General features: G+C 48.3%; 9 protein-coding genes across 11 annotated transcripts in view; 3 read left to right on the top strand and 6 right to left on the bottom strand.

Moving 5' to 3' along the window:
* The window catches only part of LOC120847718 (alpha-actinin-1), a 100,204-nt gene extending 98,802 nt beyond the window's left edge, over positions 1-1,402 (bottom strand). The window contains exons 1-2 of the mRNA XM_042288595.1: positions 1,399-1,402; positions 212-895 (exon numbers count right to left, since the gene is read on the bottom strand). Of these exons, the coding sequence (XP_042144529.1) occupies positions 212-895; positions 1,399-1,402 (688 nt within the window). The remainder of the gene's footprint in view (positions 1-211; positions 896-1,398) is intronic.
* A 49,455-nt stretch (positions 1,403-50,857) lies between these two features.
* Positions 50,858-63,250, top strand: LOC8031769 (transmembrane protein 135). The gene is made up of 9 exons (XM_029974070.4): positions 50,858-50,917; positions 53,415-53,461; positions 56,203-56,241; positions 56,320-56,416; positions 58,307-58,420; positions 59,593-59,730; positions 59,817-59,918; positions 61,743-61,810; positions 63,085-63,250. The coding sequence occupies exons 4-9, from the start codon at positions 56,387-56,389 to the stop codon at positions 63,227-63,229; spliced, it is 597 nt and encodes a 198-aa protein (XP_029829930.4). The 5' UTR covers positions 50,858-50,917; positions 53,415-53,461; positions 56,203-56,241; positions 56,320-56,386; the 3' UTR covers positions 63,230-63,250.
* A 2,422-nt stretch (positions 63,251-65,672) lies between these two features.
* Positions 65,673-81,814, bottom strand: LOC8031760 (glyoxylate reductase/hydroxypyruvate reductase). The gene is made up of 8 exons (XM_002407106.4): positions 81,564-81,814; positions 75,627-75,754; positions 74,973-75,045; positions 74,788-74,904; positions 73,600-73,772; positions 71,748-71,907; positions 71,037-71,167; positions 65,673-65,920 (listed from the first exon to the last, which is right to left on the bottom strand). Exons 1-8 carry the CDS (start codon positions 81,632-81,634, stop codon positions 65,796-65,798), a joined length of 978 nt encoding a protein of 325 aa, XP_002407150.3. The 5' UTR covers positions 81,635-81,814; the 3' UTR covers positions 65,673-65,795.
* Positions 81,815-104,871: 23,057 nt separating this feature from the next.
* Positions 104,872-206,005, bottom strand: LOC8031762 (ubiquitin carboxyl-terminal hydrolase 34). The gene is made up of 73 exons (XM_042288594.1): positions 205,830-206,005; positions 205,452-205,542; positions 199,650-199,840; positions 197,803-197,918; positions 197,685-197,735; positions 196,772-196,921; positions 195,873-195,940; positions 194,956-195,148; positions 193,932-194,069; positions 192,957-193,175; positions 191,047-191,170; positions 188,482-188,582; positions 185,615-185,797; positions 184,617-184,777; positions 181,956-182,060; positions 179,601-179,826; positions 178,660-178,787; positions 178,500-178,589; positions 177,525-177,623; positions 176,506-176,588; positions 174,158-174,312; positions 172,800-173,079; positions 171,806-171,891; positions 171,466-171,690; positions 168,707-168,913; positions 167,932-168,126; positions 167,035-167,145; positions 166,669-166,797; positions 165,405-165,503; positions 164,915-165,001; positions 163,764-163,952; positions 157,931-158,200; positions 157,046-157,201; positions 155,193-155,291; positions 153,972-154,148; positions 153,103-153,379; positions 152,473-152,636; positions 151,472-151,537; positions 148,380-148,526; positions 147,852-147,986; positions 147,088-147,182; positions 146,514-146,683; positions 144,131-144,272; positions 143,255-143,333; positions 143,116-143,169; positions 142,841-143,002; positions 142,638-142,702; positions 141,498-141,621; positions 141,334-141,399; positions 140,256-140,419; positions 139,739-139,820; positions 137,152-137,310; positions 136,074-136,259; positions 135,340-135,444; positions 135,203-135,244; positions 134,290-134,394; positions 132,141-132,288; positions 121,823-121,920; positions 121,450-121,531; positions 121,277-121,362; positions 119,955-120,038; positions 118,825-118,931; positions 118,028-118,205; positions 116,672-116,905; positions 115,628-115,865; positions 115,281-115,385; positions 111,589-111,710; positions 110,876-110,999; positions 110,364-110,443; positions 109,777-109,911; positions 108,818-108,934; positions 107,857-108,007; positions 104,872-106,302 (listed from the first exon to the last, which is right to left on the bottom strand). Exons 1-73 carry the CDS (start codon positions 205,870-205,872, stop codon positions 106,106-106,108), a joined length of 9,900 nt encoding a protein of 3,299 aa, XP_042144528.1. The 5' UTR covers positions 205,873-206,005; the 3' UTR covers positions 104,872-106,105.
* A 679-nt stretch (positions 206,006-206,684) lies between these two features.
* On the top strand, positions 206,685-211,109 carry LOC115314984. The gene is made up of 4 exons (XM_029974149.3): positions 206,685-206,860; positions 208,511-208,704; positions 210,900-210,956; positions 211,021-211,109. Exons 1-4 carry the CDS (start codon positions 206,814-206,816, stop codon positions 211,038-211,040), a joined length of 318 nt encoding a protein of 105 aa, XP_029830009.3. The 5' UTR covers positions 206,685-206,813; the 3' UTR covers positions 211,041-211,109.
* Positions 211,110-214,036: 2,927 nt separating this feature from the next.
* Positions 214,037-226,938, top strand: LOC8031763 (serum response factor homolog). Its single transcript, XM_029974148.4, has 7 exons — positions 214,037-214,778; positions 216,209-216,478; positions 222,040-222,193; positions 222,905-222,997; positions 224,854-225,030; positions 226,509-226,570; positions 226,649-226,938. Exons 1-7 carry the CDS (start codon positions 214,449-214,451, stop codon positions 226,697-226,699), a joined length of 1,137 nt encoding a protein of 378 aa, XP_029830008.2. The 5' UTR covers positions 214,037-214,448; the 3' UTR covers positions 226,700-226,938.
* A 2,040-nt stretch (positions 226,939-228,978) lies between these two features.
* LOC8031765 (peptidyl-prolyl cis-trans isomerase sig-7) lies at positions 228,979-230,644 on the bottom strand. The gene has a single exon (XM_029974147.4). It carries the CDS (start codon positions 230,457-230,459, stop codon positions 229,005-229,007), a length of 1,455 nt encoding a protein of 484 aa, XP_029830007.3. The 5' UTR covers positions 230,460-230,644; the 3' UTR covers positions 228,979-229,004.
* Positions 230,645-238,067: 7,423 nt separating this feature from the next.
* On the bottom strand, positions 238,068-261,063 carry LOC8031766 (synaptotagmin-14). Of its 3 annotated transcripts, none has more exons than XM_042288674.1 (12): positions 260,739-261,063; positions 259,120-259,296; positions 257,984-258,142; positions 256,263-256,510; positions 253,233-253,445; positions 252,285-252,396; positions 251,428-251,585; positions 250,760-250,949; positions 247,506-247,621; positions 244,864-245,028; positions 243,328-243,448; positions 238,068-238,252 (listed from the first exon to the last, which is right to left on the bottom strand). In XM_042288674.1, the coding sequence occupies exons 1-11, from the start codon at positions 260,752-260,754 to the stop codon at positions 243,416-243,418; spliced, it is 1,587 nt and encodes a 528-aa protein (XP_042144608.1). In that variant the 5' UTR covers positions 260,755-261,063; the 3' UTR covers positions 238,068-238,252; positions 243,328-243,415. The 3 variants fall into 3 exon arrangements, with proteins under 3 accessions (XP_042144608.1, XP_042144607.1, XP_042144609.1); XM_042288673.1 differs by having other exon boundaries at positions 256,263-256,513; positions 260,739-261,058; XM_042288675.1 differs by having other exon boundaries at positions 238,088-238,252; positions 258,008-258,142; positions 260,739-260,862.
* Positions 261,064-265,797: 4,734 nt separating this feature from the next.
* The window catches only part of LOC8031767 (poly [ADP-ribose] polymerase tankyrase), a 75,725-nt gene continuing 55,821 nt past the window's right edge, over positions 265,798-285,701 (bottom strand). The window contains exons 38-49 of the mRNA XM_042288672.1: positions 279,699-280,013; positions 278,564-278,760; positions 277,808-277,913; positions 276,573-276,736; positions 275,744-275,885; positions 275,110-275,283; positions 271,934-272,141; positions 271,152-271,259; positions 269,268-269,464; positions 268,462-268,554; positions 267,780-267,915; positions 265,798-266,195 (exon numbers count right to left, since the gene is read on the bottom strand). Of these exons, the coding sequence (XP_042144606.1) occupies positions 266,065-266,195; positions 267,780-267,915; positions 268,462-268,554; positions 269,268-269,464; positions 271,152-271,259; positions 271,934-272,141; positions 275,110-275,283; positions 275,744-275,885; positions 276,573-276,736; positions 277,808-277,913; positions 278,564-278,760; positions 279,699-280,013 (1,971 nt within the window). The 3' untranslated portion in view covers positions 265,798-266,064. The remainder of the gene's footprint in view (positions 266,196-267,779; positions 267,916-268,461; positions 268,555-269,267; positions 269,465-271,151; positions 271,260-271,933; positions 272,142-275,109; positions 275,284-275,743; positions 275,886-276,572; positions 276,737-277,807; positions 277,914-278,563; positions 278,761-279,698; positions 280,014-285,701) is intronic.

Raw genomic sequence — 285,701 nt, 5'->3', positions numbered from 1 at the left:
ACGCCCTAGTGGTCAGTGACAATGACGGTTATTGGCTGACACATTTTATTACGCGGAAAAGTGACGCACCAGTTGTCTGCAATTACTGCGCTTGCTAGTCGTCAATATGGTGGCGCGTTCCGTATGAGAGCTTGTCTGACTCACGCGTGGGCAACCAGCGGTGTAGATGAAACTACGCTTAAGGACTTGGTCATCTTTCCGTCGCGCTTACCTTGGAGCTGCTGAATGGCCATGCGGTATTCCAGTTCCTTCTCGTCGACGTAGTCCTGAGACTGGGCGGCGATCACCTGCGCCGTGCTGGGGGCACCGGGATCCTGGTACTCGCTGACGGGCTGCTCGGTCCAGACGCGCTGTCCAGACGGCTGAGGCACCACGTCCAGGGGCACACGTCTCGTCGTCGTTACGGTCGTCATCGTTTGGGTCGGTTGGTTCGGCTGTTGCTGTTGCATCGGCTGCATTCGTTGCATCTGCGGCGAAGACGGCATCTTGGGCGACGGTTGCATGTGACGTTGCACTTGCGGAGACGTCTGCTGCATCTGTGGCGGAGGTTGCATCACCGGTTGCGCCGTTTGCACCGGCACCCTGGCTGGTCTCGGATGCACTGGCGGAGGTGCCTTGGATGGCGGATGCTGGTGTCTCGTGTCCCGGGAGACATTGGCGGCGGATTGAGGGGGAGCTCCACGTGGGCTCCAGACGTTGGGTGTCGTGGCCGCTGGAGGCACGTGAACTTGGTTCGGAACGGGCACTCCATCGGTTGAGGACTGCCTCAGGACGTGCGTGCTGGCCAGCTGCTGTTGGAGCCTTCGCTGCTGCTGCTGCTCCAGGTCTCGCTGCTGCTGGTGCAGCTCCTTTTGCTGCTTCTGCCACGAGGCCATCTCGCCGGCCTCACCGCCCCCTGAGGATCACCGAGAAGAAGAGAAAATGGTCAAGACTGACGTGCCGGTTTTCAAGGTCGTCGCTTACGATGAGAATGACAGAAGAGAAAACTGCCTCGTTGCTCGCAGAATGTTCTAGACCTCGTTCCTTATGCGTGTAACCCCTAACCCCCCCCCCCCCCGGCCCGTTTTGATCTGACGAGCCTCGTACCGGGGTTTGTGTCGCTACTGCGCGATGGCCGTTAGAGATCCCATGCTAGCAGTTGTACTGCACTGGCAAAAAAAGTTTCATCCACAGCAGACACCACACGCCCATAGGCACTGACTATACTTCCCGCTGTCTAAACTAACACAGAACAAAAATTCCTAATAGGGCGTGCTTCGCGGCTGTGTGATCATTGAAACACGGATAGAGGTCGTTCCTTTTCGTTCACTATACTTTTAATATGCAAAGCACGTTATTTATATGAAACCAGAGCTTTAAACGAAATATTGCTTCGAGCTCATTCTAAGCTTTGCGCACCCATTATGATAAAAAATGAAAATTATTATTATTTGTTTTCTCGTGGTGCAAATGCAGCCATCCACGGGTCTTTCGGCTGTCTGGAAGATTTCAAGGTCAAAGTTTACGTGTAGCAGCACAGCGCACCTTTGTCGTTCGAATCGCGGAAGTAAGCATTCCAAAGGCGGCGTGTCCATCTTGTAATCCAAAACCGTATATCTATTTCACTTACCCGGCACAGAGCGTTTTGTCGTGCTGCCGCAAGGCTCCTGTGCTTGTTAGTCCTCGGCAAGAACCGTCCGTCGGTGCACCGCTGGGTGTCGTCGATCTGCCGCTCCCTCGGTCGCGACTGACTCGCGATCTGTCCGCGGCACTGCTGCTTGCTCGTGGTACCCTTGCTGCCAGCCGCAAGCTCTGCGAGGCACACCGCGGAGGAGAGAAAGATCCGGACACGAGCCTCCCAAACCTTCTAAATTTGAACGCGCCGGGGCTTGGCTCCAAAACGCTCGCGTTCGCAGACTGCCGCCGCCGCCTCTTTCTTTTGCCCTAGCCCGATAGATGTGTAGTCGGCAGGACCTGTCTGCTGTTGTGGCCGCTAGGTTGCGCTAGATCTTGGGTGGGCTGCCTACTTAGCGTCCGAGACGGAACCTGTGCTTGCTTCTGAAGGAACCGAGCTTCCTGGCAAGCGTTCCTGGACGGGGCGGTGTTTCTTTATGTCTTGTTTACTTTCGGGTGCTTGCATGTTCCGACCCGCTGACGGAAGGACCATGGTTCGACTCCAAGGTTGAGAAGTTTTCGACAGCTTCTTTGTGGTTTATGCCTTTCTTTTTTTTAGTTTCTTTTTCTACGGCTTTCGGGAGGGGGTTATTCAAAGCGGTGATGAAATGGCGCTGATACGGAGACCGAGAATAGCAAAAATCTCTATTTTATTTTTCGCACCTTCGTTGCGTTCTTTGCGTCATTTCTTCGAATAGGAGGGACGTAAATCATAGAAGGTTTTTTTTACTTTATTCAGCCCATAACTCCGTGGTTACGCAAGAGCTTCGAGGTTATAGACTTTTTTCGATTATTGTACAAAATTCAAAATCGAACTAGATTTCTTTTTGGAGACATTATTGACACTATAACGCACTGAAGCGATATATGAACACCGTTCGCACTCAGCCCACAGAGTAAACAACCTTTTAACTTCGGCGACATTTTATATAAGACAAACTTTCTGAACCCCGCATATCGTCTTATTACAGATATACGAAGCTTAACCGCGATGAAAAAACAAAATTCAAATGCGTGTTGTTGTTTTTTTATACAAATATTGCCATCATGGCTAAACAACCTGACGTCCACCAGAACTCCCTCTGCTTACCAAGCAGCGAGCCATCCATTAAAACCCGGCTCTCACCGCTAATACATCATGCTAAAGACAGTAGACTCTATGCAAACATGAGTCCCTGCAAAATTCGTGGTTAGAATGCCGCGTGCCAATCTTTATCCTTGAACTCATTGCATTGCGGCATTCGAAGTGTTCTGTGCCGACACTGGTCAAGAGCGTCGGATAATGACGACATGAAATTCTAGAGGTAGGAATGGCTGAATGGGTGCACGTGACCCCTTCTGGCATTTTCAAGTGCGTGATTCTCACTCAAATGTTTGCTTGGAACATCCGTAAATCGGTGGGGCGTTCATAACATCTTCATCACTGGACGTTAATTCCAACAATTACGAAGAGCGCGCAAGGTTATTGCACGCTCTTGTCCTTTCGGTTCTCAATTGCTTCAGACCAATGGTGTCATCAGCCGTAGAAAATGTGTTCAAAATTATGAGCTTCTTTCACCTATTATGTTCAAAAGGCACAAGATCTGTTCTTTTATAACATTCTTAATGCGTTGCTCGAGTCCCACACACTAGTTCGAGCGAACGCGGTGCAAATTAAGAAAATGGGCAGAAACACTTTGACTAAAAACACGTGCGTGGTAACGAATTCTCAGCAAAATGCTTGAAACATGCTTGAGTTATTTCGGCAGCTAATTCTCGCATCATCTCTGCAGCAAACACCGTGGGCAGTAAGACTGGTCCTTAAAAGGCACAGAGTACTCGCACGAACCATCAAAGCAAACCGCTCTCGGTCACCGGGGCTTCCCGCCAGCACGACGAGACAAGTTGTCTGCGAGGGACAGACTCACTGACCTCACGACGTCCTTTCCAGACCGAGTACCTCCTTCTTCTCCTCTTCTCCCTCTGGAGTTCTTCACATCGTAGTCTCTTCCAGCGTCTAAAGATGCGCGATGCGATTTGCCGTGGGCCGATGAAAAGTCAACCCCGCACCTTGGTGGAGGTGGCGTATCCCCATCGCGCTTTTCGGGGGGTTGAAATGAGCGTGCTCGTTGATAGCCTTTCGCCCGCGACACGGCGTCCACACACGGCAATTTGGTCGGGTGAGTGGGTCCGGCGTAAACACTCCTCGGTTGTTGATGCCTCCTTGCCGTTAGCCCACCCTCCCCTAACGAGTTTGACTTTATCATAATACCCCGGTTCGTTTTCTAGGTCTCTTTTTCTTTTTTTTAATATTGTTTATCCGTTGATTCTCTCCGGCTTTTTAGACTATGGTGCACTTCCTAGTTCTTTTCACCTTTCGTGTGTTTTTTTTTTTTTTTTGCGTGCCCTTTTGTTGTTTGAAATCGCCGCCGCTTCCAGTTTTTCTTTCTTTCGAGTACACGCTTTGCCTTGAAAGTGCCTCTGGGCTGGGCACAATGGATACTTATACGGTGGTGCTTTTGAGCACGTTGTTTTGCTGGGTTACGACGCACGTGTTTTTAGTCAAACATATATGTGCAACTTTTGGGGGGGGGGGGGGGGGGGGGGGGGATACGTTGAACTTAAGTTCTGCAATTTTCGTTATTTTATTTGACACGCACTGGACAGCGAAAGGTTATATCTTAGACAAAAAAAAATCTGTCGCAAATAATAGTATACAATAGCCATAGAACAGGAAAATGGCAAACTTCTAACACGTTTTGTTGAGTTGGTTTTTCCTAGACCAGATATTGTACCCATGTCACGATAGATTTTCTCAATGCCCGGCGCACCGTACACTAGGATTTGGAAACTATTTCTTTTTTTTTTTTTTTTTTTTTTGTTCAGATAATGGTGGCGCTCGTCACACTCCCTCAGTATACTGAAGTGAAGCAAAAAAAAAAAATACACATTTACACCTTCGAAAAATATCAGCTAGAACACCTGATCCGGAAGTTTGTTGCGCCTATACTGTTTCCACAAGCTCCAATAAAGATTGAATCAAAACTTGTTTTAAAAATCGGCGGGAGAGCTGAAAAAGCATGGAGGGCTTTTCCAGCTTATATTATACGCGGCAGTACAAAAATCCGTAAAAATAAGACAAAATGTCGATGTCATCCCATAGTACGCATTAGATAACAAAAAAAATAATAAAAAAAAACTTTTTTTTTTTTTTGCGTATTATGGGATGTTGCTCAGAGCATATAATCTAGGACATACAGCTAGGACGTACGTCGAGGCTCACCTCTCTGCCTTTCTGCCATTAAAGTGATGTTTCACGTTACATTATGACGTCACGCTACACCGTGACGTCACGTGTCTCGGTCGAAAAAAATCTGTAAAAATTCTTATGGGGGCGCCCTAACAATAACGGGCGCAATTTTGATTTTCGTACTACTAGTAAAAGTGACACAATTGCAAATTACAATTTCGTCGCAGCTCTGCCCTCCACTGCCCGACGAGAGGACAGGAGAAAGGACGGAGGAAAAATCTGGGCCTTGCTCGCCTTTCGGCTGGTTCGGATATGCAGGCGATGGCGCCACAATGCGTTTGAAAGATGGCAGGCGGCAGAGAGGTTTGCAGCATCCCCTGCGGCAATAGCTGCCCGTTTTTTTTTTTTTGTTTTTTTTTTGTATATATTTAATGAAAGAGGGTGTACGCTAGATGTTGTCATATTAGGAAGCTTGAGTAAATCGTTTCGATGCCTCCGATAACTATACCCGATAACGATACAATGCCGACGCAAAGCCGCCGCTGGACTATCGGGTATCGTTATCGAAATTACAGGAACAATCTACTAAAGCTCCTTGTTTTATAAACGAATTCAGAAGAAAAACTTTCTAAATTTTTCTTCTAAGCTTTTTTTTTTTTTTTTTAGTTATTTTACGTTTGTTGGCTCCGTCTTTAATTTTCAAATAAAGAAGACACAACAGTGACGCACGGGTGTTGTCAGACCATCAAAGCCTACTATATATTATCGCATATCCGACCCAGCTCTATTTTGAAAGTTCAGCTGCACATTAACATCACCCAAATTCATTTTTTTTTTTAATTCTTGCAAAAGCGCGGGCATTATTCTTCAGCGAAAAAGCGCTTCTCTCATTGGCACGAGACAGCCTTGCGGCGAAGCGAGACAGGCAGGATCGCTCGGCGGTCTTCTCCACGTGTGTCGCCTCTCCGCAGTGCACCGGTGCTCGAGGAGAAGCGCACTCAACGGAGGTATCCTTACCAACCGGACCCACGACGAGTAGTGAGAAATACCTGAAAACTTCCGATGCTGTTTTCGTCTCGTGTGAAAGGAGTATAGCCTGCCTTGTTTTGCAACCTAAAATATTTGCGGTAGAAGGTTCCAGCGCGAGCTTTCTACCTTAGCCAGCGCTTCGGTGCACGCGGAGCCGAATTACGACGGAAGGCAGGGAACGCGTGCTCGAGGCAGAGCTGATGGACACGTATCAATGGTTTTAGTATTGCGAGTGAAAGGAAGCGCCTTGGCTTAGCGTTGCCTGCTCCATGTTGCGCAGGCGCGTCGTCGCCGTAGTCTGGCCGCAGTCTGGGCACCGCGCACGCGCAGTGTCGAATACGCAACGCTAACGCAAACGCACAGTGCTTGCGTTCGCTCGTCCACGCAATACTAAAACCCACTAATAAAAATACGTATATATCTGGTCATTTGGATCTCTCCCCCGTTCGTAAGTCAAGCTTAAAAAAAAACTAAATAAAAAATACGGAACTTTTTTCTTTATTTCTTCGTATAAAGATTACCAACGACCTTTATCTTCAAAGACATATAAGAAATAGAAGGCCGTTTCAAGAAACGATCGTTTTAATTTCTTTAGAAGACATTTAACAGTCGTTCCGGTAAGGGAGTGAAGAAGAATATCTCGTTTTGTTAATTTTTCCCGCTAGATTTAGCGGAGATATTGACGTCACGTGACGTAAGGATATCACGTGACACCGAGACCGGACACCGGGACGTTACGGTGCCAAGTCGCGATGTCTCGCGATGCCCAGATGTCAAGTTACATTAATTTTGTCGCTAGTTTTAGCGGAGAAATCTACGGACGAGCAAAGGGACAAATTTCTTGGGTTAGAGGGTTCCGTTAAAAAGTCTTCCCTGGTTTAATATGAACAGCTACATTTAGGTTCGGTTTGGACGTAAACACATGCGTAATGTTTTCAATTCTCAGACTCACTCTAAAATCGGTAGGAAAAATCAGCGCCCCGAAATAGCGACTTCAATCCTTCGTCAAATGGGTATTTTAGTGATGCCTTGAATAACCTTGGTAAGTTTCAATGCGCGCAGCTTCCTTCCTGCGAAAAAATAGGACCAACAAACATACCGCGGTCAACGAGATGACGTCGTGAGCAACGGACCTGGCGAGGGGTTTGCTGGCGCCATCTACCGATAAGCACAGCGAATAGAACTTGAAAGCAAACGACAACGTCGTCTGCTTGCTGCGCCTATAGGAAGATGGCGCCACAAACACAGCCTTCGCTAACTGGATTGCCTGCGTCGTCGTACGCTGTTGCTTACGCCTCGAAACTTGAGATTAATGCGAAGCGCAACTTCGTCTGCTTCCTGCACGGGGGTTGCGATGATGTCAGGACCAGAACGCCTAGCTCTTATTGTGATTGAAGAAAAAAAATAAAAAAATAGTAGGTCTACTGTAGAAGGAATGTCGTCCAGCTCACCACCCTTCAATTGAGCTGAGCTAGTTGGTGAGAATTATATAAGGCAAAGCTCTCCAGAGAAATTTTCGAGGCGTATATTATACAAGGTCTGGGGGGAGCACTGCGTGAGCCATCCTTTTGTTACTCTATCTGAAAAGGAAGTTTTAAAACCACTGCCTCGCGCCCTAGAGTTCTCGTGCCATGAGCCCGTACCCTGTTGGTTGTATGTCATCTTCTTTCTTTTCTTCTGGGTGAAATTTTGAGTTGAGTTCAGCGTCTATCCTGTCTCCTGCATTCTTCACAGTTTCCTCAAGTTGCTAGCTGATTTTAACAATGTATAATAGGTAGACGGCAATGCATATAGCGTTGAGCACTACCCACTATCTTTTAATCAAAGCCAATAACTTGCTCAACGTTGTTCTGTCGTTACCGCAACTTCTGCGCAAGAAACAGACGACTTGCTTTCCGTATAGGCAGTTAGGCACCGCTAGAACACACATTTGATCAAACTTTTAAATCGCTGAGGTTGCGACATTGCAAGTTAAGAACGCTGAAGGTCAAATCACAAAGCGAAAAAGCGTGTATATAATAAACCTGTAGCTCCCAAATTTTTGGACAGCGCCACTGGCGATCCAAACCGGATATTCTTAGGTCGCGTTTTCGTTTTGCGTCGCGATCCGTCCTCTCAAGCGCTCTGTTGGTGCGCGTGCGCAGACGCTGATGGACGCTGACAGGCGCTAGATTAGTCCTGTGGATCGTGCATAATGGGGCGCTATAAGACGCCGCTTTAGATCACCATTAAGTTAATTGTCACGTCTCGTGGACGCTAGCCGAGGCACCTCTTTTTGGGGTCGCGCTTCGTGAACGCCTCGGCACTGTCTGCCTGAGAGAAAGAGATTATAGGCTTCCAGTGACAGAGATTCTCGAATTAATTAGGGGACTCTGTAGAACAAAAGGCTCTTCTTTCTATCCTTTTGAAGAGCTCCTTCTTGGGAAATTTTATACAAAACAATGGCGTTGCTTCAAGACATAATTGTTTGGCTTTCCACTACAACAAGTGCAATGTTCTAAAATTTCTATAAAAAAATGAAGAAGCCACCGTTGTGCCAGGAGATTCGCAATCACCAGCGTGTCGCAATCGCAACTACGTGACCGCTGCACCAATTTCCCGAAACCGTGTCAATGAACTCACCCTACGACTTTTCACCAAAATGTAAGAAACTTCACATATATTCCGAACCTTCGTCTTTTTCACGTGAACTAGTACCTCAGGGCCGGATGCACTGCAGGTGTTCTCTGAAATTTCTTGATTCCATTCGAACAACGCATTCTGCCATGATGTTTTCGTATCGAACGCGACTGCTCTGATGTTTCGCAGTCAAGGTCCATTCGGGCGTGTTAGGTCCGTTGAGTGCGCTTCTCCTCAAGGCGCTGGAGCACTGCGGAGAAGCCACCCTTGCCACGACACCACCACAATCCTGCGTACCACACTTTGCCACATAACTGTGCGCGCTCAAAATAAAAAAAAAAAAAAAAAAAATAATTAAATAAATAAAAAGATAATAATAATACTGAGAGAGAGAGTTTTGTGAATGTTACGTGACATTGTAAGAAAACAAAAATCGGGCAGAACGAGTTATGTTGTTGTCTAATTAAGCAAGGTTACGTCACATGGCTTGATGTCATGTAAGCTACACACAAATTCAGTTTATCCGCTAAATTCAGCGGGGAAACTGCATTTGTGTATAGGTCGTGATGTCCTTTTTTTCTTCGCTAAATTTAGCGGGGAAACTGAATTGGTGTTGAGGTCACGCGTCATTAATTTTCAAGCTAAATCTAGCGGGGAAACTGAATGTGTGCATAGGACGTATTAACTGGGCGCCATATTTGAGGGCGATGTTTAGAGCAACGTTACTGGTGTGGCCACTTTGATCACCATCATCATCGGAAAAATGGTATATGTGCCGTACTAATGGCGGCCTTCTGTTTACTGATGAACGAAGAAGTTGAAGATGCTCCTTAGCAGATAATTCGAGGCTTATACACTCGTGGCACGATTCGAAGCAGGAATTGAAAGCAAGCTTTCCGTAAGCGTTCATTTCTAGCACAGGCCCAGCCAATCTGTTGGTAGCATCAAGGTGCTCCAAAGTCCCTTGATTTGTAGAACTTTATCAAGCCGTGTACGTGTGTTGACGCTTCGTTCTGACTGGTTGCATCTTTGTTTCTGTAGTCACTGAAAGAGATTGAGAAGGAAATGTACTCTGAAGCGCACACTGTCGTTTGCCGTTGACTTGCCAAAGTGACGGTGCATGATAAAACACGGCAAACTCCATTGTCATTGCCGCCATTAGTACGGCAAAAGTTAAACTTCCATTATAGCCACCAGATGTCTCTGAATTTCGGGAAGGGTCTATTCTCGCCTGCAGAGGCGAGTGGCCCAGGCGGCGGTCACGAGAACTAGCGGCGCTGCAGTCGTATCTTGCTTCCCTGTCTCGCGCGTTGCCTGCTACCACTGCGCTGAGAGCTTCTTTTTCTTTTTGCTTTCTTCCTTTTTTTTTTTTACTTTTATGTGTATAATAGCAAAGAAAAGATGATGAAGATGAAGTGCAATACGCCGCAGAAATCATAGTCAGCGCATTGTGAGTGTTCTTCCTTTGAGTATTTGAAATTTATTTTTGTGTGCGTCTGTTTCCTTGCGCTGTGAAATGTTAGTATGAATCAACAACTCCCCCAAGCTCGAATATGCTATTCAAGCTTGGCGGGCTAGACAATCCGGAAGCAAGACTCGACAGTGGCGGTCACGTTCTCGTGACCGCCACTGAGCCCACGGTGAAACTGAGCTTGCTCCAGTAACGTTGGTTTAGAGCGGATTCTCAAAACGGGCTCACGTTAATAGCCTGCTAAGACCGGTAATCTTGATGGTGCGGAATGTACTTTGCAAAGGAACTGCAGAAGCTCGCCGTAAGCACGCGCTCAGCAGCCGCGCACACGTCACGTGACGTCAAATTTACTGCTAAATCTAACAGGGAAACTGAATTAGTGTATAAGTCACGTGACATCAAATCGTTACGTCATTTTTCCCGCTAAATTTATCGGGAGAGAATAAACGGCCAGAAACATACCCAAAATGGCCTGAGACCCTTAGAAAGATAATCCCTTTAAAAAGCTAATCGCTTTAAAAGCTTATTGTTTTAAAATGGCTTCAAAATGTTTTAAATAGCACAACGGCTCATATGCACTAATATTATATAGGAGTTTGGACTTTACGCTGTAAAGCCCGCCGGCAAAATCGGCGTCAGCACTTCAAAGAGTTCACTTTCACCGAATGTGCATTGAGGTGGTCGGTGTTACCTTGAGGAATGTCAAAACATTGTCTGCTTCCTGTAAAAAAAAAAAAAATATATATATAACCAACAAAGTTTCCAAAGCATAGTCAACAAACTTGCCAAAGCATGCAAAAGCACACGGGCGTATCTGGGGGGCAAACAAACGCACGGGCTGCGCAAGGAACAAACAAACATGAACGACGCATTGCAAACATTTTTAAAGGTGCGGTAAGAAAAAAGTTGGCGTCTGTGACAATACGATAAACAGTTTATTTCAATCAAACTAAGCTGCAACTTTGTAACCGAAGATATTTTAGAACAAAGAACTCCACAAATGCGCCTTTTATTTTAAGCTCAAAACAAATAAACAAATAAAAAGAACAGTCGAAACTTGTTACGCGTTTTTGCCAACTCATCTAACACAATAAAAAAAAAAATTTAAAAGAAGCGGTCGCGAGCAGTTTTCATTTCAGAATGGTCACTTGATGGCGCTTTGAATAGAATAAAAAGTGTGAGGAAACTTTTTTGTGCTCCCTCGAGACCTCGGTTTCCTATTTCAACCCACGTGTTGTTAACGCAGTTTCCTAAGAACTTACACGTGAGCCTGGCAACATTTATTTTTCGCCAGAACAAGGGCGCGAGAAAAAAAAAAAGAAAGATCATTGTACTGGGGTTTTTACAGCAATCAGTTTTACTGCGACGCTTTACTAGTCCCCGATGACATCTGTCATTATGTTATTACACGTGCACTTATAGTGTAATTGAATTCAGTGAGTACTTGTGTTCCTCAAGCAGCTTATCATCTCCCCATCAAACCAAGGTTGTTTTTGTTCTATGTTGTTGTTGTTGTTTTCTCAACACGCAAACTTATTGTTTGGTTATGGTTGCAGTCACGTTTTCACTTCAAGGAAAAAAGGTTGTTTTGCGCAATGTTCATACCCAGTGGCGTAGCCAGGATTTCATTGGGGGGGGGGGGGGGGGGGGAGGGGGAATTCAACATTTTTACCCCCCCCCCCCCTTTCCCAAAAGACGAAGCAGGGTGAACTCGGCGGTACGGACGCTCAGGCAAAGATCATGGAGGCGCTGTTAGGATAAAACGGGTAAAGCTGCATCGTCATTTTTCAAAACGGAACAGGCTTTATTTAGTGACAGTAGAACAGTGAGCCACCACGGGCGTGGTGCCTCACTGTTCAACTGTCGTCGTAGTTGCGGCCCACCAACTTTAAAAGCTGCCTCACAGCACAAAACTTCCTCCGCTTTTTGAGGTGCCACAGCATTACTAACGCGTGCCGGCCAGACAAAACAAAATAATAGCTATACTGCCATAAAAAATATATAAATAAATAAAACAGAAAAAAAAAAGAAGAAATCTCGACGCTGTAAAAACTTTTTTCGCCTTTTGAGGCAATACTAACGCGTGCCGGCCAGACAAAACAAAATGATAGCTATATACTGTCACGAAAGACCAAAAAAAAAAAAAAAAAAAAAAAAAACATCTCGACGCTGAAAAACTAAAGCGAGCGTCCACGCACAAAGACCATACTCCGTTTCATCGTATGTTGGACTGTGGGCCGAAGGCACGGGCCACCAAAGCCAATCAAGCGCCTGGTTAGAAGTTACGTCACTTTGCCGTAGTGAAAGGCAGGGGTTCGTAGAGAGGGGTTCCTCCGAATTTGAAGAGTGCAGTGACGTCACTTCAAAACGCGCACTTGATTGGCTTTGGCGGCCCGCACCTTTGGCTCACACCCCAACATACAATGAAACGGAGTGTAGGCAATATTCCAAGCCGCCATTAAAAGGGCCGAGACAGCGGAAGTTGAAATTCAGATGCCGCGAGTAACAAGTGTGCAACGTCACCGCTCTAACATTCCCGCTGGAAGCACGGAAGAGCATTTTAAGCGCTCCGTCTTCCTTCTTTTCCTGGATTACCTGACCACACAGTTAGGTGGGAGATTTAAAAACCACCGACGTACGTTGCAATTACTTTCGTCGCTTCTGCCACCAAACATCTTGGAAAGCGGGGCAGCTCCCGGCGTTGAAGAGTTTTTGGAGCATACTTGACGGTGACAGCGCAGGAAAAATCAATCTCACACCAGACACTCAGGAAGACAAGCACACGCGCTGAACTTACTACTCTTGTGTATTTGACTACTTCATTTTTCTCTTCAACGTCTGGGTTGACTTTTCAGAACGTGATAAGTAGAAGAGGTAGCACGAAATACAAAGGAAAATTCTAAAGAGAAGACAAAAGAACAGTAAAAGAGAAGAAAAATGAAGAAACGGAAAAAATATCTAAACGAAACACTTTTACAAATCGTCCCTCTCCCTCATCGCTATCATTTAGATAGAAATTGGAGCTCTTTGGTCGACAGAGTTATAGAAGGATTACTTACACACTTGTCCTTCAGCTGTGCTATCCTTTCCGCTTCCATTATTTCTCTTGTCAATGCGTTTCTACTCCTGCCTATTACAGAACAATTTTCAAAATGTGCTACACAGCCACAATCGCGACAATGGATTCCCAAGTGTCCAGCTACGACTCGGTGGGTGTTATAAAAATGCTCCCTTAAACGATCATTCAGGCACCTTCCAGTCTGGCCTATAGACGCTCTGCAGCAGCTGTGCATGGACGCCGCCATAACTGACCTTCAGTTTTTGTTTCCTCTTATTTCGTTTATTTCACTTCATCATTACCATAGCAGGCCAGGTTATTGCCGCATTAGATTCAACTGTGTCCTTTTCTAAAGCATCGGCCTTTGTAGAGGATCGTCAACTACCATTTCAGTTGCTCGGGAGAAGGAAGTGACGTTAACAACGCAGCAAATGCAGATTGGATGTTGACTTTGTTTTCTTCTGTCAACATCCAATCTGCGTTTGCTCTACTCGTAGACGTGACTTCCTTCTTCCAAGTCTCCTGGGAGTGCAAAAAGCGCAACATAGCACCCCAGACGACAGGAAAAAGGCAATACTACTCAACTGCCTTGGAGTGGAGGGTCAGCGAGTATACCGTTCTCTACCTGCTACCACACAAGACCCTCAACCATCGACTTCTGCGGACAGTGCTTCCACTACTCAGGTATTCGACTACACAGTACGTACGCTGAGCAAATTCTTCACGCCGGCCGTCAACAAGAACGTCGAACGGTATCGTTTCCGTCAAAGGGCACAACTACCGGGAGAAACGGTCGAAGAGTACGTCGCGACATTACGGAGCCTGGCCAAGACATGCAAGTTTGGAGGGCTCGCGGAAGATTTAATATGTGACCAGCTAGTAGAGAAAACCAGCAGCAAGGAAGTGCGAGAGGGGCTTTTGTTCGAGCCAGAATTAACACTGGACACAGCACTCGTCATTGCAAGACAAGTGGAACAAGCTCTGCGCGAGTCTAAGCTACTCAACGAAGACAAGAAAGTCGCAAGCACTTCCGATGTTGCAGCTCTTACAAGAACTACTGCAAATTCTCCAAAACAAGGTCAGAAGTGCTACAGATGCGGATCTTCGGCTCACCTAGCTGACAATACTTCATGTCCAGCGAGAACGAAGATATGCAAGAAATGTGGTACACGTGGTCATTTCGCGTCAGTATGCAGGAAATCAACTACAGCGAAGACCACGTCTTCCATCAAGGCCAAAGGGCTAATGAACGTCAAGGGACTTCCGGACACCTTGTACCGCGAGGTGGTCATCGCTGGAGTACCGGTAAAATTGCAAGTGGACACAGGATCGCCAGTTTCCATCATATCTTCGACGATATACAAGACACATTTTCGACATAGTAAGCTCGAACATTCTAACCTGGAACTTGGGAATTACTCCAATGGGAATTGATCAAGGTACAGGGGATGTTCGAGGCTGAAGTATCGTCTGGTGCAAGACGAACTACCTGCACATTTTATGTAACGTCACGCAAACCATTGACGGGATTAGACATCCTTCGAGGCTTACAGATGACAGTAGACATCGAAACAGATTCGTGTTACCAATTATCCACGGGAAACCAACAAAATCCTCAGCGGTTTAAAGAGAAGTTTCCACGACTCTTTTCATACGATTTGGGAGTCGTGAAGGACTTTGTCCACAGAGTCAAAACACGAACCACCGTTACGCCGGTGCAACAAAAACTTCGTCGTCTTCCACTGACAGCACGAGACAAGGTATCTCATGAATTACGGAAGTTAGAGGTTACAGGCGTGATCGAGAAGATCGACACATCAGAATGGGTTTCTCCAATCGTCGTGGCGTGGAAGAAAACGGGGGAAATTCGACTCTGCGTGGACTTATGGAAACCAAATCAGGCAGTAGTCATTGACAGTCATCCACTTCCATATCCAGAGGAAATGTTTCATCCACTGACTGGGATGACAGTGTTCTCCAAGCTTGACCTCTCATCGGCCTATCATCAAATGGAGTTGGCCGAGGAAAGCAGAGATCTAACTGCGTTTATAACGCACGATGGACTCTTTCGATTCAAGAGAGTTTGCTTCGGCCTAGCTTCGGCAGCAGCAGCTTTTCAGAAGATGCTGTCGACTGTGCTAAAGGGATGCCCTGGCACCGTCCACTACCTAGATGATATTCCCGTTGCAGGGATATCTCAAAAAGAACACGACGAGAATCTGCAGCAAGTCCTGACACGCTTACAAAAGAGCGGCATGAAACTCAACAGTGAGAAGTGCACCTCAGTCACAGAATTCCAATATCTGGGACACCATCTATCCAGAGAGGGCATCAAGCCAGCTGAAGGAACACCGGATGCCATCAGTAAGGCACCGTCCCCTACAGACGTTAAGTCCTTACAATCCTTTCTTGAACTTACGTCGTACTACTTGAAGTTTGTACCACACTACGCTACGATTGTTGATCCTCTTCGTGCTCTTCTACGGAAAGGAGTCGAGTTTACGTGGTCTGCTGAACAAGCACAGGCATTTGAGAAGGTCAGAAACCTAATCAAGAACTGTGCCACACTGGCCATCTTCGACCCTAACCTACAAACAATCGTGACAACTGATGCCTCCAGTTATGGACTAGGAGCGGTTTTACAGCAACTGCACCCAGAGGGCATCAGGACGGTTGAGTTTACCTCACAGACGTTATCTGAGGCGGAGCGAAGATACTCAGTCGGAGAGCGAGAAGCCTTGGCTTGCCTGTGAGCTTGCGAGAGATGGAGCACATTTCTATTAGGAGGGCATTTTATATTGCGTACGGACCCATCAGGCCCTTGCTACATTGCTTTCCACGCAAGGATCAGGAAGACAACCCATGCGCATCGCCCGCTGATCTGCAAGGTTACTTCAATTCAACTACGAAGTGCAATACCGGCGGGGCGACCAGAATGTGGTTGCAGACGCTCTCTCAAGGCTGCCAGTCACAAGCACACCTGCGGAGTCCAGTGACCACGAAGACGCTGAAATTATATGTGCAGTTCGAGCACACCTCAGAAGCATTACCCTGGATGAACTCAAGAGAGAGACTAGGGAAGATCCAACACTGACCAAGGTAGTAGAGAGCATAAATTCAGCAAAGTCCCACGTTTTGCACGCGGAAGTTACCTTGATCCCTTACCACAAGATTCAAGAAGAACGTTCTGTCGTACATGGACTACTCCTACGTAACCAGAAGATCGTACCACCGACAACACTGCGACGTCGGATCATGGACATAACACATGAATCCCATCCTGGGATTATCAGAACAAAATAGAGACTGCGAGAGCACTACTGGTGGCCTCGAATGAATGTAGAGGTCAATGATTACATCACCAACTGCAGTGTCTGTCAGCAACATGACAAAACAGCAAAAACAGCACCGGCTCCCATGCAACCAGTTCGTTATCCCGAGGGTGCGTGGAAGCAGATCGGAATCGATTTCGTCGGACCGTTCACGAGTTTTTCTGGAAACTGCAGATACGCCATCACCTCAATAGATTACTACAGCAAGTGTCCAGAGGTTGGGTTCTGCTCACACTCAACAACTGAGGCAGTAATAAGCTTCCTGTAAGGAATCTTCAACAGGGAAGGTTATCCGGAGGTTCTGGTATCGGACCAAGGTTCACAATTCCTGTCTTTAGAATTTAAGACATTCCTTCAAGACAGAGGCATCACTCACACAACATCGTCCATCTATTATCCACAGGCAAAGGGACAGGTGGAACGTTTTAACAGAGTGCTCAAGGAGTACATCCAAACCATTCTGTTGGAGAAGGGCGACATACAACTTGACCTGGTGGACTTCCTGGGGATTTACCGCTGTACACCTCAAGCAGCAATTAATCTGTCCCCGTCAGTGCTGTTACACGGACGACCAATGTGCACAAGACTCGACATCATTGGACTACCCCATCCAGACATTACACAAAATGCTAGGGAGGCGATAAACGACCTTCGTAGGAGGGTGGAAAGATACCAAAGCAACTTAAAAAAATATGCTGACAAACGCAGGGCGGTCAAGACTCCGAATTTCAGGGGAGGAGATTACGTGCGCGTCCGACTGCCAGGACATACAGCAAAGGGCACTCCATCGTTTAGTGCCCCAGTCAGAATAAAAAAAAAGCACTCGGACCCGGACGTTTCAAACAGAAGACGGACACTGTTGGAACGCCTCAAAGTTAACTAGAACGGTTGCTCCAACAGATCCCGGCACAGCAGTAGAGGTGCCAACTACCGAATCGTCCGTCAGGTACAGACCCAAGAGGAACGCACGGCCTCCTGATCGTTACTCTCCATAACAGTCGTTTTACTAGTGGGGGAGTATGTCATGTTAGCCGAAGAAGTGGGAACAGGGGCTGACGAGAAAAAGAGGAAAAAGAAGAGGAGGACAGAATAAAGATGGACGTCACGCACAGTGTCTAGCTACAGTACATGCCTGTCTGTTTTCTCTACAATACAACATAAAGCTAACCTTAAGTGAATGAATACAAGACTTATTAAGCGCATTGGTTGACCAACTCGCCCAAGCTTCCATCCTATCAAGTTTTTGGAGCTCTATCCAGGCAAGGTTTCAGTTCGTGAACTCCATTGCCAGCTGCTCATGTGGACGGTCAAATGCAAGAGGGAGGAACGTGAAATGCCCGTAACGTCTGCGCTACAGGCGGTCGTCCTCTGCCCGGAGGCCCTATTCCCAAACGTCCATCGTCTCCTCAAGATTCTAGCGACTCTGCCCGTAACAAAGGCGGAAGCTGAGCGCTCGGTTCGGAGTTTTCGGTTTAAACCGATAAAAGTACGCCGAATCTATTTTCGGAAATTCGGTTTTAACCGAAAAAGTTCAGTTATTAGGTTCGGCGTTTTCGGTTTAAACCGATGAGAGTACGTCTAATCTGTTTTCTAAAATTCGGTTTTAATCGAAAAAGGTCAGTATTTGAGGGCCGCGTCGAGGTGAGTGGGGGAAGGGGGAGAGAGAGAGAGAGAGAGGGCTTTGCAAGGTTCGACATGGTGCGACGTCTTTGTGATTGCCCGTTTCCAAGGTTCATCATAAGGTTTTTCGCTTCATGCACTTCAGAGGACATCGAGGAAAGCCGTTAATACATTTCTTAACACCCTCTCCCAAACTTCTCGATGGCTGAAAACATAAATACTTTTTTTTTTTTGCCATTTTGTTGGTTTTTGTACGGCCATCACCTCAGGCGGTCACGTCGTCAGAATGGGATGGAAAAAGAAGCGCGCTAAAGATTGTGTCCGCGAATTCGGGGTTTTTGAGGTCTGTTCTGACGGAAGTTGGTGTGTCCTGACGGAAGTTGCAGCGAAGACCACGTATGTATATGTGCCGTTATTCTTTGAGTGATCACAAATATCACAACTACAAGGATCATCTGATCCGGTGTCATATGGTGCTTCTTTGATATTCACCGAAAAAAAACGGTAAATTTTTTTGGGAATAAATATACACCGAAAAAAAACCCCGAAAATTGACTTTTAAAATAAACACCGAAAAATTTATGCCGAATTTTGAAAAAATAAAAACCGAAAACGCGGAACCCTAGTAATACTGAAAATAATCATCAAAATTTAAACCAGCTTTATTATGAGTTATATTATGCGAACATTTTAAACGCTTTTCTTTCCTTCGACATGATTACACCGTTTGGACGCTATAAATTTAAGAGACTACGTTTCGGCATTACCTCAGGTCCGGAGTTTTTTCAGAAGAAGATGAGTCTGCATGTGTGCGGAATTAAAGGACAAGTCTGCAGCATGGACGACATCCTCGTGTATACGGATCCACGAGAGCAAAACATGACAGAAACCTGCGGGACGTTCTCTCTTTCCTCAGACAAGCCGGAATCACACTGAATGGCGCCAAGTGTATATTCACAAAAACCAAAGTTTGTGGGAGCCACTGGTTTCCCTTTCCCGAGAAGGCGTAAGCCGCGGACGTTCCGGGCGAGGTCGTCTGCCTTCGAGCCTGGTCGCTCCGTATCGTGGCGGGGAGGGTACGCCACCCATGTTGGCCTACCCTCTCGCACTCCCTCTCGCGTCTCCCGTTTTCGGAGGATCAAACATTAGGGAGTTTTCGTAGACCACGTTTCCCCCTCCGCTAAGCCCTCCGCAACGAAGAATCCGCTACTGCGCCTGCGCGTCGATGGCCTTGACTGTAGTGTTCCGGGTATCGTAGTGGGTTGCGGATTGCGTTGCGGGACGACGAGAAAGGTCTACGGAAGCTCCCTATTTACAACGCTTACACACGAGCGAGTTCGCGGGGGACAGTCGGGGGACCAGCGAAATCGGGCTAGAGAGTCAAGCCTGCCCTCCTCCGAGTGGACGGCCGTCTTGTCGAGGAGTCCTGGATTGGACTCCAGACGACGGGTCGAGTCGCGGCGTACGAGCTCGTCCGACCGGTGATGACTCAACGCTAGCGTTTCCCCGGGCTCTGGCAGTCGGCATCCCCTCCACCTAGTGGACGTCCGTCTGCCGAGAGCCCTGACCCGAACTCCTCGTCGACAGGTAGCGGCGTGAATTCGGCCCACCGGCGACAACTCCGCTCGCCATACCCCTTTCGCTCTGCAGGTCGGCGGGCGCTCCGGGCACAATGTGTCCACGGCTCCCTTGACCGCAGTGTCTTGATGGGGACCCCTGTTTTCTAATAAACGCTGTTAGATACCAGGATCATTGTTGTTGGCAAGGTGTTGCCGAACACGGCGCGGCAACCGCCCTCGCTGGTAGCCGTCGGCCGCGCAGACGGACGGGTTTCGGGTTCCCCTTTGAGCACCGGTCCTCGGAAGGTACGTAATCCTGCCCACAAGTTTCTTGAACATGCCATCGGTCAAGAAGGACTTCGTCCTGACGAAGAGAAGGTGGAAGCTATCATGAAGACGAAAGCTCTGACTTGTGTCACCGAACTAAAGAGCTTTCTAGGGATGGTAAATTGCCTTGGAAATGTTTTTCCAAGTTTTACTAAAGAGAGCACTAAGCATTGCGACCCACTGGTCGCGATGCTCCAGGAATCAATAGATTTAGGTCAATTAGATCTAGCAACAGATAGCCTTTGACAAGCTAAAGTTAGGATAGACACCTAGACTAGTACCTGTTCTCTTCAACCCGAGCAAACCGACCACGCGGTCTACAGGTGCCTCTTCTTATGGCATTGGCGCAATACTGCACCAGAAGCAAGAAGACGGAGCATACAAAACCAGTGGCGTACGCATCGAGGACGCTGAGCGAGACGGATAGACGGTATGTACAGATTGAAAAGGAAGGACTGGCAGTGGTCTGGGGGTGCGAGAAATTTCGAGGCTTTATAACCGGAATAAGAATCCAGATCGAGACCGACCACAAACCGTTGGTTCCAATATTCTCTTCCAAAAGCTAGGAGACGTCACGCCAAAACCCCAGCGAATGAAACTCCGTTTGATGAGGTCTTCGTATGAGATTACGCATGCTCCTGGAAAAAATTTAGTGGCGGCTGATTTTCTATCAAGAAATCATCTGGAAGACACACCAGACTAGGAGATGGAGGATGAGATATCTGCACACGTGCGAGGATTAACGACAACCCTACCGGCAACGGACAAAAAGCTGAAAGAAATTCAAGAGAAGCAGTAAAGGACGTTACCTGTCAACGTCTAAAGCGCTTCAGTATTGAAGGCTGGCCAGTCAAGAAAGCGTTGCACAACAAGTGTATTATCAGCTTTTGGCATTATAGAAGCGACATTGCGATGGAAGATGACATTTTCATGAGAGGATCAAGGATTCTTATATCGGAGGTCATGAGAAACCAAGTCCTCGAGAGCATACACAAAGGCCACCAAGGCATAGTTACGTGCAGGGTGTGCTGAAAGCCTACAAGAAACGAGCAACCGGCGACAAGAAACGAGCAACCGGCTGAAAGCCTACAAGAAACGAGCAACCAACTTAGAATTGCAAATTGTCATTCCGTTAATATGGCCCTTAGAAAGAGGTTAATAATTATAACCTTCTTTAATTTAATAATATTACATCATTTGACACCTTCCTTCTTTTTCACTACATCATTATTAAAACCTCAGTTGCGAGTCAGCGCTCTTTCCTTCCTGTTGTCTCTTCCTTACGTAACTTTTTTGCGCTGTTTAAGTCAAGATGTCTATCCAACTCGCCCAGCAACTCATTTTGGTACAACCGGCGAGAGCCTTTGATGCCAAGCTCATTTCCTAGCGGCGCTGGCAACAAGTAGGCGCCGAGCTTTTCTTCTAAAAAAAAACAACAAACAAGTGGTACCTGCTGGTGACAGATTATTACTCCAGGTATCCTGATATTGCTCTCTTGACAAGGTCTCACAGCAGTTTTTGTCATCGACCACATGAAATTCATGTTTGCGAGACATGAAACGCCGGAGACAGTGTACTGTAAACAAGGGGCCCAATTTTAAAATATTAATTGGGTCTGAGTTATCCAAGTTCTCAGGCGACTGGGGATTTGTTCATAAAACATCAAGTCCAAGGTTTCCACTGAGTAAAAGTTTTGTGAAAGCCGCAGTTAAGATAATCAAGCGAGGCTGGAAAAAGGCATGCGGACGCGTACCAGCACTACAACAACACTCTGCGACCCCTCTTGCAAACGGGTTTAGCCCAGCCGAATTACTAATGGGCGGGAGAATACGTACGCCCGTACGTACTCTCCATAGGCATAAGATAAAGTGTGACAGAGGACACGCAGTACGTCCACTCAAACCTCTGCAAAACCGACAACGCGTTTGGCTGATTGACCAGAGGACAAGCGGCGTTGTTCAGTCACCTGCAGGCCCACCTCGCTCATACCGAGTGAAAACGGATCGCGGTGTCATCAAACGCAACAAGTTTCACCTCGTTCCTTCGAATAAAGCATCGTGTGAAGATACGGGCTCACAGGACGCCACTGCAGCACTTATCTGACCTACCAACAACGTTTTTCGCTGGACCGCAGGGCTTGACGGTCACCCCAAGTGGACGAACGGTGAAGCCTGTATATAGGTTCAACTTGTAACATTTCCCGCCAACGAACTCAAAGGGGAGAAGGGGGGGGGGAGGGGGGGGGGGGGGGGGGGCTGGGCGGGGGCATGTTCAATAAGCCGGCTGACACAGGTGATCTCGTGTCAGGCAGGGGGCTGCCTGAAACGAGATCACCCGTGTCAGCCGGCTTATAGAACACTCTTAACGCTCTTAAACGTTGTCGTCTTAAGATGACAACGTCAATAAAGAACACTCTTATTGCTGGCTGAAGAGCGGGTGGTCGTAGTCTTACCGACTAGCTAACACTATATACATGAACAGTTGTTCCGCAGGTGCACACGACGGAGGCTGACGCACACGATGAATAGCTTCTTCTTTAGATGTGACTCACAGTCGACTCACCTGTTTTGCTCTTAATTCAACGGTGAAGGTTCTTAGTTAAAAGGTGATATGATTCCGCCTTTTTTTATTTTGAATAAGTTTTAGACTAGTCAGTGTCAGTAACTTTAGTGGGGCCATGGGAACAGGTTCTACGTTTTCCTTCCGACTCGGACGCAGTGGCGTCACTGGGAAACGTTTTCGTTCCGACTCGCGGCGTCACTACGGTGGGGGTGGGGGACGTGGGGGGTCCGGGGGGGGGGGGGGGGGGGGGGGGGCGTCATTGCCTTGGGTAGCGCTGACCCTAGTGACGCCACTGCTCGGACGCAGTCTAATCCTTTTCTCCCAAGAGCACTAGTTGACGTATACTCGTGCATCCTCTCGAGGAGTATTGTTCCAAGACCCAAAGAGCACCAGTTCTTATACGTTGTCCCACAAGGGGTCTGCATGTTTGTTGTACAGAAGAGTCGCCAGTTGGTGTAAAAGGACGGCGTGAGCTTCCTAAAATGTGTACTTTGCCAAAAAAACGGGTGGCGATATTTCCACGTTTTGTTATTCCCGACTTAACTCTCTAAGAAAACGTAGATAGGCGTACCGCGTGTGGCACCAGCTTTGCTCGCTTCCCGTCTTTTCCGACCAAAAACATATATACTTATCAAGGCCAAGGCAACGTACGAAACGTTCTGAGGCTACATTTCGCGTCCACATTTCGCCATGTAACCACGTTCTCACTTAAACGTACGCGCAGAGAAGGGGTCACCAGTAGATAGAAAGGTGGCTGATCGGTTCCCTTGAGCTCGTAGCTCCCACCCTACTGTCAGCTTAGGGATAAACGAAGTGTAATACCGTCGTGATGGCGTGGTGCTGTAGTTCTTCAGCCGTGGCCTTCCAGTGATGTCTTCACCGGAAAGCTTTACTCCGTCTCCTTCGCCTCTCGAGCCCGCCTTTGTGCGTCTGGCGTGTTCCTCGTACGAGACTTTGTCCTCAGATGGTCCTTGTTTATTTTCTCTGATGTCTCTTTCACGACATTTCACCATGCAAAATAATTTTTCGACTTTTTTCTTAACGCTTGCAAACGTACTTTCTTTTTTATTCGGGACAAAAGCAATTTCGAAAGCAATGAGTTTTTTTTTTTTTTTTTTAATTGCTACCTGAAAGTATTTCTTTACATTACTACATTACCAACCTAGAAAAGTAATTCATTACATTACTTTTTACCCCCGGAACAAATTTAATTACTCTAATTTTATTACAGTAACCATTTCTGGTTTGGATATCGCATTCGAATGCGTTCGACGAGTGCACCGGTGACAAAGGCAGATAGTCTTAACGGTCTACCCTACGGTGCCTTCATGTGCGCTTTGCTTAGGGAGGTGACATCTGGCCACTTTGTTCGCAATGCCTTTTTTTTTTTTTTTGAAGTGCGTGACAGAGCGTGTCTTTGTACGCGCTCGTGGCACTGACTGTCCCACGGCGACATTTTGTTCTCGACAATTTCCTGGTATTTTCCCCCTGAGCGCATGTTGTCGGCAGTGGGTAATACAACAGCCTCTTCTATACTCACAAAGCCTGGCAGTTCGACGACGGAGCTATATAGAGCGCTCGGTCGCAGATTTGGAGCGCGAGGATCTGGTAGCACAGAGCATCAAAAAGCCATTTCTCAAGGAACTTGGACGTCAGCGCACAGCTTTTGCAGCGGCGAGGACCCGGAGCGCAGTTGTTCGCTCGGGACAAGTGTGTTTCGGCGTATCGCCGCAGCAGGGCGCCAGTCACGTGGCTCTCCTCTCATCCGTTGTCTGTCACTCCGCCCTTTCCATTTCAGCTGCCGCTTCTCGTGGCGATCTGCCATGGTACTACAAAGGATGGCACCACCCTAAACAGAAGAACGTTGAGGCACCCTAATCTACAATCGTTCAAACCACGCGAATCCGAAAACAACAAAAACAACAAAATTAATAAAGGCATGGTTCGACCAACTATAATTACTATAATTTCTAATTACCAGTTAATTACGAATTGCAACTAATTAATTACTCTAAGCTCGTTCGACTGAACGAGTATTCCTTAGCCTAACATCAGTTGCCACTGTACTATCACGGACACATGAAGAAGGCGTGGCTTATTCTGTTGAGAAATTATCGTTTCGTGATTGGCCTTCCTAAATGCGTATCGGCTAATGCAGCAATCTCATTGGCCGAGAAGCGATAATGAGATACTCGGAACTTACCACGCCCCGTGCTTCTCAAGCTGTCACGTGACTTAAGGCATTCAGAATCGAGGTTCATTTTCGACCCACCAAAGATATTCTCAGCTTGAAAATGCACCTATGTTAATCACTTCAGATACAATTGCGTATATTTTATTAAGTTTGGGCATGAAAAAAGGGCACATATAAAAATGGGGTATTGAATATACTTTTTTTTTCCTATCGTGTAGTTTGAAAGTACTCGATACATCCAGAAATCCGCCTCTAGTTTCGGAAGCTGCATCTTTTTTCAGTTTCATTTTGGCAACGCCTAGCATATATTCGATAGAAAAATGCAACAAATTTACATATATCTATTTTTATTATTTATGCATTTATTCATACTACATTCTTCTGTTATGACAGATGGTAGGAGTTGTATAACAATTTCACATAATTTTCTTGCAGCCGGCAATCACAGACACAAAAAAAAGAGAAAGCGAGGGGCTCAAAATGCTAGTACAGCGTAAGCTCTAGAGCGCAAAATACAAAATCATAAAAAATACACTGAAACGCACACACGCAGACGCACACACGCACAAAAAAAAAAAAGAATCTTCGGTTAGCAGAAGTGATTATTCAGTTGATTTAAAAACTCTCATAGGTTAGAAGAATTGACAATTTCGTCTGGAAGTGTGCTGCACTCATGAACAGTCCTTGGAAAATATGCATACCTAAAAGCATCAGTTCTGCAACTATATTCGGCAAAAGACCCGCTGTTTCGACGCCTTGATGGCTATCGAGAAATTCCGAGTGGTGCGAGATAAATAGAGTTCTCCAAATTAATATTGCCAGCACTTTATGTGAACATATATTTGAACCTGACTATCTTTCGTCTGCGTTGCAATGAACGCAAACCGGCCTGCTCGTAAAGGGTTGATACAGAGTCTAGGCGATTGTATTTATTTAAAATAAAACGAAGAGCTTCTTTCTGTACATTTTCAAGCAACAAAATATTTAGTCCAGTATTCGGATCTTACATGATGACAGTGTATTCAAGCAAAAATCTAATTAACGTTTTTCTTTCTTTTTTTTTCTCAGTTAATTCGAGATCAAATGCTGGCGTGTTTAAAGTTGGGAAGTAAATACTAAAGCGTAGACAACGCCTCGCGTGTTGTATAGATTACATGTTAATTCCAACGTAAGTCCTGACTAATCAGAACGCCTGAATACTGATAATACGAAACTTCTGAAAGAACGAGACTGTCCGACCTGTACTGAAAGGGTAAAAAGTTCCGCTTCCAATTGTGACATGCAAATAGACACTTTTTACGGGGTTGAGTGACATTTGCCGGGTCGAGCACCAGTCACACATTTTATGAAGGCAAGAATTTCATTCTGCAAATGTCTTCTGCAAACAAGCGCAGCTTTACGGGAATGTTAAAGGTGATTTCATTTATCAATACTAAGAACAAAAGAGGCCCCAAGACAGAATCTTGCGGGACGCCTAATAAGGCCGGAGTATGCGAAGATTGTGAACCATTATTTGCAACAAACAGGGATCCCGATTTGAGGTAGTTTCTTAGCCTGTTTACTACTTGATCGTCTTTTTGGTAATTGTCTGTAATTTCGCGAGTAATTTCGCACGAGAAACTTTGTTAAGTGCTTTTGACAGGTCTACAAATATTACGTCAATTTTGTCCGGTGTGATTGAGGATGCGTGTGAATTCTTGAACTATTTCAAGAAGCTGTGTCGCTGTGGACAGTTTTTTACGTAATCCGTGTTGGTTTGGAACACATGTGTGTTCCAAACCAACACGCAGCCACAAAAAGCGCAGTCTGAGTTGTGACATTAAGCAATGCAAAACGTCACGCTTGCATTGCTTAATGTCGCAACTCAGACTGCGTTTTTTGGTTTAAACGTATGTCTCGGCATTGTCATTCGCTGAGCTGCCTCCGTAAGTTGTGGTGATTGACTCTCTGAGTGTTGTGCGGGAAAGTACACGCACGGGATCTTTTTAGAGAGTTACATTTAGAGGACAAGGGCACGACCAGTCAATGAGGGATAGTTTAAAGTCTCCAGCAACAATAAAGTGAGCGTGTTTGTTCTTGAGGGTGGACACACAGTCACTCAATGTTGTGAGGGCAGCATCATTACTGTTTGAACTTTGGAGGACGATACACAACACCAATAATAGGCGCAGGGGCATATGGTGTCACTTTGAACCAGATAGGTCCGGCTTTTTGGGACATCATCCAGCATCTGAAACTTTAAAGACTCTTTCAAAATTAGAGCAGTAGCTCCCCGGATCGGCCGGTCCTTTCTTACAATAACAAAAAAGCTAGGTGGCACTATTTCTGCGCCATCTATATGTTCATTCAACCAAGTATCAGAGACGGCAACGACATCTGGATCAAGCGCACACAGAGTAGCTTCAAGAACGTCAGGCTTATGAACACGGCTCCGGGCATTTATATTTATCAGCTTAATGGGAAAATGTCTACTGGACTACAGTCAATCGGATGCGTGGTGTACTTCACGGAATTTTGAAGATCGACTTAGACAGATGCGACTTTGCGAAGTGTTGTCCCAGTGGTAAACTACTGTATTTACTTTTAACTTGTACATAAGGGTCCCACTCTCGGCCCGTGAACTCTTCCATAGCTTTTCGCGGATTTGCCGTACGCGATAAGAGTATTAATTGTTGATGTAATCCTTGGATCTTGTGTTGGACAAAACGTACATCTTCTCGTTATAATTATGGAATTAAGTGCATTATTACTGGTCTTTGCTTGGTTCCATGATTAAGACCTAATCTATGAACTCTATCGATACTAACAGCATCAACCTGAACGATGGCAGAAAATATATTAGCTCACACTTTTTCTTTAAGCTGAGCCGGTGATTTGTGGATGTCATATTTGATTCCATTAACGATTAAATTATTTCGTCTGCTCTGATTTTCTAAATCATCGATCCTTCGCTCTAGATCTGCAATGGTTTTAGAAACAACGGCTGACCCTGCCTCGCAATCTTCAACCCTTCTGTCAGTAGAGCGCAGTTCGTCGATGGAGGCCTCTATAGTACTAAGCCGATTCTTTACCCCGGCACTCCAGGCCTTGGTTGATTGCTGATCACTGTTGATGTCGGCAGTCTCTGGAAATTTATTGCTGATTTGACTCTACATCTCCCGCCAATAGCAGTGTGGGCAACATGTTAACAGCTGTAAAGCAGCCAACAACAGTAAAACGCAGAGTGCCAATGCTCGGCATGTACGGCAAAGAGGAGTTTATCCCTCTCGAAACATTTATCATAAAATGATTTACTAACCTGCGGAATGAGTAGGAAAGGACGAATCGACATGCCCCTGTTCGCACTGCCAAGCCGCACTAATACCAATCTATCAACTGGTATCAAGTAGGGCCACTAAGTTCGATCGCCAGCTTTCTCGAGCGTATCAGATATTCCCACCGCCTGGCGGTCTAAGGACAAAGCCGTGAAAGTAAGTTCGAATACGGGTGACAGTTGGTCGAACAGCGTTTTAACGAACAGACACCTTAGCAAAACGGTCGGCTGCCGCGGGGCGGTGTGTACGGGTGGACCAGGTGGGTTAAAATGTTTGTAATGAGGGGCGTGAACCGGCGCCCAGTGACACGACATTCGCTAAAACATCGATTCGCTCAAATGACCGTTGTTTGCTAAAATATTATTCGCTCGTGTGATATGGACCCAGATTCAAATACACGTGGTGAAAATCGACAATAGTTCACCATGCTGACAAAGAATTAAAAAATAATAAAAAAATACGAGGAAGACACGCGTCACGCTCGTGTTTTCATTTCTTTGTATTTGCGGTTTATATTATGCGTCTACATGACGTACTCACGAAGGACGTTAAAGAAAACGAAATTACCGCATTTTGCAGCCGACGCCCCCCTCCCTGCCTGCCGCGTGAAGCGGAGCAGCTCTCGCGAATGAAAGCTCGCCGGAGTCCTCTCGACGTTGACAATTATCCGCCGGACCGGGACGGTTCTCACACAGAGCCGAACAAGGCCGACGAGGAAAGATCTGCCGCGGTGTGCGTGCGCAACAGAGGCAAAAAGTTTCCTTCCGGCCAAGGACGACGACGACGACGATGAAACCGAAACCTTAGTTACTCTCACCGCGTCCGTCCAACGCAAACGTTGTGGTGGTCTTTTGTCTTCTCTGAACTTTGTTTCACTCCAAGTACGGCCGCAGCCAAGGTTACGGCCCACTGAAGCAAACCAAGCAGCGTTAAAAGAGCACCGTCATGGCGTGATCGTCGTTTTAGTGCGTTCCCCATATAAGCGACTAAAACCATCGAGCACAGAAAACAAAAACAAAAAAACAAACACACGTAAGCTCACGGTGTATTTAATGCGCGTGATTGGTTTAGCCCGTGGCAGAAAACGCCCAAAGATGGCGAGCAGCGCCATGACAGTGCACTTTTAGCGCCGCTTGATTGGCTCAATGTCGGACTTGAAGTGAGTACAAGTAAATGGATGGATGCATGGATGGATGTCACTGGCTATACCCTTTGCAATAGGCGGTAGCTTGCGCCACTTAGCCGGAGTCTACACAGCACGGTGTCCTTTGCGCTGGAAGGGCTCTTCTCCCGCGGAGAGAGACCGATGACAAGAGGTTGTCATATATACATCTCTGACAGCCACCCTTCACTCCGCGTGTGGCGGCGGCGGCGTCGACTGGAAGCTGCGGCACCATCACGGGCGATGACGTGTCGACGGCGCGAATCACCGGAGGAGAATGCAGAAGACTGCGCGCCCAGAAGGTGGTGTACAACGGCGCGATTCCGACGGGTTTCCTAAGGTTGTCCAAGGTCGCGGTCAGCTATTGTTTCGGCGACACCAGCGGCAAGAAACTCGCCATTGTGTCTCGGGGAAAAAGTAGTCGCCATGGGGCAGGCGTGGAGTATGCTGTGGGACGTCCAGCTGCCGTTCAACTGCTACGAGACCACCCACACCTGGACGCCGCACTGTCATCAGGCTTCCGTGGACCTGTTCGCCAGCGTCCTGTTGTCCACCCTGCCTCTTCATGCCTTACTATACCTGGTGCGGACCTGGGCCGGTTTTCTGGTGGATGCGGGTGATCTGCCCTTGTGGTTGAAATACCCGGAGAGGAATTTTGAAGTCAAGTGACCGGCTCCATCGTGACAAGATACTAGAGGTACCCTATAGCGTTCCAGGGAAATGGCTGCTGGCTTATTCCTGTGCTTTTGAAGAGGCATGTGAAGTTATTCTTGGGGAAGGCGGTGCTAAACAAGTAATGAAGAAAATGACAGGAAAGGCTCGCGTCCGCGGAGGGAATCGGGGCTGGAACGTTAGGTATAGTGTCTTCTTAAGGAGCCGGTCACGTGACCTAAAAGTTCCCCTTGCTCCTATTTTAACCGCTGGGAGATACGCGCGCGTTCACTAGCAAACCGGCTCTGGAGTTCTTCTAATTGAAGTGGTGTGGAGCGACTGACGTGTCCCGTCGTTCTTCGGGGGGCCTGCAGGGATCGTTTCTGACGAAGTCCGCGAAGACCTCATGGAAGGGCCGGCTCGGAGAGGCCACCAGGAGCACACTGAGGTCGTCCGTCTGCGTAGCGTACTGTTTCTACTTCCTGGCTGTGTTCAACTGCGGCTCAAGGTACGACTCGGGCTCTTCACTGTTAAAACTTCACAGTGAGGAAATCTGCTTACATGAGCGTCCATCGTAAATTTTTGTTGAGCTGCTTTCTTAATCTCAACTAAAACCTTCAAGCTTTGAGTCCTCCCCAAGAGATCTCGGCAGTGTTCAGAATGCAACTGAACCGCAAAATGCAACTGCTTTATTTCTTTTTCTTTTTTTTTGCGCGAGTGATTGTGCATTCGCGGAGGTGCAATATCGAGTTGGTGACTGTATAACCATGTGCACATCTTATGATAGCGTAATAAGTTACCGTGTTCAATAATAACGTAACAAAATTGGGTTGTTTGTATGATTTGGCTAATAATGTATGTCATTTTAAATGCATCGTGTTGTAGGAATGGTGACGCTCGTAGAGGACCACCGAAGACCCCGACATCGATGTTTTTGTTTGTTGTCTCAAACCCCTCAAAAGCGCGCTCAATATAACGCTAAAAAAATTTCGCCGCGAGAAGAAATTTTTTAACGCGCGAAAGAGCTGATCAAAACTCCGCGTCCTCCTCTCCCCCCAAGCTGGAGTCCTCTTCGCTTCCTTCTCGATGACGTAGTAGGAGAAGGCATTTCTTGGAAATAAGCATATTGCTAAATTTCCCAGGCATCAACGAGAATGTTGGGAATGTAGGTCCACGCGTCGCGTGTGCTGGCGTCTGCAGTAGTAATTGTTCTAAAGCAAAAGCCTTAAACAAATTTTATCTTGCACGCGCGTTCGCCAACGCCTTATTTTGGTTATTTACTTCGAATCTTTTAATACCAAGAAGGCGAGCGCGAACGGCACATCGACCTTCATTTCCAGCCTCCTCGCTGATGCCTGTGCATTTAGCAATAAACCTATTTAGAGATATCGCAAGCATTGCATTTTTTTTTCTTTACCATGATGCGCACTACGCCGCTCACTTCGAAATATAAAATCTCAAAGCCCGAAAGTCTTATAGACTCTTTACACACGCGCCAGATTTCAGCCGCCATTACCGACCTGCTTTTGTCTTATAACGAGGTACAGAGTCACCGAAATGGGCGTTGCCGAGCCTCCACGAAGGTCAACGCTGAAGAGAAGGACGCAATAAAATCTAAAATGGCAATGACCTGGCCTTCAATGGTAATGATGAAGTGAAGTAAACGGAATAAGAGGAAACAAAACCTGAAGGTCGGTTATGGCGGCGTCCATCCGGAGCTTTGCAAAGCGTTTATAGTGACGAAACAACGGCAGTCCCTTTCTTTCTTTTTTCTTTCTTTTTGGTGTATGTGTTCTTATTCTCCACATGGCGATGCCTTGCGGCTGTGTTGAGGAAAGCCCCTTCATGTTTCAAAAGTAGCGCACGGTGCGTCGACCCACGAGGCACGTGCAATGTGCAGCCCTTCGGAAGATCATGGCGGCACAGCGCGGCACTGAGCTATACTCCGTTTCACCTTATGGTTGTACCCCACCGAAAGCTAGAAGAGCGAGCTCATAGCGTTGGCAGCTGCCCTTAATGCACAGAGCTTGTGCCGCCGAGATCTGCCCCAGAGCAAGGAGCTCGCGCTTGTAGCCTTTTCTGCGGTACACCATAAGGTGAAACAGAGTATAGATTTCAGACGCCATGTTCTTCCCAGAAGTGGCACGCGGTACGTCTGGACATTTCCACAACAATGAATGGCGCCACTTTTCCCAGGATATATAGAGGGGCTTTAATGTTGAGGGCTCTGAGAGTTACTGGGACAAGGGGGAAATCGGTGAAGGCTCGGGCAAGTTTTTTGCCAGTTGGAATATCTTCTCTTGCAGCATGGATGCATCTGTCGAGCAGATTGGTGTCGTTGTTTTTCTCAGTGCCGGATAACCTTTTGCGATGTTTCGGTTATCCCCCACGCGGCCATCAAAATCTTTAACAATTCAGTTTTCTCTTTACCCATTGAAAAAAGTGAACACAACCAACATTGCTTTAAAAATATTTAACTGAAATGTGACGCGTGAAAATGAATAGCAACATACTGCGAGGTCCTCCGGCCAGAAGGCAGGGTCCAAAAAACATATGATAATGATGATAATGAGAATTAATCCCACTGAAGACGTCATAACGAATAACTGGCCAAATGTGAAAAATAAAGCACCTTGATTTTTTTCTTTCTTTTCGTTTTAAAAGCAGCGTTAAATGTGCCACGGGAGATGCTTTTCCGGAAAAACTCCAGCATTCACACGAATCGCGGCGAGCCGAGAGGGGGTGTCAGCGTCATCAGGCGGACTTAAAGGTCGCATTCTCCATAACAGGGCTTGGTGCGTGCTCATGAGAGCATAAAAATGGAGACGTGTACATCAAACGGTAATACACAGTTATGGCAGCAGCAGGCTTTGTTAGGTACAGAATACAACGAACATGCTTTCTGCCAGCTCGCGCTGCAGAATCCAGAGATCCTGGGTTCAATCCCCACCCCTGCCCGTTTCGATCTGGATGAACCGGCGTGCGGTCGTGTATGACTACTGCGTGATGCACGTTAAAGACCCCAGGCTAGCGGTTGTACTGCACTGGCTAAATTTCTCATCTACAGCTGAGAGATAAGTCGCCTGTTGAGGCAGACTAAGTTCAGGCTGTATAAACATACACACACTACAAAAGCGAAGCGTAAACTTTATCATCGGGCTTTAGTTAAACGGCGACTACAACGAAGATTTTTGGTCGCACAGACCGAGGAATGTCATCTATCTTAGCCCATTTGTGAGCTTTGTTTAACTATCTTAACATTTTACATGACGCAACTAATACACTTGCTATAACGTTCAATAATAAACGGACTCCTGGTGTTTTACGACACGGAACACTAGCCAGAACACCGTGCTCTTTGCGTTTTTTTCTGAACCACAATAAGGAAGTGTTTAGAGCAATAAGTAAGCTTTTAAACGCGTGTGGTTAGCGCTTGTCTATGCAAACGGTCAAGTGTTAAGGCTGCTGCTCCAGAAGGGCGGTGGGCTGGGCTAGTTGGTAAGCATTATACATGGTTAAAGTCAGCGAACAACGTGAGTAAACTGTAGAAGAATACAGGAGACAGGATAGACGCTGGACTCACAACTCGATATTGCATCTAGAAAAGAAGAAAGGTGACATATGATATAACCCACAGGCACGTGCTCATGGCACGAGAACCCTCTGGCGCGGGGCAATGGCTTTTGCGCATCGAAGCTTTTAAAAACAAAACTTCCTTTTCTTATAGACGCTTTGCAGACGCTGTGCATGGAGGCCGCCATAACTGACCTTCAGTTTTTGTTCCCCCTTATTACGCTTACTTCACTTCATTGTTACCATAGCAGGCCAGGTTATTGACATCTTAGATTTTATTCTGTCTTGCTCCCCAGCATTGGACTTTGTGGAGGCTCGTCCGCACCGATTTCAGTGGCTCGGTATCTCGGTAAAACAAGAGAAGGTCAGCAATGGCGGCTGTATTCTGGCGCGTGTGTAAAGCGTCTATATATAGTGTAACAGAGCACAGCTAACGCAATGCTCCCCCAGACCTTGCATAATACACGCCTCGTAAATTTCTCTGGAGAGTTTTTCCTTACATCGACCTATGATAGCTGTGCTGGTCAGATTTGGAGTACATGTACAGGCGATATAAGGAAAAACTCTCCCGAGAAATTTACGAGGCGTGTATTTTGGAAAAATTGGGGGAGCACTGCGAGAGCCATTTTTCTGATACACTATCAGAAAAGGAAGTTTTGTTTTTAAACGCTTCGATGCGCAAAAGCCATTGCCCCGCACCAGAGAGTTCTCATGCCATGAGCACGTGCCTGTCGGAGAGAGAGAGAGAGAGAGAAAATGTTTCATTTTCGGGTGGGGTACCTGTTGCCCTTGAAACTCGTCATTGGCTACAGGTGGAAGGGAAGGAAGGATTGGGGGTTAAATGTAAATAACAAGTCCGGCGAACTTGATGTACTCAATCAGCGAGTCTAATTTTTTTTTTTTTGTGTGTGTGTGTGTGTGTGCGTGTGTGTGTATGTGTGTGCTTGGGGGTGCCGTTTGGAAGAACTCATTCCTTTAGGCAGGATGGTCTTTCTTGTGGCGGTAGAGCATTCAGAGCTAGTTTCCGCTTGTTATCACTTTTGGGACAATCCCAGATGACGTGTTTGATGTCTGCCAATATTTGGCAGTGATCGCACATGTCAGTTTCGGCATCTTCCCCGTTGTTGCTTTTGTGGAATTTAGACTTGAAGGTCGGTGTCATGTCGGTTCCTGTGTGCAACCTTCGTAGACATACACGTTCCCACCGACTGTAAGGTGTCGCTGGCAGTGGGGGTTCGTCTGGCCTGCGTAGATCGGCGAGTATTTGTCTTCTTTCTAGTCGTTCTTGGGCTTTTATGTCCGATGGGTCGATGTCTCCTTCGATGTCTTCATCTACGACAGGGTGCTCTGAGTCTTAGCCAGGTGGGACTGCCTGTAGCTTCTCCCGTGCGGCTACATGTGCCTCGTCGTTTCCGTGGATACCTTGATGTCCGGGGATACATTGTATCTTGATGGTACGGCCTCGAGCTCGAAGCTGTCGGGCCGTAGCCTTGATGTCTTTAACCGTTTTGCTGCGGCGATCACGTTTTTTTTTATTTTTTTTTATTTTAGTTTAGTTTTTGTCCGGCATTTGTAGAGACCGTAAAGATATAAATGTTGATTTTATGTTTTTCCTTGTTCTACACACTCGACCGCCGTCTTAATGGCTTGGAGTTCAGCCTCCTTGACGCTAGTGGTATTGCCCAGGGAGGCGGCTACTCTTCTCTGGTCGTTTGCGCAGTAATGGGCCATAGCCGTGCCTTTGTACTCCTTGGCAGCGTCCGTGTAAATATGACGTTAGCGTTATCTTCAAAAGGTAATTGTACCTCGTCTTCATGTTTCCTGACAGCGTTATTTCTTCTTTTTACTTGTGTTTTTGCTTGATTTTGCGGGGTCGGTCTTGTGTCAATCCCTATCTCGATCGTCTTCCCATGGTAGGGGATTTTCGAAAAAAAACAAAAAAACTTGGTTGACCTCGTTGTATTCAAGAGCTCTCAGGATGTTTTTCTTGGTTGTTTTTTCAAGCCGCAAGGTTTGAGTGATCTTGTTTTCCTGTGCTGTGCTAGTACTTCGATAGTGTTGAGCACTCCGATCTCGTACAGCGCTTCCACCTTGGTGCACCTGGGAAGCCCAGTGATTACTCTCAAGGCTTCCCTGTGTAGGGCTTCCAGTCCGTTCTTTTGGGCTCTGGTGAGACTGAGGTAGTTGACCCAGTAAGTGGCCTTTGGTACAAGGAAAGCCTTGACCATGGTCCTGAGGATGTCTTCTTTGGCTCCCCATGCTTTGCCGGTGGTGCGCTTGATCATATTGAGTGGCTGTTTCCACTGACTTTTGATTTGCTGCTACTGGCTTCCCGCCTTTCCGTTTTCGTCAGTCGTGATACCGAGTATCCTAATGGAGGTTTCAGATCTAATTTGTTGGCCCTTGATGAGAAGCTTGATCTTATTTCCAACTTTTTCATCTCGTCCTTTGGTGTTGGATATGGCGACGTAATTTGTTTCTTCGGTATCCCCGTCTGTTCGCAGAAGTCCTCAAATGTGTCCAGGGCTTTTTAAAGCGTGATGATTAGTGTGGACGTGCTGCAGCTCTTTGTCCAACTAGTAGTATCGTCTGCGTAAATGGTATATTCCAGCCAGGGAATTTTTTCTAGAGAAAGAACAAGTTCTGCCATCTCCATATTAAAAAGTGTTGCCGAGGTTACGGCTCCCTGTGGGACATCAATCTTGTTATCCGTCATCAGTCCTCTGGTTGGTCCTATGACCGTTTCGTATTTTCTTTTGTCCAGGAAAGGGTGAACGAATTTCAGGAGTCTCCCTTTGATTCCCTGTTTTACTGCGCCACGTATGACCGCGTCGTGAGGCACAGAATCAAATGCTTTCTTTATATCGATCGTGACGATCAGCCGTGGATGGCAGCTCGGTCGTTTGGAGGTGATGTCCTTGTGAATGAGGGCTAAACTATCGTGCGCTGATAAACTTGGTCTGAAACCGGTTTGTCTCGCGCAGTAAGCCTGGTTATATATTTCGAGGATCTACGTAATTCTCGCCATCACCATCCTCTTCATGGTCTTGCACGAATTGGAAGTGAGCGAGATCGGTCTTAGGTTCTGGATCGAGTCGGTGAGCTTGACTGGCTTGTGAATTGGGATAACCGTTGACAGCTTCCATTCTTCGGGCAGTTGTCCTGTCTCCCATATTTCGTTAAACAAGGCCAGCAGTTCCGTCTTCTTTTCCCCCGGCAGGTCCTTGAGAGACGTGATGGTGATCTTATCCGGTCCGGGTGCGTTGTTCCTTGCTGATTTCAGAGCCATTATAAGTTCCCCCATGTTAAATGGGGCGTCTGCTGGTGACCGATGGTCGAGCTCAGGAATCCTGTTTCTGTAGCGCTGCTGCAGCTGTAGTGTTGTCGGTTGCGGGAAGAAGTGTTCCCCTGCCATTACTGCAAGTTCTTCCGTAATGCCGAGCTTGATAGCGAGATTTTGTCGTGTGCATTTTTTTTTTTTTTTTTTTTTTTTTGCAGCGGAGCCGTAAATGGCTGGTTTCCCCGGGATCGTCTCCGTTACCTAAAAAATGTCGACACAACATTCTAGTTTCCGCCGTCGCTCGTAGATGGCGGTAGCTGTCCAGAGTGTTGTGTTGGCCGGTTGTCTGCTTGCCGCCGTAGCTCATAGATCGCGACAACCTTTCCAGCCTCGGCAACCAGACGACTGGTTGCTGCCGTCGCTCATAGATGGCGGTAACTGTCCAGAGTGTTGTGTTGGCCGGTTGTCTGCTTGCCGCCGTCGCTCATAGATCGCGAGAACCTTTCCAGCCTCGGCAACCAGACGACTGGTTGCTGCCGTCGCTCGTAGATGGCGGTAGCTGTCCAGAGTGTTGTGTTGGCCGGTTGTCTGCTTGCCGCCGTCGCTCATAGATCGCGACAACCTTTCCAGCCTCGGCAACCAGACGACTGGTTGCTGCCGTCGCTCGTAGATGGCGGTAGCTGTCCAGAGTGTTGTGTTGGCCGGTTGTCTGCTTGCCGCCGTCGCTCATAGATCGCGACAACCTTTCCAGCCTCGGCAACCAGACGACTGGTTGCTGCCGTCGCTCATAGATGGCGGCCACAATTCTTCGGGGGAAAAAGAGCAGGAAAGGAACGAGCGGCGATGTGCGCAGCAGCGCGAATGGTTCCGCAACCGCCGCAAGGCTGCTGTCGCCTAAAGTCCCGCTGGGTCGAGCGCTTCAGATTCTCTTGCGAAAGAAGAGCAGATCGCTCGCCTGGAAAACCACCGCCGAAAACAGAAGCTACAGTTCCGCTGCTCTTTTTCCTTCTTCACCAGAGTGGAAAGGCTGAAAGTTTTTTTTTTTCTGACCGGGCATACCTTTGTATGTCCGCCACATTCTTCTAATGCCTTTTTTTTTTTTTTTCATTGAACGAATGGCGATGCCATCTCCAGATTTGCTGATTCAACTCCTTCGCATAACGTTTAGCTTTTGCCGTGGCGATGTTTATTTGCATTCTGTAGCGGATGTTGTACTTTGCTTTTCTATATCGCTGTTGAGCTTGAAGTCTGCTCGCCCAAAGGTTCAGAAAATGCATGTCTGGGTTGGAAGTGTCTTCTTTGGCTTGGTAGGTCCTTGCCGCCGCCTTGTGTGCCAGTTGGATCTGATGAAGGAGGGAGAGTGAGGAAGGGACTTGCTTGATGGTCTCGCGAAACGTGTCCCATCGAATGAAGGGTGCGTCTCGTCTCCGTGTGCCTTTGGTAAGTTCGATCCTGATCGGCAGATGAGCACTGCCCATCGCGGCTGGCAACGTTTTCCAGAGGAGTTTGATATACTTGCTTGCCCAGGTGAGGTCGGGGGTCCTGTCTCTTTGTCTGGCATGAAGTCTGATCTTCGTTGGTATGCCGGGTTCGTTCATTAGTACTAACCCGACCTCCTTCATTTTGCACTTTAGTGGCTTGCCTCGAGCTGATGTGCGGGTATAGGAGGAAAACTTTATTCAAAAGCTCAGGTCCGAGCCGTCTTAATCGTCCGCACTGGAGGAGGAATCGTCTTCTACAACTTGGGTTAAGGTTCTTCGTTGCGGAGGGTCTAGGATCTCCCGCACATGAAGAAGTAGGAGAGGCCAGAGCTCGTTTTGTAGGTCAGGAGGAGGAGCGGCCCAATTTACCCAGGAGTAGGGGAGGTGGGCAGGGAAGTTCAGAGGAGTTGGGCGAGTGGGGGAGCTCGTGGCTCTTGGACAGAGCCAGTATGTGTGTTCGTTTGATGGGTATCCCCCGCACACCTGACACGAAGGCTGTCCGGGGCGGCCCTGTATGTAGTGATTGTATTGATCGCAGGGTAGGGAGTTAGTCTGTGCTTGGCGAATGAGGCTGGCGTCTGCTCTGTTGAAGATGGTGGAGGGTGATGAGAGGGTGCACCGCTGGTGCCGAAGCAGCCGGAGATGTTCTCTTCGTTCCTTGTGATTAGAGGCGCGAGCTTCTCGGGGGTTGTATGGTTCCGGCCAAGGCTTCGGAGGGCCCGGAGGATTGCTTGCGCGGGCCAGAGCGTGTGCACGCTCATTCTCCGGAATGCCTTGATGGCCCGGAACCCATTCGAGACGAACGTGGAGTTCAGGGTGAGTGGCCATGTAGTCCTGAAGGGTAGTGCGGGTGTGATCTGGCAGGCCTTGACATTCAAATGCTCGCAGCGCCGCCTGGCTATCGGACCTGATTGTGATAGTCAAGGTCGAGTGGCCATGAAGGGTGATGGCTTTCAAATATTGTACAGATGAACACGTTGCGACCGAATTCAAAGATTTTCTTCGAGTATATACCGATGGTTCGGTTGACCATTTCAAAAGAAGCAGCACCTCTGCCTTCTGCATCCCAAGCCTTGGAATAGAGTGGGCTGGACGGCTAGAAAGAATGGTCTCCACTACGACAGCCGAACTTTGTGCCATACTTGAGGCCTTAAAGGCTCTACAGACGTATCCGCCTCAGCCCACCGTCATTCTAACTGACTCCCGTGGAGCCCTTTTCTGTCTACGCAAGCAAACCCAAATAGGGGAACTCGTGGAAACAACAAGAACAGCTCTTTATGCACTAGAAGACGCTGGTTTCACCGTTCATTTCCAATGGGTGCCCTCCCACGTGGGAGTAAGCGGAAATGAAACAGCAGATCGTCTCGCTTCTCGAGCCCACGATTTCGCTCCGACACTCAAGTGTCCAACAGACGACCGCTGGCTCCAAAAGCAAGTTCGCCTGCATATTTCATCACTGGGTCCAGCGGCAGAATCAGGGCACCAACCTTGCCTCCTAGGTGGTCTCAGCCGAGCAGAAGCTACAGTTCTACTTCGCCTCCGCACTGGAAGTGCGAAAACCGGAAAAGTACTGTGTCGATGGGGCCGAAGGAAGTCGCCTCTATGTGACGCTTGCAAGGTCTCAGAAGACGCCGAGCACATGCTCTGGGAATGTCCTAAATACAACGTTCAAAGGCAGAGATTCTCCCAGCAGCTTCAGGACCTTCGTCCTCCACTTGAGGAAACTGATGACATTATTTTCCCACGGGGCTCTCGAGCCCGTCGCAGACATATGCAGGTCCTTTTTTTGCGTTTCTTAAAGGACTCTGGACTTTTAGCACAATTTTAAAAGCAGCCGATTCCAGAACAGCACGTGTGTGTGTGTGTGTGGGTGTGGATGTGTAGCGACAAGTGATTATTAACACTGACCGCCGGCTTTCCTTCTATTTCCTTCCTTTCTCCTTCCCCATCTCCTATTTTCTTTCTCTGCTCTTCTTTACGTTTCCCTCTGTTCTTCGGACGGGACATCGTCGGCGTTTTTCCCGCATGACAAACTCCGTCCTCTCTACTCCTTCACGGAAATCCTCCTCCTCCTCCGGTGATGGCTTCCTCGATCGCTTGGATCTCCGCCGCAGTTGGGGAAGGGACGCCGCAGTGTAGGCGGGTGGATGTGGAGTGGGGGCCGATGACTGCAGTGATGATCCGATCTGGTTGGATATGAGCATCTGTGTAGTATGTGTCGTGAGATAGCGTCGGGAGGTAGTGAGCATAGTTTTGACGGCGCGTCTTGTTCCTATCTGGATCCATGTTTCGTGGAATGGGGCGTACTTCTATTCGTGGCACGCCGTCCCATGGTGGTGGGGGCGGAGGGATGGGGGGGCAGGTGCTGTGCGGGTATAGCCACAGTCTTCGTGTTAAGCGTTGAAATCTCCGCTGATTATGAGTGGTTCTTTATTGGGTCTGAGGTGCGTGAGCCAGCTCATATCATCCCCGTTTTTGACGTTAGGTCAGATATAGGTTGAAGCAATTATGAAAGGCTTCCCTTCGTGTTTTGTCTGCACAGCGAGCTTCATTGAACAGGTGTATACCGGTTCAATTCGCGCGCGTGGAACTTGTTCCTGAACTATAATGGTCACCTGCCCGATGATCGCTGTCTCTGCATCGTTGTCATTCCTGTGGTAGATCGTTATCGTTATGGAGGGGGCTGTGTACGTTTTGTATGCGTTAAGTTTGAAGTTTTCGTGGTTACCTTCCTGGGGGGAAATAACCGCCGGTCTTCTTTTGCCCATTCTTTAGAGTCGAAGTTTGAGCCCCGCAGCTTTGTTTGCAGAGCCTCTACAATTCCAATAGAAAATCCAAGGGTGTACCTTTGTATCTTGGTAGCTTGAGCTGTCCGCTTTCATATTTCCTTGGGTGGGTGTTTGGCAGTGAGGTATTTGTCAAAGTTCTCGCCGACGGAGTTCACCTTGTTAAGGATTTTAAATGCTAGAGATTCTAGTTGTTCCATTCGGCTCGTTTAGGTCTGGACGTTTGCGAAACCTTGCTCAACCCTTCGTCTCAGTGCCTCGAACCTTGCTCCCCCTTGGTGCGATATTTGAAAGGAGTGAGGTCGGGCTCCGTTGCCCCGGTTGCCGTTGTTGCGCGTTTTGCGGTGATGTTGGGGTTGGGTTGTAAAATAATTTTTCCGGATCGGTTGCTTGTTGATGTGGTCTTACTATGTTAGCCCACGAACTTTCCGGGAGAGCCATCGTCGGTCTTGAAGATGTCTGTGTGAACACACTTTGCGAAAACTGCCAGTTCATACCCCCTAGCTCTCGTGGCAGATCTCCTACTTCGGTTATTTCTTCGCGCATTGTTTCTCGGTGGAATTTTTCGTTTCGGGCACTCGTTGCTCGTGACAACGTGCGGTCCCTCGTTATTCGCGCACTTTGTTGTGACCTTGCATTCCTCAACCTCTCCATGTTCATGTCCGCACCATCCACATCGTTTGATCTTTAACAGGCATACGTGGGACTTGTGGCCGAGTTTGTGACCCGTAGCAGACCCGTGGTCTTGGCCCGCATTCTGACACCTTGTAGACCTCAAAGACGTAGCGGACATGTCGGGGCACTGTTTTGCCTTCGAAGGTCACGAGAACGGTCTTTTGCTTGATGCCCAGGGCTCGTGCAGCGACAGTATTGTGCGTGTTGCACCTGAGTACATTTAAGAGTTTCGCTGGGTCATCATGCGGTGAATTAAGGTATATCACCCCTCGCTCTTCGTTTGAGCTTATCGCCTTGTAGGGTTGCACAACTAGTGGGCTATGTTGTTCGTTTGGGACTTTCGTGATCTGCAGGAACTTGGAAACGAGCGAGCTATTCCTGGTGGTGATGGCAATGGTGTTTGCTTTCCGTGTCTGTGCAAGGTGAACTCGTCGACGTTGTTTACTTGATCTTCTCAATGGCGGTGCAAAGTTTTTTTGTTTTTTTTTTTGTCGTGAACTTTTTGGTGCTACGTTTGCACACAGGACGGAGAACAACCGTCTGGGTTGGTGGTTTTGGAACTTTTCTTTTAAAAGACTCACGTTGGCCTGCTGCCGCCTGGTTGTACTTTCGCTTTCGTCGCACTGTCTGCCAGCCGTCGTCGTTCTTATCGTCGATGATGAAGCAACGTTGGTCTCCGCGTGTTTGGAGCGAGCTACCTGCAAGAGTAGGAGAGTCTTCTTCGTACATGGCAGAGACTTCGTCACAAGGAGGTGTCATTTCGGTACGGCTTTCTTTGGAGCCATTGTTCTCTTCGTTGTTTGAGAGGAGTGATTGGAGTTTCTCCCGCTGCTCCATGCATTGTCTCAGGAATGCTTGGTTAGCCATGCAGGTGTTGACCCAATTCGTGTTGGTAGTGCAGATCAGGAAGCATCCAGCGTTCATGACGATGTTCGCGGTAAAACGGAGGCCGAGGACGCCTGGCCTCCAATGTTTTCTTGGATATCTTGGGCTAGAGCGGCGGTAGGCTTAGCCGCTCCGCCTCCGGTATGCATCTTCAGACCCTTGGAAACCCCTGTTCGGGGTCCTCCAAGGGTCGCTTGTTTTTTCGGCTGGTTAGGTGACTTGTCCTTGTCGGTCGTCGGTATCCATGGCGGCTGCGAGGAGGTGCCAGGAACCTTTCGTATCGATGTAATGATCGAACCTTGGTGGGAGCTCACGAGCAAACGTCAGGGGGCCTATGTTGCACGTTTTGGACCCCCAGGAGACTAGGGAGATGGATGTGACGTCAACAACGCTCTTTGGATGTTGATTGGTGGAGTCGCTGATGACGCGTTGCGTGGTGCTGCTAAGATACGTGGTGTTGGATACGTTCATTCACACCTACGTCACTTCCTTCTCCCTAGTCGCCTGGGAGTCCAAAACGTGCAACGTAGCGCTCCTGGTCTCCTCGAGAGCTGTGGCCAGAGTCTGTTGGTTAGCCACGGCTATATGTCATCTTCTTCTCTACTGGCTGCAATACTGAGTTGTGAGTTTAGCGTCTATCCTGTCTCCTGTATTCTTCTACAGTTTCCTCACGTTGCTCGGTGACTTTAACCATGTATGCTGCTGCTGCTGCTGCTGTCCATGAGCAGGCAGCCGTTGTGCCATCCCCACACGCAGGGCCTACCTGGGACACTACTCGCCCGGCTCAGTGCTGGCATCCACCGTCGCCGCCATGTACCTGGGCATGCAACTCGAGGACCCTCGCCGGTGAGTTGCCTCGAGTACCGTCGACATTGGAAAAGGCTAGTACTGGTATCAGTGTGGTGCCTGGAATGCGTCTCCGACTGGTGTGCTTGCCGCGTCCTAAAAAGTGGTCCCTCGATTTCCACCTGATGACGTCATACATGCGTCATGTTGTCGCCGGTCGCGAACATGGCGGCGTCGCAGTAGCGGTAGTAAATGCAGCAGACGCCCAGCTGTTCTCCTGCAGGTCGCTCTCGGGTCATTCCAAGCCAATGGAGACGCGGCAAATTTTTCATGACTGGGATATGTACGAAAATATTAATTTAGATAAAAAAACTCTAAAATCTAAAAAAAAAATTTCTCGAATTAGCATAGAAGCCGTGTAGCTAAGAAAAACATTTGTGAAAAAATCGGTTGGGTATCACACATATATACTCGCGCTGGGATTCGCCAGGAAAGCGTCAGCGGTGTCAGACGCCGCCGCAAGGTCTTCAAAGCTCTCCTGAAAACACGTTTTATTCAGTTGAAGATGACGCTATCCTGACTTTCATGCATGCGTATATATCCTCTTTACTTGACGTAATGATACTGGCGTTTTAATTTTACTCGACTTCTCCCCATGTAACTCCCGACGAACGCGGGCCTACATCGTCTGCTTCCCAAGTTTTGGGAATGCATACTGCGCGTCGACCTCGTCTGTAGTATGTCCAGATATAAAAACAATTCAGACCGGATACCTCGTCGCCGATGCGAAATGGTAACGCTGATGTCGCTTCTCTGTTAAACTTAAATGTATTTTGATAGAACATGCTACCAAGAGCAGTGTAATGATAGACAAAGCATTTCACTCTTTTGCGGCGGATGCCTCACAACCTTGAGGTCACGCTCCGTGCGGGAACTATAGGGGGCGCTTTGAAAAACGCGCGTAGCGCCGCTTGCGGAGGAGCTGGCGTTCGACAGTGAGGCGCGCTCAGCTGCCTGCGGCGCCTTTTCGCGTGCGAAGCTGTGGCGGCGGAAGCGCGCACAGACGCAACTTTTGCTTTTTGAGCCGATAAGTTGAGGGCGACGTTGCATGAGTGCTGGGAGAGATTTAAAAGGGCATTTAGGTGTTCTCCGCTTCTTATATATTGATACTTAAAAGGTTAAAATAGCGCAAAAAACGACGGACAGGGTAAAGACGGACAGAGCGCGTCAGCGCTCTGACTGTGTCCTTCTTTACCCTGTCCGTCGTTTTTTGCACTGTTTTAACCTTTTAAGTATGTCATACCAACTCGCCCAGGCCTCAACTTTAGTTATATATTGAGTTTGAGTCGTTATTAGGGGTTCATTTCTTTAGTTGTGGTCGAAAAAGGGGTTTGAGCAATTTTCCAAAAAGCAAGGCGGCCGCCATTATAATTGCTCTGGGTGGGGAATTTGTTTCGCTCGTCGCTGTAAACGTAGGACTGTTGTGACGATGATATTTGGAGGCGAGTGAGATGTTCACTAAGTTTGTGCACTAAGTGGGTCAAGTTTTATTGAGACAGCAGGTGTGAAAGTTATGGTTCGAACGAATAAAGGAATAAAGCTGTCAGGAACATCCAATATTGGATCCAAAATGTTGTGTTATAACCGGGCTGTGCGAAGTGCAGATTTGAACACACAGGTTCTTGGACATTACCGTAACTTGACACAACAGTTTTAATACCAGAAATAGGTGGAATAGGGAAATCAGGTGGAAATTTGGTATGGGCGGCGTAACTGAACGGGAAACGGTTTTGACCGTGAAAGGGCTGTGAAAAGAATACCCCTTTTCGTGGGAAATGGAGACTTTACAGGTAGGAAGGGACTAGTGCACCGTACTTCCAATTGTAACAACTTTACGAAATTTGGCTTCAAAGCAGAGAAAAACAAGTTGCCGGCCAACACACGGTTTGGCCGTCAAAGGCTTTTGCGGTCAGGTGTTGTATAGTAATCTGGTAGTGCGAGGTGCTGATTTTCGGCACACAGGTACTTGGACAACCGTAACTTGACAAGACACTTATTATACCTAAAAGGCGTGGCATAGTTTAACCAGGTTGAAATATTTTTGGGCGGCGTAACTAAATGGGAACCAGTTTTGACCGTTAAAGGCTGTCAAGAGAACACCACTTATCATGGCCGGGAGGTGCACACTTTACAGGTAGGAAGGGATCAGTGGACGGTACTTCCAGTTCGAACAACTTTGCGATAGGTAGCTCTAAAGCCGAGAAAAAAAAATGTTGTCTACAAGACTCGGGATGTCAGCGTTTCCACATACAAAAAAAAGCCAATCAAAAAAAACAAAAAAAAACTATAAATCTTTATACTCAAACATCGATTGTCCATTGATTCCAAGTTTCATTGTAGTTTTCCTTAGATTCATATTTCTCACTTTTTGTACCATCCGAATCTTTCTTCATGAAGTAAGCGTGCCATACTGCGTGCCATACTGGTCCGGAAATATCATCGACACGTACGATGAGGACGAAACTTCCTTGGAGGGCATTCCTTCAACGAAATTCGCACTGCATACGCGCGAGTGTGGGATGGCATTTCAGTTCGAGCTGAGATATGTAGGCGTTACTGTTACGAAAACAAACGCAGAGCGCAAAGTGGCAGTGTAGAACATGTCAGCCGTGCCGACACAGTGGCAGACATAATCGGGAGACCAAATTTCTCGCGTCGTACGGCACGGCTCCATCGTTGTCGCTGTCCCACAAAACATCGGCGAGGTGAAAAACTGTGAAACTTCGGCCCCACGAGATACGACGCATAACTATTGGAGCACTTAACGACGCAGCAGTTCATGCTGTGAACCTAGCGCAACCGCATCGCTCCGACTTAATGCGTACCAATGTGCGCGGCGTGGTTTCGTTTCGCTGGGGCTCTCACTGCCTACCTTCGGTAACGGCCGCGCGGCGGCGCGCCGGTCGCGTCGCACGGAGTAGAGGCCAACAAAAGATGTCTAGAATTTTGAACCCACTAGTATTTATAGAGGAAGTGTGTTTGATAAAATGTGGAAGTTACACAAGTGCCGTCTTCGCCATCTGAGTGTCAGGCTCGGCAGGCATTAAATGAGGTAAGAATTCCGCCATGGTAAGTCGGCTTATTAAACAAATTGTTTATTAACTTTTTAAATAATGGTTTCGCGACATGTTGCAATCCCAGTACTGACGCCAACTGCTATCAAACATTTGACCAATTTACAAAATTTGCGAAATAGTATTAATTTCTTCGATATTCATCGATCAGTTCTCGCGTTTTCACTCCCGATTTCAATATTGCGCGCAAAAAGATTGCCACATTAGGGAGTTTTCGTAGATCGCGTTTCCCCCTCCGTTAAGCCCTCCGCAACGAAAAAGCCGCTACTAAGCCTGCGCGTCGATGGCCTTGACTGTAGAGTTCCGGGTATCGTAGTGGGTTGCGAAAAGCGTTGCGGGACGGCGAAAACCATCTACGAAAACTCCCTATGGACGCTTAGAAGAGTGACGCAGTCGTTTGCATGACGTCGCCACTATCTCGGCAGCGTGTCCTTGGGATGTGCCAACGAACTTCAATAGGTCTTAGTTCTACCAAAAAATATTAAGGTTCAATGGGGAAGGCGACATCACTGTTATCATTTTGCATCGGTAAAGACCCATCCGGTCTGAATTGCTTTTTTTTTTTTTTTTATCTGGCCATACGACAGACAAGGCCGACGCGCAGTACGCATTTCCAAACTGTGGAAGCAGACGATGCAGGCCATGCGTTCGTCGGCAGTTACCTGAACAGAATCGAGTAAAATCAAGAAGCCAGCATCATTACGTAACGTAAAAGAGGATACGGACGCATGGAAGTCAGGATGACGTCCTCTTTAGCTGAATGAAGCTTGTTTTCAAGAGAGTGTTGAAGACCATGCGGCGGCGTCTCACATCGTTGCCGCCTAGCTGGCGAACGTCAGCGTGCGTCGCCTACGAAGCGGGCGCCTGGAAGCATGGTCAAAGAGGCTCTTCTTTAAAAACAATAATTTCTCAACAACAGCAAAAAGTATTTTTCTAAATTTTTTATATACTGTATTTTGAAGAGATGAGGTGAATCGAACTTTTGGCTATTTCGAAAGTTGGTGGGCGCTGATGCCCACATTGGTTTTTCTGGCTCTCAATACGGCAATTTCTGCATAAACTGGAGAATTTGTCATTTAATTAAAACGCAACAAAACCAGACTTTAAATATATAACGCGTGCAATGCAATTATTAGTTTTATGAGAACAAACGAAGGAACTATTATAGCTAACACCCAACCCCCAGTTGACAAAAAATAAATAAAAAACTCTCAAAAAGTTTTTTTTTAGCTCCTGTTTGGACTTGAAATGACGTCTTTCAATGTTTGTATTTTACTGTAAGATAGGGCACGTGATATGTAATTTGGCGCTGACCTAAATTTGTGTGGTACCCAACCGTTTTTTCATAATGTTTTTTCTTAACTACATGGGTTTTATGCAAATTCCAGAAGCTTAAAGCTATATATATGATATCAGCTATTTTTTTTTATTTCAGTGGTTTCTTTTTCCAAATTAAAATTTTCGTACACATCCCAGACATGAAAAAATTACCGCGTCTTCTTTGGCATAGAATGATCCTTCCCAGTTTGACTGAGTCCACGGAGGCATTCGTGGCCAGGAATTGGGACGCCGCGACGGCAACAACACTCGTGTTTTCTCGTGTTTTTTTTTTGGAACTTTTATGGCCAACCGCCAGGATCGCGACATACACCAGCACGTCACTCCTGCTTTTGTGTCGTCACTTGTTGTCACTTCGAGACATGGGCTACCAACCGGGAGGGGCAAGGGGGGCGCCTGCCCCCCCCCCCCCAGTTCTTAGAGTGGGGGGGCAAGGAGTGTGTTTGCCCCCCCCCCCCCCCCTAAAACAGCCGCCCCTGGGCAGGGCGAACACTGGCCGGCGGTGCCCATGGGATACTAAGGACACCGACCCCCGGCCCTGGGGGGGGAGGGGGGGGGTCTGGTTTGCTCTACCCCCCCCCCCCCCCCACACACACACACACACTCAAGAACAAGTTGGTACGCCCCTGGTTCGGGTCCACTTCCATGCATGAGTGGGATAGGACGCGCTCCAGACATTGTAGTATTACAGTATGCGTTGCCTGAAACGCGTCTTCGGCTATAGTGTGTTTGGCATCTCGCCCTGCCCATACATCACAAGTGCTCTCGAAGCGGCAACAAATCACGTCACAGTTGGGGACCTGGCCAAAGAGTACGAGTAAGCTGTCGTCACGTTCAAGAAGATTCGGTAGGAAGCCTTCAGTTGCCAGAAGCCCCAACTCCTGGCTACTGAAGCTTCCTATACTGTGAAGTGGAGAGCGACTTGCAGTCGAACAGGCGCCTACCACAAACCATCAGCGCTGTTGTGATATCGCCATATCACGATATGACACTTCAATGACGTCATCGGGTGGAAATTAAAGGGCCACTTTTTAGAAGACGGTAAGCACACCCTTTGGAGGCGCTTTCCATTATACGTTTATTCGGAGGAAAGGAAAAAAACCAAGATAGATCGACTAAAGTAATTTATATCTGATGGGGATGGGAGACGGAAGGCTGGATGGGGTGGTGTGATGAGATGCGTTGAGGGAGGGGGGGGGGGGGGGGGGGTGTCATGTTCGCTGACCTGACGTAATCGAGCAGCGAGTCAGCGACCTGCTTTGTTCGTTGTAGTTCTTGCCTGGGGGGTCACCCAGCCTCTACACTGTAGGGCTTGTAAATCTTGTCACCATAAAATTAGCGCCGAGGAGTTTCCGTGTCGCCCTCTAACGGTTCCTCTCCCTGACGTCATGACCTTGGTTTTGCCTCGTCGTGACGTCACAAGCTGTGATACCGGCAACTTTTCTTCAGCTGTGACAAACGTGTTCGATGGTGTAAAAGGCACGGAAGAAGCTCAGAGTCACCGCATCCCTAAGCCAACACCGTCAAAGATGGCTAAGACGAAATAGTCAGCGTTTGGCCAATCACGGAAAACCGACCGCAGCGACGCTTTTGGTCGTGCATATTGCCAATAGTCACGGACAGAATGAAAACGGCGGGGAGGTCTTTAACCTCTCCAGCCTCTGAGCTGTAGCTTCCTGTTGACTATTTTCTTCGCGTCTTTTCGAGCCTAGTTTCACGGCTTCGTCTTTAGACTGTGAATACTGTCGAGACCGGCTATAACAAAGTCGGTTATAACGAAAGAGTGGTTACAGCGAAGCGATCACGATTTCCCATTTCCTTGTGCACTTCGTTATAACCGAACTTGGTTATAACGAAATAGCGGATATGGCGAAGGGACTTCCGATTCCCGTTGACTTCGTTATAACCGGTCTCGACAGTAGCTGATTCATTCAAAAAGGCTAGCGAGCCAACCTGCCGCCACAGCTGCCCCTTCGATTTGGCAGAAGTGGCCGATTGTCACTGACAGGATATAAGAACATCAGGGCGTTCTTTCGGTTGTCCGTCCTCCATGCGCGAGTTCCATAACGTTTTCGTAGCCGAAGCACGACGGAAGGCCATGAGCGCGTGCTGGATGCCGGTGATCCGATGGAGAGGCCCTGTGGTTTCTCATCCTGTCAGTGGAAATAGTCTGTCTTCGTTGCACGCTGGTTAATTCGAGCTCTTTCCAACTTCCTGCCAGTGTCCGTTCCTTGCTGCTGTCCATGCTGAGGCTGGTAAGCGACGTTCGATACTCATGCTCAGCATTGTGATTCGTCATGCCCAGACCTCATCGCAGATCTCTTACCGTCGCAGAGCCCATACACGTAGTTTTGTCGAAGGCTTCTGTGCAAAGTTATCCACAAACATGAGTGCGAAGCTCCCTAAGGTGCGTCCTCGCGCCAGTGCTCGTAGACACAAAGCAGAGCTGTTTCCATCGTATTTTTGATATCCTACGTTCCGGCTCCCATGTGTGCAATGAAAAATATGCCGTTTCTTCAGGAAGGACGCGGCCGAATCCGTGGGCGCAAGCTCAGGGTTTTACATAGCGTTTCATTTGAAATAGACTAAGTTGAAGTGAAAGTTAACGTGATTTATGAATTGATACGTGTAGGGCTTTCTTGATCATCTGTCCCCTTTTGAAGTTTTTAAAGAATCAGCATAAATGACGGTGACACGGAAGAGCGACATCACCCCCTGTTGATTAAGGTTTAAATAATGGAGTTCAGTTGACTGTTATATGTGCAGTTTTTTTTTTCTTTTTTTTTTTTTTTGTAACGCTAGTACTGGTTGGTTTTTACATATCTATAGGCTGCTTATAGAAACCTCACTTGCACAATATATGATCGTTACAAACGTAGTTAAAATTATGTGCTTTTATCAAATATATTTTTTGAAACGGTAAAGGTTTTACGCTTCTTAAGGCCCAGCAAAGGTGCTATGACCTGCATACCAGTGGCTCACCATCATCTCAGTCTCCGTGCAGACGCAATCATTCGCCATTCCACGAGAACATCGGGAGAGTCTTCCGTGTTTGACAACTCACGACTGCCAAGCTTAGGTCAGAAATGTATTATCCGTCAAGTTCACGAATTCGCTTCCTTTGACACAGGGTGCCGAAGTTGGCGTGTCGACTCTTGGCCAGAAATGGCGCATCGGTCGCAGTCTCTCGCGCGCTCAGGTACGCTCGCTCTCCATTTTCCTTTCTCGCGGCCATGAGTTGCGACTGTATATTTTTATACCCCTCTACCGAGGGGGAGGGGGGGAGGACCCTTTCATTGGGGTTCCTCCTTGGGAGGAGGGGAAAAGCAAATATCACTGCGGCGGGGGTCGTTGGGCTCACTTTGTTGCCCTTCGCCCATCTGGTGTCGCCCTTTTGTGATCCTTTGCGGGGTTGGGCTGATGTCGGGCTCTGCAGGGTCCTTTCTCCCTGTCGGTCTTTCCTAAACTGTTTTTTGGTGTGTCCCTTTTTTTTTTTTTTTAAGTACAGTTCCCAATTGGCTTTTTGGTGAAATTCCCGCTTGATCCAAGGATCCAATTCATTTATATCGAATTGGCTTTAATATCGGCTGTGCCAACACCCAGGCGGTGCCGATTGAGGATCATATATATATTTCATTCTTTTTAATTTCCTCACTTTAACAAACCTATGCTTTTATCGGTAACGAAAGGGTAATGCGTTATAGGCTGCGTTTGAATGGATGCGACCGCATCGAATTAAATCGAGATTTGACTATTTTGATTGGCATTACAGCGTGTCCCAAAAATAAATTTACTGTTTTATGTCTCTTTGTTGTTGTTGTTTTTTTAACCACAAAAATAAACTACTTATTGCCAAACGCTCATTATTCGCCCAAATGTATACACTCTAGCGGTCCTGACCAGATGTCAAAGTTTGAGTTCTATCCGTTTTGACCGGGACAGGTTTATTTTGGCAGTCGCGTCATTTTGTCTACAAAAAGCCTCATGTCCCGTTTACGTATACCGCAAAATCATGTATTAAGCGGATGGAAGAAAGCCGATGGAATGTTTATTTGCTAGTTGCTCCACACGTTATTTTATAAACAAAAGAAAAGAAGAAATATACATATATATGGCGATAAGACGTTATCTTTTATGGAGTAAATTCTTCAAGCTCGTTCTGTGGTTACATATAATGCTTGCGCATTTCGTTCGCATTGACGCACCGATTTTGGCACGCTCGCGTTGGGAACGTTTTCTTCCCGTCTTAAGATAAGAAAGAAAGGCACTTGCGTTCTCAACGAATAACTCCAGAAAAACGTGTGTTTATACGTTGAACAATAATCCTACCCCCCCCCCCCCCTTTACCCCAACTTGATGACTCGTTAATTACTGTGATGATTATGTCACCCTACGCAGAACAAATCACAAAGTACGGAACATGAGATAAGCAAGGTCTCTTGTGTCTCAAGCTGTCCATGCTTGCTATTCGTAAACCAAAATTACAAATTACACGTACGTAACCGACCGAGTTTTACCTGAGAGAACGCGCAGAGCGCGACACCATTAATTACTACAAACAAAAAAAAAATCGCCAATTTTTTTTTTGTAATTGAAAATAATTTTGATAATTACCGTGTTCGTTTAAAGGGGTCATGAAACGATTTTTCTACTTCTTCCTCCTTAGCTTTAATCCTTAACTCAATTGCGAATTGCGAAATCACATGGTCGTGAGATTCCTTCGGCGCTGGTGCGATGACTCCTAGCTTCCACCGCGCTTTTTATGCACACCATAGAACTTGTCATTCCCCAGTGATGATAAGTTCCGTCAGGGCACTCATTGGCCACGAACGCGAATCCAAATATTCGTCGACGGATTGATTGTTGACGAGCGCATACGTCCGAGTGACGCAGTTCTCGTGTCCAATGCGTGAGCTGGGCTCTGCTGACGTCAGTTTGGCGCCGGTGACGCGCTTTTGGAGCCGCTGATGTATCATAGTGAAAAGGCGGAGAGCTTTCGAAGGCAAGAAGGTGCAAAATAGTCCGCTACATTTTCAAATGTTCGTACCGAAAAGCTGGCTTTTGACTTTCTAGCCTCTTTCTTTTGGCCAACTAAACGATATGCGATTAGTAAAGTCCCAATTTAAAATCATTCATCCCAACCCAAAATTCGTTTCATGGCCCCTTTAAGTAAAAACTGGACTTCTTATAAACAAAACCCTCTGGGCCTGCTTTTCCGCGGAGCGCGCTGAAAGCGAATTAGGCAAAAAAAAAAAAAAAAAAATGGCTGCGGTTTAAAAATAAAAAAAAAATAAAATAACGTCTTCACGCAAAAAAAAAAAGAAAAAAAAACTATTTTTTAAGATTGCATTTTTACAGAAAATCGTGTTCTCTGTCTTGTTATTCGCGGCTTTTCTTTTTAAGCAGGACGCGATGATTGACTGAATGTGCGTTTTGCAGGAAAGTAGACGCAAAGAGAATATGGTGACAGTGTAGTGCAATTTATAAAAGATGGCGCACAGATGTAGACGGTGACGTTTCTCGTTAGACATCTGCACGTATGAGCGAAATGCGAAAACGCGGTCGTGTCCCCTACGCGCTAAGTGTTCTGCGCTTCGTTCGTATATAGTAATTAGCCGTTTCGGAAATTCGCTAAAACTAAACCCTGAAAACACGCCGTCGTCTACAGCCTCTGCTCGCACTGTCTGGTCGCGCAGGCCCCGGTGTTCGCCTTCGGTCTGGCCGGCTACTTCTGGCTGAGCAGGTGAGCTATGGATATTCGTTACTGGCTTATTTCTCTATTGCTTTCCAACTATGTTGTTGTTTTTTTTGTTTGTTTTTTTGTTCTTTTTTTTTCTTTTGGCGGTAAAAACATAACTATATAAATCTTCGCCAAATGCTTTTTTCATGAGCTGGGGAAGACAATTGCACCGATGTGGAATCTGCAACAATATTGGGTAGGAACGTTTCTCATGCACTTTACACCAGCTTACCGGCACTATACTTCGTTTCACCTTATGTTGTACCGCAGCGAAGGCTAAAAGCGCGAGCTCATAGCGTTGGCAGCTGCCCTTGGTGCACGAGAGCTTGTGCCGCCGAGATCTGCCCCAGAGCAAGGTGCTCGCGCTTGTAGCCTTTCCTGCGGTACATCATAAGGTGTGGGAACCAAGAATACTGAAGCCACTTCATGTATCAAAGGTAGCGCAAGGTGCGTCGATGCACGAGGCAGGTGCAACGTGCAGCCCTTGTGAAGATCATGGCGGCACAGCGCAGCTCTGAGCTAGATTTCCGACGCCATGTTCTTCCCAGAAGTGGCGCGCGGCACGTGCCTCGACCCACGAGCATTTCTACAACAATGAATGGGGCCACTTTTCCCAGGATAGAGGGGCTTTAAAGAATACCCGAACACAACGCCACAGAACAAGAAGCGTCTTCGTCACGGTGGAATTCCGAGGAGAAAAGCGGACCTTTTCTTTCAGTCCCTCCTTCGCAAAACTCGATGACGAAGCTGTGGGTACAATGCCAACAATGCGATGCCCGGAAGTGCGTCATCAAGCTTTACGATCTCCGCTTTGGCGATATTTAAATGCGGCTCATGCGGTGCACACGAAGACTGCGTATGCATTCGATTTTGGCTCGTGACAATCAATGCCTCGACATGCATTCGGGTATAGACCTTTCCAGAAAAGGGCTGCTGGCCGGTTTCATTTTCAGTGTTCGTGCGTAACGCGCGTGATTTGCTCGCTTTCCGAAGCGACGCACACGCGCGTGCTGAGCTGTGGAGATCGCACGCTGAGCTGTGGATTTTGATTTGTAAACATTGGAAAGGTCTATAGACGCTTTGCACACGCGCAAAATTACAGCCACCATTACTGACCTTCTCTTGTCTTACCGAGATGCCGAGCAACTGAAACGGTAGTTGACGATCCTCTACAAAGGCCGATGCTTTAGAAAAGGACACAGCTGAATCTAATATGGCAATAACCTGGCCTCCTATGGTAATGATGAAGTGAAATAAACGAAATAAGAGGAAACAAAAACTGAAGGTCAGTTATGGCGGCGTCCATGCACAGCTGCTGCAAAGCGTCTATACTCTGTTTCACCTTGTGCTGTACCCCAGGAAAGGCTGCAAGCGCGAGCTCCTTGCTCTATGCCACACCTCGGCGGCACAAGCTCTCGTGCACCAAGGGCAGCTGCCAACGCAGTGAGCTCGCGCTTCTAGCCTTCGCAGCGGTACAACATAAGGTGAAACTAGGTGAAACGGAGTATAGTGGCTTTTGCTCTGCCAACCCCAACGCGTGGCTATGTTAAAACCATCGGCGGCATATTATCGGCTCCAGATCACGTGGTCACTTTTTCTGGCCGCGAGTCGAGGGGTAAAGTGTTCATTCTTCTCGAATTTTTTTCTGCGGCTCCCATTGCGCGAAGGAAAAAAAAAGAAGCAACGTGTGTTTCAAAGGTTATAAATGTCGAGCAATAATTATAAGCTGTATTTTTTCAAAGTGTAAAAATGGTTGCATTTGCCCTTTAATATCATAGAAAGATGACTGGAACCAAAAATCGAAAAGGTTTTTAAAGGTTTGGTTTTATCTTTGCGTCGTGCTTAAGATAGAGTTAAATAATTTATAACACCCGCTTTGATAAGGCTGTAATTTTGGAGTTAACTAAGAAAACTCAAGCACCCAAACAAAGGGTAATTACATTTCTAAATTGAGTTGAAAAAAAAAAAACGTTTATCGATTTCCAGTGGTTCAATAGCGAGGGTGGAGAAACTTCCGGCGATCTAATGCCAGGGTACGGTCAGGCAGGTGGCGTTTTGAGGTAGTAGGATCTAGAGTCCCTGTATAGGCTCTCGTAGGGAGCCCATACAGGAACTATACAGGAACTATACAGGAACTATACAGGAACTATACAGGATCGCGGTAGAGGAATTTTGTCGCCCACTGCTGCAGCGCTTCGGCTTAGTTTCGTGCCGCTCCTGTTAAACGTTCACTTCACTTTTTTTTTTGTTCTTTCTAAATCAGCTTTACGTGCCTTACTGAATATATTTCAATAAATGGAGACTTTATATACACGCATACTCTAGTAAATGGCAATTTAGTCCCTCTTTCACACGATTACACTCATTTCACCGTTAAGCTGACGGGACCGTCGAAGGTACTACGTGCTCGCTAGACCAACCAGTCGCCTGCCTTCCATCGCCAGACCCTCTTTATGCGCGAGAGTATACGCATAAAGCTCGATCACTTGGTGCAAGACTGACGGTTGGTTGGTTCAACCAGCAGGTAGCTTTCACCGCCCTGTCAGCTAGGAGATGAACGACATATCTATAGCTTAGCGTGCCTGTTGATCGTTGATGGAGGTCGAAAGATGGCGCAGCGCCAAAACCATTGCGCAAGAAGTTGTTGACAGCTCAGTCATGAGGAAAAACAATAGGCCAGCTAATATTACATCCTTCGTTAAGCTTGGGGGACGTATCACTCAGCAGTATCTCTCTCAATGCAGAGGTGTCGGCGGCGGAGACATCGTGCGTTGGGCCCTACGGTTCGTGAGTGTTCGAGAATTGTATAGAGTCTCCAGCGGCGCTTGTCCTGCAAAGCCTTGAGGCTCTGGTCCCCGCAGACTCCTGCTGGGAGCCAAACCGATTTTCTGCAAGCACGCCACGAGCTCGGAAGGCTGCGAGGGATCCATGTCGATGTGCTTGGCCGTCGCACTAGGGGTAAGCATGCCTCTCTGCAGAAGGGCGCCAATAAATTCGATTTGCGGTTGTTTGGGATGTCGACCAAGCGACGACTCGTTTTGTCTCCCTGGCTGACGGCCATGGAATCCCCAAGGATCGAAGGTCCCCGGATAGCTCTGAGCTGCGTTATTCGACTGTCATGCCCTCTCTTGAAATGTGAACTATCTGATGTTTTGTCTTAAATTGAGTTTGTTTAGTTGGAGTCGCGAATAGGTCTCCATGGCACGGGCCGCTGCCTTTCTGTGGAGGCAACGGTTCGTGTCTGTAGCCCCGGGCAGCTGGCCGTTGCTAGAGTCACGACCAGCGATTATGGATCTCGCTACCACTTCACGAACGGCCACTTGATTCTAGTCCCGTCTACTACTTGACAATTTCTGTGCTCGCCTGCTGTGCGAGCACGACAGAATCGTCTTGGAGGCTACAGAAAACGGTGGACGAAAAAAAGACGAGTGTTCACACTACTGATTGTGGCACTTGAGTATACACAACTGAGTGCAAATCGACAGATGGACGAAGCCTTCTGGGTCTATATATTCGTGACACCACAAAATGCTTTCGCACGCCGCATCTATGGCGTACGCACCGGCTGCACCTCGCGCATGTGCACCAGAAGCGTCCACTCAAACTTTGAACTCGTGCTTGCATGCAAGAACTCAAGGACGCGTACTAGTGAATTTAATAATAATAATTGGGGTTGTGGGGATATTTATACAGCGTGTAGTTGGTCTGCCATTTAAAGTTGGGACGAGTCACACGCTGTAGATGAGCAATTTAGCCAGTGCAGTACAACCGCTAGCCTGGGGTCTTTAACGTGCACCACGCAGTAATGATACACGACCGCACGCCGGTACGATGCTCATCCAGATCGAAACGGGCAGGGGTGGGGCTCGAACCCAGGATCCCTGGGTTCTGCAGCGCGAGCTTTCGCTCCACGCGCGTCGAGCTGGGTGTGCACTTCAGCCCACTCGGTCACCGATCCCCCACTAGTGAATTTTCGGTGTCATCTACAAGAATCCAAAGCAGGGCAATGATTGGACACGAGCGCCGCGTCAGCGTTCGGCTGGAGTTCGTGTCCAATCAGCGAGGGCACGAGTCCTTGCTGAACGATGACGCAGCCCTCGTGCGAGAATCGGGCCCGCGTTGGACTCTCGTAGGTGACGCTAAAAATATTCAGAACTACGACCTTCCAGTCCATGAGGTGTTGGCGTGTAGCATTCGATTTAACGCTTGATCCTGGGGAAGGAGCGCCAAGGTCCCCGTGTGGGCGCCATTTTGATCCATGGAATGAGCGGTTTCTCCTTGACCTCTCCTTTAGCCGATCCAGACTTGCGGTAACGGCTGTTGCTTTATAAAGACTTTTTTTTTTAAATATATATAGCTAGGTTTTGTTATCCGCACACCGGCGAAACAAGCGCACATCTTTGTACCGCCACCGCATGCGGCGTCGGTGCTTGGCAGCATTGGAAAATGATGTTCCTGTCTTACGTAGGAAGAAATATATAATTGTAAGAGATCTGTGGAGATAAGCGTGATAGATATTTTGATTGCAGTACAGTGCCAAAAAAAAAAACGCTTATAATGGCGAGGAACGCTTTCAGTACGATAATGCTCCATAGCTGATTCAAAACGGCCCTTTCGAAGCTTTGAAGATTTCGAAGGACCAAAATGGCGATTGCCATGGCAACGAATGTCGATCAGACAATTGCCTTGCGAGGTTTTGGTCGTCTGTATGTTAGTATCTGTGTGTCCTGCCAGCAGGCAGGGCAATGCCACTAGTTTCCTAGAATCCAGTGGCTTTAGATTTAAGCACGCATCGATGTGCAAGGGTGATTAATGGCGATACTCTTGCCACGTGTATCACACACGCAGCGGTTCGTGATCCTAGGAGGCGCTGGCAGCGCGCTAAGTTTGGTTCTGTCCTGGGGACGTCGCTTGGATATCCGACCCGGTCTGTTCATGGGTTCCCTGGGAGCCATCTACAGCGTACGTATACGAACTCTCCAACTTAATTTTGACTCATCCGCTTAATAAAGACGCCTGCCCTGTTTGCAGTAACATACGATCCTTCTGGCACAAGCACAGGTCACAAAGTAGTGTGTAAACGGAATAACCACCTATCATCACGGATGACGAGTGATGATAAATAACCGAGGAAACTGAAAGTTTAGTGCGGCAAACTTGTGCCAAAATAAAAATGCAATATGATGGGCGTCGCGTGGGAGCCGATGTCGGCAGAACAACAGAATCGAGCGCTTGCGAAAGACTATCTCCGTGCAGCGCGTGCTACGGCTTCTTTTATACGCGCTCTGTGATCACGAAGATTCCAGTCCACAAGACACAATAACTAAGTAGTCACCGAAACTCTCAATTTTCCACCAATGAGGTTGCGGCGTTAACCAGTAAAAAGACCGAAGGAGAGCTTTCTACCTTCGACAATAGGCCCGTTGCACTCGGGCAGGGGGCGCGAGCGCGTCCGCAAGACGTGACCATGTTATGGCGGCAGCACTATCCAGGCGGCGCTGTAACGTTGAATTCTGCACGTGCCATGTTCGAATGCAAGCATCTGTCAGCATCTGTAGACGCGCGATAACAAAACACCTAAAAGAAAGAAAAACTAAACTTAAAAAAAAAAATATATATATATTAAAACGAATTATGCAGCTCGCGGCCTCAGGGTTCCGTTCAGCTTTATTATTTTATCGCGTTCTTTCATACCTTCCGTGAACCCGTATGTTTCACTTTACGTGATAGCGAAGCTGAAACTACTTGCGAAAACATGTTCCCCCAGAACGATGCTCGCACTGCACGAGCGCGCGTGCTTCCTTGGAAGGGACACTCCAAGCTCGGAGCTCGCTCTTGTAGCCTCTTCTACGCTGCCACTTAGAATGGAACAGAGTATAAAAAAACTGAAGCGGGGAAGCGTGATGACGCACGTTCGAAACGCGAGCCAAATATTCTATTTTACTCGCCTGGAGCGCTGCTAAAACTTGAGAGCTACTGGCCTATGCCTCGACGTCTCGTGCACCTCGAACGCGCGCGCTGTCAAAGCACGGTGGAAGATATGGAGCGCGTTCTGGAGTCCGGGCGTTCGAAAGACCACACTTACTCAGTTGCGTTCTTGTCCTTCTGTCTTGTGAAACATGGTGCCGACACAGTTGACGTCCTGTCTGCTGCGACTACGAGGGCCCAAGCAACCCTGGCACGAGTCCCTGGCTGCCCTAATTGCTGGTCCAACGCTAGCTTTCTGGCCAAGTCCCCGACTGGCTCTATACGTCGTCTGCCGATGCGTCGAGGTTCGTTCTTTCAGATCCAGTGATTGCTTCGAGCCATAAATGAACTTCATGTTGTTGTTTTTGTTTTTGTTTTTTTGTCTGCGCAGTTGGCCTACCAGAGAGGCGAGGCGTCTGGACTTCTGCCTTCGGCATCCGACGAGGCGTCATCCGTCCTCTTCGCCATCTGCAGCGGTGTCCTGCTCACAGTGGTACGATTCCGGGTGTTGCTCGAAACCTTGGGAACTTTTTTTTTTTTATCGTCTGAGCTCAGCTCTGGGGTGCTATTTTGCGCTTTTTGCACTCCCAGGAGACTTGGAAGAGGGAAGTGACGTCAACGACACAGCAAATGCAGATTGGATGTTGACAGAAGAAAACGAAATCAACACCCAATCTGCGTTTGCTGTGTCGTTGACGTCACTTCCCTCTCCCTAGTCTCCTGGGAGTGCAAAAAGCGCAACATGGCACCCCTGGATTTCTTTGCAGAGCACGGCTTACCGAGAGTACCGCGTAGTGTACTGGGGCCCAAGACTCGACAAACACAAAGTTGGGGCTAGGTTTACGGAGCGCGCCGATTAAACTCTTGCGGCTATGACGCTGCGCTTTTGTCACCAAAATCTAAAACACCGACCTCACCAAACGTTCGGTGCATGCGTGAAGTCGCCATAGCTTTGGTTCACAAAAGGCAGACAGTGGTGCTCGAGACGTCCCTTCCTCTGCACGCGCAGAGCTCCAGCGAGGTTCTGGCAAATGCAGAATGACTAAAGTTCCCTCGATTCATTGCGGCAGCGGTTTGCAAGCCGGGCATCTGGCCGTCGCCATGTCTCAGCTCGTGCGGGCAAGCGCGTGCAATTACAAGCTTGCCAAAGTTACGCTCAAACGCACGCTGCACATGCCTGCACGCAGGGGGCACCGGTGAGGCGCCATGCTTGCAATTGTCCGCCAGATTTCTGCTCAAAGTTCGTGTTTGACGATTTTATGGGTCCTTGGTCGCCTGATTTGACAGACAGGCGCGCTGTGGGGAAGAATGAGGCTACATCTCCTTTAGCTTGGAGGGCTACAACGGTGCAATAGGTCCAAAGTACCAGAAGGTATTGACTCTGCATTGTAGCTCACGAGGTAAAAGCAGCATCGAGGAGGTACAAAAGTCACGCGCCTTTGCCGTTTCTGTTTTATTATACTTCGTACCACCCTTTCACTGTAAGTTCGAGCTTAGTCACGAGCTAGAAGACACGCACGTATCCGCACAGACTAAGAGCGAAAGGTCACGGCTCGCTTTTAATGCATAGAACGACGGCTAACGACATGACGTTGCGCTTTTGGCGCTACTTTATTGGTGTTAAAACAGCAACTCTGCAAATATTCTCTGTTGGTATGAGTCGTAAGAAAAGCATTTCCTACATTTTCGCCTTCCACAATTCTTCACAAAATTCTTCATATACAATTTATTCGCAATTCGAGGGTGCCGCCATATGAGAAGTTAATAAGGAAATGGCGAGGGTCGGAGTTCTCACTGCACTGACAACGCCACTGTTGTGGGAAAGTGACGTTTTTACTAGTCTGATGATTTCAAACCACGTGTCTGGCGAGTGTGGACAGATTCCTCACCTTCGGCTGGTATACGTTTCTTGAATCTTGGACATAGCGCTACCCACCGCGTGTTAATGGCAAGTCTTCGTGACGCCTCCGAAGAGTGGACACCCCACAACCCCGGCAGCCTGACCTATCATCACCTCCTGCTCGTGTCTCCTTCACCCAACCCAACTCTCCCACATGACCCCTGACACGTTCCTCTAGCGGAGGACCCAAAGACCAGAGCAGAGGATTCCAATTTCGCTTGAATGAGCAATAAAGACGCTTTCAATCAATCAGTCAATCCGCGAAGTGCATTTCAGACTATCACGATTGTCGACAGCCGACAAGTGAGAGCTCGTTCTCAACATGAGCCGTGAGCACCGCGCTCAAATATGGCGTCCATTGAATACCCTCTGTTAGACTTCGCTGAAACCCATTGACACATTATACTTACCTCACAGGGCGTGCTTCAGCCCCACCTGGTTCGGCCGTCGTACCGGGCGTTCATCGACCGTGTGTCCGGATACAGGTGAGACGTCTACAGAGATCATACTCATGGCTTACGAGGGTCGTCATTGCCACCATGCTGGTGTTCACTCCTACGTGTTCTTACCGAGAGAAATAAATTACGTGGGGCAAGATATCTTGCCACAGGAGGTAACACTTGTTCAGCAGAATGACCTACTGTGACCCTGACATGCCCACAGAATGGCTCCTTATGGTAGGGGGCTGTCGCCGGTGGAGTGCATTTTTCTGCCATTGAGGGAGCTTGGTAAAGGGTTCTGTGCGATCAAAACGCGATTCACAACCTATCATGTGCGCAGCTGATCGGGAACAAGTTCGAGGAACATGCTGTACCGTACAGCGCGGCACCAGCAAAAGAAAGTGCGTTTAACAGGAAAGGAATTGCGCATAGGCCGTTTCTCGCTGGTAACGAGAGCTATCTCGGGGGGTTTGATTAGGTATTTGAAAACGACAAGCAATAAAGAAAAAAACGTGCGATTAGAGCGTGCTCTTCATTGAAACACACCAGGTTACGGTGATTGCACAGTTCCCGTGAAATCGTCAGGTTTTTACGTCTCCTTTACCTCAGGTAGTTTACCCACATTAGTTGCGGGATTTGTCGCAGTCAATGCACGATCCTTCGTGTCGCAATAAAAACAACTATTGAAAACTGTTCTTGCACAAGTTCTTGTCTGCAATTATCAGTAAAGAGTCTGGTCTTATTGATACTTGGAGTAAGACATAATGTGACCAGTCACGGGTAAACTGTACGAAACTCACTTCCTAGGGAAACACATGAAGCCGCGCGACAAGCGCCAACTTTTGGCACATATCGCGGCACCAGCTCCGTCGATTGCCGAAATTGTTAACACTTAAAAAAGGTGCAACTTTAACAAACGACGACATCAAGGCGCCTTCTCAAATCACCTATAGATAGCTACTGCGCTAAAATCTGTCAAGTGCTTACTGACTAGATTCGAGATCTCGTGAAAAGAGCGGATTCAGGGGGAGACCAGGGCCAGATAACGCCACCAGGCCTTGCGCGCCAGCGGTTGCCATGGTACCGTAAGAACAAGAAGAGATTTACGTGGCGCCGTGTAATCATAGCGTGACCAAACGCTGCGGCCGCGGCCTGTACTACAAGACGCGCACTGGCACACCCTTCTGTGGACAGGTCAGGTTTGCAGTAAGTCGCGCTCAGCCACAAGGTCATTACAATGACCGCTGGTGTGACGTAAGTGCAAGCCATGTATGGCCGCTCACTAGAATTCTAAAACACCGTGTCGTTTGCCTTTGCAGAATGCGCTTCATCAACGTACCCGCCATCGCCACCTTGGGTTATGGCACCACCAGTTTGGTCCCTGGTGGCTCCGAGATACCGGAACTGAACCCCAGGTTCCTCAGCCGAAAGTACACCGAGACGCTCTGGATATGGAGTCAATAAACTTTGGAAGCTTAGAGTTCACTCAACCGAGGGTTCGTGGAGTCATGTTGCGTATGTGAATGATATTAACTTTTAGCGCGGTGTCAGAATTGCGCTCTCTAGTTCCTGGACGACAGCTTTCACATTAACAACACAGTTTCGCCAATGAGCGTCGTCATGCTTCTGTTCAGTCGGCCACTTCCTGGTGGCCTTGCCGTCTATCCCCGCTTGTTTGGCGACGAGGGAAACATACTTCGTTCGAGTTATTTTGCGTCGCAAGTTCGCGACGTGCTCTATATCTACCTAACAAGCTTCTGCACTCGCCATGCCCACGTTGGACAGATTTTACCTTCTAAGGGAGAAGGTGAGGACTGGCCGTCATACGTCGAACGTCTTGAAGCTTTTTTTCCGGCGAACGACGTCTATGATGCCAAGAAAAAGGACATTTTCATGAGTTGTTGTAGCGCAAAGACCTAGTGCGAGACCTGCTGAAGCCCACCAAACACAAGACAAGTTTTTAGACAAAGTTCTTAACATTCTTGGAAGTCACTTCTGCCGTCCTTAAATGGTTTCATTTCAATTCGCATGTTCGCGCGGAAGGTAAGGCAATTGTGTTTCAGCATTGAAGAGCCTGTCGGAGCAATGCAATTTTGGAACAGAGCTAGGAAACATGCTGAGAGACCGCATAGTTTGCGGAATAAACAGCGTTACAATCCAGATCAGGCTTCTGGAGCAGCCGGACCTCACGTTCGAGCATGCCGTGCAGACCGCCTTGGCCATGGAAGCAGTGAAGAAAGACACCGGAGAGACTTGAGAGGCAAGCTCTAGCAGCAATGTGTTCACGACTCACCGCGTCTACCGGGAGATGTCACCTGCAACCACTGTGGAGGCGGACACCTTGCGTCCAGCTGCAAGCATGTGAATACCACGTGCAACTATTGCCGGAAGCGGGGGCACCTGTTGAAGGTCTGTAATTCAAAACAGAAGGACGTTCAATCGTCCAAGAACAAACCTGCGAATCAGCGTTTTTCAGGGCCAGGAAGCAAGTTTCGTCCATCATATACACTTCCAATGAACGTTCTCGATGACAATGAAGATACCGGAGTGACATCGTGGCAGGTTGACAGCGCTTCGCCGTCGCCGCCTTTCACCGTCACTGTCAACGTGTGCGGCAAGCCACTTTGCATGGAAATGGATATGGGACCGACCGCCTTCGCCATGTCAAAGAGCCTTTTTCGTGAGTTTGTTCCAGCTGTACCTGTCACACCATCTAGAGTGCTGTTACAAAGTTATTCCGGGGAACGGACTCCGGTCCAAGGCAAAATAGACGCAAGAGTAGAGTTCCAAGATAAGAAGGCGGTTTTCTCTTTCTTCCTTACTGGAAATGGTTCGCCTGCACTGCTTGGACGCAACTGGATTCGACAGCTGGGAATCAACCTCTCGGAGGTGAAGGCAACAGTCCATTCTCTCTCGAATGTGAAATTTCTAGTTCACAAGTTTTTGGATGTCTTCGAGGGAAAACGCAGCGAAGTCACCGGTCTTCAAACCATAGGGCGCCCCATCGTTTGAAAACTGGTGGCTTCGCTGCGTTTCCATAGAAATTAAGCCTTTTCCTTTTTTTTTTACTGTTTCCTCGGGTAAGTTCGCTCTTTGCAAATTTCATACAAAAATGCACCACCCGTGGCCAGCGCTGCACAAAATCGTAGCTCGATATGTTAAGAAACCGAATTTTGTGGTTGATTTAAAGAGCCTGGCCGCTATTTTTGACACCTGTTACATCAGATGACAGCCCTCTTGATAGGCGCCAGGGCACGGCGCAATGCCAATGACGGGTTTATTAAGCCGTTTGCGGTCAAGCCGGATAACTTTTCCGGCCATTTTCTCTATGCGCTTGCATGTAAGCGCGCGCTGAGCGGCGCAGCCACTGCAACCATCGCCAAAGTTGATCGTCGCTAACGCTGTGACATGGCGGTAGTGGTGACCAAGTGGCGACGCGGCATTCGGCGCGTAATAGCGTCAGCGGCGGTTACTATAATTTCTACACTCGGGGGAGCGACGCGACGCGATTTTTGCTCACATGTGTTTCACAATTTAGCCCACTCTGGTAAGGAAAGCTTGCCAGCAAGAAAGAATTTTTTTTTTCTTGTTGAAAAGTGTTTTCCTATTATATAGATGCCGCATGCGTCCACAATCTCAATTGTTTTGACGATACTTATTGGGCTTAGGTGGGCGCCGGCTCATAGAGAAATTTTGTCTTCCTCAATTATCTTTCGATTCAAGTAACATCATGTTCTCAGACTTTCACGCTCTATATCCCAACCGCTATAGCGTCACATTCTCACGGGGTGTGGCCTTTCTGCGACGCCTCAGTTTATTTGCATGGGCCGAAAAACACTGATATCTTTCCTCATAAACGACCGGTGATCTCTGGGGATTTGTAAACTTAGACAGGGAGGGACCGTGGTTAACATTAACAGTTGGCACCATCGTTTATTGGTTACAACACGGGGAACGAGGAACAGGGCAGATTGTCCGACACGGCAGGCGCTGCGAGTATGCTCTATGTCAGGGGGTGGGGAGAGGCGTCCTACGCATTGACCGGCTTGGTGCGGGTCGGCTTGCCCAAGACGGCGTTGATGACGTTGTCGGCGGCCAGCAGGCCCATCTCGATGCGGACGCTCACCTCGGAGCTGCCGATGTGCGGCGTCACGACTGCATATAAAAACGGGCGAAACAAGAACGTCGCATTTACGTGAGTGTAATCAACCCCACACAACAACGACATGCGAAGTCGGTTGGTTGAACTGCAAGGAACATTGCAGTTCAACATCACATCAAGTATCAAGACATCAGGTCTTCGACTCTGCTTCTGCCGAAACAGAAGATGCAGGTGACCAAAGCTAAAGATCTTCCGGGAAAGAGAGAGAGAGTTAAAACTTCATTCGAACCACTCAGGTCCAGGCACTGGAAACTAGAGCTTGGGATCCTTCAAGAGGACCCCGGTGGGTCAGGTCGGAGCCTTAGGAGAAGTTTGGGAGACCTATGGGTACCTCACATAGGCAAAGTGCAAGGCGTGAAGAGGCTCGAGGACAGGGGGAGCGGTCCAAATCTCCCAGGTAAAGGGAAGGTGGGGGACGAGAAAGTGGGGAGATTGGAGGGCGCGAGGACAAGATCGGTAGGTGTGTTTTGCGTCGGGATAAACATCACACACTTGACAGGGGGGTTTGCCGGTGCGATTCATAAGATAGTCTCCGCAACGACGAACACCTCGCTTCCGAAGCCTACGCCGACCAACAGTTTTGAGGGCTCTGTTATGCCGAATATCGAGTCGCCGTCAGTAAGCTCCCTTGGACCATCCTCCTCGTACGTTCCGATTCCTCCACCCAGAACACGCCCCAAGCGCATTACAAGCAAACCAGTGCGCTTCCCAGAAATTGGTTAGTTTTATCGAGAAGCAGGGAGCGTTATGGCGGGACATGGTCGTCTTCGGAAGTGACGCGAGACCTCAGCTCGGGCCACGCACTATGCATGCTGCCGACATGTTCACCGGTCTCGCGGCCCGCATCCGTTGTCTACCGATCTTTCATTGTAAATAATGTATAGAAGGTCCACCACGAAACCATATGTAAAACGGGTGTTCCAGAGACTTATACCCCTGTCAGACGGGCTAGTTTAGTGTCACTACAAGCGAGTGCACTTCAACCCGTCGAAACACACTCCAAGTGTGTTGGTGCAACACGGGAAAACTTAGTGTCACTCCAAAATGATGGCAATGAGGATGGGTAAGTAATGGGCACGCGCACGCAAAATATTACAGTGCATACGCTTTTTTTTTTCATAAATAACTTCGTCGTCTTATTAGAAACACGTTACCACACATTGTTGCGCTAAGTCACGAGCTTTAATTCAAATTTAAATCAAACTTGACAATTACGGTCAGCCATTACAAGCCAGTGACACACGTCCGCACGCCGGTACAATGCTCATTTATACTCTTTTTCACCTTATAATGTACCGCAGGAAAGGCTACAAGCGCGAGCTCCTTGCTCAGGGCACATCTCGGCGGCACAAGCTCTCATGCGTTAAGAGTAGCTCCTAACGCTATAAGCTCGCGCTTCTAGCCTTGTCTGCGGTACAACATAAGGTGAAACGGAGTATAGATCGAAACGAGCAGAAGTAGAGATTGAAACCAGGATTCCTGGGTTCTGCAGCGCGAGCTTTAGCTCCGCGTACTCCGAGCTGGTGTGCGCTAAAGTCACTGGATCCTGGGAAAGTAGCGCCATTGCCTTCCCTACCTGCTAGCCGGACACAAACGGATACTAACATGCACACGACCCAAACCTAGCAAGGCGATTGGCTAATCGGTCTACGTTGCCATGGAAATCGCCATCTTAGTCCATTTAAATCTTCGAAGCTTCCAGAGGGTCGTTCTAAACCAGTCGCGCCAAGATTACCATGGAGCATCATCGTACTGGAGGCGTTCCTCGCCAATATAAGAGTCTTATGGCACTCTGTATGCAGTCAACCTATTTCTCATGCCCATCTGCGTGGATCTCTTTCAATTATATTGTTCTTCTTGCGTAATCGAATACAGTAAACTTATTCTTCAGTGCCTCCAAGCACCGACACAGCATCTGGTGGTGGCACGACTGTGTACGCTTGTTTCACCGGTGTGTAGTTAGCAAAACCTCGGTATACAAAAAACGACTCAATAAAGCTACCCGTCACCAGAGAATCTAGATCGGCTCACCAAGAACGGAGGGGTCAAGGAGAAATTGCTCATTTCACGGACCAAGATGGCGACCACAAGGCGAGCTTGGCGTTACTTTCCCAGGATCCAGTGACTTTAGTGTGCGCGAGCCCACTTGGCCACTCGCCACAACGAAACATCATGGAGTTTGTGGAGGACGAGCTGGAGGGCGATATCCGCGATGTTGGACAGTGGAAGCGCGTGATTGGGGCACTTTTCTCCGTGAGAGCCCAACGCCTTTCAGATGAGAGGCAGCTGGACCTCGATGCCGACGCACAGGCAAGAATTTCAAGTGACATCGATCAGCAGCTGCAGGCCAATGCCTTCACCATAGCCGCTCTCATGACCGTCAGCCTACCCGTGATCAGTCAAGAACGGTGGACTTTCCAGAGGAACAAACGGTAGTTCGAAGACACCTTGCCCCATTTGGGCGAGTTCCATTTGAAGCAAGCCTTTCGCGTTTCTCCTACCACCTTCAGATTCCTCTTGCAGGTGCCTCCTGGCCGTCGCTTGCCGTCGCGCAGGGGACAAGGCTGGAAACTAGATTAGCCACTTGTTTTTCTACAGTGCACTACTTTCCTGCCAAGAGAAAACAAGTGCGCATCTAATATTACTCCTATCAAAATAATACTAATTTTACGCAGCGTTAATTTCTTCTATTATTTTTACTCCTTGAACACTGCCATCGAGATTACACACTCAGTCTACAGGAGCGAGCGTAGTGTGCTCCCCGAACTCACTTCATTGGAAGTGTGTTCTTCGGGCAGGGCTGGGGGATTGAGCTCAGGATCACTGGGTTCTCCAGCGCGAGCTTTCACTTCACATACTCCGATCTGGTGGGCGCTAGCCCGCTCGGCCACCGATACCCCTTATTAAAGACATGTTAAAAAAATTAGATGTTTACGATTCTCTGTAATGCCGAATTAGAGCGCAGCTCTTGACGACGAGGGAGGGAGGGTACGAAGGGGAGGGTATGCCAGCTGCTCCCCCTCCGTACCCTCTCAACTTCCTCTCCTATTATTCCCATCCCACTTAGCGTAAAAATTTCGCTAAATTTCCCGCTAAATTTAGCCGGGAATTTTTCCCGCTGAATTGACGTGTGACGTAACATGACGTCATCTGAAATTTTAAATGTGACGTCAAACGGGTAAAATTTTTCCTCTAAATTTAGCGGAAAACTTTTCCGCCAAACTTAGCAAAAACTTTTACCGCAGAATTTAGCGGGAAAAGTTTACCCCCGTGACGTCATACGTGACGACACACGTGACGTCACGTGTGACGTCATTTTGTTACGCCGACGCCGGTTACGCCGACGCCGCTTAACTTAGAAACGGGCGCCTAGGAGCTGTGCTGTAAAACAACGTTACATTAATGAACCATTTTTACGCCAATTGGATGATTGTGTTCGATCATCGCAAGCCAATATTCAACCTTGGCGTTCCGCTTCGTTCCACGGAAGTCTACGAGGAGACCCTGACACTGCCTAATCAGATCATAATTATCGTGTTGTCTCGAATAATTACACACTGAAACAAAAGTTGGCTATCATTCTCTGCTAACCAAGATAGCCATGAATGACTAACTTTGTCGTCGTCTTTTATCAATTCACCGCTGCGCTAATCTTCATTCAGATAAGCCTAAACTCCAAGTCCACCCCACTACATTTTTGCAATGCCACACTTCTACATGTCGTCTCTTTCACGAATTTCTTTTTCTTTATAAAATAAAACTTAAGCAACGCTTTTGGTTTCTGTGTTGTTATGTTTTACTGTTGAACCACTCCTATTGATTCCACGCACTCGATCGAGCGAAGTGAGTTCCTCAAACTCACTCCAAACCAAGTGTGTTCCTCGGAAAGGAGTCGTGTGGCACACTACAGAAATGACACTAAGGGCGAAGTGCACTCGCTTGTAGTGACACTAATCTAGCCCGTCTGCCAGGGGTATTACATCCACGGTCTTTTCAGCAACCGTTATTTCAAGTGAAACACACTTTTTAGCCACACCATAGAGGGGATGTTGCACGAAGCACCCCGGCGCGATGGATGGTACTGATTTGAAGCGCCAACTTAGCTGGTCAAACTTGGTGCTCGTCAACACCCAGTCTCAATAAAACGCGAGAAGGAACGCCGATGGCGTGGTTCGCACTAAGAGTATCGCCGCAGTGTGTACGCTTTTAACCTCAATGATTTCATGGACACTGCGTTTATGTTTGCTCTTCTTATCTTGTCCATCGACTTTAAGGGGACACTCGAGATAAGGAACTGTATCGTAGCGTGAGGTTGGAGACAATGCGGTCAGGGACGATCGATAAATTCGCAGCAGAATGCACGATGTATTCGTGGGACACGCACAATAAACTTCCCTCTACACACATAGCAGAAAATAAACAGCAGACAGCTCGCAAGCCGCCACAAAATAATGTTGTGAGATTACGGGGATCAGTATGAGTGCCATGGTTCCAGATAGCGTTCATACAGAACGTCGCCGACATTACGGCGACAAGGAGACAACAGCATCGGCGCCGAAATAGCGCGGACTTCGACGAGATTACGTGGAAGGACAAAGTACGTCTTTTTTCTTCTGGTTTGGCTCAAGTTTGTTTGCTTTTCGCGGTTTTGTTTCCTACACTATGCGCTCTATAGAGGCGATTAACAGAGTAGCGTTTGATTACGTTGCAGTGGCTTACACCGAGATACAATCCCGAGTAGCCAATACACCCGCCCTTTGGAAAAGTCCCAAAATACCGCGCTCCCAATATCACCGAAATGCAAAGTACCGCTAGGCGACGAGCCGGTGCTATAGAGGCAAAGCAGGAAAAGTGAAAGAAGAAGAGGACATGGGTGAAGCGAAAAGGCCTTAGGTACAAGTCGAATAAATACGTGAAACTTGCAGGATTCCGTCAGAATTCCGCTCGTCATAACACGGCGAGGTTACAACGAGTGCCAGACGAGCGAAGTAGAGCGAACCTGTACAAGCGCAGTACATGGGAGGACGCCGGGCGTAAAATACGGTTCAGCGAACCGGATGGATTCGAAAACACTTCCAGAGAGCCACACTGTTTGTGCATGGTACTCACTGAGGTTCCGGAGCGTCAGAAGCTTGTGGTCCTTGGGCAAGGGCTCGGGTAAAGAGACGTCGATGGCCGCGGCGCGGATAACGTTGTTCTTGAGGGCGTCGTACAGGTCGTCCTGGTTCACCACGCCGCCCCTGGAAGAAGACACGCGTACACAAACAGCGTCAGGAGCGGGCTGGGGACTCGGTTACTGCGTCCTACAGAAGCCCAGGAGACATTAAGACCAAACAAAATGCGATTCTGTGCTACTATACCCTTTTCAAAAGCCAGTCTGTCCACTCTGTCCAGAGTCAACCCTTACGTTTCAATGGTTGCATTGCACACCTTATCCACAACAAGAAACGCGAACGTCTTCGAGAAAGTGCAGAGCAGAAAGCGAGAAATTGATTCTGACAAGATGATCCATCTACGCCGCCTTCGATTCACAATGAGTGCTCGAAGTTAGGCAATCTTGGCATCCTGTCCCCGCCATTAGTGAGAAAATATCGAAGGCTTTAAGGCTGCAACTAGATGACTCTGACTTCTGAAAACGGTCCATTTAACGTAACATTTTACTCGCTACATAATACCCAATCGCAAATCACGTCTGTGGGTGCTACCAATGTTTTCCGCTCGTTCGAGGAGCTGCCTCCGCGTATATAATCCAGAAACTCTCATTGCATGCTCTGCGGGAGGAGGAAGAGGGTTGAAGAATCGAACTTTGAAACAACAGACCGACTGGTGTTGATGAAGACGGCCGTCCTCTTCATCTTCAGGAAGAGCGCCTTGTTGAACATGCCTCGCGTCTCCTCCGACAGGTTCACCAGGGTGATGACGAAGTCGGACTGGCTGATCACGTCCTCCAGGGGCGCAAACACAGCGCCCATGTCCTCCGCTGCGCATCATTGAACGCTTCAGAATGTTTGGCGATTCATGGAATTCGTGTTTCATTTCGTGATTGACTGGTTTTGGTCGCTGGTGGCAGACGCACAAAGACGACGCGCGCCGTGACGACGCACTTTTTGCGCTGCTTTATTGACTGGTTCATCGTATCGATCGTGGCGTCCACCTCATCGTCCGCAACCAAAAACGCTGTAGGTTAAAAAGTATAGGTGTATTAAAATTCCTTCTTGGCAGCACTTTCCGTCAGGTTAGGTTACACTGTATAAACTCCGTTTCATCAGACCTCAGCGCACACTATATACGAGCCATCCGAGCCAATTGAATGCCGTGCGAGTCTCACGTGACCTTCTGTAAGGGGCGCGGCGAGGCATGGTGCGCATAGTCACATGACATGTTTGCTGCGCGATGGATTGGCTGGGATACGACTCCATAGTGGTCCATGACAGGGTGAAACGGAGTATCGACCATAGAAGGCGTTAGGCTGGCCTTACTACAGTTTAGGTTCGTTTAAAGGCCGATCCTGCAGAATCGTCTTCTGCCGGGCAGAAAACCGGTCCCCAGTTTCCATCTCTCCGTTCTCTCTCGCACTCTTCTCTCCTACCTTTTCCTCACAAGAGCGGGTCTCCGAGCTACTCCGTGCAAAAAGGAGGGCGGACCCCCTTTTCCTCGAAAGAGGAATTAAAGGGATACTGAACCAAAAAATTTAGTGCCCATATGTGGCGCACGTTCTTTCCACGAGCCAGCAGCCGCCGGTGTGCGCGAGCACACGCAACGAAAATGACGTCACAGACCTCCATTCGCGCTTAAGAGGTAAGTGAAATGCATGGGCATCGGGCCAAAGGAGAATAAAAACAGGCTTTTCATCTCTACAAGTGAAAGCTACGTGCTTGTTAGACCAATTAATCGCTTACCTTTTACACCAGAGACACCTCTGTGTATATGAAAAACTTGTCTTTATTTTCCTTTGGCCCGAAGGCCATGCATTTCACTGTCCTCTTAAGCGCGAATGGAGGTCTGTGATGTCATTTTCGTTGCGTGTGCTCGCGCACACCGGCGGCTGCTGGCTCGTGGAAAGAACGTGCGCAACCTATTATGGACACTAAATTCCTTGGTTCAGTATCCCTTTAAGAGAGAGTTTCCTCCTTTTTGGCTGCTCATCGGCTTTAAAGTCGGAATAGCGGGGACATGGCCGCTATGTTGGCGCGTCTTCAGGCACCGCAGCAGCAAGTTGCAAGTTCCAAGTTCGAAACGCGCTGCAAAATCACACACACGCTGTCCAAAAAGAAAGACGTAGCACCCTTTTCGCTCCAGCTCGGCGCGACACTGAGCTCTTTGATCGGCAACAGTAGGTAGCGAGCCAGACACGATCAAAACCTTGTCCCCAAATGGTTTTCCGATGATAGAAAGTGCTTTGATAACCTGCACTGAGGCCCTGAGGGCGAGCAAGGAAGTTCCCTGTTTCACTGGAGTATCGCTCGCTAACAGACCAGTTTGCCTCCAAGCGCTTGCGCTCGGCGAGGAGATTTAGTAAAAAAGCAAAGGCACGTTCATATTTCCTGTCATATTGTACCTTTTAAAGGCTTAGATTACTTTTTACGGGTAGTGAAACGTAAGCTTTTCTACACAGGTCAGGACGTTGAGTTTGATATAGAAAGGGGACTTGTACGGTTTTAACTGAGCGCACCTGGCTTGATGGGGTGGAACTTGTCGTAATAGATGGCCTTCTTGATGTCCAAGCCCAGGCAGCGCTTCAGCACAGATTGGGCGATGCGGCCCATGCCCACAAAGCCCACGACAGAGTTGTGGAGCCCCTGACCACACAGCCACATGGGACCCCAAGAGTACAGCCACTCGCCCCTGCGTCGGGAAAATATCCCATCAGACAGGTTCATAAATCACTCATATCATTGCGTTCGAAGTTTATCAGGACATCGAGGCTTGATACCTTTGCTACAATTTAGACACAACTGAGAGATGTCTCAGTGGCATGGTCGCTCAAGAGATCACCGGTTGTTGTAGGTAGGGTGTCTTCATGTGCGCTTTGCTTAGGTTGATGTCATCTAAATATTATTATCCAAATGCTTGTTAGGTTTTGTTGTTATTTTTGTTTCGTTTTTTAGCGCGTGAAAGAGTTTTCCCGCACGCGCTTTTGGCGTCGTCTCCGGGGATTTCTTTGTATTTTCCTTGTGATCTCCGAACATCCGAGCTCTGAATATTAGAGCTATTAGAGAATAGAAGCAAAGCTTCTACTCATTGTTCGAACTCGTTACAACGCGTTACAAAAGTGAGTAGACACAAAAGCGCATGTCAGCTTTGCATCTATCCACTTATAACTCTAATCAGAGTTCGGTGTCCTGACGCCCTCGCGCGCCTACTTCTCTTCCTCAATTTCTCCGTACGCAAAGAATGTCCCTACCCTAAACAGAAGGACATTGATGCACCATGTTGTAGGTATAGTGGGTGAGATAAATTGTGTTTTACGTTTAGCAGTGGTCTGAGAGAATGTCGAAAATGGTTTGGGACCAGATGATGGGGATGAATAAGGTGGCTTGAAGAGGACAGGAGTTAGAACGAATGACAATTCAAGATGTGAATAGATAGGATAAACGGTGATGACTTTAAATAGGAAGCAAATCCAGAAGGGCAATGCCTTGAGATGAAAACGATTGAAATGGACAATGGATAGTCTGTGACTGTCAATCTTTTTGGTATGAGAAACATTTGGGGGGAAGGGGGGGAGGCTCAAAATTGACAACGGATGCGATGAAAGGTGACTCGTAAAATTCCTTCCTTGGCGCTCTGAAAACGCGCTACTGAGGCAGCGCTGCTGTCGGCACGGCATATATGCGCCGACGCCATGGGAGGAGCTTACTCCTTAATGGCTTGGGCACAGTCGACTACTCTTCGGCCTGCGGCCAGAGCCAGGGCCACGGTGAGCTCGGCCACCGAGTCAGAGGACACGTCGGGGGTGTTCGTCACCGGAATATTCCTGCGGAGAGAAAATTGCATCCGATCCGTCGTCGCCCCCTTATAGCAGTCGGGTTTGCAACGCGTTACCTCCGCTTACACTCCTCCAGGTCGATGTGCTCGAACCCCACGGACATGGTGGCGATTATCTTGAGTTTGTCGCCTGCGAATGGAGGCCAGGTTGTAACCGTGACCCGTGGGTACCCCACAAAAAAAAAAAAAGAAAAAAAGAACAACCGTAGTTTTAGATTAAAAAAAAACTGAGAAGAGTTTAGACGGCCGTAATAAAAAGTGCCTGATAATTCCTTCTATAAAGCTATAGCTACCCTAGCTATTCCACGAACGAACTTTTCATAAGTATTCATTATTGCAATTGTCGACCGCATTACGCAACAAGCTACCAAATAGCACTGTTACTCTACCTAACGCGTATGATTTCAGAGATGCGCACGGCCATCGCCAGATGCTGATTTATAAGTTGTTCGTGTAAGTGCTTCATGACTTTGCATCCCACTCCCCCCCCCCCCCCTCCTTTTTTTTTTTACGTAAAGTTCACAAATGGGCAGACAATTTAAGGGTAATAAAAATTAAAATAAAACATAGACTACGCGCGACTATAGTTTGAAGAGTGTATAGCAATGTTTAACTCGCATGTCCGAGCATTAAAGGGCGCCCGAGCGATGTAGTACCAGCTCACTCGCACGTCTACATCTTGGGCGCACGATGGCGCTGTCGCGCTCTCACCTGCCGTGATCACCTCCTTGTCGATGTTGTCCGTGAGCATGCACAGCAGGGCGTCCTTGCCCTTCACGTTCTCCAAGAGCACGGCCCGGTCCACGGGTCGCTCCTGGTTCCAGTGGGTGACATTGCAGCTGGGATCAGATACGGAATTTCATTTACCTTCCCTGACCGGCGAAACGCGGAACAGCTGCTACAGCCTCCACCTCTTTCAGCTTTCAGTTTAATTATTTAGTTAAAGAGTCTACATTGTCGCTCGTCATCGTAAACGAAATCTCGGAGACAGTTGGAATTTTTGAAACCACGTTTTTGTCCCGTTTAATGATCCCTTTACATCTACCCCAGACAACGTCACGCAGAACATAAATTGCACACGAGTGATGTGTGAGCGCTCGGCTGCAACACGTGTTCAATGAGTGAGAAGACTGATGGAACATGTCCTCGTCTCAAACTATTGCTTCTTTTACGCTCAAAAAGAAAAAAAAAAAGTTGCGCTTTTAGTGACATTTTTGCAGCAGCCATCAATATTTTCCTAGTGGTTTTATCATACAAATATTTTTTTTCTTTTTTTTTCGTAAGTGTGACAATAAACGATTATGCTTCCGTTTATTTGAGATAAAATACACAAAGCTACGTATTTCTAAACTATAACGGTAGTCTTCGGGTGATACCACTAAGTATTTATTTTATTGTCTTTTTTTTTCATTTAAGAACACCTATTTTTTGGGACAAATGGCTTGGTATCGCGCGTCTTTCAGGCTCTGATTGAAGCTGTTCATCGAGTCGACATGCAGCCAGAAACTTTCTCGAAAACGCGTTTTTACATGTTATAGGTTAGCTAGCACAAGCTGCCGTCCGTTACGAAATATGCACAGCTATCAGACACCTACATATGCAGTATGTCCGGTCGCGACGAGGAAAACCAGAATATATACGTATAAACTTGTCGCGAGACAAAACAAAAAACAAGAAAAAAAAGCTTCCTGCTGCTGTGGTTTGCTTCAACAGGCGCAAACGGTCGGTACTGGCTCAGAAGATTGTGCCCGGAAGAGAATAACAACGAAAGAAAAGCTCGTCGAGGTTGAGAAGAGAGCGAGAGTGCAGGTGTGTTTGTTCGTCGTTTATGGGATAAAACGTTCTTATCTGTCACACGCGCGTTTCTCTTTTTGACCTTTGAGTCTTTGAGGGCGTTTGAGAAACGAGCGGCGGGCAACTTTTTCAGGTATCACGATCCGACAATGCCGCAAAGAAAACTAGTTCCAACGGTATCGTGTATTCGCATGAGCACCCCTACGCACACACCAGACGCACAGACAAACACATACAAACAATATTTTTGGGAAACCATCACGCGAGTTAAGACACCTCAGACTTCAAACATATAAACCTGTTGGGATTAATCTTAATCGAACGCCACTTCATCCAGTGACAGCCCAAAGTAGGTAATTAACCTTTCACAAATGGTAATGCGCTCCGAGAGAAACGTTCCGTCACCTCCGCTCGAAAATTGAGAATTCAACTAAATAAGATGTAGCATATCTGTCAAAGTAAAACGCTACAAATAATATAGACTCCCTTAAACATACGAACGCGTCACGATGCTTTTTTAATTAATAAAAAAAAAAACTTGACTTATTTGTTTGTTGTTAACTTTTGTGTTGATTGGAATACCTGTAGTACTGTACTTCCCTAGCTTTGGTGATGCTGATAAAGAAAACCAAACAACCTTCTGCCTACGTCACAACTGATCCTAATGAGACCAATTTCAACTTCGAACGGATCGAGTTTTGCTGTCACCAAAGAGTAAAAAGTCCAGCTCACACAGCACCGTTTTGCGTACGTGGCGTTACATTACGGAAACTTTGGTCTGCTTACGTCGAGAGTCACCGGAACACGTTCAGCTAACGACGACAGACGACGACTCCCCGATGACTGACACCTGTTTCGTAGCGGGTTTCCGCGACCAACTCAAGTCTCCGCTTCTGCTGGCACCGGGCACGGTATTTCGGGTCTGCCCCCGTCAAAGGGGCCCCTGCCCTCCAAGGGCACCCGTGCCCCTACTTTATTTTGGGGGGACATAGCCTTGAATTGAAGGCGCATCTCGACAATCTTTCGGCCTGGAGATCAGTCGGCGGCTCGGCCTATTCACCTTTCCAACGCCTATTAAAGATGAAAAAAAAAAAGCTTAGTTACTGGGCATGCGCAACGCCTGATATTGCGCAGAAAACAGCTTCAGCGCATGCTAAGAAAGCGTGCGCTGACGCCACCTTTGGCCAGTAGACAAAAGCTGGCGATTATTGGAACGGTCTTGCTAACCGTAAGCAACTTGTTAGAAAACTGACAAACATTAAAAAAGAAAAACCTCGAAGGTGTTTAAGGTAAGTTTGCTGCAACTCGCACGATGCACCAAAACATGTGTAGCCTATTTCGAGACGTCTATTTGCAATTCACACAATACTTTTCTTTTTTTTTTGATGGGGTGGGGGGGACCAAGTTCGAAGGTCGGCTGACTTCCTAGAGTATCCTGCGCTACACATAAAACTTCCAGTACCACGGTAATGAAAACAAGAAAGTAGACCAGTAATTAAGTTGGCAACAACCACCGACATTTAAAACCGAAACCTAAAATTGCTCAGATTATACCCGTTGCATTAGAAACAACCCATATCCCGTTTCCCCCTATCTGCGATTGTACGTTGAAACGTACCAATACTTTGGATTCCGTGCTTTCGGAGTTTATTTCTCGTGAAATTCGGAGGGAGTCTTTCGGAGTTTAATTTTCGCTGAAAATTCGGGGTTCACCGTTTATTTTTGTTAGATTCACAAATCTTCGAAATCCTTAGTTCATTTTGCGGTGTCCCCATATACTAAAAGTTGAAAAACAAAATAAATAAGTCCGACTTCCATGACCGGTTGTCCGAAGGAACTTTGACCGTGCTAAAAAGCAAACCCCCTTTTATCGGTAGTTCTAGATTTCAAAGAAAACTGAAGTAGCATCTCCTCAGGACCACTGATCCTGTGCTCTTCTAAAGCTTATTTTTAAAACACCGTTGTTGTTCTTGTTGTTGTATTTTTATTTTGTCGTTGTGACCTCGAAATTCGGAGTTTTTCGGATAAATTCGAATTGACGGAAAATTTAGCGGCGACTGTTTTTCAGGTTTTTTTTTTTTTTTTCTTTCTTCGAATAGACAAAGACTCGGGCACGAGCGCGTGGCTTTGGAAAGTGCTTTCTACGCACGAGTTCTGGTACAGACAAAAGCATTTTGCTGAGCTAGGCTCACGCGCCCGTGCTTCACGTACATTTTGTGAGGTCGATTATACAGCACAGCTGCTTTCGAACCGAATAAAGTAACTGAATGCGAGTACGTCACCAAAAACATTGGCCTAAAATAAAAACATTTCCGTCCCATAAAAACGGAAACATCTGGATTACTCGACAAACGAACTTGCTCGATCCAAGCTGCTCGGGCAAGGCTGCTTCACCGTCGGGTGTCCTAGTTCAGCAGGGAAGCACCTCTACGGCCCGCTCTACCCGCCTTCGAACTAATAGCACGACTGCTCCGCAACGCGCTCTTTATTTCTTTTATTTCCTAGCTGAATCGCCTACGAGCGTCAACACCTCTTTCAAAATTCGCTTTTTTCTTTTTGTTTACGTTGAATTCTTTGCACAATGTCCCCCGAATGCTCGCGCGTGAACCTCGTATTCGGTGGAGTTCTTATATACGCGGGTATTATAATACAGCACACCCACCACGTGCTCGGCACTTTCGACTCAAGGACGATTGGAGACCAGGAAACCTTTTGACCGACAAGGTCGTTCTTACAAGCGCGCGCCGCCGTCCACAATAGCCGAGCTAAGTTCACGATGGAGGGAGGCCCTCCGTCCGGGGATGACTACGTACTCCGTTTCACCATGAGATGGACCGCTGTGGACGCTCCGACGCATTCCAGCCAATCATGAGCCGGGTGAGGGTCACGTGATCTTCGGTAAAGACGCGGCGAAGCGCGGGACGCGTGGTCACGTGACACGTTCGCAGCGCTGGATTGGTTGAGATGGCTTCTTACGTCCGCTACGCTATATCGTAACGTCAGAGGGAGCGTAGACGCTTCGTTCAAGCCTAGTGCCACTAAATAAGCTACGCTTCAGAGTAACGACACTTGGCCATATTGTGTCTTAAAATCATGGTTGCCAGTTATCTGAAGCTTTATCTGAAATCACAGGAAACGCTTTTCCACCCTCCACAAATTTTTAAACCGTTCGCGACAGAGCAAAGAAATATTACATAACCTTTCTAACACCGAATCTAATGCTGAGGATGTCGCACTTTTGAATCATGACGATCGGCAGTTGCGTCTGCTCTGCATACGAGCCAAAATGGCGGCGCCCACAACAATGTCGGGGAACGGAGTGCCGATACTCTAAGCGCAGCTCATTTAGTGGCTCTATACAAGCTTATGCTCACCGCAAGTTCGTCTGCTTTGCTTGCAGGGGTTGTGGTGACGTCGAAATGTCGAGCTCTGATTGGTTCTGAATGAAAGATAGTGGGTACAGCTCGAGGCAGCTTGCTTTGAAGTCTACCCACAATCCTCCAATCAGAGCCAATCAAAGCTCGACGTCTCTCTGACGTCATCGCAACTCTTGCACAGGAAGCAGACGACTTTGTCCCCGCATTCTCGACTAGCTGTCGTGAGCGCGCCTTCGGAGGCAATAAACCTCTCTCTCTCTCTCTCTCTCTCTTTCTTTCTTTTTTTTTTTTTATATGGTAGTTTGGCAGTCGAAAAACTTCGCAGCACACAAAAACGAGCGCGGAGGTTAAAGACCCGGGAGAAAGAAAGAAAAAGAAACAAAAACAAAAAACGCGGCGACGCCAAGTAGTTTAACGGTCGTCATTGAGTTGACCTTGCGCCCCCCCCCCCCCCCCCCCTCAACCCTTTCCATTTTCTTCTATGCATCCGCGCCTTCCGAAGAGCTTCCTCAAATACCGCCGCGATCCTAACCTTCTTTTTTCGCCGACAAGACTAAACTCAACTTAAAACTAAAGAAAAGAAAAGAAAAATGAAACAACACGTAGTTCGGTAACACATTTTACAATACAGAGAGGAATCCATTCATTGGTGAGCGAGATAGGTATGCGGAAACAAGCGCGATCAGTCAAAGAAGACAGAAATAAGCGAGAATAAGAAAAATTAAGAAAGCTCGAACTCCACCGCTCTCATTATACCCCGTTCTATTTTGAATAGCAGCGCGGGTGCACCGGCGTGAAATAAAGACTCGTCGCTTCGGTCGCGCATAGCGGCTTTACGGTTGAGCAATCGCGTGCAGTACCTTCGATCGCAAAGAGTATGCAATCGAGTTGGTTAGGAAACATCACAGGCTAGACCTTCAGACGAGATGAAATAATATAACGGACAAAATCTCGAGATGCTGTGTCGTCTTGTAAGTTATTTTATATCTCCTTGTCTCGGGGTTTAGATTGTATGATGACTCTTCGGTCGCCCCCTCCCCCTCCGGAAGTACGACTAGAGAAGGACGCGCGATCGTACTCTTATCTCCTTCCAACACTCCCGACTTCGATCGGTAAAATAAGAGATAGCAATAGAAAGGCGAACGCGATATCACTCCTCGCTTCCGCCGTCCCTGTGTAAACTTTGGCGGGACGAGATTTGAAATAAAAGTAGAGGGAGCCTCACAGGTGACACAGTGCAGTGAAGCTGAAAGATCTCAATCGCCGAAACGCTGCTCGGCAGATCTACCAGCTCCGCACGAATTTTAACTAAAACCAGATCACAAAAATAAATAAATCTTTTTTTTTCTTTTTTTGGGGGGGGAACCGCACGTGACCTAACGTTACGTTGGATTGCGCCATGCGACCGCACCAAACGCGATCTGTCAAAAAGAGCAGGCCTGCGTTTAACCAGCCGGCTCGACGCTGGTCGGCTTACAAATGCCTGAGCTTGTCCAATGCTTCCTTGGGGATATCGGGCCTGGTCAGGTAAATGTTGGGCTTGGACATGGTGGCGGCTTGGGCTTCTCGCTCGGGTAGAGAACCTCTCAAAAAGACGACTGGAACGGTACTGCCTGCCGGGCCAGATGCGGGTCCGCTGCTCTCTCGAACTGTGTCGGCAGGGTTGCGTCAGACACCGCTAGGAGCGGCACGCTCACGCGCTCTGAAGCGCTCTGAAGGGCTTCTGGCGTCGCCATGACGACGGCCCCACGTGATGCTGGTTTCCAAGGAAACCCGCCGTGGCTAATGGCGCCAGCCACGGATGTGACATTTTGCGGCTGTGACAGTAGGCGCCGCGACCTTGGCGCGATCAACTGAAGGAGAATGCGCGCGCTGAGGCTTCGTGCAAACTAAGGGGGAAAAAAAAAAAAAAACGTGCGAGTAATATATGCACACAAAGCTTCCAGTACTTTGTTTTTCATGTATCTGCGTTTCTTTTTCTTATTTCTTTCATTCGGTCGATTGGATATTTTTGGATTAAAGCGGATATGGATGTTGGAAACGTTTCGTTCGATTTATCCTCAACCCTAGTCCCATATTCTCTTCTTGATCGTTTGCTTGTTGTTTTAAAATTCCCTACCCCAACTTCTGTTCTTTTTTTTTTCTTTTTTTTTTTGTATTTGTTAAGTTGTTGGTGCGCTTATTTTTTTTTTTTTTTTTTTTTTTTTTTTTTTTAGCACTTGTCGGATTGGCACGCTGATTTAGTAAACATGCCTGGATCGACTTCTCGAACGTGACCGCGCTCTCAATTCACTTAGAATAAACACCTCCGCGCTAGCTCTCGGCGCCCTTTCGTGGCGTACTTCACTCAAATGTGAACTGTACTATACCCGGTCAACAAAAGGGAAAGCTCTCCGAGTTTCTTGTTCTACGTCGGGGTCTCGATCACGTCGACCCACCGGTGTGATGTCCGTCACGTAGCTTCATCCGCGCCAGGCAGCATCCTTCCATCCGATGACGTCAGACGGGCGTTGCGATATTTTCGGGGATGCTCTTCGCCGTCTCCAGCTCGTGCCGGGAATGCGTCGGCTGGCAGACGCGTGGTATAACTTCTCCGCCCATCCAGTGGCGGATCCAAGGGGGGGGGGGGCGTGCTCTGATTGGCTTTCGTTGAAACGATAGTGGGTAGACCGCAATGCTAGATGCCTCGAGGAGGACTACCCACTATTTTGTATTAATCAGCCAATAAGAACGCGGCGTTCAGCTGACATCATCGCAACCCTTGTGCAAGAAGCAGATGAAGTAGCGCTCCGCATAAGATAACGGTTAGTTCTGAAATTCTGTCGTCTGGTTCGGAACGCCAGCGCTACATTTTAGCGGAAAATGAGTGTCCGGCAATGCGTACTTCATTAGAAAAAAAAAAAAATGGAGGGTATATTTGTATATAGTTTTTTGTGCGGCATTGGCTGGCGTAGGCGATCATTCAACCGTATACCGACAACCAAAGGCTTCGGGTGATACTCAAAGGAATGCACCGAGATTTACCGACCCAGAAATGCATTGTTTGACCAAAGCACTGCCGCAAATTTTTATCTCGGGCTTTTACGTTTACCAGTTTCATCCTGCGAATAATAAAAAAATGCATATGCTAAGCGAATCGTTTCCACCATGGTAAGCACAAAAAGATTGCCTGCATGTTTGGTTATTCTGCCAAACGCGTTTGAATGGGGTAGCGTTAGAGGAGTGGGTGGTGTTCTTAGTTCGGGTCGTGCCTCGGACAGGATGACCCGTAGCCTTTAAGTGCCTGGGGTACGTGTTCTTAGTTCGGGTCGTGCCTCGGACAGGATGACCCGTAGCCTTTAAGTGCCTGGGGTGCGTGTTCTTAGTTCGGGTCGTGCCTCGGACAGGATGACCCGTAGCCTTTAAGTGCCTGGGGTGCGTGTTCTTAGTTCGGGTCGTGCCTCGGACAGGATGACCCGTAGCCTTTAAGTGCCTGGGGTGCGTGTTCTTAGTTCGGGTCGTGCCTCGGACAGGATGACCCGTAGCCTTTAAGTGCCTGGGGTGCGTGTTCTTAGTTCGGGTCGTGCCTCGGACAGGATGACCCGTAGCCTTTAAGTGCCTGGGGTGCGTGTTCTTAGTTCGGGTCGTGCCTCGGACAGGATGACCCGTAGCCTTTAAGTGCCTGGGGTGCGTGTTCTTAGTTCGGGTCGTGCCTCGGACAGGATGACCCGTAGCCTTTAAGTGCCTGGGGTGCGTGTTCTTAGTTCGGGTCGTGCCTCGGACAGGATGACCCGTAGCCTTTAAGTGCCTGGGGTGCGTGTTCTTAGTTCGGGTCGTGCCTCGGACAGGATGACCCGTAGCCTTTAAGTGCCTGGGGTACGTGTTCTTAGTTCGGGTCGTGCCTCGGACAGGATGACCCGTAGCCTTTAAGTGCCTGGGGTACGTGTTCTTAGTTCGGGTCGTGCCTCGGACAGGATGACCCGTAGCCTTTAAGTGCCTGGGGTGCGTGTTCTTAGTTCGGGTCGTGCCTCGGACAGGATGACCCGTAGCCTTTAAGTGCCTGGGGTGCGTGTTCTTAGTTCGGGTCGTGCCTCGGACAGGATGACCCGTAGCCTTTAAGTGCCTGGGGTGCGTGTTCTTAGTTCGGGTCGTGCCTCGGACAGGATGACCCGTAGCCTTTAAGTGCCTGGGGTGCGTGTTCTTAGTTCGGGTCGTGCCTCGGACAGGATGACCCGTAGCCTTTAAGTGCCTGGGGTGCGTGTTCTTAGTTCGGGTCGTGCCTCGGACAGGATGACCCGTAGCCTTTAAGTGCCTGGGGTGCGTGTTCTTAGTTCGGGTCGTGCCTCGGACAGGATGACCCGTAGCCTTTAAGTGCCTGGGGTGCGTGTTCTTAGTTCGGGTCGTGCCTCGGACAGGATGACCCGTAGCCTTTAAGTGCCTGGGGTGCGTGTTCTTAGTTCGGGTCGTGCCTCGGACAGGATGACCCGTAGCCTTTAAGTGCCTGGGGTACGTGTTCTTAGTTCGGGTCGTGCCTCGGACAGGATGACCCGTAGCCTTTAAGTGCCTGGGGTACGTGTTCTTAGTTCGGGTCGTGCCTCGGACAGGATGACCCGTAGCCTTTAAGTGCCTGGGGTGCGTGTTCTTAGTTCGGGTCGTGCCTCGGACAGGATGACCCGTAGCCTTTAAGTGCCTGGGGTGCGTGTTCTTAGTTCGGGTCGTGCCTCGGACAGGATGACCCGTAGCCTTTAAGTGCCTGGGGTGCGTGTTCTTAGTTCGGGTCGTGCCTCGGACAGGATGACCCGTAGCCTTTAAGTGCCTGGGGTACGTGTTCTTAGTTCGGGTCGTGCCTCGGACAGGATGACCCGTAGCCTTTAAGTGCCTGGGGTACGTGTTCTTAGTTCGGGTCGTGCCTCGGACAGGATGACCCGTAGCCTTTAAGTGCCTGGGGTGCGTGTTCTTAGTTCGGGTCGTGCCTCGGACAGGATGACCCGTAGCCTTTAAGTGCCTGGGGTGCGTGTTCTTAGTTCGGGTCGTGCCTCGGACAGGATGACCCGTAGCCTTTAAGTGCCTGGGGTACGTGTTCTTAGTTCGGGTCGTGCCTCGGACAGGATGACCCGTAGCCTTTAAGTGCCTGGGGTGCGTGTTCTTAGTTCGGGTCGTGCCTCGGACAGGATGACCCGTAGCCTTTAAGTGCCTGGGGTGCGTGTTCTTAGTTCGGGTCGTGCCTCGGACAGGATGACCCGTAGCCTTTAAGTGCCTGGGGTGCGTGTTCTTAGTTCGGGTCGTGCCTCGGACAGGATGACCCGTAGCCTTTAAGTGCCTGGGGTGCGTGTTCTTAGTTCGGGTCGTGCCTCGGACAGGATGACCCGTAGCCTTTAAGTGCCTGGGGTGCGTGTTCTTAGTTCGGGTCGTGCCTCGGACAGGATGACCCGTAGCCTTTAAGTGCCTGGGGTGCGTGTTCTTAGTTCGGGTCGTGCCTCGGACAGGATGACCCGTAGCCTTTAAGTGCCTGGGGTGCGTGTTCTTAGTTCGGGTCGTGCCTCGGACAGGATGACCCGTAGCCTTTAAGTGCCTGGGGTGCGTGTTCTTAGTTCGGGTCGTGCCTCGGACAGGATGACCCGTAGCCTTTAAGTGCCTGGGGTGCGTGTTCTTAGTTCGGGTCGTGCCTCGGACAGGATGACCCGTAGCCTTTAAGTGCCTAAGGTGCGTGTTCTTAGTTCGGGTCGTGCCTCGGACAGGATGACCCGTAGCCTTTAAGTGCCTGGGGTGCGTGTTCTTAGTTCGGGTCGTGCCTCGGACAGGATGACCCGTAGCCTTTAAGTGCCTGGGGTACGTGTTCTTAGTTCGGGTCGTGCCTCGGACAGGATGACCCGTAGCCTTTAAGTGCCTGGGGTGCGTGTTCTTAGTTCGGGTCGTGCCTCGGACAGGATGACCCGTAGCCTTTAAGTGCCTGGGGTGCGTGTTCTTAGTTCGGGTCGTGCCTCGGACAGGATGACCCGTAGCCTTTAAGTGCCTGGGGTGCGTGTTCTTAGTTCGGGTCGTGCCTCGGACAGGATGACCCGTAGCCTTTAAGTGCCTGGGGTGCGCGTTCTTAGTTCGGGTCGTGCCTCGGACAGGATGACCCGTAGCCTTTAAGTGCCTAAGGTGCGTGTTCTTAGTTCGGGTCGTGCCTCGGACAGGATGACCCGTAGCCTTTAAGTGCCTGGGGTGCGTGTTCTTAGTTCGGGTCGTGCCTCGGACAGGATGACCCGTAGCCTTTAAGTGCCTGGGGTACGTGTTCTTAGTTCGGGTCGTGCCTCGGACAGGATGACCCGTAGCCTTTAAGTGCCTGGGGTGCGTGTTCTTAGTTCGGGTCGTGCCTCGGACAGGATGACCCGTAGCCTTTAAGTGCCTGGGGTGCGTGTTCTTAGTTCGGGTCGTGCCTCGGACAGGATGACCCGTAGCCTTTAAGTGCCTGGGGTGCGTGTTCTTAGTTCGGGTCGTGCCTCGGACAGGATGACCCGTAGCCTTTAAGTGCCTGGGGTACGTGTTCTTAGTTCGGGTCGTGCCTCGGACAGGATGACCCGTAGCCTTTAAGTGCCTGGGGTGCGTGTTCTTAGTTCGGGTCGTGCCTCGGACAGGATGACCCGTAGCCTTTAAGTGCCTGGGGTACGTGTTCTTAGTTCGGGTCGTGCCTCGGACAGGATGACCCGTAGCCTTTAAGTGCCTGGGGTGCGTGTTCTTAGTTCGGGTCGTGCCTCGGACAGGATGACCCGTAGCCTTTAAGTGCCTGGGGTACGTGTTCTTAGTTCGGGTCGTGCCTCGGACAGGATGACCCGTAGCCTTTAAGTGCCTGGGGTACGTGTTCTTAGTTCGGGTCGTGCCTCGGACAGGATGACCCGTAGCCTTTAAGTGCCTGGGGTGCGTGTTCTTAGTTCGGGTCGTGCCTCGGACAGGATGACCCGTAGCCTTTAAGTGTCTGGGGTGCGTGTTCTTAGTTCGGGTCGTGCCTCGGACAGGATGACCCGTAGCCTTTAAGTGCCTGGGGTGCGTGTTCTTAGTTCGGGTCGTGCCTCGGACAGGATGACCCGTAGCCTTTAAGTGCCTGGGGTACGTGTTCTTAGTTCGGGTCGTGCCTCGGACAGGATGACCCGTAGCCTTTAAGTGCCTGGGGTGCGTGTTCTTAGTTCGGGTCGTGCCTCGGACAGGATGACCCGTAGCCTTTAAGTGCCTGGGGTACGTGTTCTTAGTTCGGGTCGTGCCTCGGACAGGATGACCCGTAGCTTTTAAGTGCCTGGGGTGCGTGTTCTTAGTTCGGGTCGTGCCTCGGACAGGATGACCCGTAGCCTTTAAGTGCCTGGGGTACGTGTTCTTAGTTCGGGTCGTGCCTCGGACAGGATGACCCGTAGCCTTTAAGTGCCTGGGGTGCGTGTTCTTAGTTCGGGTCGTGCCTCGGACAGGATGACCCGTAGCCTTTAAGTGCCTGGGGTGCGTGTTCTTAGTTCGGGTCGTGCCTCGGACAGGATGACCCGTAGCCTTTAAGTGCCTGGGGTGCGTGTTCTTAGTTCGGGTCGTGCCTCGGACAGGATGACCCGTAGCCTTTAAGTGCCTGGGGTGCGTGTTCTTAGTTCGGGTCGTGCCTCGGACAGGATGACCCGTAGCCTTTAAGTGCCTGGGGTGCGTGTTCTTAGTTCGGGTCGTGCCTCGGACAGGATGACCCGTAGCCTTTAAGTGCCTGGGGTGCGTGTTCTTAGTTCGGGTCGTGCCTCGGACAGGATGACCCGTAGCCTTTAAGTGCCTGGGGTGCGTGTTCTTAGTTCGGGTCGTGCCTCGGACAGGATGACCCGTAGCCTTTAAGTGCCTGGGGTACGTGTTCTTAGTTCGGGTCGTGCCTCGGACAGGATGACCCGTAGCCTTTAAGTGCCTGGGGTGCGTGTTCTTAGTTCGGGTCGTGCCTCGGACAGGATGACCCGTAGCCTTTAAGTGCCTGGGGTGCGTGTTCTTAGTTCGGGTCGTGCCTCGGACAGGATGACCCGTAGCCTTTAAGTGCCTGGGGTACGTGTTCTTAGTTCGGGTAGTGCTATAGGTCTCTTTGTGACGCTGCGCAAGCTTCCCTTCAGCACTACCCAATACAAAGCCTTTGCGCCGAATTTCCTGAATCACCCACCAAGGCCGTGTTCCAAAATTTACTCGATCTTACTCCAGGGTAAAGGTTTTGTACCCTTGGCGTTCTAAAACCTACCCGCGCCCAGCGTTTTTCCATCTGTGCTGTCACGTGATACGATCCGCCGGAGTAACTCGGATCCATTTGGGTAAGATTTGGAACACAGCCCAAGAAAGGGGAAGCGCGCTTTCCTGCCCTTTTCCGCTCCTCGTTCCGCGCGCCACCTCCTCTTTCTGCTCCCTTTCTTTCTTGCCCATTCCACACCTCTCCGCTCCGCGCGCTTTCTCGCACCACCTGATTCTGCTCCCACCGTTCCTGCATGTTAGGTCCGTAGCCCAGTCAGTAGCGCACTCGGCTTCCGCGTTGATGACCGGACCTCTATCGCTGGCACCGGTTGCCTTTTTCTTTTTTAGAGTGTTTAGCGGTTATACAGACTTGCCGACCAACACGTTTCGTGCTACCGATATAAAAAAAACAAGCACTAATACAGCTATTCTACCTGGTCAAATGCACCTTATTATAGTCCCGAAATGCTTAAGAAACGAGGGGCGTGGCTCATTCTGCGCAAGTTTCTTGCTTCGTGATTGGCTCTTCGTTCGTTCTTATCGGCTCGTGACGCTTTCTCATTGGCTGTGGCCAGAGCCGTATATGTAGAGAGTTTGGTCAATGAGAGGTGCGGGCAGAGCCAGGGCGTGCGGCAGACTCGGAAAGAGGGCTTGGCATGCTCTCTTGACCAACCAGAAGCCGAAAAGAATCCCCTAGCGGTGGTAGCGAGTAACAGTTCTGAGCCGATCGATCATCGAAGGTCTTTGTTCGTATATGGTTTTAATAAGTGCGTAAGAGTGAAGTGTAGTAACTCTTCGTGGTTGAAAATAGGGTGCACGTGTTGTTTTCATCATGATCATGCAGAAAGATGTAAGAAACGAATGCGCCGCTCAACTCTGTTTTGCGCGGACAGAGTGTGACCGCTCTGACGGCAGATTCCCGGCCCTCGGCGTTTGGCGTACGGACTATGTCGATCGTTCCGCTAGTCGCATTCTTCCACCATCATTTTGGATGAGCGTGATTGAAGCATCACGTGTACCATATTTTCAGCCATCGAGAGTTACTCCAATGCAGTTACCAGGTTTGTTTCTCGCGACCACCACCAGGGTATTATCTCCGGCTTCCGGTTGGTCACATTCGAATTTCTGAAGACGCCCTGGAAGACGCCCAGCCCGCTTTCGGCCAATGGCACCTTCTCATTTGTCTCCTATACTTCCCAACGAATGGCCAAACTCTCTAAATATACGGCTCTGGCTGTGGCTAGCGATAATGAGATGCTCGATCGGGTTCACGTGGTTTATGAGCTGCGTTAGCAGTTCCAGCTGCGAGGAGGCGACGAACGCGTCGATCGTCTGCAAACCTCTTCGCCTTTCCGTCTGCTTTCCTCCTCGCCACGCGAAAACGCAGCGCATGCGCAATTACCAATATGTGCGGGAAGCGTCCGTCATTAAATCGTAGACGCTCCCCGTGGTCTGAGGTGGACCCTCTCTTCAATCTAGGCTCTCTGTGGGGAGGAGATTCAGCCGATCGCGCCCCCAGCGGCTAACTTTGTAACTACTGTCAAGACCGGTTATAACGAAGTCGGTTATAACGAAATAGCGGCTACATCGAAGCGATCACGATTTCCCATTCTCTTTTGCCCTTCGTTAATCGAAGTCGCTTATAACAAAATAGCGGATATTCCGAAGCAATTTCCGATTCCCGTTGACTTCGTTATATGTCGAGACCGGTTATAACCGGTCTTGACAGTACACCCATGGGTGACAATAACAACACTGACGCAGCGCTCAGCTCGTCAGTGTTGTAGCCGAACGCTTCGTCGGCTCACGTATAGCCGAACGCTCCGTCAGCGCTGGGCCGGGCTCGCACTCTCCTGTCGCCCGACGAGCGGATATTTTGTAGTGCCTCCGGCCTCCGTGAACATTGCAGCGTGCACCGTGCATCTGTCCAGCACATGCACGGCACAAAGACCGAAGCGAGTGAAGCTCGCACCCTCTGGCGATTGTTTACGGGAGAAATTCGGTTGGGTCGCGTCCCACCACTCTCTCTCCGGTTATTGACAGCACTTTTTCGCGTACTACACTGCCCCCCGCTCTATTCAAGAAAATGACGTAAAGGATCAAGTCCCCGGGCCTTGTGTAGGGTAAACTCCGAGTTCTGGAGGAAACAAGCTGGACAAAGCGCCCTTTATAGTTCGATCGCCTCTCCAAACTTGAACTATATTTAGTTACGTTTGAGCACTTCATGAATAACATACACTACCGTCAAAGAACGCTCAGGTTGCCAAAATACTAGTTGTATGAAAGTCGAAAAAACAAAAACTGACCAGCGCGAGGTCCCCGAAGATGATCGGAGAGCGAAGATTGGGGAATGTTCGTCTCCCTTGGGGTAAAACATATATAGTTTACCCCAAGAGGAAAATATCGGCGAAAGGGAAGCCACCGAACCGAGTTACGCCTCCGCCAAGTATTGCATCGAATGACTTGCTCTTTTGACCGGAAGATGAGCATGCATGGAGGCTGCTGCGTCGGTCGAAGTCTCGAGAGACTTTCAGAGCGTCAGATTATTCGTCTCCGATCACCGTAGTGTGAAGGAATCTTCCGAGTGTCTCCAATACGGACAAGGGCAGAGACGGGTGAGCCTAGCTCAGCAGAATGCTTTTGCTTGCACGAGAACTTGTGCATATAGTCACTTTTCCAAGCCACACGCTCGTGCCCGTGCCTTTGTCTGCACTGCAGATGTTTTTGAGATGGAGTATATTCTGTAAATGACTCAATTTTCGCGAAGACATAATTTTAGCGAATTGCCTACGATTCGTAAAAAAATGGGTCCCACAGACAAATGGAGAAAAATGTTCACACTTCCGAAGTCTACATTGAGAAGCTGTGCTTCTTTGAGCAACACTCTGACAACGGGAAAACACGCACGCAGAGGTATGCTCACGTGATCATTACATGTGTTCTATTAATAACGTAAGTATTTATTCGTTGTCACCCCCATTCAGGGTCACCGCGGGTTCTAATTTTCGATTCGCAAAAATTATAACTCGCGAATAATTCGATACTTTAAGCTTTGGACCGATTCGCGAAAATTCTAGGGGAAAATTAAGTCGATTACACTTGCTCATTTCATGGTTTTTCTTCTCCATTGTAGAGACTGCCCTTTATGACTTCCAGGTTATTCTTTTACACCAACGTGTCACGAACATTACAAGTAAATTACGTCAGACCGTTTACCCCAGTTTTATTCGCACCTTTCCCTTTCTTAAATTTAAACGTGGGCGAACCGTTCTGCAACTGTGGAAAACATTATTTCCTTTTAAGATAAGTAAAAAGAAACACAGATAAAACCCACCTGTTTCCGTTTTTCACACCATAAAAACATGCGCGAAAGTAAGAAGTAAATTGCATCATACCATTTTCTCAAATTTTCCCGCAAACTCCCCTTTTTCCAAGTATAAACTGACAGACAAAACAAAAAAGAAACGCAATAGAACCCGGTTGTTTACGTTTTGCTCAACATAGCACCACGTAAGCGAAATTTCGAAGTAATTTGCATCATACATTATGTTTTCATCAGGGTTTCGGTCGCCCATACCCCTTTCTCAAATGTTAACTAACTACCAACAGAGGACAAAAAGCTAAAGAAAAAGCCGGCTGTCGCCCTTTGGCACGACATAACGTTTGTGTGAAAGTGAAGGGTACGTTGCATCATGTATTTTTCCCCAAAGCCCACCCCTTCCCCATTCCCGTATCGGAGCAGACATCCTTAAAATACAAAGAACGCAATCGGCTGCTGACGTTGGTTTTTCACAAGGCATGTACGCCAATGTTAAAAAGTAAATTACATCACCCACCTTTATCCCAAAAGTTACGTCCACCACCTATTTCTAAAAAAAAAAAAAAAAAAAAAATCAGCATGATTATGGTGGAAGCATGATAAAGATAGGAGCTAATCTTTAAACCGAAGGGTATAAAAGAAACGGCTACTGACGTTTCATTCAATAAGCGCATGTTCTCGAAAATAAATCATCGTGTACCCTAAGGTACCTCCCCCCCCCCCCCCCCCACACACACACACACACATCCTCTTCGCTTCTGCAAAACACGACAAGGTGCAGAACAACTTTCTGAATTCAAATCTCTGTCGCAGGTCGTTATAGTGGCCGCGTGATTCATTTTCAACGACTTTATTTCTGATTAAACGACTCTCCTTTCGAATGCCGTTGTATAGTACTCGCTTCACGAGCCTATTTCAGGTCGCGAGAAATAAGAACATCAATAACAATGAAGACGGTTTTACTGAAGAAAGTGTCAAATAACGATATTTCCTTGGAATTTAGTTGGGAGAATCGCGAACATATCCAGATTTGAGATTTCAAGGGGTTCAGCAATTTTGAACTTCTCAGAGATAATGAATACAAAGTCGAAGTGTTAAATTTTCAGGGATTCAAATAGGGCAATTTCGGATTTTGGCCTTTCACGCGTTACGCTTGGTTTCGAAGAGCTCGAATAAATGCAAGTAAAACCTCTCAATACTTTCAAGTTTGACAGTTTGGAACTTACAACTTCCTTGATAAGATTGAGCTTTCAGGCACAGCTTGATCAGGCTTGATTGAGCCGACTCGGGGAAGGTGGTGGTTGCAGGTAAGGGGGAAAGGGGGGGGGAGGGGGCGGATTTCGTTGGATTCCGGTAATGTATTGGCTAGCTTATTCGCTTTTTGTTTATCTATTGATTCAACCTTGATTGATCTCTATACTCGGAGTCAACTATTTTGTGCTAACGAAATATGAATCCACGCCAGTAACTTTGACAGAAAACGCGACCCCTCCTCCCCCCCCCCCCCCCCCCCTCAAAAAAAAAAGTTTTTTTTTTTTTTTTAAAGATGAATTACGCATCGCCGAACGCTTATTCTCTGCGCAAATGTAGCGGTAGCGGTTCCAACCAGATGCCAACGTTTTAAGACTAACCGTTATCTTAAAAAAAAAGTGTTAGTGTTTTTATTTTAATTTTTAGTGAGAAAATGGCGTCCGACCGTGCTCTCGAACACCTGGAGCTGAATGGCGTTTTATGAGATAACGGTATTAGTTCTAAAACTTGGGCATCTAGTGCCGACCGCTAGCGCTACATTTAAGCTGAAAATGAGCGTTCGGCAATGCATTGTTTAGTTTTAAGATTAAAAAAAAAGCATGTAATTTTTTTTTTTTTTTTTGCGTTTTGATTAATCCAGAATTTCTTTTCTTTTTTTTTTTTTTTTGGCTAATTTTTAACGTTGATGGGCGACCGCACACCTCGAGCTTTCTTTTTTGCGAGATCGTCTGCTATCAATACGAACCGACCGGCGCTCCCTCGGGACTTTCGCGCTTCCCACGCAGTCCAAGCTATTTTGCGAATTCACTGATTTACGCGACCCAGAGGTCCGCTTTACGATTTGGTATTCTCACTTCAGATTGACGTGAGGAGGGAATCCAACAGCTCCACCTGCTGAACTTTTGGAAAGTTCAGATGGGAAGAGTGCGGATAGGGGACAAGTTCTACAGGTTGTCTGCGTTGGCAGTGTCTACTCTCCTGTCCGTTTTGAATCTCCAAATAGACCTTTTCCACATACCGACGGCACAAGGCGGTGGCTGCACTAACTAAAAATCGAGGAAGTAACCTACCTGCGCTACCAATCGATAATAGGGAGTTTTCGTAGATCGTTTTCGCCGTCCCGCAAGGCCCTCCGCAACCCGCTACGATAGCGGGAACTCCACAGTCAAGGCTATCGGCGCGCAGGCGCAGTAGCAACTTCTTCGTTGCGGAACGCTTAGCGGAGGGGGCAGCGCGGTCTACGAAAACTTCCTAATGGGAGCTACGCTACCAGTTTCTTCGCTCTCTGAGCAGCGGCGCCTGCCCAACGCGACTTGAAAGAAGGGCATCCGTGGCGTCCACCCAAACGTCGTGTTTTCCTTTCCGTCGGCGTTCTTTTTTTGTGTAACACAATTATATATATGCTGCAGTTACGTGTTCTACTCGCTGATATACAGCCTCCTTCCGAATTTCCTCGATTTTTCGTTCCGACTTCCGCCGCTTGGCATCGGGCGCTCGCGCGTGCGCAGAACGCTTCTCGGAAAAGGTCCATTGTTTGTAATGACCGTTGCTCTTGTTTGGCGTGGGCTGTAGTTTGGGCTTCTGAACCTTGCATGTATGTAGGGTTTGGCATAAAAAGAATATTTATTATTCATTGAAATGAAAGCAGGGGAGCTACCTTTCCTGAGGATTAGAGGGGGACGGCAGGGCTTGGGCCGCCGGCGGGTCCGCCGCGAAGCGGCGGGTATACGGGTGAGCCAGGTGGGTTAATATCTTCTTAATGAGCCGCCGCAGACCTTCGCCGCGAAGCGACTTGAACGGATCTCGGAGAAATCCTGTTTGGTTTGTTGAAAAGTGCCGGTCCAAGCCTGCTTGGTTTGGACCGGCAGTTTTCCCTCCTGGTCCAAACCAAGCAGGAAAACGTATCCCGGAAAAATCTGGGGGGAGAGGAGCGACGTCAACCAACACCTAAAAGCTAAACGTAGCGGGGTTTTTTGTTTTTGTTTTTGTTTTTGTTTTGTTTTGCTAGCGTTGCAGAGGCCGGCGGCAGCGTGCTAAAGACACGTTTTCTACTCGTTCGTCGTTGTCATCCGCCGAAGACGATCTTTAAGGTCCTGTGTGAGCCGTGATACTTGCCGTTGAGAAAATGCCGCAGGAAAAAGGTAGAACTCGTCAAAAGCAAGTTTCGCCGGTCACGCGGCGTGTTCAAAGCTTCCTTGGCACCGCCGAAGGGCTGTCTCCCTGTGCCTTAGCACGCTCGGATACCGATCAAGACCCAACGCCACGGTTCTTGATCCGTAGTCAAGCCGCCCTCTCTTGTTCTCTTCACCCCGGCCGCGTCGTCTGCTCACTCAGGTCACGTGGTTTTTTCATGCACATTTATCCGTCATTATTATAGGTTCTAGAGGCGCAGTCTTGTATAATTTATTGTATATATAATATGAACGTTATATACAACGCGTTACCAAGTTTCAAAGTGCCAAATTTCTATTTATGATTATCCGTGCAGCCGCGGGACCACAGTGCGGTCCCGCAGCTCCCCACACTTTTCGAATGAACCGGGAGCAGTGTTGCCAACCGTAGGGTAATTACCCTACTTGTAGGGTATTTTAGGCATTTATGGTATATTGTAGGGCTGTAGGGCCGTCCGGCCATTTCCTCGCCAAAAGTAGGGTAATGTCAGACGTTGCTTCTTCAACGGCAAGCATAACAAAAAAAAAAAAAAAAAGAAAGCTGCCGCGCAAGTTTTGCATATTTTTACAACCCGTGTGCTGCCACACCACAACATCATGCAAAACGAAAGAATCCAAGTTGCAAGACGTGCTAATTGAGACCACCACACACCAAGTTGGAGTATGTAGGCTCCCTAATTTGGAGAGGATTGGAGAGCTGGAGCAAGTGGGAGAGGTGAGAGGAGGTGGAGTTGCGTGGGAGGAGGTGGAGTTGCGCTTAGGAAGTATGGAGCCAGAAGAGGTATCTTCCCAGTGGAAATGGTCCCGCCAATTTTTTTTCTGATGACTGGTCCATCCGGCGGTCCTTGTTACACCTGCGAAACACGTGGCACCGCGGGCGGAACCATCCCGAGCCCACCAGGACGGGTCCATATCGCTTGAGCGAATGATGTTTTAGCGAACAGCGACATTTGAGCGAATCGACGTTGTAGCGAAGAACGGGGGCCGCGCTGCGCTTACGCCGTTTCGCGGCGACAGTCTGCGGCGGCTCATTACAAAAATGCTAATCCATTTGGCCCACCCGAAAACGCCGCTTCGCGGCGTCCGACCTTTCGCTAAAGTGTCATTCGGTAAAACTTGGGCGTTCGCTAAAACGTCATTTGATCAAGTGAGTGCATCCCGGGGACTGGAGGCATTCACTTGAGCGAACGACGTTTTAGCGAACGAAGCCGAAACAATGACGTTTCATCGAATGACATTTTAGCGAATACGGAGGGGTCGCCGGTTTCCTATCCTCCCCTGGTGTAAAAGCCTAGTTTGTCCAAATAGTACCTTAGTTTGACGAATCCCTAGGCGGTACACCCAAAGAAGCTAATATACCGTTCGGATTAGCCTCCTTTTGTAATGAGCCGCCTTGTCTGGCGCCGCGAGTGCTGGTTCCGCGTAGCCCAGTTTTTAATTTCACGACAAATCGACTAAACATGGTGGTTGGGGATGTCTGTGCGCTCGCTACATCACTGTTGTTCTGATGCTACACAGCGCACATGCAAGATGCAAGCATGGTGTTCTAGAATAACGCAGGTATGCGCGTGTATGCGTGCCCTGTCGCTTTGTACTGTATTAATATTACCCTGTATCATCATAATCCATGCAACAGTATTATTTGAACAAAGATTTGCCTCGTATACGGTAAAACGTAGGGTAATAAGAAATATTCGTAGGGTAATGTAGGGTTTTCTGGACGCTGCCGTGGGGTATTTTCGAAAAATAGGTTGGCAACACTGACCGGGAGTTGCTATTTGCACAGTATCAACAGGCATCAACTGTGCCCGGGTCACGTGATGGACGTGATGCTTCAGTGATGTTTCTCGGCGCTACGCATTTCCGTTGGATGTAACGGGAGCGCATGTATTAACCCACCCCCTCCGCTGCGTTTACGCCGCTTCGCGGCGGCACTCTGGGGCGGCTCATTACAAAATTGAAAATCCACTGCCCCACCCGAAAACGCCGCTTCGCGGCGGCCGAGCCTCCCCGCTCGCGGAGAGCTCACCTTGACGATCGACGAACCCAAATAGCGCCAACCGACAAAACGCGGAGAAAGGGAAGATCGAGTGGCCCTCACCGGCAGAGATGCGTGATGGGACGCGACGTTTTGCGGCCAAGCAGGCGGTCCACCCTCCTCGCAAACCTCAAGCTGTGTGTGTGTGTGCGTGTGTGTGTGAGGGGGCGGGGAAGTGCGCAAGTCGCTTTCCGGAAACCCAACAAAAGTACGAAGGGCGCATTAGAGGGACCATGAAACCACTTTAGGATTTCAGTCCGAGCGCAGCGGACGCTAGGAGCCATTCCAGCCAATCCAGCGTTGAGAGTGTCGTGTGACCTTGAGCTCCCAGCGTCGGTCTGCCCAATCGGCATGCAGGTCACGCGATTTTCTCCGGGTACTGCATCGGCTGGGATAGCTCGTGACGTCCACTGCGCTCAGGCTGAAGGTGTTCAGTGGGCCAAAAGAAAGAAAGTAGAAAGTCAAAAGCCCGATTTTCGGTACGATCGTTTAAAAACACAGCGGACTATTTTACACCTCCTTCCCTTCGAAAGCTCACTGCCTTTTCACTGTGATACATCCGCGGTACCCTAAGCGCGTCACTCGGTCCAAACGCAGGTCATACGACACCGGCTAATCTTCTAGCGGTAGAATGGCGGTACGCGTTCGGGTACACAGACGACGGTCCGTAAAGTATTTGGTCCGAGCAAAAGGAGAGTCGCTCCTTTTCGTCCTTCTGAACTGTTTGGTACAATGCGCGATTAGTGAGTTGAGGAGGAAAGCTATACAGAAAAAAAGTCAAAAAATCGTTTCATGACCCCTTTAAAAGAAGCAGCTGCTTTTGTTGTACTCTCTCTCCCCCTCGAAGTCACTCATAAATCCCACAAAGGGTGCATTTTCCTCTTCTCCCGCCCATCATGTGCGTTTTTTCCTTTCCCTCTCAGCCTTCAGTCTCCGACTTCCAGGCGAGCTGCCCTTCCTAATTTTCGTCCATGCACTCCCGCACGCCTCTGGGCTAAAACGGCAAACAAAAGTTATGAAAAACAAAAGAACAGGCGGGTTTTGCGCGCCCGTTTTGCGGCTTGGTTTGGACCGCGCTTAATTAACACGCGCCCCAGCGATACAGCGCTCGTCTCCCACTGTACCTCCGAGAATAACGACCAAAGCCGGGCACGGATGGATGGATAATAACGGCAGTACCCTTTTCAACGGTCGCTGATAACGGTCACTGATTTGCAAAAAGGAACCCCAATACGAATAGCCTGACTACACAAGATAAACGCTGATTTACAGTTTTGCTAAAAAAAAAACACAGAAAAACATTTTTAAAGAAAGAATTTGAAGGATTATCTCCCTCTTTCCCAAATACAAAGTGCCCCCCCCCCCCCCGAACCCGAAAGATAAGTATAATAAATAAATAAAAAATTACACGGTCTTATTTACCCGGAAAATGAACTATCATAGCCTCCTCTATACGGAGAAAGCCTGGCGCGTCACGAGAAAAGACGGCCGCCGTAAATGGGAAAGGAGGGGCGGAGAAACGGGAGCGGAGAGAACCTTGCCTGCTAGCGCCACAAAAGAGCGAGCGGCCAAACGCAGAAACAATCTTTTTTTTTTCTCTCTCTCTTTTCTTGTCGCTATCGTGGAGGGGAGAAACTCAACGTCCACTCTTTCCCGTTTCTCCCTGCGCCCTTTCGAATCGCCGCGCCCGTTTCTCCCGGAGTACAAAAACGACGGTGACGAAAACACAAAAACAAGCGTGGTTCGGGGAGCGGCCGCTCACGACCCAAGCGCTCGCTGTCTAGGTCTGCCCTTTCTGCTCTGCGCTACCATATTGGTCACCGTTCGGCGCGCTCCTCCTCTCCTTTTTCCTGCGGCCGCGCGCTCTATGGCTCCGTCGTCGATGTGCCAGGCTTTCTCCGTACAGAGGAGGCTATGGAACTATGCATCACCGAATGCTCATTCTCCGTCCCAATGTAACACCGAACCGGATGCCAGTCTTAGCACCAGTGCTCAGCACCAATTGTTGCCTTATTCAAAAGTTATAAGCGGTTTTCTAAAATTTTTAGTTCTTATAATTACAATTCGTATAATATACGGCGTTCTATGGCGCCAGTTACTCGAAACGGGTAAAAATGGGCCCCATTTTTTCATTAAAATTTTCAGAAAACACCTTTACGTTTTAAATAAGATTACGGTCAGTTGTGAAACTTTGGCGTTGGCTCGGACCAAAGTCACTGGTCTGAACTAAAATCAGTGATTAGTTCGGACCACTGACTCTGGTTCTTTTCGTTTTTCAATTCAATTAATCTTTACTGACTCCAGTTTGGAGAAGGACACAGGGAAAAAAAGCTACATTGCGTAGCTTGACAGCCCCCTGTCTCCTCCCATAGAGACTTGGGCAGATTAGTCGGCACTTGCAAAAAAAAAAAAAATAATAATAATAAAAAAATAAATAAAATAAAAGTAAAGAAAGATTGTTTTGTTTAAACAATCCTTTATGTCTTCTTTCTGGATGTGTCTTCATTGTTTTCAACGCTCTCCGGTGCTACGAAAACCCTCACCCACGAAGGTCATTCCGGCAGTTCGCACGTCGGATCGGACGGTTTCGTCGTGTATGTGTCTCGCGCTGCAGGGCTAGATTTGGACGAAAAATGAATGTTCGGCATGTTCGGTAATGCAGTTGAGACGAAACCCATGACGCTCACCCGGCGGCCAGGCGCCTCTGCGAGCCCGCGGTCGTTGGTCGCTGAAGCTTCTTCGCCTCCTCGCGGTCGCGTCTGGTGGCGCCTTCGAATTTTGCCACCTGTTGTCGCCTTAGAGCAACAAGATGGCCGCGACAACGCGCTGGGGATACTTTAACGAAAATTGAAATATACCAGTCGTGTTAAAAATAGGTTGAATATGATCCACAATATACGTAAATGACAATCGCACGTTTCTATTTTGAGCCTGGTGGCTGTATTTTTCGTTATAAACGGCCCACTCTGGCAAGCGTTCGGAGAGCAGCCAGCGGAGGGCACGTGACATCCGACGCAATCGTGACGTAGTTCGTCTCGGGACGAGTAAAGCCGCGGCGAGGCTGACGTCGAGAGGATGGCCTAGTCGTTCCAGCCACCGAAGCGGCTGTTTTTGTCCGAATTTTAAGGGACGGGTTAATCTCCTAAATTCTTGTAGAGGGACAATAGCGACTTCTGCGACACACAAAAGGCATTCTCGGGAAGAGGGGAGTTCCTCCTTTCCCTTTTCTCTCGTGGTGGCCGGAGGCGAGACAGTTGTCGTCACTACCTTTCAAGGTTCCTGGACGGGCATTACAAATGAGGCGTTAGCGACATCCAGCAGGTGCTCTTTACTAATCGTTTAATTCGTTTAAAAATTTTTCGCGTCTTTTTTAACAAGATATTGGTGTGTCCGATGTGATACTGCTCCCTTGAACACCATATAGACAAAAAAAAAAAAAATAAATAAACGTCAAAATTTCGTGTGTTTTTTTTTTTTTTTTTTTTTTTTTTGTTTTGTTTTATGAGTTGTTGGCGGTTGGCGGGCCGGGATATATCTGAAAGCGCGATTGCCTCCGCTTTCGTCAGAAAAGGCATCTCGCTTCAGTCGCTTGTGCGAGAAAGCGGACCACTTTTATTTTTCCACTAGTCGCATCATCTTGCTTCTGCTTCCTCGAGTCCAGTACTTCCTCTCTGAGCAAGTACTGGACACAAGGAGTCCTTCAGAATTCAGCACGAGCTCGACTCAGCTCGAATTGAAGACGAATGCAGCTGGCCTACACAGTATTTCTTGCTTCAGACACTAGGCTATAGTGGCGCCACCAGAGTAATAGCTCACGTTTGAACAATGCAGCTGCCACTCCCAGGCATACCCAATGTTTCTTGCTTCAGAATTGCTAGATAGCGCCAAACTAAACAGCAATAGAGTGTCCAAAATCCTAGCCCCCAGCGATAAAAGTACGGGGAGTAATAATCTCAAGCACAGGCTCTTCTGAAGAGAGGGGCTGCGCTCGTGTTGCTCTTGGAGTTTCCCTATGTTCCTGCACTACAATATGTGCGAAAGTTTCTAAAAAAAAAATGGACGCATTTCTACGTGGTGAATGATGTTGATCGGGGCGAAGCTCTGGCGGCTCTGGTGGTGCTGATCAGGGGCGGATGCAGGAATTTCCTGAGGGGGGGGGGGGGGGGGTCAGGTGTTGGTCAGCGTACCATATGTTTTGGAACCCCCTCCCCCTCTCCCTCATTTCACGCCCTAAATTTTACACATGTAAAAATCAAGAGGGGGGTCAGGACATCCGGACCCCCCCCCCTCTAAATCCGCCCCTGGTGCTGATGATGCTGATTTTATTGTTCATAGGTACTCTATGGCTATGATCTCTATGGCCAGAGCACTCTTTTTGCAAAGGTCTATATAGAAATCCATTGGGGTCTCCCCGCACAGGTTCGAATCTTGTCAACTGCGCAAACATTCTTTTTTTTTTTTTTTTTTTTTTTTTTTTTAAGACAGATGGGATGGCAGTTGATGTGAGCACGGACGCCGGACAAGGTTAGACCCTAAGGAGCCTCGCCTCTAAAAAAAAAAAAACGGAGTCTTGCGAAAAGCGCAGCCCCCCCCCCCCCCTTTTTTTTACTGTGTTATTGCGTCAGCACAAACAAACATTGCGGCGCCCATGGAACAGAGCAGACAAGCTATCCTTGCGTTTTGCCTGGCCTTCACGCGTTGCTAATGCAGAACAGTAGCCCACCACGGTCGTATCCCTGCAAATAAAGCCTGCTCCGTTTTCAAAAATGACAGTGCAGCTTTGCCCTCCTAATCTTTGCGTGAGTGTCCGTACCGCTGAGCTCACCCTGCTTCGTCATTTGGGGGGATTCATGCATTTGAACCCCCGAACCCCCCCCCCCACACACACACACACACAAATAAAATCCTAGGGCTACGCCACTGCTCGCATCCAATCACGTGCTTTGTGGAGAAGAAATCAAGAAATGACGATCATGAATGTTGCTTGATTCACTTTTTAAAAAGAGCATATTTTATGAGCCGCCTGCCCCCCCCTTCCAGAGCTCGTTTTCGTCCTTTTCTCTGTCCATTTTGTTGGGCAAAAGCACCGCAACGATCGACATCGCCGAGGGTGTTATTCCCAAGGAGGTTAGAAGTACTAGGAGGGGGCACGTTGCAATATTGGTGAAGCCTAGTCATAAAAAGTTTAAACGATTTTGTGCCCAGCGTGACCGCAGATCTCTCTGGCGATTGGTGCGCGTGACATGTCACGTGTGAGATGGATGGTTGATTGTAGAAGGACTCCTTCCAGGCTTGCGCGCGCTCCGTCCGGTAGGATTTATCAGATCGAAGGCTAGGCTGTGGTGTATTCTAGTACCCCCAGCAAGACGAAGTCAAGCTACGGTCACGTGATGTGGTCACGTTGGCATGGTAAGTGAGGAGAGTAAGGAGGAAAATGAGAAAGAGGCGAGGCGTCAAGGGAGCATGGCTTGCGGAGGCTACGCGGCCGACGTCATGCCCTCTCCTACCCTTCTATTCTCCATGGTTATTCCCAAGGAGCAACGTTACTAAAACACTCAGTTGGGAAACTCGCCGTCGAAACCTGGGCCGCTGGCGTCCACCGAGACCGAGCTAAATGCGACAACAGCGCCACTCTTTATCATTTGTCTGTACTGTGGTCACACCTTGAGCTTTTTGAAAGCCTGTTTTTGCGTAAAAACAAACGAAAAAGGCTCTTTATGTATGAAATTTATTAGAGTTCAGCACAAAAAAAGGGGCGCGTTATGTTTTTAAAATCTTTAGTTTGCAGGGTTTTGCGGCACAATTAATATTGTTTTTATACAACCATGCCTCAGCGGGCCTTTCAGGTAGCACGTCCCGCCCTAGGTGCATTTCAGCTTTGGTAGGTGAATGCGGCGCGTCCGCCGGGGAGACGGGGGTGGCACGTGGCACCCCCGTAACCTCTTCCGCTATATCTGTACGTAAAGCCATAATAGAAGTCACGTACAGCTCCTCGAGTGGCCGCTGCGAATGAAATGGTGGCGTTGTGTTCGTCATTAGCTCGGTGCTCGGAGACAGATTGGGGCCACTTTTTCAAAGCTGTCTCTATGGGAGTTTCCTAACTGAGTGTTTTAGTAACGTTGCCAAGGAGGTTAGAAATACTAGCAGGGGCACGTTGCAATATTGGTAAAGCCTAGTCATAAAAAGTTTAAACGATTTTGTGCCCAGCGTGACCGCAGATCTCTCTGGCGATCGGTGCGCGTGACATGTCACGTGTGAGATGGATGGTTGATTGTAGGAGGATTACTTGCAGGCTTGCGCGCGCTCAGTCCGGTAGGTTTTGTCAGATCGAAGGCTAGGCTGTGGTGTATTCTAGTACACCATAGCTAGACGAAGGCTAGCTTTGGTCACGTGACGTGAGGAGAGTAAGGAGAAAAATGAGAAAGAGGCGAGGCGTCAAGGGGAGCATGGCTTGTGGGAGGCTAGGTGGCCGACGTCATGCCCTCTCCTACCCTTCTATCCTCCTTGGTTATTCCTATGTATTTTCTGCCATCTGAGGGCTGAGGCTTTTCTTTTTGCCTTTTTTTTGCATTTGCGAAATAAAAAAAACATTCTACACTAAAATCAAACGAACTGGAAGGTTCCTTGAACATTATGTGTAGCCACTGGGCGCATAATGCGAGCGATGTTTCAAACCACGTTTCCAAAGTCTGGGAAGCACGAAGCAGACGACACGAAGGACGACCGTGTTGCTTGCGTCTGCGGTACCCGCGGAGTGATATGCGACCAGCACATCTCTACTTGAACCAGACAATGCGTAGCTACGGCCTGGCTACGGCTAGCGAAGGGACAACGTTTTCGTCTGCTACTATGTCTATGTTATACCGTGGGCATGACCGGCATACTACGTCTACCCTGGCAGCACCATTGTGATACTCTGCTCTGTTAGTGGAGCATATAGTTACTCTACATCAAGCAAGCCACGTGTTCTTTTCGTTTTTGTTTTGTTTAAACAATCCTTCTTGGTCTTTCTGTCTTTGTCCCATTCAACTTCGACATTCAAAACATGCAGAAGTAAGGTGGAACCTCGCATGCGAGTACTGTTCCAGTCAGCGGCGTAAACTTTCCATTTTCCCGGGGGGGGGTGCAGGCTGAGAAGTTCTCTGAGCGAGGCGGGATGGGGGGGGGGGGGGGGTGTTGCGCGTTACGTTTCCGCTAGAACTGGAGATTGAAGCTAACGAAAGCACGCTGGGATTCCATTTCCCATGTATTTTGTCAATAAAGGCAACGTGGGCGTTTTGTTCACATGCCACTACTATAGAAGCTCGTTACATGGCAAGTGAACAGCGTCTCGGTAAAGATCATGGCTCGGGCCCAGGGGGGCTCTGCACCCCCCCCCCCCCCCCCCCCCCGGATCTCACCAGGGGAAGCACGAGCCCCGATGCCCCCCCCCCCCCCCCACCCCCCCCGAAGTCTACGCCTATGGTTCCAGTAATATCACAAACAAAACAATAGTAGGCAATTGCTAGTTAAGTACTAGGACAGAGTAATGTGCATAGAGCAATGTTTGCGATCAACCGATAAGATGAGAAAACTAAATTCTCGTAGTATATTTACTCGGCTGCTCCTGTATCTAGAGCTTGACTTTTTATTACCATATGTTTCACTGCAAAATGATTAATTTCGAATGATTTGCCAGACCAAATTGCATTTTTAACGGAGTTAACGAAACATGACTGAAGATAGATGTATGATTGGAGCAATGAGTAAGCAGCTTGAACAGTACCCTCAGCTTAGCGGCGAACAAAGCAAAGTAAACAGTACTCACGACGCAAGCATCTGCCTCGCCATGTATCTTTTTTATTATCATTGTCATCATCATCATTATTTCGAGCGCGAATGAGAAAAAGTAAAGAGGACCTAATATTCACAGCCACTATACACGACGGCTGCCAGGAAGTAGCAGGCGACGCCCCCTGGCGGCATATTAATGAGAAAAAAAAAAACATGATATAACAATAACTGCATGCACAACGTGCCAGGATTGAAAAGGTTCTCTGTCCGAGAAGATCGCACCACCGAGCGGTTCTCTGGGGGTTCCCCGTGCGTTCCCGGGTCTCCCCGCGTGAACCGGAGAATTGAAACAGGTCGAGAAGGTTCCGGACACCGTCGCCTAACTGTCGTCGGACACAATTTTCTTTTTCGTCGCGGGGCAAAAATGCACGTTTCCTCGCATAGGCTCTCACAAAACTCTGCACAACTTTTTCTGCCAGTCCATCAACCCACAAAAAGAGACAAAAAAAATAAAAGGCAGAGAAGAGCTCCGGGGCTTTCGCGGCATGGCGCGCTCTTGGCAGAGTTGTCTTCGACGCAAGGGCCGCCCTGCGATGCTCCTCTTCAGCCAAAAGAACATCCAGTGCTGCAATAAATAGTAAGAAAAAAAAAAAAGTGACAAAAGAGCGTATGTGGTGGCCCCCTTGATAGGCACCGGTCTCGCAGTCTCAGGTCGACGTTCACTCCGAGGCAACTCTAAGCCAGAAGACGCTCGCGATGGCCGGTCGTAGCTTCCCGTTTCCCCGCCCGGCGCTCTCTCCACGCGACTAACGACGCCATCTTCTTCGTCCGACCAGATGATAAAAATCCACGATGGAAAGATTCGCAGAGTCCCCAAAGCACTGAATAATATCTATATATATATAAAAAAAAAAGAACGGAAAGAAGAGACCGAAACAAAGGCAACGCGATCTACGTCGCGAGCACGTGAAGCGAGAGGGCAGAGAGTTCGTTCTGGGCTTGGAAACAAAGCCCTCCCACGGAGACTTTCCTTTTTAAAAGTATCACAGCTGGAGTGCAGCGGCGGTCCGAAACAGTGCGCCATTGCAACTTTGTCGTCGTCGTTTTCTTCTTGCCTGGGTCCACCAGACGCGTCCTCCGCGTCCCTTCCGTTCCGCGAGAAGTTCTTGTGAGAAGAAGTGGCGGGGGTACGACGACCGAGCGGAAGGAAGAGGACTGTGTCGCTTTCTCTGTCGACGGGACGTCCCGGCACAGCGGCGCCGGCGGTGGTGGCGGCGGTGCTAGGATGACGCCGACGGGTGTTCGCCGTGGGGCAGCATCTTGAGCAGGGCCTGGACCGTGTCCAAGAGCGGTTCGAAGGGGTCCTGCTCCGAGGACTGCTGCGGGGGAGGAGGGGGCTCCGTCGGACTCTTGGGGCGGCCTTCCTCCTCTCCCTCCTCCTTGATGGGGCTCTTGGGCTTCTTGGGCGGCGGGCTCTCTGGAATCGGAACGGCAGATTCGTTAAACACATGCTGCACGCAGAATCAGACCCAACAAAGGAGCGTAGGTTAAAGCGGCGCTTCTCAAGCTTTTTGGAATTGACGAGCGCATCTCTGCCTCTCTCTACTGATGGCAGCCAAAAAACCCCTTCTAGATTTAGATATGATGTAGTAAAGCACAGCAGAAGCCTACAGACCTTGTAAAGAATAACACACATACTAGGGAATATATGGCACTCAGTTACGCATCAATGTATGGCTCAGATCTTCTAAAATAATGCTCGAACTCTGAGAACGCAAGGAAACTTTGGAGCTCAGGGAAACCCTCGGTTCCCCCAAGTTAATGGAACAGAACAGCAAAGAAACCTGTCCTGTTGTTTATTCTCAAGCACTATAGTACAAAAAACATACATACAGAAAACATCACCTAAACATTTACCAATGAAAAAGCAGTGAGTGCGCAGGCGAGCTGGTGGAAGTTAATCATGATGTAGAATACCCGAGACTGTGGTAAAAGCTGGAAAACTTGGTCGAAGAAAAAAGACAGGGGAAAAGAACGTTGAGACATTCTTTTCCCCTGTCTTTTTTCTTTGACCAAGTTTCCCAGCTTTTACCACAGTCTCGGGTATTCTACATCATGAGAAACATTTACCGCAGTTAAGATTTCAGAATAAAAGGGCAAAAGCCCATTATGCAGAAGCTGCACTTTGGACGCAGTTTTACCTAAAGGGGCACTAAACCACTTTCTGCGATAGTCTATTTATGGTCACGACTCTATCTGTGGGCTCTATGCATCCTAAAAAAAACAAATATTACGTTCATGCAAGGTCAATTTCTCCACTAAATTCGACATCAAAAAATAGATTACCTCAGAATTAACTGACACCAGAGGGCGCCACTGCAAGAGGAAGGGCAGGGCTCTGCCCTTCCTCGTCCGATGGCACCATCTGGTGTCAATCTTTTACAGTCGAATCTCGTTAATTCATACTCGAGAGGGACTGAAAATTTGTTTGAATAAAGCAAAGTTTGAATTACCGGGAGTTTCCTCCCATAGAGAGACATAGGATGGAACCTGCATGTTAGCTTGAATGATCCGCAAGTTTGATTTAATTAAGAGTTTGAATTAATGAGATTCGACTGCAATACCAGTTTTAATAGAGAAATCGGCCATGCACAAATATGCTGTTTCTTAGGTTTTTTAGGACGCTTAGTACCCATAGATTGAGTTATGACCACATAGACTATCGCAGAAAGTGGTTTTGTGCCCTTTAGTTGAGAGTAACTGGCGATCTGATCCACGAGAGTTTCTGACATAGTGTGACCAAGAACCTAAACCAGCGTTAATCGTGTTTGGTTTCCTGTCACTTAAACATTAGTATTTATTTTTATTGAACCAATATTTCCCTACAGCAGTGTACATAACGCCCATCTCTAAATTTTACAGTCACTTCTTCAGATCTTTGAAACTGGCACGACGCCAGATACAGCAGCGAGCCATTTACCAGCCCCCTCTCGTCTTTGGGAACCCGGCAACGCATTCGAGGGGGCCGCACCTTCCGAATCCCGCAGCGGCTTTGGTTCCTCAGCTGGGGGCAGGTTTTCCTGGCAGTGCGCCTCTAGCGATCGCAGGTAGTCGGCCAATCCAAGACAAGCCGGTGCGACGCCCCCGTGCACCGACAGTACCAGTAGGACTGCTCTCAGGTCCTGAATGGGAAAGGAAGCAAAGAGCCATGTTCTACAACCTAGGGCACACACTGCAACGACCTGTCCCTGAACGCTCCCAGATCATACCTATACAGCACCATCTGGTGAAAGAAACAAAAGGCTATAATTGGTTGCTGGGAGCCTCGCCGGAGCAATGCAGATATAACTTGAGCTTTGACAAGTAGGAACCGGGCAGACGTACGTAACTCAAACCTTCGCCATAATTCTGCTGCAGTGAACTTAAAATTGAGAAAAATGTACATGCTCATCTCGTGACGTGACTATGTTCTGCTTCTTTCTACGAGTAAAGATTTTTTTTTTTTATTATTATAGTCGACTCGAATTCAATTATTTTTTAACTTGCTACACGGTCATTAGCTTATCAATATTCGCAAGTATGTTTCATTTGCAAGCTATGATAATATAACTAGAACAAAACACTACAAAATTCCATTGACTTTTTTAGAACTGTTCCTTCGTTAAGTGTATCAACAAATGGAACTGTCTATCAATGAATGCTGCGAGTAGTGGAAAAATGTCTGCTTTTCTGAATAATATTTTCAACTTTGGAGGGTGCTTTTACTTTTAACGTGCCTACCGACCCACTTTGGCCTTGGGCAGTATGGTCAAAATAAAGACAGAATAAAATTAATTACTGTCATTAACCCAAATGCTTCAGTCACAATCGTTATAGGCTAAACGTCTTAAACATCTGCAATTTCCAAAACATCCACATATTTCTGTGGAAGGATTTCAACTCAATTTCGGCAGAAGTGAGGGGCGCATCAGTGAAGAAACTGGGCCACTCACGGCAGTGATCCGACGTGCGTGTTTCCGGATGTCTCTCGCCGCTTCCGAGGCGACCAACGCGTTGGCTCGAGACAGGATCAGGTTGGTAACGCTCTCCTTGAGCACCTGCTTGCCCACCTGAGTTTCGACGGGGGTTTAGAATATTCAACGCCAAGCAAGTAGGAGGGGTGGTCAAAACAAACATCCCTAAAATCCTAGGCTTAGCGACAAAAGCAGAAATGTCAAGACCACCGTTTCGAGTACAATCGAGACAAAAAACAGCGCTGAACTAGCTTGGTGTTGGCCTAAACTTAGAAAACAAACACCAAGTGCCAACCGAACGAGCTGGCAGGGTTTGCGACGAGACTGCGAGATTTCTGTGCCAATACAAATGTGCGCATCGTTTGTGACACAGACCAAAAACAATGCGCCTCAATTAAAGAAAAACCGCATAAATATTGCGGGTCATCTGAAATGATGAGCTAAGAAGGAAAGTCAAGCTTTCTACTTTCAATCAGATACACACTTCAGAGAAATCGGATATCACGTGTCGAACCTTTGCAAATGCAGCAAGGGCATTATGGTACCCCATTGTTCTATTTTTAAGTCTTTATTTTGAGGCTGCACTGTACTAGCCAGAAAAGAAAACTATCAGGTGGCAAGAAAACTGAAATAAAATTTAATGCGTGGACAAATTAATAATTCTAATCACACACAAAAAAATATAAAAGTAAACCCGGAGACACATGGGAACAGTCATGAAAATTGCCAATGTCAGGCCCCCCAACGAAGCCCCGAAAAAACAAATTGCGATCGTCAAATTTTGCGGTGCTCTAGGCTTGGAAACTAGCCCTAAAAAAGAGCCTGCGCTAAAGGAATGTTAATGAAGTTGACCCCCAAGTACCGCACGAGAGGTCAAACGCCTCAAGCCAACCCGACAAAGGGCCGGTCGCGGCGACCGCAGGCTCGGCCGGCCTTACCTTCGGCACCAGCAACGAGAAGAGCCGAAAGACCATGGGGTTGTTCAGGTAGCCCCTCTCCTCGAGCAGCACCGCCGACACGCAGTTGGTCACGTACGTGCTGCTACGCAGAAACTCCCCAAACTCCACGCACTTCTGCAAGGAACAAGCAGAAAGAAAGGAGAGAGACAAACCAACATAAGCCCCCGTCATTCCAGTACTGCCATGGTGCCCAATACAAGCCCCCGGCCAGTCTGTTCAGTGTCCTAACCCACCCACGCATCCAGAGCGGTCTCGAACTGGTAACAAATGACGTCGCAGAAGACTAAGTGTCACGCTGTCGGACGTCGCGGTCCCGTCGGTTGGTCGTGAAAGCTCTGGCTAGGCAGACGAACGAGCGCGAGCATTGCCGTCGTCGCAGCGTCTTGGCTCCCAGATAGAAGCTTCCGACGACCGTTGCCCACCGCCGGGATTGCGGTGGGCGACGGCGCGACGCTTTTACGACGTTGCCGAACGGAAATCGAGGGGCCGCCTTCGGGAGAGCGGCGAACGCGCCGGCCCAAGATGCGTTTTAGGCACCCCGCTTGCGCTGAGAATTTTGCACTCACCTCTCCCTGGAGGATTTCGAGCCACAGCCTGGGGATGAGGTCGATGTGCAGCGGGACGCCCTCGATGGACACCATCGCACCTGCGCGCGGAGAGGGCGTCGTGATTTCGGGGGCACCGCGAGTGACGAATGGGCGAACAAAGAGACTGCTAAAGTCAAGGGCAGCCGCGGAGGAAGAAAGTGACGCATTGTTTCTCAGTGCGATCGCCACGGGACTGACCACACCTCAACCCTGTCCCATTCCAGCGAATTCACGTCTCTTGAAATAAAGCTAAACTTGCTGCTTTTGAAGACTCTGCCAAAGCCACAGAAGTGGCAAAGTAGTCCAACAAACAAACGCCGTAATGTGAAATACAAAAAGCTCATCCTTCTTGACTGAGAAAACCCTCCTAGGAGACCAAACTAATGGACCATACCTCATCTTACATTCGAAACCTTTGCAAAAGGGTTTCGAACCATTTGAAGCTCGCGTTCGGCCCCGATTGTTGACAAGCTCTTTCCAAGACAACTCACTAAGGTTGACCAGGTCTTGGGAGACCAGTCCCTGTGCCAAGGCTGCCCGGAACAGCGTCTCTACGAACTGGTGGTACGGTAGAAAGAAGTCCAACAGGGCCTGGTCGTACTCCAGGTCCACTCCCTGCACCGATGAGGGAGGCAGCAGGGCATAAGGACCCAACACAGTGGACAAGCAAAGTGCGGCATTCATTACTCTACAAAGCTACAAAGCTGCCCTCCAGCAGATACTGCAGCGATTCAATGTACCAAGCGAGACTTATCTAAAGGCCCTTCAATTCAATGTACCAAGGGTGACTGTTTAAAGGCCCTTTGGGGCTTTTAAGAAAAAATAAATGAAATGACCTAAATGGGCTGGATCAACAGCTCAGCTATAATTGGGGCCTACACAGTTACACTTGGTGACATCTTTTCTTGGCAGTGCAGTGGAGAGGAGGAGAGCTTGCGCGCAGCTTTATTCAGTGTTCAAAATGGTAGAGGGAATGCGTGCCTGTACCCTCCACTGCATTGCCAAGAAGTTGTCACCGAGTATAGTGACCAATTTCCTCAAAGAGGCGACAACCTCTACAGTTTGCCGCCAGTTTCTTTTAATGGGGCAGATGAACCAAAACCTTTGGGGCTTAAGTCGGCTTCGAGCCTTAACACCACGTCCCACGGTACAATGCCAACATGTTCCCCGTATAATGTTGGCAAGCAGCAGGGGAGGCACCCACCTTGGAGGCCTCCAGCTGGCTGAGATGCAGGAACATCTGGAGGATGGGCCGCTGTGGTCGCACGGTCGTCTTGACAGGGTAGCTCTTCTGACCCCTCCGGGGAAAGTAGGGCCCCGTTGTCACTGCGGAGGGAAGGACCCGTGTTTTGGTCGTAACTGCTTAGGCAGGGCACCCACCTAATCCCTCCCTACTTTTCCACATTGCTCTCGACCACTTCAGAAACTGCCCCGACTAATTTGACAAAAAGAGAAGAGTGAATGTCTAGCATGATAACAACAAACTTTATCGTTTTAACTTTCCTTTTTGGGGCTTGGACGAAAACTCTAGCAAAACATATTTCTGGGTATTGGAGCGACGGAATAATACATGCTCGGGGCTAGTCAAAGAGGAAAAGGCAAGCTTGCCACTAAAATGCCCACACTCTTGTTTACTGTATGCTGCCTGGCATATGAAAAGTAAGAAGAGTTCCTTAAAGGGGCACTAAAGTGCTTTTTCCGATCCTCATTTTATGGTCATAACTCAATCTACGAGCATCTACCGTAAAATCCCGAGAGATGCCCCACCCCCGAAAGATTGCCCACCCCTATTTTTGGCTTGATTTGCTGTATTTTTCTTAAGCACCAAAAGGTAGCCCACCCCTAGTAATCGTAGTGTTGGGATCAATGATTGCCTCGACTTAAATGCAGCTAGTTATCTATGGCGGGTATAAGCGAACGTTGCTGACTCGGAAGTATAGTCATCTTTGCTTCGTTGCCCCTTGTCACCATAACAAGCTTGGAAGGGACACATGACATAAAAATTGAATTTTTTCAACTTTTCTTGATTATACACCGAAAGTTAGCCCACTCCATATCTTCACCCGATTTGCTCTCGATTTTAGGTGGGCTATCTCTCGGGATTTTATGGTAAGCATCCTTTTCGAGATCTTCATTTTACAGTCATACCTAACTCAATCTACGAGTTCTAAGCATCCATGGCCGATGTGCATATTAAGAAAGTTATGAAAAACCCCGACACATATTGTTGGCACGGAGTGACAGATGGCGTTATTATTATGAAAAACCCTGCCAAATATGGTCGAACAACGGACGGCGCTTGTCGGCCACTTGCGAGCGGTGGGTTTCCGTGTGGACGGGCAGGACTGGTCGGCTGCTCGTTCACGCAGTAACCTATGGCTCGCGAGTGGCCGACAAGCGCCATCCGTTGTTCGACCATGTTTCGGCAAAGTTCGGTAGCTCCATCTGTCACTCCGCGCCAACGGTATGTGTCGGGATTTTTCATCACTTTTTTAATATGCGAATCGGTCGCGCATGAATGTAATTTCAGTTTATTAGGATGCTTAGAGCTCATAGATTGAGTTATGACCATCAAAGGAGGGGCACAGTGATAATTTAGACCCATGTTGTACAAAAAAAAAAAAAACACCTCCAAACTCCAGTCTAAAAACATGCTTTTTGTGTAAGGCTTATCAAATTATGAGGTTGTGTAAAAAAACAGCCTTCTGCATTAAGTCCTTACTTTAAATTCTTTTCGTTCGCGTTCTGCCCATCAAAAAGCATGCGAGAAGGGCCTCGGCAGGCACATCGTATCGCTGCGCCACAGAGTTCTTCTGCAGCATAAAGGCCGTCTGCTTTCATCGCCGTCAACATGGCAACGATCGCCAATTTTCCAAACGCCGTCTGCTAGCCAGAGTTTGTTAGTTTTGTAATGAGCAGCCACAGACTGTTGCCGTGAAGCAGCATGAACACAGGCGTGAAAGTGGGTTAGCACGCTCCCCAGTTATATACCCGCCGACCGAAAAAGTCATCCGGCATTCGCTGCCATGGTGACAGCGATGAAAGCAGGTGGCCTTTTTGCTGCGGAAGAACACTGCGGTGCGGTGATACGAGGGATCTGCTGAGGCGCTTCCCGCATACTTTTCAATGGGCGAAAGGAGTTCGAAATAAGGACTTAACGCAGAAGACTGGTTTTCTCCAGCACCTCATAATTTGACGAGACTTAAACGAAAATAGTGTTTTTTAGGCCACCCACTGCCGTTTTTTTAATCCATAACATGGGTCTAAAGTACCAAACTGCCAAACGAGGATCTCAAAGAGCACTTTCGTGCCCCTTGTAAATGTCTTGGCATCCCCACCAAGTGTGGCACTTGTGCGTTTTCATATGTTGCAAACTTGCATCAACAAAAGGCACGTTTTCCATCTTCTTTTTTTCTTTCTGAGAAGCTCGGGCATGAGTCTTTGAAAGTATGTCCACCCACAAACGATCAAATGAATAAATCGGTATTAAAATTACAAAGATCCTTCTGGCTATGTTGCGCATTAAATGCCGTGCTCTTCACACAGATTCTAGAAATCGGTGTCGAGGTTTTTACCGTGGGTAAAGTGAGTGGCAGTTGAGTTGAGTGGTATATCACTCAACTCTCGAAATATTACAGATCACACGGCTATGAGCTTCGTTAACTGTACATGCACACCGCACACACTTGTGGGAGTGTTTTTCGAATTCGTGGGGGTGCGTTTTGGAGGTTGACTTTTTCCCACAGATTCCGTATTTTTCAGTGTCAATCTTTGGGGTCGAAATAAAAGTAGGGGATTGTCGGGGCTCATTTTCGAAAAAAGTAGGACATTCACGGAGTACTCCCTAACACGCAGGGAACATCTGTGACCCAAATGCTCAGAAAACATCTCCGTACAGATGAGAGAAGAAAATGTGACTAAGGCGGTGATTCCAAAGCCAAAAAAAAAAAACCACAAGGACAAAAAAAAAAAAAAAAAAGCCCAGCTGTAGATGAGAAATTTAGCCAGTGCAGTACAGCCACTAGCCTGTGGTCTTTAACGTGCATCACGCAGTAGTGATACACAACCGCGTGCCGGTACGATGCTAATCCAGATCGAAACGGGCAGAGGTGGGAATCGAACCCAGGATCCCTGGGTTCTGCAGCGCGAAAGCCTCACGGATAGTTCGCGGAGAGGTCGTGTTGCGATCCGCACAAAATGAAAGTGCAGATAAAAGTTTTCTTCCGGCAAAGGTTGGAGTTTTTATTTTAGGACGGCTTCGACTTGGGTTTTTCAGATTTTTTCGATTTCGATAAAACCGGTTCGGGGGTCGATCTTCGGGGTCTATCGGTATTTACCGACAACACGGAACCCCAGTTACAGGGCTGGGTTTCACGGGAAAAGCGAAACATTACGCTTGACCAAGACGTGGGTCAAGGTCGTGTACGCGATATAGCCTATAGGGGCATCAATTATATTCCCCACTAAATCTAAAGGAAATATCATAACGAACCGTGATACCGCAACATCACATGACACAATGATGTTACGTGACTCGACGTGAAGTTTAAGTGTCGTGCGAGTCGCTGTGTCATGCGACATCACAATATCTCACTTCACATGACGCAGTGACATCACGAGCAATCGTGTAACACGACGACGTCGCATGACGCCGTGACATATTGTGACACCCTGATGTCACATGAGACTCGACGACATTGTGCGACTCTGTGACGTCACACACACACACACAGCGTGGGCCCAGCTCATAGGCCACGCATTCTCTTGTCTCGGAGTTCATCGGATACTCCAAACTCCTAAAACGAAGGAGCACTTTACTTGTTACGGGCAATCGGGGCAGTCTGGGCACCCCGGAGGACGAACAGAGCAGACCATGTGGTGGGGCGTTGCACTCACTGAGGCCGTTGCTTTCGAGGAAACTGCTGTGACAACTGGCCAGCAAAGGCACCACCGGTCCCACAGTCTCGCGAGGCATCAGCGTCACCAGCTCCTTCAGGACCTCTGCGCAACACAAAGGCCAGACGTCAGCGAGCAATTTTATAACATAAAGGAGCACTAATCGGAATAATTGCGCGATCACTACGCAGGAAAAGCCTGGACAGAGTAGGGGTGCCGAACGACAAATAAATGCTCTAATATTGGCCCAACGAGGTTTTTACGGGCAATTAATTTGAATCTTTGGTGAAACAAAAGAACGACAGGTGGTCCTCAACCGTTGTCTGTGCATAGCCCCAGGAACTCACCGAGGCAGAGCAGCCGGACCTGGGGTGGCACGTAGCTGTTCAGCAGGGTGAGCAGACGCCGAAGTGCATCGCCCAGCTGCGGCCAGCTCCTGAGCGAGGCCAGGGGGTCGGCCGCGGCGCTGCCGGCGGTCGCGCACGTGCTCAACAGCTCCAGCACCAGCGAGAGCAGGTCCGCCAGGTCTCCCGTCACGTGGCATGCCGTCGCCTCGTGGTACATCACATGCAGCGTGTGCAGCGCCTGGAGAGATGTTTCCTCCTTTCAATGTCGGCCCGTCACCATCACCGGCGGCGGAAGTAACGGCCTTAGTCCGGTGCCAGTGAAGAACACTCTACGGGCGGGAAACTCTAGCTGGTTCCTTGGACGAGAGACGGCAGGCATCCAGCAAGCCAGTGCGCCCGGCATTGCCCTGCCTAGAGGCTTTGGGCCTCGAGCATGATCGCACGAGGAAGCCACATAGAAATAGGACACCTTCGGAAGAGAGGGAACACATGGGCTCACCGTGTCAAAGCAGACTGTGAATGCCTGCGTTCACTGAACTATCGCTGTCAATTCTTTGCATACAGTGACAAGAGCTGCAAACATTTTTTTTGCACTATGCTTCACTGTTTTGGTGCCTCACGTAACAGCAGTGCCGCCACCAGACAACTCTTTCGAACTCAAGGAGAATTCCTACTTTTTCCAATTCACAAGCAATTTTGAGTTTCCTTAGTTAACAAACAATTCCATCTTTCCTTAATTCGCAGTACCTTCTGACTCTTCCAAATTCTGAAACAATTCTGTCTCCTCCGAATTTGCGGGCAATTTTGTCTCATACGAATTCAAAGACAATTCCGTCTCTTTCAGATTCACAAACGATTCCGACCCCTCCGAATGAACAAACGAATACGCCTCTTCCAAATTCACGGGCAATTTCTACTTTCTCTCAATTCGCCCACAATTCCGACCCTCAAACTCGCAGACTGTTCCGACTCATCCAAACAGAGGAAATATTTTTAACCCCCTCCGATCTGCGGGCCATTCTGACCCTCTCGAGCAGCACGAACCTGGAAGAGCACGGGCAGGCCTCCCCCGGCCAGGACGAGGAGCCTGTCCTGCGGGGTGGCCACGAGGATGCGCAGGGCGGCCACCAGGGTGGCCCAGCACACCCGGGGGTCCAGGCCCAGGTACAGGGCCAGGGTGGTGCGCTTGAACAGCGACACCTCGCGCTGCTCCTGGTCGCTGGCGCCCCGCGGCAGGGCCACAAACAGCTCCATCAGCTTCAGCAGCTCGCCCACCGCCTGGGAAACGGGAGCCACATCAGGGAGGGCGAGTTCTCGTGGTTTCAAGTGCGTATAATGCGTAAAATATCCATGAATTAGGACTGTTCTAGGGTGGCACTAAAGGTTGCGCCAGTGTATCCCCCAAAAACATTTAAAAAAAAAAGCAGTTAACAACCGGTTCTAATGCAGCTGATCACACATATGCAAATTTGTGAACCAGCCTTTAATATACTTAGTCTGTTGCAATATATAAGGCCTGTGGAAGAAGCTCTGCCTCTAGCGTGCGCCTGTCGCCTTCCGTCGTGTTTAGCTGTGGGCGAGCCGAAATGTTATTGAAGGCGGAAGGCTCACACCGGAAGAAGAGCTTCTGCTGCTTCTGCCATCTTCTGCAGTTGTAGTGCAAATGCAACCTTCTAAGAGCCTGTTGGAGTGACCGCACGCAGTAGACAGAGCGTGCGGAAGACAGCGATTGAAACGTGGCAGCGCTGAGCAGAGCCCCGGCACCAGCTCGCGGCAAAAGAAAACCAAACGCTCGGAACAACCTCAACCCGTTGCGGCAAAAAAGTCCGCTTTCTTTCTGCTTTTCCATCTCTGGAGAAGCCTGTAGCGCACTCGTTTCACGGAGCAGAGCGCCGCTGTATATCCAAACACGTGATGTTTTGCCCCCGCCCACAGTAAACACGGAGGAACTCGAAAAACAGGTTTGGCTGGCACTGGTGTCCAATCAGTGAGGAGATGATCGCTGCATCAGCGTTCAGCTGGCAGTCGGCCCATCGTCTTCCGTCGCTGGCACCTAACCGGATATGGTTAGGTGCCAGCCATATAACGAATTCTGTGTTGAAAAATCTCGGGGAAATACAATTTTGTTGATGCTTTCAATCAAGCTTAAGTAGAGTTTGAATTGTTGAGATATTTTCTCAATATTTCGAGATTGAATAAAGCACAACTACTTTGCAGGAAAGAAGCTTGGAACTAAAATTGTGGTTTCCGAAAGGTATACTTCTTCAAAACATTCTGCTACTTTTAAGAAGCACGTTGCACCTCAAACCGGGCTTGAAGGAAATCACTTGCAGCGGCCAGGTCTGCCGTAACCGAGTTTGATAGCATAACTCGCAAAAAAGTGTGAAGTCGGTGCCTCACCGCGGTGTAGAGGGTGGTGTACGGCGTGATGTTCTTGAAGGCCCACTGGACGTTCTGGTGGGCTGCCAGTTGGCGGGCAAAGGGTCGAGACTGCTGACAGCACAGCCGCAGGAGCCCGTAGTAGGCAGGCAGCATGCAGCGGTTGAACACCACCACGTCTTGGTCGTCGTGATCCGCTCTGCGTTACGCACACAACGGCAACAAAATAAATTCAGCAGCAACTTACCCCCAGCTTTCTTCGGTTTAGGCATAAGATACCCCCCTTAGTCCCAAATCAATCTTGCTGAGAGATAGGCCGACTTTCGGCCAATTATAGCCGGTGTGGGAGACAACATTGTCCTTCTCAACCGATTTGTATGCAGCACCATCAACACAAACGTTTTATTGATTGTTTGATCAATCTGCGCAGGAGAAAATGACCTGTCTGGATCATCTGGAAAACCTCTGCTGCATGTTATAGATGTGGAACTAAACTTGGACAGTCGCTTGAGTGTCTTTTAGTTAGTCGCTTGAAGACACTGTTCCAAACAAATAACCCCTCAAAATTAATACTGCCCTAATCTTGTTCCTTTCTGACAGTAGGAATTTTAAACACAGAGAGCTTAAGGTGCTTCCAGGCATGGGAAACACCAAAAACCAATCCTGGTAGAGAGTGAAACCTCCCCCAACCTTTAAAGGTTTCTCAAGGAGGTCTTTCCTGCTCGTATTTCTGTGTAGACTTGGTCCAAACATATGTGTGGATTTCCAACAGTTTACCCTCTCTGCTCAAGCATGCTAAAATGAATGTCAAAACTCACAGTATGTAGTTGAAGGCAATGTTCTTGGTGACGTGCGGGTTCTGCACAATGAGCTTGACGTTCTCGGGGCAGTCCACACAAGCCTGGTACCAGAACAGCAGCAACGTCTGCAACACCAGGGAGAGATTCGCCGTTGAATGAACGTCAACAACTAAAACTTCACATGAACTCATTGAACATAAGCATCACGAAAAAGGAGCTTGCCCAGTTCCATATGCTACAGTTGGTTTCCCGTTCAATGAGGCTCTACAATGTGGCTCGTCCCACCAGGTCATTGGTAACAAAGCGTTTCAAAATAAAAGATCTCAGCCTAAATGTTTCTACTCCCTGCCTCATGAATAAATAATTATTCAGGACAAAAAGTATCAAAATGGTGCCCTAGTTTGGACTTTAGGCTAAACCTCTCACACTATTACACCCTGCTGCCATCTAACCCCTTTTCTGCCTTTTTTTTTTTTGTTGTTTTCTGGTTAACATTTTTTTGCTGTGATGCCCTCACGCACATAGCAAGAGCTTATGAACATAAATAAATTAAAACAAATAGTGCCGTCTACCAAGAAGCACTTCAATGTTTTTAGAAAAAAATTAAGAGCCCTTCCACTTCACGTAAAAATGGAGGACCAGCGAAGTTGTTATTTTTACGACGTCTAAGACGACGCCTAGATGACGACGTCTAGGACAACCTCAGGACTACTTCTGGGACGACCTCGAGGACGACGTCTAGGATGACCTCTAGGACGACCTCGAGGACGACGCCTAGGACAACCTCTTGGACAACCTCAAGAATGACTTCCAGGATGACCTCGAGGACGATGCCTAGAGATGATAACGAAATAATAACAAGGAAGGCTGACTCACGCTGGTTGCCCCCTCTTTTTATTTTTATTTATTCATACTTGCCACGACCAATGGGAAGTTTTCTGTCAACATCCGCAAACACATTTTTTCCCAGATCCTAGCGCACAACAGCTTTGCTGTAATATGAATTGTTTTGAAAAGTTATTCTGGGAAATTGGAAAAATTGAAAAATTTGGCCAATGCAGCTTCGTTCATATTTTGTATTGTCCCTTTTGTGTATGGCGGTGACCACTAGAAACTAAGCTCAGTGAGGTGCCCATTGGCTTCCTCACCTGTTTGTTGTGATGGACAGGAATGGCTGGCTCTGACAGCCCCGGCTGGAACAGGCTCCAAAGGTCCAAGAAGAAAGGGCTGAACTGCAAGACACAAAGCGGAACCATGCCCGTAATCAGCGGACAAATGGCACTCTGTAGGCAGACATTGACGTCGGCACGGCACCCAGATTTCACGCTCCAATTTTTGTCCCGATTTTCATAGACGTGAAATCTCAATGAAGCTCTGATTCAGCTTCCTGAATGACGCCGCAAACTGCTTATTACCGCGACTTCAGAGTGAGATTGTAGGGGGGCTTCAGGTACACATTTAGTTCGAGCTTGCCGCAAAAATACTACTACGTGGCTAGCCGCACAAAGACTCCCGCAAAACAAGACATCCGTGCTTTTTGCTTCGGTGCTTCAGATCATCATCTCGCGGCACAAAAACGGCCAACAATTCAGGGGTCCTGGCAACATTAGAGAGAACAGAGAGCTTTCCTTATTAAAATCTTGACTTCTAGAGCCATGCTCATTTCCTCGTTCCAACCTAAAGTTGCTTTCAAGAGCCAAGTTATTAAAGACCCACCGTAATATCGCGAGAGATGCCCCATCCCTATCTTTGGCATGATTTGCTATTTTTTTCAGAAACATAGAAAGAAAGTCCACTTCCAGTAGTTGCAGGGCCCTGGCCAATGGTGACCTCGGCAAAAACGCTGTTACTTAACCACGGCGAGAGATAAGCGAACATTGCTGACTAGGAAGAACAGTCGTCTTTGGTTCCTGAGCTCATAACTTTCGAGGGTCACTAAAACTAAAACTAGCATTTTGTCACCTTTTTTTTATTTATGGTATACCGAGAGTTAGCTAACCCCTCATTTTCCTCCGATTTGCTATCAATTTTAGGTGGGCTATCTCTCAAAATATTACGGTATACCAACTTGATGCCAATCTATGGTGGTTGAATTTCACTGAAGGATGTTAATCTATTTTCCACATAATACCAATGTGATGCCATTCTGAAGCCAGTCAGACAGCAACTAGGGTCAAATCATGTCTTTTAGCTCTAGTCCTGGGATATAAGCGCCATCAAGACACTTAGGAGGCGGTTCTTTGCAAGCCTCAAGCCAATCCCAAATGCATTCCTGCCGACATAGAACCGATCAATGCTGACTTGACGCCAACCCTAGCTGCAGAACCTGCCACAAACTTCTGCTGTATGCATGCCCTCTAGACACATAGGTGGCAGTTACCTGCGAGTCTGGAACCAATCCCGAACGCATTCGTGCCGACTTAAAACCTGTCAATGCCGACCTGATGCCAACCGCAGCTGCAGAACTCACCATGAGCTTCTCCTGTTTCCCCACCAGGCAGTAAGTGAGCACGGCAAAGTAGTACATGAGTTTGGCAGTGCCATGGACGGCAGGCTCTGAAAGACAAAAAAAAAACGCCACCGTTAAGTGCTGTCCTTTTGGCGCCGCACCTCCTCAGAGGAGGAACTCGTGCCTTGACTCACCGACATACAGCTTGGCCTTTTTGAGTAGACGGAGTAGGAACTGGTACACCTGGTGCATCACAGAAACAGCTTCGGAGCTCATCTGCAACGAGAGACGAAATGCGCCATTGTACATGCGCCATTGTACTGGTGAAAGGTAGTTATGTGATTGTACCATGTTATTGTATTCTTCTACCTAATATTATTGATATTTCTCATTGAGTGCCAAAAGTATCACGCCTGTATTGTATATACCTATACAATTCCAACCATTTTTTATCATCATAGAAGCTTGAGTCAAGGACTAGGCGACTCCTTCTACTAAGTAGGTAAAGCCGTTCCTTGGATGCTGTTCAAGGAGTTTCTTGAGATTGAAAAGTTTAGAGCAACTCACAGGCAACTCCTTGTGGGGGGCCAGACCATTTCTGCCGGACCGGAATGCCTGCCGAAACTGGGAGCTGGGCACCAGTGACACCAGCAGAAGGGCCGCCACTGCGAATGGAGGGCGGGCATGTCATCACTCAAACTCGTCACTCAAATAGGCCAACCTTTTATCACAAACAATAAAACATATCTCGACCTGTCAAGCTTGCACCTGTTTTACCTTAAAGGGGCACTGACACATCAAAATCGTAATTTATTTTATTATCCGAAACGATTGAAAATGATGTCGGGACGTTGTGGGGATTGTGATCCCTCAACATTCTGTCGCGTCAGCGTTTTGGCGCGCCTTGGCGGCCGCGCCGACGTAGCGAGAGGTGGCGCCGCTTACCACTGTGAGTGGCTTCCTCCTCTCCCCCCTTGGGGCGATTTCCGTAACGGACCCCCGCACAAAGGAGATCGACGTGTCGCTCCTTGATTGGCCACTTCGCCCCCGCCGTTATCTTAAAACCAGCGGACAGGAGTCTCGCTTCTCTCTTCTTCCTGGGATTCGGCGGCGGCGACAACGGGGACCCTTCCGGCGCACCGGTGAGCGTTTACCCCGTACTTTGTACCTTTGTGAACGACCGTTCGGCCGTGGGCGATCTCCACACCGACGGCGTTCACCAACTTATAGCCGCTGTGTTGTTGTTATTTTGTTTCATTGTAAATAAACAGTTTATCACCGTTACCAACGTGACTGGTGTCTGTTTGCGCTCAACGAGCAGCATGCCACGCGAGTACGAACCCGCTTCGCGGTAGAGCGTCTCGCCGCGAACGTGGTACTCCCAAAGGCAGTGGCCCTAAGGAGAACCACAATTTGGCGCCCAACAAAAGGGCTGACGACCAGAACCCTGGTACGTCTGTGTGTGGCGACTGCTGCCGAGTGACGAGTCCTCGCGCAACCAGCGCTTACCGTGACGATGCAGACCGACTTCTCGGATTTGCTCACGCTGGCGACCGCGGCCGACGCATTCGCGCGGCCCCCACTTCAACGGGAAGCCGAAATGCCAACCCTCCAACGAGAAGCGTCCTACGGCGCACGCCTGGAGCCGAGCGTGGTTCCGACGCCATTGCGGACGGGCGCCATCGCTCCCGGATCTTCCCTGAACGCACGTGCTCCGCCGCCGGCACAAAGCGAAGCCTACCGGTCTCCCCACGGAGAAACCGCTGCGGCGCCTCACCACACCTTGCTCGAAAACGCGGCACGTGTGATTGAGAGTCTGACAGGTGCGTTGCGAACGACAACACTCGCACCACAGGCCCAACGACCTCCGGTCCGGATTCCCGTCCCGACTTATCGGGGTTACGCAGACAAAGCGAGCGCTACGGACTTCCTTAACGATTTACGGAAGTACCAACGCGCGATGGGAATGTCCGATCGTGAAATACTTGAGCGCATTCTGCCAATCGCGCTCGTCGACGAAGCCGCCCGCTGGTTCCGACTTGTCGGTGACCAACCCGGAACGCTCGATCAGTTCCGAGAAGCGTTCCGCCGCGAATTCCTTCCCGCCGACTACGAGAGAAGGATGCGGCGGGAGCTCGAACAGCGAACCCAGCATCCGGACGAGTCCCTGCTGGAGTTCGTACGAGCCATGCAAGAGCTCTTCGAGCTCGCAGAACCCTCAGCTCCCAATGCAGAGCGAGTGGAACGCGTCATACGCCAAAGCCATCCGACTTTCGCTGCGTATCTTCGAGGCAGCCGTTTCCGCGACCTGAACGAGCTCGCCTCCGAGGCCCGGCGCCTTCAGGGTGACATTCTCGCTGCCCGTGCGTACCGGCCTCCGCCTCCAGCGTCAGCGGCCCTCGAACCGCGCTGCGCGTGGAGCGGGGACACGCCATCTCGAGCACCAAGGCGCTACGATTCCGCAAACTATGCGGAAGATCGGGGCCGAGACACGTACGCAATCTCAGATCGTGCGCTCGACCCGTACTCCTACGGTAGACGAACAAGCCGGCCGACGCCGCAGTTCAGAACCACCGACTCGCGCCCCAACGAGGCAGCGAGGCAGGAGGAAACGAGGATCCCTCAATCTCAGCGAGCCGATTCACGCTACGACAGAGCCGGCGACAGCCAAAACGCACGGCGGAACCCCCAGCGAGGCGACGACAGAAGATGTTTTCGGTGCAATCGCCCCGGTCATCTCGCTCGCCAGTGCCCGGAGCGGCCGAACACGGAATCGCACCGTGCGGGAAACGAGCAAAGCCACCGGTAAACGGCCCTTGGACGGACGGACCGGTGGCTAACAAAGAATCAGAGGGTCCTATGGCCACTCTTTTGCCGACCGCCTACAGAATAGGCTTCCCGACCGGCACGCCGGCCCCGTTCATTTCTGTGACGATCGCCGGCAAGCCATTCAAGGCACTCCTCGACACCGGAGCAAGCGCTTCGATGTTCGGCGACGAAGTGTTGACTCACCTCCGACAGAATTCTGTCCGACTCCGAGAATGCAACACTGCCTTTCGCCTAGCCTGCGGAACCGCCCTTTCGGCTGGTACCGCGCGGCTGGTCGCGAGATGGGAGAATCGAGTAAGACGACAACGCTTCGTTCATCTCCCTGGCCTATCGGTGCCCATTATTTTGGGCAGAGACTTCCTTGCCAAAACAGGCATTGTAATCGACGTCAGCAGCGCAGGCTATCGGGAGGGCACTTTTGCACCCCTGAAACCCTTCTGCGAACCCCCGGCCGTACCGCCAACGCCACCATTGGCGCACGCGACGAGCCGTCGAGAGGAAGCGAGGGACTCCCTAAACCGGGTCATTGACCCCAAGACACCGAGTCCAGCGCCGATGGCAGCGAGCGCCGCCCCCATCGGGGAAATGACGCACCCACTGCTCACGCAATCATGCAGCGTGTCCGGGCGAGAAAAAGCCCAACTGTCATCGTTGTTGCGCCGCTATGACGCAATGTTCACGGACCGACCGGGCTGCACAAACGAAGTGCGACATCGGATTGACACGGGCGACGAACTGCCCAGAAGGCAGAACGCGCGACCTGTAAGCTTGGCTAAACGAAAAGCCATCGACCGTGCCCTGGACGAAATGATCGACACCGGAGTTGTCCGGCGATCTAACAGCCCCTGGGCATTCCCCGTGGTGCTGGTCCCGAAGAAAGACGGCAGCTCACGTCTTTGCGTGGACTACCGCCGTCTCAACGACGTCACACGAAAGGACGCCTACCCGCTACCGAGCATCGACTCGATTCTGTCCAACTTGGGCAGTGCGCGGTACTTCACCACCCTGGACGCTAGCCGAGGCTACCTCCAGGTTCGGATGGAGCCAGGTGACGAGGCAAAAACAGCCTTCTGTTGTCACCGCGGGCTTTTCGAATTCACGCGAATGCCCTTCGGTCTGTGCGGAGCGCCTATGACGTTCCAGCGATTGATCGACCGAGTACTGGGAGAAGCCAAATGGAAACACGCAATGGCCTATCTCGACGACATTGTCGTCTACTCCAACACCTTCGAAGATCACCTACGCCATCTCGAGGACGTACTGGACCGGCTAAAAGCCGCGGGAATGACCCTGAACCCCGAAAAGGCTCAAATAGCCGAAACCCGCATCGCCTTGCTCGGGTTCGAACTGGATCGCGGGCGCCTTGCGCCACATCCCGACAAACTACAGGCAATCCTGGAGTTTCCTGCGCCAACCGACGTGAGCTCCCTCCGTCGCTACCTGGGAATGGTGAACTTCTATCGCCAATTCATCCCAAACTGCGCGACGCTTCAAGCACCACTGACACGCCTATTGCGAAAGTCCGTGAGTTGGAGCTGGGGTCCCGAGCAGGAAGCGGCCTTTCGCCGCACCTCCCGAGCGCTCGCGGACACAGCTGAACTCAAGCTACCCGACTTGAACAAGCCCTTTCTGATCCAAACAGATGCCAGCAATCTTGGCTTGGGCGCGGTCCTGCTCCAACTGCACGAAGGTGTACTCCGACCGGTGGCCTTCGCCAGCCGCTCGTTGACGCCAGCTGAAAGGAACTACAGCACATGCGAACAAGAGTGCTTGGCCATCGTCTTTGCACTCCGGCGCTTCGACATTTATGTCGACGGGACCACGTTCGTGATCGAAACAGATCACCAAAGCCTAATATGGCTCTCCCGACTTCGCGAACCCGCTGGTCGCTTGGCAAGATGGGCTTTGATGCTGCAAAAATACGACTACGTCGTGCGGTACCGGAAAGGCAGCACAAACGTGGTGGCGGACGCATTGTCACGAGCCCCCGTAGACTGCACACAGATTTCCGCAAAGACCCAGGCCGAGCCAACGACATCCACATTGTCAGGCGAAGCCGTGACTCAGTCCCAAAGGGAGGCAGCAGATCTGACCACCCCGGACGAGACGATCAACCACCTAGACGCAGTGAGCGCCGTGGGAATCGTGTTCAGCAAAGAAGAGCTTCTGAAAGCCCAGCAGAATGATCCGTTTTGTCGAAAGGTGATCGACGGACTCGCGGAAGAGTCGGACGCCGTGGAGGCGGGCGGTGCGACCGCCGGGCGCAACACTACTGGTATTGTAGTAGGCGCCGAGTGCCGGGACGCATCTGGTATTGGTGCGGGCACGGAGGATTCATATCTGCTGAGCAATGACGGGCTCTTGCTGAGGTACATACCCTCCGAGAACGACTCCGACGAGGCGTTCAAGGTAGTGGTACCCCGCAGTCTGAGAAACGCAGTTTTGCGCTACTATCACGACTCGCACTTGGCCGGACACGCGAGCGGCTCCAAGACTTACTCAAAGTTATGTCGCATCGCCACCTGGCCGGGCATGAAACGGGACGTTTTCCGTTATGCCCGCACCTGCCACTCTTGCCAAAGCTTCAAACCGAGAGGCGGCAAACCCCCGGGCCTAATGCAACCGATTCCGAGCCAGCAATCATGGTCTCTGGCAGCCTGCGACGTGGTCGGCCCCCTACCGAGGAGCCCTAAAGGACACCAGTATCTGCTGGTTGTAACTGACCACTTCAGCAAATGGACGGAACTTTTTCCACTCCGTAAGCTGACAGCCCGAGCGATAACGGAGAAGCTCATGGAGGTTTTCACCCGTTTTGGATTCCCCGAAGCTCTTTTGACTGATCGAGCGAGCTACTTCGTCGGGAAGGTATTCGTGGACGCGTGCAAGGCCCTTGGCATAAAGCACAGAACAACCACGCCGTACCACCCGCAGTCGAACATCACGGAGCGATGCAACAGAAACATCAAACCAATGCTGGCCGCCTTCGCGGAAAGGCACCGTGACTGGGACGCATATATCCCCGAGATCGGGTTCGCACTTCGGACCACTCTCAACCGTTCGACGGGCTTCACCCCCGCTTTCCTCACATTCGGGAGAGAGCTTCCGAACCCCATGGACCGTGTCCTAGGGGGGAGCGCCGGGGTGGACAACGCGCAGCCGACGCAAACGGACCACGCGCAACAGCTACGAACTCGGATGACGGAAGCCTTCTCGGAGGCGCGTCGCAATCTCGGGGTAGCGCGAGCGAAACAAAAAGCTCAGTACGACCGCTCGCATCGAGACCTCCGCTACAAAGTGGGCGATCTCGTCCTCAGACGCAACCATGTTCTGAGTGATGCCAGCAAAGGCTTCTCCGCCGCTTTGGCTCCGAAGTGGTGTGGCCCGTACCGAGTGCAGGAACTTCTCTCCCCACTCGTGTACAAGCTGACAAACTTGCAATCAAGAAAAGTCGGTGGGCCGGTACATGTGTGCGATCTGAAACCCTACCATGAGAGGGAAAACGGGGCCAACGAGCAAACTCAGCCCCCGCAGAAACATGCACACGCAGCGCGAGACGACGCCAGCAGCGAACAACAGTCGTCTCGCTACAATCTGCGGAGACGGAGGAACTATTATCCGAAGTTTTCGTAGAGGCAGCCCCTGTAAGTGGCGAAATGTCACATTAAGGGAAGTGCAACACACAATGCACCTGCTGCCTTCGCGAACGCGCCAGACACCATTGTTTACTGGCAAGCAGTGACCTTGATACGTCACCTCAGCGTTCGCTCCCGGATGAACCCGTAGGGGAATCCCCCAAACACGGCTTCCGAGGGAAAGGGTACGCGTAACTGCCATTGGTCAGTTATTGCCACCTACGCTCACGTGGGCCACATGTCAACGCAAGAGCGCGGTGCGAGCGTCGTCACGAGCGGTCGGAGACCAAGTGGTCATTCTACCGCAGTACGTTCCGCACCTACGAAGAGGACCTCCAGCCTTTGCTTCGCGTCGTTCTGGAGCTGCTGTCTCCTGGCTACGGCAGTTTAGCGGCGTCCAGCGGCGTCCAGGGACCACAGCTGCGCGTGACTCGTCAGGCGGCCCCGCTACCCCAGCCGGCCGCGTACCAAACCAGCAGCCCGTCGTTTTCGTGTGCCGTCGGGATCGACATCCGGCCAGGGACTGCCGGTTCATCATCTTCGGGACCCGCTCCGCGGTTGGAAAGCTCGCTGACCAGGGACCAGCTGTTCCCGTTTCGTCCCGTAACAAGTCCCAAGGGCCCAGGGACCTGGCGCAGTTCGGCCAGCAGGTCTCGCAGGGCATGCACTACATCGGCAGCCGAGGGATAATCCTCCGGGACCTGGTCGCCCGGAACGTGCTCGTCGACGGACACGGCTGCTACAAGGTCGCCGGCTTCGGCCTCTCCAGGAGCACTATGGACTCCGAGACGGACCTCTACCACCAGTGTCCAAGTGCGCCCTCCCGGTGCGGTGGATGGCTCCGGAGTGCGTGCAACTCCTGGTTTCCCCTTCAAGTCCGACGTCTGGGCGTTCGGCGGAATACTGCTGTGGGACATCGTCACTTTGGGCTCGACGCCCTACCCCGGCCTGGGCGCTCAGGAGGTGACTTGCTACGTGCGCGACCGTCACGGGATGACGCAGCCGACCGACTGCCGCTGGGAGCTGTGCCGCTGGTGAGCTACCGCTGGACGAAGTTTTGGACCATGAATGTATGAGCCGGGCTGTTGTTTCCCGTGTAGTTGCAGCCGCTGGCGGCCTTTTTTTTATTATTTTAGTCTTGTTGTGTGTTTGTGTTGGTCCACCCGTTTGCGGGTGACTATTGGCTAAGGAGGGGGGAGTGTGGGGATTGTGATCCCTCAACATTCTGTCGCGTCAGCGTTTTGGCGCGCCTTGGCGGCCGCGCCGACGTAGCGAGAGGTGGCGCCGCTTACCACTGTGAGTGGCTTCCTCCTCTCCCCCCTTGGGGCGATTTCCGTAACGGACCCCCGCACAAAGGAGATCGACGTGTCGCTCCTTGATTGGCCACTTCGCCCCCGCCGTTATCTTAAAACCAGCGGACAGGAGTCTCGCTTCTCTCTTCTTCCTGGGATTCGGCGGCGGCGACAACGGGGACCCTTCCGGCGCACCGGTGAGCGTTTACCCCGTACTTTGTACCTTTGTGAACGACCGTTCGGCCGTGGGCGATCTCCACACCGACGGCGTTCACCAACTTATAGCCGCTGTGTTGTTGTTATTTTGTTTCATTGTAAATAAACAGTTTATCACCGTTACCAACGTGACTGGTGTCTGTTTGCGCTCAACGAGCAGCATGCCACGCGAGTACGAACCCGCTTCGCGGTAGAGCGTCTCGCCGCGAACGTGGTACTCCCAAAGGCAGTGGCCCTAAGGAGAACCACAACGTTACCCTCAAAATTCGAAACTTGGGAATTCAGTATTTGTGAATTAAAAAAACAATTTCCAAATGCCGAATTTGAAGTTCCCGCGCGATCCGCGCCAGCGCAGCGAGTCAAATTTTGCGGTCTCCTGCGACTCGACTTTCTTTCGGACCTCCGCACCACGCTGTGAAGCAAAGCGCCGTTGCTACCGCGACCCGAAGAGAGGAGGAGGGGAGCAGGCGGGATAGAAGGGAGCCGGCGCGGGGCAAAACCGGTCTTCCCCGACTCAGCGATAAGCCTCTGCTCGAGCGCCGCCAAGGTTTCCGAGGGAGAACACAAATTCAGGAAGCGACATCACACCGAAATCTGATTTTTGGTATTTCAAAAAGAAAGGCCGTAGTGCGTTCGTCATTGCGTTAAAAAACATGTTTTACGATTGCCGTTATTAAATGTTATAGAAATGTCGCCTACAAAGCTTTTAAATTTCCTGATTTTTGACGTCACCGATCAAAAGAAGCAAGGAGGTTAGCGCGGGAAATATAAACAACAAAAATAAAAAGGCGCACGCGCGCGCGGGGAAGTTTTTTTTCGCGATGCGGTTTTTTTTGCGTGTCTATGACTACAACTTGCATCGTTTTAGACAATAAAATAGAATACGAAGTTTGGGGTGTCAGTGCCCCTTTAAGCAGTTTGGCCAGGTCTAAAAAAAATGAAGGACGTTTACAATTTTTAGTGATGCCGAATTAGAGTGCAGCTCTGGAGGAGGAGGAGGGGAGGGTACGGAAGAGAGGGTATGCCCCTCTTCCTTCCCCGCTAAATTTAGCGGGAAAACTTAACCCTTGTGACGTCGCACATGATGTCATGTGTGCAACGTCACACGTGACAGAAACGAGGGTAAATTTAGCAGGGCATTTCCGCCATATTTAGCGGAAAAATTTCATTTAGCGGAAATATTGGCAGTGTTAGGTGCCTGTGACGCCATGTGACACCACACGTGACGTATGACGTCACGTGTTTCCAATCATGACGTCACACGTGACGTTACCTTCGTGACCCTCGTAAGGGTAACCCTTGTAACCCTCATGAGGGTAACCCTTGTGATCCTGGTGAGGATATCCCTCGTGAGGGTAACCCTCGCAATCATCGTGAGAGTAACCCTCATGACGTCATTATGGGAAACGTCCCATAATGCAACACGCGGTTATGCCGACACCGACGCTCAAGCCGGAAACGGGTGCCTAAGAGCTGCGCTCTAAAAGTTCACTTATTTGAGACACTTTTAACAACTTCAAAAGGGTTTCTGGTTACCGTATTTGCACGAATATAACGCGAGTTTTTTTCCGAAATTACGTGCTCCAAAACGCACCTCGCGTTATATTCGGAATCGAGTTCAGCCACGAGGCGCGCGAGTCTGGAGAAAGCCAGAGGAGAAAGTCATCCCTCCGGCTCAATGCAAAAGATCCAATGGGAAAAGAAGTGGGGGTGTGGAGGGCCATTTTCTAGCCATTGGGCCACGTGAAGGGGCGAATAGAAAACATAAAAAAGCATTTTTATCGCTTTTGTGTTTTTACATCGCGCGCACCACTGATATCAGTGGCGCGCACGCTGCACGCGCGCGCGCCATGCGGGAATGCGGGCACCGGCCAATTCGAGCCAAGCCAAGCCGGGCCAAGTCAAATCAACACAAGCCAAGCCAAGACCACCGACCGCGTTTACGCAATCGTGCAACACGAGGCATTTGTTTACGAAGAGGGACCAGAACAAGAAGTGTGATCGTGTATCGGGTTCAGCAGTCTTTTTTCTGCCAGCGCATTGTTTAGTTTCTGCTCCAGAGTGGTCTGGTGTTTGTGTGTTGGTGCTTCTGCTTCCGCGCCTTGTTTGGATTGTGGGCTGCCGAGGAGCTCCCACGGAAGAAAAAAGAACTACCAGACAAGCAGGTGCCGTGCTGCTGCATACCTGCGTAGTCGCCAAGTGGATTGTAAACGGAAGGACCTGAGCAGTGAGGATGAGTGCAGTCAAAACATAAACAGATATTTCTTCCATTTCCATTGACTTTTCACTTCTGCTATGCCCCCAAGTGCGAGAAATTGACGCGGCATCGGTTCGCGTTATAATAGTAATAATATTTTTTTTCTTTTTGGGGGCATCAAAAACTGCCCTCGCGTTATATTCGTGGTCGCGTTATATTCGTGCAAATACGGTACTTTTTTAAAAGTTAAAATACGCTTTACCGACGAATATTCAAAATGCACCGAAAGCTTTTCTCTGTCCTCAGTTCTCACCAAATGTTTGCATTTTTGTCCGAGCAAAGCTATACGTGTGATACATTATGGTATACTGGTTAAGGAAAATACTATCAAGCTCAATATTTTGCAAATTTTGGCAAGTCTGAATGTAAGAAATATTTTGTGAGCACAAAATTTTGCAATTAGGAGTAGCATGCTGCATATTCTTTACCGTGTGGCAATATACTTGCGTGACCAATTTCTCGCAATAATTCGTTTAAGTCGCGAAATTAGCAAAATTTAGGTCTTTGCGAAAATTAAGTACTAGCTCACAGTATGCAGCAATCGGTTTTCATCCAAGAGAAGCTGTACACAGGATACAAAATAGCACGCTGAAGAGGAAAATGAGAAGCACCAGGTTCTCCTAACCAGGCTACGCGAGTGACTCGGAAGCGCAGCCTACCGTTGCGAACCCTCTGCAGGGCGTGCGCCAGCAGGAACTTCTCGACCCAGGTGTCCATGCTCTGCAGCACCCAGGTGTGGGCAAGCTTGTTGCGGGGCACCTGCATCGTCAGCCACTCCAGGCACTGCAGCGGACAGTACTCCGCCGCCTGCAATCGGGAAGAGGAAAAAAATGAGCGCGGCTTCGGAGATAGGGCTCGCACCCCAGCTCCGCAAGCAATCATTAAATGTTCTGGAAACTCTGGAGTGCCTTTTCCTTTACGGAGCTCGGAATTTCTACAGGACACTACGACCAAGTGCACAAAGACGCACAGGCGGTACACAGAACCGGCACGACTTCGGGCCAGCCACGGGGTACGTTGTCGGACTTAAGGAGGTTAAAAACAATAGGAGGGGGCACGTTCCAGCTTGTTTGAAGCCTAGTCGTAAGAAGTTTAAACAATTGTAAGGACCCTGCGACTAAGTCACGTGCAAGCTGGGTGGTTGGTCGTAGAATTTGCTCGCAAAGTAGCACTCGTTGCGCTTCCTTCCGTCTGATGGTTCTTACGACAGCGAAGCGAAGGTGATGAGTGGGCAATGGACCACGACGAGCAGACAATCCAATCGAGTGGCTAAGTGGATTGAGGAAATGAAAGTGTGTGGTGTCGCACGTCGCCGAGGTCGCGACGGGCCTTCACAGTGTGAGCGGCTGCAGAAATCGTTCCTGTTATCTGCAAGGGTTTCGTTTCACTGGCATAAGCCTCATGGATTATATAAATGTTGCATTAACGTAAATTAACAGTACCGTCAGTTTTACAAAGGCCACCAAGCTGCGCAAACAATGAATTTTGTCTCTTGGCCACGTCGAAAGGCCGCTGCTGTGTACTGAACCCCATCAAAGTAGAGTTTTGTGTGCTTTAACCTGCTGTCTTTGACAGGAAAAACAGCAGTAGTCTAGCCAGGAATCTTTTTTTCCTTCTGGGGGTGGGGTGGGGGAGGCTGAACACCCATAAGCCCTTCCCTGGCTACGCCAATGTCAGGTAGTGTCCCCTTTGTTCGACTTTTGTCACGATACATGAATGAAACAATTCCATGAAAGATTTAATTTGCATATCTTCAGTGATAAAAGAAGTCAAGACACATGCAATCACTCCATGAAAGCCAACACAATTAGAGGCTCGCACTAAATGTCATTTAATTGTCACCGAGCGAGCACGCCAGTAGTCATTCCCTAGCTTTGTCCCGGATGCGGCCGATCCAACCATGCATGGTTGGACTATGGCAATAAAAAAAGAGAAGTTAGGTTAATTGTTGTTTACATAAATACTTCGCAAACCTATATTGCGAGGGTGTGCAAGGGAACAATCGACGTCGAAATTCATAGGTTGAACACGTTCTATCAACACATATTCGCTACCTAAGTGGTCTTGATATGAATTATATGACTCATTAATTCCCAAATTTCCATCGATGTAAACACTTGTCAAACGGTCGTCAATAGGCAATCGCAATATCACTTTTCTGATATCCCCCGCTAAACACTATCACTTGCACAGCGGTAACGACCTGCCAAGGGTGGAATTTGTCGACTTCATGGCGGCGATGATACAGAACGAAAGAAGGACGCAGACACAGTCAGTGACCAAAACAGCTCTGGTTTTGGTCATCGTAGAGGGCGTGTCCCTCCACACTTTTCGCTTCACCTCAGGTGGCATCATCATGTCACCTCCAGAAGCCTCCTACTTCCATAGTGAACTAGATGCTTCCCACTGCGACTCAGAAAGTTTGAACCTAATCACACGATCAAAAACATTTGTTTCTTTATTCTAATTTGATTTTAGTTTTTTTTCTTACATAAGAGGCTGTCTTTATGTATGAATAAAGACTATTTTGTAGACAACATGTAGAATGCTATCTATTATGCTCTGTTTCCCCATAACCTGGCAAATGGAGAAGGTTATGTTTCCAGTGAGCTAATCAGCATGTCACAGCTAGGCATCTGACAAACGCACTGTCAGAATGCTCTTCTCCTGCGGAGAAGTTTCCCATGCTTCGCTCCAATTGGCTCAACTAAAAAAAAAAAAGTCGTAGAACTTGCTCTTTGCCAAGTTTTGATGAAACGAAGCATGACACAGTTCAACGACGGAATCATCTCGACAGGCGTATCCCACCTCCCAGATGCGCTGCAGGACCAGGGACGTGAAGGCAGGCATCCCTGGCAGACCGCCCGCAAACTCCACAAGCATCGAGAGCAGCTTGAAGAAGGGACCGCTTGCCTGAAAAAACAAATACAAAAATGTATTTTGTTTTGAAATACCTCAGTAACATAACCACTTTCAGAAGGGACCAGTAAAATAACCCCGGTACGACAGATCTTTTACTACCATATGCTCAGCTTCTTTCTGTGAAGAAGCTAAGCCTCTTTGCCAGACCATGTTTTCAGAGCTTTCGTTTGGGAGTACGGTATAAATACTTAAAAACATTTTCTATATAAATTCCATGACTTTGTGCATATAATGGACACTCAGAATCAGTCACACAGTCTCCATAGTGCCTGTTCTTGATCCCAATGAGGGAGCCCAAGAACAATCTCGATAATAAAGTTGATTTTTCGTAACAATCGGCGCAGCACAGGCACAGATAGAAAGCAAAAAATTAAAAGAAGTCTACAAGCAGAAGCCACGTTAAGATGCACACTAGATGCCTTTTACTTACTTTCTTTATGTATTTTTGTCTTCTTTTTTCACCTAAATGCTTCAAAAGAAATAAGCTTTTAGTAACTACCTCCATGGGAAAACTTGCTTGACTCAACTAACAACACCCTACTTTTATGTTGGTCTCGCATTTATAAAAATCCCCAAAAAACAGGTCTTGTGACAGAGACTAAATACTAAAAGTAAACACGGCCCATCTCAGTCTACGCAAGCGAGACAACAAGAGTACTCAAAAAGAAGCAATGCACGCACCTTGGTCTTGTGACAATGTTTCACTTACAACCGAGAGACTACATAAAAATAAAAACGGCCCATCTCAATCTACGTAAGCGAGACAACAAGAGCACCCGAAAAGAAGCAACGCACGCACCTCGGGTTGTTTGGTGACTGCCGAAAAAACCATGTTGATGATCTGGAAAAAATAAGGAAACTAGAGTTGCAAGCCAAGCTCTCGAGGAATGCGAGATCACAAGAAAAAAAGGGGGGGGGGGGGAGGGGGGTACCCACATGAGGAGCTAGGTGTTCGTTCCACCGGCATAGACTGAGGATGAGATTGCACGTCTGCCGGAGACAGATGTTGTCTCGTATTTGGTGGTACAGGAACGGGAAACCCTGCAGAGAGAGCGGAAACTTTGGCTGTGACATTGAATCACCCTCCTGGATCATTACTCTTATGGGTGGACGAGGCAAGCTACACAACCTTTGACGGTACAAATTTAAAATCTACTCTCTGCTTGACCGCCTCAGCAAAACAACCCGACTGATTTACTATCTTTGTTGCAATGATCGTCCCACAGATTTTAGTAATTCGAAAAGAACATTTTGCCGATCAGTGGCCCCGTAAGGACACATTCGGGCCCTACATAAACGTCCACATGCAGAGCTCGTTTTCACTGAAGGTGTCTCTAAAAGGGTATGTACCCAGGCAATTTATTATGATCTCAATTTAACTGAAAAGAAGCTCATTGGATAAGTGCACACCAATTGGGGGTTAACGTGTTAGAGGAACTCTGACAATGTGTTTTTTTTTAACATCTCTGACAAATCTGATAAGAGGCAGAAGTGTCCTCGCCAAGCTGCTGTGGTGCCATCTGGCGAGACTGCATCCACTTACACCACGCGTCGCCTCACAAGCTCACCGGATCGGTCTACCAATCGGTCTACACCGATTAGTTAAGCACCGAGGTATTAAGAGGGTAAAGAGCGAATTGGTCTTGTAACAATCACCGGGCGAGTCTCACCTTCCCACCGGTGAGGGCGTTGTAGTCGGCTTGAGCCAGCTGCAACCGATGGTCCTCGCCCCGCGACTTCTCCACCAGAAGCAGCACCAGGCTCACCATCTTGTCAAGGGGTGCCGGACGACACTTTGTGACGGGCGCGCCCTCCTCCTCTTCCTCCTCGTCCTCCTCTTCTGACACCATCTCCACCTGTGACGCCCGTTCAGACGACAGCAGTTTAGGGAAATTTACTACGTGTATGTTCAGGGTGAGTATGTTATCTGCAGCTATGGCCGTGTTCCAAAATTAACTCGATCTTACTCCAAGGTAAGGGTTTTGTACCTTGGCGTTCTAAAACCTACCTACGTCCAGCGTTTCTCAATCTGTGTTGTCACGTGACACGACCTGCCGGTGTAACTCGGATTTATTTGGGTAAGATTTGGAACACGGCCTATGTTACACGAACATGACAACAATGAGAGCTGGACAGCCGGCAAACCTTATCGAGATAAAGCGGCACAGTGTCGTTGGAGTTTACTCTCAACATTGCTGCCAGACTTCACAAAAAATTCACTCTTATGCGTCATTTCATTTTTGTACCATTGTCAAGCTTCAACACTTTTTGCCAATGCTTGAAGACCTTACTTTCCCTGGTTCAGTGGCCTGACCCACTGTATCGTACCGTACGAATCCTGATGTCTACTTAAAAAATTAGATATTGCCACATTTTTTATTTAGCTAGGTAAGAGCTATTTATTTTTATTTAGCTAGGTAAGTGCAAATGTAAAAATTTGCACACTGTGTCCTGGCAAGCAACTTTCGACAAAGTCGGTTGTTGCTTGCAGATGCCACATATCCCTGCAATGTGCATTAATAGTAAGTGGGACACAAGCTCTATACCTCGTCTTTGCCCGCCACGTGGGTAAACAAGTTTTTTTTAAATGCTACCGATATCGTTATTGACGAATGCAACTGTTGCTAAGGGATAACTCATCGTCGGCTAATGGCACTTGGTGAATTCGTAGGACTATTGTGTTGGTCACGAGTGCACAAGCTCAAAGAGTGAACCAATCGCTCAATCACTACGTGGTGCGAGACTCACATAGTCCAGCTTGTGTCCCAGGTAGAAGGACACGATGGTGGAGATGGCTTCGACCGAGAGCAGGAACTGGCACTCCTCCTCGCCCATCTTGGCAAACTCCAGCAGGAAGGCAAAGTACTCCGTCAAGTGCCGCAGGTGCTGCTTGGCCCCGTGCTCAATCTGCAAACCGGGCCAAAACCACCCCAAGTTAATGACGAGTCAAAACACATTGTGCGAGTGCGAGACTACTGTGCCAGTTGAAAGTCACAAGAAACGCAACTCCGCAAGCTCGCTACGCGCTTGCGAGAAGGAAATTTTTGGTTGGAACCATATCTTTGGAAGCATGAAAAGTTCTGGTGCCACGTCCCAAAGCAACTCTAAGAAATATAGAGGATCACGATATGTTATAATTAAGTGCTCAATGGTGCGAAAGGCAATGTCGGCCACGATGTACCAAAAAATATGAAGTAAAAAGGATAAAAAAATTAAGCTGAAATGTCTATTGTAAAAGAAACTACAGTGTGAAGGGCCTAAAACTTCTGTAATAGCCAGTTTTAAACACAGGATGCTTTTCATGAGTCGTATTCTACGAGAAAATTGTCATGAACGAGCGTCCTGGACGAGCAACATGCTGGGAACATCACACAATGCTCAGAATATTTAATATAAAGATTAAGATACAAAAAAAATAAAAAAAATGAGAAATAAAAAATTCTCATAAAAATATAGAAAAAAGTTGATAACAAATCGCTAGGCAATTGCGTTGCTTATGTCAAATGTTCGAGCACCTCAAATGTTTACATTATCGTTTAGCAGCACATCTAGCCTGTTCAGTGAAATGCCTCCCCCCCCCCCCCCCCCCCCCCCCGCCCCCCCCATTCTCAGCGGTCTTCATCAGATAATTCATTGCGTCGCAGATGTGCACTTGAACTGATAAACCTGGTGATCTTCCAGAACCTTCTAACCCTCTCTCTCCCACCTTGTCTCCTTGCCTACCTCTCGTCCTCACTCCACCCCTGACCACATGACCTCCCCGTTAACCAATCAGTGTCGAGCGTCGTGGCCACGCTTTTATCCAGGCTTCACTTTTGGGCTTCATGAAATGCCAAACACCTAACCAAAGTATGTTTCCCATCAAAACAATAATAAGTGTGTCGGGTTTGTGGCATAATCAAAGCCGCGTAATCATTTTTTTTTTATATAAAACATGATCAAAAGAGACTAAGGGTTTACTCGCAGAATAATATACGGTAATCCGTCATTATAATAAAGTCAACGGGACAGTAAAAAAAATTTGATATAAGAGGTAATTCAATAAAAGTGAGAGAGATAAGAAAAAACAGTGACAGCAGGCTCGAAGGTGGACGGGAACACTGCGTAACACTCGGACCATATATTTAATCAAACAAACCTTGGTTATAAACAACTCGCGGCAGCTTTACCAAATAAAAAAAAAAATAATTAAGTGGAGTTCGCTGATAATTTCATCCGGGCATCAGTTCTCCTCGAACTGACTCAGGCATCGCAAGAACACAGTCACCGCCGCTGCACTCCACTTTGTTACGAAGCAGTCATAGGATGCTTCATGTCTCCGCAGTCGTCGGTGTTTCAAGAGGTGCCTCTCCGACGTCGCTTGGTGTTTACCCTGGCCGCACGCAAGGTCTACGATCGAACCTCCACATCAACAAACGCAACCGAATCAGTTATCCTCGATGGCTTCGACATCATGTTTTCACACACTCCTGTCGAGAATGTTGCAGCTCTGGGAATCGTGTGCCAGCTCGGCAAGCGTGCTCTAAAGAGAAAATCTGACGTGCGCAAAGCAGCTGGCAATCTTTCACCTTCGGGTCGCGGGCATACTTTCTCTTGCGTGAGAAACTTCTCAAACCCGTCCAGTACGCCTTGCTTGTTCTGTAAAACGGTGGACAGTGTCGAACAGCCGATGTCGGAATGTCGAATTCTTTGGCGTTTTTAGACTTGGGCTGGCCACTTTTCTCAACTTCGCAGATCTAAGCGACTTCTGGTAAACACTCCCACTCCCATACGACGCACGTGTGCGTGCAGCATGTGGTACGCCGCAAGCGCGCGTCAAGCGCTTTCGGAGGGATGCTCTTCTCCGGGCTCCATCGCTCCTTTGACCCGATTCCCTCAAAAGTCAGGCAGCGGCGGCCACGGGCACCGTGAGTAGCATCGGAACGCGAACGCTGCTCCCACTCCTCCCTGGCAGCGTCGGCGCTTCGGCATCAGAAGCGGCGCTCTGCGCACTCTACCCTCCGTCACCCATTTGATCTGTCTCCTTGCTTGCTATTTTCCCAGTTTGCCTCGGTAGAGAAGGGGCAGGGTCTCCATGCGCCTCCGTGTAGACTTGAGTGCTTTCGGCACCTCGGCCATCATAATAAGCATGGGCGGCCACCGATACACTTAGAGTGATCCAGTTCAAAATGCACACATTTCGGTCGGGACCATGTTGAACTTTGAAAAAAGTGGTTTTGTTGTAACGAGGGATCACTAATATAACGAAAACACCTCTCGCAAGGCTACAGTTGCACCACCTAGAGATTTTTAGCACTCTCCAAAATCTCGAAACCATTGCAGAAAAATCGCCTACCAGAGCCAGAAGCTTGCGGACAAACCGGGTCACGCACGAGTACTGCCCAATCTGGCTCAAGTCCACGTCCGACGAGTCGTCGCTGCAAACAGAAGGCAAAAATCTCAGAAGACCCGCACCTCAGTGTCACTAAGAATGCAGGCTTTCACATAACTGAGAAGAAAAGGTACCGTAAAATAAAGATTTAAGTGCCTCGTAACTTTTCCATGAAATTTAATTCCAGAACCGATTATTCAAACATAAACTTCTTTCACGGCACGCATACCTATAACTCCACGCCGATCACCAATATAAAATCGCCATTTCTAAGAGAAGTAAATCAACACTAGCAACAGCACTGACACAGTAGGGACTTGAACACAACTTTGCACAGATGGAGCGCTGTACCAGCGCTGTATCATTCATATAGCGTGATGCCAGCACTGCATCAGCGAGGTCAGCACTATTTACAATGCACACTAATAGCCCTGAGGGAATGCTGCGTGTGGCCTCAAGGTGTTGGGCCATGGGCGGTCACCTGTCTGGGTAGGGCTGCAGGTAGAGGGAGGAGTGTCCGGGCTGCAGCTGATTGATGACATGGATGCAGAGCCGCTGGAAGAGCTGCCGCACCACCTGGTTCGGGCAGCGGATCAGGATCTGGACGGGCCAGCACTCGTCCTCCGCCATGTGGTCCAGGAACCACTGCAATCAGAGGGCAGCCGTGTTCTCCGCTTCACAAACAATAAAATTATACATGCTTGATCACGCAATAAAATTATACATGCTTGATCAAACCGCAGAATGTGTCCCGCATAACTCCGTGTGTTTTTTGTCCTAGATTTTTAAATCTCTTTATTATTTTTTTACTTTATTATTTGATTTTTTTTTAATTATTCTCATTTAAAATTTATGACTGTCGGCAGCAATTTTGAATTCGATAAAAAAGGGTGCCTTTTTCATGCACCATCTGCAAAGAGGTGAGAACGATAGGTGTAGCGCGATCGCGCGAGGAAGGCAAAATGGTGTCGTCACGTACCCGAGGGCAATAGGTATGTATGTCACGACACTATTCTGCCCGCGTTGCGCGAACGTGCTACAGCTACCGTTCTGCGGCGCGTGCGACGGTGAGTGCTGCGACGAGAATAAGACTGAAGGTTACTTGAAAAACGCGTCACTATATGGCAAAGTTCAAATTGCAGTCACCCGGAAGTTATGCCTGGAGTATTGGGACTTTCCCAGTCGTCTCATGTCACCATGATGGTCATTCGTCTGCTGGCCTAAAGTAAGATTTGCTCGTGTTCGGATGGCTCATGCGTGCCGCCATTTAGATGGCTACAGCAACGTTGTAACTGTTGCCAACAGGTTTTGAAACACAAATTTTGAGTTTTAAATGCAGTGTTAGAAATCCAGATGTTATAGTTTTGCTTTGTCACAAACTGTTTTCCAACACAAAATGCCTGCCAAGATTTCCGTGAAAAAAATCTACCAAAGACGGCACTAACAGCAAACTCCAATCGTATGGAACAATAGGGGCCAAAGTGACACTACTCTAAAGCACAGCTTATTTGGCAGCTCTACTCTACATAAATTAATGAGAACCCGTGTATCAGACCCACCTCACATGCTGCCTGGCTGGCATTGAACTGCTTCGTCAGGAGCTCGATCCACTGGGCCATTGTGGGCTACGCGAGGAGAAGTTGTGCGGTCACGAAAGGTCCTCAAACAAGAAAGTGCGCCACAAAGCAAGGCACAGAAAAAGAGGCTCGTAAGAAAGACCCACCTTCTCCTTGGCGTGAATGAGGGTCTCTAGGACAAAAGATGTTCCCAGCTGCGCCGCCAAGAGGGTAGCCTCTTCTCCGCAGGAGAGCGTTTGAGGGACCGAACTGCTCACTTGGTACAGGAAACTGTCAACAAAAGCAATGTTTTTTCTGTATAATATGAACCCTGTCAATTGGGGCACCCCGACATAGAGACAAACTTTCTTTGGGCGAAATCGGCAAATAGTACATGAATTTTTGTCTGATTATTGTGGACAATTTTTTGGGGGAACTGAGGTGTCCGTATTAATGAGACACGATCACATGAGTGTTAAACAAGGATATGAGGCACTAACTACTAAACAGAGCTTTAAAAGAGATGCTGTGGTGGCTTCTAAAGCTTAATTTTATAATCGTACTGCAAAAATTTACTATAAAAATTCACAGGGTTTCTTATGTTATCTTTAAGATGACTTGAAGACGAAAGCCCAAGCGCCGATACCGGCGATGGCGAACCTCCGAAGACAGCGTGCTCTTTGACGACGCACTTTTGGCGCCGTTAATCTCACAGCAAGTCGTACGCACGCTCTTCACCGCTGCCTGAGCAAGTGTGTCATCCTCTCCTGTTGGGTTTGTGCCGCGCGCACGCCTCCACCGATTCTGGCACAAGTAATGCCATCTCGTGGTCCAGTGGCAAACCGTGGGTTTTGGTACCTTTCGTGTGGTCGACGTGCTTTCGCTCAAGGGCTTTGAAGGTTGACTGAACAATGAGACATATAAGGCCTTCGCCCTAATAAAAAAAAGTTTGATTTCCCCACAAATTGATTGAACAGGAAATAAACCAAGCATGCTGGCCAGTGGTGTCGGAACAGGGGGGCATTTCAGACATTCATGGTAAGCATTTTGAATGTAGAATATATCCTCCCATTGCCCTCCCCTCCCCCTTCATCACCCAAACATTTGTGAAGTCAGTGGTGCCGGCAGTGTCACTTGCGTAGCGGGAGAGAAGAGAGACGTGCATGCGGCACACTTGTGTCATACACGTGCGGACAGCTTAGCTGGTTGGTGGACACTTCCGAGAACTGCCGTAAGCGGTAACATGTCCCACCCATGACAGTAAGTCAGTGAAAAAAACAGGTAAATCAACGAAGTATGACACTCACTTGAAGTATGTGTGGTCGAAGATGCTCTTGTCCTGAAGGAACTGCATGTTGTCCTGCCAAATCCACTATACACAAACAAACAAACATAAATTATAGGAAGGAACTCTAGCTGGTTTGAATTTGTGTTATATTCAAGAAGACAGCTTTTTGCCTACGCTTCGTATACATAAGCAAATGCTGGCGTGCAAAGAAAACGGACCAACCTCGGCCAGTTCGGGCGAAAGTCGCAACGTTGGAGCTTCCGTCGGCTTCGGTTCTTTCGCGGTGTCACCGACTTTTTCAGAAGCGGCGGGTTCTGGAGAATGGTTGCTCTCTTGCGTGCTCGTTGAGCAACGCTCATAGAAGAGCATGTACGCGCTGTTTGTCTGCGCAGCAGCGCAAGAGAAAGGAACGAAACAGTCAGTGTCAAAACAACATTTTAACATCATCGAAATAGCACTGGCTGGCAAGCGGCCAGTGCCACGATGCGACCGCATACCTTCTCGAAAGAAAAGTCCATAAACTTGTCCGTCACCGAATCGTAGGTTTTGCTCTAAAAAAAACGAAGGCAAATAAAATTAGTACCCAGACTTTGAAAAAGAGGAGCAAAAATTGTAAAAGTAGGAGCACAAACTCACCGTCATTTCTCCCCCGAAACACTCGGCAGCGATGTGAGACGGATCAAAGGGCTTCACCTCGGCGTCGTTGAAGAGAAACCTAGAAACGAAGCAAAAGAAACGGCCAAATTCGTCATACATGCAGAACCAGTGATTTGTGCTCTCACACAGGCCAGGTACAGACAAACACATTTAACGAAATTCTCGATTCACTATGCATCGCTTCGGAACAAGTCCAGATGCAGCCGAGCCAAAGGGACCGATCGGACGGAGCCAAAAGCGCACCATCGCGGCATTTGTCACGGTTCTGTACGTGCTCTATCATCGCTGAACCAGTCGCAAACATAAAAGGCCGAATGACTTGCGCTTTTGACACTGCTCGATTGGCCTCGTTACCTTGCCGTGCCGGCTGCGTCTGGACTCAAGCTGAAACGAAGTACAGTCACACCCATGCTTTCCCACATACGTGACTTCGCCCCGTGCCACATTCTCTGCCAGAAAGCATCGCGCAAGAAGCAAAACGTGCCTCCAATGAGAGACAATTAAAGAACAAGGTACTATGTGGTACTACCGTGCAATCCGCAGCGGACACCCGTTCTGCTGCGGGTCGCTCTCCGGCTTGATGGTCCGCGGAAACTTCAGCAGACGGAGTCGGGACGCCGCGACGACACCCGCGTTGCCTCGCACTCTTTTCCGGAACTTACACGCCCGACTGTCGGGACTGCAGCATCTGACGGCGCGACACTCCGACTGTTGCGACGCCGTTCAACGCCGCTTCGGGACCGTTTTCGACACGCGGCCGGCGGAGCGGGACGCAAACCACCCTGGTCTAAAACGCATTCCGGGTGCCGTTCTTCCGACGGGACAGGGAGGAGAATGAGCATGACGGGCACCCACCACTTGTCCTTGCCGGGGCTCAGCCTCTCCCGAATGAAGCTGTAGTAGTGGCCCCCGTCGGCCGTGCCCGTGTGGACCGTCACGCCAATCAGGTCGTACTCGTAGCTCGTCCCGTCCTCCTGGGCCACGCCGCCGGGGCTGCCTACACGCAAGGAAAACAAAACATTCCCGCATTAGGCGGAGACAGAACGACACTCTGTTTTGACGAAGGTCCCGCGACACTCAACCGGCGTCGGACTGGCTTCGACGGCTCCAAGCGACGTAAGGTGGAACAGAACATATGAGAATAATCTTTCTCACAGAAACGCCGTGCTCAATTTCGTACTCTGCGTACAACGCCGTCAAACTCGCCGACACGAGCCCGCATCGGGCTTGCGCCGGGAGGTTTAGTTTGTTTCGCACATACTCTCGCGAAAATCAGACACTAGACAAAGCCCCACCCTCATAACAGTAGCTTTGACGGTGCAGTACACCATGCACAAAATGAAGTAAAAGCAGTGTGTCAATCTTTAACCCTTTCGCTTCCGCGGCATCGACGCCCGTTCCCGCAAGCTGTACCGTGCAACTTTTCCCACGCGGACTGCCGTGTGTGGCGTCGTAAAGGGAGCTTTAGAACTTCTGCTATATAACTCGCAGGTCAACACTTTTTACTTCATTTTGTTCGGGAACGTCTTCCGGAAGCAATGCGCTCAGAGTACCTTGCAAGTGTGAAAGGTCTTAAAGCAGACGGGCATGTGAAGTGCCACACACATCGCTTTCACCATCACTGCCACTCTCATCGTTGCTACTATCTTGGACCGATATAGTTTCTGAATCATCGCCAAAGGCATTTTCGTCATCACTTTCGAACACCAGCTTGAAGATTTCCTCACATGCGAGCATTCTCTTCTTTTGCGACGACATGTTTCAGGCGCAGCGAACGAACCGACAAAGAAAACAAATCTGCAAACTTTGTTTTGCGGATTTTGTTTTCTTCTAAACAACCAAAGCTCAAAAATAGTGGACAACTACCGTAAAATACCGGGCAAGCGCCCACTCAAATTTTAGGCATAAGTGCGAAAAAATGGGGGATGGGCGCTTGTCCGGTTGTCAATTTTACATATCAATGTACTGTGCACATTTTCTCAGATCTTACAAATTTGGGTATGGGCGCTTAGAGTGGTATGGGCGGATGTGCGGTATTCTACGGTATGTCCATCTGGTGCGAAAAAGATGAGACAACCAGAAACCAGTGTACAGGGAAGCGCCATCTACTCGGGCTTTTTAAAAACAATGCGTTTTCCGGACGACAACAATCTCCCGGCTTCTCACACTTTGGCCTTGGCGGAAGCAGCCAGCGGATCGCCAGCTTTGCAAGCGAATAGGTCAAGGGCCGGTTCACACGTTTGCGCTCTAGTGCGATCGACTGCATTCGAACATCTTGCGACCACCTACGACGAGAGAACTCGCTGGTACACTCGCGTCGTCTATCGGGTACCCCGAAGTCGATTACGATCTGCGTGTATTTCGGAGATCCCTACACGAAAACTCCCAAGTGCCCTGGGGCTACCCGGTAGAAGTCTGTTCTCTCGTCGTAACTGGTCGGTGGCGTTGCAGTTGAGCGCACTCAAGCACGAGTGTGTGCCTTAAGGGGAAACATAAGCCCAAGTTTCAAATTTTTTTTTTATTTTTTTTTTTTTCAATTTTGAGGTTTTCGGTTTTAGAACCTAATTATACACCCTTACACTAAATTTCATAACCATGCGCCAAATAGCTACGTCGATATAAAATATTTTCAACACATTATGAGGCAGTAACAAAGAAAAGGAGTTCAATGTTTGAATGACTTTTTCTCAGTTGCACTTTTTGATGCAAGTTTCATACGAAGGAATCTTTTGTTCGAAGGTAAAAGTATTCTGATACCACAATCAAGATGTTTCTGAACTGAAATTTACTGGGGAATCGGGCTATCTACTTTATTTTGTTTTAAGTTAAAGTCCTCATTGACAAAAACTATGTTTTAAAAAATTTACATAGGACAGATATGCATCTCATATTTTGAGGTAATAACTCATCCTGAAATATTTATGTTTGAGTTATAAAAACTAGATAGCCCGAAGTCCCACATCCCCCACTTTATATTCAAGCAGTTAAAAGCGTGCTTAATAGTTTCACTTGCATATCATAGATTTCTTAACGAAGAGTGACACATCTCCGTATGCAGGTAAGTAAAGTTGTCTTAGAGAGCTGACAGTTTGCACAGTGCACCTACACCTGAAGTTAAATCTCCCCCACAAATTTCATTCCGATCACTTGAGTAGTTCAGAAGTTCAACCTGTAGCCAGTGTCCCCCCTTAAGACCACGACCAAAAAGTGTCCATGCGAGTTCGGCCAGCGCACTCACTGCAGCGTGCTTGGCTGGGCAGCAGGTTGCTCTCCATGTAGTTGGCCATGTCCAGGCGCAGGGGAAACGAGAAGTGGGTGTTCACTTTCTCCTTCATCATCGTCACCATGTTGAAGGTGTACCGCATCGTGTTGAAGCACAGGATCTGCGGAAGCCTCTGCACGCACGCCCTGCACGCGGAACAATCGGCCCGTCAGTGCTGCAAAGGTGCTCGTGGATATTCCTTCAGGTGTGTACAAAGAATGAACAAAACTTTGCCCCTTTCCCGCATTATCGTGGCAAAAGCAGTAGTAACGCAAAATGTGCAACTGCTGCTTTTGTGTTACTGCATGCGCAGGTGAAACGGCGTTCGACCAGGGCTCGGTCGGAATGGACATGCATCAAGGCCGAACGCCGCCACACTACTCATGTGACACTCTTCCGTTTTACGAGAACATTACAAAAAGGGTCTAGAAGCCAGCCATGTAACCAATTTCATGTTAAAAGTGCAGCCAGCATTAGTACGAAAGTCAACATAATAAATGCCCGAGCCACTGATGACACAAAAATGACAGGAGGAAGGGAGGGTAGTCACCTCTTTTCTGCACGCACTTTCCGGCCGCACTGAGAACAGGTGTACATGTTGTCTCCTTCGAGGGTGTCCTTCACCGTCAGTTCGTCCATTGACTCCTGCAAAGCGCCGTCGAGAACCCCACAGCTCCAGTTGAGCCCCGCCAATACGCCTTCGACCAATGCTCCTCTCATGGCCAGAATTGTGCAAATGTCCCTAAATTGCTAGTAACAACTCTTAACAACCTCAAACTGTCACTGTATCCGAGGCGGACAAAGCCCATGAACGCACGAACATCAAAGGCGCCAGCTACTGAAAAAACGGGCCCCATTTCCTAATTAAAAGTTTCGGAAAATCCCTTATAACTCTAGAATAAGATAACGATTAGTTCTGATGCTTCGGCAGCTGGTCCAGACTGCTAGCACTAGATTTGGGTGGAGACCGAGCATTCGGCAATGCACTGTTTATTTTGGTAGTAATAAAAAAAAAAAAAGAACATTGCCTTTTTTTTTTTTTTTTTGTTGGGGACATGCCGCAGTACGTCTCACAGGTACAATAAGTCAAAGAAATTCAGATTGTCTAAATTATGCCAGTGGGGCAAACAGCTAATGTAAGCTCAACGTAAGGCACTCTAAAATGCCGCATTAATGTTCACGAGCCACTATGTATTGACGATAAAAAAAAAAACGGCAGTCAATCGAAAGGTCTAGAAAGCACACTACAGAAACCTACACCCCACAATCCGACACAAATGCAGTCGGTTTCGTATGCAGAGGCCGGCGACTCACGTAGAGGTTGCGCATGTCCGCCACCTGGCAGCGTAGCGTGTAGAACTCTTCGAGCGTGCGGCTGATGTGGCTGCAGTCCAGGGAGACCACGTTGTTGGAGAGGACTCCACAGAACAGACGCTTCACCAGTTCCTTCTGTTGGGGGAGGGAACGAGTCGAGAACACAAAATCAGTCAACCGGTTCGACGGAACGTTTTCAGTGTACGAAAACTCAAGACCCTGATCGGACTGGTTCACACACTTGCGTTTTGAGTGTGCTATACACCAGAGAGGAAGCATTCCCAGACTACCCAATAGATGTCGCCAGTGTTCTCTCATTGTAAGCGGTCACAATCAGTTGCATACTCAAACACAAATGTGCGAACTATCCTTTAAAGTGCGCACAAAACTCAGAAGGTTGAGTGTTAAAGAAAGCAAGACGTCGCTGACAAGTTTGTAAACAATGTATGGTTCCTGGACGACCATGTCCACTACCAAACAATTCATGGTGATCCGTCAAAAAGACAAAAGAAGAAAGAGGGCACGAACTAGCTGTGGGGCCATCTCTTCCAGCTTGCTGATGAGGTCCGTGAAGAACTCCACCATGTCCTTTTGCTCCCCCGTGTTCAGCGGCTGGTGGTCCATCGTGTAGGCCTTGCAGAAGCTGCGCGGGCTGTAAGCCTTGCGCTCGCTCTCCTGCGCAAAGCGGGACGGCAGAGACCCCGTGGGAAAAGGGGACCAAAGTGAACTCTGTGTTGTCAACTTCGAATGGGCCCTAAAATGGCAGCTGGTCTCACTGTGACGATGCGAGTACACATCGCGACACTGTTAGCGCGAACACGACATCGGCGCATTTTCGCATTTTACTTCTAAATAGTATTAGCGAGCACGAAATGTTTTCGCTTACATTATAGAACTAAATAAGCTCTTTCCGTAGCAATATTAACTTGGATGACATACCTTGGTTTCAAAGAGAAAAATTGAAAAAAACGGCGATCGCTTGTTCGCGCTAACAGTGTCGCGCTCTGTACAGCCGTGATGCCATCAAAAGTCTAGTGCACAGGCTTTGACTATTCTAGTTGGTGTTGCTTGGCCCCGGGAGTTTTTAAACTTTTTGATCCTGATGAATTCCTAACCATTCTGAATGTCGACCGAAAGACCCGATACACGTCTCAATCATATCTGATAAACTGGGAGACACACAGAATGTATTGCGATGCTGCGTGTATGATTTCAAGTGACGCCCAAACTTGATGTCAGTGCACGAGGCGTCGTGGGACCCGGTGCTGGCTAAGCATGCGGCTTTTCTCATGAAACACAGTCACCAACACATTCTGTGCTACAATAATATCAATGCCGACAAACAGCGTCTATAATACACGCAGACTAGGAAAAGAAGCGAGAATATCGGGCTCACAGTCACATATCATAGCGCTTAGATTGAAGAAAGAAATCCGTTCTACATTAGAGAAAGTTTGAATATTCGGGAAGCCCCTGGAGGTACTCTTGTGAGCCCCCGAGCCCACAGAAGCGCAGTTCAAGAATTAGAGATTGAAGGAAGCATCACAGCACTGGTTTCTTACATCATGGAGATTATGTACGCTTACGCCAAGGTACAACTCAAGTGACTGGCACATCCGTGCTTTGTATTCCACGTACAAAGCTACACTCCTTTAACTTTTCTTTTTTTTTTTTTTTTTTATTTATTATGTTCAAATTTAGCATTCTGATGTATTTCTCAGTGGCAATTTCAAATACACAATTAGTTTGCAGATAGCTTTACTAGATCCCAAGTTATCAATAGATCTGTCATTTTAAGTAGGTCCTCCATACAGGTAGTTAGCGTAAAATTCTTCACAATATATAAGAAATGTTTATAGAATTGCATTCGCTAAGGCATGTTTTGTGTAGTGATGGTATTTTAAGCCTGATTTAATGATATTTCATTGGTAAAAGAACATCTGCAATCAAGTTGCACAAAACGGGAGGCTATATCTTTTTGAGAACAATTAATTCAAACTATTGTACGACATATAAAGCAACAAAAGTAGTATCCCCGCAAAAAGCATGCTTTGGTGAATGCTAATTCTAGAAAAATTTCTTAAAATATATTCTGAACAAATTTTACGCTAACGACCCGTAAGGACCTAATTAAAATTACAAATTTACTAATAACTCAGGATCTAAAAAAGCTACCTGAAAACGAATTGCATATTTGAAATCACCATAGAGAAATACATCAGTAAATTAAATTTCAATAAGATAAACAGAAATATTTTTTTTTAAATTAAAGGGATGCTGAATCAAAATTTGGAGCTCACAAAAAAAAAGGCTGGAGCAATAGGCAAGACGCTGAAAAACCCAAAAACATCCCTCGTACAGCGATATCTCCAATGGCTGGCCGTATTTTTGTAAAAGAAGTGCAGGATCGAACATGGCCGACGAGGCCAACGAGACATGTCACGTCACGATTCTCATTCCCTCCCCTCTTCGCTTCGTCCCCTCGAGCAGGTGAACTGAAGCGAGGAGGAGAATAGCAAGGCCACTTACCCCATTCTCAACTGTTCCAGGAGGATTGCGATGTCATAGTCCTCGCCTGATCGTGCCCTTCTTTTCCAAAAATATGGCCATCCGTTTGAGATACTGATGCACAAGTGATGTTTTAAAGTTTGTGGCGTCTTGATCATCACCTCTGCGACGTTATATTGCGAAATCCAAATTTTGGTTCAGCATCTTTTTAACTACCGTAAAATACCGGGCAAGCGCTCATCCAAAATCTAGAGATAATCATGAAAAAATGGGGGATGGGCGCTTGTCCGGTTATCAATTTTACATATCAATGTCAGCTCTTACAAATATGGGTATGGGCGCTTAGTGTAATATGGGTGGATGCGCAGTATTCTATGGTAGTTGTAACGCTTCGTATCTCAACGTGAGTGTATGTAAGCTGCATAACATAACAAAACCAAAACCAGCCTTTAGCCTAACTCGCACCAAGTTTGAAATTGAGGAAAACTTAGGATATTGTCCTGCGACATCTTAGGAGTTCTTTTAAATGCGTTAGCATTTATTGTCCTGGTGCACGCAGCCATCTTTTGTTTGGAGGGTTGTGGTTTGGACCGGACTGAAATGGACGGGACTGGACTGGTATTGTAAGGCCAATGTGCGGTACCAGCCATGCTCTTTCGCTCGTTACGTCCACTTTCCCTCTTACAAGAGGAAAAGAATCTTCTCGCACACTTCCAATGATGTGCCGCGGGAGCGAGGGGAGGGGATCGAACGGCTGCGGCGGCGGCACAACGTACGCGACGACGTAAAACCAAGGCGCAGCAGCGACGCCGTTCGTGCGATACCGCTGACACCCGGGACGAAAGATTGGCTCTTCAAAGGTATGTGAACCATAGGCAGCGATTGTGGAAAGTTGCGGTGGCCGCATCGAAAACCGTTGACATCCGGGAGAATGTGCTGGCTTTCCAAACGTAACAGTGTGCAGACCGTCGGGAGGTTGAGATTTCCACCCTTTGCCGAGTCGGAACCCCTGCGCTAAATGCCTAAGCATTTTGTCGAGAATCGGACTAGCAACGGCAGCAGTTTCATCATTTTTTTTTTAACAGCCATTGCTGCGCACCACTTCGACTTACCAGGAGGTAGGCAAACATGCGCTGAAGTTCCTTCAAGGTCTGGCCGTGTTTCCCTTCCGCACTCATCTGAAAGAACATGACAGAGAAAAAGGCCATACATAAGAAACCCACAAGTCACCATGGGAAAAGGGGGGTGGGGAAGGGGGGGCGACTCGATTAGCGCGTATAATAAACACCATTCTTTTTTATTCTCGTCTTCATTGCCCCCTGCCCTTGTTGCAAGGGGCCTAGTATTCACCCACACATTTTACCTCTTCTGAGATATACTCACTACCACTGTGCCTGAAACGTGTCCCCGACTGGTGCGTTTACCGCGTCCTAAAGTGTGGTCCCTCAGTTTCCACCCAGCAGCGCCAGAGAAGCGCCACGCTGTTGCCAGCTGCGATCCCGGCAGTGTCGCAGCAGTGGGGGTGGATGTGATCTTTGGCAGCTAGGAGTTTGGATGTTGTGAAGATAAAAGTCAAATTTGGGGGTTTTACGTGCCAAACCAACGAAGGGCATCTGAGGACTGAGGATTAATTTCGACCACCTGGGGATCTTTTGACATGCAACCGAAAGCTCAGTTGCACGGTGCCTTCTCCGCAGTGAGCATCCGTCATATTGCAGGCACCTCGGCCGGGATTCGAAACCACCACCTGGGGATCCGTTGGCCGCTTTGCCTCGGAGCCACCGAGGTGGCGACGCCGCGAAGACTGCAATGCTTGCATTCTCTCGCGCTTCTTTCCGTAACTTCCATGTTCAACCGCCGGGATGGCGACGTTCGACAGCGAGACCCTCCAGCCTTCGTGACGTCCATTGTTGCCACTTTGGGACCCCGTTCGATGCACAGGCGGAATAGAACACTAAACACGCCGGCCAGACAAGCATTTCAGGCATCTAAAGCCCTACCGTAGCTAGCCCTACAAACTAGGGGGCGCAGCTTGCTTGTAAACTGTGCTCGGAGAGGCGCAGTTACGTTCCCCTTCCTTTTTCGTAAATCAAGCGCAATGGATTGGCGGTACCTGTGCGGAGAGGATGGATGCCCTGGCCTGGGGCAGCATGAACAGGTGCTGCATGCACGAGGCCAGGTAGCAGGTGGCCCCCAGGTTGGTGAGACCCACGTAGCCACACTCGGAGCGCCCGTCCTCCTGGGGCCAGTAGTCCCACGGGTACGGGCTGTGAGACTCTGCAAGGGTATGCCAAAGAAGAGTTGTTTGAAATGGCTCTCGGGAACACCCCGTTTTAGGGCTGTGCTCGCGCCCACACCCCGCTTACTGCTTTCAAAGAAAGTTGCACTAGCTTGATCATGCTGACAGAGACCAGGGAGCACAGAACGTGTTGAGAATGAGATGGGCACATGTCACGTGTGTGTTTGATGTCATGAGGTCCCATGATTGTGATGTCACACGACGTTATGATGTCACATGATGTCAGTCACGGGACCTCATGACATCGTGAAACACCGTGATGTCACGGTCATGTGATGCCACGATGTCATATGACACCACGTGATGTCATGACGTCACGTGGTCCCACAGTCCTCCGTGACAGTCCTTCATGAAGATTTTTCGTCACTGTCTTCTCATATAATTCAGCCGATAAAACACAATCTGCGTTTACAGCTTGCGCGTCATCAAAAGGGGACAGCTCACTCGGGGAGTGCTGCTGGAGCAGCCGGGCGTGGAGCAGCCGGAAGTTGTCCTCGGATCCCCGGACCAGCTCCAGGAGCAGGTCGTAGGCGGCCGCCCTCACTCCTGGGGATTTGCACTTGAGCAGGTGGCGCTGCTGATGCTGCAGCTGCTGTTGATTCTGCTGCTGATGCTGCGGCTGCTGCTGATTCTGCTGCTGCTGTTGCTGCTGCTGCGGCGACTGGGTCAGGCTCGCCGACCCCGCCGCAAACAGGCAGCCCAGAACGCCCAGGGCAAATTCCTGACAGTGCAGAGGGAGAGGTTGCAACACCTGTTCAACCCAGTGAGACACTAGTACGTTCCATGATGGGAGCAATGTCCACCGGCGTCCCAGAAGGGCATGCCCACACGAGTGAGCGCTCGTATGGCTGATATTAGCACTGCTTTCACGAGGGCAGCGACATATCGCCACGTGCATGGACGAGCGCTTCTCCGTACTTCAAAAAGATTTGCGTTTACTTTTGCGCCAAGTGTAATAGATAAGCAGGCCAACATGACCTTGCCGAACAAGTCTCCCGGGTGTTCCATGCACGAACATGCTAGGCGAAATGTTCGCGATATCGAGTGTAGCAGAGAAGGAGCCCAGCATGGCCTTGCCGACCCGCTCCCGGCCTCTCGAGCCGGCCAGCTGTTACGCCGACACCTCGACGCTCGCTCCCGTTTTCTCGACGCACGCCCTTTCTTTCATTTTTGGCACAAGTTCGCCCATTAAACCACTTTTATTTTTAGCAGTTTTATGCTCGCCGACCCTTTTCCGTCCGCAACAATGTCCTGCAGTAAAGGAACGTGTCTCCGCCTACCCGTACGTAAGCTGGACCCGTGTAGCCACCCACCTGCCCCTGCTTGGTGAACTTGAAGGGGGGATTGTGCTTGGTCACGGCCGTGGCCAGGGCTAGGAGGCCATAGAGGCCGTCGTCCTCTCGGGAGCTCTGGGGCACCTCCCGCACCTCCCTGCCCAGGACAGCCTCGGCCAAGCAGGACGCGAGTCCGTCCAGGTCCACCAAAGGTTTCTGAAACGTACGTCACCACCTTGTCAGCCCCCTCGCAATCGTATGCCAGGCGTTTCCTCGAACACTTCCAAGCATCCCAAAAAATTGACCGTTTGAAAAAAGAGGAAACTCTTTTTGGGGACAAACTGTCAACCACAAAAAAAAAAAAAAAAGAAACGCAAATTAGCAAAATAATTACTCCAAATTTACTAATTAACATTTTTATTTTGTAAAAATAAACATAAACACAAACATGAACCCTTAAATCAGTCAATTCTACGGCTAGCTGAAGCATGTGGGAAGCGCGAGAGTGCGGTAAAGTTACCCCTCGCGCAGCAGGCCCAAGGCCAGCTACATGAGAGTGCGAACGATAAAAATGTAATTTGCATTTTCTCATCGCACCCTTGCGCCTCCCACATGCTTGGAGTGGTCCTGAAACTGACTCATCTAAGAGTTTCGATGATGCCCAAGTTTCTAATTGAAAGCATATGTTTATTTTCACAAATTAAAACATTAATTAGTAAATTTTAGCTAATTACTTTGCTAATTCGTGTATCTTGCAGTCTGACGTCTGCCGTGGCTGACAGTTTGTTTCCGAAAAGAGCTTCTATTTTTTCTCATACACCCTATCTTTTTATTTTTGAAAGTCTTCGGAGAAGCACCCAATATATCAGGCGTGGCCAAACTGCGGCTCACAAGCCACATACGGCTCTTCACGGGTCGCCCACGGTTCCCTGGTTAGCGTCTTTTTAGAAATTTTCATAGAGCGCCGATTTTACCCAAGGGCTATCACAGCAGTCCGATGGCTCTGCCTTCGGACAGCCGACGAAAACCAAAGTACACACGAGACGGGGCACCACGACGACGGCGACCCTTGCATCCGTTCGCCTTTCTCGTTGGCCTTTCTACGACCCACAGCCACGAACGTGACATTTGACAGCATGGCGCGCCGGCTCTTGCGACGCCATTTGTTGGCACTTTGGCACCGTTTTCAATGCACGAGCAGGATAGGGTGGTAAATTCAGCAGCTGGAGACGCATGCCGGGCGCTGGGCCAGTGACGTACCTGATCAGGTACGGTCTCCTCCTCCAGATTGTCCACGAGTTGGCACACCAGGAAGAAGTAGTCCCTGCAGCCTGGGCCGTACGACTCCTTTTCTCCTTCCTAAAGAATGGTGCGATTCGGTCGACTTTGAGACCTCAAGCGCTGACAAAGACAAGTCACATCTACAAACCTACAAGTCAGTGCTGACTTTTAGGCTAGAAAATGGAAAAACGATGCATCTTTCAAAATTACAAACTTTAAATCTAGAGTTGTCTCTCTAAAGATGGCTCGAAATAATATATATATATACAATACAATACAATACAAAAACCATCTTTATTTACTTTGTTTGAAAATAATACAATATAAAGCCCACATAAGCCAATGATGGCTTGTGTGTGGGATGCGACAGGAGCCTCTGCATTTTTATTGCACAGATAACTAAAAACAACAAAACATACCAATATTAGTACCTATTACTGCAGTTCCACCTCCTTCTACAGCTTATATTAGTTCGCCTACTTTGATGAGTACATGTGTAAACCATCGAATCATATTGAATTAGCATTTACATACCGTAAAGAAGAATAGAATTCACGACTTACGAGACAATTCTAATAATAGAACACAATAACAACCTTTTATATCCTGCGTTTTCGGGGATACTCATCGGTTATACCTATTACCTTTCAAGAATCTTTTTTTCCCTGTTCAATTATCCCCTTTTTTTGCTATTTTTTTTATTCTAGGGGATTTTATTTCAAGTAGCTCATCGGGTAATGTATTATAAAGCTTAGGTATGTAATATTTCCTTGTGGCCTCTCCATATCTTGTTCTTACAAATGGTTCAACAAATTTTTTATTAGGTCTTAATGTCCTTTCTTTTTTATTTTCGCGCCTATCTTTATTGGTGAAAAAATGCTTTATAATAATATCATACTTCATTTGATCTCTGAAACATAATATTCCTAATTCTTTATGCATATAATCTGAGAAGTTAGTTTCTTCGCGTCGGTACCCAATATTCCTAACTATCCTTTTTTGGATCGATTCTATCTTTAGTTGTAAATACTTGGCACAGTGCCCGTAAACTGTTATTCCATACTGAAGTATGGATTTACCCAGTGAATTGTAGATCATTTTAAGTATGGATTGCGGTACTAGTTCTTGGATGTGGTACATATGGGCCATTATTACCCTTAATTTTTTGCAAACCTGGTCTATGTGAATATCCCATTTAACATATTTGCCTATGTGCATACCCAGGTATTTTACATTATCAGCGTATTTTAGCGGGATGCACGAGCAATTGTCGCAGTTCTCATTATGCATTTTTATTGGAAATTCATTTACGATTTTTTTTCCTTGGATCTCTAAAGCATATTACTTGCGTTTTAGGAACATTTACAATTATTTGGTTTGTACGGTACCATTGAATAATTTTATGTATATCATCTATCAAATAACAGTTGTCTCAAATTAGTTACCGTGAAGATGAAGGACAACTAGCGAAACTTGACAATAGAAGCAACTCCGATCTACTCGAATGAGATTTGTAACACAGCCTAATAAAGATGCCTGTAGTGACTGGAAGGACCTGACTTCTGCCTGGACAACACAAGAAGGCCGAAGAAAAGAATAAGCCACAGTCCCGTGCTCTTTCGGCACGAGATCGGGGCACACTCGCTCGACTGAACACCGACGGCCTGAACAGTCAGAGCTCACCGGGCCCACACCAACAAACTGCTCATGTCTCACAAAAATCACTCAATTTAAATATCTGGAAATAGTGTGCATAATATTAGAAGCGTGATTCAACTTGTATTCCCACACGTCCGTTGAAGACAGAGCGTGGAAATGGCGTCCCGACTTACGTCCGTGTTGAGGGCCTGCATGCTCTGGGCGGCCGACAGGAACCCCAGGAGGCTGGCCAGGAGCGGCCCCACGTAGGCCTGGCCCCCGTGGCCGTCCGAGGCCACGCCCAGGCACAGCCGGTAGAGTCCCGTGCATGCTTCTCTCCTCACGGCAGGCTGCACAAGACAACGCAACCCGACATCCCTACGTTACCCTGGCATCCGCCTTGCACCGCCGGGTACACTTGGGCTACTAATCGTGACTGTTATTCGTACGGTTCGTTACAGACCCGAAAACCTCGTGTTTCGGTCTCAGAGCTTACTTCACGCGCTCTCCAGCAAATGGCAGCACTACCATTATTGCTCCGCCCCGTCAAGTTATTTTGTTGTTTGTTTAGAATTTTCCCCGAGAGAGCTCTATTTTCATGAGAAAAGCAACACAGCCAAGTGGCCTCAATGCGGAGGTTCACTTTAGATGATAAAGAAATAAAGAAACTTTTATTTGAAAGAGATAAGTGCTCTACCATTTCAGATGCAAGTTGTGCCATTACTTGTATGACTCAAAAACTGCACTTGCCCCTCAGGACAACTGCCACCCCTAGTCCAACAACACACACTCGGACCAATCGCAACTCGCACATGTGTCCAATTCGGAGAGGAAGCAATATAACAGAGGACAAGAGGATAAGAACAGGAGGCAAGAAGGCCAAATCGTTTTGTGTTACAAACGAGAGTTTTCCAGGGAGGCGGCTTTCCAAAGGTATGCCACTACACTTAGAAGCTCTCCCATAGTGCGACGTAAACTTTATAGACCAGAGGCATCCGAGAGGACCGCGTCGTCGGCAAAACCCGCGAGGCAGAGGTTGGGCCGCCGAGACGAGCGGGGTGCAGTCCCCGACGACTCACGTCGGGGTCGTCCAGCACGAGCCTGCGCAGCCAGTTGTCGAGCCCCTTCCCGGGGGGCGCTTGGAGCAGCAGGGGTGGTCCCGGCGGCGGGGGCCGCGAGTGCGCCCACGAGGCCAGCAGCCGCATGGCACACTGCACCACCTGTGGCCGGCCCCAGAAGCCCGTGCGCAGCTCGTGGGGGTCCCGGGGCAGGGCACCCTCCCCCAGGGCGCCCTGGAGCAGGCGGGTCAGGCTGGTGGACTCCGCCTCCGCCAGCATCTGAAGCAGCACCTGGAGGAAGCGAGGAAAAAAACGGAGAGAGAGCATGACAATAAAGTAAGACTCATCCCTTTCCCGCATTACCGTGGCAAAAGCGGCGGTAGCACTGAAGGTGTGAGGAGAGTAAATCGTCTGCTTCTTAAGCAGGGGTTGCGGTGACGTCGGAACAATGCCAAGTTCTGATTGGATTTGCATGAAAGAAGAGTGAGTAGACCTCAATACTAGATGCCTCGAGGTTTACCCGCTATTTTTTTCAATCAGCCAATAAGAGCTCGGTGTTCTGACATCATCGTAACCTCTGTGTAAGAAGCGGACGAACTTACGCTCCGCATTGTGCGTTACCATGTGGTGGGGTTGCACTGAAGAACTTTGTAGGCGCTTCGTGCTTCGAAGGCAGCAAACATTGCGGCGCGTAGTGCAACAATGTTTGCGCCGCTGAGACAAAAACGCAAAGCGTTCCACTCTCGCCAAAGCACCAGCCAATGCTGGCACTACGGCAAGTCTGAAATGCTAAGTTTGTGTCCATTGCAGTTGCGCGCCTCAGCTCTCACGCTACGATTTCGCGTTTCCCCAGTTTCTCCGAAACACACGCCTGCCCTCTTCCCCTTTGCCTCCTGCACATCCGACATGCGAGAGGGCGCTCCCTCAACATCTTGTAAATAATATGGCCGTAGTGCTAATCTTTTACGTCATTTACCAGAGATTGGTGCAAGCTACAAATTAGACTTGAGTGCTAAGTCAGCATTCGGGAGAAACTCGCCATCAATCGCTCCGGACGCGAGTTCGGCTGAAACGCCTACGAAGCGCTAGGGTGACACTCTTCCAGTAAGAGAGTGCTTTTCCAGACGTGGCTATACAGTCAAACCCGTATATAACAAACAGCAGGAAACGCTGCGATCAGTTCGATATATCAAGTAGTTCGATATAGCAAAAAACATTTAGATTGATGATATTGTAGTGAGTGCGCAGGCGAGCTGGTGGAAATTTAGATTGAATTTCCGCGATGAGTTTGTTGTAAGGCGAAGAGCTTTTCTTTCTTTCTCATCTCTTCAGTTTTGCCTTGTAACACGGCGCTGGAAAGTTTTTTTTTTTCTTTTTTTTTAAATGCATGCAGAGTTTGTACGCTTTGGGATGAAAAGATTTTTTTTCTGCGCGTGCGTGCAGACTATTTTTTTAGCTTCCCCCCTTCTGAATCGCTGATTCGCTCAATTTTGTTCGCAACTTGAGCTTGTGGAATTTTCTTTCTTTCATACTTCTTTTTTGGGGAAAAGACAGGCTAGACGACAATTGTCTGCGCGTTTTTGGAAGCCTTCCCGGGGGAAAAAGTTTGATATAGACAATATGTTGTTTGTTATAAAACATACTTTTTACATGCATTTTTATTTCAATTTTCCGTGAGTTCGATATCGACAATAATTCGCTGTACGTGGGTTCATTCTTAACGGGTTTCACTGTACTTCTTTTCGGCTTAAATACAGATGCAGCAGACGCTACGAGCTAATGGAACCAATCAAGCAGCGTCAAACGTGAGAGTCACTGGGCCTTTTCAGTTTATGATTGGTTCGGCGAGGATGGAACACTTAAAGAAACGCGACAAACACCATGATGGCATGCTTTTGACGCCGTCTCAATGGTCCGATCAGCTCGTAGCGTAGGCCGCGTCCAGACTTTATGGGGTCGTGAAACGTTTTTCTAAAATTCTGAGCAGTACAGTTGAACCCGGATACGTCCAATTCAAAGGTAATCATAAAACAGTTTGATACGTCGGTAATTCTACATGCAAAAGCATGTTAACTTGAGCTCCAGTCAAACTTTTGGTGCGTCTCTACTTATACCGAACGTGGTGACAAACAAGAGCTTATCAAACGGAGCATCCAAGAACTGCTAAATACAGCAGAACCTTGTTAAAGCGCCGTTGTCAGGAACCGCGGGCGCTGTCGCTTGAGCGTGCACCTCGTTGCACCAACGCACGCACATAGCCGTCATCTCAACAGCGCGAAAATAATAAAAATATTGAAGAAAAAATTGAAAGAGGACGCATAAAAAAGCAACTCATTCTTCACCCATAAGACAGTCAGAACGAGCAACTTTGGAGTGACGTCGGGAGCTGCCTGTGTGTCTTGTCGTGGCCAAAAGAGGCAGCCATCTTGGTTGTCTACTCACGACACTCCTCCGCCCATGTCCCACCCGTTCGAGGGGAGATAGGGAACTTCCATCTCACGGGCTCGCGTGCCTGCCGGGGACGAGGTTGGAGCCGCCAGCGAGAGAGAGAAAGAGAGAGCGCGTCCTCTGGCCACGCTGGGGGGACTGTTCTGCTGACTTGAAACTGATCGAACATGCTGCCACGTGTTCTGCTGCCATATCTCCGACCAGGCTCTCGGGAAAGTATGGCAAGGTAAGGACCCCCTCCCTCTTGTCGTTACTAGTCTTATTCTGTCTGTATTTAACCGGAGCCAATAAGCCACAGGGTGTCCCTCTATTCTGCGTGTCAATGCACTCCCTTCGTGAGTTCCAGCTGGCAGGTGCTGCCAGCAGTCGAACCCGTCGTAGTGGTGACCCTGATCCACCGCGGGGTGGAGGGTTCGCGGTCAGCCTCCTATCCGGACGCATCGTACCCCTTTGAGACCTCCAGAATCTTTACACTAAATTTCATGACGGTTATAAAAAAACTCCACAGGGCCTCTTATGTTATCTCCAAGACGACCTGAAGGCAAAAGCCCAAGCGTCGATGCATTAAAGACAGACACATGATTTACTTCTATTCGATTCCTCTTAATTCGCTTTGTCAGCCTCCTTAATTTTATTGCCTCTAATTCGCTCGAGTGGTCACGTAAATGGGATAGCGAACCTCCGAAAACAGCGCGCTCTCTGACGACGCACTTTTGGCGCCGTTTCATTGGTACCTTTCGTTCTGCTATCTTTTGTGTCGCCGACGTGTTTTCTGAAGGTCGACTGAATGAAGAGACATACAAGGCCTTCGCCTTAATAAAACAACATTTCAAAATACCCAGGCCTGACATAATCGGGCTCGACCGTACTATATCTATTTTGAATTCTTGTCCTTTATTACATAACTCACACTCATTCGTCTGATCGTCCACATTCACTTAGTAACGTGAAAGGCTCGAGGTGCACCTAAGCACTTCTTATCAGTTCTGAATGAAAAAGCACGCATGTCATTGTTCCGCCGCCTTGTTTCGTCTGCGGCATATTTGCGTCGACGGCAGAGCGCATGCTTTCCTTGGATCTCTTTGCCGCTCTGGCCTTGCATGCTTCGTGTTACTGGCGCGCTGACGGCGTGGACACGCAGCACCGTGGGATGGCAGTTGTTGAAACTGCCGCGCAGTGGCCAATGGGAGCATCGTTTCTTGAAACTATGACACGGGCCAGCCAATGGGACCGAAGCCGAAATCCATCAGCTTCACCCCGGTCCTTTGGGATTGGGGTAACTAAGTGCCGTTTAGCTAGGTTTTTTGCGTGGTTTCAAAGCTGGGAGCCGGCTTCACTTGGAGAAAGGAGTTAAGGGAGGAAGTGGGTTCTTAAAAACTATTTTTTGTTTATTGGTCTATCTCAATGATTTTTTGTGCAGGCATGTAGTTTATTGTGCTGATTTCATAACTGCAATCAGATTTCAGATATCTCTGCTTTGTCAAAAGTTATCAACAAAATAAAATATTAATTAGCTAGTTTCAGGAAAAGTTTTAAAAAACCTTCTTATTAGAATTTTAATGAAAAAAAGGTATTAATTGCTTCCTAAAGAAATGCCATACAAGCTAAAGCTATTTTTATTTCTTTAGCACCATATAAACATGTAAAAAAATTAAAGTGAATAGAAGACATACAATAGGGGCTATAACAATGTCTAATAATGAAATGCCAGTGTTATATACCACAAAATATCATAATAAAAATAGCTTTAGCTTGCAGTCTAGTTCATTCCAAAGAATATGGTACCAAGTTTATGAAAATCGGTTGAGCGCAAGTGAATCAAAAAGCCTTCCTGGCCGGAGAAGAGGCTGAAAAAAACGAAGCTGAGAAAATCGACTTTGAAATTTGGGTATGCATAACTAACAACATTGAAGCTTTAGATGGGTGGAATGCCTTTGGTTTGAACTTCATACTAAGGGAGAGACACGGGTAGGGGAAGCAGACCCATATGCAACAATTGGTTAGCCCTCAGAAGGGCTTTTTTAGGGGACGTGGGGACGTTTTCAAAGCACCGGCTTGTGAATGGGCGCGGCCATTCCGCACTGCTCACATTTGGCGGTCGCGAAGAACACGTTCATGCCGCTCAAATCCACGATCACTAATTGCGTGCCGAAATCTGTCTCTTTATCCTGGACAGCGACATTGAGGAGGTCAAACTTCCGTTGTGTGGCAGACTTCTTTGCGGTCAAATCCTGCTTCATCTCGTCAGCCCGCGCCGCACGTTGAGCAGTTTCGCTTGCCGTGTAGAAATGCGAGTCGAGTCGTGACGCACCAGGGTCAAAGCCGTCGTCTTCTTCGTTGCTCACATCAGGGGCGGGCACCTCGGAAGACGATGCAGCTGCTGACACCTTGCCGCATGTCCGCCGCAAGCAACGCAACTGGCGATGCGAGCGAAGTTCTTGTTCTACGCCCGACGCTTCCGCTTGCCGTACGCACGCTGCGTTGAAAGCTTCACGCTAGGCATCGCGATCACTACCGATGTCTCCTAAAGACGTCGAGCTAAACAAAGCAGGCGAACGCCGAAAAATAACGTGCTTGAAGTTTCAAAACGCAACCGCTAGCAGACGACAAACAACGATATCGGCTGCTCTCGACTGCTTCCGCGCCGCGAGGAAGGAGAGGAGGGAGGAGAATGACATATTTCAGGAGAGGAGGCATGCGCTTCGGCCAATAGCGACAGCGCTCGCTGCGGCCCGTGCTTCTTAGCCGATCGGTAGCTCGGTTTCTTTCTCTGGGGAAACGCGGTATTCTGTGCTTTCCCCGGGCGGACGCCATTTTTAATGGCGCCAAAAATGTAGACAAAGAAGCAAGCTTTCGAACAAGACCAAAATGGCCGCAAACGGGCGCGCACCGGCGGCGCGCGGAGGGCGCGCGTTTTGACATCAGTTTCCTCTTTCGGGAAGATTTTTAGCGCGTTCCGCGCGACGTAATTATTGTTTTTTTTATACTTTGAGTTTGAATTACGCTATAATATTTTGAAGAGAGGTGCTTGGATATGTAAGGCACCCAAATACAGGATTTCTGAAAAATGAACTTTTTCGCGATTTTTTGCATTTTTAGGACCCGCGTCCCCCCTTAAGGTGCCGTTTGGCCCGGCTTCAAAGCTGATGACGTCAGCTCGTTCCATTGGACAGTTAATCCTTTCGCATCAAAGTTCATTACATGAGCTTGATCACGCTGACAAAAACCAGGGACTAGAGAATCGGAAGATATGTTGTGCGCAAACTACGAAGAGGCCTCTCCGCCGCTCTAATCCTGTCGGCGACTAGAGCGATAAACAATGATCGCCGAAATGTCCCCACTCCCCGAAAGACTTGGGAACTGCGTCCTTCTGGCATAGTCCCCGCCAGCATGGCGGCGCACTCACCTGTCCGAGCCTGGGCACGACGAGCCTGTCGGGGCCCGACCGCCGCTGGCGCCGGGGCCGCTTGCGAGGCTGCTCCAGGACCAGGTCTGGGGCGTCCGGGGACCGGGTGCCGGGGCTCTCCCCGCCGCTGCCCTCCACCCCGAGCTGGTAGAGCACCCGCAGCAGGCAGGCCAGGCAGTCCTCCGCCCACTGCAGCAGTTGCCAGTCGTTCTAAGCCTCTTTATTGTGACTCACGTGCCTGGCTGGGAAGGAATCCCCTAGCCAAGGTACGTATTCACAATCTAAATGCGTAGCTCCTAGGGGTTTTCGTGTTTTTTCACGTAGCCTTGAGGGAACGTAACTCGGGGCATTATGCGACACCCTACATCACGTGGCACAGTAACGTCGCGCGGCACCGTGACTTCACGTGACACAGCGTCGCGCAACACTGTCAAGTGACACGATGACGTCACATGACACCGTGATGTTTAGTGACACTGATGTCACGCGACACCGTGTTTCATGACACTGTGATGTCACATGACAGCCAAACTTGATGTCGAGTCACATGACACACACAGCGTGTCTCCACGTTTATCAGATATGATCGAGGCATGCTCCAATTTTGGTAGACACCTCAAAAGACAGTTAAATTCCTCGCAATAAAGCAGCTCATTAGCAGCTTTATGTCAGCGGCACCCAAAGTGATACCCTGCTGCCACCCCCCCCCCCCCCCCCACCCCTTTCTATCGTGGCGTGCCACGATCCCCCCCTCCCTCCCCCCCTTGTGACGCCACTGTGCATACCGTACATGCACAGTTGCCGCTCTGCCGTCGCCAATTTTTCTTCGCTCCAGGTTTCCGTAGTAACAGTGCAAGGGCTGTGATGTGCGTGCATAGTTAAAACAATGGATGCGGTTCTTTCCACGAGTGATATGGACGACAGTATCCAAGGGTATCGATGTACTCTGACAGGCAGAGAGTACAAAAAAGGGACGAAAAAATGACAGGAAGATATATTGGTCGATTCTTAGAGAATCCGTTAGCATGACCTTTGGGAAACACCACACATGTCCCCCTTTGGGGACGAGTGTGGCGTTAGTTTCGTACTGAAACGATAAATTTATTAAGTGAAATTATGCCAAAAAGTGGAATTGAGAAAAAAAGACTTGCCTCGTTCCACTGTTCTGCTTCGTGAGGGTGCAGCACTCCGGACAGGAAGATGTCGAACAGGTGTCGAAGTCCGCCACACTCCACAAACTGCTCACAGAGAGGATGCCAACACCCCATCTTTTAGTAATAGAACCATCTCTACCAGCACACAATAGACCCATTGCTAAATTACCCAAGCATCAGGGAGAATGGTGGGAATGTGACTCTACACGCCGCACGCGCTCGCCTTCCCCGTATAAAAGATTTGAAGTAAATACCCAAAATGAGGCGTTGAGGAATGCATGTACAAGATGAAATTGTTTTAGGCTTCTGCTTTATAGCAGTCACTAGTAAAGACGCCAACACGTGATGCTTAAGTAACTTAGCAAAAAGCCTATAAGTAAACGAACACACGAAGGAACAAAAGACAAAAAAGAGAGAGGAGCGGGCTCCTCGACAATGTACACACAGAGGAACAAAAGACAGAGAGAGAGAGTGAAAGAGCAGGCACCTTGTCTGCCCAAGTTTGGCCCAGGGCTCCGGAGAAAGACAAGTCGTTGCTGTCGCTCCCGAGGCCATTTGTGGCGGGGGAACTCGAACAAGAGGCGGCCTGCAGGCACAAGGTGCGGTCACCCCCGGGGCGTGCAACCCTCACTCTCCAGGCGACAAAAAACACCTCGATGCTTCGCGTGGAGCCGACAGTCGCAGAATGTGTCGTCAGTTTGTGTCAACCCAATACAGGACGCAAGTTTGTCTGCTTTTTTTGGAGGGGTCGTGGTGACATCAGAATGCCAATCTCTCATTGGCTCTGATTGAAGGATAGTAGGTAGATCTCAAAGCAGGCTGCCTTGAAGTCTGCTCACTATTCTTCAATCAGAGCCAATTAGAGCTCGGCATTCTGACGTCACCCCAACACCTGCAAAAGAGGCAGACAAACTTGCGCTTTGTATTGGATCCGTTTGAATTGATTTTGACCCGTCTCATCCTACTGCCCGTTAGGCTTTTGGGGCAATGCGTTAAAGCATGGGTTCTGAAACTTTTCAATCTCAAAGGAACCTTTCTGGACTCGGCATTTAGAAGCTTACGGGCCTTATAAACAATATTTCACATACTAGGGAGGGATTGGCTCATAGTTATGCATCACTGGGTGACACAGATCTGAGCCACTCACTGGAACGTAACTATGAGCCAAACACTTTCTAGCATGCACACTAATGTTCCTCGAGATCCATAAGCTTGAGAACATCTGGGTCAGGGAACGAGACGTGACAAAAATTACGCATTCTGCGCCGGTCGACTTCATACGATCAAGTATCGAGGTAAGGCAAGATGGACAAGGAAGAAATTATAACAAACTATTAACAAAATAAAAATGACAAAAGGAAGAAATTATAACTGACCTTCGTACTTTGCATAAAGTCGACTAACACAGAATGCATCATGTTTTCATGTCTTATTTCCTAACGGATTACCCCAACAGCATAAAGGGAAAACAGACACAACAGGTTCAAACAGATCGAAAAAGGGTTGGCTTAATCGCACGACACGCTCTGCCTCCGTCGGCTTTGTGCGAAGTATCGCGGTAAGCTACATTTTGGTCGGAGAGTCAGACCGGCTCCGTGATCTCCAAGGCTGGTGATTTACTTAATTTGAGAGACAACATTTCAAGCAGAGTCGAAACGTTGTTTCTAAAATTGCGTATTGTTTAGGAAAAACATTTCGACAAACCCAGCCAAGACAAAAACTTGTCGGCAAGTGGAGTGGCGAGAGCTCACCTGTAAGGAGGCCGACCGAGCAGCGCTGCGTTGCCGCAGGGACTCCACGATCTGAAGGGAGTACATCAGCTTCTGGGGCTCTTCGGGATTCAGTAGGGCGTGCAATGCGGCAGCCGCTCCCTCGGGCTCCTGAAAAAGAGACCAGATAGCACAGAGTTCGTTACAAATCTTTTAACTGCGAGCAACACAATCCAAGGTTTGCCCGTGCTGCCAAATTTCCTTCGCCACACCCGCCCGAGTCTTGGTCCGATGACTACTTGAAAAGCTCCGAGCCATTCGTTGATGCGTGGCTATGTCACAAATGTTCCCTAGTCGCACGTACATTACTAAATGAGATGACGTTCCGTTCGGCAGGCAATGACTCACCTGGGCCACCTGAATGAACTGGCGCAGCACCGCCGGTGACGTAGGCAGCATGGTCAGGATCTCCCACACCCTTCGGGAGAGCACCTGGGCCTTGGTGTGTAGCACCATCTCCTGCGAGCGAGACGGTGTTCACGTGAAACCCGCTTAAAAACCTGGCTCTCGTAAAGAGGAATTGGGCATTGAAACTGCTAGGCCGTGGCTTCCTAAACTGATTCCCCGGAAACCCAGGGGTCCCCTGGGATACACTCAAGGGTTCCCCAGCTCTGCCGTTCCTGTCCTTCAGTAAAGTGTTGTCCAGCTTAAGCACCGTCTTAAAAGATCTGAGCTATCCATTGATGCATGACCATGTGACAAATATTCCTTAGCACGTTCACTACTGCTCCCAAGGTCTGTGGGAATCCGCGCGGCTTTAGTGCGTCAATAGTGAGGCCAGGAACGGTTTCTCGGCTATCAACAATGAGAGATAGGTGTCCCTGCATATTGAAAAGTTTGAGGACTCCCGCCTTAGGCTAACTTGACCTAATTAAAACATTGACTGTTTGTTCAATTTGAGCGGGGCCGACTGCACTGCAACCACTCATGACCGCTTACAGCAACACAGCACACTGGCACACCGACAGCATCTGGCAGGTTGCCCTGGAAACACTATTGATCTACATGCCCTTTCAAATTTCTTATTTGCCATTCTTTTACCGTAGGCTCGAAATAGTTTTGACATGTTATAAGCGACCAATTCTCATAAATAGCGCGGAGCTTCAATCGCGCAAATTCTGCAAAATCTTTCCGCCTAGTCATACGCAATTCGGAAGTCTCCGAATTTCAAGCAGGAGCTCGCTCGGTGTTTTGCGGCAAGCACGTCCAACGCAAGACGAGAGGCGTCTTCTGAGCGGAGCTCACCCCCGCCTTGTTGCGCGTGTGCACGTTGCCCAGCAGCTGCATGAGGGAGAAGAGACACTCGAGATAGGCGGGCCTCAGCAGCACCAGGGTGGGTAGCCTCTCCCTCGGCGGGCAAGGCAGCAGGCTTGCCGGCTCCGGAGCGCCCGGCCCCGCCCTCCGGCGCTGCCTGGCCGCCCCCACCGACACAAACACCAGCTGCGGAACAAAACAAAAAATTAGTCACCTAGATCTCCTATGTATAAAGACTGAATTTTGCATTGTGTGGAGTTGATGGGCCGTTATAGCGTAGCATACAATGTTTTCGTGCTAAATTAAACGGACGGTGGTCACATGACACCGATTCCGTGATCATGTCTTGCGACGTCACATTGGCGTCATGTAACACTATGATGTCATATGAAATTGTCAGGCATCACGGTGTCACGTAACATCAAGTGATGTCACGTGATACTGTGACATTGTGACGTCAACTTATCTGATCATGCAACACCTTGACATCAGATAGTACTGTGGCATCAAATTACGTGGTCATGTGGCACTACGGCGTCAAGTCACATGCTCACGTGACACCAACATCGATTTATGTGGTCTGGAGACACTGTGACATCAAGATGTTCTATTCTATAAAGTGCAACAGACCTCTCGTAATATGTTAGACACTTCTCACAAGATGCTACAATTCACTAACCTCTCGTAAGACGTAACACACCTTTTATAAGATGCTACAAGCCTCCCATAATGAGACATAGCCTCACGAAACCGAGCAGCCTCCCACCTGTAGGTCCTTGAAGCCCAAGTCCGCCAGGGGCTTCTCATCCAGGTCCGCCGTGAGCTCCTGGCCCTGGGTGATCATGCGCAGCAGCCCCGGCTGGCAGGAGGGGCTGTCCTGGGTGGCCCCCTGCTGCTGCAGGCCCTCCCACCAGTGTCCCACCTCCGCCCTCAGGTCCCCCACTAGGTCCCAGCTCTGCAGCTCAAGGGTGCCCTGTGGGAAGCAAATACAAAGCACATGCCACAACCAGAGTCATTTAAAGAACAATGGCCTTCGAGCACCGCTGCTGCAGTCGAGAATGGAACAGACGAGGACAAAAAGAAGATTCGAAATCTAACGCAAAGTGTGCGCCAACACCAAATCTGACGCAAAGCGTGCGCTAACTTTGGTTCTCCTGATAAGAGACAGCTAATCGTATAACAGGTACGCCTCGTTTAAGCAGAGACATGGGCCTCAATTTTAAATATTTTTGAAAAAATTCATTTTCCAATTTTGAGGTTTTCGGTTTTAGAAACTAATTATACACACTTACACCAAATTTGATACCCATACGCCAAATAGTTACGTTGATGCCAAATATTTTCAACAAATTGTGAGGCAGTAGCAAAGTAAAGGAGTTCAATGTTTGAATGAATTTTTCTCAGTTCCACTTCTTGCTACAAATTTCATATGAAGGAAGCTTTTGTTCGAAGGTAAAAGTATTCTGACACCACAATCAATATGTTTCTGAACTGAAATTCACTGGGGAATCGGGATATCTATCGGGTGTCTCAAATGGCGGCCAGGCTCTTTATACCGACCGCAAAATTCGGTTTCTTAACCTATCGCGCTAAGATTTTGTGTAGTGTTTCCCACATGTGGTGAATTTTTTCTGTAAAATTTGCAAAGAGCAAACTTACCTGAGGAAAAAAGTAAAAAAAGAAAAAGGCTTAACTTTTATGGAAACCCAGCAAAGCGCCACCAGTCTTCAATCAATAGGGTGTCCTTCTGTTTGAAGACCAGAAGCTTTGCTGCGCTTCCATAGGAGTTAAGCCTTTTTTTTTTTCTTACTTTTTCCTCAGGTAAGTTCACTTTTTGCAAATTTTACAGGAAAAATGCACCACCTGTGGGCATCGCTGCACAAAATCTTAGCGCGATAGGTTAAGAAACCGAATTTTGCGGTCGATTTAAAGAGCCTGAATGTTACTTGGGACACGTGGTGCTTTATTTTAAGTTGAAGTCCTCATTAAAAAAAAAAACAATTTAGTTTTAAAAAATTTACATAGGACAGATATGCATCTCATATCTTCAGGTAATCACACTTCCTGAAATATTTACATTTGTGTTATAAAAACTAGATAGCTCGAAGTCCCACATCCGAGAGTTCATATTCCTGCCATCAAAATGGTGCTTATTAATAGCTCCATTTGCATATCATAGATTTCGTAACAAAAGATTACACAGCTTCTTATGCAAGTATGTAAAATTGTCCTAGAGAGCTGAAAGATTGCACATTACACATACATCTAATGTTAAATCTCCCTAACAAATTTCACTTCACATCCCTTCGGCACAATAGAGTGAAAACTTTTATTTCGCATAAAATCTGTGGCCTTCGAACACTGAGGCATTTCGGCAAATGATGTCCGTAATATCCTGAAAGATAACCCATTTTTATTCTTGATACGATTTGGTATTTCTTTGAAAAATGCCGAAAGATAAGCCCACTTCTAGTAAGTGCTGTGCCCTGGCCAATGGTGACCTTGGCCGAAATGGGGTTAGTAGCATAGCGGGAGATAAGCAAACTTTGCTGACAGGGAAGGACAGCTTCCCAGTCCCGTTGCAAAGTTTCCCGTTGCAAAAAAAAAAACTGCAATTCTTTTATTTTTCTTGATCGCACACCGGAAGTTAGTCCACTCCTCATCTTTGTCCGACTTTCTCTCGCTTTTAGGCGAGCTATCCTCGGGGTCAGACGGTAAGCAAGTCAAACTCCTATCTCCCATACAACATCTTTTATTGTGTAGTCTCATTTGAATTAAAAAACTATTCTTAAAGGAAATATTTAGTATGCCAGGAGTCACGCATTTCAGATGCCTCTTTGGTAAGGAGGAGCTTTGCACTCCTCCTTTAGTGGGCACAGTATGAGGACTTTGCAAGCATATAAAATTGTCAGTGTCACCATACGTCGCAGTACGTCGCGACATTGTGATGTTCTGTGACACAACTTTTGTGACACAACAATGTTGTGTCATATGACGGGACGTTGCAGTGTCACATCACGGTAACACCGGACATTGCATTACCATGCGTCATAATGCCACGTCACATCCTATAATGTCACTGTCACGTGACACTGTAACGTCATGTGACGTGACCCGACATTGCGACATGACACTGTGATGTCATGTGACGTGACAACATTGCGTCACATGGTCATGAGATGACAGGTGTCACCGTGATCTAACACTGCAACGTCGTGTCACATGACACGAAATTGCGGTGTCGCAGACGTGGCGTCACAATAGGAGTGTCACAGAACATCACAATGTCACGTGGTATCATGACGTCAGGTGACACTGACGGTTTTATATGCTCACAAAGCCCTTGCACTGTGACGCCACAATGTTGTGTCATGTGATGTGACGTTGCAATGTCACATCACGGAGACACCTGAAATCATGACCATGTGTCGCAACATCAGGTCACGTCACATGACATAAGTGTCATGCTATACATTTAAAAGGGGCCAACGACCATGGTTAGAGAGGAAAGTTGCGAGGGGTCACCTTGTGGGGCAACCCCGCCGGCTGGCAGACGACGCGGAGCTTGCTGCCGGGGCCACGAGAGTCTTGTAGGGCGGCGCCGTGGGGGCTGAGCCCCGTGCCGTCACGCAGCTGCCAGCGCCGCAGGTGGAAGGCGTACCGTCGCTGAAACGCTTCCAAGTGCAGTTTCAGCAGCTGCAGGGCTCGCTGGACCACTGTCAAGGTCGTCTCCTCCGCCTGCTGAGGCTTCTGCACAACCGACGAGCAAAGGTTCAGTCTAAAAAATAACAGCAACTACACAACACCGGGTCTTCTTCCAAACACGATCCGTACAAAGTGCCCGATGCAACGAGGGATAACTCACCTCAGCCAGGCTCTCCGCGGATGTGCGTAAACTCTGCATGCAGCGCTGAGCAAACTCCTCTTCCCTCTCCAGCGTACCCTGGTGAGCTGCAATGAAGACAATGGCAGTTAGTAGATGTCTTCGATGATGCAATTTATGGACTTCCCGGAAAATGTTCTGCAGCTGTTCTGTCTGACAGTAGTAACTCCAGGAACCAGTGCATTAGCTTTTTATCGGTACATAATTGCCTGGCTGTGAAGCCAGCACGAGAGGACAAAATAGAAATTACTTCTCTCGCTCCATTTTTTGCAACTGATAGTGTAATGACTTTAAACTTGGTGTTGTTACAGTCGTTAACTCTTTAAGATATATGCTACCCCTGACCTTACCATCTTTTTATGCACTTCTACCTAGTCAGTATGTGCAAATAAAGTGACTTTCCTCCATTGCATAACATAGTGTCTAGGGCATCCAACGGAGCCGTCACTGAAATGTTGCACTAAGGACTTCGTGAATGCATGATGCTCCACTTCAGAGACAATTAACCCCTTACATCTAGTCACTCTGCACTTACTGAACCACTTCAACTGGACACTGAAACTTAACACTGACACCTTGATACTGATATTAAACCACTTCTGCCAGACACTGATACCTCCAGCTACAAGTTCAATATTGTAGAAAAGTCGGTCAGTTGACGTTCATGCATGCATGAACAAATGTAGAATTGTTCAGCACTCCGATTACATATAGTCGTTTTCGACGATGCAAACTTTGGACCTCCTGAAAAAGTCCTGCTGACCCCCTCGCGTACGGGTCAGAAAACCAGTGTCCACTCATACTTTTTGCCGAGACTTCAAAATCCAACCGCCGCAATCGTGACATCCGACAGTACGACACAACACTTCCGTCGGCTCCTATGATGTCGTTTGCTGCCTTTTCGAAATCACTTTCGATGCACGGGCGGAACAACCCAAAGGCTCGTCCACCCATTTGAGAGGCCGCCCTCGCTCACCGTGGAGGTAGAAGCTGTTAAGGTACTGGATGGCGGCCATGCTGACGTCCGTGCTGAGCGCCCTCAGGGCGATCTCCCAGAGCTGGTCGATGCCGCTCGCCTGAAGGGGCCACCGGACGCCGCCTTGGGGCTCCTTGCCGTTGGGGGAGGCCAGTCCCCGGCCTGCGGGAGAGCCCGGCAGCGGGGGCGGCTCGGGAGGAGCCAGGCGGCCCACTCCGCTCAGCTGCTGCAGCAGGTGCAGTGCCGTCATGCTCGTCGTGGGCGCCGGCAGCTGGGGCAGCTGCGAGGCGGGAGAGAGTCCGTCGTCGGAACGCCGGGGATTTCGGGAACGTTTGAGTAGAATTCAGCACCTTGACGGGCCAAACCAACGAAGGGCATCCAGCGCGCCCCAGCAAAACCTTCGCAACGGCTTATGACCTTTAAAATCTCCTACAACGAGAGAACAAATACGCTGGAACCATTTATCGGGCAGCCGTGGAGCACTTGCAGTTTCCGTACATTTCCTTCGTTTTTTTGCATCATTCTTCCTTTCTTGGCTCAAGAATCTTTTGACAATGTTATAAACGACCATTTCTCTTTTGCAATCTCGCAAATACATCGAAGCCTTAACTCTAGTGAAACGCAGTTCTACGGTCACCTCACAGATGGTGCCAGCGTGCAAGTCTGTTCTCTAGAGTCTCTATTACAGAGGTTCCAGCTACTGGATCAGGGTTGCGTGGTTTATGAGCTGCACTTGCAGTGAGAGCTGCAAGGTGGCGGAACCATCGGTCGTCTGCGGACGTCTCAGACTTTCTGCCTGTTTTCCTCCTCGCCAAACGAAAACGCAGTACATGCAGGCTTGCTATTGATTGGCGCAGGATGCGCCCGCCGTCAACTTTCGAATGCTCCCTGTGGTCCGAGATGGACCCTCTCTTCAATCCAGGCTCTCTAGACTTCTCTCTTCTTGTAAGAGATCGCAAGATCTCAATCTTATGTGAACACAAGCGTGTGATTCGGCCTTTAGGATACATTTGAACCGGAATTATGCGCGCGGATTGGGTAAATTACCACTTGCTCAAAAGGCACTTCAAAAATCCTCTTAGGTGAGGGTACGAGAAGACGTGAAAAATAATCCAGACAGATCGCGAGAATCACAAACAAGAGCTAAAAGCAGCTTGCAATAACGCACAAACACGATTCGAGTTCCACTCCTTTCCTCTCAAGCATATCGTCTTGTGGGGATTGGATTGGATTGGATTTCTCTGGCTTCCCTTTTGTAGCGGATGATCGCAAAACTCTGGACTCTGGATCCAGCTGGTGGCCTCCTCTACCGCTTCTGCTTCCACCCTGACAAAATGCAATGTTGTTGGAAAGCCTACCTTGTGCAGCAGCAGGTGTCTAAAGAGGTCGGCGTTCAGGGCATGCTGCTCCTTGCTGCGCACTTGGCTCAGGAGCCAGCTGAACAGCTCGTCCCCACACTCAGGATCTAGCGCCAGGCACGACCACAAAACGTCCACCTGGTCACGGCTCAGTCCTGGAAGCGGTGAAAACGTCAAATTCGTTATAAGAACGTTCCAGATACGACCGCCAACTTGAAACCGTGCATTTGGGAACCCCGGTTCCAATAAACACTGTTGGGTCCGGATTGTCGTTGAGTACAGCATTACTACCAGTGTCAGGGTGTCTAGCATTGCCGTTGACATCATCAGTGAAGAGGCCATTTCCGAAAACACAATGAGAACGCGACGCTCAACCACAGACGTCAATAACCAAATGCTAGCATGGCCGCCAAATGCACACTTTCAGATACTTTCAGCTTAAGACTTCGATTGGATTGGGGTCTGCGGCTTTTCCATTTGTTACTAAATCTAGTAGCTCTAACCGGATCTAGTCTAGTGTTGTGCCCTCAATCCAATCTAATCCAAGGCTTGAACTTGATTTGTCTGCTGTACCCTCTGCATCGGGTAGCACACTCTACATCGGGTGAGTAAAGCCCGGGCTCCGCTCTAAGCAGAATTTATTGCCTATTTTTCTGGCCCCAAGTACACAAGTCTTCGCTCAGGGCACTCAACGGCATTTCCGACTCATTTTCCCTGACTGGGCTCGCTTTTTGACAATATCCCTGACAATTCCCCGATTTTTCCCGGTAATTAAAATTTCCCTGACGATTCCCGGTTTTTCCGGTCGCTAGACACCCTGCGGTATTCGTTGCAGTTGACGTGGGAACCTTGCATGGCAAATGCTCTCCCGGTAGCGTAATCGTGCGGTGGGACCGTTCCTTTTAGACATCGGGATTTTGGGTACTGCCCCGTGCGTACCCTAATCCCCGCAATGTGTAGCTGACAACGCCTTAAGGAAATGCTGAACCGAAATTTTGATTTCGGAAAACAACGCGGAAGCGCTAGGCGGGGCACTATAAGCCCAAAAGCGTCAGTCATAAAGCGATATCTTAAACGGACGGTCGTATTTCTGTGAAAGAAGAGCGCACTTGAACAAGGTCGAAAAAGCCCGTGACGTCGCGATTCTCACTTCCTCCTCTTCTCGCTTTGACTCCGCGAGGATGCAAAGAAAGAAAGAAGCAAGGCCGTTCCCCAGTCTTGAATAGTAACGCGTTACTAGTAACGCATTACCGTAATTTTGTTACTTTTTTGGTAACCTGTAACTGTAACGAGTTACTTTTTAAAAATGTAACTACTTTTTAAAAATGTAACTTGTAACGGTAGTTCTATTACTTTTTTCTGAGGTAACGATGAAAGTAACGACATTACTTTTGTAGTTACTTTCCAGTGTTTTATGAAAAATATATCAATGAACGAGTGTAATTTAGCCATTCCTTGCACTTTTCAAATCGTCTATTCCGACATTTCGAGTGTCAAGTTGGCCTTGCACAAAGTTGTAAATACGTTCTTTCTCGCAAGTCACGGCCCGAATATAGCCACATGTAGATTTTACGAAAAAAATATCTAGTTATCTTTAAGCACGCGCTTGTACTTTGTGACTGAACACTCACATCTTAGTGTCTTGAAGCACTATCTATGTTGTGTTTTTTTCTTTTTTCTGTGCAAACGCTTTTTAATCGGGTGAATCAACCATGAAACAATACACGTGGAGGGCACTGCGCATGTCTCGTATTCCGATTAGCGCCACTATTCCGCACTGCGCATGTTTCGTATTTTGATTTGCGCCACTGCTGTGGCATGAAAACTTTCAAACACTAACTTCGAGAAGCAACTGCTGCTAAGTTACAATATGAAGTAAAAAGCATACTTTTTAATTTTATGAAATAAAATGTTGTAGAAGGCGTTTTCTAGTTTTTTCTAATATTTTTTTGTGTTATAAAAAGTCACTGAAAAGTAACGTCGTTACTTTTCAAAAGTAACTTTAACGAGTTACTATTTTTTTGCAGTAACTGTAACGGTAACTTCGCTACTTTTTTCTGAAAGTAACTGTAACTGTAACGAATTACTTTTTAAAAGTAACTTACCCAAGACTGCCCTACCCCCTCCTCCTCAATAATTCTGCAGGACACGCGACGTCGGGATTCTTACTCAATCGCACCCTTATTTTACAAAAATACGGCCATCCGTTCGAGATATCGCTTTATGAGTGGTGTTTTGGGGTTTATGGCACCCCGTTGAACACTCCCGCTACCTTACTTTGTGAAATCCGAATTTCGCTTCAGCATCGAGAAGCGTAGCTACCGACAGACAGAGCACCTGGCACGCACCAAAGTCTTCCGGAGAACCCGCCGCCGAGAAGATGCAGGACAGGAAGTGTAGCCGCACTTGGATCTGCTCCCTGTGGCTGTACCTGCATGTCGAGAATGGCAAACGGGTCGTTGGCATCGCGTACGAGATGACGTCCTCTGGGGTCCCTCCGCCCTCCCGCTTGCGTCATCACAATTGTCCTAACATGTTTATCTGACACTTGCCCTCTGGCTGGGGGGGCCTTAGGGTAAGTAGGGGGACCAGAGAAGTGGGAAGAGATGGGTGATGATGATGATTAAGGAAGGACACGACTCAGTCTTATTTGTATTAAATTTGCAGCACACATTCATAGCAGGAGAAAAGGTCGACATGCAAAGTTCTAAGCTCGTATATTTATCCTTCAAAGAGTTACTGGGAGTACATTAAATAAACACAGCACCCCCTGAGAAGACTATAGTTTAGAGAAGGTAATGATAATGGCCAGTTCTTCCGCTGAAACAAACAGCACTATAACACCCGTTTAGTGGCTGTGGAAAGAAATTACAGAAACTATACCATTTTATTAGAAAATAAAAATGTGAAAAAGAAAGGTGTTGTTTTTTTGGATGCACTAGGTTGAAGATTAATAACAAAAGGCCATGAAAACGCAGAAAGTAGGCTCACAGTCAAATTTCTTACAAAATTTCAGTATAGTAACTTCAAAATCTGGCTCCACACATCAATTCATTCTCAAATGATATTTTTGATAAACCAAAATTTAATGTCAAAAAGTGAAAACGAAATAAACACAGTTGAAAGTATCAAACCTTGCACTTCAGATGGTGCCAGCATGTCGTAAATAATCTATTCCAGAAAAAAATACTTTCACTACGGGAGCGAAAGTTTTCGACAGCATCCATCACAATATTTGACAGCTGGTAATGCTATACTTGCTAAAAATGTGAATTTCAAAAACAAATTGCAATTTTAAAGTAGTGCCCCCTCTTAAACGAACCCGGAGAATTAGAAAAAGGCTACGAGCGGTGCCCCTCTCACTCACAGTTTGTGGACGGAGGCATTGCCTTCCCTGCGGCCGCTCGTGTAGCGCACCAGGTCCTCCAGAAAGAGCCGCATCATGCCGTGCTCGCGCTCGGCCCACCTGCACGACATCGCGCCCCAACGAACGCTCGTCAATTCTGCGTCTCAAATCTTCCGGCTTGCTACAATCGCTCGTGGGGCAACGGGCTACATCTTTAAACACACGGCCTCTAGCGTGCGCTGCAGCCTTCTGCCATGCTACTGCCACGCACGATCGAGGCTCCCAAGAAGCGTTAAAGCTGGAAAGCTCGCGCCAGAGGTACGACAACCGAACGACGTCCCTGACCATTCTAGTCCTGTCGGCGACTACAATCGCCTATGCGACCATGCTAGAGCTATCGCTTTCGTTTCTTCACACATTGTAGGCGAAAAATAAGACTTTCTTTGTTACGGAGCGCGTCTCCCGGCACGAGCTCTTGGCAACGACAGTGCTACAATGGCATTTTTTTATCGACTACTGCTCTGTATTTTTCTCAAGAGTATGTGCAGTGGGCTTCAAGCACTACAAATTCCCAAACGCTTTTGTTTCTTTTTCGTTCCAGAGCGCGTGAAAGCGCATCTCCCTAGCTCTTGGCATTGACGGTGCTACGACGGCAGTTTGTTCTCGGCTATTGTTGTTTTTCCAAAAAGCCCGTGCAGTGGGCATCGGGTACTACAAAAACCCAAAGCATAGAGTGGGTTAATGGTGTGGCATTGCTCAGTGGCAACATCTCCGCTTCGCACGCAGCGGACCCGGGTCCGATTCCAAACAGGCAGCTGCATGCAGTCAATCTTTTTTTAAAGAATTTTTCAACATCGACGACAGACGTCCTACATCGACAACTACAACATCAACTATATCAACAACGGCCATCATTTCCAGTGGTAGGAAGAGTCCTTAACAGTTGTCGCTGTAAAAGAGCCAGTAGCAGTGCTTGAACCCCTCCCAGAAGCTCACATGGTCACGCAGTAGGTGTCTGCCCCCTCCCTGGGCTGCTGGAAGGACGCCAGTAACTTGGGCAGCAGCCGTAACGACACCACGACCGACCTGCGAGAGGGCGCGACACGCCCCGTCAGCGTCACCCGTACACCCACCGTCGGGCGTCCCGCTTCCTCACCTGCTCTGCGCCAGGTTGCGCAGGCAGCCCTCGATGAACTGGGTGCGGACCGTGCGGTCTACGGACCAGCAGACCAGGCTGCAGAGCACCTTCTCCGCCTCCAGGGCAAGTTCCTCCCCAAGCTCCTCCTGCAAGCGGTGCACCGAAAGACGTCCCTTCTACCTAACAGTCTCAAATTTTCGGACCGAACCGTGGCTGGTCTGTCTCAAGATGTAGCAAGTACATTGAGACCAACTTATAACTAGCGTATTGTAATGCTCGCAGAATCCAATGTCACGTTTCAGTCTAGGGGACCAGGGGTTCCCCAGAGTACCTTAAAGGGTTCTTCCAACTCTCAAGCTTCATCTGTAAATCCTGTTCCCAAGTGGCTTATGAATTGATTCCTCTCGAAGTAATTCTGCTGATGCATAGATACATTCTAGACTCTCTCTAGAATGAGTGTCACCGTTTACAGGCATGCGAGCTTCCGAACTACTTTAATGCAATGATGCCAAGCATGCGATTGGTTCCTTACCCATCATCTGAAAGAGATGAACATGCTCCTTAGGAGAAAAAGGTCAGAAAACTACTGGCGTTTCCCCTTGCAATGTACTGCAACAGACGCTACAGGCCATGTTAGCCGATCCATAACTTGAAGCAGATCCCGTAACTTCCAGCTTCGCACCTCGCTCAACCTGAAAGCCCAATCAATGGTTCCAGTTTCTCGTAGCATTTATCACAGTACACCATAAGGTGAAACAGAGGATAGTATTCAAGTACAGTCACGTCTCTTTAACGCTGACACCTTCGTTGACCCTAAAAATCGACCCTAATGTAAGCCGTTCGTACTAACAACACAAAAATGCATGCAAAAGGCATCCATTCTAACAAGGTCCAAGTTAACCAGACACAACTGACTCGGCAGGTTTGCGTGCGGGGCTCCGAAAAGAGGAGACGCTCACAATCTTGCCGTCCTGCAGCAGGTCCCAGAGCAGGGTCTTGCCCGGCTGGCAGACCTGTCCCACGTCCAGGGCCGTGGGCGGGGGTTCCCTGGGACCCGTCCGGGGCCAGCACGGGGCCTCCTCCTCTCCATCAAAGTCCGCCAGGTTCTTGTCCGACTGGTTGCTGGCAGCCAGCGAGTGGCAGCTGCTCGCCCCGTCGGGGCTCGGCACATTCAGCGCGGGAGGTCTACAACATTCACAAAACGTCGTTCAAAGAAGATCAGAACAACCAAATTGAAACATAAAAACACTGTCGCGAAAACGAAAGCGACGCCAAAGCAACACTGTCAAAAACAAAAATTTATGGCAAATTTCTAAACAGTTCTGTTGCATACATAAAACATTTTATCATCGGAAACGTTATTGATATTATGAGTGTCCAGACGCCTACGTTAACGGCACTCTTCATCAGATTGTTTAACTCATACCAACATTTGATAGTTGTTCCAAGAGTGAAATGATACTATCACTAATCGGGCTGATAAACCTGGCGATCTTCCAGAGCCTTCCACACTCTCGAGCTCCTCTTCCTCAGTGTGCACAAGTGCTTGAGCTCCTCCTCGCCTACTTCTCTGGTCTCATGACCACCCCGTTAACCAATCGGCGTCGAGCACCTCACTCCTCCTCTCCCACTCTTCAACCAATCAGTGTCAAGTTTCGCGGGCACGCTTTTATCCAGGCTTCACCGTTAATCTGTGCTTCACAAAATGCCGAACACCTAGTAAAAAAAAATATATCTTGTAAATAAGGCAAAACACAGAAACAACAAAACAACATCAAAACAAAAATGTCCAAATGTCAAAACAGCAGCAGCATCAAAACAAAAATGTGAGAACAACGTCAGACAGGGATGGCAATCACTTAATTCGCAAACATCGCGGCGGCGTTGTCGTTTCTGCACCGTCTCCCAAGCACGACTGTGAGGCTTTCGCACAATTTTTGCTTCTTGTCTCGATTCCAATCCCGTGCCCAATCTGTACTCCATCGACGACGAGTCTCCTCGACAACCCATAACCGAAATTTGAGTCTTTCGAACCCGCTGTGAACTCTCTGAGGTTTAACCACACGGTGCGCATGTGCGTCCGCTCGAACGGTCATGCGCACACGCCAGCACGACGGAGAGCCGATTTGACACTACCTTGGAGACGAGGCCGGTGCATGACGTCGTAATTAATGGACTTCCAACCTGCCCAAGTGGCAAACACGCCGCAGCGCGACGAGACAACATCCGTCTTAGCATCGCTGCTTGCTAGCGTCACGCCCGATGCGAGACGCTGCGAGATGCGCCGGCAGTGGTGTCAACGCAAGCCGGCTGCGCGTGCACGCTCGACGCTCTTGACGCATTGAAGCACCGTCGAAGATAGAACGAACCGGGATATGTGCCGTCCTTAGTTCGCCGTAACCTGTCCCGTCGTTAATCTGATTGGTAGGGCACCTGACCATAGAGGAAACGAATCAAACGACTGCCATCGTTCATAAATTGGTAGTTCCAATGCAGCTCAACTGACGAAAAGTTTTGTTTTATAAACTAGGCGGCAGCTGGAAGGTCTAATGACGTAGGTGGTGATGTCTTTGGTGAGTTTTCGCAAAGGATGACCGTGCGATTCCCCGGCAAGGGTCTCACCGACAGCCGTCGCTATCAAATGGGTACAAACTGTGGCGAACCAAGTCTATCGCATTGAATCTTCCGATAACTAAACCAACACCCACAAATATTTCATACTGTTAGAAAAGCAAGTTCCATAAACCTTTTCGAGAAAAGATAAAAGATCACATTTTTAATATGAATGTGGATGCTTCGTAGAGGTGTATAGCTTTCTTTTTTCTCTCTTTAAAGCGCTTTGTATCTGTTGTGCAGTGCTGAAACCTACAAGAGGTACAGAACCTTTGTCAGGTATTTTCATAACCCTTTTGCCCCTGCCACCCCACATAATGGCTAAAAAATATAAATATAGGCCATTTATCACAATTGACCGTAACTGTAGGACAGCACATTTGATATCTGACAATGCACTGTAACGCTAATCTCACTGTAATGTTGATCGCACTGTAATGCTGACTGCATTGTAATGTCGCTCATGTTGTAATGTTGATTGCATTGTAATGCTGATTGCACTGTAACATATCACAGTGCATTGCGCAGAAACGCTGGTGCCAACTATAGTTAGTTGAAAGTTACGAATGTAGTGTAAAGTTAAGAAAGCAGAATGTAGAAAATGTAGTGCACAACATTTTCATCGAAGATAGAAAACTAGTGCCGGAGGCAGAGCTTTCACCGGATTATTAAGGTGTCACCGACTGTAGGAAAGCACTCACCGGGGTGGTGGAGGAGTCGTGCCATCTCGGTTGTGCCACGTCCTCGGAAGCTCCACGGGTGTAACTGGGTCGTCTCTCGGGGGCGGAGGTGGCCGAGCGTTGAGTCTGTTCGACAGTAAACAAAGGTTTTTGTGAGTGACTTCTCCAACGGCGGTGATCATGTGCAAGCAGTCACGAGCGGTTGTTAGCCTAGCTCAGCTGCTTTATAAGCACCACAGCTAGGCTAATGAAATTTACGCATTGTTAAAAAAAAGTAAACTGTAAAACATTTTAAGCCTTTCTGGCTATTAATTTGCAAGTTACACGACTTTGTGTGGCGCCGGTTTGTGCAAGCTCCTCAGATCTCCACTCGAGCCAAACTCCATCGAACCCGGGTATCTCTAAATATTGTCTATTTCAAAGAATGAAAACATCCCCTCGAACGCCCCATGTAAATGTATAGGTGCCTCGTGCGTCTGTATCGAACTTCACCGCCCAGTATGTTCGATACATCGAACTGTGCGCCGCACCCTTGGTAGTGAGGTGTTTCCCCTGTCACTGCGTGGTTTGCATGCGCTGAGGATAAGCGACTCTGTTCAGGGGCAGCGAGAGGCACAAAGGGGCAGAGGAGAAAAACGACAGACCGCCTCAACTTGTCGCGCAAGGTAAGCGCGCGAGCGCTTCGTGGATGTCTCACTTGCGGGTGCCATCTTCTGCGAATGCCGCATAAATGCTACATTCTCCGAGCCTGTCAGAGTGTGAAACGCAAAAGATGTATGTTGCAGAAAACGGAACACTTGGAACGCGGCAGCGCCAAGCAGAGCCCTGGCGCCAGCTGGCAGCAAAAGAGAACCAAACGTTCTTGGCAAACTAAGCATCCGTTCTCTTTTCTCTTCCGTTTTTTTGCCGCTCTCGCGTGCTCTTCTCTAGGCAAGCCCAGAGAACGCCCGTTTCGGGGAGCAGAGCGCTGCTGTATGTCTGAAGGCGTGACGTTTTACCCCCGCCGGGAGTAACACGGAGGCACTCGAGGAAGAGGTTCGGTTGCCACCAGTGCCCAATCTGTGAGGAGACGAGCGCTGCATTAGCATACGGCTGGCAGTCGGCCCGTTGACTTCCGTTGCAGGCACCTGACCGGGTACAGTTAGGTGCCAGCTATTTAACAGATTCTGTTAAACGTCTTTGGTGCATAGTCGGGTGTGTTGTAACTTTGTCAGAGGGACATTCTATTTGTTTTCAGCTAGAACTACTTGGAACCATGTCCGACTGTCGGGACATTCGGTGAGCCAACGCTCGAACCCCGAGACATGAGAATCTGCGGACGGGCCGATGGTGTCCATGATGATGATCCCAGCTGTCTCCTACAGAGTGTGCCGACAATGGTCGGGCAATCGTGCTTTGAATACCTTCGTTATTTTGATTTCCACTTTTATATCCGCCACATTTGCTTCCAATGTTTCATCCCCATCCCATTTCCCAACCCCCCCCCCCCCCCCCCCCCCGCTTCCCCGCTGTCCAATTTTGCATTCTTTTTTTTTCCTGCGTCCCACTTTTTTCATTTTCTTTCTTTATTATTGTTTTTGTGTTTTGTCACCCATCCTGTGAGGTCACGGCCACGCCCGCACACGAGCGGTTCCTGCTAACTTCACTTTAACAAGGTTCTACTGTATTGAGCAAATCTGCAATGCTCTATTTTGAAAGTTACCCTTTGTCACTACCTTTGGTACTAGCAGAGACGTGTGAAAATTTCAACTGGAGCTTAAGTTAACATACTTTTGTATATCAAATCATCCATACATCAAAACTAATTTACGAATCTTTTTGAATTCGAGATATTCAAGTTCAACTGTACTAGAACTTAGCTCCCAGATTTCAAAACACTTGTAAGTCAACGTAACTTTTAAAAACCTAATCGCAATTTGAGGTTGTGTCCCCGCTTATTTTGAGCTCAGGAGCACCGGTACCTCGCAGATATCCAGCGGCCTTAGAACCCACCTGCTCCTTGAGGGTTCAGGTAGGCACACCTAGGAGCAGGAATGGTGCCAGGATTTTCATAATGGGGGGGCAGTGGGGAGGCGAACCTTGGGGGGGGGGGGGGGGGGGGGGGGGGTTGGAGTTCCTCTGAGGTGCTGTCACCCACGGGCTTATCGAAGATAGCTTATGCGGTGTGCTCATTGAAAAGGGAAATGCGGCGATGCGATGAGGAAGGGGGGGGGGGGGGCTGGAGGGCGGAGTATCACACCAGGGACCACATCCACCAGTGCTCGAACTCACAACCAGGTTTTGCTTCCTTTTCTGAGACGGTCTGGAATTCGCTATGTTAACTGAGCTTGCCTTCGTTCACGTTTCCGGTATCCGCTGAAGATAAGCACTACAGTGCGGAACACTGAGAGAAAAGCCAGCAGGCGTCACAAAGGGGAGCTGCTCTTTCTAAAGCGCTTGATAGCTTCCTCGCCCGCGGTACGACATCCCGTGGCTGGAAGTTTGTAGAAAACAAAATGAAACACATGACCAGCTGTAAAGGCTGGACACTCGTTACAGTGGGTCTTCAGACCGAGGTCGTAGGCAATCATTTGCATACAAAGCGGCTTCATCTTGGGGTGGCAGAAGACATTTTAGGGGAGGCACCCGCCACCCCTCGCCTCCCCTTGGCACCGTCCCTGCCTAGGAGAAGGACCCTCTCACCCTGGGGGTCTGGCTTTCCCGACAAGCGCCCGTTCCAAGATCTGGGGAGTTCTGGGTGTCCCCACGGGACATCGCTCCTCGTCGCTGCTCAGTTCCTCCTCACTTTCCTCCTCCTCTTCGTCCTCCTCTCCCGCACTCATGCCACTTTCCTCCTCTTCTTCCTCGTCCTCCTAAGTGAGAAATAAATACAAAAACGTTCAGCCTTTCCACTCTCGTGAAGAAGGAAGACCAGCGGAGCTGTACTCAATACACTGAGTGCCTCTTCTTCGTCGTCGTCCGGTTTTTGCACTGTTTCCTCAAAGAATTCCCACTGATGCGCCCAACTATCCATTCTTCTATTATAGCTGGAAAGGTTGCCGCCATCTAAGAGCGACGGCGGAAACCATACTGGTTGTGTGCTTGCCGCCATCGTTTATAGATGGCGGTAGCTGTCCAGGTAGGTTTGTGTCGACATACAAGGACACGATCCTGGGGAACCTAGCCCTTAACAACTCCGTTGTAAAAGATTAAAAATAGGCCCACGAATTGTCTCAAAGACCCACGTATACATCCTATCCAATGCCCTCACTCACCGTAACAAGCTTCGCGGTTGAAAGAATTAGAAAAAACTATGCAAAAGCCTACAATTGCATGCTCGGCTGCAGACAGACTACATGCAATCGATCCCCACCACCGTTCAATTTGTCAAACGTGCAAAGGTTACGTCGTCATGCAGCGTCACAATTTCCCCGCCAAACTAACGTGGCTTAAAACGATGTCACACAACACTAACTCTCCAGTAAATTTAGTAGCAGAAAGCATGTCCCGCTAAATTTGGTGCGCAATGACCCTACACTTTATGCCGTACGCCAAACACAGCCCCGGATCTGCAGCAAAAAAACCTCGCCACAAACGGTTGTTGTCGTAAAAAAAAAAAAGCTGTCGTAGACGACGCCGCTGTCCTGGGCCAATCCGCCGACCGTACGCCCAATTTCGTACACCAGGCTCTTCCGACTCACCCGATGTTCTGCGGGGTGGCGTCCCCCAGCCCAGGGCTGTAGTGCAGCCATGACTACCACCGGGACCGCGGGGTGGCGCGCCGGGGAACTGCTCTGACTGTCGGACGAGGACTCCCCCACCGCCCGAACCGCTCCCGGCACCCCCAGGGTTCCCGACGGTGGAGAGCCCACCGTGCCGGGCACCTGGGAGAAGCACGCAAACGTCGCCAATCACACCGCCGGTTCGACAACGAGAACTGCGACGCGACCGACGACCGAAGGACAAGCGAGCGGACGTCGCATCCGCTCGGGTGTGGGAGCCTTAGTCAAGGGTACTCATTATCAGTATTGCAACAATTCTAGATTATACGTACCATGGAGGATGGTGTGCTAAGTAGGCCGCACTTGTGATTTTCAAGGACGTTTGTAACTGCGGCGAAGCTGAATGTTCGAAAGCCCCGATACAGTAGGTGTGTTCGATTTACGTGCATCTCCTGCAACCGCTGCACTTGCTGCACGCCGCCATATTCAATTTACGAGTGCAGCCTATCTCAAAACACAATCAGAAGTGCGTTGCCCTCCACTTTTCGGCACTGCACTACACTTTTCTGTGCCGGTGCAGGCAGGTGCGGGTAAATCGAATGAGCCCGGTCATGTCTCTTCAATATGAACCCCTAATAATATGAGGAGATGGCAGAGTCGTCTGCTTTCAATTGAGCGCATCGTCTGCTTTCAATTGAGCGCATCGTCTGCTTTCAAATGAGTGCGTCGTCTGCTCGACGCAGGTCTGCTTGCACAGACCTGTGTGGTGAAAACGTATTGAAATAGAGGCGCAGTGAGCGCAACTATCGCCAACTTTGTCGTCTGCGCTGTCGTCCTCAATTGACCATGGCAAGCTTGTTGGTCTCATTTTTCCCAAGAAGGGGAAAATACCTTGATAGTTTACGAGGTAAAATCCATCGCTAAAATATACCTTGATAAAAATTCAAGATCACCACATACAGTCGTCAATTTTTTTGGACAATTTTAGAGCGAGCTCAGGAATTTATGCAACCCTGTACGTCAACCAGCGTAGGAAGTGGCTACTATCTATTGGTCCATCACACTTATCTGCATCTTTTTATTTTGCTTTTCTGTATGCCCTTGTTCAATACACTGATCCAGGGATGGGCAAAATACATGCAAATATGTATCAAAATACAAATACAAAATACTTCGTCAAAAGTGTATTTCATTACAAATCTAATTACATTTCCAAAAAAGCATTTAAGTACAAGATACAAATACAACCAAATGTATTTGGTCTCCTCCAAATGCTTTTCCAAATACATTCCTCAAAATTTGCCTCAGCGACTTCAGGGCACCTGCAACGGGTTTCTGAGTATCTCATTTTAATTTTGCATCGCACACTCGGGAGTTAGTGTGCGAGGCTCTAGTAACGTAATAGAAATATAATCACAAAAAAAAAAATGGAATCAGCATGGACGTAATAGGTGAAAAAAGTACAGAGCTCCAAGCAGGTTTTTTTTGTCGATTACATTTTAGTATAGACCAACAAAGAACCGAGACGACCAAGACGCGCAGCACTAGCTAGAGATTTTTTATTGTTGCAACTCGCACCAGTTACGAAAATCTGACGACCCGCGTATTTAGATTGTTCCGGGCAAAAATATGGATGGAAATCAGGCTGGAAAGCATGACAAGTTGTCACAGGCACTTATTTAGCCAGTCTGCCTGTGAACATCGACTTTGTCACTATTCTTGCCCTGGACTAGCACCGTAATCACAAAGTCACTAAACGCTCGTGCTTGATTGAGAGACACTGCATTCGGTACAGAACATAGTTTCCGCGGGCGCCCCGTGTGCCCGGGCGCCCGCGGTGAGCGAGACGCGAACTGCCGCAGGACTGGTGTATGAAGAGATGAAGAGTTTCTTGGTTTGTTGTTGCCGTTGGCGTTGAGATGAAGAAAGAGCAGCTTTGGACATGTCTGAGGATGAGCAAAATGAGTCGTGACAATAAATTTGAGGGATGTATTTTCGCCCACAAAATTGTATTTAATTACAATTGTATTTGAAATACCCACGTTTTAGTATTTAAATACACACGTCAAATACATTACCCAATTTGTAATTAAATACAAATGCAAAATACACAAAGTATTTGAAATACGTATTTCAAATACTTGTATTTGAAATACTGCCCATCCCTGCACTGATCTTACCGGCCAATTTTATTGTGCCACCGCTGCCACCAGACGTCGTGAAAACCGTAGACTTTTCGCACGCGATACAACTTTGCCGCAGGTCTGTACAAGCAGAGAGCGAGACGGCACGAGCCGTCCCACAAACTGTCGCCTGCGTCCTGTGAACTACGGCCGGCGGTGTTAAATCTACGAGCAGATATAAGAACGGAAAAGTGCCATTCAAAAACGATCCTTCCCTGTCGCCCTCATGCGAGCAGGTTCGGGCAAATGGCGTTCCTAGCGCCGCCGCCATCGGCAGCACTCCCACGGACAACGGAGGAGGACCGCTTTCAAACTTTCTTTTTTGCGCCAATTTTTGCACAAATATTTACATTTACCACAAGAATCACAATGAAATCGTTCTTTACTGCAGGCAATGTGCATCCAATGTTACGCCCGTTCCGTGTCTTCCGTCCACATCAACTGGGCCGAGGCCGTGGCGAGCTCCATCGAGTAGACACACCTCAAAAAGGCGCCAGGCACTCTGCAAAGCTTGTCGATAGACTTTGATCTAGCAATGTCGGTTAGGGCGGCGTCACGCGTGCATAGAACGCTTGGCGAAATCGGTCTATTGTGGAACAACCAAGGGGCCGCATTTTGTGCAAATTGAATGACCGAAAGGACGAGAGGTGCAACAGGGCTCACCGGCGGCACCTGAGTCGGGTAGGCACCCACCACCTCCTCTTCCTCCTCGTCGTCTTCCTCCTCGCTCCCGTCTGGACCCTCGTGGAAATTCTTTTTAGACACTGCAAGAGCAGAAACGTCGAGGCACAAAGCTCGAGATGACCATTCAAAAAGGGTGCCCCTTTGCCGCACTGGCGTGGCAAAGGCGGTGGTAACACAGATTGTGATTTGTTAGTGGGGAGAAACTGCATACTATGTGGAGAGTGGACGGCGTAAGGTGGCCCTGTGTCGTGCAAGGTTAACACACAAGCGCTCCATGAACGTCTTACTTGGGGGTGTCATCTTCCACGGTCACAGTGTAAGACACAGTGGACAGAGCGTACGGAAAACAGATCAATTGGAACGTGGCAGCACCGAGCAAAGCCCCGGCACCAGGTCGCGGCAAAAGAGAACCAAACACTCAAAACTACCTCAACCCGTTGCGGCAAAAAAGGTCTTCTCTTTTTTTCCCTTTTCTTTTCTGTCACTTTCGTTTACATCCTTTCTCTGGAGAAGCCTGGAGCAAGCTAGTTTCTCAGAGCCTATTTGAGTGTGAGATGGAGTAGACGAAGCATGCAGAAAACAGAACAATTGCAACGCAACAGCACCAAGCAGAGTCCTTGTGCCCGAGCTTGCAGCAAAAGAGAACCAAACACTCGCAGCAAACTGAGTGCCTGTTTTCTTTTTTTTTTTCTTTTTTTTTTTGCTGTTCTCTTGTGCTCTTCTCTGGACAAGCCCAGAAAACGCTCGTTTCACGGAGCAGAGCGCTGCAGTATGTCTCTGTTAAAAAGACGGTTCATTGTTTTAACATTGAAAGTGTTATAGGTAAGATTCTGTGTTTTCGGAGTTTGTTCCTCTTCAAAATCGAAGCCATATTATAAATATAAAGCTATCAGTGTTGTGAAAATAACGCTATCAGTGTTGCACGAAAAAAATCAAATTAAATATAATTTAATTTTTAAAAAAGTAGAAAAGATAAAACAAAATAAAATAAAGCTATCAATGTTGTGCAAATAACCGAAATTTCAAATAGTAGTTTCAAATGATACACTATTTAATATTCACTTCGAGGTGAACTTGAATATTTCTATTTTTCTAAGCGCCGATTGCAGCAAGTTAACCCCGTGAGCAAGTTTCTTATCGAGCATGGGCGCGCTGCGGAAAAGCAACACCCCCAGGAGCAAGCTTGGCGGGTGTTGCTTCTCAGCAGTACACCGGTGCTCTGTAAGAAGCACACTCAAAAGGTAACCCGCAGCAATCAATGCGTGGAAAAGTATGAAATACTGCAATTGCTCGCTTGGGAGAAAAGCACGCTTTCAAAGCGAGATGGTGCACACGTACACATGGTGGACTTTAAAAAAATGGAAACCTTGTGAATGTTGGTTGCATTCACAAGGTTTCATTGCAAGAAAATGAAGGGAAAGTTTAAAAATTACGCTTTGGTTGTTATGCAAGGGTACATGTCAGGCAGAAATGCCCTGACGACCTTTGTTATTCGTTCATAATTCTTTTCTTTTTCTTTTTCTTTCTTTTTTTTAAATCTGAGATTAAAGAAAGGATATTTGCATATAGCAACGTCCATAAATCCCCTCGATTAAGTATAGCTTCAATTTTATGTCAACTCCGTCGTTCACTTGCCATCCCAGGGCATCGGACTTTCTTATAAATAAACAAGTGGAAGCTTGCAAACAACTTTCACGAGTTTAGCTGGGTTTTCATCAAAGCATGGTTAAAGAGTAGTTAAAGGCTCGGAGAAACTTTTCGATATTACATTAAGAAATATTTAGCCAAAACCACTGTTCGCATTGAATTTGCTTCAAATTCCAAATCCACTATATTTGTAACCGACTAAATGCGACAGATAACGACTATTTCCCGTGAAGCTCACGTTTTTTTCATTCGAGGATGCTCCAACTCTGGGTTTTTCTTAATTTTCTCAGATTTCAATAAAACCGCCTCAAGGTCACCTTTCCGGGTTTACCGGTATTTATGGTAAACACGGAGCTTTGGTAGTAGAGTTTGCTCCTATAGCTCGAGCTTATAATTTCGAAAGAGTGTCACAAAACACTATCTCACGGTTATCACGATGGCATATTTAAATAAAGAAATTATTATTAATCAATAATGATTATTATTTAATTCACTGTAAGAGAGCAGTAGATGCATCCTACCAAGGGAGCCAAACCCAAGTCCTCTCGTTTTGCAGCAATGCTTTGCTTCTGCGGCAGGTCGACAACACGAAAGAGAGCACTTACAGCTACCGCGTACGAGTAATCAAAGTACCGGGCCAGCTGCACGACCTCATTACGCGATCGCATTGTTTGCGTCGGGTTAACAGGACGCCGTAGACTCCTATTTAAGCGCAGCTGTGGGCTGCGTTTATAAAGAAGTCTATGCGACACACATCCCCGTAACGCTAAAATCCGCATAATGAAAATCTACGCTACGGGACACTGACGGAACCGGCCCAGTGGTATGTTCCGCGCTAAAACTGTCCCTGGTCCGACGAAATAAGCGCCGGCACCAACGGGGCGGATGACGGTTTACCTCTGCTTGGTCCCCCTGGCAGTGGTCTTGTCCCCAGGATCTGGCCAAACGGGGAGGACGGGCGGGCGGCCCGCCCACCGCTCGCCCACATGTGCTTGGTCAGGGCCGAGGCCAGCAGGAGCGTCTGCACACGGGGAATGACATCGGCCGTCTCTTTAGGGTTCCTCGAAAATATTCTAAACATGTTGCACTTATAGCAGCTCTTCACAGTCATTCATTTGGGGGAGCTGTAGAAAGGCCGTTGAAGGGCACACTGTGAAAGTTTTGGGAATATATAAAGCCCCGACAATGCGACGTCACAATGTCATGCGACGTCACGGATGTCACCCGATGTTGTAGTGTCGCACGACATAACTTCGCAATGTTACATTACAACGTCGCCCGACGTCACGGTGTCACGCCATATCACTTTGTCACGTGATGTGACGTTACAATAGGTTCATTTGAATTACCTGCCCCCCCTTGCATTAGCCACACTCGATTTACAAGTGAAGCCCATCTTAAAATGCATGCCAGATGTACAGCTTTCTGCAACAGTGTAGGCCGGTGCAAGTAAATCGAATGAGCCCAGTGTCGTGCCATGGTGCATCGGATGTTAGTCAGGCGAGACCAAGCGAACGAACGCGCTGCACGGGCGCTACATTATGTGGCCCTTACGCGATGCGTGATTTCAATCAGATAAGCGGTAACGTGACCGCTCGTCTCATTTTTAAGTAGGCGGTGTTTCGGTGACAAGAACAGTGACCAAAACCCCGCCTACTTAAGGGGGGACATGGGCCTAAACTTTTAATTTGTTTGAAAAAATTCATTTTTCAATTTTAAGTTTTTCCGTTTTATAAACTTATTGTACACCCTTACACCAAATTTGAAAACCATAAAATATTTTCAACACATTGTGAAGCAGTAACAAAGTAAAGGAGTTCAATGTTTGAAAGCATTTTTCACAGTTCCACTTTTTGTTGCGAAATTCATACGAAGGAATCTTTTGTTCGGAGGTAAAAGTATTTGGATATCACAATCAAGATGTTTCTGAACTGAAATTGACTGGGGAATCGGGCTATCTACTTTATTTTGTTTTAACTTGAAGCCCTCAGTGATAAAAAAACTAAGTTTTCAAAAATTGGCATAGGACTGATATGCATCTCATATTTCGAGGTAATAACTCTTCCTGAAATATTTACATTTAAGTTATTAAAACTAGATAGCCCGAGGTCCCATATGCACCACTTGATATTCAAGCAGTGAAAGTGATGCTCATTAGCTTCATTTGCATATCATAGATTTCTTAATGAAAAGTGACACATCATCTTATGCATGTATGTAAATTTGTCCTATGGAGCTGAAAGTTTGCACAGTACACCTATATCTGAAGCTAAATCTCCCCTGAAAATTTCATTTTGATCAGATGAGTAGTTCAAAAGTTTGACCTCTAGCCAGTGTCCCCCCTTAAAGAAAGGAAATTTACAAAGACGAAGAGGTTGAAGCTGTGACTGCCCCATATGACCTCTAGCTACCCCTGAAGAAGAAGCCAAGTAGGCTTCGAAACGTTGAGACTTCTTTTTACGGTTTAGTGGTTGGAGAATTCTTTTTTATTCTAGTCATTTCACCGAACCAGACAGACCTCTCTCAAAGATGTTTACCTTCAAGCCGTTGGACTTGCATCAAATACAAGTCAATACTCTCTATTCTGGGTTCTCTCAGACAGAAAACCACCACAAATGAAGTGGCATCTCCCATTTGAGGCACTCTTGCATCTGAAACATTGCTTCCAACGAGAAGATTGGGGAACACTTCCCTTGAAACTGCAAAGTGTTTCCCAACCCAAGTAGCCTCTAAAAGGAAAATCGCATCAAAGGGGGAAACGGCATTCCCGATTGAGGCGGGCCGGGGAAACCAAAAAGCGGGCGCACCTGCTCGCTGTGCTCCCTCGGCGGAGTGGCGCAGAGACGGGCGTAGAGGTGCATGGCGGGTCCGTCCCTCAGGTTGCGCATGAGCGGGGGCAGCAGTTCCAGCACCTGGCGGCCACAGTGCTTTAGCTGACCCGCTGCCCACACGGCGTCCAGGTGAGACGTCGTCAGCTGGCCCTCTGACGCCAGCAGCCCCAGCACCAGGTGGCTCTGCTTGATCACCTGCACGGGACGCCAAAAACCGCGATTCATCCGGGCGCTGTATTACAAAGGCAGGTTGGTCCTACGCTGCCTTAACATCTCGACTATTAATCACGAGTGTCAATTGTGCCGTAGAGTAAAAATTAAATTCCATAGACGCGTTCCAGATTAAATTTCGGCAAGGAGAAACAGAGAACGAGCCTTTCCTTTAGTCTCATTATCAAATGATTGATTGACTAATAGAAAATCTACCTTTACCACTTAATTAACACTGGGACACCAAAAATACCTAATAACAAGTTAACTATGCCGCAGAAGTTAATAAAACTTTGTAAAAAATACTCTTAGATGCTGATGAACCTAAATAAAACAAATTTTCAAAGTCAAGCTTCTTCCTTCCTTGGATTCAAAAGTGTCTATCACGAGCAACTTAAAGCTAAAGAAAATGTTGCAGACGATCATACAAATAGAAATGGAACACAGTGCCACCTTTGAATAGTCATATGCAAGAGATGTGCAGAAGGCGCTACATGTCGAGACCGGTTATAACAAAGTCAAAGGGAATTGGAAATCACTTCGCTAAATCCGCTATTTCGTTGTAACCGACTTGGGTTAACGAAGTGCAAAAGAGGAGTGGGAATTCGTGATTGCTTCGCTGTAGCCACTATTTCGTTATAACCGACTTCGTTATATCCGGTCTCGACAGCACACGATGCTCTCTGATACATGATGCTTTGATGTGTGATGTTTTGATACACAATGCTTTGTGAGACATACCTCCACATGGAGATTGGGTCCAAATATGTGCTCCACGACTCGGTACTCCACCAGCCAGGTGGCTAGGGCCTTGGCCATTGCCTGAGCCCCAACCACAGTCTCGCTGTGGCACAGCTCGTTCAGCATGCTGATGTGGCTCTGCAGGCGAGGGAGGCAGTGAGCTTGGACTCAAGAAGCGCTCAAGTACAGAACCTTCTATGTGCTCTCAATCCTCACAAGCCTTAGTGGTAAAGAGCGACAAGAAAACAATTAATTTTCTCATCAGTTTATTCTAAGACCGCCTTGTCCGTGCCATTGGGCAAGTTGTTAATGAAATGTAACAGAGAAGTGTGTGTGTCATGTTTTTTTCGAAAGAGGGTTATGGCTACAAAAAAGAAAAAAATATTAATGAGTACAGAGTTGTTTTTGAAGGAAGTTAAAAAAACCTTGATGGCAACAGACACAAATTTTACTCATTGTGAATATTTTAGGGTGTAGGTTCTCAAACTGACTTCCAGGAAGCCAGGGGTTACCCAGAGCTACCCTCAACCGTCCCGTAAGTGAAGCGCTTTTACAGATTCATTCCCAATTTTAGCAGATCTGAGCCGCCTGTTAATGCATAACTACGAGCCAAACACTCCCTCGTGTGGGCATAACTGTTAACGAAGTCCACACCGCTTTATTGCATCAGCGCCATGACCAGGATGGGATTCCTCGGCAAAGGGCCAAGAAAGATGGGGGTTGCCCGAGATTAAAAAGATCGAGAATCCCCATTTTAAGGAACACAAAACCTACGCAAAACACCAACAAAAATTCCATACTTCAAACAAAACTTTCGAAGCGTGTTTCTATCACATCTGATCAACTCGAACACGCGCAGAACGTGTTCAGATCGAACTGGTCCCATGCTTTTTGTGTGCGAGGTGTCGCGTAACCTCACGAGATCAGATGACACTTTCACCCGCGTGTCGGTTGAGCGTAATCTCTCGCTTCTCTTGAAACATTAGAAAAAAAAAGGCGTTCAGAAAGAGACATCTGTGCTCACGTTGATCTGTGCAATGCCCGAGAGGCGCATGGTGAGGGTGGGGGAGACAAAGCAGCGGAAGGCGAGCTCCAGGCCCTCCCTGTCCAGGGCCAGGTGCACGTCCAGGGGGTCCTTCACCGCCCCCAGCATCAGCTCAAACAGGCTGCGGCTCGTGGCCCCACGCAGCTCTCCCTCGCACCGGCTGCACAGGTATCTGCAACGAGCACTGAAGTCAGTGAGCGTCGCCGTGGTTCCCTAGATGAACTACTAGGGCCAGTGGTTCTCAAATAAGGGTCCACAGTCCCTTTAGGGTCCCTGAAGCCTTCGATGGGGATCCCCAAAGCCTTAGACTGTCGGTCAAGCGGAGCACTAAAACTTCTTTTTCATTGATGCCGGCTGTCCCACAAAGCTAAATATAGACCCAACCACATGCACCAAGTAAAGTCGAGCATTTCCCGTTTCAGAACTTCAAAGTTGGTTTACACGCGTTTAGTTCCCCTCATTTACTATTTAACAGTAATCACCCCATGCCTTCCCTCCCTTCCGGTGGATGCGATCCCCCGTCACTTCAGAGAATCCAGAAGGGTTACATAAAAAATATGGAAGTCTAAAAAAAAAAAAGCTGTTTTATTTGCGTGCTTCCACTTTTAATTGTACTTTTTTAAATGTGCACTTACAGCAGGCAAACTAACCCTCACTGAACCTACACCTGTACAGCCACATTGCATAGAATTATGGATGTTGCCCGGAAATAACTGCTCTAACCTCATCTGCTCTCGCGTCGCCCAAAACTTATCAACCTCTGCTCAAATAAAGCTGCCTCACGAGCAGCCCCGTTACGTGCGAGTCGACCGACGAATTACTTTTGACACTGCTTCTAATTTTAGAAGGTTGCTGAGAAATTGCATCAAATGGCAACTGTGGAGATGGATGCTCACCGTATGACAGATGACCGCAGGGGAACCAAATGCTGCACGATGCACGGCAGGTTCATCCACAGCTTCAGCTGCGTATGCACAAACATGGTATTTAGGGACGGTCCGACAGAGGTAGGAGTCAGTTCCCAAGTCGCTGTGAACGACCAACCCAAGCAGGTCCACAGGCACGTCGTACATCACAATCCTACATTATCCAACACAAAGCTGGACTCGCCTGATAAAAATAAAGAATGTTGCCAACAGATAGAGGCATAATTTATATGTGAAATGTAGAAGCTAGTTAGAACACTTGCATTTGAGTGTGACCAGATGCGTTGTGACTGCTAGTAACCACTTACAAGGGAAAACACTGGAACAACCTATCAAATAGAAATCTATGCACTACCTACCCCAAATGGCCGCTTATAACGTAGCTTACGCAGTGTTGTCACGTGACGTGACATCATGTCACACCACGACTTGACACCCGTCGGCGCTAGTAACGTCCTATGCCATGCGACACCCCACTGTGACACCACAAGTCACATGACTTGAAGCGATGTGGCAACCCATTGTGACACCGTGACAATGCATGACCCAAACGCCATGTGATGCCCCATTGTGACACCGTGACGTCATGTGACCCGCACAACCCAAAGCACCTCGTGAGGTCACGCAACCACGTCGTCCGTAATGGCACCGGCCAGATGGCCACGTGGCCCCCAGTGGCACCAATTGTACGATCACGTGACCACACTGCCCATAGCGGCGTCCTGCTAAATTCGCAGGACGGTAGCCCGCCGTATTTAGCCGACGACAGCACAGTGCAGCCGCGGCTACGACTACCAGCTACGGCTACGCAAAACCCCAAGTTCGCTTTTCTTTAAACGATTCTGCATTAGAAACGAATCTGCACTCACGTTGGAGACGAGCGAGACGAGTGCGTGTGCCAGGCCGATGGGTAACCGCTGTGGTGCCACTTCCCTGAAGCAGGAGTGGAGCAATGAAAGGCCACCCTGGCCGCAGAAGTGGGCCACGTTCCGCAGCAGGTGCACGGGGATGTCCATGTCCTGGTGGGAGGGGTCACGCAAGAATGACGCCAAACTCCGTATGGACACCCGCTTTACTTGTTTGACAAGCACTGGCAGCGCTGGTAAAAATTGATGCAGCGAATAGGTGGTTAATTTTTTCAGCCGGTTCGGCATTTGAAGAGGTAACAGCTTCTTCCAGTAATGTGAACACACGGGGTGTTTCTTTTTTTAATGGTCCAGAATAATTTTTTTTTTAATCTTGTATTACGTTTTGTTTTTTTTAGCTTTGGGGCCAAGGTGGTGGCAATGGTGGCTACCAGTAAAGAGGTGAAATGGAATTATGTAGATAACTAAAAAAATTTATTGAACTCTTAAAACTTTTATTTTGGGGGGGGCAGAGTAATTCATTTTGAGAATTGACGCACCATCTCAATGCAGTCTAGTTGTGCTGTGAAATGTTTAGCTAAATATTTGTAGCAGCTGCTACGAGGCAAGAAACGTCAACCGACTGCAAATTGAAACTAAGCGGGCAAGGAGTGCCAGTGATGTTGCCCTTTTCAGTTATGGCGAAATCCTGGACCGACTAAAAAAAACATTGTGTAGTAAAGTCGCTTCTGAATTCACCTCAATTTGCTTACCGTAAAGTCAATTTTGTGCTTACCGTGCTTAATGTAGCTGTCCTACCCTACCATAAGTCGGATACTAAGATAATGACCACGACGTACAATCCAAGTGTATTCACCTGACAAAACCGGTATGTCCCGGTTGCCTCTGCCCCAGCCTTAACAGAGCATTCACTTACGTTGACATCGCACACGCTGCTTAGGGCCGCCACTTCTGCTTGTGACACCTCCTGTCGGAGGGAACAAGAAAACCATCAGTAAAGGGCGGCTTCGCCGGAGGCAGGCAGGCGTACGCACCTCGAGTTTGGAGTGGAGGCTGTGCTTGAAGGCCACGTACAGGGGGAAGTTGAGCAAGAACACCTTGGAGGCAAAGTGGAGCAGCTTCTCTTGGTCTTCTAGGGACCAGCCTTCCACTGAAAAGAGGCCGGACAAAAGGTTTGCCACCCCTCTGTCAGTCTCCAACAAGGTAGAACCCACAAATACTACTTTCGTCAATACACTTCGTCGGAGTAATGCACTACACGCTCAATACGGCGTGCAGGCCAGGAAAGCTACGAGCAAAAGCAAATTTGGGGGCTTTACGCGCAACCGAAATCTCCGTTACATGGCGGGCAAGCCATGGTAAGCCATGGTTCGTCGTCTGTCAATACCTCAGTTTCGGGTTTTTCACTAAAATGTTTGATATACACCAGCTCACTTGCGCCTTTACGTTCTGCTCAGCCATGATAAGCCTCCGTCATATTGCGGGCACCTCGGCGGCTACAAGCACACGCCCCTAGAGGGAGGTTCTAAGAGACACATTTTTTTTTCCAGTGAGTCACGTTCCGAACACATTGACGAAGAGCATCCACCACTTTTGCCATTCGTTTACCCGCGGACGATCAGATATTGGCGTCGTTTTTGACGTTGGCGAAATGGCAAAGCACAGCGAGTGGCTTCGTCAACGACAGAGCTCTTGCAAGTACGGTCGGGGACTTATTTAGGCCGCATAAATACAAGCTTATTCCGATTTGTTTCCTCTTGAAGTCGTCCCGGCGACATTTGTGGGGGCCCTCGTGGCTGCCAACGGGTCGACTTCTCAACCGCCGGCTCGTTTCAAGTCCGAACAAAGACTGATACGTATAAAAATCGAGTACCAGCTGATGCTCCTTTGCGTCGCAGGGTACTCTGACAAATGCAGTCGATCGCGACACAACAAGAAAGATCTACCAAGTTAAAAAACGCTGCCTCTCTGCACAGAAGGACGTAAGGCGAAATTTCATAAACATGGCATCCGGCGAGACTTCGAGCCTGAAGTATGTCGCATGGCACCACGCCATAGTCGTCAACAGGATGAGAAGAACAGGGCAACTCCTTTCGGATGCCCAGCCTCCCGCACACTCTCGTTACATTCCGTCGTGCTTCGGCCGCCGTTCTCATCCAGCCAGTGACTACAGAAGCACCTGCCTCAAAATCCCCATTTCTGCAGAAAGACTTCATCCATCTGCTGGAAGATTATAATCATTTCACGAGACTTGAAGACGCACACCGGTAAGGACTGAATTTCTTGGCGAAAACAGTATCTAACTTACTGGCTTTTCCGACTTACACCTATTCCGTAATGAACTCCGGCATATGCACGTACACAGCGAAACGTGGTTGGATGCTTTTGAGTTTTACACTATTTGCATGAAATCGGGAAAGGGGAATTAAAAACTCGGCTACATATCTTTACCGGAATTTTCGTGGTTTGGTTCCACGCGTATCTATCGGTTACTAGCCATTCACTATGAAAACATCCAACACTATACTTTGTTCACCTCTAAACTGAGACTGCAGCGGAAGCTAGGTCTTCACTAGACCAGTCGTATGTCCCTCTTTCACCATGTGACCACGTGCCAAGAGTGGGGTCAGGCGAAGGAATGGTTACGAGAAAATAAACGAAAGGCTACAAGCTCCCCAATCGGTCCAGCGAGCTCGTAGCTCCTGGCGCACTGTCAGCTATGGGGTGAACGGAGTATAAACGTGGAGTTGGAGGCCCCTAAACCCCCTCGCAGTCACGTGAGAATCCCTGTTTCACCGTCGACACGTTCACTGTGGGTACAAAACCGTCCAAAAAACACCGGGGACAACAGACACAAATGCAAGGTGGCGGTCCAACTCACGTGCTGCAGACCCTTTGGCGTCCCGACTGTCCGGCAACGCCGCAGCATCCTCCGAGGTTTCTTCTGGGCCCGGAGCGCATAGCTTTGCCTTCAACTGCCGCAGCAACCCTAGCACCGTCTGCAGCAGCCCTTGAATCACAGCGTTGAACTTGTCGAAGCTCTGGGGCTCCTTGTAGCAGCAGGTGCATTGCCTGCGAGAAATGTGCGAAAGCAGAGATTCTGTCAAGCGGATAGTAGAAGGGTGGTGAGCTGGGCTTGTTGGTAAGCATTATACATGGTTAAACAGATGCAGTTTAACCATGTAAAACATGTTTCACATGTTATACATGTCAAACGAGTGCCGTTCGAGTCGGACGAGGGGAGATTGGTGGCAGTGCATGTTAAAGGGACACTGACAGGGTATTTATGCTCGCCAATGTTTTCATTTGTACATGACATACAAGAGCCCAACTACCCAGAGCACAATTTGCGGCTCAAAATTTGTGTCTTTCCACCCGAAAACCGCCGATCGAGAAGTGGCCGGTTTGAGTTGCGCTCACTCTCTTCTCCGTGGTCATGTGACGTTCTCTATGATTCCGACACACACACTAAATATAATCGAAGCTGTGGGTCATCAAACCTACACGCTCAATATTGAAAATAGAAAAAGATATGATAACCATTTTTTGGGGCTTCTAAAAAACTGCACATACGTTGATCCAAAAAAAAAAAAAAAAAAAGTTGCAGAGAAAACTGGAAGCACCCTGCATTCTCTGCATAATTCGCAACATGGCGTGGTATCGCGGGAGTCGCAGGCTGGACGGCGATAGCGGCGGACGACGGGTGCGTAACTGTTCAGAACTGTTGTTTGTGGTACCGGCGAATCTGGATGGCGATGGCGGCGGACGACGGGCGTGGGTCCTCTACTTCAGAAATGTTGTTTGCGGTACCGGCGAATCTGTCTAGCTGCGAAAGAGAAATCATTTACGGATCAAAACAATTAGAATTTATTCCGCATGACATGCCCGACCACCAAGCTGATTCACATGAAGACGTTGCAGAGTCGTCGCCCCTTAACTGGCTGAAGAGATGGCTCGTATTACGAACACGAAGTGCGAGTTTTTCATCTGCTTCACACAGCCGGAAAAAACAAGCAAAAAAAGAAATGCAGTCGGGTGTCCGGCACACTGACGTGGGGCGGGGTGTCCAGCACACTTCACGTGGCTACCGAGAGAAACAGCAAACTCCCTGCTCATTTTTTACCCGCCCTTGAGAAATCTTTCCTTAATCTCGTAGCGTGCAGATACTAAGTCTAGAGTGGAAGAGATTTATCTACTGCTTCTTTTTAATATACATTACTCATATAATCCATTCCAAAAAAAAAAGAAAAAAGATACATACAGCAGCTGCTTTTGAAAAGACTTTAAAGCAATTTTTTTCCTAAAATCAATTAACCCCCAAACGAACAAACTTTCATAGAAAGGCAAACCCAAAAATCTTTGCATTAGCAACGAGTGACAATCATTAGTGCCTCGGATCAAGGTTTCTTCGCTGCAGCTCTGCATAAATCTGGCTAATGCGGCCTAATGGAGGCACCAAAAACTCAGCGGCACGTCGTGCCTTTCGGCCCCAAGCAACGTGTTGTGCTTCCATACATTTCTCGAATATTTGCATTTATACTGAATTTTGTTCCTATTTTTAGCCAATCAACATAGTCCAATTGTTCCCCACATACAAGATACATGAAAAAAACTATACACAACACACTTTATCTCGATCCCTAGTCAAACTGAAAGACCAACGAAAGGTTAAAGTGCAGGTGAGCTGGTGTAAGTTAAACACGAGGGTTGAAACCAGAGACTGGTCGAAAAACAAAAAGACTCGGAAGGCACTGTTCCACCGGATTTGGTATGTGAAAAGAATGCATGTTTTGAACTCGATCAAGCTGCTAACTTGCGGAATGAATGTGTGCCTGCTACGCGTAGCTATGACCAGCTTTGTTTGGAACCTCAGATAGGTGTAGTGAACCCCTGTATGGAATGTATTTCTGAACAGGCAGAGGCCATTTTGGCCAAATGGCCCAGGTAGAATTATAAACATCTCTCCTCTGTTCAGATCATTGCACAGTATGTAGACAACGATGAAAGATTCCCTTTGTTGATCAAACGTTAGGAAGATTGGAAAGAATCGTGGGTGTCGCATACCCAAAAGAGAGAAGGAATTTCAGTGATGTGAACTTGGTGAAAAAACAGTATCTTCAAATAGCATTTTTTAAGACTTCTCTCGATTGCACACCGAAAGGTAGCCCACTCCTTATTTTTACCTAATTTTCTCTCAATCTTAGGTGGGTTATCTCTCGGGATATTATGGTAAGGTGCTGAGAAAATAAAATTTGTAGCCGAGTTTGAGACGTTGCCTGTCCACTTTTTTCCTACTCTTCTACCAAGTTTTTTTTCGTTTTTCGACCGCAGTTTCTGGTTCCAACCATCATGAAAAAAACTAACCCTTGACAGACAACTCCATTTACACTATCATCAGTTCGAATAGGCCAGTTCTAACGACCTTCCCGTTAAAAGAAAGGCTTACTTCCAAAGGTATGCAGGGGGCCGATCCCAGTTGTACTCGCACTACGGTTTGAGTCACACTTTGAGGTGAAACTATTCTCACGGCTAGACCCGCAAACCCCCCTTCCGCAACAGCTGCAGCGGCCATAAATAGAACTCACTTATCGGGTGCTTCACAGTCAAGCAAGGCCTACTTAAACAGCCTGGAAATGTGGGGAAAGCGCATTTCTTTAACCATGCGTCAAGTGTTATCTTTTTCTAGTCACAAGCACACTGCCCTTTACTGCAAGCGTTGTTGACTGTTTTGACAGGCTCCTTTTAGAACAGACAAATGGCCAACCTCCAACCTCCAACCCCCTCCCCCCCCAAGAGGCATGGAGGGGCCTAAGAAGTTTTGTCAAGGTGCTTTACATTAAGGGCGATTTTCACACTCGCATTTGCTTAGGACCGAGTTCTTGTGATTTCTTACGACGAGAGAACACACTGGCACGCTGGTGCCATCTATAAGGCAACCCTGGAACTGCATTGCGGCAACTCTGGTGGAGGCTGCAGCCCAAATTGGCAACCAATTACAAAAAAACAATAAAGTCCTTTAGAAGGAACCTGATAAACTTGACACATCCTACCTCGATCGAAATGGTAGTCTGAAAGATTGAGCAAAATCTGCAAGTTTGAGAACATCCTCGTTTGAGTTTGCGATTAGCTTACAGCTTACATTAGAGAGATAACCGACTTGTCCCACAGGACTTTAAACTAGAGAGTGTTTCAGCTAATTTATGCCTGCACTTAAAAAAATCTGGTGCACGCCACACGCAACAAATCAAAACCAATGCGATATTGTTCACAAGCCTATTGAGCAAGTCAAGGTATTTGTTGCGATCTGTCAAACTATCTAATTAACACAAATTAATTAGCCAACTCGTTAAATATTAATTTGTGCACAAACTCCCTGCTGCAAAAGTTGTATGGCGTGTTGAGAGACATCTCATTGTGTTATTTCTATCAAGGTAGTTTTCGTGTGTTTATTTGTTTCGAGCTTTAAAGAAAACATGCGAGGTTGTAAAAAAATCTCCCGTGGCAAAGGGCATTAACACTGCAGTACATTAGGAGTTTTCTTTTTTTTAATCTCACTTGCTTTTTTAGAACTTGCAAAAAATTTGACATGCTTTAGTACTGCAGATTTATCTTGAGCACCTAGCTTGACTGCTTACGTTTCTATTACAGATATAGATTCTGACACAGTGGAAACGTGCATGGTCTTTTCTTAGGCACGTAAAACAAAAAGGGTAAAATACTGAAGATAAAGTGTACTGTACATGTACCAGCATACTGTAGCATGCAGTTCAGTAACACAATAATCATCCTGCCAAGAGATACCAACAAGTGGCTGCCAGGGTGCGACAGAATATCATCAGAAAGGGGCAGCTCATATCAATGTGGTGCATTCCATCCACAGGCCCACAAAATGAGCAGAGAGATATTCGAGAGACAATGGATGTTGACAAGACTAAAAGTATTGACTATCCTTTAAGTAACTAAAATTAGTGTCAGTAATGAAACTGCTTAACCTATAATGAGACCCAGCTTTAAACATCCTAGGAGAATGCCATGCAGCAAATTAACAACATGGAAGAGCAAAACAAATGAGAGTTCTAGAATATTTTTTATAACACAACATCTATGGCTACAAGGCAGGCCCTCAAGGTTCATAAAGTGCTTCCTTTCTACCAATACCGTAAGCAGAGTGACACAGTTAGCATGAACAGGATTGTTAATCTTCTGTATTTTACTCCACAGGTTACTGTCAGAGAGCACACTTTACACTGTCACTGTCTTTCTAGCTCAATAAAAAGAAAGATATTTTGCATGTGCAAGAAAGATATTTTGCATGTGCAAACTATTTGAAGCTCTGTACATAGGTGATGCAAGCCCTATGGCAGAAACAATGAAAAGCTTCATAAGCTCTAACTAATTCTGTTGCCAGTAGGTATAAGTGACTAGGAGCAATGACTATTTTTCAATCGCACCAATTAACCTATACCAGACTTTTGATGTCCATCCCTGTCAAATAGAGGCACTGGATGTTTACATAGTACGGTAATTAGACAGGAAACATTCATTTAGTATGTCAAATGGCCCATTTCTAAGGATCACTGAACTGATGAATCGAATGATTCAGTTCAGTGATCCTTAAAGTTATATTGATCCTTTGAACTGCATAACTCACTTTTCTAAAAACCAACAGAGCAGTTAGTTTCAGCATCAGTACCTACAGATGCAGTGACTTATGTTTGCTACTGCAGTGCCAAGTTGCTATTAATGTCACTGGCATAACTTGTGACTATGATCACATCAAGCAAATTAAATGCATTTGGGGCTTAGTAGCAAGTGTCAAGACCAGCTTTCTTAGAAAGATTGTGATATACTAATCGTTATATGGGACGTAATGCAACAAGTGCAAAAGGTGTCTTAGATATGTGCAGCTATGGCCAAGTCATACCGAGTCAAAGTAATGGAATGTGATGTGATTATTGCAGAGACCTCACACTTCGACGAGCCTACAGAACATTCGGCGGGCTATTTCTAGTTTACAAAAACAGAAATGCGTCCCTACTCATTATAACACCGCTTACTGACAGCTAAGAAATGACCAGCTTGATGATGTGACACGAATCATCCTAAATCAATGCCATGGGAGCCTACTGTAACCACACAGTAGCAAACATAACTGTTTCCATAAACAAAGTGGCACATCTGTCGATGATGTAGCACAAGACAAGACGATGCATGTTTGTTTGTTTTTGCAACAAGATGCAGTACTTGATTTCTCAGATGTTGGAGCAGGGTACAACCAGCTAGTGCAAGTCAGCAGCATGGGATGCTCCCATTTAAGCAGTATGCTGGGTGTTGTGGCCTAGAAAAGCCAAGCGTCGCAGTGGCTCCAGCTCAATGTTGCGGTGCTTACGCTTCGCAGCGATAACCGAATGCTCAGCAAGATAAGCAAATGGCCAGAAAGAGTTGGCAGGGCATCCATATGCGGTTCTGAGTCCGTGTCAGCGTCTACAGTCGCTCAACACTGAATCGACCGCTGCAGGCGGCGAGATCAGAAAGATCCAGGCTCTGCTGGATCTCTAGGTCTCAAGCCGGGCCCCAGACTGGGGAATGTTTTCTTTTTCAGGTGTCAACCGAAATTCGGCACGAAGGGGAACCCCCCGCAAGTGCCGGCGAAGAGAGAAGGGTCTTTCGAGGGAAGCGTTACCTTTGATTCCAAGCTTGCACGTAGCTGCACAGAACCAAGATATCCGCCTTCGACAAAGGTGCTCGTTGACCGCAAGGATTATCCGCATCATCTGCGAAAGTCAATGACCAGCGTTAGCTCCGAGGCCGCTGGCACCAATACACATTTGGAAACACACACACGCACACACACACCGCCAGCACGCTCTTTTGCGTCTCGACCGCGTCACAGAACTCGGCTGATCGCAGTCAAAAGAACCGGCACTGTCGGGCATCGTTAAAGCTTCGTCCGAGCATGCACCGAACGGGGAACACACACATTTTGGCGATGTTTTTCAAGCAGCTAATAGGCTTAACCGGGCACAAAATATCCACGGGTAAAAAGGTAACATGCTCTTACATTTCTCAAAAAGTTCTAGCAGTGAACAGCACACGTCACACATTCTGACATCTGTTGCATTGACATCACGTCTAGTAATATGGTTTAATTTATTAACCAGTAATTAAATAACTTATGGACAGATTTGCTAGCGTAATAAGTCGGATATTTTTTCGTCAGCTGAGGCATAGGTCGCCATTATGAATACTACAGTGTACTAGAAGGGCTGTCTGGTGGGACGAGTCAACACGATTCTCGAGAAACGCTTCGGACTGTTGCGCAAGTGTACCGCTCGGCTATTCGTAACGCTTGCGTTTTAAGCGATATGTTTAAGGTATAATTGTGTTATTTATCAGAAATAAAACTTTTAACATAATAAATAATTCAACAAAGTCAAAATAAATATACTAATGCATAATTTTTAAATTAATATCACGAAGCATTAAAAATGAAGAGTTTGTTCAAAAGATCTCGGATGGTTGTTTCCAAGGTTGTTTCAGATGTTTGGAGCTAGTTACAGTTTTAGCCGTTATCGGCGCGTCTGTGCCAACTGATAAAAATGCCTCGTTTGCGATTGCAGCATCTCAGGCGGATACTTTTATTACTACTAGGTAGTGGAAATAAAAAGCACGAAGAAACCTAAACATACTTGCATAAAATTTGTTTACTGTTATAAAATACATTTTTATTATATTATTTACTATTTTATTTTACTGTTTTTCATTTTAGTGTAATAAAAATGTGTTAATTTGGGAAACATGTTGATCTTGATAGATCTAATAAACAAACGCTCCTGTGAGCACCCTGAGATCACTATTGACTTTAGCGCCAAAGTATACAAAGTGCACTTCTTAAAAATCCGTCTCGCGACGGTCTTGACCGGGGAGGTTTCACTAGCTATGCAAAATCTCTGTGCGGTCTCCTCATTGCCCTTCGTGTAACGCCTGGCCGTCTACACAATTTTCATCGACCTTGACTGCACTGTTAAGTGATCGAGAAACGAACATGCAGTCGCTAAAACAAGTAGCCAAATGCAGTGTGATGTGCGCCAGGTGAGTTAGTTTTCCTTAGTTAGAGCGGCGGTTGTTCAATTTGACTTCGTTTCAAAGGGGCACGCCAGCAGCCACATTTCCGCGATTCAACGTTGACTATAAAATACATTTCGTAGCCGTTTTGCTCTCTCTTGCCGATGTTAAAAAAAATTTATTTGGACATTACAACTTTTCATAGAACCGTGTACACAAAGTTTTGTGCAGTAAAGCGAGAATAAAAGCTCGCAAATCGACTCTGCCAGAGTGTCCAAAGGCGAACTCAGCTCCACAAGGACGTTTGTATGTGCGGTCGATTACTGCTACTGTCTTTAACGTTAATGTTGTGTGTGTGTTTCGGGTAAATATTTAAAGATATCGGCCAGGTGTCGCTAGCCGCTGTGAAATTAAAAGGTATCCAGCCATCTATCCACCCAACGAATTGTTTCAGTCTTTGGACAGCAGTAGTGGTATCTCTGCTTACCGACCATGTCGTGGATGTAGCAAACAGAAGTCGACCATGTCGTGCGTATATGCCAGATGGTCTTCCCCACAGCATAGCTGCGAAAAAGAGCTGGAGAAGAGGCAGCAGACACTGACCCCAGTATCAGTATCCCATGTTACATGTATCCCAGTATCAGTCGGGCGTGATACATGACAGGGCTATGATTATGCCCGGTCGACGAGAAACCACGACCGCAGTGTCACCAGAATTGACGCACCCCAAACACTGCTTTCTCAATTGGAAACTGTTCGGGGCTTAGTAGCACATAATTTAGAGGCAGGACAGGAGTAGTAGGAAAGTGGTCGCTGCACTATCTTGGCTTTCTCTCGATACACTTGCCACAGTAGACGCCATGTCCTTTCAAACATTGATCCATGCATTCTTTCTCCGCTGTTGGGCAACTTTTTTCACGGGCTGCTGCAACACTCGGATCGCTCTGAACTGACAATGGTCACTGGCAGGATGAGAAAGGCGGGTACCACCTACAGCACAAGCCTCGAGTATGCATGTGCAGCCAAAGCACCGCAGAAGGCAACGAGCGCATGCTGAAGGCTGGGCATTCGAAAGGGACGCCTTGTTGTTCTCACCCTGTCGGTCACAATAACCCTGTGTTGTACACATTCCTCAAAAACTGGAATGAAAGCTTGTTTCTTGTTCCTTCTCAATCTTGAAATGAGTTGCCGTTACAGGTTCTATTGGTTCAAAAGAAATGCTTTACTCGTTACTTTTCCAAGATTGGAATGGGTTAGATTAATGTTACATTTGCATACTATATTAGTGAAACATTTTGCCGGGAAATTCGTAAACTAAATAAAGCGAGCAAGTGAAAATGTCCACATCAAACTCTCCGATGAGTTGCCAGAATCACGTTTGTTCCAGCTCCTTGTTTTCAACCCTCTCTCAGGCACTTCCCTAGTCCTTGGATTCGGAGGTTGAAATAGTGGCTAATAAAAAGCCTAAGTGCCCACTAAATTTGGGTAAAATTGCAAAAAGGGACGCCATTCCTCCTGCCGTTCCGTCAAGAACATATGAGTTCCCGTTCCAGTTGCATTGGTGCAAAATAGAACGGTGGCGTTTCTTCGTTCCTCCAGGAGGAATGCGTTCCAGGAATGTTGTTCCTTGAGCTCTGTTCCGTTCAACACTGCTATAAGCACGTCTTTTGTTTGCAGGAATGCCACCACGGCTGCCGCACCGAAGGCCGGAGCAGCGTCGAGCCGGCGCATGAAGTTTCCTTACACATTCACGGCCAAGCTTGTGCAGTTCCCTTACAAGTTTCACTACAACAACATGTGGCTCATCAAGTTCATGGTGCCGGCCTGGATCCTCTACATGGTTTTTATTGTGAGGCCCATCCATAAAGCAGGTGGGTCAAAGTAATCCTTAGGTCGGGAAGAGTAAGATTAAATTAATTTGTTACGGTGATTGCTGTTATTGACGGGACTTCGCAACAAATCCTGGGGTGTGTTTTATGTCGGTCACACCACGACATTGCAGTAAATCTCTCCGCTAAATTTCATCACGTGACGCCACGTCACATGACACTATGACGTCGGGAAAACTTTCTTTTGTGGTGTCGGATTATATTGTGTAAATGGTTCACATCATGTGACGCCATGTGACATGGTCACGTAACACGTGAGGCCATGTGATGTGGCATGCGACAGCATAACACAATGTGACATGGTCACGTGGCACCATAATGTCATGCGACGCGGTCACGAGAGACCACAATGTCACATTGGGACATCGCATGACAATGTGATGTCACAGCACACAAGATTATTCATCATGTGACGCTGTTATGTCCCATGACACTGTGATGTTGCATGACGTCGTGGTTAGTGTGCAGTGTGATTGTGTGTGGCACCTTAGCTGTCCCCACAGTTCATTTGCAGGACACGACGAGGAACTGGGAACTTCTTTTCCACCTTGCATAAGCACACAAATTTTCGAACACTATGTGGCCCATGTTTTCACTGCACACTTAGATAGGTTGCATCTTCCCGCTTCTCTATCCTTCACGTCTTTTACACTGATCTGAAAGAGAGGCTATACTCGTAGCACCAGAGGAGGTAAGAATACCGTCAAAAGAAAAATTGCCAGTGACCTTTCTTTATCTTCAAAGTCCTATAATGCATAAAGTGCAGTATTTAAGGTGCAATTGTTTAAAATTATTTGGGAGACACTAAATTGTTGTTTTGGAGAGTGAGGGAGAACCTTTATTTCTATCAATTTCCCCGAAATCCGAGTTTCGGCAACAAGCCAGTGTGCTGTGGTCTTATCTCGGATATCGATTTGGAAACATCTTTCAAAGAAGTCTTTCATTCATTGGTCACGTAATCGCGCTGAATTTCGAAGCCGCAAGTTTGTCTTTTCTGTCGACAAACAAGAAAGAGGAGCTTGAAAGTTTTTTATATATTGCTGGATGACACTACAACTCCTGCTTTGCATTTCTTCCAAGTACTGGCAGTCGGTCCTTGTTGCACGAACACGCAAGACATGTCACGAGCACTTCTGCAAAACATTCGTTGGTCCCGATATTCACATGCAATGCAGCAATGCCATTTTCTATAGGCTGTCGAAAATTAAGAATTGCAAGACAATCTCCTCTCACCAATTTTTCATCCTCATCAGAGACAGTAGATGCCCATTGTGGCTGGACCGACTTCCTATTGTCTAAACACACGCAATGCAGTTACTTTTACTCATTCTATAGGGCATCTGAAATAATGAGGCTGGATCTAAAATGGGCCGTAAAATTCGGCACCTTCAAAGCTGTATTTCGCAGGTTGGTTTTATTTTGCAAAATTACAATGCATAGCTCCTTTTTTGTAAAAAAAAAAATGGGGCAAAAAACTTTCTAAGGGTCAGTGGCGACGCAGATGACCAAATCGAGTGGCAGGGAGCATTTGACGCATGTATTGATAGATGGCGCTACCTGTTTATCGAGACTGCTCACAACAACCGTGGTCTAGTAAATTGAACATAATCTTTTTGTAATGTACCTTTGGTTTAAAAATAAATGCAGACAGTGAAAACAAAACTTGAAGTAAAAAAAATATAAAAATAAACTCGGTTGCATAACAACTTGCTGCTGACGGATTTCGTCTGCGTGTCATCCGCTCTCTTTCGCTGGTCAACTACACCTCCCGGCACTGTTCCCGATGCCATTTAAAAATATGTGTGCCAAACGCGCCCCGCCACTCGACCTAGTCATCTGCGTCGCCGCCCGCCGTTGGCCCTGGCAAGTTTTTTTACCCTATTTTTTTTTTACAGGATGGGAGGTAAGCTTTGTAATTTTACAAGACAAAATCGACCTGTGAAATACACCTTTGACGAAAAGTTTAGATTGCTAGTGCGTGGGCCGATTTTTAGGGCCTGTTTATAGATCGAGGCTTGTTATTTCAGACACCCTAACTACGGGGCAACTCCTCAGATCAAATCTCTCCGACTCCAACCAGAACATTCCCCGATACCTTTTACCGGAGATCTTGGTGTCTATATTAATATAGTCGAACCACTATTGCGCATAACTTTTCAATCTTCTTTTGTTTTTAGTGAACTCCCCTGCGGCTGTCGCTGCTCACAAGGAACTGATGCGAAAGCAGGCGCAAGGTGGGTGCTGCTCAAAAATGTGACTGTCGCCGTTACGCTGAAACGTCTCCCTCCTCTCTTTCAGAGCATGCGCACGGCCACTAGGCGACGCTGAAGGACGCCGACAGTTAGAAGCTAGACACAAGTCATCAATAAAGGGTTCTTTTCGTTCTATGTCTTTTTTCTCGTTTGCTCGCATTAATCTGCTTCTGAAACCAAAATCAGCGTTGCTGGGCGCCAGATTGCGTTGGAAACGAGGCTTGCTGATTGCAATGAATTGTGACTGCTTACAATGAGAGAACACACTGACTACATCTATGGGGTAGCTCTAGAACAGTTTTTCTACGCACCTTTGTTACACCGCAGAATTAAGATATTTTGGACAGTGCTATATAGGCGATCATTTCTCGTATATAGTGTATAGATTCGATCTCTCAAACACCTCAAACCTCCGGTCTAGTGGTTGTATGCAGGTTGAATACGTTTTGGAGCTGCCTGACGGATGCCATCGATGTGTCTTTTTGTCATGAGCAGTCCCAAGGGATGGCAACACACTTGGTCAAACTAAAACGCGAACGTGTAGCCCAGCCTTCGCCGAGTTTGCCTACACAAGGTGTGCAGATTCGTTGTTAAAAAATGTTCCGAAGGCGAGGATGGATGAGGTATGCAAACCGCGGACAAGCACCACCTGTTTGTACAGTTTGCACACTTTTTGACAATGATTTCGTACCAACTGGTCTATCTGACTACTCTTTTACATTAAGTCTTGTACATAAAGGCTCCATCGCTCTTAATTATTGTCAGATGGTTCTGTAAGGGTGAGACTGCTGTAAGAGGATGCTGGCATAAGCTCATGTTTTTTCTTTTTCACCGATTCCTGCCTTCACAAGCTTTTGCTCAATTAAAGCACTTCCTGAAGTTACACGCTTGAATCCAAACCTGCCACTTGTTCTCCCTAGGGATGTCGCAGGTTTGGCTAGCTGGTTCGGCAAACTTTGAGCATTTAGCAGAATTCTACGAAGTTTGACTTCTTAAAGAGATGCTCAACCGAATTTTTGATTTCAGAAAATAATGCGGAAGCGCTACGCAAGGCGCTACAAACCCGAAAGTATCGCTCATAAAGCGGTATCTCCAACGGATGGTCGTATTTTTGTGGAAGAAGAGCGCGCTTGAACAAGGCCAGAAAAGCCCGTGACGTCGTGATTCTCATTCCTCCTCTTCTCGCTTTGACTCTGCGAGGATGCGAAGAGGGACGGAAGCAAGGCCGTTTCTCCTCCTCCAACGATTCTGCAGAAAACGCGACGTTGCGATTCTCCGAGGCGATTCTCACTCAAACACATTCAAAAATATGGCTATTCATTCGAGATATCTCTCTATAAGTGGGGTTTTGGGGTTTGCGGCGCCCCGTTTAACACTCGTGCTAACTCAATTTGTGAATTCCAAATTTCAATTCAGCATCCCTTTAAATAGTGTTGCTCGACTTGTACGACAAAATTAAAATTTTGGGAAAAAAATGTTTAATATAAAAGAGTAGGCTTTAAATTTAGAAGAGTAATTACCAACACAATATAATGGCAAACATTTTTTAATAACTTGGATAGTTTCTTAAAATGCTGCACCCCTTCTCCATCAAGCAGTGCCCAGCTTGTTTTTTTATTTGCGTACAGGCGCATAGTAGTCAAACGTTTGTAGAACTTTGAGCTTAAAGTTTGAAAATGTCCAACCTGGGTAAACTCTATCTCTGCAGGTTCACAACATATCCTATTGTCTCCTTTTATCCGAAAAGGAGCATATTTAAGGCACCATACCATTGCATTGTACAAAGTAACATGGGATTAATCTTTCTTCCTTAGATTTCATTTGCTTATGATATACCAGTTTTGCGCTAATATGGGAAACTGGCACCATCATCCATAGCAGTGCAAAAAAGTGTCCATATGCTTTATGGGTGTTAAAACGAACAATGTACAAATTCCGTTTGAACATGAGGGTACCCATCTTTGAACTTGTCATTTGATTTTAAGTGAGGATTTGCCCAGTGTGTTACAGTAGGCCGTTTTCTCATTCTCCCTGTCTAAAAGTGGACCTGCTGCCTTCCTATTATTTCTGGCTTTAATATTTCATTTCACTCTTGCAGTTTTATTGAAAAAATTTTTATTGCACGAATTCTCGTAATATAGTCGTGACCAGGGAGTACTAATGTTTTGACGGTTCCAACATTGCATCGAGTAGTGCATTTTGCTTGACTTACATAATTTTACAGATTTCATTCGCCCGTGTCCTGCAACACGGCAAAAATTTACATAATTTGTCTTCGTCGCTAACTGAATAAACCCTTGTCTGAGCAAATGCACGTGTGCACAAACAACAAACTTGAGTTAAATAATCTTGAGAAATCCTTTTTTTTTTTACATTAAACCCCTCCCCCCTTCTTTTTTTCCCCCTTTTTCCTTTGAAAAAAATTGCTAAAAGAAAAAAGAAAAGTTAATTTGTGAAGCAGGTTTGCCTCCAAGCCATCATTTGTGAGGCGGTTGATTCACAGTGTCAGCAGGACCATTGCGCGTAAGCGCGTTGGAATGCAAACGCGGTATGTTGGCAGTGACCACAAGTGCAATGCAAATAATACCGCGCGACAACCTTTCATCTTGTTGCGCAAGAGAGCTTCGCAGGCAGTTCCAGGCTCCCTCGATTACGGGCGATACGAATGTCAAAGAAACCGGGCTTTGAAATTTCGCGCAAAAGTTGGTAAACACATGCGCGCCGACCCGACCAATCTGAGGGAAACGGGAAAACTACGAAAACATAGTCCCAATTCCATATTTGGCAGATTATTCCAAATATGGCCGCCTTCCTGCCCAAATATGGCGCACAGGCGGCAGCAGGTGCAAGAAACGTCTATCCATTGACAAAATCCTGCTGACTGCGTTAACGCCAAATTAAACCACGCGCTTTAAATATTCAGAAGCGCTTTACTCCTCGGCGTTGGTATGACATAGATAAGGCAGCGTTTTGAATCTTCCAGAAACAAAATCTCTCACATGTGCGGGGGAACTACTTGTTTACGCGGAGTAGCAGTCCTGAGGCCGGTGCGCGTGGAATCTTGCGCCTCTTGGCTCCTCCGCATTCAACATGAACTCCTGACTGTGGGAGCGTTTGTCGTAAGGGCGTGTTCGTGTGGGTACGTGCTTCACGGCTTCGGCAACACCTGCGAGCTCGTGCGAGCGCCGCAATTGATTGGTAACGCTCCCCGGCGAAAGAACAGCACCAACGTCGGCTAAAAGTCAGGTCCGTTGTCGCTGTGCGTGTGTGTGTGTGCGCGCGCTTGTGTGAGTTGGTCTCGGTGAGTTGGTAAACGCGCGTTCGTGCGCCTGGTTGCGCCGACGGACTTTGTGGGGCGTGGGCGATTCTCAAAACCCACGACGTCGCCGACTGACTGGGACCCTCCGACGGAGGCTGTGCCAAAATGAACGCGTTTCGGAAACGCGTTTTGCACTAAACATCGCTCGAACCAAGATGATGCAGACATCGAACCAGCATGAGGAACTCAAGGCAATGGGTTACGCGCCGTACGAGGCCGCGCAACTTGTAGGCGCCGATCCGTCGTCGGAGCTTGACGGCATCGTGTCCGGTGGCGGCAACAAACGGACTTCTGACGACGCTGGTATCACCCTGGACGACATGCTACTCCAGCAGCAGCAGCAACAGCAGCAGCAACCCAAGAAGATGCCGCCTCCGAACGGCAAGAAGACCAAGGGACGTGTCAAGATCAAGATGGAATTCATCGATAACAAACTACGGCGGTACACAACCTTCAGCAAACGGAAAACGGGCATCATGAAGAAGGTGAGTGTCGTTTCCCCTCTTGCCGTTTCCTCCGTTACGCAGTCGATGACAGTGCGACAGTGCTTCCGCCGCCTTCGAAAAAGGAGCGCCGTCGACCATCTGCGATGTGTGCCTCCGTTTTCCGGCGACTTCGCTCGTTACCACTCGTTTTGAGTGCGTCTTCTAATGGTTCTCGCTAATCGTAAGACATCCATAGGTCTCGCTACCTTTAAAAGCGTCGCGTTTTCCGACTGTCGAGCTTTGTAAACGCACGTGCGATCCGATGCCCTGCGAGCGCTACCCACGATCACAGACCTCTCCGCGCTGGCGGCGAGCGTAGCAGGCAGTTCCTCCTTCCTCGTTTCTTTCTTTATTGTTATATTTTAATACGTTTTTAATTAAGCGTTGGTGCCCCGCCTATATCTTGGGATTCCAAGATCGCTTTGCCGATCATCTGACGAAGCCAATATCTATCATCTGTGTTTGAATGAAATGAAATGAAACGGAATCGGATGTTTTTCACGTCCATTCTTCCAAGGTGTGGGACGTTGTCGCCGTCGAATATGTCCTCCGTCGTGAGACTGCCGGTAGAGGCATTCAGACGGGTGTTTAGCGTCCCACGCTCTCCGTGAACGCACTGAGAGGCAGCGACTGCTTTTTCGCTAAAGGGCGATCCAGCAACGGTGTCTCGGCTCTCCGCGCTCACAGAAAGTTGGAGTGAGAAACGCACAACAAAAAAAAGCGAAAACAAGCGAGCTTTGGTGGTGACATCTCGGCGAAAGACGAAGGAATTTTTTTTCCCAGCAAGCGACGTCAGCGGGTTAACGAATTGGCAGTCTGCCTTTTAGGATGACCTGGGGAGGGAGGTGTTTACTGTTCCGAAAAGAGGGGAAAATTTGAGCAGATGAGCTCAGCTTCTTTTATTTGACAGGCTTCACTCATCGCTCCAGAAGTTGGTGTAAGCGAATACACTTTAAAATCTGCCATAATTTCAGGGTTATGACAACAATGGTGGCATCAGAAACCTCAAAATTCTTAAAACTTCTCAAGGAATGACTTAGGAGGTTACCTATGGAGCAATGGCACCTATATAATACATTAAACAGGCTGAAGATTGTTATTTTATTATTATTGGTAATGCTAAGGATTGGAATCTTCCTTATCAAAAGTGCTAGTGGTTTGCCCGTCAATTTCAGTGGCAGATGTTCCAGGTTGAATGTATGAGTGAGTGAGGAGCAGAACGTTTCTCGATTAAGAACCCTCGAGCACGAGCTGTTGCCTCCGATAGCAATTGACCTGTCACCAACTATACTTTGTTGGTGAAGTAAAAACAATGCAGAAGCCAATCTCGGAACGCTTGACACAAACAGCAGCATTGTGTCTGCCTTTGTGTTAAACCTCCGCCATTTTGCCGTCCCAGACAATTAGTATCCCATGCACGTTCCCCACAGGCCTACGAGCTTTCGACGCTGACGGGCACCCAAGTCATGCTCCTGGTGGCCTCGGAGACCGGCCACGTGTACACGTTTGCCACCCGCAAGCTGCAGCCCATGATCACGTCAGAGGCGGGCAAGGCGCTCATCCAGACCTGCCTCAACTCCCCGGACCCTCCCCAGGGGACCACTGGGCCCGTGGGACCCAGCCCGGATCAGCGCATGAGTGCCACAGGCTTCGAGGAGACGGACCTCACATACAGCGTCACTGAGGACAGCGAGAACAAGGTGGGCGCACTGCTCGGTGACCCGTGGCTGTAGCCCCGGCTCGTCTGCCTTCCTTTGCCGGCGGCGACTCGTTTAGTCTGGGACGGAGGCAGTGGTAACAACCTTTCGAGCCTCCATGCGAGGTCGGGGGTTTCTGGATTGTGCATGACACGGTGAAGCCTGCAAGCACAGGTTGAGGCATCATGCCGCCGCACCATGTTCGTAGAGATTCAACTAAGGTTTCCTGGTCACATCCCTATGACTAGGCCTTCTACAGAGATTGTATAAGTGAAAAGAAAAGTGTGACAGCTTTTTCTGCAAAAGATTACGCCGCCGTAGCACATGCTTCGTGTAGATGATCTCCAGGCCTGTTTGGGGTTTTTATTGAGATCTAAAAGTTGATTTCATACAGATGTGACAATGGTTGGATTTCCATAGGTTATCTAGAGGGATGATACACAGAGCACCTGCTTACGACTGAGGTACAGAGCTGTCTTGAGCCATACTTGATTGTAGATTTAAGTTTGGCATATTTTGTTAGCTATTGCCCACTTAGCGCTAGTCCGACACCAATGGCAGAATTTTTGAGGAGCTTCTGTATCCCTCTGTGCTGCGCATAACCTGCAAAACAGGAGTGCTTTCTGCGGAAGGGTGGGTGGGTGGTAGGGCTGCGTGGGCCAGCGCAATGCTGTGGCGACGGGAGTGGACGACCCCCGGCGGGTTTCTCCACTCACCCTTGTGAACCCCCTTGCAGCTGTCCCAGGCGTCTGCAGCGGCATTTATGCAGCTCTCCGAATTTGGCAGCCAGAAATTGCCGCCGTTTTTCATGATCTGAGCCCGAATGCGTCGTCGCCACAGCATCCTCCCACGCACCCCTCCTCGCTCCTCCCTGCAAGACCGCCACCTCCTCCTCCTCTTCTTCTACCTGGTCGCCGCGGGAAGCGAACAAATGAAAGACGACAACGCATTTGCGTGGGAAGCATGTGCCGCCGCTCTCCTCCCGACTGTGCCAAGCTGTGATTATTTCCCGGGAGGGCTGCTTCCCCGCAGTGGCCCGTGTCTTGCTGCGCTTTCTGTGCTGTTGTGTGCAAGCTCGGGGACCCGTTTGGCGGTTGTGCACTTGTCCAGGGCTCGTGTACGTCCAAAAGCTGAAGAGTGGTTGCCGGGGAGCAACTATGTGATTAACCTGAAACTCCCGACACACCGAGGTGTTTTGCCATCCTGTCAGTGGAATGCCCTTAGTTTGCAGCCACCACTGGTTTACTTTTTTTCTGTTCTGTTGCCGTCCCTTTTGTTTATTTCGTCAACCAGTTAAAGACACTGCCACCTCCTTGTGCTGTTGGAAGCATGATCCTGTTACAGCAAGGTGATCCTAACAACCTGGTCTTGTTTTTAACTGCTTCTTTTTTCGTTTTGTTCTGTCACGCAGGTACGGAGCTGGCCTCCTTAGCATTTTGTTCTTGTGATTAAGTTCCCCGTGTGCATTAACCCGGTGTGTGTTTTTCCCCGACGAGCGACGATGTGGTGCCAAGAGGCGTTGCCAAAATTCAGCGGACTCCGACGCTGCACGGCGTCTGCCGTGATTCCGTGGAAAGTAGGTGCAGAATGGCGGTTATTATTTCAAGACTGCATGACGAAAACAGTGCTTGCAAGGGAAGGGTCCCAGCTTGATCGCAGTCCTTTAACCAGCCACGTCGCATGTGATCAGAGGTCGACGTTGACGGCGCCTCATGGAATCATTGTTGGTCATTATCGCTCGCGTTTTTCGATTCTGCTGCGGGCAGCCATCATACATCATTTGCTCCTGCCTTCATTTCACGTGTATCATTGTTGATTTCAAAATATGTCTATGAAATGCTTTTTCTTTTAAGCATCTCCATCATTAAATTATAACTCAAATACATAGACTAATATTTTTTTACGCTGCATGTTGCATATGCAAATTTATGTTGGTGCTGCAATGAACTGATGATGCATGAGTGTGTGTGTGTGTCATATGCTGTGCTTGAAAGTCTATTAAAAATTTAAAAACTGGACTCTTGTTGTGATGTGTACTGTAAGACTTCTTAACCTTCATAGAAAACGGTGTTGACAGGTTCTATATCAATTGAGAATTTCTTGTCTACTATTAGTACCCGATACATCACAAAACAGCCGAGTCTAAAAAGTACCCTGTTCTAAAAAAACCTGCAAACACTCTAAACTGACAAACATTTGTTTGTTTGTTAAAATCACTGCTTAGCAGTTAACTGTGATGTGCAATATGAAACTTGCAATTCGGGTAGTATTCGGTGCTGAGCGCCCAATGCATAGTGCTCCATGTCATTAATTTATCATGTAATGCTCCAATCTTCCTGTTTAGATACATGCATTGTTTTTAAAAAAAAATTTGCTATGCCAGGAAAGGAATTTTGTGCATTTCTCGAGTGAGAGATGCCCAAAAAGGGACTGGAATAAAGCAACTAATGGCCGATAGAATCGAGAATTTCAATTAAATATTTGAACAAAAGAAGGGACACCTTGAACTTGCTGAGGCACAGGAAAAAGAAATGCCTGCACACAGAGGCTTCCTTTTCCCACTTTAGGGAGGGAGTACTTCAGACCCTCCCCTCTTCTGTTGCATTGAGAATATTAAAATTAATTAGATTCATATTTTGAGGACAATGCTGCCGTTTGGTTTAGTTTTCCTTTTTCTCGAAGTCACAAAATTTGCAAGATAACCTCTGTCCCTTCAAACTTTTCCCAACTGTTGTCTACCTTTGTTCCGTTACATTAAAAATGATTACATTTACGCTTGAAAAATTCTTCCTCTTTACTTTTTTTATTAATTTTTTTTTTTAGTGGGTTAGACAGAGATTGCAAGTTCGTCTAGAACCCTTTCAATTTTCCCGAAATGCATCGAGAAGGGTTGGCGCCATCCGATGCGAATCCGCACCTTGCGGCCTGGTGGCGCTGTCGCTCTGCAGCTACAGGCGAGCGTCGCCCGGGGTCTGAGCCTCGACTCTGCGTGCCTCGGGAGCTTTTTGGCTGGAAAAAGGCGGCCGTGCTAAGTATGGGCCTTCGCGGGGGCCCACCCCCAGGACAAACTTGGCGCTCTCCCCCGTCCCGATTTGGAACTCCGCACAAATGCGCGCGCCAAGCTATATACAGAGCAGCCCGCGCGCGGTCGTGGCTGCCGGCACACCGTGCCTGCTCAGACCTCTCGCAGCAGCCGCGACGACGCAATTCCGTCCTGCCAGCTCGCCTTCTCAGCTCCGGGCTTTTTGGACGATGCTAGGCTAAAGATGCGGTCGGAAGAACGCATGGAAACTTGGAAGCGAGAAAGTGCGCAAGCACAGCTTTGATGGGCGCAACCAAGAGGCGCAAACGCACATGCGCTTCCACTGAATTAATATTATTATTATCCTCCTCTTGATGATAACTGAAATGCGCGCATTAGAGATGCAAAATTCGTCGTCCTGTGTGGTTCAGATGTGTCGTCCCCCTCGAGCATACAGGCAAAGCGCGGTAGATATAATTCTGACCGGTGCCATGCATTTTCAGCTTTAGTCCGTGGAATCGTCGTCTGCTGCTTTTCGAAGTAAACGTGCACGTGTTGATATCTCACGGTAGGGTGCAGATTTGTATACATCCTAATTTTTAGACACCATTCCAAAATACACAAGTCCCCAGCCCAGCACGCGCATGTTCGCTTCGGAAAGCGTGCAAATCACACGCCATACGCACGAACACTAAAAACTGAACCGGCCAGGAGACCTTTTTTTTTTTTTGGAAAGGTCTATAAGTGCTAACGTTGATAAGTGCGCACAACGGCACTAGTGCACAAAACCTGTGCAATTTCCAAAAACAAAAAAAAAACGCCATTTTTTTTTTTTTTTTGGCACACGTTTATGGCATTTTTTGCATTCGCACAACAATGAACGTCGGTAGTTGTAAGAAACAGTAAATGTGAATTGTACTGAGGGACTTTAAGCAGGTGCCTAAACGGTCACGCGACCACGCTAAGACCACGTGGCACGTTCCCGCGCTGGACGCGCCATCTTTATAACTTGAAAGAGGAAGAGGAGCCCTGAGGTGTAGCGCTTGTGTTTTGTTAAGAATATGTGTACGGCAGGCACATCTTCCGCATTCGCGCAACAATGAACGTCGGTATTTGTAAAAAACAGGAAATGTTAATCGTCCTGAGCGCCTTTCAGCAGGTGCGTTGGCGCGCCAACGGTCAAGCGACCACGTGGCACGTTCCCGCGCTGGACGCCATCTTGGTTACTTGAAAGAGGAAGCCCTGCAGTGTAGCGCTTGTTTTGTTGAGAAGACGTTTATGGCTGGCACAACTTCCGCATTTGCACAACAGTGAACGTCGGTATTTGTAAGAAGCAGGAAATGTCAACTGTACACTGTACTGAGACTTTAAACAGGTGCGTTGGCGCCCAAAAGGTCAGGCGACCACGTGGCACTTTCCCGCGCTGTACGCCATCTTGTTTACTTGAAAGAGGAAGAGGAAGCCCTACGGTGTAGCGCTTGTGTTTTGTCTCTTTTTTTTTTTCTGTCCTTGTCTCGTGGTGCTTTTGTCAAAAGGAACGATGTACCAATTACCCCTTTTTTAGCTGTTGAAACCCCGCGGCCTTGCGAGATGCAGGGGTAAAGTAATAAAAACTCCCTATTCAAAACAAAAACGATTGCACTTTTTTTTTTTGGTACATTGCAGGTTATTGGGAAACAGAACTCGGACAGTGGCGTACCAACTTGTTCTCGAGTGGGGGGGATTCAAACCAAAAATCCCGCCCCCCAGGGCCGGGGGGCGGACCCTTGGTAACCTTAGGCGCCGCCGGCCAGAGTTTGGGGAGGGGTGCGAAACTTGTGTTTTGCCCCCTCCCCCCTTGAGTGGGGGGGAGCGGGGCAAAACACATGCCTTGCCCCCCCCACCCCCCACCCTGAAAACGGGGGGGGGGGGGGGGGGGGGCAAGGAACTATTTGCCGCATATTAGTCTGTACTTGGACCTTGCATGCAGAAGGTGGAGACAAACTGCAAGCAAAATTTATACGAAATAATTTATATTTTTGTCTTTTCTGCATGCCATCCGCCTACACATTACTACCGATCATTGGCGCCGGAAGTTATGTCACCCTCCGGACATAACTTTTTCTGGCATTGCAGAGGGAAGATGGCGCACACACTACCTTTAAGGGGGGCTGAGGTGGCTGGGGTCTACATGACTTAGGGTGCAGGGTGGGAGAAAGGGGGGGGGGGGGGGCGGGTTGGTCAAAATGCATGTGTATATTATAGGGTCGGCTGGATTCTGGGGGGGGTCCGAAGCTCTACCCCTGGCTACGCCAGTGCAACAAACACTTCCGATACCCTTGATACCAACAAGCTATCAAATACCACTACATTAATTTGTTATTGCAGCGACTTTGAAAGCTTTTAAGATAGTCGCCCATATCGATGCAAAGGCCCTGAAAAACCACCTGCAAAATGTGGCAGATATGAAAATCATATTCTAACATTTCAAAGTATGACCCTCACTCCAAAAAGTAAACCATTCTGCAAAATAATATCTTGATGCTTTTGTGTTCCTTTGCAGGACTCCAAGGCGCTGTTTGGCAGCCTCCTGGGAGGAGGTCCTGACGACAGCGACAGCGACGGCTCCAGCCCAGACAGCCCCCCCTTGTCGCCGCACAAGGCTGGCAGCAACAACGGTTCCCCATCTCCCAGCCTTGCATCAGTCCTTGGATCAGGTTAGCGTGCCTGTACCCTTCATAAATGACAGGAGGCCATTTCTTCCGATTCCCCCAGCAGCCTTCAAAAAGTGGTGGTGAATACTCACAGATGAGCTCAGTCTGTTACATAAAGGAAGTCAGAATCACAGAGCCAGAGCTAGCCTTGACAATAAGCAATGCTGCAAGAGTCTTTGGGGAGGAAACCGGCCAGGGTTTAAACCCTAGCACTTTTTCTCCAAAGGACTACTAAGTTAAACTTTAATGCCATGGAGGAAATTCCTGCCAGGGTGAAGAGCTAACCCGGGCAATGTGTAGATTTTCTGAACCAGTTTTATACTAGCTACATGCCATCTAATTTGCACCTGGTTTTGCTTGACGGACCTGGGATCCATATGCAATAAATCTAAGCCGGTGGTACTCAACTGGTGGGGTAGAAAGAAAAATGAGCTTCAAAATTGGACAGGACACCTGTTCTGCCACTTCTGCTTTCGGATGCGGTTAATGGTATACACCTTTCCAAAGGCACCTTTAGTAGAGAGTAGAACTTCAAATAGCACTAGCCCCAAACAACTGCTGCAATACCAGCCTTCTGGGAGTCACTTGCTGCAGTACCCTGATTGAAGACAGAGGATGCATTGCTGATTTCTTCTCGCGTCTAACCACAGTGCCAAACACATGCTTCCAATGCTGGTGAATTCCTACTGACTGTAGACATGCTCTTTACTGCAGCTGGTGTTGCAGCCGTTTCCTCAGCCAGCGGCCACTCAGGGGAGCTGTCTGCACTGTACCGCATTGGCGGCCAGCCAGTGGTGTCGCTAGCAGGCAAGTCGGTCCTTCCACGGTCTTTCGCTGGCAGCACTCCAGCTGCCAGCGGAATGAAATCAAGGCATGTAGATTTTTGGCAAAGCTTCACATCTACACCTTTGTCTCTCATGTATATCTCAGTATTTGTGCATTCTAGAAAGTCAAGAGGAGGTCAGTAAAGGCAGCAAAACTGAAGTACAAAAAGCAAGATTTATTGTAGGCACGTTTGTATGGAATTTACTAAAATAATGCGTCCTATATATTTTTTTAATATTTTTGTTAGCATATTTGTTTGTGACATGGATGATACCTCTTTAATAAACATTTGGTCATTGGTCGATAGTCTTCATTATTATCTACATATTTCTTTTGCCCTAACTGAATAAGATGCTTCAATCTACTCTTGTAGCAGTGTTTGCCTAAAATTAAAAAAAATTTCTTGTACATTTAATTTTTTTTTTTTTTAAATAATTAAAAATTTAAAAGTGGCATTTTAAAAGATGGTGTTTTTTTGGACAACAACAAAGTGAAACTGCATGTGACAACCTCCAAAGTCGCAGCAAGCTCTTGTATGGGACAAGAATAGCAGTCTTTACTTACCGACGACAAAACAAAATGTCCAGATAACGGCCGAGACTTGATTGAAGAATGAGTAAATGTTGGTGAAAGGTATAGCAACAATCTAGGTGATTGTGAGAAAAAAGAATTAGAGGCATATTGCTTTTGTTGTAGAAAGCTGAGCCAGTAAGCTGTGAAAATGACACCTCACCCTCTACAGTACAGTACATCTCGCAGGCAGTGTGGTACAAAAATCTTTATGAACAGGGTACTATATCTATATCACAAGTTATCTTCAGTGCTCTAGTCCTTTTCAGCCTAACTTTGTCAACGGCAAATGCTACAGGTTCCGTAAGCCGACCAGAGCGACAGAACAAAGCATGCGACACCTCTTCCATGGCAAGAGCGCGCTTCTACAGTGTCACGTGCCCCGCTTAGGTTGATCCAGAGGCTCTGGGTTGATCAGGTGTCCCGTTTTGTCCGGAACAGTCCCATTTTAGAGATTCATTTCTGCCATCCCGTCATTTTGGTCACAATGAAGCCTCATGTACCATTTTCATGGGAACATGCCTTCAAAATCAGCAAAAATTAGTGGAAGAGAAAAACAAAATAATGCATACTCATTGCATTTTATAATTATAAACATACTATGGAAATGTTACCTCCCATAGAGCACAATTTAGAGCTCTTTCTGTGGTTCCATCTGCCAATCTGTTCGTTTTTTATAAATATTATTATGTACTCAATTATTCAACGAAACGCCCCTGAAAAGTTTGCGTCTTTACAGTGTACTGATAGTAGCAGAAAATTTTCGCTTTTCTTTTTTGCGTCCCCAACACCTCCCCCTCAGTCTTCCACTCCCGTGTATTAGGCCACCCTAGCCCCATTTGACTTGCTGGTGCCATATTTTTGCCGTTTGCTGAGTTGTGCTGAAACAAAGTATAGCAAACATATGTGCACAAGCTCATGAAAACAGTGCATTCTGCAGAGCCACACTCTTGCATCTGTGCCTTTGCTACCACTGAAGACAACTTATGAGATAGAGCATAGAAAATGCAGCAAATTTGTAACTGGAGGGATGGTATGCTGAGGCACAGCAAACCATCAGAGGTTTAGATGTTCACAATATGTTCACGACAGCTTGGCTCTTAACTGGCACCAATTTTTTGTGAAAGTAACCAATTGATGGCATATTATCTAGCCCAGTAAGTACTGCAAATGCAGTATCTTGGGAACATAGAGCAGCTTTGGGACTAGTCAATGGATTCCTTTCCAAGCGTGGGGCTAACTGCTCTGCAACTCCCTTTGGGGTGCAGGAGGTGGAAGTGGAACAGCAGCAGTGACGGTGCTACCTAGCTCCCAGCCTTCCCTGGGGACTCTCATGTACCAGACACCCCAGGGGCTACTCTACGCTGCACCGCCGGGTGGCACCATACCAGAAGCACTCCTGCTTAACCTGAGCCAGTCGGTGGCTCTCAAGGCAGAGTCTGCCGGTACGTGCTTCTCCCGCCTGTGGTACCTCAAGGCGACCGATAAGAACTTTCACAGAATGCTACAGGTTTAGAACAGGACCAAGTTGCATGCGGGAGGATGCAACGAGTTGTGCAGCCTACACATGTTTGCAGGGGCGTCGCAACTATTCGGGAGATGGGGGGGGGGGGGCGGTGACGGTGGTCATGGTGGGGGGGTGACAGCGATTTTGCACCCCCGCAACTGCATGTTCGTAATCGGTGCGTTAAGGCCGATCCACACATTCGCACTTGGTTGTAACAGAGTTCATTGTGCGGTCTGGTGCGCTGTCGCGATCGCCTACGAGAGACCAGACTGGCGCCATCTATTGGGCGACCCTGAATTGCTCGCTATTTGCGCAACATTTCCTCCAGTTTCTTTGTGCATCATTCTTTCATAGAGGGTTCGAAAATCTTTTGAAAATGTTATAAATAACCGTTTCTCATAGATAGTATGTGCATTTGATCTCACAAATAGGGCAAAACTTTCACTTAGACGGCACCAGGACGTTTTCTCGCCGTAAGGGAGCACAAGACTGCACAATGCACTTACCGTAAAATACCAAGATTCCCCACCCCCGAAAGATAGCCCACCTCCATTTTTTGCTTGATTTGCTATATATTTTTAAACACCGAAAGATAGCCCACTCCTACTAATAGTAGTGTTGTGATCAATGATTGCCTCGGCGTAAATGCGGCTACTTAGCTTTGGCAGGATATAAGCGAACGCTGCTGACTGGGAAATATAGTCATCGTTGCTTCGTTGCCCCTCGCCACCATAATGCCCGTGTCCCACTAGAGCGACAAGCCTCAAACCCATGCAGCATGCTCGCGATGGTACCTTTGGCAGGCGTTTAGTTGTTCGGTGCTTGTGAAGTAAGCACGAGCGATTGCAAGCCTGCCAAAGATATTCTCGCGTGCTTGATGCTCGTGTCTGAACATAGCCTCCTTTATTCTACAAAGCCTCTCAAATCGCGAAAGACTCTGGTTTGAGGCTTGTCGCTGTCGTTTGTTTCTGTCTGTCGCTCTAGTGGGACACGGGCATGACAAGCTTGGAAAGGACACAACCTAAGAACAGCAAATTTTTTTTAAACTTCACTTCATTGTACATTGAAAGTTAGCTCACTCCATATTTTCACCCGATTTGCTCTCAATGTTAGGTGAGCTGTCTCTCGGGATTTTACGGTAGTTGCAACCAAACGCAAATATACTAACCAGCGTTTAGTTACCTTCTCCAACTTTTTAGTGCGAGGATGTGGCCATAGCAGGTTTCAACACCTCTCACACGACTGGCATGTTGAAGATGCTCGACATGGGATGTTTTACTAAAGAAACATGCTTCAACACTGTCAGAGGTACAAGTTCCAACCAGGCATCAGCAGGTCCCTTGCATTGAAGTTGGAACTGTTGCTGTGATGAAATACCTTACACAGCTTGACACATCTCTCTCTCGTTGCATTCAGGTGCAGCCCAGCAGTACATCACCATCCCAGTACCTGTTTCAATGGCACAGCATCAACAACAGGCAAGTGTGGTACACCCTGCAGATCCTTCTTTACAGTGCCAGAGCAGGTCTCACTTTTACCTTTGTGCACTGCTGCAGATGTCTGTTGGCCAGTCAAATTCATCAAAGAGGGACAGAGTCGGCAAGTAGGCCCGTGCTTGCCGGAAGGGACTTTGTCGCAATCCATCGCCGAGGCCGAACCCAACGATGGCCCGAGGTCTCACCACAAGTGCCACAGTTCTTGAACATTGTCCGACAACTCCAGGACTAGGCTACCCTCCTGGTCTCTCCGCAAGGACGAGCCAAAGGCCTGGAGTCCTGCCCCCGAGGCCCTCTTCATGTCGTTGCCAAAGGCGACGCTTGCCAATAAAGCATCTTTTCTCGTTTTACCCCCAGATTACTTTCAGTGTAGACAGTGCCACTACTTCAGTTAATGTGGAACAAAGGAGAACATCCGGAACAGTGACCACATGTATACTTGTTGTTACTTCAAGAAAAAAAAAGGAAGTTTTTCACATTTGTGTGCCATGCAAAGTAGTTCCTCCAGGATTTGGTTGTTGGAAAAAGAAATGATGCCTAAGGCTGATCAAAAATGCAGATACATATATCTTAATCAACACATAAGAGAATTGGTAATTTCCCGCAAGGGAGCCGGGCTTTCTTTTCCTCTTATTCTAGAAGACCGCACATCAAATATTACGACCTAGTTCCGTCTAAATCTGTAACGGTCCAGCAAACTTTGCAACGCGCCAAGTTGCCGAAATCGGTCGACTCTAGCGGGTGAATTGAGGCGCAATGAAGCCGTCCCGCCTTCGTCATCTCACCGTTTGTAATTATTGCCCGCCAAAGTTTCGCAATTATTGCCCGCCAAAGTTTCATTCACACTACGTGTGTAGACGTCGTTGAATGTCGTAAACACCAATACGCGGTTAAGAGTGCGGTGCAGACTACACTTGCACCTGGCAAATGCCCGCCCCAATCCCACCCCTCATTGTGGGGTGGCATTTTCCCAAACTTTTTGGAATTGAGCAGAGTTGCCTTTTAAGCCTGACATTTCATTTTCTACTGTTTTCCGATCGGTGCCAGTGGTACAACTGACTGATAGTCTTCTTTATTAATTTGCGATGTAAGATGTCATATTAGAACTCAATCAGTATCAGAAGCTAGCTCGACAACACGCATCCTCCGCACGAGTGCTCACCCCAAAAAAGAGTGCTAACTAAGCCATGTGCTTACGCACCTCAAAACAGTGCACTGGAATTAGAATGTGGAGTACAGATGTTAACACCATAAAATAAAAATTGGAGCACGCTTTCTGTCCATTTTTCCTGTCATCCCGCATCCTGGTGGTTTAAGTGCCATAATGCCTCGCCAGCTAGCCTGCACACTTGTTTTTCCTGTTACGAAATTCAACTTTCAAAACACTTTTATGTCCTCGGTAATAGCATAATCCAGGTTACAACTTGTACTATTTGAGTGTGTTGGTTGCTTTTAAACAATTTGAAAGAGGAGAAACAGGCTACAAGCATACTCCCATAGCTCTGGCGGTGAAAACAGCAGGGCATCTTTTTCAGATGTATGGCTTTGAGTACACGCTCGTTGCCTTCCAACATGCATCGGTTGCGGGCAAACGCTCCAAGTTCGCACTGGAGGCGGGACAACTCACAAAGACCTCCCCGTCGTTCTCACCCTGTCAGCGATTGTGCGGGCAGAAACTGGGGTAGAGGAGGAAACAAGAGCATGTCACAACACCGAGCTTTGGTTGGAATGATCAGTAAGTAGATGCAAGGCTAGCGGCCTTTGTCTCCACTGCCCTTGTCAAACGCGTTTCAATGCAAAAGCCAAACGCCGGAGGCTGACGTTGTAATGCATTCGAATGCGAAAGCCAAACGCCAGCATTCCGCGTTCTAACACTTTCGGCGAGTGCAGTGGAGACAAAAGCAGCTAGCTTTGCGTTGTCCCACTAATTATTTCAACCCGAGCTCGGCATTCCAATGAGCCCGCTCGCTCTCTTCTCCCCCAGCTTCTGCCCGCATAGACATGCGTCTAAAGAAAGAGCATGTGTTGCAGCTGTTGTTATCGCACTTCCCGATCGTTCCATTCCAAAGCACTGTAGCACAGCCATGCGAGGTAGTGTTTTGACAAAACTGTTCAGCCGGTTCTTTTATCGAACTGGGATATCGATTCGGCGAAATCTTGCAGGAAACTGTGACGCTGATCATATAGAGTAATAGACTACTTCCAAGAATCTCTGCGTGCAACACTCTGTGCATTGCATTATGGGGTCTGTCTGGTCATGGAGAGGAGTGGCATGGTTTCGATATAGATTGCCCCATTGACCAAGTACTGCATCTCAGCACTGCATGAAAATAAAGTCGGCACTTGCTTGCATTGCACTCCTTCAAATAAAGCTGCACTTGGAGCACATATTGGTGAAATGAAACAGATAAACGGTTTAATGGCGACTTCTATGATGGCTCTTGTCGGGGCGGCTTCCAGAATGACCCTCAGATCGGCTCTTGGAGTCGCTCCCACGCTGACTCCTAGAGTGGTCCTCGTGGCGGTTTTTTGAATAATCCTCTTTTCGACTTCTGGAACGGTCATCATGATGACCTCTTGAACGGTCCTCGTGGTGACTCCTAGAATTGTCTTTATGGCGATTTCGAGAATCTTCCTCGTGCCTCGTATCGCACTCTGTCCGTCGGTGCTTGCCATCGCCGTGGCCCCGACCAGGACTGTTTGACACCCTTTTAGAGCCTCTGTCCCGATGATCAGACCTCTTGTCCCTACGATCCGCCTTGCTGTCGCTTTCATCGTCGCTCCACACCATCTCAAACTCGCCGTCACCACGCCGACCTGTCTCCTTGACCTGATAGCGGGCACCCTTGGCCGGCCGCTGCTCCTTGTCGACATGCTCCACGCCACGGCCCTTGCCCTTCCACCTCAGCTTGGCTACGGACTGGCTGAAGTCGACGTGGATCCGACGGTCGTCTATGAGCACGTTGTCCATCTTGAAGTAGGCGCTCTCGCAGTGCTCGCGGCAGGTGAACTCCACGAAGGCGTACTGCAGTGAGTCACCGGTCTTACGGTCCCGGATCACCTCGCAGCTCTTGATCGGGCCAAACCGGCTGAAGATGATCTCGAGGTCCTCGTCTGTCGTGACCGGGTTCAGCTTGCAGACGAACAGCACGTTCTCGGGCGGCGCAGCGTCTACATCCGGGAGGTCGCCGATCATCTCAAGGACGGTCGCACGAGCTTTGGCCTCCTTATTTCTGATCTCTTCCTCGATCTCCTCCATGGTCCGGCCTTGGGTGTCGTCTAGGGCTTCGTGCGCCCCGATACGATCGCTACGCAGCATCTCAAGCGTCGGTTCTGGTGACGCTCCGGGGACTTCGAGCCCCGGCGGGTCGTCGAACGGGTCGTGCAGCACGACCGTGTGGGTGATGCGGATGTCCTGGTAAGGCCTCGCGTCCCCGTCGCATAGCGCGGAGTTGATCCGAGTCAGCGTTTCGGCTCCCTCGCTCACGCAACCGAAGACGCTGTGGCGGCCGTCTAGGGAGTCTACATTTTCGCCCAGCGTGAGGATGAACTGTGAACCGTGGAGGCCGTCTTCGCTGCTTACCATGGACAGGGTGCCCAGTTTGAGGTGTTTCAAGCGCGGTTTCCTCTCGGCTTCGAAGTAGCGCGCCTGTTCGCCGTACAGTTTGGCGAACAGGGACTCGCCACCGCGGCCCGAGCCCGTGGGATCTCCCGTCTGCGCAATGAAGTTCTGTTCCACGCGGTGGAAGAGGCAGAGGTTGTAGTATTTGAGCTTGCAGAGCTTCAAGAAGTTGAGACAAGTTCGCGGGCGTTCCGCGATGTAGAGGTCCACGGTCATGTCTCCCAGCGTCGTCTCGATGACCACCGACATTTTTCTGCGTCTTTGCGGGGTTCTACCTAAGTTAAAGTGTAGCGATTCAAGCAATTCATACTGATATGCTCGAATTGAGCTGAACGAGATATTGTTGATATTTGTTACGGGCGGCGGAATATCACACAACGTTTCAAAACAACTCACGCCATTTGGAGAACGTTGGATTGGATAGAGTCGGATACGAAAGTATCTATGAAGAGCCACAGTGGCCGGAAGTGGCCGATATTCCGCCACTTGCGAAAATAAAGTCCAAACTAAAATCAATTTGTTTTTATTGGCTTTGTCCGTAGAAGCATTACTTTAAAATTCTAGAATAAAACTTGTATTATAACTCCACTTGATAAAACCATATAACTCTCAGCATTTCGCATTTGTTACTGACCAGGGCAGAGCTTTCTTTTTCGTAGTTGGAGCCTACGAATTTTCATATATTTCTTTTTGTTTGTTTTATGGTCATATTTGATGTTGAAAACGTCAAAGGTGAATCCCAGACCCGTCCTCCGGAGTTGGGAAGAACATATCACAACATTCACAGAAAATGATGGCTTTCCTAGACGGCTCAGAACTAGTGGCGCTACGGCTCTACTCGGAACATGCGGAAAACCATGACCAAATCAATGCAGGCAATGCAACCTCCTTGAATGCAGGCGGCCTTGGAGTGATCTTCCTGTATCCACTGCAGCCAGCCACCAGGCTGAACCATTGGCAGAAACTGACAAACTTGGATCTACCTCTGGATGAACCAAATCGCGATTCTTTGGGACCCACACCCCTTATCGCGTTATCTTTGGAAAACTGGGACGTTTTCCAAATATTCCAGCCAAGTGCATGAACCCTGCAGGTTATAGAATCCCATGCCCTTATTCTGTTTACTTCAACATATAAGGACATAAAAACACTTTTTTTTTTTTTTCAGTCCAACACCAAAAAACCTTGAATCTGCAGGAAAAAAAAAAAAACATGTCTTGCAGAAACATCTCTAAATTCAAAGAAAGCCAAACTCTATAAAAACATAAAACTCTAACTACGAACGAGCACTTGGGTTACCTGTCTTGACAGGCAGCATAAAGCATTGGTGTGGCGGTGACTTGAGGTTGCATCACATTGCAACGTAATCAAACACTGCTGTATGAATGGGCTTCAAAAAGGCCATAATGCTGGATTTTTTTCATCTTTACCCTCCGGTAGAGGACGATTAAACACAAGTGTAGCATGCATTCGGATCCGTGTTTGTACGTAAGAATACATGATTCCAGCCAAAAGCCGAAGCGGTGCTCGAGTGACGTTATTCAGATGCGAGAGTACATTACCAAAAGCTGTTACAGTCAACCATATAATACGTCCCGACTCCTGGGATCAAAAGATTCTTTCATCGTAACTTTCAACGAAAGGAGTCTGCAGATACGTAACACTCACTTTGGGGTGGCTGCCTCAGACCTGGAAACAATAGCAGTAGGTCTACACAAGCCGTAGTACTATTTACACTGTTCTTGGTTCCAAACATAGAGAACATGCACAAGTCTTGTGAAAAGCTGGTTCTGCATTTTAGGCCGTGTTTGTACTTATTCGTTTTCTTCTTCTTTTTGTGCACAGGCATTTCAAAGTACACATTTATTACTTAAAATCTTGTAAATAGGATGTTGCATGCTTTTAGCGGGGCTTAATAATCTGTCTGTTCTTTAGGTCTGCCGCAACATGTAGCGCAATTGGACTGAGGTGGAGAAAAGCCCGGGCCATTTCGACCGTTTCTACGACGAGCGGTCCGCTTGCACTCGTGGCACGGACAGCTTGGTCAAATGCTGTGCACTGGTGTTGTCAAGTTCCTTTCGTGTGGCTTGGGTGTGCAACATTTTGAGTACATGAATGTTATTTACAAGATTGGTTATTGAAAGCTATCAATTATGATTTATTTGTATAATAGATGCACTGCTTTACTGATTCAAGTCGTTTTTTAAATTTAGCAACTGCTCGTTGAAAAATGTAGAGTTAAAGGGGCGGTGCAACGATATTTAGTTGGAGTGTTTTTCACTTTACACGAGCTTACTGGCACTAGTGGGACTCAAGGATACTCGCATGCAACGCCACTGACCAAGAAACTAATTTACTGCGCTGTAATTTCGAGGACAAAACCGAGTGTTTTCATTCAATCTCTTCTTCGCAAAACCTGATGACGTAGCTGGGCGGTAGCAGTACCGCCAAGTGACGATATTTGAATGCGGCTCATAGATTGGACCCGAGCAAGGCGTGGACATTCGATTTGGGCTCATGATAATCAATAGCTCGAGAAGGATTCGGGCAGTGTCCTGTGTCCAATCGCTGCAATGACGACAACAGCCGAACCATAACAATGTCTGGAACTCTCAGCGCGTGTCTTGTGCCTTGCCGACCCCAGCGCAAGGCTATGATCAACATTGGCGGCATATAATCGGCTCTAGATCACGTGGCCGCTTGTTCTGGCTGCGAGTTGAGGAGGTGTCAAATCTGCTTGTTTTTCTTTATTTTATTCTGCGACTTCCGACTTCGATTGCGTGTGGTGAAAAACGAACGGGTATTAAGGTCATATACAGGTAATCAACGTCAAAAATCCGTTCCAAGTGATATTTCCGCAAAATACAAAAATCGTTGCATCGCCCCTTTAAATTTGTAAAAGCATTATTTTGTGTTGCATACCAGTGCTACGGAATGGGCACCCCCCATTCCATTCCAATTCCATTCCAACGAATTAGAGTTTCTGACAATTCCATTACTTTCAACTCCATCGAATGAAGGCACTGGGCTCTTTACCACTCCTGGAATGGCTGACTCCCCCATTCCATTCCTCCAATTTCTATATGTGAAAGAAAGGGCCAGTGACATGCTGCACTGTGTTACTCGAAAAAGGCAGCATAAAGCTGCTGACATCAAACACGGAGATGACTGCAAAGGTATGCGAAAACTTCCTCAAAGATCTTATTTTACTAGGCCGAAGGGTGGTTGCACAAAGCGCTTCGTGGCACTTGGTGTCATTGCAGACATCAATCACGCGATCAAGTTAAAAAAGCTAGTGAGTCGCAACAGACGCTAAAAATTAAAACCACAGATTTTCTTCGGAAATGTTTGTTTGATAGGGCCTTAGAGCTGCCTAGTTGTGAGTGGTGCAAGCTATCCATTGCTCTCTGCTTCGGGTACTTGCACAGCAGCACCGCTAGTGCGCTGCTAAGAGTGACATCGTGTATACCTGCCTCAAATCTCGATGCACTGCGGCAAGAACAGAAAACCGCTGACAAAGTGCAAATGGTACACGGAGCCAGCACGAGCGATTAGCACATTATGAAACCTGCCTTAGAACAGAAAATTTTACGTTTGCTGTACAATTCTTGCGATTCCTTAACATAGTCATTTCAATTCTTTGTATTCCACAGAAATACAGAAGATCGGCTGGGTTAAAAACAGGGAGTTGAACCGGTCATTACTCCAGTTCGGTTCGGGTTCTGTTGCTTTGCATTTTGTTCCGGTTCCGTTCTGGTTCAGTAAAGCTTTTGAAATAACGGTTTGGTTACCCATTCCATCAAGCGCGAACCAGTTCAAACCGATTCTTCAAGAAAGAATCCACAGCTCTCAGTCGTTAAGAAAAGGAGAGCTCAACACAGCGTCGTCTACATTAAAAAAAAAATTAGGTCATCAGAAGCCCTGTTTTGGGAACAAGGGTAGCAAAACAGATATACGCTTAATTTCGTTTTGTGATCTTGAACTTTTAACAAACAACGTTCTATGAAAAATATGTGGTTAGTACTCACATGTGAGATCAATCAGCCAGCACGCACAGTGACACCTTGACGATAGTATGCACCATACTTGCAGACTACCCAGCAAGAGTTTAGTCTCCCAGAGTATGGCGACATTGTTACCCACTGTAGATGAGAGATTTAGCCAGTGCAGTACAACTGCTAGCCTGGGGTCTTTACGGGCTCACATAGTACTGATACACGACCGCACGCCGGTACGATGCTCATCCAGATCGAAATGCCTAACTACCCATGCCGCACACCCAAATGACTTGATCGAACAACTGAGTTGAAAAGGTTAAAGAGGAGAAAGACAGCGAAGGCCAATCAAAAGACGATTAAAGCAAAAAAAAAAAAAAAAGACAAAAAAAAATGTGCGACTTGCTGTTACTAGAAAATGCACACACACAAAAAAAATTCTTGGCGCTGGGTGACTGGCAACCGGCGCCGCAGTGTCGTAGCTTCACCTCTTGGCGCCTCCAGATTTCATTACACTGGAACAAACGCGCCGACAGTCGTGAACATTAGTTTTTATTTTGATGTTTGTTTGTTTTCTCTTTCCTTGAGGAATATTGCTTAGCAGCAACATACACACAAAGAATAGCTCTTTAGTCTTTCGGCGTAGTCAGATATATTCCGTTTCACTGCGATGGATGAGACAATCTACACGAGCCAATCCATAGTTCATTGCTTGTCTCGTGACTTCGCGCCCCCTGCATTGCCCCGCCCAACCGGAAGGACACGCGACACCCTCCGAGCTGTGAATTTTCTCCGGTTGCTTGTAGTGTCCTTTGCGGTCCATGGTAAGGTGAAACAAAGTACAAAAGTGTACGCCTCCTCGCCGATGCCAATTCGTGCTGCACATTGAGCTGTCTCAGTGTCGTCGCTGCCGTTTGTTTAGTCAAAACTGAGCTGCTGATGCCACCGTCGCAAATATTTAATGGGCTTCGCACTGCAACCCGCAAGAAGGCACGGCTCACATTTTTTTATGCCAAACCATTTTCAATTAACCGGTAACTGCCACATAAAATTACGGTTCCGTTCCAGTTTCAAGTTCAATATCAAATTCTTGATTTGGTTAGTTTAGTTCCGGTTCAGTTAAAAATACAGTGGTTTTGCTCCGGTTTTCGGTTAGGGTTTGATTCAAAATCCTGGTTAAAAGCTTAATGCTAAATGCGCATGATTACAACAGCCACTTTCTTTGTTGTGTCTCGCAGTGCCAGGAACGGTATACCTTGTCTGTCAACTATTCAGTTTTGGTGACTTCACTGAGGGCGCATCATTTTCTTCCTCGAAGGAGCATAAGCCAGTAAGACGATCACGCCGTCAGTCACCTCCAGTGCAATGATGCTGTTTCACGAGCCACTTACCATGCACTAGCGAATTGCACTATCAGCCCAAATACCCTAGATGGAAATCGACACAGTTCCCTAAGAACAGAGTCCATTCCATTTCCACTCCATTCCAGCCAAAAGGCATCCAATTCCTTTCCCATGCCATTCCTTGATCGCAGTGGTACCGCCATTCCATTTCCACTCCATTCCAGCCAAAAGGCACCCAATTCCTTTCCCATGCCATTCCTTGATCGCAGTGGTACCGCCATTCCATTCCCATTCCATTCTGGGGCCGCGAAAATGCGGAATGCGTCCGGAATCATTCCAATTCGAGCGGAAACTCAGCAACACTGTTGTACACATATATATACTTACTATATATATTTCTCTGCTATATTCTCACCATGCACTTGGCTTGTTCAGTGTTTAGGTCCCATCATATTAGGATTAACTTTTCCCAGACTGATATAGCATGAAGAACACCAAAACATCACCCAACCCATAAAATTCATGCAACGTCCCGCTGGACGTTGCATAAATTTAAAGGGACACTGACACCCCCCCAAAAAATATTTTTCATTTTTTGCCAGGCGCTTCATTATGGTGTCGGAGGACTACCCAATTAATATTTTGCAACAGAGTAGCATATTTTTTTAATAAAGCCAAAAGACACAGCTGCTCGAAACCGAAACCCGACGGAGGTCGGAGAAGTGGAGAGAAGAGAGTGGAGTGGCGGAAGTCACGTGGCTACACCCGACCGTGTTTTTTTTTTTTCTTTTTTTTTTTCTCTCTCTTTCTTGTAGCAGACGACATGCGGCGTACGGGAACTGTTCGCCGTGGGATTCTTTTGCAGTTATGTATGTTCCGCTCGTTGTTCTGTACTCCAAGATGAGTTGTTTTGTACATTGAGGAGTTGGAGATGAGTAGTGAGTGCCCGTGGTGAATTTTGATCGGCTCCGAAAAGAATACACCCAAGATGTTGCGTGAAGAGCTGGCTCACATGTCCTGCGTCCGAAACAGAAGTGGCATTGTGCGACAGAATTTCCGAAAGATCAACGGGATCGGGACCAATGGCTGGCTGCATTTCCTGTAGACCATTTACGGGCACCTCGGAAAGCGGACGCTACCCGATTTATATGCTCCTTGCATTTTGTGGAAAGTGATTACATTGAGTTCGCAGGTGTCAACAAGGAAATCCCATACCATTTAATTCAGCGACGTGTCGTCCACAACATTTGTTTCTTATTTTTTTGTTTCTTCAGTAATAATTGTAAAAAAAAAAAAGAAATGTAAACATCAGAAAATATTATTAAAAAAAAGTTTCACGAGGGATCGAACCCGGTCCTGCCGCGTGTGAAGCGGACGTCTTACCCACTGAGCTACTGGCGCATGTCGATACTGGGGGATCTCTTTCCTTAGTAACAATTCAGCCGATAAACTGTAAGTTGGAAAGTTTGCTGCCGATTTTTCTCTAGCAAAAGCACTCCAGGGTCGAAGTCGGGATGCACCACGCATTGGCGACATTCTCACCTAGTAAAGAAATCGTACGCGTGCATATTCAACTCGAAGTAGACACGTCGCGCTTGACGTTTGCGCGAGCGATGTCTTCAGCCACAAGAAGGGAGTGACGGCTCGAAGACGTCTTCGTGCAAATCGGCTTGGTGGTCGGGCGTGTCGTACGGCATGAATACCAATCCTTTTGAACAGTCCCAAATTTCTCTTTTAAAGGCGGACAAAATTCGCCGGTACCGCGAACGACAGTTGTGAAATAGAGGTCCCACGCCCGTCGTCCGCTGCCATCGCCGTCCGCGCGAGTCCCACGATACGCGAAACGACGCACGCACAGAATGCTTCCGGTTGTCTGTGGAACTTTTTTTTCAATCAACGTATTTGCAGGTTTTTAGAAGCCACAAAAAATGGGTTTCATATTTTTTTTCTATTTTTAATATTGAGTGTGTCCCTTCAGTGACCCACGACTTTGATTAAATTTGGTGGTCGCATCGATACCTTAGAAAACGGCCCGTGACCGCGGAAAAGAGAGTGAGCGAGACTCAAACCGGCCAGTTCTTGATCGGCGGTTTTCGGGCGGAAAGAAACCGAATTTCGAGCCGCAAATTCTGTTCTGGGTAGTTGAGCTCTCATATGTCACGTACAACTAAAAACCTCGGCGAGCATAAATACCCTGTCAGTGTCCCTTTAATGGGCTGGGTGATGTTTTTCCTTTTTTTTTTCTTTTCTATCTCTATCTATCTGGGCCATGCCTCCGACAAGATTAAGCAACCTTTATTTTACACGAATCGCAGCGTAGCAATCAAAGCGATCAACATAGGCAAAGCAAAGAACTGACAAATGAGTAACGAAGATACCTTATCGTTTCACAAGTCGGTTCATTGTGTCGTGGGTTCCGGCCCTTCGTCTCTAAGTATCTGTCAACCCTGTATTTACAAAAAATTATTACATAGTGCAAACGAGACAATGACAGAAAAAAGGCACACATAAGACAAGAATCGGCACTACGTGTCGTCGTGCTATTTATTTATAACTCACATCATCATGACGCTGGGAGGGGCATTGAAAAGCCAATGCTGCAATAAATTGTAGAGAAAAAAAAACAACATAAAAGCTTACCTTTGGATCAGAAAACTTGCCAAAAACCAAACCATGCGAAAACGGCGCAGGAACCAAACCAAACCTGAGACAAAAGGGGAAAACATAAAATCAGTCGAGGAAAGAAGAAGTGACAAAGACTTCGAGTAGTGTCAACATTTCTCAGAATCTTTTAATGTGCAACAGCTGGGTCGAGAGGGAGAGGCTTTGGGGGGCGAGAGCTCTGTCCCAACCAACCGCCAGAACAAAGGCAGCAAAAGCAGGTAACCATGGTAACAATGAGAAAGTCTTTCGCGCACGGACACGCACGCAGAGAGAAACATCGGCCGCCTCAGCACCGTGGCAGCCACAAACCGCTGATGTCAAACCGAACAGCTCGTGCCGCCAGTAACAGCCAGTACCAACATCAGTGATGGTGCTGCAGTCACCGACACTTCAAGCGCGACACTGTGTGACCTTGGCAGTGTCTCTAGCCACCTGACATCAAACACTTTGAATTGTGTTGTACACTGCTTGCACCGACGTCGCATCAGCTGCAATTGTGGCGGTCTTGCCGCTCAGCAAGTCCTTTTTGTGGCATACATTTCGGACCGCTGAATTTGTTTTTCTACGGCAAGAACAGGTGAGGATAAAGAGTTTTAGTAGATTGTTCCAATACCTCTGGTAACAATACCCGATAATGACACAATGCGCACACAAGGGCGTTGGCGGAGTATCGGGTATTATTACTGGAGTTGTCAAAACAATCTACATTTTTTATTGACCACCAGCATGGTTCAATGACATCACGTGCAAGCCACGTGTTGTTGTGAGGCTGCGTTTATGAAAGTAGGATTAAAGTGTTTTCCTATATGTCTCCAAGTGGAAGTGCGCTTCTTATCCTTAAAATTTCTGAGAATAGGGGAATTCAGCGGACGTTAGGACTTCCGCCAAAGTTGTGAAAGCAAATCTCATACGACTCCAAAAATAAAACCCGAAAACCCGGAAACCTAGCAGCACATATTGAAAACCATTTGATTGGAACCATATCACCTCGAAGTTTAGGAATAATAAAGAAGCAACGTAAACATGCTCTTGATATAAATAACTTCTTGCTCCATTCATCTGTTTGCATAAGCAATTTAACGAAGGTAAGGCAATTCCAAGCACGCATTAATTGAACGAAGTGGCAAAGTTTTGCAAAATAATTTTTTTGCCTAGTTTCTTGCATTACATGTGCCACACATTTCCTCCTCTCCTTCAAGCTGGTCACACTATGCGACGCTTTGTAGTGTCGGTGACCGCAGCACCAGCGCCACCCGTACTGCCGCTCCCTCGGGAGACGGGCGCAGCTCACACGCAAGACTCTTCCAACAATGCTCCATCTCACGAAGCAGTAAACAACAGGCTATGTACACAGCCAGCAAACAACGCCGGGCAAGACGACGCGCAACAAGCCCGATTCCAACTTTTGAATATCCATCCATCGACCTTACCATCCCTCAGAAAGCGGGCGTGCCAAGACCATCGCAAGAGTTGGCGCACGATAGGACCGGGATCTCAACTGCCTCCACCTTCAGCTTGGCCTATTGTTACTTTAAGCATGTTGAACAGGAACTGAAATTTTGGGCCTGCACATGCTTACAAATTTCTTGATTACTCGTTAAAGGGATCACAAAGGGAGTTTTATTGTTTGGTCAAATAATTCTCGGAATAAATCGTCGACGAGCGGAAGATGCAAAAGGCATGTCTATTTTTTGTTTCAGGCGGTATGGTGGTATTTTTACCCCCAATTCTGATCGAAGAAAGAATCGCGTCTGTGAGAACAGCGGTCGTAACACAGGGGAAGACAAATAGAAGGAGCACACTTCGTTGGAGGTGTCCCTACATCGTGTTGTATCTTGGGAAGCAAAACGGTTTATGTCCTTAATTTGGTGCTGCAGACGTAATGGGGATTCAGATAATCGGCCCCTGCGCCCACAACGAGACGCACGTTTCGTGCTATCGAAGGCATCCACAACAGGCGCCGAATCGAAAAATAGCTCTTGCCCCTTCTCTTGAATTGCACTGTAGAACCGATGCTTCAGGCTGGAAACCGTAACACTTTAATATGCTCCCATCATACTGCGCAGAATTCAATTTCAAAATTTTTTTTCATAATCCCTTCAGGCAACTGATTCAAAATTCAAAGCTCACCCGTAAGCGTAGCACACCGCATCACATCTTACAACAACACTTTCAATGCTCTTTCCTAGACAGAAAAATAGTCTTTTAAGTGCGGCAAAAGAACCGTCCGAGTTCCGCCATTGATGACTGCAACAAACCACGAAACAGACAGCCAAAAAAAGAAAAGACGCACTGCGGGGACACATTGAACGACAGGTTCACACCGAGAGAAACGACCAGGGGAAAGAGATTGTCAGACAAGGTCCTTCAAGAGACGTTGAGAATCGCGTCGCAAAGGAACGATCTCTCCACAGTTTACACTGGAGCGGCCACAATGACAAGGGTACAACAATCGCGCAGGAACACTCAACGTTAAAAGAAGCGAATATAAGCGGGAACTCGCGGCTCGATACAGGTAAATGACAAAATGATAGGTAAACGAAAGCTGCCTCCCTGACAATGCTTGCATGGGAATCCCACTTGAACAAACAAACCAAGTCCGATTTCACTACAAAAAACAAAAAAAACACGAGGCGGTTGCGGAAGAAGGAAGTGTGTCGGGTTAACAGAGATACTGCTTCCTGCAGCACTGTCTTGTTCAACATGAACCTTCCAATGCATAGTAACAGGCAGCGGGAGGTCACTCAAGGTCAAACGTAACGACAGAGTCACGCGTACGTGGTCAGCTACTTTGTCCCTGGTTCAATTGAGCGAACAAAAGAAATCAGTTCCCTGATGCTGGAATTTGGGGAGGAATACCTAAACTAAGAAGATCTAGATGTGCAACCTATTTAGAACTTGACAGATCTAACAAACAGTCACAATGTGGGTACGTAGCGAGTGCTTGTCAGATATCGTGACTAGCATGGTAACCAAGAGGTATACAGCCTCATGTAAAACAGAGACAGCAACTGGTAACCAATAGGTGGCGCAAGCTACTGCCTGTTACGAAGAGTGCAGTCGCTACCGTCCACCCAGCCATTGTTTCTTTCTGGTGATCACAAATTTCACGAGTCTGCATCGGAAATTTGCATTTCTGCATCGGAAATTCTGCAAAATCTGCATCGGAAATTAACTACACTAGGCTGTCATCTTCTTTTCATCTCTAGAAAAACATTCAGCCTTTCGTTTTCAAAGTTATACAATCCTTCAAAAATTTAAGAGAGTCAATAACACAACCAAAATACAACACTGAATAAAACCAATATTATTATTATTATGTTATGAATCTTTCAGCTCAACACAGCAAAACAGTGGTTTAGGAAAAAGACGTTGCTCAGGTGATCATTCCCACAGAATTGTTTGACTATACTGATGCGACTTACATCGATATACAACTGCGCGAGTTACAGGGACATTAATTCTTCGTACACTGCGTGTCGCCAGTTTGAAGAAGCTAGGCACGCAGCATGCAAAAGCACGAATTTCGAAGTACTCGTGGCCATATCTCGACGCAAGGTGGACAAATGCCACTGCTTGAGGTGGCCTTTGGGGGCATGCCATATACCATTCTCCTGTAAGCTTCAAAAGTATGTGCCATCTTGCAGCTGCTGCATATCGCCCGAATCCACCATAGTTTGATCGCATACCCGAGCAAGTATTGGACAAGAGCACATTGCATCAGCGTTCGGCGTGAACTCGGCTCAGCTTGTACGAGAACAAGTGCTGTGTCAGCGTTTGGCAAGGACTCAAACCAATCACATGCTTCGTGCCAAAGAAATGGCGACCGCCAATGCAAAAAAAATTAAATTAGAGTATTTGCAACAAACTGCATAATCTGATTTCCACTGTCCGCCCACTCAACCCAGAGACAAAAACTCCTCGTCAGAAGACATTACACCTTGAGGGCCGGGGGATAAGACACTGCCCTTCCTGGGCACACACTCCAAAAAAATACCTGCAAACCCGAGTGCGGGACAACGAGAGTGATACGCAGCTCTGTTTTTTTTTTATTCGTCTGCTCCCATAGGGACAACCACCAGCAGGGCTGAGCATCTCTGCCGGAGGCGAGACAAAAGACGTACATCGTCCACGATGGTTGGCACTTCGAAATGTGTGGGGAGATGGGGCGGGACAAGAGGCCTGGGAAAGCCGTCGTCGGCAACACCTTTTCGGAAAGCGCCGCGGCTACGCCGGGGCAGGCGTGCCACCGGAGTTTGTAAACGGGCCCGGTGCTCCCGACGGTATTGCAATTTACAGAAGAAACGGCGCTGCCTCTCCGAAACGTGCACAGGCAATGCCGCGAGCAAAGCCCAAGAACTGTCTGGAATTTCTGCCTTCAATTCGGTTGTCGGGAAACAACGGCAGAAAAGGCTGGGAGCGAAGTTCCACGTTTGCAGTCTGCGACTACTGCTGGTGAAATGGCTCGCGTGTGTTAGGGCGAACAGTGCGGAAGAACGCTTTTACGACATTTTGTCACCTTAATCGAGGCAGAATAACGATAGACGTTTGAACCAACCCCATAAAAAAAAAAAAAAAAGGCCAGGAAAAAAATATTAACAACTACATACAGCATCTCAAACACGGTGTATTTGAACACAAAGCTGTGTGTGGTTGTTTTCTTTTTTTTTTTTTTAATTTTATCCTGGTCTCCGGCTTATATGAAGTTGGCTCACATTCCAGTTAACCTAACACGGAAACCTTAGACTCGCTCCAACAACTCGGTGCTATGGCTACGAATCCTTCTAACACTGCTTCTTTGCAACGCTAGCCACAGATCGCAAGCTGCTATCATAGCTGTCCAACTGTCCACTACGAAATTTGGTGACAGCTACTCATTTCGGCGTGTGCCCCACGAACACACGGCGCTGCCACTGGAAATCTCGGGCCTGACCGACCCGTGTTCTTCAACCAGGCGCAGACCGCGTAATGCCAACCGAAACTGCTGCACACAGACAACTGGGAGATGTCGGGATCCGTGTGGGGCAACTAGACTGGTTGGGGATTGGCCCGTCTTAGTTCCGCCTCTCCGAACTAGGCGACAATCGACCTGCACCGACAGGACAACGTTCTCACCCTTCCTTCGGGATGTCGGTGTGAGGGAGACGGGACAGGCCGTGGCCGGGTTGGACGACTTCGCGGGACATTTACGTCGCCCTTGGGATTAGGTTTCCAACAGCACATGCCATCTACACACCTGCGCAAAGACCGGGCAAACTTTCAGTTTGACATACCGCATCTACGCGAACTGAGGAGATCTCCAGCTATTCACTTGTAGTTTGTACACTCTGTGCACTTTATCCCCACTGGTGCAAAATCCATAAAAACAAGTACTGTGCGATTCTCTTGATGTTAAGCTCCCTAGCTGACTTTAGGGTAGCTCAGCCATTGCGTTCAACGGCTTCTAGCACATAGTTTTGTTTTGAAACTTTCACGGCTTTTGTGCCTGTCACGCATTCTGATTGATTTGAAGAAAGTTCTACTTCATTATTCATTACTTAGCCTCACATTACATTCGTGGTGTTATTCTTTCTTGCAGGAAAATACGCAAAGTTGTCCCTCGCATTGCAAACATGGTCATGCTAGAATTTCATGTCCGTGACATCTTCAGGAAGTTACATATCATGAACATGAAAATAATGAACGCAATTATCTCGATGGCAGATGTTGAAACGGGTTAAAAGAGAGTCCCTTTAAAGAAAAGGACAATTGCTTTTCAAGCATTAATTTTTATTCCCCACTACCAAAATTACTACAGATCAAGTTGGTACTGATCTCGGAGGTGTCACACTACGCTCGAGAAGGAGGAGGAAAGAAAGAGGGAAGGGAGGATGGAAGTGGAAAGGAGGACCGTCGGGGAGGTTCCCTAGGGGTTTGTTTTGGGTTCGTTCTGGGGATCGCGGTCTTTTCACCGAAATAGTCCCGGCAGAAAATACACAATGCTTTAGAGGACTCGGGGGATGAGATGAGGTTCGTTTCTTTTGAGTTGCCACCTACAATAAACATTTCATAGTACTACAATAAACATTTAAGTGTACTACAGTCACGGTTTCGATTTCGCATAGCTGCTTTCTTAGCATTTCGAATTTGGGTTGTTTCGTTATATTATTTCAAAACATGAATTATAGTTTTCTGGGGAGGATTGGCTCAATCCTAGGTAAAAATTTATTCCCCAAACTTATTGAAGAAGGGCTGCTCCTATTCCGCTTACAAATGAAATCGAAGCGCTGAGCCGAAGGTATTAAACATATTGACCCCCATACTTGACTTGCACCTGCTCGCGACAAATCCGGAAACGGTACTTCTAAATCTCCTAGAGCGCCCAAAGCACAGGAAAAAAAATAAATATTGCAATCCAATTCGTCTGCTAACGAATAACACTAAGCGACCAGCGTTTAGTCAAACATCTATTTGCTTGTCAAAAAAGCGAAGGTCTCCGTTCTATACTTGCAAAAAGAAACAAGTCACCACAACAAGTCTCCGGGGGATCTCTTTCCTTCTCTCTCTCGAGCGTAGTGCAACACCTATGAAATCAGTACCATCAAGTTCGGTGAGTGTGATGAAAATGTGCAGTCAGTCCCCGTGACGGTCTCACACCGGTGAAAAGCCTACCTGCTCGCCCTTGCTCTCGCGCATGTCGCTCCAGTGCGACAGCTCCTCCTCCCCCGAGCTATTGAGCCCCAGAGAGAACCAGCCAATCATCTCTTTGCGCTTCATCGACCGCTTGTTGTACACCGACACCATGAGCGTCACGTCGGGCAGCTGGAACAGGGCCACCTGCGCAGCAACGATGGGAGCGCCGCACACGCTTAACTAAGCGATACAACAGTCATGGGCACGCTACATCCAACTCGGTGCAGAGGTCTCTTTTAACGCAAGGAATCGGAGAAGCAAAAATTGTTTAATTGACAACACCACCAGACACACGAAGATGTCAACCTTCAAGGCCAGAACGAACCAGACACACACAAACAAAAATTACAAACCACCTTGCACCGAGAGTGTTCTTAAAAAAAAATTCCAAGGAAGAATATTTCGGCGTACACAAATTGACAGCATGCCTGCTCATATCAGTCTGAGAAGTTAATTAGAGTTCAGTACCAACACTCTGTGACAGTTGCGACGGTAAAGGCTGGTTCACACATTTCTGTTTGGGTGTGCTCAAATTCACCGTGCCCGCTTGTGACTGCTTACGATGGGAGAACATACTGGCACCATTTATCAAGTATTAGACTGAAAAACCTTCAGTCTAATGTAATACCTTCGGTCAAGTGCAAAACCTTCAGATTAATGAAAAACCTTGTCTATTTTTTGTACGTGATGGGGTGCATGAAGTGGAGACTCCACGGTTTCGACTTGAGTCACTCCGTCAGTCTCTCCACTAAACGGACCTTCAGAGCACCTCTGAACAGTTCGTGCCCTCTATGTTGCATTCTTTCCTTTTGCTTTTCTTGGGAAACAATGCAAGATGGCTGGCTTGTCGACAGAGCAGAATGCATAAGAAGCTAATCTGATGCTGCAGCTGCTCAAGAATGAGCTTGTGTCGCTGTTGGCTCTTTATATCGCCTGAATTTGGAACTGACGCAAATGCAACTTATCATAAGCACACCGGAATTCAGCTGAGTATGTATGTCTATTGCCAATAAAGATAACGTTGTGAGCTTTATTTTGCTTAGTCGACACTTCGGAAAAAACACGGGTATGCAGAGTCGGATCCTGAAGTTTTTTGTACACATACTGTGCACCTTATCGGAATGCAGAAGCTGTGCTGCTTTATTTAGCTAAGCGGCTGCAGAATCATTTAGTGAAACTACCTCAGCAATAAAGAGTGCAAGCAATGTACGCCGCAAACAAGAACCGCTGCATTCTCAAGGTTGTGGGGATTGTGATCCCTCAACATTCTGTCGCGTCAGCGTTTCGGCGCGCCGTGACGGCCGCGCCGACGTAGCGAGAGGTGGCGCTGCTTACCACTGTGAGTGGCTTCCTCCTCTGCCCCTTTGGGGCGATTTCCGTAACGAACCCCCGCACAAAGGAGATCGACGTGTCGCTCCTTGATTGGCCACTTCGCCCCCGCCGTTATCTTAAAACGAGCGGACAGGAGTATCTTTCTCTCTTCTTCCTGGGATTCGGCGGCGGCGACAAAGGGGGACCGTCCGGCGCACCGGTGAGCGTTTACCTCGTCCTTTGTACCTTTGTGAACGACCGTTCGGCCGTGGGCGATCTCCACACCGACGGCGTTCACCAGCTTATAGCCGCTGTTTTGTTGTTATTTGTTTCATTGTAAATAAACAGAGTTTATCAGCGTTACCAACGTGACTAGTGTCTGTTCGCGCTCAACTAGCAGCATGCCACGCGAGTACAAACCCGCTTCGTGGTAGAGCGTCTCGCCGCGAACGTGGTACTCCCAAAGGTATTGGCCCAAAGGAGAACCACAAGGTTCGACTCTGCTTTGTGCTTGCCATAAACACACATCACAGAAATGAGATCAAAAGAACGCAAGAAACATCTGGTGGACACCAGCAAGGGGAAGTAACAAACAGCGTTTACAAAGCTATACATGCTTACGCGTAGCAACTCCAACGAAAAAATCGACATAAGGATGCAGACAATTAATTTAACAAATTGCACAACACTACCAACACATTCTCACTTTATCATAAGGCCATACGATGACATGAATCACATTTTGTTGCTTCTGCAATGATACATCCATCATGAAATCTATCGCACAAACCAACAGTACCGAAATGGCTGCCGAAACAAGCGTGAGCCATCCGTGATCGGCATCCGCTCTCCGCGGGACCAGGCGGAACTGTGTCACTCTTCAGGAAGAACTTTATAACTCCACAATCCCAAATCTGAGGGCAGAGAGCTCTAGAGTTTGACTGGAGTCACGATCACTGGAAGTGCACATGGCACGTTTAGTGCAGGGAGTGACTAGAGCCATGACTCCAAGTCTCTACTTAACACACCCATCTTTTCACCATGTACATGTTTTAAATAGCTCCGACAATATTAGAAGTGACCATTTCTCATAGATGCATGGTGCATGGATTTTATCTTGCAAGTTGAAATTCTAACCAACGCTCCAAATAAAAACCAAGTCGCCCGTCACAAAGCAACCAAACTGGCTTCAAAATGACGGGGGTTTTGTTTTTATTAAAACTGGTTAGAATTTAACTTTATAGCGGGCAATTTTCGAGTAAACTAAAAAGTTATCTTAGGTTTGTCTAGATTCGACCAAACCGTCTCACCTGAAACACGAAAGTCTCCTTGAAGAGAGGGTTGGGCTGGCCCCGGCGCACCGAGGTCTTGCTGCGTGCAATCTCCTGCCCACTCGACGACATCAGCGTCAGCTTCACAAAGGTGTCTGTCAGTAACAATAACAAAAACATACTGTGTTATTTTTTTTCACCCTACCTTACCCTTGCTTCATCAACTGATATACTACCAGAGGGCACCAAATCTGCCCAAAGCTAATTTTCAAAATCAAAATTCTGCTCGGTAAAGTGACAACGCTCTGCTCACTTCTATCTGGATGAGCATTGTACCAACATGCAGAAGGGCGTCCGCCCGAAACGTCGTGTATACCTCCTTGTCCGCATATTTTTTCGAGAAGCACAACTTTATTAGTTGCGATTACGTGCAGTTGTGTATACACTGTATGATGCATGTTAAAAGACCTTAGACTAGCAGTCTTACTACACCGGGAGGCAGATGAACTTTTCATTGCTCAGACTTTCATGCAACAAATCGGGTCTTGACAACTACTTGTCATCACACTACCGTAAAGTTCCGAGAGAACGCTTTCCCCTGAAAGACTGCCCATTCCGTTTTTCTGGCTAAATATCTGGAACATAAAAATTCCGAAATATCACCCACCCCCCGATTTCCGTGAGACGTCACGCAATGTCCGACGGGAATCGCATCAACTGCGCAATTTGCTGCACCGGCACGTTTGACAAGCGAGTTTATAGCGGATTCCCGTGTTTTTGTCCAGGATCTCCGTGCGTGATCTCGATTCCACGCGAGTTGGTCCCGCGTGTATATTGCATCGTAAAGTATGATTCTGCTGCGTTCGCGATCTGCGGTATTTGTTCCTGTAACATAAGAGTTTGTGGTGGATTCCTGCCTTTTTGTCTGCGATCTGGGCGCGCGATATCGGTTCTCGTGACAGACAAGTTTGTAGCGGGTTCCCACGTGTTTATTGCACCATAAAACTTGCATCTGCTACGTCCGCAATTTGTGGTATCCGTTCCCGTGAGATGCGAGTTCTCGGCGGATTTCCGTGGGTCCTTAGCACCGTGAAATGCGAACCTGCTGCGTCCGCAACCTGCGGCATCCTTTCCCGTGACACAGGGGTTCGTAGAGAATCCCTGTGTGTTTATCGCATCGTGACACGCAAATTTGCGGTGCCCGTGATCTGCGGTATCAGTCCTTTGCTTTTATGTGCGGGCATCTTCTTCCTCCGAGTGTGAACATGAGCTCCTTTTACAGCGGAGCTGTTAAGGGCTAGTTTCCCCAGTATCACGTCCGTGCACAAACAAAAGTCGACATAAAACTCCGGACGGCTACCGCCACTTAAGAGCGACGGCGGCAACCTTTCCAGTCTTTCCACTCTGGTTTTCACCAGAGTGGAAAGGATGAATTTCTCTAGGCGTCGTCCTAGAAATTGTTCTTGAGGTCATCCTAGACGTCATCCTTGAGGTCGTACGAGAAGTTGTCCTCAAGATCGTCCTAGAAGTCATTCTTGAGGGTGTCGTCCTAGAAGTTTTCCTTGAAGTCGTCTGTTGGGTTGTCCTCAAAGTCGTCCTGGAAGTCATCCTTGAGGTCGTCCTAGACATTGTCCTTGAAGTTGTACGAGAGGTTGTCCTCGAGGTCGTCCTAGAAGTCATCCTTGAGGTCATCCTAGACGTCGTCCTTGAGGTCGTCCAAGATGTTGTCCTTGAGGTCATCCTAAACGTCGTCCCCAAGGTCGTCCTTGAGATCGTTCTAGACGTCGTCCTCTAGGCGTTGTCCTTGAGGTCGTCCCAGACATTGCTGAGATAACAGTTTTGCTGGTCCTGCATCCTCACGTGAAGTGGAAGGGCTCTACATTTTTACATGTTCCATCCGCCTCCTATGATTTTGTGGTATTTGCCTTCGCAAGCTGCCGGCTGCGCAGTCAAATTCCTCCCCGGTCACGTAAACTGAGCGCCGCCACGAGCGCGCTGCATTGCATTCCGGCACGATGTCACACGAAGTCACACAATTGTCTAGGCTACCCGCTCTATCACCACAACCCCAGACCACCGATTGACTGGCACGCGGGCCATACCGTAAACAACTTTATTTGTGCGATTTCAATATTTCGCTAATTTTGCAAAGCATACCGTATTTACTCGCGTAATGAACCCACCCCCCACTTTTGTCCTTGAGGAAATACTTTTTTTTTTTTTTGTGTGTGTGTATGTGGGTGGGGGAGCACCCCATTTCAAAAGTTGGTGTGTTATATCTGTTCACTTTATTTTGGTGCGATCGGCGGTGCCGTAGACAATCACAATAACGTAACATCACACCGTTATATATCAAGCAACGATGCCAAAAAGTCTAAGAACCATGTTAAACAGTCTCCGCGACGCAAGCGCGAACGACGCAAGTCACAGTTTAAAAAACGTGCCTTTTCGTGGCGGAGCGCCATTTGTCGATTGCAATGGAAAGCTCCTTGCTTATAGCGCCATGCAAGCGCGACAGTATGTAAAGAAAGTAACAAACAACGTAAAATCGCCGCCATTTCATCGCTGCTTCTGTTTTGTGTGGATTGTGTTTAGTTTCAAGTTTCCTCTCATGGAGAACGAAGTTCTGGATTATGTGAAGAGGCTCTGCAGTGAAGGCTGTGCAGTGGGACACTGCACAGCCTTCACTGTGCTGATTCAAAACCATGCGCGGGCCACAGCCAGAAATCACGGCATTCCTGCTTGCGATTTTTGAAGCCAGCAGCGGTTGGACAACGAGATTCATGCACCGAAATGGGCTTTTACTGGTTACGTATATGTAGTGTATGCGCTTTTACTTTTTTAAAAGGTAAGGTTTTATTTAATAGCGAGTTTCCTATCTACATCGTGATATGAAATTTCAATTCTTATAAATCTGTCGCAACTTTTTTTTTTTTCTCCTCATCCTGCGTAATGAACCCAACCCCCCCACCCCCCCACAAATTGAAGTTTACTTTTCTGAAAAAAAGGTGGGTTCATTACGCAAGTAAATACGGTATATTGTTGAATATTTTGCAATTGGTATGCTATGTATCTGGTACCACCAGGTGATGTATTCACAAGATCGATTTTGTTGTACTATATTTTTTAAACGCGAAATTCGCGAATGTTGGGTCCTCACGAAAATTAAATCCTTTACGCTACACGGCACACCTCAGAGTAACAGTAAATGTTACACTGAGGCTTCTAGACGGTCACTCTCCGAGTCGAACCGATGAGCGAGTGAAGCAGTAAAGCCGACAGCCAGCACTGACCTGGTGCCCTGTTCATGGCCACATTGCGGAAGTGGCTGCCCTTGATGACCTCTGCGGCTAGGCGTCCCGTGGTGCCGTTGTAGGCCAGTCCTAGCAGCAGCTCGGGGAGCCCTCCGTGCTGCATGGACTGCGTCGAGCCTGTAGAGTCTGACCGGGCCAGGCTCGAGATCTCGCACTTGGAGTCCCAGTGCTGTGCAGAGGACCACGGCAGCAGAAAGCAGAAAGACCTTGTCAGCATGCCCACTAAAGGGCACAAGCACGAAGCAGTTAGCTAAAAAAATGGGAGTGTATGTCGGCTAAGATCCCACGAGTTGCTATCTTTCCCCAGAAAAATAGTACAGCAGTCATGCAAATACTGCTCCATTAAATGTTGTAATAAAATCATACTTTTCTCATCCATTTGATGATGCAACCATCTGTTCTGACAATCTGCTGCCACATTTTTCCCTAACTTTTTTTGCATCAATGGTAGCCTGCACAGATATCTAAACAAGAACATGCAGCTTTAAATTCGTGCAGGTTCCCACAACTAGACTTGATTTGATTGCCTCGTATCTCAATTTGGACAATCATCGGGCAAAATTGCCAGTGGCCAAATGACCAGTCTGTTGCATCAATGATAGGCAAAACTCCCCCAGAGTACCCGGCTGAACCGGGGCTGAACTCACAGCCAGGTTGGAGCGAGGTTCCAGAACCAGCCACAGGGTGGTCTGCTGGTCTAGCCCAAGGAAAGAGAAGGGCACCACGGTCTCTCCAACCAGGTGCTCCCGACGCATACGCTCGCAGCCGTAGAGCCGAACTCGCAGGCCCATCGTGTTCACCTCCTCTGCGGTGAAAAACAGCACTCTGGCTTATATGCACGCACCCAGCCAGAAAAGCTGCAAGGTCCACAGCACATGAACTGAAAGCTTACTCCTGTCAACTTTTGCTTGGACAAGCATTTCAATCCTGTGCATTTGTGTAATCACTACCTCCTGATGCGCAACAAGCCGCACTTTCGCGGTTAGTTCCCGAGATCGCTTCATACGACTGACAGTTAGCGCTGATGCAGGATGTGAACTGTGACAGGAGAGGAGACAGCATGTGTTTAAGGGCTGGGATACTTTAGAAAAGAGTGACAGAATGGCACGAAAAACCGTCCAGAAACGTGCGACAACAATTTCAGGGGAAAATTCATACAAAAGAACACGCAATTGAGGAGAAAGAATAAAATTCCAATTGTCACCCAACAAGAATCAGACCCACAACCCCAAGATTCTGATCGCGGTGCGGCAGCTATTTTGCTATGCCAAAAATGAGAGGCATGTGAGAAGCGCGCTACTTGCCACTCCATATGACCATATCACGTGATTTGACGTCACGAAAAGATTCAACAGAGCAGTAGGAGTGGGGAGGCGAGTGCAACCCACATGTCCCATGTGTATTTGTGGGATAAAAGTTAATCAAGCATAAAAGCACATAACCGCATAATCATGTTTCATTGGCTGAATCCCTGTCCCATTCCGAACGACGGCGAACGGCTCACCGGGACTGATGCGGCTGAAGGCAAAGCTCTCGTCGAAACGGGTGTCCTGGCTTGCCTGCCGGATCTTGGTTTTGAACTTCTGCCGCTTGTGGGGGAGCAACAGCAGACGCACCTAGCACACACAAAGGTAGGGACGCGCCAATATGTTACATCCGAATCGCGAAAAAGAGGTCACTTACACTTTGTTTTATACTCAATCTGATGTTCAAACTTTTTGCCTACTTGATTTGATCAGACACTCGGTTGAAAAACTACATGGTTGTGTTCCATTCCAGGGATAAGCAGTGAAAAATAAGAGCTGAGCAATCCTTTGGATGTGGCCAGGAACTCCACGAAAAGTCGACCTGACTATCAATGTGCAAATCACGAAACGAAGTTGAGTGACATGAGAGCCAGCACTGCATGACAAGCTCAGATTTCACAGTGCGCTCCCTTGGCCCTGGAAGTTATCACAAGTCCATTTATCTCTCAATAGAAAATTCTATAGATGTTTTAAAGCATTCTACAGTACATAATATATCTCAATTTAAATGTTCAAAGAATTACACTTTCGCTTGTTGTGAATATGTTAATCCCATGCGTGGGTGTGAGAAAGGCAGCTTTTCCTGTAGTATTTTATTGTTTTTAATCCTTTAGAGGCCCTACCAAGAAGCCAAGAGTATCAATAAAAGCTTGTAAAATATTAGTATTAAAATATTAAAATCGAAGTATTTTAATAAAAATATTCTAAAGGAAATACTCAAATCCTAATATTCTAGTAAAAGTTTTCAAATAAAAAAATATTATAATCAAAATATTTTAACAGAAATTTCTAGGTATAATATTCAGGTCAAAATATTCTCACCACAATATTCAAATTGAAACTTTCCAACAGAAATATTTTAAATTTGCTGACATTCTTGCATACCCAGTGCCAACAGCGGTATGAGGCAGGCCTACGCGACTCACCTGCACGCTGTTGGCGCCACCCCGGTCTCGGCTGGGGAGGTCGTGGGCACGCAGAACTCCCACCGTAAGCTTGCGCGAGGCTGGACTGTAGTTGAAGGTCAGCTCCAGGGCACCGCAGCGGGTGGTGGACTCCGACGGACCCACATCTCCTCGCAGTCCCGTGGCTCCGACGCAGCGAAGCTCTTCCTCGGCCAGATCCAGCAGCATAGGCTCCTTTCGAAACATTAGGTGCCGCTGTTAGCCCTCGAGCACCCAAGCTCAAGAGCAACGAATCGATGAGTACCTTTTTTAAACATATAGCATTTATAGTGCCAGCTCTTAGGGTTTTCATGCATGTGCTCACATAGTTAGCCTCAATGATGATGTCGTCACGGTGTTCACGACAGTTGGTATCAGGACGTGAGACTGGAGTGGTGACAAGGCCCAGGAGACGAAATTCTCGGGTCATCGTTCTTTACATGAAACTGTGATGTCACATGACACTGTGAAGCCATGCGACACCATGACGTCACATCACACTGCGACGTCACGTGACACAATGATGTCACATAAACTGTGACGTCACTAGACATTGTGACATGACGTGACATCACAGAGGACCTACGAATGCTCTGCATTCAGAGCGCCTTTGGGATCTGCTAAAGAAACAGAAAGTTTTTCTTCTTTCTAAGTGTAATCACCACCAATAATTGATTTAATCATCGTTGCAATATGCCCCATACCTTCTTTAAAATTTGAGTAGAAAGTAAGAGCCACTAATGTTAGTCACACGGACTTGCCACCGTGCCTACAGACTGGCTGCTATTATAAAAGAGCTATTTCATTTACCGATACTTCCAGTTCATTTAGGGTTAATGTGAATGATAGAGACAACTGGAAGATTTCTGGTTTATATAAGGTAAAGTAACAAATATTCTCTTCTTATGCAATACCACCAACTGAAGCCCATAATCTGTCTTTAATTTTTCTTTTAGCTTTCACATGGCACATCTTTCAAGCTGGCACAGCACATTTTAGTTTATATTTCAACTATATGAATATTTACCCATACCCAACACCATTTCGAGTTACCTGTATGCTAAACATTTCAATTTCTGAGCTATTTTTCTATTTTTTTTTTGTGCTACATTATTTTACCGTCCCTCCCACCACTTAATAAAAAGAAAAATGGTATGTATGAATAAAATCAACAAAAACTGCAATCCCCCTTAGGCAAGCATTGATCGCAATGAGCTTTGTGATGCAATCAAAACCATTCAAAATTAAAAAGAAGGACACAGTTCTCTCCACTATTCTACGTTTTCATCCTCATAACACCGACCTCTTCGAGCAACTCAAACCACGGAAAGAATCTGCAATATCATGGCGCGAACCTCCTGTGCTGATTGGCTGCTCCTGTGTAGAGAGCCTGTATTTCAAAGTTTTCAACTGCTCGGCCGGGGTAACGTGGTTTATGGGCCGCGTTTGTAATAAGAGCAGCGAGCAAGTGACAAAAATGTTCATCGTCTGCAAACATCTCTGCCCCTCCGACCGCTTTCCTTCTCGCCACACGAAAACGCAGCACACACACACTTGCGACCTGTATCTGCAGGAGGCATTTGCATTTAAATTGCAAATGCTCACCACGGTCCAAGATGGACCCTCTCTTCAATCTAGGCTCTCTACACATATGCACACACGCGTAGCTGCCCGGCAAGGAAGATGGCGAGCGGAGAGGCCAAGCCAAGCCTGGAGACACCACAGACTATCCGATACTTTCGCCTTCCCCTCGCAGCCCACGTTACAAACGCAGCCCGTAAACCGACCTCGATCGAATGGTCAGAAACGCCCTCAAATCTAGGCACGCCACCTCGACTGGGTTCCGAGTACAGCGCTTGCCACGTGTCTTCGCAGGCGTGCTTACGATCCCGTCCCATTCGTGCGTCAAAAGTGATCCCAACTGGCGAAAAACTGAGTCCCAGGAGCCACCGTGTCAAGCCGTCGGATGTCGCGGACACAAGGGTTACTGTATTTACTCGAATCTAACGCGCCCTCGATTGTAACGCACACCCAATTTTCAAAATCCGAAAAAAAAAGAAGAAAAAAACGCGCGATGATCTTGATTGTTACGCGCACCAGATTCTGTAGGTTCGATACAGAAATGAAACTTTTTCTCACTTGGAACAACGAAGGTTTATTCCAAATGCTTCAATCTTGCGATGAAATTAACGGCGCTGTCTCTCGCCGGCAAGGTCGTCATCACGACGCCTGACCGGGGCAGCGCCCATGGGGCGATATGCATCACTCGTCACCGCTGTTGGACGACATATTCTGCAAGCGGGTCTTCTATTTTGGGGAATCGGCCCTTCTTCAGTCCACTGAATCCCTTCCGCGTTGACTTGCTGGCCAAAATCCTTTCTTTCTGCTTGCACCAGTCCCGCACGCAAGTTTCTGGAACACTTAACGCACGTGATGCCGGCCCGATTTCCATCGCTATCCGCGCACAATATCACTTTTCTTTTGAATCCAGCATCATGGTGAACGCAGCATGTGTCTGCAGTGGGAACTTCCATGTTGATACGAACGCAGGAAACACACGACTACGCTAAGCGCAGGCTACGCTTTAAGCCTCTTAGCGCATACTTGATCTCTATGCGCGTAATGGAGTGGCCATTTTGAAATGTCGATGGCAATATGGTAGCACAGTTTTGGGTCGCACTCGATTCTAGCACGCATGGTATTTTCGGACCTATTTTCCCGGAAAAAAGGTGTGCGTTAGATTCGAGTAAATACGGTAGCGTCCTCGCGGTGTCCCGTTTCGAACCTGCCCCGGTTTCTGTCGACTGCCTGGCTGCAGAGCGACCTACAGCACAACAGACGTCTGCCATGTCTACCGTTGCCACTACGACAACGCCGGTATCACGGCAGGCAAAGGTGTGACACTTCTTTGACGCAGTCGTCGCGGAAATCGAGGAACCGCTTTTGAGGAAGCGGTGAGCATGGCAACAGGGGACGCAATCCAGGCACAATAGTTCGAGGGAGGCAACTCACGTCGGTGCCTCCGCATGCCATGAGGGACAGCGGGGAGTCCTCGGCCTTGAGGAAGGCGCCGTTCTCGTAGTGGAGGGCGCTCCGGACCGTAGCCGAGGTGGACACCTGGGACGGCATCCCGCCCACGGTGCGGGAGCGGTGGCTGGCACCGTCCTCCTCATCCGCCGTGTCGGCGCCACTCGACGCCCCGCGCCCGCTTTCCACCAGGGATACCAGGTCAGGCTGCGGCAGTTGGCCCGCCCCTTTGCCTGCTGGCGCGAGAGCCCGCGATTTTGAGAAATGTGACGTAATGCAAACACACTAATATTTTACAACTGTAGACTTCCAGAAAAAAAAAAAAAAAATGTAAGCCTAAAAAACCTGTTTTTTCCTATGCACATGGGGGAAAAACCGGCATAAATCATCTGATCGACACTGCAACTCGTAGACGGTACAGCATTAAGCAAAAGCGTGAAACTTCTATAAGATGAACGCCCGAAAGCAGATCCTGCAGATACGAGCAGTGTCAACTAGACAGTTCTTGCCGTTTTCTTACCTGAGCATAGGAAAAAAACAAATTTTTGGAAGCTTAAATTTTATCCTAAAAACTATTATTTTTTTACAACCGATCAGCACTCAGAAACATCCTGTATACCATAGAATACTGCGCATCCGCCTATTCCAAACTAAGCGTCCATTCCCAAATTTGGTTAAGATTTCAGAGAATATGCACAGTACCTTTATATGTAAAATTGATCACCGGACAGGCGCACATGCCCCATTTTTTCGCGATTATCTCCAAATTTTGAGTGGGCGATTGTCCCGTATTTTACGGTAGTTTGAACGGCGACCTGCAACCAATGCCCAGGATGCAAGCCGATACTGCTGCGTGCATAGCTGAGCTGGCGGCGCGCGCGGCTCCCACACGGATGAGCCAGGTTCGAATCCCACCGGTATTTTTCATTTTACGGTTTGGCACTCCATCAGACAGTTTCAGTACATGCTCGTCAGCGATTGTGTGGGTTAGTTTAGGACCATTCTCAACTCAGAACATGTGTAAAAGCAGTCGAAGTGTGCTGCATTGAGCCTGTCTTTCGCCGAACCTGCTGCTACGCCGCCATCAATGCTTGCAAAGCCAGATTTTGCGTGCCACAAGTTCGCCCCATTAAACTTTTATCATTGTTTTGTCACTCGTCATCCGTGAAAATATAAGATTGTTCTTTTGTGCTAAAATAGTTAACACCCCAGCTCATTCAGAGCTGGAAAAATATGGTGGCATGTTGGGCCTTTCTTGGGGATTCAGGTACTACTTTTGAAAGCCTTATATAAATAAAATGCTGAAAACTATTTGAAGTGCAAACCATGTTACATTTACAAGCACCACTCACTTCTCCAACATACCGTAAAAAATGAAAAAAAAAAAAAAATATGAGCAACAGTTTATTCTACGCATGCCAACGAGTATGGCGCACATGTCAGGGAATGGTCAGCTTGCCATTCTCTTGTTTGCTGGGTTGGGAACTGAGACAAAACATAGAGATGGTTGAAGGTAGAAGGAAGAATTTGGAATTGGGGCCTCCTAGAAGCCTTAGAGTGGCAGTTGACATGTCGCTGAAGAAATGCATCACTTAGCAAGAGGTCGGCTGGCACTCGAGCCATCCACGAGGTTCTTTTACAACAGCCGGAAACTCCTTCTTCTTCTATCGGGGCCCACTTTTGGTTGGACTGATTGGGTAACTTGCCTCCCATGGGCTCAGATGACTGACCCATGCAGGACACTCTCCGCACTGCTGCACTGCCAAGGAAGCCACTCTGCGTGCTGGCCGAATGATGCAGCTGCTGAATCACTTCCTCGTCGCTGTCTGTGGATGACTCGGCGTCCTCGTACGCAAATGCGCTGCCTGAAACCGATCGGAAAGGTTCGTGAGTCAGCTTTCAAATGCCAGACTAAAGCAGAGACAAGATGTACGGAATTAGGAATTAGACCGGGAAGGAAACGAACCACAAGGCATCAGAACTGGACAAGGACTATGCTTCAATTCACCGTAACTTGGAGAAGAGCAAACACTGAGGCCCTTTCGAGCCAATTGGAGCAATTGGAGCGGAAGCAAGGCACTTTACAATCTCTACCAAAAACACAGGGACAAGAGCACAACTAAAGCAGTTGGACAAGAGGGGAACGAGAAACTCCCCTGTTACCCTGACCTCCTTTTGTGCGTCCCAGACTTCTTTCCTAGAAGATTAGCCCGTCATTCGAAATTCATACAAAAGCAGCTCTCCTTCTACCGCCCGTAACTTCAAAAGCACTGCGTGCAACTAGCAAGATAGAGTACAGCCACCTGTCTTCCTCCAACAGCTGACTGGCTCGCACGGGCCGTAACCTTCGCCGTTTGCCAAGTCACAGTGAGACGGAGTATAGGAAGGGTAGACCAACACAAGGTTGTAGCTGCATTGTCCTTTATTACCTAGGCAATGTTCAAAATACATTCTGAAATTCTCAATGGACGAATCTCATATTTTGTAGGAGCAAACCTGATTTCTTGGTTTCTAACGAGAAGTGATGCGCAACTCTGGTTGCAGAAACTGGTCTACGTCATCCATATGCACATATTCATAAAATGGGAGTTATTTACTTCTCATACGGAGAACAGCAGATTTCCAGGAGCTTTCAACAAACCATAAAAAGGATGGCCCAGGCGCAGGCGTCTATGGCTTCGTCTAAATTGTGTTTCAAAGCATAGCCACCAATAGCCACCTCTCAGGGTATTCGATTAGCCTTCTTCTACGCCACTTTACTTATGCGAACGTGAAAAGTTTAGTGATGCTTTCCCGCATGCACCCGGCGGTGTAAAACCAATGCACAAAACAAAGACTTCACCTAGATCCCTGGCTGCCACTTTCTTCTCTTTTTCACGTGGTGTCGGTGCGACATCGCAGCAGGGAAAGCCACCGACGGTGGTGAAGCACAGCTTCTTGTTCAGGTAGAGGTAGAAGACGACCAATACCACCAGGATCATGCCGACGGCCCCCAGGAATGCCGTCGCTTCGGTGGGAACTGCACAAAAAATGTGCGCACGCACAGAAGCCATGTCAAGAGCCTCTTCGACAGTTGCAACAAAATCAGTTGGGCATCTCGTTGCCTCGGTGGCTCCGAGGTACCTATGGGTACCCAGGTGGCGGGTTTGAATCTCGACCGAGAAAGATGCCTGCAATGTGACGGAGGCTTATTGCGGAAAAGGCGCCGTGTAACCGAGATTTCGGTTGCATGTCAAAGGATTTCTAGGTGGTCAAAATTAATATTCCCAGCCCGCCGCTGGGGCATTTTAGATGCCCTTTGTTGGTTTGGTAAGTAAAACATCCAAATTTGACTTCTTGACCATGCATCTCACTGAGAGCTAGAGTGACTCAGCATTTTGAAGGTTTTAATGCACATATCTATGAGACAGCACAGGCCCTCTATCTCATAGAATGTGTGCAATTTATTGTTGTATGCACACTATAAGACAGCACAGGCTCCATATATCTCACAGAGTGTTTGCACAATCCAGTGTGCATGTGTGTACATCTGGCTAAATATAAACATGGCTGTATCTTAAGAGTTCTGCAAGTACCTACAACATGGCAAACAAAGTTTAGGGTGGTATGTTATACGTTGAAGGGTGCTACAGCTCCATGCAGCGAGGCCAAGATTTTTAGGCAGTGAGAGCTAGGTGCGAGATTTTACTATTCATTCTTGAGATGCATTTCACGACTTGTGCCAGATGCAGTGTTCTACGTGTGTGAGCTCGCAACTCGTGCACGCGAAGTCTAGCAGCACTTGAAGTCTAGCCAGGAACGGTTGCAGGCACACTGCAAACAAGCTGCAGAGTGGAGTGATGCAACAGTTTCGCGCGGCCTTTAAAATGCGAGCTCCGATTTTTAGGCGACGATATCAACATTATTTTATAACACAGCACCCGTACGAGCTCCATATCTTACAACTCTTGCGAAAAGCGCGAGCTCGCGCGGCTCAAAAAAAAAAAAAAAATGCATTGCGTACGTTGCACAAGCGCTCGAGTACCGAGGCATTAACCAGTGCTACGCGGTCGTGCTCGTGCCTTCCACAACACTACGAACGACTTGTAAGGAAATACTGTTTAGAGCAAAGCATGCAACAGCTTGTCCCTATCCGCGCGTCCTGTAGTGGAACGAACTGCTTCGAATTTTCGGGTCAGTCGCAAGCTGACGCCGCAAACGCACGCGTATTGTCGCAAGCTCCCACCGAACCCGGTTTTATTATTCCATGCTTTTATCCGGGCAAATAATCGGTTGAATTTAAGATGCACTCATAGGCTCGTCTTCCGAGTGCAAGCATATAACGCCTTTTATTTGTGTTTTATTTACGCAGAGCTCACCTAAGCCTAACACTGCGAGCGTTCTGCGTCGTGTCCATCGGGTGCTACGGTAGCGGCTTGCACGATGGATAAATGCAAAGGCCGGGTTAAAAGAGATTCTTACCTGTAAGCATCTTCATGTTGTTCCACGCGGTGGCTCAGCGGCAAAAGACCCGACGAGCCAAGACTGACAGTTGACACAAACGAACACAAACAGAAACCATCTCACCGAACCCCATGAACGAACTGATGTTAATTGTGATGCGGCGCTGAAGTTTCACTGGTTTCACGCAGAGCTTCTTGGTGTAATCCACGAGGTAGGGTGTAATCTATCGTAACACGGCAATATTTCTAGGGTAGTTGCAGCGATAGACGTGCTAGTTCTGGGACTGATACTACCGCATTCGAGCTTCGCTAGGCTTTTTCTTACCGCGCTGCGCCTCTGGCCCAGTTCCTAAATTGGGGCTACCACAATGCCGCTTTCCCGCAGCGCCTCTGTGTGATGGGAGAAGCATGCATTGCATGCGGGCAGGGGAAATATTATGGCTATACTATATTTTTTACTTCCATGCTCATCTGTATGTGCGACAAAATAAAACAAACCATACAAAATTTACACAGCTTGCCAGCAATGTTTACTTTCAAATTGTTAAGATATTAATGTTTTCTCCGCACCTTTACAAATCGATTCCATAGTAAATCTATAGATACAGGGCCCAGGATATGTAAATATTTTTGTTAAGGCCCAAATATTCACATATAGATCCTATTAAAACAGTCAAATAGTTCTAAAAGTGCATCTGCGAGGATTAAGCAACATATTTGTGCAAGGGACCAGAATGTAGCATAACAGAAGCTCCTACCACTTCACATATGCAGTTACTCTCGTATGTGCTTTTTTTTTTTTTTTTTAGTTTCTGAACATAAACGGTGGCAACAAGTTTTTCAAGACCATTTTAGCCAGCTACACACATTTGCTATTTTTTGTAAGTACACCATTGGCATCAAAGGAAGAATAAATCTTTACAACTCCCCACGATTAGTAGAATAGAGGTGCCATGGAGGCAGACATCTGCAGCAAATATACTCCACTGATCTCTATGACAATAAAACGCAGAAAATACACAAATCCCTTGAATACAATTATGAGACACCTGAAAATCGGCTTTAATACTTTGTCAACTAATGAATCGTTGCCACCAGCATATGGTTCCCCCAATTTTCTTGTGGCCACCGCCATTTTCGAGCTCAGTGCTCTACACTAAGCACCAATATTGACGGTCGTTGAGATTTGAAAATACGACATTACCGAGCCAAGCTCCCGGAGTTGTCAAGAAGCTCAGGCGACATTGTTTTGCTCAGACAAAACCCTTTGAACATTTCCGTGGGACAAAAAAAAACATTTTTTTGCGATTTCAGATAGCTGGCAACATTGATTTCAAGTACCAAAATGACTGAAGTTTCGCTACAGGTGATGAACAACGTTGGTGATGAAGCGTAGATTTAGTGGCTCTATCAATAATATTCCACCGAACAGAGTGGGCACCTGTCCTCCTGCTAGGCTTCGGGAAGTGTCCGCACCTTGTACAAACAAGCACCGACGTCGTACAACACTCCTTTATTTCCCAACTCGTTATGGCTAGAGTCACTAAATAGTTACGGCCTCCGCGATCTGCACTCCCCGCACTCCCCTTTCGTCCCACTCATCCCCATTGAGAGCTGGCGCCCTCTCGAGTCTCTTCCAGGAACTCCGAAGGTCAATTCTTACGCCCTCTCTGGGCGTTATTCAGAGACTGGAGCCACGCAGCGGCATCCCAAGCCGCTGCGTGGCTCCAGTCGTTGCCGCCGCCACGCGCACCTCATATTCTCTGCCGAAAACGAAAGCACTCCCAAATGCCACGGCATGCAACCAACACCACCTAGAAAAAAAATTGTAGCGCGACTTTCACGTTACGTATTGAGGGCGTGCAAGGGGGAACACGACTACCAGCTCCGAACGCCGACTTGGCACTTTTGCCCAATACGTGACCCGGACCGACCATCTCTACAATATGAAAGACCCATAGTTTATATGGTGGCGTTAAAGGGGCGGTGCAACGATTTTATGATTAAAAGAATTTGCATCTCGTCATTTTTACGTTGTTTATCGTGTCCCGGAGGATAGTACAGGGAGTCTAAATAAACTATGCATCGCAGAAAGCTCAAACTCCATGAGAATGTGACGCTGGCGGTTGGGATAGAATGCGAAAATTTGAGAGCACGACGTTACCTCAATAAAAAAAATAATAAAAAAAAAAATTTAATTTCTCTACAACTGAAATCACCTAAGCCTAACATTGTCAAAAACAAGAAATGACATGGAGTATGCAGCATCTTTCAGTGAAAAAAAAACAACAAAAAACTTCTCAGCAAGAATGAGGGTATTGTTTTCTTTCTTGCCAACAAGTTTTTTTCACTAAAATAAATACTACAGGCACCCAGTGTCATTTTTTGTATTGACGATATTAGGCTTAGCTGGACGTCTGCTCAAACAGATATTTCGTTTTTCACAATTATCTTTTGATCCAGGTGACATCATCTTCTCAAACGTTCGCGTCATATCCCAGCCATTAGCGTCGCATTCTCGCAGTTTGAGCTTTCTGCAATGCTTAGTTTATATACCCCAGCCAAAAAACTGTTCTCGCTTCTCAAGAACTCCCCCATGCATTTTGGCCCATAAACCATCTGGCCCCAAAACCATGTGACCTCAATCGATCGGTTGAAAATGCTCCCAAACCTGGGCACACTACTGACACTACCTCAACCAGGTTCCAAGAATGGTGCAGGGAACGCATCTATGACCGGCGTGTTTGGCACCCTTTCCCATCCATACATCAAAAGTGGTCCCGAATTGGCAACAAATAACGTCACGGAAGTCCGCACGTCCCATTGTCGGATGTCACAATCCTTGTGGTCTGCGCTAGAAGCCCCCGGCAAAAAGTAAAAGCGCATACGAGTGTTGCACGTCGTCACGGGGTCTCGACTTCTGGATGCCGAAGCTTCCGTGGGCTGTCGTGTCAAACCGGAGAGCGACTTGCACATTGGGCGTCTGCCAAATCCACCGCCACTGTTGCGACACTGCCAGGTCCGCGGTCGACGGTAATGCGACACTCCTACGATGTAATCGGCCAGAAATCGGGGGACCATTTTTCGTGGCGCGGTGAAGACGCCAGTCAGAGGCTCGTTCCAGGAATTGTACCAACGAAGCAAATCCAGCACAGCCACCCGATACTGCCTCACTAAAGGGGACATTTGTATTGTTGGAAACTGTACACGGCACGACTCTGTTAATGCAAACGCGACTTTGGCACATTTTTTTAAAATTTACTTTAAAAATGTCAAAGCCGTTTACAGCTCCCTGTAACGCCGAATTGGAGCGCAGCTCTTGAGGAGGTAAGGGTGCTGCAGGGGGTATACTCCTCCTCCCCTCATTCTTCAATCTCCTCCAAGGGGGGGGGGGGGGGTCACGTGACCTTGAAAGGGAGGCGTCACGTGACCTTGGGAGGGAGGCGTCATGTGGCTTTGGGGGGTACGTGACCTCGGGGGGAGGGGTAACGTGACCTTGGGAGGGAGGCGTCACGTGACCTTGGGGGGGGTACTTAACCTTGGGGGTACGTGACCTCGGGGGGAGGGGTCGCATGACCTTGGGAGGAAGGTGTCACATGACCTTGGGGGGGGTCACGTGACCTTGGGAGGGAGGTGTCACATGACATTGGGAGGGAGGCGTCACGTGACCTTGAAAGGGAGGCGTCGCGTGACCTCGGGGGGAGGGGTCGTGTGACCTTGGGAGGGAGGCGTCATGGAACCTTGGGGGGGTACGCGACCTCGGGGGGGGGGGTCACGTGACCTTGGGAGGGAGGCATCGCGTGACTTTGGGGGGTATGTGACCTCGGGGGAGGGGTCACGTGACCTTGGGGGGTTCATGACCTCGGGGGGAGGGGTCACGTGACCTTGGGAGGGAGGCGTCACGTGACCTTGGGGGTACGTGACCTCAGGGGAGGGGTCACGTGGCCTCGCGGTTACTCAAGCCACTCAAGCTGGAAACGGGCCCCCAAGAGCTGCACTCTAAAATGTACAGAGGCATCAAATTTACCATTTAGGTTCGTGCCACAGTTGAGCACTTTCCGCCACTGTAGTAGTTTCGATGACAGTCCTCCAATACCGAGAGAAGAATAAAGGAAACCAACGATGGCTCGTTCGCATTGAGGGAGGACACTACCTAAAGGGGTCAACAATTGAACCTTTGGCTTAATATGAATGAAGTTTATAGTATATACTGACAGTTGCGAGACAGAATGCAGTGTAAAGTTTTATTTGTACACACGAATTGTGAAAGAAATTATAGTAGTTTTAGAGCACAGCTCTTAGGCGCCCGTTTCCGGCGTGAAAGGCGTCGCCGTAATTGCGCAATGCATTATGGGACGTTTCCCGTGACGTTACGAGGGTCACCAGTAACATCATATAGACGTCAATGTGCGTTATATTACGAGTAAATTTCCCCGCTAAATTTCTTTCTAATAGGAGGCGAGCAGGAGAGGACAGGAGGGTACGGATGAGGAGGAGGGTTGTTAGAAAACAAATGTAATGCCCCATATTTTTCTTTACTAGGTACACAGCAGAATGCCTGGAGAATGCAACTGTGAAAACATTTTCCAGGAAGTTTATTTTGAATTGAAAAATCAAATCAAATTTTTGCCTTTTATGTTGTCAATAAAATCTTACAGCTTTCACAAAAAAACATTCACAAAGTAAAAGAAAAAAATGACAGTTGCATTTCCCATTAAATTTCAGTTAAGGAAAACAATGACAAAACCTTTCCTTTTGTCCCATTACCAAAAGAGATTTCCTAAAGTGAAATTTATGCCAAAAATTGGAAAGGGGAAAAAATGTGTTTAAAGTGCTCGAACCTCTACTTTTCCTTTAGCATCGGTATACCGAAAATAATTTGTACAAAAATTACTAAGCAGTGTAAACCAATGAAACTTCCTGAAAATGCTCCCTTAGATGTTGGTGGATGGAAATAAGGCATTTTTCAAACTATACTTTCGCAGATTTTTCTTTTCTGGGTAGTGTCTTTCTTTAACGGTGTTGTGGAGTGCACGTGGTGTTGTCCCAACGCAAGAAGGGTAGACCAACACTAGGGGGATGCTTCACGTTTTATTGAATATACCAGAGAGGCGGCGGCTGAGACCGCCGTTATTCTTTGCCGAAGCCAGTGGGGCTCTGGGCTGTACATGAAGGAGAGATAAGTGTAGGGTCTTCCACACAGTGCATTGAACCGATGGCCATGAACGACGATGACGAAAGTTGTTGTTGCGTGCCCTAGCTCGGCCCCCCCCTCCCCTCCCGTGGTGAGAAAAAGTTCCCCAGTTCTAAAAACGAGCGGAGTGTGGCGGCGGGGCCTCGTCCTATCAGTCCTCCTCAAACTGCACCAGGTAGCGCAGGCACACCTGAGCCGGCTTGTACACCACATACTCGTTGTAGCTCAGGGGGCTCTGCAGGGGCTCCGCCTTGTTGCTGCGGCCCAGGGGAACCGTGCAGCCTGCGACGGGGGAGAAGAGCAGACGACGGCGCCTCACACACAGCGCCAGCGACGTGGCATCCGCGGTACAAACCGATAGACCTTTTGCCAAATTACTCACGAATGAAGGAGCATAGTCACAGATGCCGGCATACGCAGCAATAACTCTTCTAAAACAAAAACCTAACACAAGTCACACTTTGCATGGGCGTTTTTCACCCTACAGCAGGGGGCAAAGACAGGAGCAAAACGTGGCAAGTCATAAGACATCCGTGGTCCCGAGAGAAAAAAACAGACAAAAAAAAAAAAACACCGAAAGAAAGCACACGATAAGTGTGCACGTTCTGCCAAGAGGAGTTGCAGTGGTTCGAGCGCTTGTCAACTTTACCTATCTTCATACAATGTGTGACGCCGGTGTTTATGTGCAAAATAAAGCAAAGAAAACACTAGATACCGACTGTTCAAGCGATCAGGCATGTGTGCTCGAAGAAAGGTAGCACGAGAAAATGAAGAAGAATGAGGATGATGGCTTTCCAGCTTCTGAACAAGGTCTTTCGATGTAGCAGTATTGCTAAGCACACCCCTTTGTTTTTACTTTAGACTAAATGTCAACCTTTAACGAAAAAGGAGCGTTTTAGGCCTTGTAGTGACGTTTGCCTGCTTTGTGTATATCGAAGCGTCGCCACTAATAAGGTCCTGTCGGGACCACTGATGTCCGCGTCTGTCTCGCATCTTTGCCCTTGGATCGCTCTTGACTAGCGAATGGCCCCAGTGTGTTCTCTCAATGCAAACGGGCACTACATACTCGAGTGTAAATATGTGAATCGGCCTTTAGAGTGTGCAGGGCCGGAAGTTGTGACTCCACTCGCACCTAAGCACGAAACGCAATATGGTCGTGTCTCACAAATATGGAGTGAAAATTTTGTCTACAAAACGGTATTCCAACATTAACGGGGTCCATATTATGGACCCGATTAATACTGTCGAGGATGGAAAAAGATTGACGAGCGTAAAACTAAAAAACGAAGGTTTAATCGGCAAACTCGTGCCAGAAACAAAAGAACGAATGAGCGTCGAGCCTCGAGGTGTCGGCATGGCAGCTGACAAGCACGAGTGTCCAAGTGAGTCGACAAGGCCACATTGGGCTCCTTACCTAGTACACTCGAGTTTTTTCGACATTCGGCCTAGAATGTTCCGAGCGCCGAGCTAGGACGAGACTGACTCGGCGAGGCCATATTAGCCTCCTAATCTATTCCACTCGCTATCCGAAACCTTCAGTCCTAGAATGTTCGAGCGTCGAATTTGGGGTGGAAGTAAATACAAATCTTGTAGAAGTGTGGAGTAGCGTTCCTTCTCGACCACGCATGCGGCAATATGAATACCCCGCTATATTAGACAAAATATTTAGAAATGAACTGGGTAAATGCGCACATTTTTGTCAGATTACTAAGCACGACTAGCAATATAAAAATTTGGGGGGAAAATGAAGGTGTCCTTTTGACGAGGTACGAATGTTTATCGCACGCTCGAGCTTAGGACGCCAGAGTGGGAGGGCCTCCAGGCCGGCAGATACCCTCAGGTGATCTCCCCCCCCCCGAGACTCACTGTGCCAGGAGACCGTGCCGAGCGGGTGCGGCTGCCAGCGTCCCAGGGCCCTCGTGCTCTCGTAGCCCCCGGGGGAGCCCGGCTCAGTGTTGCCCGTGTGGCCCAGGTCAAGGTCACGGGTGCGGCCCAAGGCAACCTAGGCGTCGACAAACGCGCACCGGTCAATCAATCGATTGGTTCCATTTTGACGCAGAGGGTACGCTTGTGACAAGGGTGCTGGAAACATTGCTGAGGCACTTAAGTGCATAGAATTTGTAGGCCCTATGTAGAATCATATCACCCGATATCATGCCACGGTGTCACCCGACGTCGGGAATGCCACCTGACACCATGATGTCACAGTGCTAGGTAATGATGTGGTGTCCCATGGTGACCATTGCGCTGATGACATCACCGCGGTGAACCTAATACCACGATGACGACGTCACGTGAACACTGTGACAACACTATGAAGCCTACATGAAAAGGACCTGAAATCGCTAAGATTGGGCCCTACAAATGCTAAGCCTATCAAACAAGGTGGGCTCCCCTGCATAGCTTTGTGGCACGTGCAAGAACGCACGTGACAGCCTCTTGCTTACTTCAGTTCTGTGAATATGAAGGTCCATCCAGGCACGTGCGAGAACGCACGTGACAGTCACTCGCTTACTTCGATTACTGTGAATAATGAAAGTCCACCCACCTCGCAGAGCAACATGTACTTGGATCCGTGCTCCTGGGAATCGGCCTGGCAAAGGCTACGTCCCTGTTCAAAACGGTCTGCCAAGCAAATGCCCTGCAAACAGACAACAGAACGCACCGTCATCAAACATGATTCCATTTGACTGGGGGACATTGTCGGAGAAAAGCCTTCGTTCGCAGTCCATTGGTTGACGTAGAGCCGTGTGCAAGTGTCGCGCTTTGAAACAAAAAATGAATACGACATACCTTAATGTCTTCGAGGTCAGAAGTTATCAGACAAAATTGTTGTGGTTTGTAGAAGCAAAAGTTCTACACATTTTTTGTTTGTTTACGTTTCCTCGCACAACTCATGAATCGTCCTTGGAAAAAACTACTGGGCAGAGGCCAAAGAAGACAAGAACAAAACTGAACTGTGCTTATCCAAGCTAATTGAGAGAATGCCAGAAGTTTAAATGTACACTAATCCTACATATAAAGTATGAACAAACAAAATCTGCAGTGTTTCTTGAGCTCCACGATAACAATGCTTGGCAAAGCTGCCTTGATAGTTAAAAAAGAGGAGACTTAGACATGAACATTAGACCAAAAAGAAAGGAAGGGGGGAGAAGTAGCGCAAGGGATGAAGTATCAGGTCACCAAACGAGAGGATGGCGATTGATATTCTCCAGACACAGTCTCTTGTAAGTACAACTGGTTGCCTCGCTATATTCTCATCGCATTTCGTCACGCTCTAGACTTAGAAGCCAACCCTGTAACAGATTCTGCGTTATAAGGGGGACGTGACGGAAGGGCAGAGTGTGTGTCCACCTTGGCCATGGGGTCCCCGTTCCAGTGCTGGGCCAGGGGCTGCACCTCCAGGCCAGAGGCCAGGATGCCCAGCAGGTTGGAGGCCCTGGTGGCGTGCCACAGCAGCCAGTGGTTGCTCAGCTCGCACGAGGCCAGCCGCTGGGGCTCCCCCTCCCGGGTCACCCGGTACACGCCCACCACCCGCGGCGGCGTCTTGGCTGCACAGGGGACGTCGTGCGCCCGTGCGGTCTGTCACGCGACGGGTTCTCCGGAACTCTCCGCGGACCCGCTTTGTGTTTTCGGTGTGTGCCCATAAAGCCCGAGAAATAATCCCCAGGCCACTTTTATAAAAATTTGGAAAAATCAGAAAATCCTGAACTGGAGTTGCGTCTGAATAAAAACTCCAGCTTTACAGAAAGGAATATTTATTTACAGCTTTATTTTGAGTTGAGGAGAAACAAAGCCCGCATTGAACCGTCTGCAAGGGTCCTTGTTTCCTTCTCTTATCGATTTTAAAACAATTGCCAAGCATTCTGATCCATCACATATTCGCTGGAGGCTGGGGAGTTTTATGCCAGTGTCCTGTTTTCTTCAATGTAAGCCGTCATAAATGCCAATCATTGTTTGACTCGAAGGCTGACACTAGAAAACACTGAATCTGTGAGAAGATAAACCCCAAATCCACAGAAACACAGAACCCTAGTTATAACAAACAATAATGGTAAAGCTCCCAAACTTGGTGAAATTTCACAAAATAGAAATCAACCGTGACCAGCTTTTACACCCATCTCAGCCTACAGAAGGAGAAGCTGGAAGAAAAAGAGCTTAAGATGCAAAGGCTTGCATCAACTGCATGTATGGCAGCAACCCCGTCCATCGCCGTCAACATGTGGCACTTTGGTGCAGCACGCACACAGTGTCCTAAAAGCAACGCTGTAGCGAGCTCTGCACACATGGCAAAGAAGAAGCTGCAGCGACAACAAACGATGGAAGAGAAGGTCAAATTCGATCCTCCCCACTCACCTTCTGAACAGCTATACTTTGGTTACTGGTAGCATCGAGCCCACACATTTTGAAAACTTAGTATCAAAACTGTCAATAGGATATATAAATTTTTTTTTTTTTTACGAGATTCAGTATTTTTATTTATGTTATGCAGGATGTTTGATGCATATTTTTGGCGGGGCAAGGGGTCTGTGTTGCGATTTACTGCCGGAAAAGCATGTTGCTGTTTGTACGCATCACAACAAGAAACAAATGGCTAAAAACTTGAGGTACACCTAAGCACTTCTTACGTGTTGTGAATACGAAAGCGTGCAAGCCGCTCGTCCGGTCATCTGGTCGTCCGCTCCCTTTGTCATCTGCTCGGCCGCTTCTTTTGTCGTCTGCTGCGTACTAGCACGCGCGTGCTTCGGGATCTCGGAGGCCATGGCGCAGCGGCCAATGGGAGCCCTGTCGACGCGTGCTAGCCAATGGAACCGAAGGCTAATAACTCCTATTGGGATCGTGGCAAAAACTAGGACTCGTTTTCGCGCTTCAGACTGATGACGTCAGCTCGCTCCATTAAATCAGTTATTGCTTTCGCATTAGAAAAAGCTTTTATTGCCGGGTTTAGTTGATGAGGCAGGGCTTCGTGGACCCTTAAAATGCCTTCGCAAACACCCATTTGAGAACCACTGTACTAGACAAATAGAGCAAAGGGCAGAAAAGGACAAAAACACGAAGACGGGCCTGGCATTTAGGCGTTTAGCCACTGGTCACTTACACTCAGCGAAACCGGTTTCTCTATCTGTTGCTTTGTGACATAAAAGAAGCTGCATCGCCCAACAGAAAAACTTTGCTCAATGTGTCAAAAGAAAGTATGCTCAATGTGTCAAAAGAAGGAACAGCAAACCGACGACTCACCCGAGTTGAGGACGTACTGCAACACCGTCTGAGCCTCGGCGACGTGTTCCTGCAGCAACTGCACCTTGCATCGCAGGCTGCGATACACGTAGTCGAGCGGGTGCAACTCTGCAAGTGCGAACCATTCAAGAACAGCTTACAACATCGTAGCATCTCCAAAGCGCTTCAGAAAAATTAGTGGCAGAGTTCAAATGCAGAAAATGCTGAAAGTGACACCAGTGTTTAAATTTAAAGAAGAAAATTTGGAAGCTTGGAGGATCCCTGGAAGCTTGGAGGATCCCTAGGTTCCAAGGAATTTAATGTGAAAACGTGTGGTTTGGCACACAATCGTGCATCAATGAATGGCTCCAATTCTCTAAATTAGTGCTTAAATCGGAAAAACGCTTGGCGGCGGTGGAAGAGAAAAAATTCGGAGCTCGGGGAACTCGAAGAGCATTCTCACCGGGAGTTCCCAGGAACTTCTAGGCTTCCGGAAACCCCTAGATTTCTAAGGGCTGCAGACGATTTCAACAGGGCTCTTTTGCGATCATGTTTCCGGCTCAAGAAGGCCATCTCTACACCGAAGCCAGGGGTTTCAAACTGGATTCCCGGGAATCCAGGAGTTAACAAGGACCCAGTTAGCGAACCCGCAGTTCGGGCGAAAGGACGACATCCCCGAACCGGAGACGCAATCAGTAAAATACCCGGACAAAAAGTGTGGCGGCCTTGGAGAACCCCACCCAACCCGCCCCGAGAGACACTGCGAAGAGGGGGGATCAACGAATGGAGAGAGGGGCACCCACCGGCGGCCTTGAGTTGTGCCCCGAGCAGAAGCTGGGTGGCCAGCTGGAGGTGGACCAGGCTGTGCACCAGGGCCGCCATGCGCTGGACCCCTCGCTCCTCGAACAGGGGCTCCAGCCGCTCAAAGCGCCGGCCCCGCACGGGGATCAGGCAGTACAACTCCTCGCTCTTCTCTACTATGCGCAGCATCAGCTCGGGCAGCTTGCTCTCCTGCACGCAGACGACAACGAGGTCAGCTGATGAAAGACAGGTTGGTTCACGGTTCAGCATGGTCGACCAGGCTGGTACACAGATTTACGGCAGAGTGCAATCGACAGAGTTAAAACCACCTGCGACCGTTTACAATGAGAGGACACGCTGGTGCCATCTATCAGTAGTCCAAGAACACTTCTGATCTATTTTATGCATCAATCTTTAAATTAATCTGAGACAATATTATGGGCGACCATTTCTCACGTGTGGTGTAACGATTTGATCAAACGAGTATTTCGAAAGTTCAGTCTACCGTTCCGGGGCAAGCCGATAAATGGTGCCAGTGTGTCGAGTAAAATTGGCAGATCTTGCCCAATGAGGACCGTAAGTTTGTTTGCTCCTTTTGCAAGGGTTGTGGCGACGTCAGAACGCCGAGCTCCAATGGGTTCTGATGGAGGGATAGTGGGAAGATCTCAATGTTGCTTGCCTTTCAGGTCTACCCACTATCCTTCAATTAGAGCCCATCAGAGCCAATCAGAGATCGGCGTTCTGACGTCACCGAAACCCCTGCAAAAAAAGCAGACAAACATGCACTTCGCATACGCATAACAAGTACAAAGACAAGATTTCACCCCAACAATTCGAGAAGTGAACCAGTCATTATATTCAGCACAACTGAAACCCCAGATGGCATAACACGACGAATGCGAGGATAGAGAGAGCCTACGCGATTATGCAGCGCCTCAACCGACCATCTCCATACGGCGATAGGTGCTGACCGGGCCATTACGCACAACACGAATAAATGCAGGGTGACACGGTGCTCTGGGAAAGAAACCTCGAGTACCAAAGCAAGAGAGCCATAACATAAGAAAATTGTGCATTATCGCATCGCAATGAAGGGAGCCTAATGAAAATGACCGCATCTCCACGCGGTGAATGATGTTGATTGGGGCGAAGCTCTGGTGGTGCTGATGATACTGATTTTGGTCATACGTAGTGCTGATGGTGCCGTTTTCATCCATGTCAGTAGAAGAATGTGTGGTTTTCTTTTTCTTTTTTAAGAAGACAGATGGGATGGCATCTCGGAGCCCCCTATTTTTTTTCTTCTTTTTCTTTTTCTTGTTCTCGCTGCTGAACATGTGAGCAGGAGCTCGTGAGCTCCTGCTTGTGAGCTCACAAGCAGGGGCACGCGGGCAGTTTTTTTCATTTTTTTTTTCTTGTTCTCGCTGCTGAACTCACGAGCAGGTGCACGCCGGACGGACATGGCTAGCGTCTAAGGAGCTTCGCCCCTAAAATTTCGAAAGGTTGTCTGCTAAAACCAAAACCGGGCTCGGCGACCCCTCCAAGGAAGTGCGGCGGGTATCTTCGACGCTTGGGGAGGTAGATGCCCATTGCCAATGCCTTTCCATTCGGGAACAGGTTGAACACGTTTAGAAATGTGCAAGTTTTAAGTCATTCTCAGGTATACGAACCAGGCGGCTTGAATAGCCATGAAGATGTGCCCATGATACCTTCGGAATTTCTGTCAATTCGTGGAATAACAAGTGCTCTTTCTTTTTAACCCAAGGTATCGGGGAAGGCGTGTCATCCCATATAGAGTAATCCCTCGTTATAACAAAGTCAACGGGACAGCAAAAAACAGCGTCAGCAGCTTTTGATGGTGGGTGGGAAAACTGAGGAACACTGAACATGCATTTAATCAAACAAATCTTCGTTGTGAACAACAAGCAGCAGCTTCACCTCGCAAGAACATTGTCACCGCTGCTGCACTCCACTTCATTTCGAAGCAGCCGTAGGATATTTCGTGCCTTTGCATCGTCTGCGTTTCCCGAAGTGCCCCATGATGTCGCTTCGTGTTTACCCTGGCCGCACGCAAGCTCTACGATCGCAGCATCCGTGGCAGGAGCAACGGCGGCAATGTCCGCATCGACAAGTGTTAACGAAAGAGTTATCTTTGGTGGCGCATTTTCACACATTCCTGTAGACTGTTGCAGCTCTGGGAATCGTACACCGGCTCAACGGGCTTGCTCGAGAGAGAAAATCCGACGTGCGCAAAGCAGCCAGCAATCTTTCATCTTTCAGCGTCGGCCGTAGGCGCCGCGAGTAGCATCGGAACGTAGACGCTGCTCCTGCTGCTACGGGTCTCCGTTCGCCTCGTATGCTTTCTGCACCTTGGCTTTCGTAATAAGTAGTGATGGACCGACTTTGCCGAACTTCAGAATCTGTGAAGTGGGGATTCCTCTGGTCTCCCTTCCTCGATGGCTGTGATAACGGCCGCGGGTCGGAACACTCGGCCTCCTTCGCAGTGAGCTCAGACCTGTTCGTGAGGCGGAGGGCCGCCTGGCTTGGGGGACCCTCCTCTCACTTTCTCTCGGGGGGGACCGATTTCCGTTCCCCCGCTCGGTTGCGGATCAATGCTGACAGGCGAGGAGGTTTCGCCTCTTGTTTTCCCGGTTTCGGGAAAGGGACTCGTCCGGGTGACCGCGAAAGAGATAGGACATGTGTCGGCGACTTCTCCGATGCTTCCCCGGTCTTGGCTCTCCGGAACCCCGCGTCTGGCCAGGTAAAGACTTTTTTCTTACCTTGCCGGTGGGGGTGGCACTTTGGATGGGGACATAGTAGTTCATTTTAGGAGTGTTCTAATAAAGCAAAAACAATAGCCAACCGGAAGCAATATACTCCACCCGGACGTTTGATCATGTTAGGTTGTTTTTTTTTACTTCTGAACACCCTGTATTGGTCACGTGGTGTCAGGTCGCACGACATCCATTTCACCGCTAAATTTTGTGAGAAAATGCACGGACGAACGAACTGACAGGATGACAGACAAATTTTGTGGATAAGAGGGTTTCCTTAAAAAGCTTCCACGCTTTAAAACTGAAGGCAAGATCATTCGGAACCACGTCCGTCAGTAACGGTGCCCACAAAGTTCCCCGAAACAAAATGGTGGCTCCCACGAGCTGTACGTAGACGGTGTCCCCACCTGCTGGTGCTGCTCGGCCGAGGCCTGGATGGAGGCCTTCTCCTGGACCAGCTGCCTGATGTCCTCCAGGAGGGCCAGGGCAGTGTTCAGGGACTCCTGGCTCAGCAGCTCCAGGGCCACCTGGCCCTCCGAACCCAGGGACAGCGGGGCGCGGGCCAGTAGCTCGGGCTCCGCCTGAAGGAACCGGGCAACGTGCTCTTGGACCTTGCGTCGAAATGCACCCTCTTCCCCAATCGCTGCGCTCTCTCTACCCACGAGCTCTGTGCAGCAGTCCATTCACGTGAAAATTCCAGCGGGCAAAAGGCAATTTTTTTTTAAAAAGAATTTAGCAACATCAATGTTGGGCACCCTACTATGCCAACTACAACCTCGACAACAATGACAACATCAACAACGGATGTCATTTTCAGGGGTGGCAAGAGCCCGTAACAACTATCGTTGTAAAATTTAAAAATGACGCCGGAAGTGTTGTTGGTCACTACATCTATCCTCTCGTCAGAAGCCTTCGCGAGAGTTTGCGATGTTTACGACTGCTCACGAGGCCGCTTGTAAGCAGCTGCAAGCGGTCCCGTACGTAAATGTGTAGAACAGCCTTAACACTGCCGAATAAGAAAGTGTCGCTCCGATGTCTCACCAGGTTTCGGAGCAGCCGCTGCAAGGGGGGTGGCAGCCTGGATGGGCAGGGGCCGGACAGGTTCATGGGGAGCTCCCTCGGTGGGGGACTCCGTCGCTTCTCCAGCTGAACGGGGCGGTACTTCCGTGGCTGGGCCTTGAAGCTGTAAAGGAAAGAGGGCCCAGGGTCATGTTTTGCCGCAACAACACCCGTAGAACGAGGTCAAGCGAAGAAAAGGACGAGATAAAGACGTGGCCTAAAGTGCTAAAGGGACTGGCAGGTGCGTTTTCTTAAATACATAGCATTTAGGGGCCAGCTCTAGGCACTTTCCTTTAGCCTTGGTGGTTACGTCACGGTGTTTGCGCGACGTCCTCAGCATTTCAAAACATTTGCCACGACGTTACTATATGAACACCACGATGATGTCGCGACGTTCGCAAGATATTGTCGCCAATGCGACGGTTGTCACGTGACACACCGTAACATTGTTACATCACGTGATCACGTGTTTTTCTTAGTCAATTAAAATAGTCGCATAACATTACGTGTCCCTACAGCAATTTCCCTTTCAATTTAGCGGGGAACTTGACGCCAGCTCACGTGACATCACTGCATTAAGTTGTGGTCACGTGGTACTACGAGGTCACGTGGCACGAATTTCCCAGCGAAAGTTGGCGGGTAAACGCCCGGACGGACATACTACTTTCTGGGATTAGGGTGTGGCATTCAAAAAGCCTTTCGTGTTTGAATGGAGACTGAATTAAAGGGAAGGCTTTTCCGACTGCCACCCGTCTTTCGGCCAAGAGCCGAGGGAGGACGAGGGGCACAAGAGCAGACGAGAGAGCCTCACTTGTGCAGGTCTTCCCAGGAGTTGCCGGTCTTCATCCGGAAGAGGCGAGCAAACTCCCTCGCCGCCTCGGTGAGGGAGGCGTAGGCAGACTTGCGCCACTGGCCGGAGTCACCCACGCGGCCCCAGCGGGAGAAAAGCACCACCAGCTCAGACCTCTGAAGCAACTGCAAAAAACAAAAAGAAAAGCAATTAAAAAATGAAAGCCATTTTCAACACCCTGTAACGCCGAATTGGAGTGCAGCTGTTGAGGAGGAGGAGGGAAGGGTACTGAGGGGAACGGTACTGAGGGGTCACGTGACCTGGAGGGGGGGGGGGGGGGGGGGTCACGTGACCTTACGGTTACGCCGCTCAAGCCGAAAACAGGCGCCTAAGAGCTGCGCTCTAAAATAAAGGCAGTTGTATTTTGATGCACCGAACCAATTGCCATATGCAGAATTTTGGTTTTGTGACAAATGCAGCAGAAGCCAACTTTAGTGTTAGCCTTTCAGGCATGCAACGCAGTGTCTAGCCTAGCCACTTCTTTTGTATATTTTTTTTTTCTTTCCTCGTTTTTGAAGCTCTCGCAGCTGACGACGTACTCTCGAAGAGTCTGTTAAGGTCCTCTGTCTTGCCTCTTTTGTCTTCCTTTCTTTACGCTGAAAGCTGTTATTGGTTTTCCCACCACTGGAAATGACGCCTGTTGTCGTTGTAATAGTTGAAGTCGATGTGACATAGTTGTAGTTGTTGATGTGGTTGATGTACACCTCCGTCCGCGATACTGCCAACTGCTTGAAAAAATTCCGAGGACACCCATCGTACGAGTTGTGAATGCGAAAACATGAATGTCGTTCTTCCGTTCCCTTAGTTCGTCTGCGGTGTACCGGCACGGACGGCCACGTTTCGCAACTGCCGAGGTTGCGACTGCCGACGATATAGATGCCTCAGGCGCCGCCATGTTCCTCGGCGCCGAGAAGAGCAGAAGCGGCCCCCCACCCGCTTCCGGCGACGCCCGACACGAGCAACGGTCAAGCGCGCGCTCTCGTGTCGTATTTGCCCTATATTCTGCTTTATACGGTATTTCCCCTTTAGAGACAGACGAAAATTACTCGTAGGCAACTACAAACATTTAGCCATATTCGACATTCCGAATGTTTGCTCAACTAAAATAACAAAGGCAGCAAGTCACCCATGACTGTGCTCATCTCAATGCGTAACGCGCAATCCAGGCCGAAGCGTGCGGCCAGACAAAGCCTCACCTGCATTTTGTAGAAACTGTACAGTCCGTGCTGCCCGTAGCCCAGGTCCACCGTGGTGAGCAGGACGTCGTACGGCACGTTCTGGGCCTTGTCTAGTACCACCTCGCTGCAGGACAGACGTTTGGAATGCCGATGAGCCAACAAACAAAAGTTTCCTTCTCTTTCGCATACGTATGTATATGCTTTATTTAAGACGAGGAGTCCGGGGGGCTAAGGTAAAAGAGGACGAGCCTGGAAAAAGTCCTTGACTAGTGCGTCCTGCGTCCTAAACCGACCACATGTCGAAAGATTTCCCGCTAGCGGCGACGAATGACCTCGCGAGAGCTGGCGTGTCGGGCCGTCGGTCGTAGAAGGCCTGGCAAAAGGCATGAGTGAATAGACCCTTTTTTTTTTTAAAAGCACCGAAAGGAGGCGCTGTGGGCGATTTACGTAACTTCCAGTCAAATGAGGACAAACGATCGCCACCATAGCACCGCCTCTTGTAACATTCGTGAAATATGGCCAGTTCTCCAAGTGCTTTGCTAAAGGACTGGCCAGCGAGAGATTTGTTCAGTTTTTTATTACTCCCATAAGACGACCGATTCCCTCTTCTACGTTGAATAGCACAACGTAAGGACCTCCCTAAATCTACAACTCTGTAGAGCTCCGTCGTCCCGGAAAGCCTGCCGAAACGGGGCGACCAGAAGTCTCCAGGGAGCTAAGAGACTGCTCGTTCTGGCAGACGGTAGGAGGGTCTACAGAGTGGCTCTCGCTCACCTGTCCTCCATCTGTGCGAAGGGGTCCGGGTCGAGCAGGGGCTCCCTCGGGGGCGGGGCACCCTGTGCCTCCAGGAAGGCACTGCAGTCTTCCCTGAAGTTGGGCACCCCAGGGGCAGGGTCCAGGGAGTCCTGGGCCAGGGGCAGGCTGTGCAGGGCAACCTTGGGCAGCTGGTCGTGGGGAAGCTTCAGTAGGGCCTGCGGAGGGGGCGGTGCACGCGGCAACGTCAGCCGCGGCTGTAGCAGGCACCAACTCTTCGCAGTGGACAGACGGCGTCTCCACATTGAAGTCGGCCACGGTTTGCGGAGGTAAAATCGGTGTTCATCAACATTCACTAAGCTCCAGAGCACTAGAGCCGGTTCACACACTGTGCTCGAGCGAGAACCACAGACTGCCGCAATACAAACTACAGGACGCCCGGGTATGGACTATTGACCACCTGGAGATGGAACTATGCACAGCCTAACAATGGGCTAGTCACTGACTGGAGATTAGCTAGTCACTGTCTGGATACAGACTGCGGACTGTCTGGATACAGACTGCCTGGATAGAACTATAGACCGTCTGGATAGGATTATAAACTGCCTAGATATGGAGTACAGACTGCCTGGATATGGAGTACAGACTGCCTGGAGATGGGTTAGTCACGTCCTCTATATGAACTGCAGACCCCCTAGATACGGACTAGAGCAAAATCGATGGCACCTAGCAACTAGAACAGAAAGTTGTGACGGCACGTTTGCCTTCTCGAGCGAATCAGATATTCAAAAAGCCTGGTGGTCTAAAGACGAAGACGTGAAAGGAGGTTAAAAAACACGTAATGAAAATTGCCAATAAACCACCTAGGGATGGAAGATGCACAGCCTAGAGATTGGAGAGTCACTGCTTAAAAATGGGCTAGTCCTTGCCTGGATATGAACAATGCCTAGATACAAACTGCCTGGATAGGACTATAGACTGCCTGGATACAAACTATAAACCACCTGAAGACAGACTATACACAGCCTGGGGAGGGCTACTCCTTGTCTAGATATAAACTGCAGACTGCCTGGTCACGAACTGCACGGATAGGACTATAGGCTGCCTGGACACATATTACAGACCACCTGGAAACAGGCCGCCGACTGCAACCCACCTGGAGGGCGAGGGTGAGGCTGGCCACACCCCTGGCGGCTGCCAGATGCAGCGGGGTGACGCCGTTGAGGTCGGGGGTATCCAGGGGCGCCCCCACGTGCGCCAGCAGGTGCAGCATCGCGGGGCAGGTGTAGGTGCAGTCTGGCAGTGGCGCCACCACATGGTGCAGCGCCGTCCAGCCATAGATGTCCTGGTGGGTCAGGTCCACTGCGCTGGTCTTCTTGAAGTTGCTGCGCCGCACGTCCCCGTACGGGTCCGTGTCCTTCTCCGGGTCATAGCTCCCGTTGAGCAGCAGTTTCGCCATCTTGATGTCGTTCTGCAACAGGCACGAGAGATATCGAACAACCAGACTGATACATGCAGACTAGAGCCTCTAAAAGACTTAGAACAGGGGTCCTGGGGCATAAAGTCACGCAGGCGTCTTGGCGTCGCTGCGGACTAGCGCCGCACTTCTCGCAAGATGCTGAAAGACGTGCAGTCGGCGACGCTGATCAGTCTTGCCATTTAACGCACGTAAAACGGTGAGGTGCATGCTCGTGAGAACAAAGCCAAGAGACTATGTCAACAAAGCCAAGAAACTATTTCATCAACACCCCACGGTTCTTATTAGTGCACTACCACACACCCTAACTTGTACCGAGATGATCCAACATGCCACAACACTAATCGAAGATACCTCCTTTGAGCCAAATCATTGAAGGTGAAGGTCGCCCTCCGTTTTTCTCCAAAAAAGCCTCCGCTTTGCCGAGCCAAAATAAAAATTACACAAGCTGGATCATGAGCGGCAAGGGGAGAATGCGTTGCAAATGAACTGGGCACATGCTGTGTGCGAGCGACATCAGACGACGTCAGGAGGTCACGGCGTGACGTGATGTCATAACGCCACTTGACGAATCATGGGCCCTATGGGCTTGCATGCTTTACATTGTCAGGGCCCAGCAAGCTTCCACGCTAGCTCCGTAGCTCCGCTTTCGGGTTCAGAACAAAGGCACGCTCATAACCGGAACTGCTTTATTCCGGAGCACTCGCGCTGCACCGCGCGCTCCGCTCGCCATCCTCCGTCTGTCCGTTTTCTCCCCGCTCTCCCCCAGAGCCACCGCATCCCGTGCGCCATCTCTAGAGTCCCGCGGAAGGCGTCCTCACGATGCGCCGTGGCGCCATCTTGTGGTGAGGCATGCAACTGCATGCCTCTCCTAACAGATCCCCCCTCCTTAATCTGTGCATAATACCTACGAGTCGTAATAGCGCACCAACTGGTCGACATTGGCCAGTCCACACCGTCGGCCCGTAGTAGGGTCCTTCAGCCTGTACACGTTTTCTCCTACCCGGGCCGCAATGGCAAAGGGTCCAGAGCGTCGAGGGGCAAGTTTGGCAGTGATTCCTCGACTGGCGTTGCTCAGCGTGTGTGAGTCTCGGAGAACCAAGTCGCCCACAGCAAACCCACACTGTTGTCGCCTCCGGTTGTAGTGTTGTCGCTGTGTCTCCTGCGCCTTGCGTTGGTGGTGTCTCGCAAAGTCGAGGGCGTCTTTGAGGTGTTGGCTCAGCTCTGCACTGTAGACATGGGAAGTAGAGGGCTGGGTCTTGGAGTGCTCCTGTGGGCGAAACTCCCACGGGGTTCGAAGTTCTCGGCCGTAGCAGAGGAAGGCAGGCGTGTAACCGGTCACCACACTCTCGGACGTCCTCATGGCAAACGCCACCTCTGGGAGGCGCCTGTCCCAGTCGCGGTGGGTGTCACAGTAGGCTGCAATACTCTGCTTGACTGTGGCATTGTGCCGCTCGACTGTCTGGCCTGCTGGTCTGTACGGTACCGTATGGCGCTCTGCAATGCCCCAGTGCTTGAGCACTCCCTTCCATAATCCACTTACAAACGGCTGGCCGTTATCACTGGAGATACTCTGGGGCACCCCATGTCGGCAGAAGATATCTACCATACGCTCCACGATGGCTCTAGATGTTGGTGCTCGGAGAGGACAGAGCTCGATGAACTTCGTGAATTTGTCCAGGATGACTAAGATGTACTTGTTCTGTTTTGCTGTGGCAGGAAGTGGTCCGATGAGGTCTACACTCAAGTGCTCCATGGGGCCAGTAGCCCAAGAACTATCCATTAGGCCCTTTGGTTTTTGTCGTCGTGGCTTGAAGGCCTGGCATGTCTTGCAGGCACGGACGTAACGAGAGACATCTGCCCTCATTCCAAGCCAGTGGAATCTCCTCTCCGTCCGTCGGAGCGTCTTAAAGTACCCTGCATGGGCACTAAGCGGATGGTCGTGCTCCACCTGTAACACCAGTGATCTCAGTTGGAGGGGTAGCCACGGAACCTTGTTGCCCTGGCCCACGTACAGCAGGAGACCCGTGTCGTCAATCTCGCTATCTGCTGCCAGGTCTTGCACTCTACGTGACTCCCTAATATCACTGGGTAAAGAGTTGTTTTCCATGAAGTCAATTACTGTTCTCAGAAGCTCATCCTTTCTTTGTTCAGCAGCCAACCCTTTGCCATCCCTCAGCAGCGATATGTCCACAGACTCTGAGGCGGCAACCTCCTCAAATCGAATTGAAGGAATGGGTTCACTCACGTCGATCGGAAACCAGTCTTCGGCAGTAGACGGTGAAGGAGGCTCTGGAGCAGACACTGGGCAACGGCTTAGGGCATCAGCAGGGATGTTAGCTTTGCCCCGCCTGTGCTTGACGGTGCACTTAAAGCCTTGAAGACGGAGCACCCATCTCTTCACCCTGCTGGAGGTTTGCTCCGTGTGGAACATCCATGAGAGTGATGCATGGTCGCAGTGTACTTCGAAGTGGGCAAACTCTATGTATGGGCGAAACTTGTCCAGCGCCCATACAACTGCCAGACATTCCCACTCCTGTACGGTGTAGTTGCTCTCTGCTTCCGTCAATGTTCGGCTTATAAAGGAAACTGGCCTGAGGTGTCCCTCATTCTCCTGCAGGAGGACTGCGGCGATGCCAATGCCACTGGCATCTGTCTCAATGATGAAGGGGCGGTTGAGGTCGGGCAAGGCCACCACTGCCTCCTCTGTAAGCCAAGACTTTAGGGATTTGAAAGCTCCCTGCTGTGGCTGGTCCCACCTCCAAGGTGTGCTCTTCTTCAGCAGTGTCGTGAGAGGTTTTGCGATGTCGGAAAATCGTGGGATGAATGTGCGGTAGTATCCCACCAGTCCCAAGAACGCCTGCAGCTGTTTGACTGATGTTGGGGTGGGGTACTCTTCAACTGCTCGAACCTTTTCTGGATCTGGCTGGCATTTACCCGGAGAGATGACATGGCCTAGGAATTTAAGTGACTGCTTGCAGAGCTGCACTTTGCTGGGGTTGACGGTGAGTCCCGCTTCTGTGATCCTGTGTAGTACATCTCGTAAGTGCACCACATGGTCTTCAAACGACTCTGAAAAGACCAAGACATCGTCTAGGAACGCCATGCAGTACCTGTGTTTCACTCCATCAAGCACTTTGTCCATTAAGGCCTGAAATGTGGCTGGGCCTCCGGCTACGCCAAATGGCATGCGTTTGAACTGGAACGTTCCCTGGTGACACAGAAACGCAGTCTTCGGAATGTCCCGTGTTGCCACTGGAATTTGGAAGAAGCCTTGGGAAAGGTCGAGGCTAGTAAACCACCTTGCTTTGCCAAGTTGCGCCAGGATCCAGTCCGTTCGGGGCATTGGATGCACTGGGACATCAGTCTTTGCATTGAGTGGTCTATAATCCACTGCAAGTCGGTAGCCGCCAGTTTTCTTTGCCACCAGGACAGGGGCACTGGCCCAGGAGCTTGTGCTTGGCTCTATTAAATCCTGATCCAGAAGATCTTTGATGCATTCATCTATTATGGCTCGTTTCTCTGCATTTACTGGTCGCATCTTGCAACGGATGGGTCGGCTATCACCAGTGTCGATGCTGTGTTGGATCAGCGAGGTGCGTCCAGGTCGTACTGTGAAAGTGTCTTTGTAGTCATTGAGTACTGTCACTATCCGCCGGTCGCTTTCTGCCTTTTCTCCGGGAGTCCCCCTGACCATGGCTTCCTCTGGGCAGGTCTCAACTTCTCTGGGCGCTGCAAACAGCTCCTCCAATGAGTACACTTCCTCGGACAGGGCGACAGGTGGAACTTCCGAGGATTTGCCGAAGCGGACCAGCTCCTGAATCTCCGTCCCCAAGGTCCAACCTCCGAGGGCCACATGTATTGATAGACCCGCTGCGATCAAGAAGTCTCTGCCCAAGATAATGTCACGGCACAGTCCTGGCATGTGGATGAATCGTTGTTTGCGGCATCCACCCGACCAACGGATACGGCATCTGATGGACTGAGTTGTGGTTGACCATCCTGTTGCCAACCTGAGGGAATGGGTTTCCTGCTTGAGTCCTGCACCAGTAGCCTGAGCAGCCACCACAGCTGGGTCCCCCATTAAACTAACACTGGACCCAGTGTCCAACAGGGCAAGGAATACCTGGTTACCCACGGTGAGCTCGAGCAAGGGCTCCCTCCCTCCGGCTGTTGCTGCAACTTGCAAGGCAGTCTCGTAGATGCTGGCCGGGTCAGCCTCTACGCTCGCCCGTTTCCCGGGCAGTTAGCCTGCAGATGTCCACGTTCGTTGCACCTGTAGCAGCGTTGTTGGTTGCGTTGTCTGCCAGTTGCGCAGTATCGGGCAGAGTGTCCAACCCCCCCACAGCGTTGACACAGTTGTCCTCTGTTGGAGGCAGGCTGCAGGTTTGGAGCCTGCTGTGCAGTTTGAAGCCACTGTTGACCCTGTTGTGGCAGAGGTGGTGCCCAGGCTGGATGCTGCAGTGCTGCCCACTGTGGTGTTGGCTGGGGCATGGGTTGAAATGAGGTAGCCAATGTTTGGGGCTGCTGCACTGCCCACTGTGGTGGCAGTTGCGGTGCTGGCTGGCAGGGCATTGTGGTTGGAACCCACATCTGGTCCTTGCAGTAGGATGACTGCACTGCTGCTGGATGCAGGGGCCACCATGGCTGAGGGGCCACCCCAGCACTCACGGCAGCGAGCGTGGATGGAGGGCACTGGTTGGGCACTGTGGGGTGCAGCTCCGCAAAAGCGAGGTCCTTGGCAACTTGGTCCGTTCTTGGCGGCGGCGGAACGTACTTGAGGCGGTGCCCTGCACGCTCCATGACGCCGCCGGCTTCCTTCGCAAACTCGCGCAGATTCGCGAACGTAAGCCCTTCGCACAAGTCTTGAAATTTTGGGTGCATCTGACGCCTGACACGTCTCACCTTCTCTTCGTCAGACACCGTCTCGCCGATCCTGTCGTAAAATTCGGCAATGACGTGGATGAAGTGGCGCAAGTTTTCCTGCGGGTGCTGTGTGCGTCGGTCGAGTTCCTCCTTCAGCCGATGCTTGTAATCGACAGACGCAAACTCGGCGTGGAACTCCTTCACGAAGGTCTCCCAGTCTTCGAAGCCTCCCGCAAAGCGCCACCAAAGCTTCGCTGTGCCCTCCAGTGCGGCCGGGAGGACCTGCCGGACGCGCTTGCTGTCCGGAACGCCCGTAACCAGGCAGAAATTCTCGAACTTGTCGAGGAAGTCCGTCGGGCTCTGCCTGTCCTCATAGCCGATGAATTTCGGCAACTGGATGTTACCGCACTTCCAAGGCGTCGGCTCCTGCGTGCGCGCATCGGTGTCCTGTTGTAACGGTGTGTTCAGGAGCACGTCCCGCACACACGAAGACAATCGCTCCCGGTCCATGGCACTGCCGTCCGTCTGGGCCAGCAGTTCGCTGACCACGTTGTTCGTGCTCATGTCGGCGTGCTGGCGAGATGAGGACGTAAAACTGCCTCGCAGGACTTGCCGTTGGTCTAGCAGGGTAGTTCGAGTTCAGAGGACGAGCCCCCACTTGTCAGGGCCCAGCAAGCTTCCACGCTAGCTCCGTAGCTCCGCTTTCGGGTTCAGAACAAAGGCACGCTCATAACCGGAACTGCTTTATTCCGGAGCACTCGCGCTGCACCGCGCGCTCCGCTCGCCATCCTCCGTCTGTCCGTTTTCTCCCCGCTC

This window comes from Ixodes scapularis, unplaced genomic scaffold (assembly GCF_016920785.2).
Source record: "Ixodes scapularis isolate PalLabHiFi unplaced genomic scaffold, ASM1692078v2 PGA_scaffold10__122_contigs__length_95168666, whole genome shotgun sequence".
NCBI lineage: Eukaryota > Metazoa > Arthropoda > Arachnida > Ixodida > Ixodidae > Ixodes > Ixodes scapularis.
This window is presented reverse-complemented; position numbering and strand designations above follow the sequence as displayed.

Bases quoted from the DNA above. Each gene is read 5' to 3' on its own strand.
- LOC8031769 (XM_029974070.4), top strand. From the start codon at position 56,387: ATGTCGATGTGCTTGGCCGTCGCACTAGGG. The intron at 56,417-58,306 runs GTAAGCATGCCT...TCACACACGCAG, and splicing joins GCTTGGCCGTCGCACTAGGG to CGGTTCGTGATCCTAGGAGG. The intron at 59,919-61,742 runs GTACGATTCCGG...CTTACCTCACAG, and splicing joins GCGGTGTCCTGCTCACAGTG to GGCGTGCTTCAGCCCCACCT.
- LOC8031760 (XM_002407106.4), bottom strand. From the start codon at position 81,634: ATGTCCAAGCCCAACATTTACCTGACCAGGCCCGATATCCCCAAGGAA. The intron at 74,905-74,972 runs GTAACGCGTTGC...TTCTCTCCGCAG, and splicing joins CTGGAGGAGTGTAAGCGGAG to GAATATTCCGGTGACGAACA. The intron at 71,168-71,747 runs GTCTGTTGTTTC...GTCTTCTTCCAG, and splicing joins GTCTTCATCAACACCAGTCG to GGGCGGCGTGGTGAACCAGG.
- LOC8031762 (XM_042288594.1), bottom strand. From the start codon at position 205,872: ATGTGTGACGTGTGCTGTTCACTGCTAGAACTTTTTGAGAAAT. The intron at 171,892-172,799 runs GTGAGCGAGGGC...TCTTCATTGCAG, and splicing joins TAACAGCTTCTACCTCCACG to CTCACCAGGGTACGCTGGAG. The intron at 115,386-115,627 runs GTGAGTTCCTGG...TGTGTTGCGCAG, and splicing joins GGTCCGGCTGCTCTGCCTCG to AGGTCCTGAAGGAGCTGGTG.
- LOC115314984 (XM_029974149.3), top strand. From the start codon at position 206,814: ATGCAGTCGCTAAAACAAGTAGCCAAATGCAGTGTGATGTGCGCCAG. The intron at 206,861-208,510 runs GTGAGTTAGTTT...TTTTGTTTGCAG, and splicing joins TGCAGTGTGATGTGCGCCAG to GAATGCCACCACGGCTGCCG. The intron at 208,705-210,899 runs GTGGGTCAAAGT...TTTTGTTTTTAG, and splicing joins GAGGCCCATCCATAAAGCAG to TGAACTCCCCTGCGGCTGTC.
- LOC8031763 (XM_029974148.4), top strand. From the start codon at position 214,449: ATGATGCAGACATCGAACCAGCATGAGGAACTCAAGGCAATGGGTTAC. The intron at 214,779-216,208 runs GTGAGTGTCGTT...CGTTCCCCACAG, and splicing joins AAACGGGCATCATGAAGAAG to GCCTACGAGCTTTCGACGCT. The intron at 222,998-224,853 runs GCAAGTCGGTCC...TTTGGGGTGCAG, and splicing joins GCCAGTGGTGTCGCTAGCAG to GAGGTGGAAGTGGAACAGCA.
- LOC8031765 (XM_029974147.4), bottom strand. From the start codon at position 230,459: ATGTCGGTGGTCATCGAGACGACGCTGGGAGACATGACCGTGGACCTC.
- LOC8031766 (XM_042288673.1), bottom strand. The intron at 256,514-257,983 runs GCAAGTTACCCA...CTCTCGCGCCAG, and splicing joins GTCATCTGAGCCCATGGGAG to CAGGCAAAGGGGCGGGCCAA. The intron at 253,446-256,262 runs GTGAGTTGCCTC...ATGTTTCGAAAG, and splicing joins TGGCATGCGGAGGCACCGAC to GAGCCTATGCTGCTGGATCT.